The following is a 288,358-nucleotide window of genomic DNA, read 5'->3' on the forward strand; positions in this document are numbered from 1 at the left end:
GTCAACTGACATCTGACCAGTTCAGTGGACTAATAAAGAAATAATGACAGCTTTCTGTAATCGTCAAATGAAAGCTCGATTCATTCTTTATCCCCTGCACTGCCCATAATTGTTTACTGGGTATATTTTTTAATGGAGACTTAATGGGTGCAGTCGTATTTTATGACGCCATTCTGTGACCCTGAAAGGATAAGTAGGTATAAACATGGAAGGATAGATGTTTCTGCATCTGCCAGGTGTGTGTGTGGGTGTGTGGGTGTGTGGTGTGTGGGTGTGTGTCTACACAGGCTGTTATGTCAGTAGACTCAGTGATTTTGTTTCAACTGCTTCGTCTTTGGTTCTTGTCTATCCGTAAATATGATTTCATACTCTTGCTGTATTGTCTTTTAGCCATGTGTGTGTAGTTACCAGGGTGTGCCAGGCTAATATTGCCATGTCGACAGACTACACATTACACAGTATTGTTTGTGTGATTTAGATTAGTTTTTTTTTTTAGGTCAGTACCAATATCTGTATTTAAGATTTCAAAAATTCTAACGACAACTTTGGTGTCTCGGATCCCTTAATGGATCCCTTAATGGATCATCTAATTTTATTATCCAAAGTGGTCTGTATCATTCTGAAAGGTCAGCTTTTTTTTTTTTAAACTAACATGGCTCAGTTCAAAATTTTGTTTCAAAACAAAACATCTTATCTCTTGTCTGACATGATTTTGACATCAGATGATCTGCTGCCACTATACTTCATAGTGATGTTTGTTCAAACAGAGAGAAACTGAAGTCTCATCTGTCACTGGATTTAGATAAATGCCTTTGACTGCACTATGTGCAGAACAATAAAAAAGACTCCACGTCCTAACATAAAGATGTTTGCCAATTTGGACATTTTACAGTTAGGGTAAAAATATTCTTTTCAGTGCTTTCTGGTGGACAAACTGCAAAATGGAGTCAGTGGACACGTTTACATGCACACTAATATTCCACTATTATTTAAAATTCGACACAGGTCATGTCAGCAGAATATTTTGTTCTGTTCGCCTTGTTATGAAGATAGCATATTTCTGATTTTCCGATTATTCAGGTTTCAGGAGCATTCTTTGGACATGTCTACATCACATTTGGAATATACATCTCCATTAGGGTTTTCACCGCAGTTATCAATATGCTCAAATATCGCAGCAACATAAGCCATGGTGGCGTTTCACATTAATTGGAGTATGCACGGCTGCATATAAACCTAGTTATTAGCTGAATATTCATGTTCATAAGCAATGCCAACAGCTTAGTAGGAGGAATACAGTCATTGTTGGAATAAGGGCAAAAACCTGAATATTTTGTCAAGTAAACCAAGTTACTGTTTCTAAATTAAATTAAATATATTTCTGACGTTTCTGTATCGCAATTTGTTGTAATTACTGGCTAATAAGTATCTATCATAGGCTAAAATTGTCTTATTTTGCAATTTAACATAGTTCCAACACAGAGTATGGGACTGATGTGTTGCACAGAGTTCACAGCTACTGCTAATTTTCAATTCTTTTCCCTAGTACAGCTTTTACATGTAGACCCAAAATGTTATTAATAATAATAATGTATTTAAAACATCATAAAACCACTATACACTTTAAACATGATAGGCACAATAAAGTACATAAACCACAACCCACATACTACAATACACATACCACAGTACATAAGCCACAATACAAACATCACAACATTTCCCACAATGGTATCAGCCATGCTGATGCATCAGTCAGATTTTACCAGTAGTTATCTAATTTTGGCTGATAGCATGCAAAAGCTCATATGTGGTCTTTTCATTATTATTCAACATGTTGAGCATTTTTGCAACTACTGTTGTCAGTTGTTTATAAGACTATAAGATAAATAAAGTTGATGATGTCATAGCTAATGTCTTGATTTGTCCGACTTATGGCTAGTTCACATTACACGATTTTCACCCTGATTTTGCGTCACGGAGACTATCATAATCTTTTGAGTGTTCATACCTGGTGATGTGTTTTTCTGTCAGCGTTAGTCTCGCCAACTGCGTTACGTCCTGTGTGGGCACACCACAAGATTTCTCCACCTAGCCCTCGCTGACAGAGCCCCAGATAACGTGGTGACATCACCAAACCACGTTTTTTAACTTGGAGACGACACATCGTAAAGGCATGGATATTCTTCCCAGTGTTGAATCAGATGTGCCTCCAGGGCCTGGGTCCAAACACTACGTGCTTCCCGTGATCCTGTGGATGCTGCCATTGTTGTTGTTGCTTGCCGGCTTGTCAGTGTTGCCAGATCTTGGGAGAGAAACAAGCAACCAGGGCTATGGAAACAAGCCCAAAAGAAGCGACTGCAGACTTCTCCAGTTTCCTAGCATGCCAGATATCCAGTCCCAGTCAGAGACGAGGGGGCGACTTGCTCGTAGGCTTGTTCACACATGAGGACTCATCCTGGAAGACTATCTGCCGACTCACCTCCGACCCAAGGTGGCTCTTAAGATCCTCTGCGAAGTCAAAATCGTGGTGAAAATCATGTATTGTGAACTAGGCTTAACAGCCCAAAACTAACAGATATTCAATTAACAATAATATAAAATTTAAAAAATAGAAAATCCTTACATTCAAGAGGCATTTTGGCATTTTTCCTTAATAAGAAAAGGCTATATAGCTGCAGTGTCCCTGTCTTGATTCCAGACGAACCCCTCACACACAGTTAATCAATTATTAAAACTGTTAATTTCTGTTGATGAATCGGCTACTTATTTAAGCACGTGTTTCGAGCAGACTCATTTCCTGTGAACCCACACGACATATGACTTCTGGTTGCACTGTGGCGACCCTCAGAACAACATGGCGTTTGATAAACTGTTGTAAGAATTCACTTACAAGCCCAAGGCACAAGTCTGCTCTGCGATCGTCCTGATTTGTGTCATTTCATTCTCAATTTATCTGATTCAGCTGTAGCAGAACGTACGCTTAAAGCCGGCAGCATATATCATTATTCAGAACATTACTTTCTGATGGTGGACTAAAAAGTTGCTTTTGCCTCTAACTGCCACCATAAATCAGTGAAAAGCTTTTACGTTTCATTATGGGATGGAGGCATTATCTGTCTTTTCACTGAGTTCAGGTTTGTTGTCTGGTCCCTGCACAGTTAAAAAGGAATATTTGGATTTAGAAGGTCTTTTATTAAGACCAGTTATGTTTAAAGTGCTTTCTCTCTTCAAAAGATGTTAAGTAGGGCTAATGAAAATATTTAACTTTTAATCATTCCTTCAGGTTTGGTCAGTACATTTTCCCCAGTTTGAACATTTATTGCATTTTTGTTCTGGGTTCATTTAAGCTCACCCGGCCTGCCTACAAGCAAACAAGCCTCTACAGTCACAGAAGACCGATAATTTCCCTCTCTGTATACGTTAATAGATCACTGTGCAAATGCTTCAAAACCAGAGAAACTGACATCCCACTGTGGTCACATCTCATCCAAATCAGTTCTTTGGGGTTTAGCTTCACTCACTAATTGCTTCCTTTAGCCCAAATATAAAATCAGGCCTGTGAAACAGTCCAAAATAAATGTTTAGTTCATTATAAGAGCTTGAACTTTGCTGGAGGTTTTAATGGTACCCTCTGACTCTCTGCCAGGGTTTTTTAGTTTACTTTGATCTTTATCTCCCCAGGAACAAAACAGTGGGTTCAGACTCCAGTTCTTCCACGGAGAGTTTCCTGTAAAAGTGCCTCTTTTCTGAGATATCAAAGGCAGCGGAACACGCCATCAATCATTTGCTTAAACCCTTAATCATCCAAGCCCACCAGTCCATTAAGGCTAAAATTACTACTCAAGTTCACTGATATTGTAGATCTAACAAGCCCTTACAGCATGCTTTAGTTCTACTATATACTTTAGTCAAATAAAGCAAACAGTCACTACAGGGCTTTAATTTTACATAAAATTGTATCATATTTGGGGGAGAAAAAGCTATTATAAATCTCATTAATCACTTTTGGGGCTAACACTTTTGTTTTTCTTTTTTTTTCCATTTTGTAATTAGCTCTCTCAGCACAAATTAAACTATTCTGGTGGAAAGCTTCAGTCAATTAACTCTGATTGCAAGAGTGAAAACAATGACCTTTAATCATTACACAATGTGCCGTAACTATCTGAAGGTCCTGCAGTTGTGTTTGTAATACAGATAGAAAGTCTGTTTTGGTGTTTAAGGTTTCTGCCTTTGTTTGCTTGGTTTGGAAAATATTCCTGTAGAGTAGAAACAAAAAGATCTGTACACCAAGTTCAGTTAGAAGGATTTTAATGCTGTGTAACATTTTAGCCAGCAGCTTTTCCTCAGTGTTTTGATAAACAACAGGAAGTTGCCACCTTAAATACCCATGATGCCTTTACGAGTCATGTGACATACCACACATTTATATATAAAGTGCACTTAAAGAAAATATAGGTATTTATAAAAAGGAGAAAACCAGTATATACACAGTGGGGGAAATACAACATATTCTCACTCCAACCTCGTCACATTTTGACGTTTTGGTCATGGACTTTCCAAGTCCACACACGAAGTGCAAGGTACCCTGGATGCATTGGCTGTTGACGTTCTGGGACACTGTGTCAAGTTCTGCCGGTTACATGCATTGTCTTCTTTCAAAATACACTTCCGTTTTCGCAGGAAGTTTACAGGTTACATACAGTCTCCTTCAAAATAAATGCACTACGTCAGTACAGCAACGCAAATTGGCATTTTTTTCCTTGAACAACAAAAGCACATGGTTAGGTTTAGAAAAAAAAGAACAGGGTTTGGCTTTAGAATCTTACAGGATGAACACCGCTCTCTTGGGTGAAAGTTGATGTTTGTTGGACCCATTCACCACCCCTCCTGTCTGACCCACTCAGACTTTTGCCACCTTTCCTTTCGTCCTTGTCCTGCTGCATTTCCCCCTGAAGCTGCTGGGTGCCGTTAAACTATAATGGCAACCAGTAGCATATCATGCCAACGTTAAAGGATGCCTTTTTTAGTTGGTTGCTGGCGCTTTGATTTTGACGACTTTGGAGTGAGACCAAGCTCGGAAATAAGTCTTCAACACACCAACATTTACATTAAACATATCCAATGCAGCTGTTAAAATGAAATTTACATCAGTCGTCATCAGTCATTGATATTAGAAGAAGAAGATATATTTTATTAATCCCTGAGAGGAAATTCATATTTTTAACTCTGTTGTCATATACACACAGGCCTGAAATACACACACATACACAACAGGACCTATACGAGCATTAAATGGGGGATGTCAGGGTGGGGGGGACTGCCCATGGACAGGTGCCCTGAGCAGTTGGGGGTTTGGTCCTTGCTGAAGGGCACCTTGGCAGTGTCCAAGAGGCAGGCTGCCACCTCTCTCAGCTACCAGTCCACACTCCATGTTTGGTCTGGACAGGAACTTAAACCTGCAACCCTCTGGTTACCAACCCAGGTCCGTATGGACTGAGCTACTGCCACCCCAATAACTAGAACATGTACCAATAACATTAACTCAATAAAGCTAGAGAGATAATCCTAATATTTAAATCCATAAAAAGTCTGAAAAAATCATTTTGTGCCAGATATTTCTCTGATCCAGCACCCATTCTGTTGGACACTGGAATGTGCATGTTTTTTCCTAGTGTTTTTTGGTAAGAAAACCTGCCATTTTATCAGTGCAGGGTTTTTTGTAACTTATTATTTGGCATAAAGAGCAAATTTAAAAAGTGCTGGAGCAAATAGACGTACAGTCAAAACATCTTCAGCAGGTGTGCCAGTGGAGGTTGAGCATAACACAAGGCATGAAACCATTCATTTTTCATGCTTTTTACACATGGCTGCACTTCTCTTCGGTTTTCCTGTTGTGCTCTGATAACACACCTTCCCATAAATCAGCCAACAGTGTTTACAAAATGAGCTCTAAGAAGATAGTCTAGTTTTTCAAAAATGTCTTCCAGCTTTTGCACAATTGCTATCTTCAGCCTGAATTCCTCATAAAGTTTTTGCAAAATTTCCTACATCATACATTCAGTTAAAACACCACACAAGCGTGGTAACTATGAGCAACACATGCCGTACTGTTCTCTGTCCAACCCTCATGAATGAGTAATAATGCTCCTTTAAATGGAGGTGAAAGAGTCAGACACCGAGCACCATTATCAGAGACACCAGTTTCTTTCTGTGGCCAACTAAAACGATCACAAAGGAGTGACAGGGTGCCGAGAGAAGATAAGGTGCATTCTCACCATCTCTCTAATTTACAGGCCTTGAGAATCAAAGGGAGGCTGTGGCCCTTATATTAAAGGTTTAAAAATGGAGTGGCATTTTTATTTCTTTTCCCTGGACCTCGTTTTATCTGCTCTGATCCCAACGGTGCAATTGCTTTCAAGTACAAAAGTGTCTCTGCCCTCACTCCACTGCCTTGCTTTTGTCAGCTTTTGTGTGTGTATGCGCATGCCTCTCTTCTGCATCTCTACTCTTTGCTGTGTGAGTGTGTGTGTGTGTGTGTGTGTGTGTGTGGGCATAAAAGGAGCATATGTGTTGCTAAGCTGTTTGTGTGTTGTTGTTTATAGGGTGGAGTAGCCCTTCCTCTGATTTGATAGGACAGTCATTACTGTAAGAATACAGGGTCAACTGGAAGACTTTCCTTGGCGAAGGCACTGGAGTGTAAAGAGTAGAAGGAGGATGAGGACATTGCTTTGAAACCACTAATACCTTCAGGGGAAAGAAAGTCAGAGAGTGTAAGGGAGAGCGGGTGTGATAAATATGCCTGGTGGTTAAGCTAAAGACACGCTGTCTTTAGGGTTAGTATGAGAGACCATGCCTCTGGTGATAGGTGACATTTTATTGATCGGCAGCCAAGTTTGAGCTAAGCAGGACATGAGTGAGGTAGCGTTACGTGATTGGACACTTAAATTATGACAGTGATAGACTTTCCCCCGCTGGGTCTTCATCTCCTCCTCAATGCGTCTGTCTGTCTCTATCTCCCTCACTGTCTTATTCTTTCACAGTGCTTTAAAGAAACATCTCAAAATCTTAATAAAGTTTCAGAGAAGCAGGAGACAAAAGTGAGCTGGGAAACCATTGTGTGCTTTAATGGAGACCTTGGATACGCTACATGCCTCCTTTGCCCAAGGGTCCAACATGTTTGTTTCAGTCAGCACAAGCAGCCTCGTCTCACATGCGCACACAGGTTCACACAAACACAAAGACAGAAAAAAGAGAAAGGTGTCCTCTTCTCCCTTAGAGGCAGGGACCTTGAGACAGCTGCTCTGAATGGCAGAAAAACAATGAAGCACTTTTCATCCTCCAGTGAAGAGGCGTTGCCAGGCAGCAGGAGCGTGACGTTGTTACCCGCCAGTAGTACTGTAGCTGGGAGGGGCAGTATGTGGGGAGAAGGTGTGTGTGTTTGTGGGTCTGTTATAGAATATGCACAGTTGGTCTTTGGGTTTTGTCAGAGGACTGCAGGCACTGTGTGTGTCTGTGTGTGTGACTTTATTTCTAAATGTTAAGGATAAGACGGAGGATCTTTCTGCAGATCTGCCCAGGAGTCTGGCATCATTGCTTTTAATGAGCACTTCAGTCCCCCCCTGCATTCAGTTTCTAGAAATGGATATCGATTTCAGGGTGGAGACCAGCGAGAGAAAGCAAGAGAGTAGTGGAGAGACACAGCACGTAATATACTAATGTTATTTAAGGACATATTGAATATAAGTTGGGTATTATTCTTAAATATAGGGCTGGATATGGAGCTGTTATACTTTCTTCGTATTGAATGAAATATGTCTGTAGCTAGGGATGTAGCTCCTGAAGACACTGAGGTCCTATCATCCTTTTAGAAATACATGGCAGAGGCAGATTCCAGTATTTTTTTATCATATTTACTTTTTTATAGCTAATTTGTAACATATTTAGATATAATATTTTAAGGTTTTGAAATTAGTATTTATCAGTTTTCAGGCCATCATGTAGACAAACAAAATCTGAAGAATATCACAGAATGAAGAATCCAAAAAAGGCGAACTTTCCTCATGAATTGAAGTAAATGGGGACATTTAACAACAACAAAAATATATCAAAGCATCTGTTTAGAAACTCTAACACAACTCATGCAGTATAATCGAAATCTCATTTATCCAGTCATATGCTCAGTACTTCCCAAATACATGAATTTTTGCTAAATGATAACATAAAACACGTCAGTACAGTCTCACGCACGCCAGAGTATAGCGAACACGATACGCCCCTTCAAACCGCGCCCACCGCTTGTACAAGATGAACCCACCAACACTATCTGAAGCCTGCTACAATGCTACACTGTAGTAAATAAGTGAGACCAAATGTAGCAATAATCCACTTTATAATTTATAATACATTGATGTGATTCACTTTATAAGTAACAAGATGTAACCCCTTCCATTACCCTTACCCTACCCTTAACCACCTATCCTTTAATCAAGCATAGCGTTAGTTCAGGCAGGACACGATGTCAAGCTCAGCTCACCTCCCAGCTACATCAGCTAATCTCAAACAGTCCAGTCAACTGGTGGAGCAGCTGATTGATGGAAGTGGATAGATCACATGATTCCTTTCTATGCAAACAATTGGCGAATGTCATTCAGGACGCCATGTTTAAACTGCTCTGGCCTGCCTACTGTTGCTGCTTCCTCTGCAAGCTGCTTTGCAACCCGCCTCCACCCCAGCTCCTCCTTTTCATTCTGTGTCTGACTTCTCAGTGTCATTTCTGTTTGTCATTGATGCTGGCTCTATTCTGTTCCCGGTGGTCTTTGCTGCTGCTCTAGAAGGCGCATGGAAGAGCAGACAGGTGTGCTTTCTCTGCCTTAAGCTTTCCACGTAGGCACGCAGAAGGGCGGAGAGGTGTGCTCTCTATTATCAATTGTTTCACTTCATAAGGAATGCCTATTTGGGATTCTCTGTTCACTGTGTAGACATGCAGGAAAACAGAGTTTTCTGCATTAATTCAGGGTAACACAGGGTGAGTAAGTGATTGACAAAATCATTTTGTGTGTGAAGTATACCCAGTAGATATAAAGAATCCAGTAAATAAAAGAACTGATTCTTTTGAGTGGACTTGGGCTCAATGTTTATCATTTATTCTTTTTTTATATATACTTTTTAATGGTTCGATTTATTATTTGAGATATATATACTTTATTATATGTAGATATATCTATTTATCTAATTATATAAAAAATATTTTACTTACTGTTACTTAGTACTGTTTGCAAATATGCGAGTCCTAGGGTAGTGGAAAAATGGCCCACCCTACTCCCCCTCTGACTGACTAGTACTTGTTGCCTTCTTTGGTTGGTTGATTGCATTTAGGCAAGAGGAGTGGGAGTGGTTAGGGTAGGAAACCAACCAGAAGCAGAGTTTGGCAGAGTAAGGTGGTCCATTCCTTCCCTATCCTGGCATTCACAAATTTGCATACTGTTTAGCTGTAAAGTGGTTTGTGGCCCGGGCCGCCAGCCACCATGTTGTAAATGCTCGTGTCTGGTATTTTGCTGGCACACATCGCCTACCACTTGGGCCAGCTTTCTCATTTTACAGCTAAACAGTACACTAAAATACATTTCTTAAAACATCTGAGGCGAGAGTAGGCAATGCAGAAACAAAATCTTGATTCATATTTGATCATCACTACCTAGTTTGACCGCAGTTCATGAGCAGTAACTGACAGCTGCATTAGACTCTCCTTGTCTCTGTTTGGTTGTTTTTATTTACATGCATTAAGGCCATTAGAAATGCTGCACAGCAATAGAGTAGGCAGAAGAGTATGATTTCTTTCCACAGATTACCGGTCTCATTTAGTGCTGTGTGAATATAGTGACAGTTTCAGCAAATATATTAAAAAGGTTCTTTTTAATAAAAGTTACCAACTACAGCTTTAATCAATAAGTTCTTGATTTATATCCAAATTTTGCCATTTAAAAAAAAAAACCTGTCCAACTGCTTGTGTGCTTGTGTACTGAAACAATACTAAGAGTCTACATCATGACAGCCACTCTGTGAGGCCATTAGCAACGCTCAGTGCTTTGAGCACCATATTGTTTGTCATTTTCACCATCTTAATTTAGTGTGTTGGCATGCTATCATTCGCTAATTAGCACTAAGCTCAGAGTATAGCAGAGGCTGGTAGGAATGTTATTAGTTTTGCAGTTATATATCAAAGTACTGTTAAAAAAAAAAAAAAAACTGACCTGATGATGGCGCTAGAGGAAAAGTTAAGGGATCACCAGAGTAATTAAAATTCATCCTGATGGAGACATTAATGTTTAAAGAAATTTTATTTCAGTTTATCAAATCGTTTTAAACACATTTTTCTCAAAAAACAACTGTCAACTATGGCTGTCATAATATACCGATATTGATGATAACTGTGGTATTTAAAAATGAAATATAAATATCCTATCAATAATATTCTCACTTTATCTCCCCCCAGCGCCAGCGCCATCCTTATTGTATTTTCACTATCCATTGTATAATTGCTCTTTTTTTGCACAATTTTGTACACTTATGGTCACAGACTCTCTCTCCACCACCCTACACTCATATTTTGAGTGTTATTTATATGCCAGAAAAAGACAAAACACATAATAAACAAAGTTAAAGAGGAATTTGGGGCACTCAGTAGCTCAGTGGTTAGAATGGGCGTTCCATGTACAAAGGCAGTGTCAGTGGCCATGGGTTGGATTCGAGCCTGTGGCCCTTTGCTGCATGTTGTCCCCTCTCTCTCCCATCTTCACAGTAAGCTGGATTTATATTTGTGCGGCAGACCCTAAGCCATAGCCTACACACATTGCCTATGCTGTAGTGAGCATTTGATACTGTAGATCACCACATTTTATTAAACAGACTCAGAAACCTGGTCGGCCTCTCTGGTACTGTTTTTAACTGGTTCAGCTCTTATCTCACATGTTTCTTTTTAAGTATGGATACATGTTCCTCCAGAACACATGAAATTAGTTGTGGCGTGCCCCAAGGGTCAATTTTAGGTCCAATTCTTTTTAATCTATACATGCTTCCCCTGGGGGACGTCATCAGGAGGCACAGCATCAGCTTCCACAGTTACACAGATGACACACAGCTGTACATCGCTGTGTCTCCTGATGACACAGGGCCAATTGATGCCCTTTTTAACTGTATTTTAGATATCAAGTCATGGATGGCAGTGAATTTCCTACAGCTCAACCAGGACAAAACAGAGGTTTTAATTATTGGTCCTGAAGGCAAGAGAGAGAAACTTTTACCACAACTACAAGATTTTAAATCTTCAAAATGTGTGAAGAACCTGGGTGTCATTTTTGAGCTTAGTTTTATTCCACACATAAAAATTATGTGTAAAATGCTAATGTTATTAGCACAAGCCTATGGCATTTTACATTGTATAAATTAGCCTAGCGACAAGCAGGGATTTACTCGGCTTATATGAAGCCAAGATAAATGCCGAATTATAAAATAATAAATTGCACACAAGACTTAAAATGCTATTTTGTGGAGGCTTTATTGTCTTCACAATTTATTGTTTCTTGTCAGTGAAAGTAAAGTAAATAAAAGCTTTGTTTCCACCGAGGGAAATGGTTTTAGCATACAAAAAAAAGACAGGCATAGGTTCCACCTAAGTGTCCTATCAGAAAACAATCTGATGCCCCATGTGCAAAGGCTCAACGTGGTGCTATGGTTCACTAATTACAAAATGTGATGGCAATTAATTGATACTTGACTGAAATGAAATAAATGAAGTCAACTTGAAACTTAGTTATGTAGATGTCTTAGTCCATTGAAATTAACATGAACGTCCTTATTGCATGCCACATGGGTGGCTAAAAAGTGTCACTGTCGTATTGGTATTGTATTAGCTCCAGTATTGAAAATGTTTGAATGATTCCCAGCCCTACTTAAAAACATTGACATATTGCAGGATACACATGACCTCACACGGGTCCATCTCTTCATCAGTAATCCAATCTCATTTCAAGTATTCAGTATTTATCAGTGCAGTTTATAACTGTATTGGGACTGTCAGTTACTCAATAAGTGCCTGTAACTCACCTCAGTCCAGAGCAACAGCCTCAGTCACTCGTCTATAATCCTCCTTGGCTTCTTCTATCTTTTCTGTATATATAATACATACAGCTTTTTAAAGTTTTTTTCTCAAACCGCTAAAGCCATACAGCTGTTATGTGCAGCAGAACCAATTGAGCGGATTTTGAGTTGTTGCTTTTCGAGCTCTAGTTCACTGTGGAGGCAAAGACTCACAATGACACTGGATTGGAGTAATAAGGAGACAAAATGAGAGATGAGAGACAGACTCAGACAGACAGACATCATAAATAATTGAAGAAAGGAAAGGATTATGATAATATGTGCTAATTTTGTGTTAATTCTCATTCTGAAGAGTTCTCCAGTGACACAGCATCAACTCAGAGCTGATTTGCAGCTATGTCTCCCTCGGTCATATCTCCCCAACACTCTCCCACCTTGTCTGACTCCTTCCAAAAAATCTTCTCCCTCCCCTCCTTCATCTTCGTCTCTACTCCCCTGTCTATCACTTCATCTTGTACTGTAGAACCTGACATTAAATGCAGGCTCAACAAGGTAGATGGGGTTGAATTATGATGCTAACGCCATTGTGTTGATATAAATTTATATTAGGTTGATCGACCTCACCCGCAGAATCTGTGTGTTTTCCTGAAATGATGTTATGATGCAATTAAGGCAAAAATTGAAGTCAAGCAGAGTAAACACTGCAGTCTGATGATATCAGTGTGATTATACTCGCAATCAAAGTCTACACAGTTGCAGTGACATACGTTGAATACTAATGTTATTTACATTAAAGCAGCACATATTTTCCCACTTTTTTTCCACCAAAGGTCGACTTTTATCAAAAGATGTTTGGTTTGGAAGAGCTCCAAGCACATCTTTAAAGGAACAGCATCACCGCATATCGATAATTATGATCTACAATTAGCCATTACATACAATTTGAATAGTCAGCCCTGTTGTTGGCCCTTCCCCCCTCACTTTACAGAAGCAAGTGCCACTGCAATGGAGACAAAATTATATCTAGCACTATCGGATGCTGCCGGATATCATCATTTGTTCCCAGTGTGTTGTTGCATCAGGGCATCTCTTTTTAACTTCACAAAACACAGGTGTCATTTTTTTACAGCATATTTAAAAGAATATACCAGTGTTTTAAAACGTACATATTTTACATTAAAGTAGTGGCATAAGGTAGTTACGATGGGCCCCAGTGCACGCAATCATCACGGAATTTAATTTGAAAGGACAAACACAGGAAGAGGCCACGCTCAGCAGTCAGGCAGGAGTCCCGTTACAAACCAATCACATCCAACAGATATCATTTCCTTCTTCTGTAAATATTCAGTCAGTGATAAATACGGAGAAGGTGATCATTTTAGTGCGGGGCTACCCCCAGACGATAGGCCTACACATTTATAAATTGTGTCTGGAAGAGGATCAGTTCTGCACTCAAGATTTCAGGTGATTAGACATAAACTTCGCTTAGCAACCTCAGATGCTACCTGCCACCAGGCTCTTGAAAGCTGGCACAGAAAAGGCACAGGAGTAGCACCCAGCACCCGACCTCACATCTCCAGGTGGTTAAAGAAGCGGCACGCCTGCGGCCCCTGATTTCCAGGGCTGGTACCTGCGGTTATTCCACAGGCTAGTTAGGTGATGTGTAAACTCATCTTCATTGGTCGACTACAAACATGACGTATCATCTGAAACATGTAAGTAGCTACGTGTCCATTAGCCACTTAGCACAATCATTACTGCTTTGCCGACAGCGTCATTAACAGGCGGCTCGCTCAGTGTGTGACGTGCCCTTGTAGATGAAATATAGGCCTATATTAATGCAGGTTCATTAGTACGGTTTTGTATTTCTCTGTAATGTAGCACAGTGTTAACAATGTTACTGATACTATTCTTTCTCACATCTTGAACTCAAACCATAGTGTTGCCCCGCCCAAAATATATAATGTAATAATGAAATCTGCATTGTAAACATGTTGGCAACTAGTCGACTAATGGTGCTAAATTTCAACTATTGGTCAACTTGGAAAATTCTTAGTAGGGGGAAGCCCTAGTATCGTCTTGTCACATAATTAAACAGTGACTTGATATTGGAGAAACCAACATACATATTACCCAGAAATCATCAATACATATCTGTATATGACAAAAACTATGAAAGAAAATAGGAAAATATTAGTTTAAAGAGGCAACAAATAGGATTTGTTTTTTTCTTTAGCTTGGCGCCACCTAGCACCTAGTCAGTGGTGTTGCGTCGCACTGTCGCAACGACCAAATTGACCGTGGGGATCAGAGATAATTAATAAAATGTAGGCTGTAAAGCCACCAGCATACCTCTATGTATATGTAGAATGAGAAGGTGTGTGGACACTCTACTAAATAAATGAGTAAAGAGACCGAGCAACAATTATCAGATTTATTTGAAGAAAAAACAAATAGTAATGCAAATAATTATACCAGAATGCGCAGTATCAGTACAACCAACTCACAGTAAATTATACCAATATGTATAGTATCAGTACAAACAACAGTAGACACAGTGGAATTATACCAATATGTATAGTATCAGTACAAACAACAGCAGACACAGTGGAATTATACCAATATGCACATGTTAACAGTCCCGATTCTAGAATAAATGGTACCGTATGGAAACGATGCGGCCGGTTGGAGCTCAAATTGAATGGAAAACAAAGTCCAGTGTTCACTTAGCTGGGCGTAACTTAGCTGGGCGATGTCCGTCGATAGCTGCCTCCGTGAGAAGAGAACAGAAGGAAGGGGGGGGCTATCACTGTCCGAGGGCTGCCGTAGAATGGCATCAAGGATGTCAGCCAACCTACACTCGCTACCCGGTCCCTGGTTGCAGCGATTTGTGATGCTGGCCAGCTAGGAGTTAACTAGCAGCCAGTACAGTACAGTCCTCTCTCGTCTAGCTAACATTTAGCCATGTTACTTACTGATCCATTAGAAAGAAAGCTAGCTGAACATCGGTTTTGAAGCCTCTTTGGTCACTGAGCTCCCTCCATCTCTTGAACGCCTGACTGAGGTTTACTCTCATTTTTCCTCTTCTTTTATCACTCTCCTTTTTGCTCTTCTTTGCCTCCTCAGACAGAGGAGCTCGTTTTCTTTTGCTAGGCCATTTTTCACTTGTTTCCAAACTTCAGTCCCCGATTGGCTGACCGACCAGTTTCACAATACATGACGTGTTTCCTGCCGTAAAGCAGATTTTTCCCGCGAAATTTCAGCACCGGTGGCAGAAGCTTATTGCAAAGCCACTAAGTAACCTATGTAAACGCTGATAGACTGATTTTACTGTGGCCACTACCCTGTGCAACCCACATTATTTTCATAATGATATATTTAAGAAAATATGCTATCTGTTGCCTCTTTAACTAAATTGTTTTTTTTATAGTTAGATCATAGTTTATGTATAATTAGCATATAATTTTGTTACAGATTGGTTTAATTTTACAAAAACAGATAACCATGGTGGAGATGGGTTTGCCTTTTTGAGGGCATATATAGAAAATTGAACCATTTTTTATTTAACGTGAGTTCTTCTTTAAACACAGCTGCATTTCCAGGTGGCAATTGAGCCCCTCCACCCCACAGGCCCCACTGCAACTGCACTGCCTGCACTGTCTATATTTACACCCCTGCATTAAAGTTATATTATGCAGGAATTGTAAGCTATAGCTTGTAAACAGTATCGCCAGCAAAAGTGAAAGCCAACCCCAGATTTGTCCACTTGACATTTCACCTTGCTATATTTGCAGTTTTCTTGGAAGTGTGTCTGTGATTTTCATAACCTTCTCTTGGATGCATGCTACTTAAAGGTCTGGCACCTGGTTGTTACCTTTTTATAACGACCTCACCTGTGTGCTGTGCCCACATCCACAACATAGGAAAATAGGAATAAAATACAGGCAGAGGAGCAGGAGTTTCTGCGGATGATTACACCGCCACACGCATCTAGTCAGTCATAAATGATGATTGAGAGGGATAACATTTGTGGGGTTTTTTTAGAATTTGCTGCATAGTATACCTTTAAATTTTAAATAAATTAAATAACATTTTTGTAGATAATGTTTTGAAATGATATGCAAACACCACGAAAAGTGATGGATGGAATGTCCATTATCCCTGGAGGGATACATCCCTTTCATTTAAGAGTATCGATCACCGGGATGCATTAATCTAAAGTAATCTGCTGTGTCATTAAGCCTCAAAACTGGCTTAATAACATTAAACCAGTCGTAAACACAGCATGTTTATGGCTGGTTTAATGTGAAGAGCAACTGTTTGTCAGGCTTTATGATCAGTGCCTTGCTAATCAATACAAAGTTAAGTGTTTGTTGGGCTGTCTACGTTTGAATGTGCAAATTGGTGATGGCTGTTGGTCGTACATCAGGTTTGATAGAGGTGTCAGACTGATGGTTTGGGATGGGAAAACATAATTTTATTATCAGAAAAAAAAACATCATTTTATTATTTGAACACACCTGCGACGGTCTATTAGTTTCAGAGAAAATCCATTCAGAAGTGTGTTCGGAGTCTGTTTTTGTATTTAAATATTAAATCCTGTTTTGACACAGTTTCATATGAGTCAAGTTTGCCTTTTTCCATTGCAGGCATCTTCTATCAGTTTTTGCATCATGATTTATTGCATTGCATTTATTAAATTTGATGTGACACCGCATATCCACTGTCGTATTTGGTATTTTGCTGGCAAATGGCAGGAAATGATATGTGCTACCTTGCTGCCTAGCCTTTTCAGGGACAATGTGATTCATTGTCACATTACTGTAGCTCAGCCATTAGCTGTCAGCATGTGGCTTTTCTTTAAAACATGTCAGAGAAATATATGGATGAATGTCCTGTACAAATTCGCTCACAAAGTGTTTTAATTATACTCCAGCAGGTATTACCAAAAGTATAAAATGTCCAGGCCTTAATGACATGAAGCCAGTGTGTGTTTTACTCTGTGGTTTTATGTGTCCTTGACTGTTTAAAACTAGAATCTATCAGTAAAAGCCATTGGGATTTAACCATACACATTGGTGATCAATGACAATGAGCTAAAACACCCATTTTCAGTGCTGTCACTCAATTAAGTGGGTGTTATTAGTGGTTTTCAGTGTTGTAGATATGCGTTAGAAGGGTCTGCTTCTCCGACTAGTATGATCTGAATATCATCAAAATCACAATATGGTGAAGTGCAATATCCAAATCACAGGAGCTGCAATTTTTGTGTAGATAAAGTGTCACAGTTTGCGCTCATAAATGAAGCATTGTGGTTATACAGAGATACCCTGGCCTGCAAATTATATTTCAGACGTAAGGGAACATGCTTGTTTTAGTACGGACCCCAGCCCCTTTATGATTTTTAATGGTGAAAATAAAATGCAAAATAACCATTCCTATTAAAATCACTATGCATATCGCAATCACAAAATCTGTCAAAGTAACAACATTATGATTTTTTTCATGTTTTTGCATGCAGTTATCAGCACAATAAATACCTCTTGGCATTGTAAGCGCTGTCATTAGGTTTCACTTTCACTTCTGATCGTTTTAGGTGCAATGGCTACGTGGTAAGGTTTAGAAAAAACATCATAGTTTGGCTTAAAACATGTATGTTACGCAGCCTATGTCATGTGACATAGCCTACATGACATTTTTCATGTACGTACAATATGTCAACATTGTCTTCTGGTTTCACACAGGACATGAACCGCGGTCTCCTGGGTGAAAGACTTTTTAATCGATGCCTGTTATAGGACATGTTCACCTCACCAGGGACATAAACACAAACAGTGCAGGCACTGTGGTTACACTGGGGCCCATAGAGAGAGAGAGTTGGCCTTCCAGTAAAAATGGTGCCATGCCAAAAAGGCAAATCTGTCATCCCTCTTTTTTTTCAGTAGCATCTATAAAAAATTGATATGTGTATTCTACATTAACTACAATAATTTATTATTTTCTTTGGTATTTTTTGTCATGTACAGATATGAAATGATGATCGCTCAAAGATGTGTGTTGATGTCCACTGTTATGCCTCTGTCTGATCATGTGACGAGATGATATGCCCACAATAGCGTGCACTGGGGTCCATCGTAACTACATTACGCCACTGCACCACAGTTGTTATGTTAATGTGACATTTCAGAAAGAACTAAAAGCTGCAAACACTGAAGCTCACAGGGAAACTTCAACCATCTATACCTTTATCATTAAACCTTCCCTGTGAAATTTTATTGATCTTGTAAATGGTTAAACCTTTGATATGAGTACTTTTGATATGCAAATATCCATGTGTCACAGCGGAAGGGCAGTCAGGATATTATGCACAGGACAGAGTGGTATTCAGTCTGTATGTTAATCTATGTATGTATTATCTTTTCTGGGCCGACAGTAAGTTAGAGATATATAAAAATTCTTTAATCTGAAGATTAAACAAAGCTTTCTTAATTTTTAGAACTGATCATGAGAATAACATTTCTGAGTTTCCTCTCAAAGGCAAAAAATGAATCAAAACCAAAGGCAAAATTTACTCTGAAATGAATTTGTTTTTCAAGTAGCTCTAAAGCTTTTGCTCATCCCTTTGGAGACCAGAAGAACAGAATTGGGAGCCAGATCTGATATTGTTTTGAAAAACATTTATTCAGTCACATGAAAGAAATGGATTACAGCTGCACAGACGTCTTCAAGAATACACTCCAAACCATTCACAGCTGAAGCTCAGCCATATGCAAGTAATTGTGCACAAATATTTAATTTCCATTTTAAAGTAGCAAAAAGCACATAATGTGTGCTGCGTAAGTGGTGTACAGTGAGGGAGCTGGTTTTAGTGAATAACATTTCCTGCACTCAAACACATTCGGACTTTTGAAACATTTCCAGAATATGATGTGATTACAGGCAGGGGTCACCGAGCTGTGACAAACTGTGCTGCATTTCGCTGTGGGATTGGATTTCTGGGAGAATTTCAGTTTGAAGAGAAGAACACACACACACATACAAAATATTGCAACGCTACACCTTGTCCCGAAGAATGTTCACACAGCACAGTAATGGCAGCTCATAAAAAAGCGTAACTGGCTCACCAACAGCACAAGGTGTCACTCAAGTGTGATAAGTACAGTTTGTTCACAGTGTAACTGTCAGTTTCTGTTAAAGATGGATCACAAAATACTGTTTTTATTTGTTTAATTTCATGGAGCTGGAGGGCTGGGCTGGTGATTGACGGGAACAAAAACTGTGCTTGCAGAACACCATTATTAAAACAAACTCCTCTGAAGCTTTCATATGTGTAATTATAAGTTTGCACGCTATTTGATAGACTGATATCTTTTGTGTGTATCCCCTCTCAAACCTTTTCCACGATGGAAATGTAACAGAGTATGCTGACTCCTGCCACTATCTGTTTTCAGCTGAATTAATTTCAGTTAAAGTCAGAAGATATTTCAGTTTCTGCTTAAGTCTTGTGGGGAAATAAGTCAGAAGTCAGTGTCCCACATTAGATTTGGAAAATGACTTGTTATAATACTGAGATGGGGAGATTTGCAGGTGTTGAGGGACCATGAGAGTTCCATTTGTCAATCACCTCTTGCCAAGTGATATAAAAGCACTGCTTGAACGTTATTTTCTGAGATCTTGGTCCAGGTGCAGAGGGCTGTCTTATTATGTCCGACTCTGCAGATTCTCCAACACTCTGAAAAAGTGGTACAGAAAATTGCCCTCTCCCTTCTAATGTGTACTACTGACTGCCATGATGTATTAGAAGTATTAGGGGAGGCCTCCACGAGGTTGAAGGAATTTGCTCCCAAGACTTTGCATTTTTCTTTCCCTGGGTGAGATGTATGGCAATGGAGGGCTTAACCTGCGCTCACGATTAGAGGCAAATTCATCTCAGACCTCCTGGGGAAGACTTTAAGAAACGAATGATTTCTTCAATACAGCTGCACTCATTTTTATCTGTAGGATTCTAAATGATCACTAGATCATGGGAGAAAAAAACTCGGTCCTGCTTAGTTTTTTTTTTTTTGTTAAAACCACCTTGCAAAGGAAAGCCCAGGCTGAAGAAGAAAATACTGGCAATGAATCCACTAAATGCCGTGGAGGCAGGTTAAGTTAGTGTTGAGGCCTGCAGAAAATAAATTACCAGGATGACAAGACAAAATACCTTTTTGAGACACTGTAGGTGATAAGTCCTCCCTGGGTTTAGTGTCTTAGGGTTGAGAAACTACAGTACATTGTGGTCACTGCAGGATAAACAAGATCATACATCACAGTAAGCTCAGCGTATGATTAAAAGTTGCCTTGCTCTTCTTCTAAATCTGAAAGGCCCTGTGAAGCTCGACCGAGATCAGTTTTGTTGATCTTAGACTTCAATACTGCCGTTTTCAAAGATTCCAAAATCCAAGAGGGAGCACGTTTTTTTTAAGAAAGCTGCTAAGGCTCTTTTTTTAAACTTACTGCTCCACTAATGAAAAAAAATGAAGGGAAGCAGAAAAATCTGCCGTCACGTATTAACAACATGAAAGAGCAACAGCCTTCCTTTGTGTCACATGGCAAATAGCAACAGACAGGATGGTAATATCAAATAAATTAGTCTCTTTTGTGCCGTAAACTTGACAACCGGTAATCAAAAAGTCTTCCCTGATCAGCCAGTATGAAAGATAAACTTTAATATAAATGTAATGTATCATTTTGTGTTTCGTAGCAACACCAGTCACACAAGTCCCGGCAGAGTAAAAATGTATTTGCTCAACGGAAACGACCAAATTTTAATCCGGAGTCAGTTTCAAGTGCCTTAACATTCAACACTGGATCGTGTGGTCGTACAGAGCGCAACCAAAAAAAATTGTCTGGGACACTTTCTGAATGAGAAAAACCTTTTAGAAAGCCTGGTGTTGTGTTTCTCCCCTTGTGACTCTGAGAAACCTTGACTCAAAGCTGTTCCTCTCTGCTGCACATCACCACCTCCCTCTGGATGCTCCCACCACTCTGCTGTCACCACATGCTCTATTTCCCCTCCAAATGTGAATACTCTCAATCCCTCTGTCTTCTGTACCGCTTAGTGACAAGTGTTTGTGTGCGCCTGTGTGTGCGTGTGTATACTTGTGTATGTGTTCTGCTCCTGGCTGCACAAATGAATGGATATGTGTGTGTGTGTGTGTGTGTGTGTGTGTGTGTGTGTGCATAGTCTGTGTTTTCTCTATTTTCCCCTGCAATTAAGTAGACTCCCACAGAATTCCATTAGTATCCATTTCAGTGGAGGGTTTTACTGTTTCTGACATCTTTCCAAGTACTTGTTGGTGTGTGTGTGTGTGTGTGTGTGTGTACATGATGAGACTGGCGCTCAGCAGAGGGAACAGTGGGACTGAATGTCGGACATTTTGGATAGCTTCCAATCCGATACAGTGCAATACCTTGCTTCTTCCCCCTCAGGCTTGGTTGACATTTAATTTCTCTATCCCGGTGACCAATGCATAAAAGAAAAGGTCCTGCTGCAATTACAGCCAAGGTCAGTGCAGTGGAGTGTAGTGTGCTGTGATGTTAAGATGTTGAATAGAAGCTTTTATGGCATCACTGTTCTGTCGTGCATACACACACACACACAGACACACACAGACACACACACACACCAGTATGCACGCAGTAGGGAAAGGCATCTTAATTTTATTCAAACAAAAACATTATATTTGCCCCACAAAAATATATTGCAGGAGCCAAAAACCTTCTGTGAAATTACAAATGTAATGCAGCATTTCGTCTATGTCACTCGGGATGTTTGCATACTTAATTTAATCCATTTATAGCTATTTCAATTGACTGGCATGGAAGCCATGCATGTCATGAATTCAGCCTCCTGCTAATGGTTTTATCATAATGGTTTGGCTTTTCTCTGCCAGCCTGACAAATATGTAGGATTCCATGTTCATTAATAAGCTGTCAGTCAAGGAGAAGCAGCACCGTGGCAACCATGAGCCATGAACATGACTTAAACGCTCACATACAAAGACGTGCAAGCGGCCACGAAGAGAGTCATTTGATCATCTATCTCTAGCATGGCCATTAGCATGTTGCCTCTCACTGTGCAGATGCCTTTCCACCCTCTAATCCTGCCAACGCTTCACATACCAGGCCAGCTTAACACCTAGCCAACTGAGGCAACAGAGCAACACCTTGTTATAACTTAAGCTTTTTTTTTTCACCCCCACTTACTGCTGCTGTCCATACTGCCAACTTTGTTTCTTTCTCTCCTCTCCAGCTGTTCTTATCCTCTCTCTTCTTCTCATTTTGTTCCCTACTGGATGCTCATTAAGAGCTTACCCTGGACTCATGCCTGGCCAGAGACCCTGCCAGTCAAACTGGAAGCAATCATACCTTTGAGGTGTAGGTGCAGTGACCTGCCACCGGGGGTCGGTAGTGTGCCACAAAGTATTCACTTTTCCAAACCTGAGAAGTGTTATGAAGCTTAAAATGCCAACAGAGTAACTTAAACCTTCATGTTCGAGCAGCAGATGGACTGACTGAATTAATAAGTGAGGATCACCTTCTCTGAAAACCATATTTTCCTGTGCTCTGTTGCAGAACCTGACAGTCCAACTCTTGTACCAAGCAGCCCAAACATGAGTGACAAAGTAAGTTAAGAGGCAGTGGGTGAGCGGTGAAATCAAACTGTACATGAGGCAACATGGGAGCGAGGAAGTTAGAAGGCTGGAGCAGATGGCAGACAGATGGAGGTGGGAGGGCAGAGAGGAGAGACGTAGAGAGAGAGGAGAAAGGGCAGGATCGAGGGTGAATCCATCAGCTTCTTCCTGTGAGGCGTGACAGAGCGCCGGACAGCTAGATGGATGCCTGTAGGTGTGCTCACTGAGGGGCAGAGCAGCTGGCTATTCACTCCTCCGTCTTTTGTTGGATTCACCTGGATGCCTCATTGACACATATGCTGACACAGCGCTGGTACCACACACTCACGCATCCACCCACAGCCAGTCACGCACGCACACAAACATGCTTAAAATTCACAGTAAGTCCTGTAAATAGAAAAAAAAAAGCAAGAGCTCAGAGCAGTGGGGCAGACAGCCGCAGCATTGTTTACAATCGGATTAATATCAATATAATGCCAGGCAATTTCAGGGCTCCACTCGATCAGCTATCTCAAATGGAAGATTACGCATCTGTAGCTTTTTTCAGAACAGCAATCATGCTGGAGCAAAGCTCAATTGTGAAACTTGGGTGAGTAGACAATACTAATAACGCTGTGGTCGCTCAGCAGAGTGGATGTAGAGACAGAAAGAGACAGAGGGAGATAAGTTGGTGAAGAAGTCGAATGCTGAGCAGCTCCTGCCTAAGGGCTGTGAGCCAATATCCGTCACCGTGGCATTAATTATATTCTCTATTCATTAGCGCACACCCTGGGGACCGCAGTTATTAGACACAGCCCAATTAGGCCTGCAGTGAGCTAACGATGCCGGGCCGGGGCGAGGGGCAGTGGGACGAATAAGGAAACCTAGAGGGTTGCAGCATTGCCTCCATCAGCCCCTTTTCGGGGAGTGGGAGGACTCAGAGCAGATGGGAAGATGATGTAAAAAGAAATGCGATCTTACAAGCCATATCCTCAAAGAAATCTATTTTTTGCTGTTATGGTCTTTGAGTATGTGAGAGAAAAAATTAGCAGGGTTTATCTTCTATGGAGAATTCATAAGAAAGAAAGCTCATGTCAGAGGACAACGGGAATAAATTACAGAAAAGCCATTTCCCACACTGGCACTGAAATCTGCACCAAAAATAAACCTCTTCAGAGACAATAGCTCAGTGGCGTATTGTGAAGGCATGATGCTGATATGATGGACATGTGAATGTGTGTGTGGGACAGTTTCTTAGTGTAATTAGATTGTTTCATCTCATCCTGTAAACCCTCGTGTATCCCCCTCACTTCAGAGATTTCAATACTTTTATTGCTTAAAGAAAGCTGCTTGGGAAAAGTTAGTGTCCCATGAAAGACAATGACATCTTCTATTGCTCATTTTAAGGTCCCACAAGGATACAGTGGAAGTGAGACAGAGCTCTAGTATTGAGGAGATAATACCTCATCTTTATGATTTGGTGAACAGCTTCCAAAGCTGGGCATTAGCAGATGAGGGGAGCTTTACTGTCACTGTCGCAGCCTGGCTGTGAAACTTTTAACGTCACATTTTATATTAGTGTGTATTTCATGACTGCTACAGTGTCAGGATGAAATTGGTCTTTGAAATTAGGAGCCAGGAAGTCCGGATCAATTCTACGCTGTTCTGATGTTGGAATACAGCAACGCTTGAACAAAATATCGATCTTCTAGCAGCACACTTTCTCCATTTACTGCTAAATATGTTCTCTTCTCATGACGACTGTACAGTATGTGTACTCGTGGCTGCCCCGGGATCAGGCAACGCAGATAGGCTGTTATGGCTGGAGGTGAGGTGAATCAATGTATCAGCACTTCTTTGATGCAGGGCCTGTTTCCCTATAGCGTGTCTTTGGTTGATTAAACACATCGACTGGCCTGTCAGCAGGCTGGAGGGATGGCCCGCTGCAGCACCGCTTCCCCACCGTCTCTGAGCCTTAGCTGGAGGCTAAAAGGTAAAGGCAACAACGGATGTAACGTGATGTCAGCGCCAGCTCAATAAATTTGACAACACAAGAAAGCGTGTCTTCATCTCCTCTGTTTTCCCTCTTCTCGCCTTTGTACAGTTCTTCTGACAGAAAACTTTTATCCTTCTCCAAGCGCCAAGACTAAACAACCTCACTATCTGTGGCAGTAGCGGTCCAATTTGAATGCTAAATAGACGGTCATATTCTATAATTGCTTCGGCCTGCTCACTGTCCATTACTGAATTAATCATTTCTCTCCTTCTCTCTCTTACTCTCCCTGTTTCTAACTGTCTCTCTCTCCCTGTCTCTCTAACTATCCTTCTCTGAGGGTGAGCTGATGCAATGATATCGATGGCTCCCTGACTACAGTGCATCCATGGGCTGATTATGCATTTTTCCCTCCAATCTAATCCAGCTAATGATCCAGGGATTTCATATTTATTAGGCAGCACACCATCATTTATCATTTCCCAGCGCCCCACATAAATAGTCATATTGGCTCTGAGTAAATGAGAAGCAGGCCAAGGCAGAAACTTACTGTCTGGAACCTGTCTAGATAATGCCCTCATATACCATAACAGGCCCAAAGCAGGTATTTGTCTCACAGAGTCATTGTTTGATTTTCCACAAAACTGTCGATGCAATAAGCCCAACAGTGAATATACACATGACTGGTTGGATGGTGTCGTATCAGCACATCTGCTCCCTTTGGATAGGTTAAGTGCAGGCAGACCTTAAAGTTTTATCTAAAGGGGCACTCCACAGGGACACTTTGCAAAGACAAAGTTAATTTAATCATCACAGGGAGCACCGCTCAGCCTTAAAAAACAGTTGTATAATGTCATCCGCAGCAGCTTCATCATGTCTCAGAAAATAACCCCCAGTGATTTCATCAGGGTCAACGCAGGGTGGTTTTGAAGAGCGCAAAAGGTTACAAACTTTGAAAGATGGGGGCATTTACCAGACAGGAAACCCCTAAGAAGACACCATATCGAGTTGCATCAAAATGAAATTTTGCTGATTTCTAACCAGCTCTGTGTCATTGCTGAATGGGTGGGGAGCACCGAACACTCACAGTATGAGGGGAAGCCAAACACAGTTTCTCTACACACACTGCCCACGCTGCAATGACACAGCTGGTCAAAAATTGGCATAGTTTCCCTTTAGAGGAAGTGAAGGACTTTTTTTCGGGAGCTTAAAAGAATACTTCACCAGCCTCATGAGTCATGCCGTGTCATGAAGGAAACTTCTTTTTTCTGGCATGCCTTCACAAAAAATGTCAAACATATTGATTGATTTGGGAACAAGTTTAAACAACAGCAAAACTCTATTAGAACAACTGTTTATAAACTCTCACACAACTCCTGCAGTATAATGCAAGTCTCATTCATGCAGTCATATGCTCAGTACTTCCCAAACACCTGCATATCCGCTAAAACCTTATCGTTTAAAACTGAACTGAAAGTGACTCTTATCTCTGCTCTGTTCAAAGCCAGACTCCAGTACTAATGTTTTTTCTAGTGAAAATACATATGTTTGGGAAGTACTGAGCATGCGACTGAATGAATGATACTTGGATTATACTGCACGAGTTGTGTGAGAGTTTGTAAACGAATGTTTTGTTATAGTTTTGCTGTTGTTAAATGTGGTCCCCACTCAATCAATAAATCAGTGTGTTCACTGTTTTCCCTGGCAACCCGGTCTCGCTCCAAAGTTGTCGAAATCCAGTGCTTGGGCAGTGACTTGCAGCATGAGACACTAATGAAAAAGGCTTCCTTTAACGTCGGCATTATGCGCAGCTGGTCAGCGTCATAGTTTAATGGCGCTCAGTGGCATCAGGGGGAAACGTGACGGGACATGAATGAAGGTTAAGGCGATGAAAGTCCATATAGGGTGGGTGGGAGTGGTGGTGGATGGGTCCAAAAAACATAGACTTTCACTCGGGAGAGCGGTGTTTGTGTCCCATAAGATTATAAAGCCAAACCCTGTTCTTTTTTTCTAAACCCAACCACATGCATTAGTTGTTGAAGGCAAAAAAACATGAATTCGTTGTGTTTTACCGATGTAGTGCATTTATTTTGAAAGAGACTGTATGTAAACGGTCAGTGATGGACTGAGGATGTTTGAAGGGCAGGGGCGAAAAGGAAAAAAGGGCACCTATGATATGGGGACAAGAGGGCAGCCAAAAGGGCACATCCGCTCGTTTTCATCATTCAAGAGGGCACTTTAGGGTGACGTTTTCAACCAAGGCAGCACCATTCCTATAACCCACACTCTGGACTAAAAGGGGATTTACACTTACTAAGGGTTATGGTTTACAAGCCTACACACATAGCCATTGTAGCTATACCCAAGCTAACATTTCCTCCTCTTTAAAAATGTACGGGGCTACAGCAGTTGGATGGCAGCCGCAAAAACTGTGATTACTTAACTTTGGCTGCTTGTCTCATCCCCCACAAGTTTCACATGATAGTCGATAGTAAAGACAACATTAATTAAGTTGAGGAAAGACTCAGTAACCTTCTCTCCAGTAAGACAAATCTGGCAAATATATTTTTACTGCAAACCTTCCGCTCGCTGTGATCACTGCTCTCTATCACAGTAAATGGAATTTAATCTCCTATTTAGTAACAAGACAAGGCGACCTTTCCAATCTTTGCTCTTTATCACATAGTGAATGAAAAGACATGAGCACAGGTACTGTGGGGAATATAGTGATCATGTACAATACATTTATCTGGTGTTGTGGTGGTACTATAACTGGGCCAGATCCAATACTGACCTGTAACTCAAAACCAAGACAGCCACTAACCTCTAGTGTCAAGTATAAATCCATATTTCTGATTAATGCGGGTTAGATTTTGTTCACTCTTTCAGAATCCGTCAATCATAAGTCCCAACCATATGGAGGTACATTACTAAATAGGTGCAGTACCTCCTTAACACCAACCTAGAGAAACTAGCAGATTCACTCTTTGCCCTCTGGATCATTTATCATGGGTGTCTTACAGGAAGTGTGATTGTTTGTTTTTTCCTCTGCCAACTGGATTTCAATTAAACAAAAAAAAAAGGATGGTGTGACAATGGTGTAAGAGGGGGATTAAATATGATCTGAGCAAACATCTCTCCGATAGTTTTATTTGATCATCTTAAATCTGTGTTTTTAAGAATTTGCCATTCAGTTCGTTCGTTTGTTCTTATTACCATCTTTTTTCACTTTCTCTTTCACCGCATATCGTAGCCTATGCTGATCTCTATTCACATGCGTCTGTACAAACACACACACACACACACACACACACACACACACACTGAGGAAACACATACTGGATTACAGATGGATTTGATATAGTGTTTGCTTTCGCTCGGGCCCTATGTTAATTGATCTCATTGATTCTGTCAGGCTGATCCAGGGCCTGCAGGCTCAGAGCTGCTCCGCCTCCCCTTCAGCTTACATCCCCACAGACCCTAGTTCATATTCTTTTAGCACACACACACACACGCACACACACACACACACACACACACACACACACACACACACACACTCACAGCATTTCCCCAATGCAATGTGCGGCAAACAAATACATATTTCACAGGCCATGGAATTCCTATTTACTTTACTCCTGCTGCATAATGGCCACACACTGTTCTGAAATGATTGTAATGGGAATTTCTGTTGTCTCAGCAAGTATGTGCTGCCCTATGCGTTCATTCATATGGCTGAGCAATTGTAATGCAATAAGAGGCTCGCCAGGAAATATGACATGTCACACACAGTAGCCTCACACCAACTGCTGGACGGATTAGCTCTGCAGAAGCAGCCGAAGAGATTTATGAGGGTGCTTGGAGTCGTGGTCAGTGTGAGTCTGCAGGTGAGGATCGATACTTGGCTTAGCTGTTCATAAGGTCACATCGTGTGATCAGCACATGACTGACACTGATTGACTAGCTCATGGCTTTGATTATCACCTGGTGCCAAGTGCTCTGTGCCCAGGATGAACCTCACAGAGGAAGTCTCCACTAAAGGCTAGCATGTACCTGTGTTTCTGCAGGGGGTGTCAGATTTTGTGAATATGCAATAAATATTGTAATTGATCCATATTTTGCAGCCATTGCAGTGAAATGTGTTTGTAATTGAAGAGTGAAAAGGGTAAAATGTACCCCGTGGTGCTGAAATTCTACGTTGCCAAGCGTCTATTTTTGTTTGATTCTTTGCTCTGACATCGTTCCAGGTACTCTGCTGCTTTGCATGTTCCATACAACCCTTCCCATTCTCCCTCAGTTCGACTCTCCAGCTCTAAGCTGGCGCACAGATTAGGGTGCGGGGAGATGTTGAAAATGAAATCTTTCAGCTGCAGCCTGCTGTGATATTGCAAGCTCCCGCTGTCCTCACACCTACACACACCCTTCTTACCTGTGCAGTATTCATTCTATACACACACATACACACAAACACACACTTGACAGATTTGTGTGTTGATGGATGTTTTTGTGACTTGGGCCCCTCCTTTCCTCTCCCTCTGCAAGTCAGTGTGATAGGCAGAGCAACTCTAGCTCAGCTCCATTTCTAATTAAATGAAAAAGATCCAGGCAGCATTTCACTCGAGCTCTCCTATTGCAATGTGATTGTGATTCACAGTGTAAGTAGCAGGAGAACACAATGCTGCTCCATCTTTTTGTCACCTGTTATAATTTCTACAGCAGATAAATAGGGGTCATAACCATCCAGCGGAGCCAGATATGCAAAGTGTCTGGCTCTCATCCCTTAGTCCTACTGAAGTAGTAGAGGTGAAAGAAAGAAGGGCGGATTAAAGGGGGGAAAGAAAGATAAAACAGAGGGAAAGCAAGAGCAAGGAGAAAGATGTGAAGGATCCTGAGATTACACAAGGAGATAATGATGAACCTGGCTGGGCTACAGATATAAATGGACCAGATTAGATTTATTCCCCAACAATATAATCCAGACAGTGAACTGGGACTTTGATGTATTGTGTCATGGCCGGGCAGAGAAGAGCCATGTACAGAGAGTTTCTCTAATGAGCTCACCCATGTTGAAGTGCAAAGCAGGGTGACATTAATTCTTAATGGGAGCATTAAAAGCTTAGTTAATGGAGAATAGTGAGCATCTGTGATTAACTGGCCAAATTAATAGCAAGTGTCACATTAAAACTTTGCTGAACTCGGTCGGCCTTTCTGCCTGCATTAGAGGGCTTTTCAGATGCAACCAGAGGGGACTCTGAATTTAGAGATAGAAATTCCTCTAAAGAAAACAAAAGCACAACTGAGAGGTCAAAGAAAAGGCATCACATGAAAAGACCAAAAGCAACAATTAATTAATCCATTTCTCAATACTTTCCAATATTCCAACCCTGTCATAAGTCTCTGGCCCCAAGCCCTCTTGTTCCTACTGAGGAGGGTCATATATATCTATATGTATAGAATAATTTTTAAGAATGGACATCATCAACTGAGCACTGTAGGGTTTTAGCAGATGTTGCTCAAACAAACGTAAATCATGTGTTTGTCCGGGACTATTTTTAGGTGAGGAGTGATACATAGCAGGATCTTGTCTGTCAACCCAATGGCCAGAAAAAAAGTAATTTTACATTTCTTCAAACCACAGATATGTTACATTTGTACATTATTTTGTTGCGAATAAGATGAATCTTTTTGTTTCTGAACAGTGCTTTGGTGACGCTGTGGTGAAGTTTAGGCACAAAAACCACTAGGTTATGGTTAGGAAAAGATCATGCTTTGGCTTAAACACCCACGTTTTGTGGCTCAAACAATGATGGAAGCAGGGACGTGACAGTGAAAACCACTTAGGTTCTGTGGCTCAAATGCTGCTTGGAAATGCTGCAAAGTGTCAGTAGAAAACAGCCAAATTCCATGGTTCAAACACCACTGGGAAATGCTGCAAAGTGTCAGTGGAAAACAGCCAGGTTTGGTGCCCTAAATGTCCATGGATATGCTGCAAAGGGTCGTCAAAAAACCCCCACCAGTGTTGTTGTTAATTGTTTCATACTGTGGTCTGCAGCTAGCAGCCATCATGCCCAGGTGTCACACCATCCTGTACACCTCCCAATGACGAAGTCAGCTCATATATTGCATCACTTGAGAAGCATTCATAGCCGATGATATGTATAAAATGCTAAAGGGCCAGTGTGTAATATTTGGCATGGGTTATTGTCAAATCTGAATCTGAATCTGAATATTTTACCCATTAATATGTTTATATAAGTGTATAATCGCTATAAAATAAAATTCGTTTGGTTTTCGTAGCCTTATAATTATGCTTTTATTTATATATATATATATATATAGCAAGGGCCTTGCTTTAGAGAGGTCGCCATCTTGCACCGCCATGTATGTACGGCAGCCCGAGCGGACAATCCAGCCAGCCACAGAACGCGTTTCGCGTGTATAAATAAACCAACGAAGACAGCAGAAGGAAGGAGGAGGAAACAGCAAAGAGTGTTAGTAGTTCGTCGATAGAGAGTAGTGAAAAGTTTTTTTAGTAATAAAGTTTGCGAATGGACCACACTTACCACGCAACAGGAGAGAATGAACCCGAACCGTCATCTGCGAGGAAAAGAAGACGCAACTTCACTCCTTGTGATGCACTCGCTGCGGCGCTTTTCCTCCTGATGATATATCTCCCCAACGATGACAGCAGTAGCACCGAATCCCATTCTGTGCATTCAGCCTCTCTTCTCGCCCGCTCAGCATCAAACACATGGAGTTCCTCATCTGTATGCTCCGGCTCAAACAGGTATGGCTCTGGGTCTGTGTCCGCTACAAGAAACTCTTCAAAATCGCATTCAAAGTCGTCCATTGCAGCTACTATAGTCCGGAGATATTGCTAGGCTAAATAAACAGCTGAGTTTTGTTTACCGGCTACGCTGTCATTCAGTGTGCGGGCTGGAGGTTGGTGGAGCAGAGAGGGGAGGGCTGCCCCGCTGGGTACTGTAAGTGAGCATGTGTGTATGAAGTGTGTGTGTTGAAGAGTCAGAGAGTGTGTGTATGTGTGCATGAAGTGTGTGTGTTGAAGAGTCAGAGTTTGGGACAGAGTCTTTTACCCCCTGGAGTGCTCAAATAAACAGGCCTTTTTCCCAAACGCTCCTCTGGTCTCCTGCTCGTGAGTGATTCATTACAATATCGTAAGAATCGTAGATTTCTAAATAAATATTTACCTCGTCGCTAGATAGACCTACTCCTGAAAAACTCGTGTCTGCGCAAGGCTTTTTGTCCCTACGAGGCCACCGTCATTTACCCGACGGGAGGGGTGAGCGAGTGAGCCCTGCAATCTAGAATTTGACCACTGATGTCACTGCTTTCAATGGTTTTCAACCCATTTTACACACTGGCCCTTTAAAACTGAACATATCCATAGTTTGCATACATGCATAAAGCTAACATTTTCTTCTAGTGACTGGGCTGTGTGTGTGCAAGTGACTATAAATAGACAGTCCCTGAGTTTATGGTATGGAAAGAACATATCAGCCAGTGCAACAATATGGCTCATTAATGGGGTTTTTAACAGTTTTTGACAACAATAGAGCTCTATGGCACAGAGGACTAAGGTGTATCATTTTGGTGTTTTTATGTTATTTGATGATCAGCATCATTCTCAACCAATTTTGCAGTCCTGTAAATTGTCAATCACCAAAAAGTTCAATGCAACAGAACCAGAGATATCATCTTGTTTATAGCTTGTATTCCACTTCCTTGTTAAACACTGGCGCCCCCATTGGAGGACCATGCCCCCTTGCGATACAGTTACTTGGGGAAAAAAATGGAAGCTGATATAAGTGTTTTTAAGAGGCTTTGGTATGCTCATTTTAAGCTAGCGCAAAGGTAGTGGTATCATGTTATGTTGGATAACATAAGGTATCCGTTCGTACCGACCATGTCAGCGTAGCTTGTCGGGAAGGGTGCTAAGTAACGCTTCACAGTAAGGCCAAATTTTGGCGAGGGAACAACTGGCATGGCCATTTTCAAATTGGTCCCTTGAACTCTCATCTCAAAATGTCTGAATGAAAATGAGTTCAATGGTTACCCACGAGTCTTGAGAAGGCTTGTTTCCAGCCAATAAATGTTTTGCTCCTTACAATCAATGTACTCTTTCACATTAAAGCTCTCTATATTTTTTTTAAGGACAGCCAGCCCTTTTGAAGAACAGTGAATCATCTAACATGTACAGATACATAACACATTAAAACAGGATTGTTGTGGAACTGTTTGGTGTGCCACCCTAGGATTTTCCAGTGGCCCCATCTGGCCATCCCTCTGACAGATTTCTGGGGCTGTTTTCAAAACTTGGCATCTGCATTAAGCCACAATGCCTCCACCAAAAATTCTGGTGCACTATTTGCTGTTTGTTGCTGCTGATGTAGCCTCTAACTGCTAGCCTCTGGCAGAGATGAGGAACAGGCTGCAGAGGTCAGAGAGATTTTGCGCAGCTCCCTCTGAAGCCACAGAAGGCTTTATAAAAAAAAAAAAAAAAAAATCACATATGTAATAGCACTCTCTAACACCTGTAAACAGACTGTGATGTGTGAAAGCAGTGGAGTTCCCCTTTAGAGCTCTTATGCTCTGAATGTCTCCGGTCTTTACTGCCATAAAACTGTAGCAGCTTGATCAGTTTTAGAGCTCTGAAGTTATCTGATTTATTTGTTTTGAGTAGTTCCTCTCTGTCAGCCCTTGTACCTGCCTGTCAACACTTCAAGCTTCATCTCTAACAACAATGTTTTTTAGTCTTTTTTGTCTCTGACTTTGCAGTAATCTTTTTTATGTCTCTAAATCTACAAAGATGTGCATATTTTGTTGTTGTGGGGTAATACCTTTGAATGTGTTACACAGCGCATCAAGACATGCGTTGAATTTTAATTTAGAAGCGCTGCTGTCTTCATCTGTACAACAATCCTCTATTTTCCAATGACACTGCCCACATAATAGATTCTGTGTTTGTTTTTCATACGGTTGACACCAGGTGCAACACATTTCTCATGAAACACTGCAAGCAGCAGAGGTACCCTGACCTTACTCAAGCTGGAAACAACACGAGTTTGCTTCATGCTTTAAACACAAGCTTCTTTTACATTCCTAAGCTTTTCTTTTCATGCTAATATTACCAGCAGGGGAAGGCCAAGTGTTCCGTCAGACGCTTAATTAAAGAGCCTTTTATATTATTGACAGCTTCTGCATTTAAAGTGGCCTTCAGTTGCTTCGGTTTGCATGCTAGCACATTCATCTCCTGTGGAGGACAGATGTTTTAGGCCTCATCTCACGCTCTCTCTCTCATTGCTTCCTTCAATCTTATGTGATGCACGCAAATCAACTATTATATCTTAAAAATTCAAAACAAAATTAACGTGGCAGTTGGCCATGCATAAGAAATAACTTTGTTATAAAGCACTGCTTTTTGCAAATCTATGTGGAATTCAGCTCCGGTCTTTTCTTGATTTGCTAGTCAAAGCAGTTAAATAAGCGATTTTGCTCCTCTGGTTCCCGAGAGTTGTAGCAAAGTAATTCAGTGCTTGAAGTGTGTGTTTGTGTGTATTCCAACGGGTGCGAGCGAATGCAAGCTTGCATGTTTGCTGCCCTCATGTTCTTTTGTGGTAAACCACAAGAGGACAGCTTAATGCATTGTAAAGTTTTGACAGAAATTCTCCAGAGCCTACACTTCCACTCTCACACTCACCCACAGTCATGCAACTCACACACACCAGTGCTCATTTATTTTGATAGATCCTAGCTGAGACATACAGGGATGCACTCAGTCACTGAACCTGGAGCAATTGGTCAAATGCAGTCATTGGCCCTGGTTGAGTCGGTCAAACTATTGCAGCTGGAGGCTAAACAGGTGAAGCAACTGTTACGAACAGTTCCGCAGAGAGACTGTGTGCTCAAGAGCCCAGTTTGGTCCAATCCAGTTAAAAAACACCAACTTCCTCCTTTTAACTGCCGATGAGGAATTCAGCTCAGGTACATACAGGAGTGGCAGTAACCCAGGAGAACCTTCCACCTCTCAGTTGTCCTCACTCCATGGGACACTCTATTCCTCTCCACGATCTCCTGTTAGACTAAAAATCAATCCCCCAGTGAAGCAGCAGCCCATTTGTCCTTGGCTTTGACAGAGGCTTGGGTCAATAAAGGCACTGCATCGCTACTCCCTCGTTGGGCCTCCCAGCAAAGCCTCTGCTTGGCACAGCAATACTCTGACTGCCGTCCATGATAGATGGCACAGGCATGTGAAGGGAATCACTGGAGCAAGCCGGAGCTTCTGGGCAGCACTGACACATTTTGTTGCCTCTCCTGCTTTTATCTCATGATGGTGCATCAGATGGTAAAATGACGGCAACTTTGGCTCTGTCCTCTGGATACAGCACCACATAACAACACTACAAACGCATCGCATTTTTTCTACTTTGTCCACTAGTGTGAAGGCTGCTTGCAATAATCTACTGTTGTTATCTGAATTCAGGTGCTAGGGTCAGTAATTTAGTGGAAACTACTTCTTAATGACTATACTATCCTTTCCATTGTGAATCACAGCACTGTGTAGTTAGTTAGTTTGTTTGTTTAGCTAGTGAAATGGCTCCACTACTTTGGTCCAGACTGAAATATCTTTTTTTTTTTTTTTTGCCACATCAAGAACAAATTCATATTAACAATGACAGCCTGGTGAGAGGTAAAGACTATTGAGCAAAGAAGTAGGGGCTAATAGAGGAATGTCAAAGGTAAGAAAAAAATACAACAGCACACATCCAAACATTTCCAACACACCAACTACTTACAACCTCAACAAGCGTAACATGTGACAACAAGCGTTACATAAATGACATGCAGTCTAGCCCACAAGCATCGGCAGGTAGCGAGCAAACAACTATTGGATGGATTGCCGTGAAATTTGGTAGCCTACGCACATTCATGGAGCACATAGGATGAATACTAATGAGCTCCACTAGCAGCACTCTGATGTTCACATTTGTTGTTTTAAATGAAATGTGTCAACAGTTATTAGATGGACTGCTACTGATATTTGGGACACACATTTTGTCACCCTCAAGATGAATTTTAATCACTTTATTGATCCCTGACTTTTCCCCTAGCGTTTTCATTTCGTCTGATACTTTGGTTTATGACAAATACCTGCACAGCTACTGACATTCCCATCAGCCTCAGCTGTACTTTGTGTTAAGTGCTATGTAGCAAATGCTAGCATGCTACTACGCTAAACTAAGATGGTGAACATGATACGAGAGATATGAGACTATTGACATCTTTGATTTTGGATATTGTTGTATCGTGATATGGCATAAATGGTGTTGTGTCTCTCATTTTAAAGGCTGCATTACAGCAAAGTGATATAAATGTATGAACTTACCAGACTTTTCTTTCAGTTTTAACACTTGCCATAACCCACTTTGTCAATATATCCACTATATTGATTATTACTGATCCAAAACAACAGTCATTCCCACAACTTTGTCACATCAGAGAGGATATTTGGTCAGAAATATTGCTATGTTCAATTTTATCTCCCAGACCTAGCATTGATGATTTAAAAAGATATCAAGTCGTATAGGGCCAATCCCAGTTCTCTCCCCTTAAGCTTACCCCCTCGTCGCCAGGTAGATTCCCTCAACGATGAAGGGGTAGTGTTGAGGGGTAGGGAATTTTACCTACGAATTGGGACACCACTTCATGCAAATTAGCGTAACAGACATGTTCACCTACGTCACGTGTATCTTCGCCGTAGGCTTCGTGGAGAACTCTGTAGATATTCATGTTGGCTACATCGTGAATGAGCGATTTTCAAGCATTCATACTTTAACTCAACGCTTACAGATAACAATGCATTTGCAGAAACATAACACATTCCAACATTTTGGGATTTTTGCATGCTTATTTGCGAAAATAGTACAATTGTGTGATGGCTTTTTCATGGAGGCTGCCATCTTTCTGGAAAACTCGCCTGGCTGGATAGTTTCGCAATGCATTCTGGGAAATTCAATCTTCTCCTCAGTTGAGAAGGGTTTGTAAGTGTGCATCGCACGGCCCTTCAAATTAAGTAGGGATTTTAAGGGCTGAAAAGCACTTCCCTAAAGTTTGGGGCACCCTAGCCCTTCGCGAGAACAAGCAAAAACAAGGGCTAGGGCCAATTTTGAGGGGAAGTGTGAGTACTGGGACAAACCCATATCGCGTATTGAGGCATAGTCTTAAAATACCGTGATATAATTTTCAGGACATATTGCCCAGCCCTTGAATGCAGAAGATATTATCACTGTGTTCCTTTTAACTAAAAGGTAATACTACACAAATTGCAAAGTAACAACAGCAGAACTCTGCGGGCTAACCTCCGTCTCTAACGAGCTCTACTAATGGTGTTTTGCTGTATCTCCAAGGTAATGTAAAGTGATGCTGTTAAGATCTGCTGCATTCCAAATCACATAGTTTCTCTTTTTACTTTAAATTTTGTGCTACGGACTGCAAAAGATATATAAGCAAGAGGGTCAAAATTCAGAGTGCTGCTGTCATGACCAAGTGGTAAGTCCCAACTTCCATTGAATCCATTGAAAGAGTGTCCTCATACAAGTACATCATTTTTTTAAGAAAGGAAAAGAAAGAAAGAAAAACATATAATATTACCACCTCAAATTTTTCCTGAGACGGGGCTTTTTCTCATCTTTCAGGCTTTCTCAGAGTAACTTGCTACATATAATGGATTTGTTTTGTACATAAATAGCCAAGTCAGGGTTTTTTTTGTATAAGCCATGTTTAAAAAATTATTTCTGTCTTTGTTTTTCTAAACAGAATACTGCCTGGTTCTCACTGACAAGGACAAACTGTAGTGATGCTGACAAGTTTTACTGACAAACTCTCTTTACCTCTGAGCTCATGTAAACTATGAGAGGTCTTCATTAGCTGAAGAGCTGGATATTTATATCTGAGCCACTGAACTGCATCTCTTCTTACATTCAGAACCTATTTTGAGGAAAATCCTTCACCACAAGTGGACTTGACTGTCTTGGACTCAGTTGTTGGAGGAGAACGTGTAGCAAACGAGGTTGGCAAATTAATTTCCTTAGTGTTAATAAAAGACAGCTTAGCCTGACTTAGAGGAACATAATTACAAAAATCCTTTAATTTACTTGATTGTCCCTTGGATGAACATGTGATTTCCTAATTAACCTGCTGCAGCCCACTTCCCTCAATCCCAGTAATGAGCATACTGGTGAATGCAATCAGCCTGACCCTATCATTATTTGTCATGAATAAATGTATGTGTTACCATTATTATCAATTACATGTTCTGCAATTATGCATATCTATTCAGCTCCCCCGCTATTAGCTCTTTCCTGAATCGCTCATTTAAAAACACAAGACAACAGGCAACACGTTCAGGCACAAGCATAAGCGCACAACACGAACACACACACCAGACACTTCCTACACTGCGTGGAGTTTCCCTGGCTCTCCAAATAATGTCAAAACCAAACAATGTGTCAACTGTGCAAACATTTTAAATACTGTACAGTCACATTGTGTAAAGTACAAAATGTTTGAACAATTTACCACAGTGGGACAGGCCCCTCTTTAACATAGAGCTGAAACAGTTGTCAGTGTCACTTCCTATTCTCATAACTTTGCATCATGTGGCTCTTGTCTCGGCTACTTCCTCTTTTGCTACGTATCAGTACTGACTACACTATTTACGTTCCACCACATCCTCGCCCCGTGTCTTTGGCAGCGTGTTTAATTTTTCTTTCATGAAGATTTGACGATCTGATCAGTCATGGATGGAGATGTGCTGTCCCTGTCGTCCTCCTCATCGTTGTCATCCTCAGCAACGGCAGAAACACAGAAAGATACTTCACCAAAGAGTGACAGCAGCCTCGCTCAGAGCCAACAGGATCGCAAATCAACTCAAGAATTATGGTACGTATGTTTCTGCTTTCAGGGAAGGACACAAAAACAGGAACATGTAACAGTGTATTCTATAACAATTGGATAATTAGATGATACCATAGAGTTAAATCAGCACCTCTCTGAGTGTCAACAGTTGTTAAACATTGTACAGGCAGTATATTGTATTGTATTGTACAAGTATTCCTGTATTTGTGTCAACCCCGTGTTTCTACCAAGCTTCCTTAAATATACAGTTTAAAACTTTATGAGCCAGTGTGATAGACTGGAAGGTTTCATTTTTGTTATTGTCTGATAAAACTGTATTAAACTCTAGAGACTGTTTGACACCCACATTATGGATAAATTATATTTCTTATCACGTTTTCAGAGATGCTCAGAGAGTTAATTAAAGTTCAATGAGAGGAGGAATAAAGAGTGACTGCGGAGTTTCCCATGAGGTCATAAAGATGAATGCTCCAGTTCATTATTTCACAACACTGATACTTCATCATTTTGGGGGGAAAAAATTGCTGATAAAATGATATTAATTGTATAATGTCAAGCCATCAACCTGGAATGGCTTTTTTTTCTATTATGGTCACTTCTTTTTTATCTAAATGACTAATAGCCGTGGTTTTTATTGTGGGCAGACTCGGTAAATGCCGTCACCACACTACCTACACAAGATTAGTCGGCCTTAAAATAATCATGTTAAAATAGTGAAATTCCACACTTCTGTCCTCTGTAAGAGGATCTGACTGTGGCCGTTGTCCAGTTACGCATAACGACGTATCTAGAGCGATATTTGTCAGGGTTGCTACCAGCAAGAAGGAAAGATATTATCTCTCTCTTTATCATATGCCATGACAGTGAATTACCATATTGCTGCTGGAAGCAGTGGCATTTTGGTGTCCTTCCAAGATGACATACGATTGAAAACTTTGTGAAAACTGGGTCAGACAGTGTGTATATGCTGTCAGAGAAGCCGAAAGAGAAAAGGCTGTGCATCAGAGAGACGTGGAACATGGTGTGGTCCCGATAGGATGGCTGAATACACAGTGCTGACTTGCCAAGACAGGGTATTGGGCGTGGGTATGTTAGCATTTTGTGCTCATACTGGCCCCGCAAATTAGGCTCCATTTCATTTGTTTCATTTCAGCTTCTGACTTCATCGTACACGTCCAAAACTGCAGAACTGTCGGTTCTGTGTGGATAATTCACTCGTTAGTGGCCACAAACAGCCTTCTCTAAAGCTCTTTCCGGCCTTGTTGAACTTGATGACAGATGGTACAGAGTGCAGATTTGGACAAATATTCTGACTCTGGCTAAACTTTTTTTGTAATAACTCTTTTTGATTATGTGCTGAGACTATTTCACACAAACTGCACTCTGTCTCTCGAAAATAGCATCTTATTTTGTGGAGAACACAACCCTCCCCTAGGATAATATCTTTTCTGATAGTGTCATCTTCAGGAAACAAGAAAAATCGCCTTAATCTTGGCTTTGTAACGACACATTTTTCAACATTATACAGAGATTTTTATTTGTTTTCTTAAAGAAATTATTCAAAATTTGGAAAAAATACGCAAATTACCTGTCTTGCTAAGAGTTACATAAGAACACGGATACCACTCTGATGCCTCTACATAACAATATACGACGCTAAAGTTGGCAGCCAGATATCTTAGCTAGCATGAAGACTAGAATCGGAGAAACAGGTAGACTGCTCCAAGGTAACAAAACTGGCCTAGCACCTCTAAAGCTCTCTAATTAACACTTTATATCCTTTGTTTGTTTAAACTTGTACAAAAATCAAAGTGTAAAAGCAAGTTGCAGTTTTACAGTTGCCCAATATTAGAGAGAATCGTAAACTCATTACGCTCCATTTCCATCTTCAGTCGGACATTGCGTCCACTTTAACTGATTTCTGTGTGGGAGGGGGATTTGATTTTGACCAACCAATCACTAAAGACCAACGAATTTACCTGAATCTAACGCCATCTTAAGTCTGCACTGATGCATAGCCATGTCAACATACCTGTTTTGCTGGGCTTTTAAGAGTGGAAGTGAACAAAACTACAATGCTGGGCGATATTGAGAAGACTTGTTGATTTAGAACAGCCTTGACAGCAGCATCTATCTTGTCCATAGTGCTCGCCACTGCTAATACTCCTCATTGGTTGCGGCACCACTTGACAACATTTGATAACAGCATTAGTCCCGCCCACGGTGCTGATAGGATAACAAAGTCCCCGTGAACACTCATTGGTCTTCTTTCATTTTAACTAAGGAACCACCGTTTCTTGTCACAATGCCAGACAATCAGTCATCTCAAACTCTGGGGGGATTCAAAGGTCTGCCCCCAGGAAAATTTTACAAGTCATCACTGTAAAGTTGCTAGGCAGCCACCAAAAACTCCAGAAAATCACTGCCCCCAGCCTAGAAATAATCCCACACACACACATCCCCACACACACATACACACATAACCCCCTGTAAAACCGCAACTTGTTGGAGTTTTTTCTTTCTTTGTTTTTTTAATCTCTAGAAAGAGCCCATTCGGGTGTTACTCTGTTTCCTGTGTTATGCTGCGGTATGTGGTATCAGTCTCTCTCAGAAAAAAGAAAGTACTCATATTTCCCCAAAAATTTTGAAATGTTTCTTCAGGCTTGAGAGGGTGACTAATTTCCATTATCACACAGAGGCCTCGGAGATACATCGGTATCTTGTTTGGAGTATATAACCTGTAAAGAATTAACTCCTTATATGTAATTTTGGCATTAAATAACCCTGCATCTTCACTGCACTGCCTTCAATACGACTCTCTGAAATTGTGTAACACTGGTTTTCACATAGCAGGACACTGTACGTAAGTGGATGAAAGCGTGTGTTTGCGAGGGAGTTTAGCCTTAAGGGGGATGAGAGGTGATCACAGATTGTGATTCTTTGTAGTACTTAGCTCACTGAGGTTACAGCAGTCATACAGTATGTTTGTGTGAGGAAGGCCTGGGGGCTACATGCAGAGTAGCGTGTTCTTCCATGAGCAGATTCCCCCCCCGGGTTTTAGATCTCCGCTGCATCCCTGTCAGCTATTCCTTTCAGACAAGACCTCACAACAGGGCTGGTGGGAATGAAACTAGTTTGACTAATTAATCTCTGCACATTTTTTTTTTTCTCTTTTCTCCGAGTGGTTCAATAGAAATCAACATTTTCCAGGGATCATCACCCAAATTGTTTCCAGAGGGTATCGATATGCAAACACGTCTGATAGTAAACAGAGATTAAGATTGGCTGGGACTCTAGATGCAGAGAAATGCGCCACCAACACTGTGTGTGTCTGAGTGTCTTGAGTGCATAATGTGACTGTGCATGCATGTGTGTGCGTGGGCGTGCATAATAGCTCCGATTCGATTCTCTGTAAGTGCACTCTATGCGAGTGGGTGTTTAGAAGTGCTCTGACGTTCTTTTGTGCGCACATGTGTTTGCCTATTAATGGAAATCCTCTGCTAATGTTCTTCATCATGACTTTATTTATGGCACATATACTCTCTGTAACTGTATCTGTGTGTCGGTGTGTGTGTGTGCAGGATAGAGGATGCGAATGCCGTGGGTGGCAGGCTGCTGTCCACAGAGGAGCAGGTCACTCTGATCACGGAGAGTATGACTGTCACCTCCACTGACCAAGAGAAACTGCTGCTGCTCAACAAGAACACTGAGCTGCGCAGAGTCAACAAAGAGGTACAACATCACCTGAAACTGGTGCACATTCTCCACAGGTCCTTATTTGTATTGCTGATGTTGGCAATTACATTTAGTTCTCTCTGAAACCAGAGGAGGACTGTGGGCGTTGTGTGAAAACTGCTGCTAAGCTGTGAAGAATCATCATTAAAGTTATACAACCTTAGCTTCTTGATTTTAATTATACATGGCTCAATAAAAAGAGAAAGAGACGAGGCAAAGTGATTCTCTGAACTGATGTAAACTGCAATTTATTTAGAGAGCACACACAAGTATTGAGTGAGGAGTGGAGTGCCTCACCTCACTGACCTAAATTCACTTCCTGATGCCTACGTTGTTGCAAGGACAGGCTGAGAATGATGATGGTAATGATGGAATGAATGATGCTGTGGATGGCTGCAGTGGAGGCCGTGGCATTGACGATAATGTGATGGTGATGCTGTGTTTCAGCTCATGAAGCTGAATGAGGAGTGGGACCAGGTGTACCGCACGGCCACGCTGGGTCTTCAGCACAGACTGGAGGCGTTGGAGCTCGAGAACACTGCCATCAAACAGCTCAACAGCAGACTGCTGCTCAAAGTCGAGCATCAGCAGGTAAACACACAACAACACTGCAAGTGTAGATACAATATAAGGGGGAACTCCTGAACGGTAGGAGGCAGCACAGTAGGAGGCAGAGATGTGACCAAGTCAGAAGTATATCTCAAGTCTAAACACTCAAGTCCCAAGATCAAGAGTGCTGGGTAGAGTACTGACAAATCTATACTCAAGTTAAAGTCTTATAACTCCCATAATGAATTACTCAAGTACAAGTGAAAGTTACCCCACTCAATTGAAAGTTAAAATGTATCTAGTTAATTAATTACTCAAGGTACAAGTTACTTTCTGTCCAGGCTGGTGCAAAATAACACTTGTTTTGGTGAGCAGGTCGGCTAATCAAACAATTAGGGACAGTCTATACAATTATGATGAGTAATCTCCCACTCTTTTAACAACGCTTTCTCTCTACTCCTCACTTCCTTATCATAACATTCAAGATAAATGTTGCACGTGAAAAGTTAACATAGCTAACATTAGCTAGCTAACTCATTTTCACCTACAGCATGTGCAACTTACTTCAATGCAGGGTCTTCTCCAGAAAAGTTGTTAGGCAGGGTGGCAGGTATCTTTTTTGATGGAGGCAAGCAACACTTTACAATACAATAATAGTTAAATCAAAATAAGTTCTAAAATACACTGTAATGTTACCGTCAAAATCAAAAAGTTTAGCTAACTGGTAACATTTACATTAATGTTAACAAGCTTATCTCACTGACTTGTGTTGAACGCCCTGTTAGCTGTGGCTGTCATGAGGTCAGAGGACTCTGTGCTGTTTGTGTGTGTGTGTGTGTGTATGTGTGTGTGTACTGCCAGTTTCATTTTCATTGCTATTTATAACATTAGCAGGGTGTTTTTCCTGACTTGCCAGGCTACTGTAGTTTAAAAAACAGCTTAAAAATAAATTTTTGAACAATCCACGATGCTTTGGGTCAACTCAGGCCGGGCAGGCCGTCTGGTTTGCAGTAGAGGTGCTCCTCACGTGCTCTCCCCACTTCATTTGATCGCATTTAGAGCAGACTCATTGTAACAAAGGTATTATGGCAAATTATGTGAAGCAAAATGTAGATCACTGGCTCAAAAATATACTCGAGTAGAGTAGAAATTCAGTTTAATAGAAGGAACAATGGTAATATTACATTAAATTAAAAAAAAAATCACATGCTTTTTAAAATTTGTATTTATTCATCGAAACAAGTTCAGTAAAAGTTAGTTAACTGTTAAGCTAACCTTAGCTTAGCATTAGCTCGCTAATTATGTTAATATTAGCCTTGACTCACCTTGACAAGTTGCTTGCATCTCCGTCTGTAATTTCTGACCTGCACGTTTTGCATACTGAAATTAGTTTTTCGTTTACCACCATGAAGTTTTTTTTTGCCTACACGAACAAAGTTATCTTCTGTATAATTTTTTCCAACTGGCACTCAGTAGTGTAACATTAGTTCTTCATGGTTCTCCTGCAGCTTGATCGGATGCTGTCGGATTGGATTCGGGGAATGAAGTGTCGAAATTAATTGGTTCTTGGCACACTTTTAAATAATATACTTTTAAATCTTTGGGCTTGAGGGGAAGGTATCAAGTATTTTCAAATCAAAAGGCTCAAGTCCAACTGAAGTCACGAGTCACTTGTGTTAAAGTCCAGGTCAAGTTACAAGTCTATTTTGTCATGTCGAATCTAAAGTCATAAAATTTGTGACTTGAGTCTGACTCAAGTCCAAGTCATGTGACTCGAGTCCACACCTCTGGTCGGATGTATAGATGGTTGAAGATAATGGATGTGGTATGTGAGGTTTACCGCTGTGTTTGATTACAGAGTGCAAAGGAGTACTATGAGCAGGCCTTGATGCAGGAGCTGAAGAAGAACCAGGAGCTGCAAGAATACATCAGACTGATGGAAAGCAAGATGCACCAGCCAGACAGAGACTGCACACCTGCCAAACAGGTATTATACCTGTCTGTATGTCTGCATACCTGATCAGTTTTTACATGTTTATTTCTGTATATTCTTTCATCTATGACTCGAGCATGGTTCATTAATTTCTCTCATGTCGTTACCACAGGGCAGCTTCAGTGCTTTGACACACGGCTCTGTGTCGGGCCCCACCACTGATCCTCCCAGCCTGTCCTACAGTCGCAACTCTGGATACAACCCCTCATCCTCCTTTTTTCCAGATTCTTCCAGACTGGAGGCAGAGCAGCCAGTAAAAAGCCAGAGGAGTAGTACCTCACTGGGAGCACTGGGAGACTCCCAGCAAGAGGTGCAGGATCTAAAAGAGCAGCTGAAGACTCTGCAGTGTCAGGTGGGATGCTCTTTTCATCACAGCATCAAAAACTGTTGCCATTTCTGATGTGATAAGAGCAGAACTGATGTCAACTCACTGTTGCCAGGGAAAGATTTGGTTGATGCTTTAACTTGAATTAGATGGTAAACTGCACCACCAAGTGGTGGCTGTGCGCTGCTCTGAGATTTGCTTGCAGTGAAATAAGAAAGTATCTGCAGATCACAAGATATGGCTTGGATATTGGCTCACTGCCATATTGATGTCTTGTGTCAGCAGACCCAGATTTATGAGGCAGAATATCAGACAGAGCATAACGACCACAAGCACACACTGCAGGAGAACCGCAGGCTGAGGAAGAAGCGGGAGGAGATGCGCCAACAGGTGGCACTACTGCAAGAGCAGGTAGTGTGTTTGGCTGTCTGTACAAAAATGCACAGAAATGCACCCTCTGCCAAAAGCACACACTTTCACAGACATGCGCACTCACACTCAGACATTATTAAACGTGTCTGTGGTATCTTGACCCAAGGTAGCCGATGATTCATGAAGTGCTGCAATTATTGTGTTAATCACAAAGTTGGACTGGTTGAATTGGAGAGTCTATAATTTAAATATGGTTAAATATGTGTGTTGGTTGTGTAGTGACAGTTTAAATATAGTGTAGTGATCTAAAATAAAGCCTCATTTACATTTTTAGTTTTGACTCCATGTGGGGATGAATCCATGTTTTGTCACTGGAATCTCACGAGCTTTTTTTGTGTGCTTGTTTTGTTTTGTTTTGATTTCACTGTCTGTGGTTGTGACACTGCCACAGCTGAAGGTTTACGAGGATGACTTCCGACGGGAGCGGTCTGACAAACAGATGCTGCAGCGGCTGTTGTTGAAGAAGACGCCTCCAAGCAAGGACCCTGTGCTCGTCCACCGCTGCAACAATGAGCAGCAGCCACCAGGGGGAGACAAGAGGACACAGAGTGGAGAGAAAAGGAAACAGCACCACCCACTCTGCCCCAAGCACCCCAACAGGGACAAAGAGTCAAATTGAGGGTTGGAGAACAACAACAAACACACATTTGTACATGGTTAATTAAGTTTTAATTATATAAGTTTAGCACTCCACTTTTTTTTATCATCCCTCACAATCACTGACAGCACTTTTATCTGATTAATGTAGACAAATTAATGTTAATGTTTCTGGAAATAGACCAAGATGAGCAAATTTGTGGTCACATGTATTGTTTAGTCTTTTTAGGGTTCTGCTTTATAATGAAGAGTCTTACAACTATATTGTAGATTAAAGTCTGCAATGTTTTTGTGTATATTATTCATCATAACAGAAGCAGTTGGTGAGTTTGGTACCTATACTACTTTATAACTATTTATATTTAATATATCTCTTTCCAATAACTTTCCTTATAATTAATGTTTTGTTTACTCTGACTTTTATTACTATCAAAGCTATTGAAAATAGTCCAAATAATAAAATCAATATTAATAACTGATTTAAGTGTGCTGGTGTTTCATTACCTGCTTCAGCATCTCTGCATCATAAGAGGCCGCCCAGCTTATTTCTAATAATAGTTTAATTATTCTTTATGTGGTGCATTTCTGTGAAGTCTGTAAAAATAATTTCCTCTCAAATGTCTTGGCTCATTAAAACACAGCCACAACCACACAATAAAAGTCAATGACATCAGAATGTCAGACAAGGAAGCAGCATCTGGGTGGGTATCCCCCTGAACAGCTGTTGAGGAGCAGACGGTTGCCTCTGGAGTGTGCTGCTGAGGTAATGTTTGCTGTGACACTGAAGGAAGCTGAGCAGTCTACTGCTGCTGTTTTTCTGGTCACTGGTCACGGAAGCTACTGACACGACAACACGGGGATTTTCCTGTCAGTTATTTCCTCAGCATCCTTGTAAGGTTCCTCTAAAACACTGTGAAAGATTTCTTTGACAAGTAATCTATTAAGTTGTGTTCATTTAGTCATTGATTGAGGAAATGCACACACACACACTCGCACAGTGTAAAATGACAATGACATCATGCATCAGCAGCAAGGTGACCAAATGACTGCATTAGGACAGCAGGAGGCAGCATCACATGTTACAATGTGGAAGTCATGATGTGGACGCTGCTGTTTCTTGACCACACAGTCAACCATCGACATCACACACGGCTTGTGTGTATTTTCCTCCTTCCCTATTTCAGCAGCTCTTTACTCAGAACTAGAGAGTGCCAGGACTTTCAGTGGTGCCTCCAGAAAATTTTCATAGGGGTGGCCAGATGGGGTCACTGAAATCTTAGGGTGACACACCAAAACCAAAATGATCTGCACACCAATAGAGCTCCCATTAATCCATGATTTATTTTCCATCAAGTGATGTTTCGAGCAATGCAGGCTTGTAATAATTACAAGTCTGAGGAAGAGCCCGCGTTGCTCGAAACGTCACTTGACGGAAAATAAATCATGGATTAATGGGAGCTCTATCGGTGTGCGGATCATTTTTTCCTTTTTTGATGCATGTTAGAAGTTTATGATCCAGCACCCTTTTCAATATTTCTTTGGGATGTGCGTGTTATTATCTTTTTTCTGAGACACCAAAACCAAAAGCCATAACGGAACATTAGGAATTCTTATGTATCTGTGTATACATGTGTTAGGCTTTTCATTGTTCTTCAAACAGACTGGTTGTATTTTTCCTTAAAAATACAAATTTACAACCTTGATTTGAAGGAGCACATTGATTGTAAGGACCAAAATATTTACTGGAAACAAGTCTACTCAAGTTTAAAGACACCTCACAGAGGCCCTATCATATTATGCATATGTGACTCACTAGCTGGGGCTAGCAATTGTATCAGGGTGGCTGTGACCCCTTTAGCCACCATCCTAACGGTGTGGCCATTTTTTGTGACCAACTATTTCTAAGTTTCTTACAACATATGACTCAAGTGTGTGTCTACTGATATTCTTGTATGCATATCTTACTATATAATGACGAAAACTCTGTCTGTGTGTCTGTTCCACGTTTTTCTCCTCACTGACTTGGTCAATCCATGTGAAATTTGGCACAGTGGTAGAGGATCATGGGAGGATGTGAATGAAGCAATATTACATCAATTGGCCAAAGGGGGGGCGCTATAGCAACCGATTGAAATTGCAAACTTTGAATGGGCATATCTCATGCCCCGTATGTCGTAGAGACATGAAACTTTGCACAGAGATGCCTCTCCTCATGAGGAACAAATTTGCCTCAAGAACCCATAACTTCCGGTTTATAGATTTTCCACCATTTTGAATTTTTTGAAAAACACTTCAAATCGATCTCTTCCTAGGAAGTTTGACCGATCTGTGTGAAACTCGGTGAACATAATCTAGGGACCAATATCTAAAGTTCCCTCTTGGCAAAAGTTGGAAAACTTACTAAAACTGAGCTTCTATAAGGCAATGAATATTGCGGAGGGTGTGGCTCATCACTTAAAGGTGTATAACATCTCAAGGGTTTCATCAATCACCATGCAACTTTGTAGGCATATGAGCACACATAATCTGAGGGGACCACTCCATTGGTGATCCCATCAAACAAAATGGCGGCGTATCGATTTTTACTAAACTTGGTAGATACGTAGAACAGGACGCCTCAAGGTGACTGGAGAAACTTAACTCTAATTGGCAACTGTGTGGCGCTATAACAACAGAAAAAAAAAATGGCTAAAATGCGACTGATCGCTGTGGCTCCCCCTGTGGCCAAATGTTTTGGGGTTTTTTCTAATTTTTGGTATGACGAATGATGATGAAGTCATGGTATGGTATGCTGTACATAATCACGGAAACTGTCAGTGTGTCATTCTGTCAGTCAGTCATTCTGTCTGTCCCACGTTTTTCAAAAACTCTGTCTGAATACATTGCTCTTCTTAATGGGTTCAGTTGAAAATTTAATCTGCAATTTCCAATGACCTGTATCCCAAACACACACCATGTGAAACTGTACGTGGGCAACTGTGCACTCAATGGGTATGGACTAGTAAAGATATAAAGGACATATAAAGGGCGGCTGTGACCCAGAGCAGGTCATTCTTTAATCACAAGGTTGGTGGTTCAATCCCTGGCTCCTTCTGTCCACATGTGAGCAAGGTCCTGACCCCCAAGTTGCTCCCAATGGGCAGGCAGTGTCTTCAGTGGCTGCTCCGCTACCATTAGTGTCTGAATGTGTGTGAAAGGGTCAGTGAGAGGCAATTATAAAGCACTTTGTCTGGTAAGGTAGAAAGACAATTTGAAATAATGGTAACAATGACTTTATAATGTCTAGAACAATGATTAAAATCACATTTAAACAAAGAGGAAGCTGGCTAAAGTTTTATCCATTACTGTGAAAGGAGACCATCAGGATCTCCCATTCTGTTGTTAATTATTTAAACAGTGTTGTACACCCACTAGTGCGATAGCACACCTATTACACACAATATGAGATATATGTTTACTGTGATCAGTTATCATGTCTTAGCTGTCTGAGTTCCTCACAAGGAAGAGAAACGGTGAATATAAGGTGGTGATGATAGGAAAAGTTAGTCAGACTGTGTAATGGCTTCCTGTGAACTAAAGATGAATCCGTCATATCAGTTTTTGACCGATGTCAAAGTGAGACAGCCTCAAAAATAACCTTTATCTAAGCAAATAACAGTGACGTTTGCTGATGGTAAAACATAACGTTCACATTGTAAATGGAGATAACACAAGCCTGGCGTGTAGCTGCTGAAAAGAAAAAGTATCATGTTATTGTAGTGAATAAACGTCCACCACACCTGGACTGCAGCGCAATACAGAGGCAGGGTGCGTCACAGAGTCACGGGTTTTTCCCGTTAAATTAGTTTTCCTTAAGATATGAAAGTGTGATGTCATTTGAGCACACGAGAGAATGGTTGGTTAGACCCGCATGACAGTACATGAGAAACTGTAAAATATTAAGGAAGAGGAATTTCCAGAAGGTGCTCCGTGCAGTATATAATGGTTGCCACAGGGGAGCTTGGCAGCATCCAAAGTCCAGACTCACAGAGAGAGGAGAAGACTGAACAGCAGACAGGTATGGACACAATATGATACTTACTGCAGGTGTAGTTAAATTGCAGATGAAAATATATATAAATAAATGTGCATAAAGTTAAACTAACAGCATATAATCTTTATAAAGTGATAGATAGAACTTACAAATACTGCTTATGTGTTTATACAGTCATTTTTAGTTATTTAAAACATCACTCTCAATGTTTTTTTCCACTGTGGTGTTACCAGTTTTATCTTATAATTAGGCTTTAAGTCAGTTTTGCATCACTGCAGGTCGAGTGCTTATGTTCAGGATCATGGAGGCTAAAGGACAGTTTTCAGTCTTTACCTTTTCCACTGTGTTGAGTGTAATGTTTGGTCAACAGATCTTACATCTTACAAGTAAACTCTTAACATAGAATAGACTGGTGTAGTCAGCAGGGTTAATTTGGTCTTATAGGGCATGAAGAACAAGGTGGTGCTCAGTGCGACCCAAATAAATGTGGTTAGATGTTTTTTTCCCCATCAGGCCAGCTGGGTCAGCATGCTCTTTTTTTAATGTCTGCACTCCGCATAAATTAAAATTGGACTTGTCTCAAAACCTAGATTGAAAATGCAATGTCAGACAGAATATTGACTATATTTAAACCTAACCTTTTCCTCTATTTTCCTGCCTCTACCCTCCACCACAAGTTTGGAAGAAGAGAGCCCGAGGCATCAGCAGTGAAACTGTCCAACAGAGATGACTACATCCACGGCTAAACTGCAGGAGATCTACAACCAGCAGGGCTTCCTCTCCGCGCTGCCTGTGTTGAATGAGACTGAGCTGAGGGAGGCCAAACACGCCTTTTCTGAGCTGGAGAGGGAATTTGGTAAGCAGCACTGACAGATAAGGGAGGATGAAGAGAAAGAATGCAGTATTGAGTGACAGTAATAACTAATAAGATCAAATTTAGTTGTCAGGAATGTGGCTTTGTGTGCAATATAGACTCAAATATGACATTCACTTTTCATGTTTTTGTGTGAAGTGTGTCTGTCTTGTTTAATGAGTGCCAGCGAGTGAGTATATTATGTGCTTGTGTGTTCCCAGGTGAGGAGTACACTTCGTACAGCCTCCACAATGTTCACATGCAGTATCCGTGGGTGAGAGACCTGACCAAACATACTAAAATCATACAAGTGGTCAAAGCCGTCCTTGGCCCTGATGTCATCCTGCTGGACTCCCGCTTCATCTGTAAATACCCAGCACTCAAACCCGAGGTCGAGGAGAACAAAGAAGGAGAAACTAAACCTGGACTTCCATATGTGGCCTGGCACCAGGATATGAGGTAGATTCATGTACTGGAAAAAAACACGGAGAGGTTTAGTTTTGCTTCATTTTGTCTTTGTTAACTGTAATTGTTTCGGTCACAGGTATTGGGGTATTGCTGGTGGCCCTGTTCTCTCTGTGTGGCTCGCTTTAGATGACTCACTGCAAGAGAACGGCGCCCTTCAGGTCATCCCAGGTACCTCAGCTACTCATGTCTGCTGCAAGTTTATACCTGGTTGGACATCAGTTTGGAAAAGCAGCACAAGAGCTTGTCTTTACTTCCACCAAATACTATATGATTGTTCAACAGCCAATAACCTGCTTCACTGAGCTGAACCGTTTGTCTCTGTGCCCTGCAGGTAGCCACTGCTCTGGCATGTTGCCCCATCGCCAAGCCACCCGCCCTGGAAACATGCTGTCGGTCAATCAGGAGATCCCAGAGGAGCTGGTGCAGGCTGATGAGGCTGTGTTGTGCCCTCTGTTAGCTGGGCAGATGTCTGTGAGTTTTGTTTTGTTTTTATTGAACACAGGATTATGAATATGTTTGAGTACAAGGTGAATTAATTTGGATTTATTTTAACAGATTCATGACGGACTCCTCGTCCATGCCAGTGATGCCAATACATCTCAGAAGAGGCGCTGTGGATTTGTGATCCGTTACGTTCCCACCTGTGCATATCCCATACAGGTGAGACAAACATGATTATAGATTTATTGCTGGGTTTGTGCAGGTGCAAGTTTCACAGATTCACAGTGTATTGATCCTGATTCTTTTTGTTGCTGTTAGGATCCTGATCGTCCCAGGAAGTTTGCTGCGACAGAGTTGGCCTGTGGAACGGATGGGTTCAATAATTTCTCCAACAAAACCACATAAATACTTCCTGGATTCGTCCTACATGCAACAACAGTTACTTGTACACTTTACTAGAATATTTTATAGTTACCCCAAATTGTACTAAATTGCAAAGTATTGAAATGTATCAACTGTCAATAGATGATCAATAAATAATATATTGTTTTAATGTACAAAATGTGTGGACATTGTATTATGCCATATCTGCATTTAACTGTTAAAAACTGCTTTAAAATGAATGTCAAAGCATCCTGACACTGGTCAGTCAGCAAATCTCAGTCCTGCAGTTACACTTAAATTGTCTTTACATCTTTACTAAAAGGTATTGGAATAGAGTTATATACTTTATTATTAGGATTTGGTGATACAAATCCTCAAAATCCAACAGCAGTCATTTCGTCACAGCTTGTTTTTGTGTGAATTTGTAAAATATCTACCTGTAAAATCAAAGTTAATTAGGGGATTCAAGACTTTACATTTTAGTGAGGTGTATTAGATTGCTAATGCAGTAGATTTTTATAAAACAGACTGCACTCCATGAATTAATTATTTCTTTCCCAAAGCACTGCTCCACTTCAAGTTTGTCTTTACACATATTTGATGCACGAAAGTTGTCAAAATGTAGCACAGTGACATTCAGAATATTTTCCTTTTAACAACTGAAAAAAGTTCTACTGTTCTGGGTGGCAGTAATTTATTAATTCTTGTGAGGAAATCTTAGTTTATCCAAGTGGATTTCACAAACACAGAAAATGAGTCAGATATGTTAATCACCTAAATATTACAGTAAATCAAGTAAGTCAGGCATGTCTGAAGTCTGGTGGACCAAATTTAAAACGTTTTTTTACCAGGCTATGTGTGGCCCACCACTCAATACTAGTTCATCAAGCAAGTTCACTTTGCATTTTTTCTGTTCACCTCACAATGGCAGCGCTATCAAACAGTTTGAAAACATGCACCAGGTAGGAACTACTAAGGCGGAACTAATCTGTTTTCATAAACGGACGGTAAACAAGCAAATGAATGGTTACCCAGCAGCACGTGCTTCCTGCAAGACATGGCCTCAGCAAAGAAGTTAAAGTCGACAGCAAAGGCTGAAGCTTGCAGGGGTGGTGGGAAGTTGAACACTTTTTAACTGATAGAGGAAATAGTTGTGTTTGTCTCATTATATGTGAGTTTTTAGTTTTTTTAATAATCCATATGATACCTACCTTCTCTACTCTACCTTCAATACAAAACCTTGAAAAATATCAATATTTGATACCGTTTTCAATACAGTGGGGAAAAATTTACATTGAGGACATACAAGTTAAAATTCATATTAAATGATAAATACAAGGCAACAACATGACAACGATGACTTTTCTTTTCTTGGTTAGTCGTAGAGAACAGCAGAATGACTGTAGTAAACATCAGCAATAATTGAGAGTGAGTGCAGCTGACTGCTGTACTAATACTGCCAAAAAAGAGTACTGAAACCGTTTCAAATATATATATATTTTTTAATATACTTTATAGACTAAATATTATAGACTTGATATGTATCAGTAAATTGATTTTTTGTCAACATTTCAGTGAACTTAAAAATCATCTGTTCATTAAACCAAGGTCTCTTTTATGTTCACACAATATGCAGTATATATGTGTGTCTGTGAATACTACGTTGTTATGTTGTGGATTTTTTCATTTCATTGTTAAATTTTCATTAAAAGAACAATTGCAAAATTCTAATTCGTAGAGTGACTTTTATTGAAAGTATGAAAACAACACATTGACAGTATAACATCAGACAAGTGCTGAGGGATAAGTGCTATGACTACAGTGCTACAATCTGCTTGTACAGACAAACATCCAGTATGTCATTAGAGACTTTTTAAGCCAGTTTCAGCGTCTCGTTAACCATGACTCCTATTCCATCAAAGATAGTATGAATGGGAGCATTGCACATGAATGCACAGGTGGACACCAGCTTGTTTTTGACGTCAACATGTGCTTTCTCCACATCAGTGTTGACATGCTTGCAGCCCATCTCCTTCATGGCGCCGGCTGTCTGAGCGTACGGCCACCTAAAGATGAAAAGACAAAGTTAGAACTGCTGGTGGATTTATTTTAACTCTAAGGACATCACATGGTGACAAACGAGGCCACGCACTTTTCACACTCTTTGTCCTGTCCCACAGTGAGTTCACAGCCGGGCAGGATTTTGGCAGCAAGGACAGGGGCGATGCAGCACATGCCCAGCGGCTTTCCGGCTTTGTGGAAAGCCTTGATGAGCTTCTCCACATGTGGCTGGATGGTGCAGCCCTTATTCTTCACTGCCCAGTCACTCAAGTTTTTAGCCACACCAAAGCCCCCTGAATGAGAGCAAATAGGATTCATTTAAGTTTTCACAAAAGAGGAAGTGGAAATTATTTGACTCTGTGGCATGTATTCATAGCTGGGTCAGCCGTACCTGGGATGATGGCGGCGTCAAATGCTGAAACATCTAGCTTGTCCAGATCAGTCACTTCACCCCTGGCGATGCGGGCACTTTCCTGCAGGGTGTTTCTCTTCTCCTCTGTAGGCTTCCCATCACAGTGATTCACAACATGCATCTGATCTGTATTTGGGGCAAACATCTGCACCTGAAATGAAGAATGCCAAGTTAGCCTCTGTAGCTAAGATCTTTTTAGAGTTGAAATAAAGGCCGACTGTATATCAGCGGGTCAGGAACATGACAGTGCTCTTGTTTTGCTAAGTAAATGGACAGAAACGTAGACATGAAAGCTGCACTGTCCCTCTAAATGGGACTGGATCCAGAAGTTTTACATAAATAAAAAAATGATTACACTACAATAAGTTTACTTCTTGTCTTTTCCTGCTCTTACTTTTGCTCCAGCCCGACTCAGATGGACGAGGACAGCCGAGGCCTCATGGATCTCTGTGCCATCATAGACTCCACAGCCTGAAAGAATAACTGCAACCCGCTTTGCCATGGTTCCTATAAAATACACAGATGAGATATACTTTTAATTAGTTTGACATTATAAAGTGTGTATTTCTTTCCCGATCAGACATAAAGAATGCTGCACCTGAGCCACCTGTTGCATATGTTTACATAAAAACTGTACAAAGCCAGGTGACAGCGGAGTCCAAGGAGTGCTGCTGCTGCTAGGTTACACTGTTGACACCAGGTTACAGGAAGAGGCTAGAGTATGCTGCACAAGACCCCACTAGTCTAAATAAATACGCACCACTGTAAAAGGAGTATTTATCAGAAGTATTTCACCATGTCCCTCGTGCACTTTGCGATGCTACTTTGCCTTTAATCCTGACATTATCATCCAAAATCAACATGTTTGTTCGTAAAATATTAGTAGAGAGCTCTGGCTAAGTTAAGATGGCAGAAGTGAAGACAGAGTGGAGATATATCTCACCTTGTGTACGTGGAGTAGGTGGCCTGGCTGTGTGTGATCGAGCAGTTCAGCAGAAGTGTGCAGGCTGAACTCTGAAGCAGATTCTTTATAGTCCTGCCCACCTCTCTGTCTCCTCCCATAACCTGCTGTCCAGAAAAGCTGACATCATGCACCTGAGAGGTAACCGGTAACACTGTGTGGTCAGTGTTGGGAATAAAATGCTGAATCATTCCTGCTGTTTTTAACAAGAAAAGTGATGCAATGAGGAAACATTTGGATTACACGATTAGTTTATTTTACAGGGTTGTTCCTCTTTGTTTGAGAATGTTTAAAAAATAAAAAAAAACTGGATATTTTTTTCTTTAAATAAAACAAATTTGCATGCTCTAACTTTTGACTATTTTTATAGATAAAAAAAGAGGCACGCTTAAAAAAATGTTGCTTTAAGTATGATAAAAATATGAGTTTTGTCTTATTTGCATTTTATGGAGCACAGTAGGGGGGAAAGAAAAATAATACACAAGTTACATAAATCAGCAGATGTGTGCTATATGAATTTAATAGTAAATAATAGCCTTCATGAAATTACGATATTTTATACAAGGACTATTAGTTTTCATATTTAGGTACATGATATCTTTGTATTTTTTAATATATTCAAAGGCATACTAATGACAAAGTTCCTCATCAACTTACATTCTTAGTCACACGATCATTTTCGGAGTATTTTTCCTCTCCTGTGACGTACCTGTCCCCGGTTTTCCCCAGTGAGGCTCAGGTTTCTCCTGCGTGCTGACGTCACACGCAGCGGTATATAAGCCAGCCTCACGTCCACACAGAAATACTCCTGTTATCCTCCTGCTATGGCACAAGTCAACTCACTACATGTGTCCGTCGGCATACTTGGCATCTCCGGCGGTAAGCCTTTATTTACATACACCAGTTACCATATTTTGAAAAGTCTACTCTCTGCTGTTGTTCTATCATTACCTGTCATCATGAATATCAAATAACTGTATGCTAAAAAAAATTAAAGTAACATCATAAATAAGACCTGTGTTTTCTAACCTCTGAAACCTAGACACTAAAATCAGAAACCAGCTGTGTTAGTGGTGGTAGTTAAATGTCATGGTGATATACAGGTCAGGTTAATGGGACACTTTTTGGTAGATTACCAAGAAATCCACTTAAAATTCCGCAGACTACCTTAAGTGATACTTTATAGAGCTTGTTATGAATCTCTACTATATTTCTGTAATGAAAATATGTCAACAAGTAAAATAACTGAGAAACTTTAGACCTTTAAACACATCAAGAGCCCCTGCCTACTGCGATGATATGTTCAGGTACAATGGGACAACTAGAAAGGTAAAATGGGACATTCATGTTTGTTTGTTTTTTTAATGGTTAAATCCATGTATCAGTTCAGACATTAATTCATTAAATCATGAATGTAACCTGTGGCTATTCATTAAAAAAGAATGTGTAAAAATGATGGCTAATTTTGAACTGTTGTGACTGGCGACTGGCGTGGACGCACTAGATCATCTTGAATATATTTTAAGTGACAAAAAATGGTGCCTGGTAGCTTAAAAACAAGCTGGGTCACCTCAGAAAAATATACAAATTTTACCTGAATGCATTAAGTACTGCATCAAAACATTTTTCCATAAAAAGTTCAGTGTATTGTGAAAATATTTTGACTGTAAGTTTAACAGATAATAAAATGAGACACCCCACAATTGTTGCTATACCTTTATTGTTTTAGCTGCAGTGCTCTTATGACCAGAATGAGAAAATAAACATGTCACATTTTTTGTATTATTTTTGCTCTGCCCATCCCAGTTATCTCAGAATATTGTTTCAAAGCAGTATAAGTGAAATAACATGTTTGGTGACTAGCTGCTAATATTTAAATATGTAAACCCTTATTTGTCTCATTTTACCTGATGTCCCAAATTACCTAACGTCACTAGTTTAAAAATTGGCATATTAGTCTTGTATAAATTTTAATTTTATTATAATTTTATTAAATTAATAATTACCTACATCAAATCTGTAACTTAAAACAATCAAAATGTTGTAACATGGTTGCTACATTTTGTGTTTGTTTTGTTTGTTTGTCTGTTTTTGCCAGTAAAAGATAGATAATGTGTTATGTTTTGACTCATAGGCTCTCTCCTGCTGTTGGTGAACAACTATGCCAGCTCACCTGAAAAAGACTTCATCCCCCATACTGCACTGGGGGTTCTGCTGCTCATCATTGCAGCCCTCTTAGCTTATGCAGGTTAATTTTGATAATTGCTTATTATAAGTTTTTTTTAAATTAATTCATTTGTAGTATTCATTGATGCACTCGCGTGTAAACCTCACACTCCTCTGCTCTGTTCACTCTCTGTCTCTCAGGTATCCGTCGCAGTCTGTCCCACGCCCAGCTGTTTTCCACTCTGTGTCTGACTGTCTCCGCTCTGTGGTGTGGTTCAGGTCTGGTGTACATCCTGGTGGGGCAGAGGGTGCTGCAGCCCACAGAGCTGAGATCCTCTCTGGTCCCTGGCCTGGCAGCATTTACCTTAGCCCTGCTCTTCATCAGCGGCGCAGCAGTCGTAGCAAAGAAAGCAGTTCTATTTGTCATCGCTGTCAGCATTAGCTTAGCTTGTGCCCATCAAATCGCTGGTTTGTCAGCTGCAGGTTTTGGTCAGTCTGCCACAGCTGCTAACTACCTGCTTGTCTGTCTGGTGGGTGTTTACTTTGGTTTTGGACGTCTGCTGTCCACCGTCACTCATGGTAAAGTGGAGCCTCCAGGAACGGGCCTGAAGAAGAAAGCTGAGCTGAAAACAGAGCAGAGTCGGGGGTGTGGCGATGCAGTGTCAGTGGGCCTGGTGATGAACTTGCTGTCTGCCTCTGTGTTAGCCTGTCCTCTGTTAGGCGTGGTCCCCCAGCTCTCTTACGGTCACGTCCCCTGGCTGTGGACAGCTGGAGTCTTCCAGCTTGGCATGTGTGTCCTCTTCTACCGAGCCATGGACACACTAGCTGCCACTTTTTATGGCTTCACTGCTCTGCTGAAATTTGCAGAGGGCTACAGCGCGCTCCTATCATTCTACCAAATTCAGCCTTTCTCCCCTGTTCCCTTCCCTGTTGTCTTCTCTGTGCTTTTCTCCATCATGGCTCTCTTCAGCTGTCAGAAGAGCTTGCTGGAGGGGCTCTACCAGTTGTTCTTTGCAGCTTATTGTATTGCAATCGCAGCCCAGCCTCAAGGCTTCTTCCAAGGAGGCACACAGGGTGTACAGGGAGCTATATTTGTATTCACTGCCAGCATGCTTTTAATTACCACATTCAACATGGTCTCCACTACAAAGATTCCCACAGGGTCAGGCTGTTTCAAGGCTTTAGTAAGCAGGATGCAGGGTCTTACTCTCAGAGCCCATGATAAGGAGCTACATGCGCCTCACCTGGGCTACTCTAAGTACGCTGATGCAGAGGTGTTAGGTCACGCCTGCAGTGTGCTGGCTGCTTTTGCCATCACAGCCACAGTTGGTGGAGATCCTCTGTCTGTGCTGGTTCTGCCCTGGGCAGTGGTGGCCGGAGGGGTGCTCCAGCTGCTCTGCGGCTCAGTGGCCTTTGCTCGAGGTAAAACCTTTGAAAGCACAGTTTTTATTCTGTACGGAGTGATGTGGGCAGTGTGGGGGCTGACACGGTACGGCGGCCTGTATGGTGAAACCAGAAGCTTTAATGTGGCTGTCGGGATCATTAGCTTCATGTTGTTTAACTGTTTAGTGACAGCTGCAGCGCTGTTTCTAAATGTGGCCTGGTTTTGTTACACCCTCACCTTCCAGCTCATCCTGATTAGCTTCCTGCTGGATGCAGTAGGTGCACTGCCATATGGTTACGACATAGGAGTCACCATCATCTTCGGTCTCGTCAGTTTTTATTGTTTCCTTGCGCACATTTTCAACAGCACCTTCCAGTCCCCTCAGATCCCCTTAGGAAAACCTTTAGTCAAACTGAGCGGGGTTGGGGGAGGCGCAGATATCTGTCCACATTTACCAGCCCGCAAGGCCACGTCTGTGCAGCAGATTGCAGGTGAGAATCTGTTAAAGAACCCAATGTTGATATAAGAAAACACACACATTTGTTTGTATAGTTGATGTATTTTTCCTCTTCGTCCATCTGCAGAAATCATGAAAAATGGTGGCATATGTGGAATGCCTACTGACACCGTCTACGTGCTGGTGGCAGCTTGCAACAGGCCTGACGCAGTCATCAAAGCTTACAAGTGAGTTTTCATGAGTGTGTCTTTATCTGCATTCATGTATTGATTCAATCTCATTACTCCCTAACTGCTGTGTCTGACCTCAGGGTGAAGAAGCAGGCGCAGGACCGACCCATGTCCCTCTGGATCTCCTCCATCAAGCAGCTGGAGCCGGTGCGACACCTGCTGAGCCCTCTGCTCCTGGACTTCATGGAGGCTGCGTGGCCCTCCTCCATTAGCATGGTTATACCCAGAGGTGTGTGTGTGTGTGTGTGTGTATGTGCGAGATTGTGTGTGTATGCCTGTGTGGGTGCCTCATGTTGCATGATGAGGGTTTTATGATCATCACATTGGTTTCTTGGCTCATGCAGGCCCGTGGATGGACACTTTTGGTTTAGGAGATGCTGCCAAACACATTGGGACTCCACAAAGCATTGCAATCAGAAACCCAGACTGCTCTGTGGCCACACACCTCATTAATCTGGTAAGGACTGTGGAAATGAATCACTACAAAGTCTTAAAGTGAGTGAAACTAACTTTAAAATTTAATAAATACAACAACCTTTCTCTTGCAGGTGGGGCCCATCGCTGTGACCTCAGCCAACCCCACAGGCGAGGCAGACACAACTCACCACAACCAAGTTTACGCCAAGCTGGGCAAAAAGGTGAGGACAGTATTTCAGTGTTATTAAATACAAGAGGCACTGGGGTTTTATTTTTTGCAATAAACTACATTTTGCTTGGTTAGGTGGATGGAGTGTTATGTGACGGACCCTCTCCAGAGAACATTGCATCTACTGTGGTCGACTGCACCAAGATTGAATCAGGACATATTGGTTTCTTCAGAGTGGGTCTCATTCCTAAATCTAAGGTAATATAAACATCCCCTCTTGTTGTTTTCATTCTAAACACTTTAAGGTCAGTGTATGCTTACACTCATACCTGCCGCTTTTGTTTGTGTGCTTTGAAGGTTCTTCAGATCTTTGAGGAGGTTCAGAAGCGGCACAGACAGGGGCAGATAAATCCCGCTTTTGAATATGAACTGCACCTGTCAGATGCACAAAGGGACAAAAGTTCAGGAGACGATGACCCATCAGAGTCGGGAAGAGGAAGTGAAAACTCAACACCATCCACAGTTTCACCTGAACAAAGTCCGGTCTTCAGGAATGGGTCATAGTATCAACAGGCAGCATAAAGATGTCGCCAAATGTAACATAAATACAGATAAACAAACACAGCTATTGTTAAACAAAAAATTCACACACTGATGTAAATTTAATAGTTGCCATATTGTTTGAGTTGATCTTGTGTACCGAGCAAGGTCAACACCACAACCCACTCACGTCAAGGTGTTTTATGGTGGCCATGTTTGTCTGTCTATCTAAATGTTTTTTGCAGGGCAAACTTTTTATTGGTGTGAAATGTCTGATCATATGCACACAGACGCTAATGCACTGTCACTTGTAATATGACTCGCTGAATAATTTTAATTTATGTTTTGTGCTGTATGTAATATATTTTAAGTTGTATTTTTTAAATTAATGTACTGTATACATTTATGAAATATACATTAAATTATTTTCAAAAGCAGCTGCAGTTATTTACACAAAAGTATTTTAATTTATTATTAATATATGATTATATGATTATATGTGTTTTACTCTGTTCTACAAAAGATATTCATAATAAAGGCAAGTATGCCCATTTATAAAATTCATATATGTTATTCCTATGGTTTAGGAGAGTGCAAAAATATTAGTAAACATGAATAACGCTCTCCCAAATCCAAAAACTAGTGTGCTAAAATGCAAATTTATGATGTCATCAAGTCCAAAGTCTGGAGCTGCTCCATATACAATTAATTGGGAAAGAAGTTCTGACTATATGGGTACATTTTCTGTTTCACAACTGAGAACACAACAATATAATAAAGCTCATTTGGGTATAAAAAAAGAAAACAAACATTCTGTTGGTCCCAAAAGTCTGGCTTCCATTCATTGTCTATGGAGCAGCTCCAGACTGTATTCCCTATGACATCACAAGTTTGAGACTTACTCAACATGTTAGAATTTTTAATTTAGTTGGTGCCCTTCAAAGGAGTAGGTGCATAAAGAAACATAGCCACTATTACCTAATTAAAACTGTCAATGACAATGTGCTTGAAGAGTTTTGTTCCACAATGAGATGAAGCCCACTTGAAAAACGTAAGAACACAGACTCTTTTTCATACTGGATACTCACTTTATATTTAAGCACACTATTTGTTAGCACTGTGAGGTCTTTGTACAGCCAGGAGACATTTAAACAAAAAATATATTTAAGCACACTATTTGTTAGCACTGTGAGGTCTTTGTACAGCCAGGAGGCATTTAAACAAAAAATAAATATGATAAAATTAGAAATAAATCTGAGAGTTCAGTGTGAGACAAAATAATAACATATATAATAGCTGATGATGCCTGACTCAGGTGGAAAACAGCTCAATATAGAAAAACAGCATTTTGGAATAATACCCAAAATTTGCAAAGCACCTTTCTCAAGAAAGTAAAAAAAGTTAGCATTGTACATGTTTTAGGGCATGACAAATACATTGTTATTGTCACCGTTATTTCGTAATGTTAGCTGCCCTTGTTTGTTGAGTGGAAATTCAATCGTGTAATTATTCGGATTAAAGAGCAGGATTAGGGCTACATGATCTGCAGATATGCAAAAAACATGTGGGTTTTGTCACATGATAGGTGATAATCAACATTAATCTGATGACAAGAAAGTTTTACTAGAAGAAACACTGACAACAACAGAACCTCAAATTTCTTTCTTGTCTCCTGAGGCTGAAATCTTAAGCAAACAATGCTGTTTTCTGATTCTTTGTCAGTGAATGCTCTTATCTGTTTTTATTTCTGTCAGACAATGAAGGCCTTGTACCGTAATAATGCTCACCTTTCTTGGAACCCAGTGAGGACATTCAGTTGATAATAATTTACCTAAATATTTATTTTTCAACACATGCCACCCACTCAATAATGGGGATTGTCATCTGTAGATATTAAATGTAAATCTATAGGTTTATATTAATTATAGTTAAATCGACATTTTATAACACCCTGTTTCATAATGGCCACAAAGCAGGCCGCATAGTGCCATTGTGGAGATTCCCTAAATTTAGGATAGGATAAATTCACAATTTTTCAGGTCTGTCCTAAAACAACAGTCAGATATCTGAAATTTGAAACAGGTTTTGTTTACTGTAATCACTCCTCCTGTTCACACTGGCTATCAAGAGATCTCTTCCTGATGGATCTACTATATTGTAATAGGGAACAGAGTCCACAGTCCTCCCAATATGTAAACATGTATTCAAAAGTCCTTATATAAGGCTTCTGCAATCTGAGTTAATATCTTCTGAAGTTACAGCCTTTTAAATACAAAATCATTTCCTTGTGTTTCTCTGGACAGTGTTTTCAAGTTGATCTGCAGGGGGGGAAGGTCGCACAGAGACAGAATTCTTTACTAAAAAGGCTGAAGCATCATATGAGTTCAAGATAAACATCTGAACACATTTTTCTCAAAGCAAGGACTGTGGATTTTGCCCCCCGTCACTTACATTTGAAATGCATGATGTGGGGATCTCCTAATGGCCACTGTTTCAATGCTGATATGGTTGCAACACGTTCTCGAACCCAGCTTGTCAAATACTGTCGTCTGGTCAGTGGCCCTACACGTTAAACTATGACGCTCCAGGTGTCCTCCAGTGTCAGTTTTGGACATTCAGGGATGGCACGTCAGTTTATGCTCATTACACGTGTTTTGTCCTTTCAAAATAAACATATGTTTTCACAGGGAATGCACAGATCCTGTTTGTTAAATGCATGCAGTCTCTTGTCAAAATAAACATAAAATGTAGGTAAAAAAAAAAAAAGCTTATAGGTTTACTTCCATAGATTTAGGCAACAAAAGTTTGTGGCTATGTATAGAAAAAAAAACATCATGGCTTGGCCCAAAATAAGTACATTTGTTACTTATGCAATGTAACGTCATGTGACATTCATCATAGGCTTTTACCTCTTTTCCACCATTGACCTGTGTACACGGCTGTGCAGCAGGCAAGTGTGTCTTTCTGTGTGTGTGCGGGTTTTTTTCCACAACATGGATTGGCTGGAAAACAGGTTAGTAAACAGTAGAAAGCAGCATTGAGGCCTGTTAAAATAAAAAAAAAACTTTACTGTGGTTACTTCATTTTACATATCTCTTACTTCTTCAGTCTGTCAACTTGATTATTTACAATGGATGTTTGAGGGCTGCTTGGGCAGAAACAGACAGTATTTTGTGGTGGCATGTCAGGCTAAAATTGATGCGTTCACCTGGGTGTTGTGTTCCCATCAGCGCCGATCAGAGCCGGAGCCACTGGTTGCACCTGTGTCTACTGCAGAGCCATTTGACCTGGGTGTTAAGGCTAACTGTAACCTTTCCCATTATATTGAAAAGCCAGATGTTAGTGGATGTTACTGGGTTTTTTTGTGTGCTGGGAAAGGGGCTCTAGTCTGCTACACATACCAGCACACTATGTTGTCATTACAAATAACTCCACTGACTTTTGGTTTCACACAGGAAACAAACAGTGGTCTCCTGGGTGAAAGTTCGGAGTTTGTTTGACTTGTCCATCTCCCCTCCACTTTCTTGCTCTTTATACTGTAGCAGCTGCTTGGTGCATCAAAATATGCTGGTGCATGTCATACAGCCGGCGGCCTCTGTGCATTGGTATCTGATACTGAGGGCCACTGACCAAGCATTCAGGCTTTGACGAGTTGGGAGTGAGACAGGGTTGACTGTTTCAGTGTTGACATGAGCCCCTGACTATTGTTTAAAGACAGATTTCAAAAATTGTGAACCTGTTCTTTATATTCTGGAATCTAAATTTAGGTAATCCATTGATTTTATGGCTGTTTATTTCATTTTCAAAAACATGTTTAGATGAAATTAAATGGAAATGGTGCTTAAACTGATGTTCAGAAAATGACTTTTAGGTTGTGGGAAAGGTTAGTGGAGATTTGAGATGACTGACATGCTGGCAACACTTAGGTTTTGTCACGTTATAGTTGATAATCAACATAAATCTGACTTAGAGAGTTTTACTGGTAGAAACACTTGCACAACTGAAACCTAAAACTTTTCACCTACCTGTTTCCTGATTCCATTGTCACCTGTCAGTAAACGCTCTCAATGTATCTGTTTTTCTGAAAATACTTCCTGACTCTTACTAGATAATGAATCAATATGTACTCAGTCACCTGATAAATAAACTATTACCAGAAACCTGAGTGAGGAACTAAGAGCCATGCAGGGCAGTGGAGGGTTTGTCTTCCAGAAACTTGTTATTTCCCCTGTTTGGGCGTCACTGGGTAAACAGGCTGAAGTCTGCAGTGACAGCCTTTAGAGTGGAGTAAGAGGACATCCACACCCTGGGCTTCACACTAGAACCAGTCACTCCGTCAGTGTATTTGTGTGCACGTGTCAGCACTCATAATGCATGTCATTACACCTGTGCCTGTACTGTCCCTCCTTAAGCATAAAAGAGATGATGAACGTTTATAATGTTGTTCTTTCGAAGTAATTTATCCATCATTTGAAGCTAATGAGATAATGTGTCCACCACTTTTTAAAGCTGTTATTGTCAAGTGTTTCCTGGTAATGAGTGACTAAGTAGGAACAGCAGTATATTTATTCTTTAAAGAGGGAAAATCTCAGGGATACGTATGTTTTTAGTGCAGGTTTAAGATACTTTCATGATGATATGATATGAAAACAAAACCTTCACACATATCTTTAAGGGGCTTTGAGGATAATGTGTCTGGACAACAATTTACTTCAATAAAAACTAGTGATTAGAAGGAAAACTTTAGGGGTATTCCATCAACATCCTCAAAGTTATTATAAAGTGATGTATGAGGATATTTCTTCTCATTAGAATGTTATTGATTAAATTTAGGAATTACATGACTGAATGAAGTTTCCTGTTATGAAAAAGATCATAGGATGCAGTGTTAAGAACACTTTAAATTATTCGATACTTCATTGATATTTTGTGTTTTCATTAAGTTCAAAATAATACTTTTTGCTGTCTCGTTGGGGGAAAACTAACTCTAAACTGTCCAAAGTCAAATCTTCTTTGGAGCAGATTTTCCCTCAGTTTTTTCCGTGTGACGTCTCGTGATTGTTGCTGTATTTTCAGTAAAACAGTATGTAGGGAAATTCCGGTGGGTAAAGTTGCTGAGCTTTGTTTGCAGACCACCCATTATGAAAATGTACACCTTTAGATGAACAAAAGAGGAAAAGCAACGTATGTAATTTAACCCTAAAAATTGAGCTTCTGATACAAAAGGATTATTATCTATATTATCTTTGGGATTCCCGCTCCTGCATAATCAAACCACTTACAACAATGCATCCGATACACCTCCAGAAATGTACCACACTGACTCTGATCTCTGTTTAAGACCTCGTCTGAACCTTGACGTACAATATAGGATGTAGAACTGCACAATTGCATAATAAGCACAATGACATCACACATGAATGAAAACTGAGCTATATATAAGCTCTATAGGGTGCTATATGACAGGACTTAAACAAGTTTGTGAAAACAGTGCAAGTTCGATGCTTTTATTTTTAATGTTTTTGTCCTTTGAAGAAATAAGAGAGACATGTCTCCTGGTTTCTTTCTCAAAGGAAATTTGCCTGTGAGAGAGTGGGTGCCTTGTAAGGAGGATTTCGTCGGTGAGGCTGTTTTTATGATTTTTGTGCCCAAAAAACTTCTGTGAAGTAGTGTTGAAAATTGCATACAATGACTGTGGACACTTGGATGTAAGGAAAACTTATGACCTTGCCTTGCACTATTTCTTTTGGACCCAGTGTTCCCAGCCTAAAGGAGCCATTTGTCATGACCCAAGAGTCGAGCTGCTGGGGTGGCAATGTGAGTCTGTTGGTCAGTCCACCATTTAAGTATTTGACCAAATGCCTGCAGAATGTATGTGATTAGCACTATTTGGCAAACGTTAGCATGCTAACGTGCAAAACTAAGATGGTTAACATGGTAAACATTGTACGTGCTCAACATAGGCATGTTAGCATTGTCATTGGGAGCATGTTAGAATGCTGATGTTAGCATGTAGCTCAAAGCACTACTCAGTCTTTTTCATCTAAAATGACAGTATGGGTTGGTTCGGTAAGTATAGCACATACGGATTTCTTGATATGTCTAGAGAAGGTTTTGTCCCGTTACTTGGACAGTGATTCCTGTGTAAGCTTTCCATCTCTCTCTGCCTGTTTGCTATGCAGTGTGTGCACTACGCCATTAGGCTTCTCTTGTCTCATCTTATATGTAATTAGTACAGATTTTATTGGTAGGACCCATTAATTATTGTCCTAGTGGGCAAAATGCAGCTGGTTGTGTGAATACTACCAGCAATAGTGGACTGCTATTACAGTGTATTTTCATTATAGACACTGAGCTATTCACACTAGATGTGTTTGAATAATATTTGCAAGTAGATTTTCATCTTATCGCATCAGAGTGTAAAATACTTCTTCACTGTAAATTAATGACGCATACGGAGTCCTGATCACTATGTCTCGGTTTAACTCCAGCTGGAGGCCTTTGTTGTATCTCATTTTCCCGGTTTCTTTCTCCCCAAGTTTCATGTCAACTCTCATTTGTCAACTATTGAATACAGACAGAAATGATGTAAAAATATATATATATAAAAAAAAAAAATCAGCTGAAATTTATTGGAGACATTGTTTTTATTATCATTATTTAGGACACAATTATCACACAACTTCAGTCAAATTCATTGTTTGTGAACATAAATATGCAGTAACAGGAGATTTTTCTATTGCACCCTGAATAGTTTAGTTTATTTGAACACACACACACACATATAAGTGTGAAATTCACGTCAGCATACAGCATAAATTAAATTTATAAATACATATTTACAGAGATCTTAATCATTTGCAACAGTCAGTTCAGAAAGATATACTGACATTCTTCTAACTAACTTAAATATCAAAGTTCCTACAGTTTTGTTTTTACCAGAATGATACAGCTGAGAAAATGCGTCTTCACTAAGTCGTGGCACATCAGCTGAGACTCTTTGCATGACATAAATTCTTTGCTAAGGGCATCCATCAAGGGCATTGTGAGCTACAATTTTTTATTGTAACATTTGCTAAGGTACACACATACACTCAGCAACATGCTTTCACTCTGTCTTTCACATATTATTGAATACTGTTGAATGGAAATAGGGGAGCTGAAGAAGCCGATCTTGTGGGCGACCAGTCATGAAGAGGCACTCTGAGGGAGGGAAACGAGGTGTGAGACGATCACACCATAGAGCTTTTCACTCGTTCGAAAATCTGTCTGACTTTCACTGCGGGGACACAGCCTTCCCTCACAATGGTGATGGTCCCTGTGGAAAGAGTCAGATAGGCTTGAGTTAGAAAAGTGAATGTGCAAACACAAAGGAGAGAATGTAGGGGGAATATGTTTGTGTTTTACCTTCATCAATCTTTAGGCAGTTAACCACGGTGGACGCAACAACTTCATTTGAGTCCCCGTCACACAGAACGCCTTGGATCTTGTGTCCTAGTCGACTGTGGCAAAAAAATATGCAGGACAGTGTGTGTGAATAAATATGCATGTTGTTTGTAGTAAAACACTGTGATAGATAATAAATGACACATTTGGCACTCTGCTACACAAGACACACTGAGATTAATCTGCTGTAAGAGGATATTTAAGTTCTGTGAGGAGACACTTACTTGATGACCATGGAGTGGTGGGTGCTGTCAGACTCTCCACTGGGATTGGCCGACGTAATAGCAAGAGGTCCGGTGATGTCACATAGGTGGCCGGTTACTGTGTGGTCAGGGACGCGGATCATGATGCTGTCCCTGGTGCCAACACGATCATAAGCCGGTCCCACTCCTACACAAGATGAATAAAAGGTGAGGTGAAAACCAATAATTGATATTAATATTATGAATATGTTGTTAATTGAATCCAGCAACATTCAAACTGAAGAGTTTACCTAGTTTGAACAGCCAGTCTCCTTTGCTGACAATACAGCTGATGCCTCCTGGATACACATTCCTCATAAACTCCCAGAGCAGAGGGCTGAAGGGAGGCTTGGCTGCTACCAGCTGCTCCACATTAGAGATGCAAATGCAGATGGGCTTCTCTGCTGGTCTGTCCTGGATGACGTCACAGATAACAGGTTGATGAGTTTCACATCAAAGGCAAAATTGGATTTAATGATCCGTCTCATTTTACACTTCAAAATGATACTGACTACCAGCATGTTTTTCTTCCTTACTTTAATATTGTAGATTTTCTCTATAGCTTGAGGATTCTTGCAGGAGGCAGCCAGGGCATACACTGTGTCTGTGGGGATACCACACACTCCTCCTTCCTCCAGAAGGCCAGCGATCTTCAGGAGACCACTGGTGAGTCGTGACTCAGTCACAGGACAGGGAAGCTCTGGAGCAGACTGGTGCTTCACTTCCTCCTGAGACAGGTCACACAGGGAGGGACATTTTCATAAAATGAACAGGGTCAAATATGACAGACTACTGTAGACTGAGCAGAGGAATGCAAAAGGAGTGTCTTAAATGGTTACCTTTATTAAGGGAGGGCCCATAGGCAGCAGTCTTTGTGAGAAGATGCAGTTCAGCAGTGATGCCAGAGTTCCATATATACAGATTACTGAAAGTAGTGCGAGCATGGCCACTGGAAGGATACAGATATTGTTTTAATTTCTAACGATTTCTAGATTTAAAAACCTACATCAATGTGTTCAGAATGAGGCTTTGTTTATACATACTTTCTAGTTCATATGGCAGTCGCTGCAGAGTGGAAAGCAGGAAACAGACCAGAACAACCTCCATGACTGCTGTTAGAGACAGCAAAACCAGGTTCCTGTAGGCAGCTATTGCACAACAGACGGATGAAAACAAGCTCAAAAACAAAAAAAATTAATTAATTCTTCTGTTGAAAAAGATAATTTTGTTGACCTTACCAATCAGCATAAGGAAAGCATTAATGACCAGGAGAGCAACGGCTCCTGCTGTGAAACCGTAGGCTGCCTCTGTGGACAGCTGAAGCAGGTTGCCTAGAAAAGAAAAATATGGGATAAGAATTTTGTCTTATTCAGTCATAACATGTTTCCATGTAAACACATGCTTATACTGACATACCTGCAAATCTAAACCAGGTCCACGTTGCCCATACTGCTACATAGATGGATGGGATGACTGACCCGAAACGGCCACCTCTTGTGACTTGCAGTCGGCTGACATAAACCTGGATAATTGCTCCTGAGATGAGGACCCAAGGGACAGTCAGATGAAGGAAGGCAAGATTCGTACTGGATGAACTCGCATGTAGAGCAGAGAGAGCTGCAACCCCATTTGAAAGGTAGAACAGGGCATCTGAAGCCTGGTCAGTTCGGGGCAGCGCCTCCTGGTCTCCCTGCTCAGCCCTGCAGCACTTCAAAGCCTTCTTCAGCTGGTCAGAGGAGATGGGCTGTGGTCCCACAGGGATCAGAGACTTCTCTGCTATGGTGTTGATAAGGCGCGAGAAAGTACCGTACAGGGAGGCTGCGGTAAACAGGGAACAAGCTACACCAAAAAAGATGTAGTATCCCTGGAGAGGAATCTGGGGGATTGTTGAGAGTGTGAGCAGGACAAACAGCATGTTGTGGATCAGCTCCAGGACATCTGTGTTCAGGCTTCCCACGCAGAGCACCACACCTGCCATCACAAAGAACCAGTTCCCAACCATTGTTTCCCTTCCTGAGACCACTTTACTGTCCTCCACAACCAGAACAGATAGCACAAACTCATCCCAAGCCTTGATCAGCCAATATGTGGCATGAAGGCCGAACTTAGTGGTGTGGTAGCAGTCTTGGCGCAGATGAGCATAGTAGCTGGAGAACAGCTGGGCAGCTGTGATGATTGAGACCCATGCAGCTCCTACACCAAAGGACTTCATGTACCCAAAGCTGTAGAAAGCAAATATGAAGGGGGCGACAGTGTCACAGAAGAAACCCAAGGCCATGGGCTCTGCATATTTGGTGTTCTTCTTCTTTTCTTGGCCAATGCTCTGAGCGCTTCCTGAGTTGGTGGTCCCTAGCAGGAGAACATTAAAGAGGGGAGTACCAAAGCCTTTGAGGACTAAACGTTGAGTCAGACCTTTGACAAGCAGTGCAGCTGAACCATAGATGGCAAAAAGCAGAATGAGCAACTCTAGAACCCCAGCGACAACAAGAGCCCAGGAGCTTGCTACCAGACCTATTGCCTCAAAAACTAAGGTGGCTGTGATGGCCCCAAACACAAATGGCATGATGTAGTTGACTGTGGCAGAGCAGAAGGCGAGGAGAAAGGACAGAAGGATATACGGGACCAGACCAGCGATAGCTGTCTCTTTTATGGACAGGCATAAATGGCAAACTGAGACCTCTGAGGTGGCATTCAGAGACATGTTCGTCATCATATTAGTGGACAAATTGTTCAACATGTCATCTGGCACAGAGGCTGTTGTTGGACTTTCAGTCGCGGCACCAAAGTAGATTCTGGTGGCACCATAACTGCCCCAAAGAGCCGCATAGCCGATGAAGGCAGTGCCACTCAGATGATCATATTTTCTGAAGGAAAGCAGTCCGGCCACCAGTTGGCATATCCCACCAATCAAGATGAGATGAACACCTATAAAAAACATTGAATTTAAGTTAATATGACAGCTTAATGTAACTTCTTATTTTCTCATTTTTGCAGATTTTCTAAATGTCTTACCTGCAAGTATGTTCTCCACCCCAACCGGTGCATTGCCAGTGTGTGCAGTATTGAAGTTCTGCAGGAGTACGAAGAATGCACTGATCCCATTGGATAACATGCCTAGGACACCTGGTTCACCGTAGAAACTGGCTGGGAATCCATCCGATGTTGCCATGCTGTCTTTGTTGTCAAGCTGTGGTTTAACTGAAACATATGACACAGACAACATATCCATGAATGTATGTACATTTGACGTTGGGTATATATTAAGTATTATGTGCAATACTAAATGCAGTAATCACCTAAAAGACAAACTGAGAATAGTGTCTTGATTTTGGTTGATTTATTAAGTTCATCGTCACAATTTATTTACCAAAGTGTAATAGTATTATAAGTATCACTGTGTTGCTTAAATATGAATGCAATGTATCATCCAAATTATATGCAGAGAGAGACAAAGGTCACTGTTTGTGGTTGAAAAGCCCAACTTGACTTGAGAACAAAACAACCTCAAAGCTGTAGTCCGTAACTTCAGATCTGCTGAAACTATCACTAACTGAGACATATAGTCTGCGAAGAAATTCTTTTGCCTTGTAGCGCTTCTAATGCCCTTACTGTATGTGAATGAAAACAACCAGTCAGAGCCAAGTAGTCTTTAACTCAGCTGTCAATCATGTCAACTGCGGTCGAACTGTCAAACTAGGCAGCACTGATCAAACATAAATCAAGATTCTGTCACTGCATTGTCTATTTTTCACCTCATATGTTTTCAGAAACATACTTTAGTGTACTGTTTAGCTGTAAAATGAGAAAGCTGGTCTGGCTGGTGGAAGAGGAGGAGGGACGCGATATTTTTTCACAGTCTATCTGTCACATGAACTTCTTTCAAAATACAGTGACAGTGTGAGCAAATATGAGAAAAACTTATTTTTAATAAAGTTACCAGCTGCAGCTTTAATGCCTTATATTTGTAGGGCTTTGTACAAATAGAAAAAAACACAAGACTAAAAGCAGATTATAAGGCCTTTAGGGAACAAAAATATACTTCAAAGTAAAGATGACAAACTTAAGTCCTACAAACACAGCTCAGTCTAATTGGAAAGTCACACTCTCTCCAACAGTGACATAAACCTGATAAAGCTTTGGCCCTGCCCGGGCATAACTGGGTGTACCCAAGAGACGCAGAGGAGTAGCTGCATCAACTTTCCTGCCTGAATGACTGCAAAGCAGCAGATGCCAGCATAAGTAAGCATTTCATCCATAACTAATTCACCTGTATTTACTGATATTTACCCAAAAGACAGGTACAGGTTGTGATTATTTTAATTATAGATTTTCAGAGTTGTAATTTCAAAGCATCTTCTAACTAACTGTAGATATCTAGCCCAAGTAAAACGCCTGTTATCACCATCAATTCATTTTGCAGCATTTTAAAATGTTAAATGTAATAAAGTCTGTGAGCTAGAAAGTAATATATCAAATGGAAATAAAGTCTTACCTGGTGGAGATGCTCAGACAATTGAAGCATTGAGTTGTTCTGAAGCAGGGATGAAGGTTTGTCATAAATAAGGCCTCCTTGTGTGTAGGAGGAGTTCATGAAAATTCCCCTACATGATACTATGGTCTGTTACCTGAGAGGTGACATCACTGCTCTCCCCCTTTAGACAATAAAGTACGACTCCTTCCTTCCTCCTCCTCCTTTTCTGAGCATAGTGATGCTGGTTATGACGGTTATGATGATGATGTCCACCACTGTGGAAATTCCTCCGAATCCGATATAGTTTTGTTATGGATATACCTGCCCTTTCCTGTTCCTCCCAGGCCAGTATCAGTAGCCATTGTGAGTCCTGGACTATATAAGGCAGGTACCATTTCAACCTGAAAAGCATCAGCATCCTTCCAACAACCTGTTGACTTCAAACCTACTGCATCAGAGGAGGAGAAACAACTGACTGAAGCCATGATCTCCACATTACAGGTAGAGGTTTATAGATATTTTTTGCAGAGCATTTCCTGTTCAAGTATTAGGGATCTATATAATCATGAATTTTGTTCATGCTTGATTAAGTCAAGTAGGTTGCTCAGTATGCTTAACACTGCTTACTTCAGCAAGTGCTGTTTAGGATTCAATACAAAACTCTAAAATCATCATATAGTTTGCACTGTGTGGTTATTTTGTGAGCACATGGTAGAGGGCAATTTAATAGAGCTCTTGGTAATGCTGAGCAGATTATACATACTGCACCACACCTGTTACACCAGCATAATAGCTATTTCAAAAGAGGCACACAGGGTGCGTAACAGTCATTTTAGTAATGCCCACTAAGAGGCTGATGTAATTAGATCTGAGGTGTGTCTGCGGCCTGAAATTAATGTGAGGTGTTAAAAAAAAAGAAATTACAGTAATAGAGCAAATGTCACACTTAGTGGTTTACAGGTGTCAGTAGAGATATCATGTACGCTTTGTCCTACAGAAAACCATTAGACCAGTGTTAGCTGTCAGAGGACTGCATAAGTCTGCAGTGGAAGGTAAACTTAACTCCACGCTCTTGTCCAAATACAAGAAGACATCTCTCTCTGCTTCAACAAACTAAAAATGTCTCCTTTCCTTACTCCTGACCTCTTTCCTCCCTGCAGTCTTGAAGGGCCCGGCCCCTGAGGACACAGTCACAGCCAGCTTTGGGAAGTTCATCAGCGAAGTAAAGCCCCAGCACTTGTCCTCTGTGGTGCTCCACCGCAGCAAAAGAATGGTGCTGGACAGCATTGGGGTTGGTCTGATCGGCAGCACGACAGAGGTGTTTGAGCTGGCCCTGCAGTACTGCCAGGTGAAGCAGAGGGGGAAGAAATAACTTTAAGATCTTATCTGATATGAGGCAATAAGAGAGATGAAAGCATCTGCTTGACCTTATACAAACAGTGCTTGTAAGTCAGCGTGCCGGCTGTGTGTGGAGAGACGAGATGAGTTCAAAGAAATCTCAGGTTATTATTAAACTGAATTTCATCATGTAACTTAGGAACAGGGAGGGTTATTTTAAGCCTGGTGACCTTTTTCCTCAGAGTTTCTGTGTTTATTGACATATAACTTACAAAGAAACTTATTCTGCTTTCTTGCCGCAGCTGTTTCAATTAAAGTTCCCTTTATATGTGTGATGACACAATCTGTGACTGTAAACTGTTGTATTAAAAATATCCTTGTGGCAACTCCCTGTGTTTACCTGTCTCCGTCTTTTCCCCCTCAGCACATGTATGCACCTGATGACATCAGCTCTGTGTATGGACGCAGGGGCACCACGCTCTCCCCGACACTGGCAGCTTTCGTCAATGGAGTGGCTGTGAGTATAAATAGGTGGAACAGATGGATCACTATTGTCCCAGTGCAACTCAGATGTACTAAACCCATTACCACAAGCAAAGTAGAGCTTTTTTATACTCAGCTATGGCACTGTCTGTGCAGCCAGCCGTAGCAGGGGTTGATGAGAAGTACTGAATTGACCCCATATTATCCTTCTGCAGAAATTTCCAGTATTATATCTGCAAACATTGCTTGGCCTTCACTCATAAAAAGCCATCAGGGTATCATTCCAGCATGCTGCATGTGCCTCCAGTGGTTGAAGCCTGTTATGGCAATTAAAGGGATTTTCCAATTGAAATGCATTGGCTGCAGTGAGCAATAACAGAGAAATGAGATGAGTTTCATCATTTAAACTCAGTGTTTACAGCTGGCTTGTGTATTATTTCATGAAGCTCAGCAACTCTACGTTCTATTACCCCTAATTACTCGGTTGTTTAAAAAAATGCGTTCGTGTTTTTTGCCGCAGACTCACTCCATGGATTTTGATGATACATGGCACCCCGCCACTCATCCCTCAGGAGCAGTCCTTCCTGCTGTGCTAGCACTCAGTGACATGATGCCTGCTAACAGCAAACCTAGTGGCCTGGACTTCCTGCTGGCCTTCAACATCGGCATTGAGATCCAGGGCAGATTGATGAGGTTCTCTAATGAGGCTCACAACATCCCCAAGAGGTGAGCGCCTCAGAGCGTGACTCAAATTGGACATAGCTACTGTAATTTATAGTTTAATGGCAACATTACAGCAGGTTTTGTACTTTACTGGGTCATTACAGTGGTGATTTATTAGATATAAAGCTGTCTCATTGGTAAGGAGTTTTTATTTGTACTCTACATGGAGAACAAGTATCCACATGAGTCTAAACAGATCCATATTGACTCTGCTGATCTCTGCAGTGGGGTTTACAAGGAGGCTGGTGCAGTGTAATGTGCAGCCTCTTAGTGGTGTCAATGAGCTGTGAAAGGCGTGTTATTATGTTCATCTCAAGGACAGCAGAGGCTCTGTGGGTAGTGTTAGCACAATTAGCCATGTGGAGGAGAATATCACACAGGACTCCATTTGGCAAGTGTTTACACCAAGTGAAATGACCCGCCACATTATTTGCTTGTTTCTCAAATACTGAAATGACTAAAAACCTACTTCCTCTAACGCCCCTGAAATAAGCTGTCTCTGTATGTGGGAAGTTTCATGACAGAATGGCTGTTCATACAAAGAGACCCCTTTATAAACTGGAGTGCTAACCATGATGACGGATAGCAACCATTTGAAATGCTCCTTTAGTCACAAGAGTAAATAGTTCCAAAGCGCCTGACCAAAGTGTCTTTCTTTCTTTCTGTCTTTCTCATCACCAGGTTTCACCCTCCCAGTGTGGTGGGGACCATGGGAAGTGCAGCCGCCTGTGCTCGCCTCTTGTCTTTGGATCACTCCCAGTGCAGTCATGCCTTGGCCATAGCTGCTTCACTATCTGGAGCCCCAATGGCTAATGCTGCCACTCAGTCGAAACCCCTCCACATCGGTAATGCCTCACGTTTGGGGCTGGAGGCTGCTCTGCTGGCGTCCCGAGGCCTAGAGGCGAGCTCTCTGGTCCTGGATGCCGTTGCTGGTGTGGCTGGCTTCAGTGCTTTTTATGAAGACTATGTGCCACAGCCTTTAGAATCACCTAATGATGATGGCCATGTGTTCCTGCTAGAGGAGCAGGACATGGGCTTCAAGCGCTTCCCCGCCCATCTGGGGATGCACTGGGTGGCAGATGCTGCGGCCTCAGTCCATAAGCTTCTTGTGGGGTTGGGCCCTGGCACTGTCTCCCCAGCTCAAGTCCAAGACATCCTGCTCAGAGTCCCAAAATCAAAGTACATCAACAGGCCTTTCCCTGACTCTGAGCACGAGGCACGCCACTCCTTCCAGTTCAATGCTTGCAGCGCTCTCCTGGATGGGGAGGTGACTGTGCAGTCCTTCACACCCACTGCCCTGAGGCGCCCTGAACTGCTCGCTCTGCTGAGCCGTGTACATGTAGAGCATCCCCAGGACAACCCAGCTAATTTCAACCGCATGTATGGAGAAGTCCAGGTGACACTTGCTGGGGGAGACATCCTGAAGGGACGCTGTGACACCTTCTACGGTCACTGGCGTAACCCGCTGACTAATGAGAGCCTGAGGAAGAAGTTCAGAAACAACGCAGGGGTGGTGCTTCCCTCAGAGAAAGTTGAGAGGTTGATTGATGTGGTGGAGGAGCTGGACAGACACGGAGACTGCAGGGCCCTTCTCTCACAGCTGCAATGAACACTCACAGATGTGAACAATAACAGCAAAGATATTTACATTAAGATGTATTTCTAAAGATGGATCTGTCAGTTTTAAAGTTGAAGAATATAATTTGTTTACCTGTTGTACATGGCAATGAATAAAACCACACTATAATTATGTTTCCACACTTCTGTTACCAGTACTGATAAATTCTGAAACATCTGTTGAGCCAGTTCAGAGTACATTTATCTAATGTATATTGTGTTAAATTATGTTATTGTATTGTGTCATTCCTTTTTATTTTATTTTATTTTATTTTATTAAGAAATCATTATTATTTGCAAAATGTGATTTACTTAACATTGGGAAAATGAAGGACGAATCATGTATTTATTATGTATTTATTCTTTTCAGATAACAACATTATATTAATTAACACTATTATTCTTTATACTGTGTTTTTTTCTGCCAAATCATGGATTGTTAAATGTTTTTTTATACAGTGCAAATGTATGATACTATAAACAAAGAAAAATAACAATATTTCCTCTTCATGTTCCAATTCATCACACAAATGTAATATTTCTGATGATGTATTAAATTTTAATAAAAGTGCTTAAAACTAAACAGTCTCAGAAATTGAATTGATGATGTTTTCACTTTGGCCTAGAAAAATACTCACATCTCTTCCTGTAAGTACTTACTGTACTTATTTACTGTAATCAGACACTGAAAATCAAAGAGGTGTGAGAAAAAAATACAGCACAGTGTATTTATGGCTTTTTTTTTTCAAATTACATACTATACTATGACATTTTTAATAACATTTTATGACATACTATACTATGACATTTTAAATTACATTTTTACGATATACTTAAAGATGACATTTTTAATGACATTTTAATGGCATTTCATTCTATGACATTTTTATGACACACTGTACAATGACATTATTAATTACATTTTATCAAATACTATACAATGACATTATTAATTACATTTTTATCAAATACTATACAATGACAATTTTAATTACATCTTTATGACATGCTATACTATCACATTTTAATTACATTTTTTATCACATACTTTACTATGACAATTTTTATTACGTTTTTATCACATACTATACTATGACATTTTTAATGATATTTTGAAGAAATACTATACTCTGACATTTATAATGACATTTTTTATCAAATACTATACTATGACATTTTTAATGACATTTTCACGACATACTATACTATGACATCTGAATTACATTTTTGTGACATATTATACTATGATGTTTTTATACAATTTTTAACGAAATACTATAATATGACGTTGTTATGCCATTTTGAATGACATATCATACTATGACTTTTTTTTAAAATTTTGATCGACATACTATACTATGACGTTTTTATGCAATTTTGAACGTCATGCTATACTATGATTTTTTTTGTAATTTTGATCGACATATTATACTATGACATTTTTAGGCAATTTTGAACGACATACAATACTATGATGTTTTTATGCCATTTCAAATGACATACTATACTATGATGTTTTCTTTTACAATTTTGAATGACATACTATACTATGACGTTTTCATGCCTTTTGAACGACATGCTATACTATGACGTTTTTCTGTAATTTTGACCGACATATTATACTTTGATGTTTTAATGCCATTTCGAGCGACATACTATACTATGATGTGTTTTTGTAATTTTTAACTACATACTATACTATGACTTTTTTTTGCAACTTTGATCGACATCCTATACTATGACATTTTTATGCAGTTTTGAACAGCATGCTATACTATGACGTTTTTATGCTATTTTGAACAACATACTATACTATGACTTTTTTTTTTTTGCAATTTTCATCGACTATACTATGATGTTTTTATGCCCTTTTGAACTATGACGTTTTTTTGTAATTTTGATCAACATATTCTTCTATGACTTTTTATGCAATTTTGAACGACATGCGATACTATGAAGTTTAAATGCCATTTCGAACGACATACTGTACTATGATGTTTTTATGTTATTTTGAATGACATACTATACTGTGAATTATTTTTGCAATTTTCATTGACATACTATACTATAACGTTTTTTTGCAATTTTGAACGACATGCGATACTATGACCTTTTTTTGCAACTGTGACATATTGACATATTGACATATTATATGATGACGTTTTTATGCCATTTCGAACGACATACTATATTATGACGTTTCAATGCCATTTTGAACGACATGCTGTACCATGACGTTTGTATGCCATTTTGAATGACATGCTATACTATGAAGTTTTTATGCCATTTCGAATGACATACTATACTATGACCTTTTTATGCAATTTGAATGATATACTATACTATGACCTTTTTATGCAATTTGAACGACATACTATACTATGACCTTTTTTTGCAATTTTTAATGACATACTATACTATGACATTTTTTTATGCAATTTTGAACGTCATACTATACTATGACGTTTTTATGCCATTTTGAACGATATACAATACTATGAAGTTTTTATGCAATTTTGAACGACATGGTATACTATGATGTTTTTTTCTAACTTTGATCAACATATCATACAATGACATTTTTCTGCCATTTCGAACGACATATTATACTATGGCGTTTTTATGCAATTTTGAATGACACACTATACTATGACGTTTTTATGCCATTTTGAATGACATACTATACTGTGAATTATTTTTGCAATTTTCATTGACATACTATAGTATAACGATTTTATGCCATTTTGAACTACATACTATACTTTCACGTTTTTTTGCAATTTTGAACGACATGCGATATTATGACCTTTTTTGTATCTGTGATCGACATATTATATGATGATGTTTTTATGCCATTTCGAACGACATACTATATTATGACGTTTCGATGCCATTTTGAACGACATGCTATACTTTGACATTTTCATGCCATTGTGAATGACATACTGTACCATGACCTTTTTATGCAATTTGAACAACATACTATACTATGACCTTTTTTTGCAATTTTGAATGACATACTATACTATGACATTTTTATACAATTTTGAACGACATGGTATACTATGATGTTTTTTTCTAACTTTGATTAACATATCATACAACGACATTTTTCTGCCATTTTGAACGACATACTATACTATGGCGTTTTTATGCAATTTTGAACGACACACTATACTATGACGTTTTTATGCCATTTTGAATGACATACTATACTATAAAGTTTTTATGCCATTTCGAACGACATTCTATACTATGACCTTTTTATGCAATTTTGAACTACATACTATACTATGAAGTTTTTATGCAATTTTGAACGACATACTATACTATGACGTTTTTATGCAATTTTGAACTACATACAATACTATGAAGTTTTTATGCAATTTTGAACGACATACTATACTATGACATTTTTATGCAATTTTGAACTACATACTATACTATGAAGTTTTTATGTAATTTTGAACGACATACTATACTATGACATTTTTATGCAATTTTGAACGACATGGTATACTATGATGTTTTTTTCTAACTTTGATCAACATATCATACAATGACAGTTTTCTGCCATTTCGAACGACATACTATACTATGGCGTTTTTATGCAATTTTCAACGACACACTATACTATGACGTTTTTATGCAATTTTGAATGACATACTATACTATAAAGTTTTTATGCCATTTCGAACGACATCCTATACTATGAAGTTTTTATGCAATTTTGAACGACATACTATACTATGACCTTTTTATGCCATTTTGAACGACATACTATACTATGACGTTTTTTTTTTTTTGCAATTTTGATCAACATACTATACTATGACCTTTTTATGCAATTTGGAATGACATACTTTACTATGACATTTTCATGCAGTTTTGAACAACATGCTTTACTATGAAGTTTTTATGCAATTTTGAACTACATACTATACTATGAAGTTTTTATGCAATTTTGAACGACATGGTATACTATGACGTTTTTATGCAATTTTGAACGATATACTATACTATGACGTTTTTATGCCATTTTGAACTACATACTATACTATGATGGGGTTTTTTTTGCAATTTTGATCAACATACTATACTATGACCTTTTTATGCAATTTGGAATGACATACTATACTATAAAGTTTTTATGCCATTTCAAACGACATCCTATACTATGAAGTTTTTATGCAATTTTGAACGACATGGTATACTATGACCTTTTTATGCCATTTTGAACTACATACTATACTATGACGTTTTTATGCAATTTTGAACAACATACTATACTATGACCTTTTTATGCAATTTTGAACTACATACTATACTATGACATTTTTATGCAATTTTGAACGACATGGTATACTATGACGTTTTTATGCAATTGTGAATGACATGTTATACTGTGACCTTTTTATGCAATTTTGAACTACATTCTATGCTATGGCGTTTTTATGTCATTTTGAACTACATACTACACTGATTTTTTTTTTGCAATTTTCATCAACATACTATAGTATAATGTTTTTATACAATTTGAACTACATACTATACTATGACGTTTTTATGCAGTTTTGAACAACATGCTAAACTATGACGTTTATATGCAATTTTGATCGACATACTATGACCTATTTATGCCATTTTGAACTACATACTATACTATGCCGTTTTTTTTAATGCAATTTTAAACGACATGCTATACTATGATGTTTTTATGCCATTTTGAACGACATACTATACTTTGACTTTCAATGCAATTTTGAACTAATATGACATTTTTAGTGACATTTTCATGGCATACTATACCATGACAATTTTAATGACATTTTCATCCCATACTATACTATGACATTTTTAATGACATTTTTATCACATACTATACCATGACAATTTTAATGACATTTTTATCACATACTATACTATGTCGTTTTAATTACATTTTTAGCACATAATATACTTTGACTTTTTCAATGATATTTCTATCACATACTATACTATGACATTTTAATTACATTTTTATCACATAATATACCTTGACTTTTTCAATGATATTTTTATAACATACTATACTATGACAGTTTTTATGACATTTTTGTGACATACTATACCATGACATTTTTTGAATGACATTTTTATGACATGCTATACTTTGACATTTCTTATGACATTTTCATGGCATACTATATTATTTCATGAGCTATAACTCACTTTCCCAGGAACACCTTAGAGACACCTGGACCAATAGGTTATTGTGAAATGTAAATCATTTAAAAATCATTTAGACTATCTGAAGTCCTCTTTTTGTGATAAACATTCTTGTGTCCCTCAGTTGAAACAAACGGTAAATTTGCAGAGTAAGAAAAATCAACAAGTACCTACTATGCATACAAAAGTCAGATAAAGGTGCTTTTCTTTTTCAAGTGTGTTCATTTGGAGTGCAAACAAAAACGGGCAGCCATGTTTCTTAATGTGGAGCGGTGCTGGGAAAAGAGTGCTGTTTTCCTCATTCCAGTCTGTGGTCCTTAAGTTAATGTTTGGAAATAAGTCTGCACAGGAGGAAGTGGCCTTGGAGACACGTGGACTCTGGTTCATGCACCTGCCCAGCTCATGTCCAGCTCCGGCATGGGACACAGGGAAACCAACACACCTAAGCCCTGTCTGGGCAACCCCTTGTTTGTTGGCACAGCTAAATCTGCAAAGAAGAGCTTTGTAAAGTCTCGATAAAAGGTAATAAAGTACCAAAGAAGAAGGCCACATTAAGTTTATTATTGAAGAGAGTTGAACAGTCTAAAAGCAGCAGTAGGTTCAGAATACAGTAGAAGAACATGCACTGTGTTGAAGCAATTTACATTTGTAATTTATCAACTTTGCACTCATCTCACAGAAATAACACAACTTTTTTTTAAACAACAATTTTTTATAGACTTTTCTCTGTAATTCAACCTTCATTATCCTCTGGAAATGTGATCCATAAAACTTAAAGTTAAGTTTTATAACATTTTGAAATGATGGACCTACAATTAGGATCTGCAAGGTACAAAGAGGCCAATGTTGGTGGAGCTGCAGAAAATGCAACCCAATTGCCAAAGTAACGTTGACTTGGCATTGTAAATTTTTGCAAACCGCTGATTCATTACATTTGTACGTAACATGTGGTTAGTATTGGGCGCTAAAACCACTTGGTTTTGGTTAGGAAAAGTTCATGTTTTGGCTAAAAATGCCCGATTTCAGTGGCACAATCCTGACTGGAAATGCAGCAATGTTTTGGTAAAAAACAACTTTTCATGGCATCCCCTGGTGGAGAAGCACAGACAAGTGACTAAAAGACACATTGGGTGGCTAAAAAGCTGCTAATAATGCAGCGATAACTCGGTAAAAACAACTGATTTTGATTTTTGGTCTTGAACAATGGTTTGCAGCTTGGCAGGCATCTCGCCTAAAGGTGTCACACCATCCATCATCCTCTTGTACTCCTGATGACAAAATTGGCTCATATACTACATCACTTAAGAAACGCTGATGTGATACATATGAAATGTGCAAATGTAATATAGTTTGCATGAATGTAAAATGCCACCGTTTTCCTCTGGCAACTGCAGAGGACATTCAACTAACTGTGCAAAACTGCACAAGTACTGTGTGTGTGTGTGTGTGTGTGTGTGTGTATGTGTGTGTATGTGTGTTGAATGATGACACCTTTTGTTATTACTAGCAAAGTTTAACTGCACATTACAGACTATTATGCTTTGTTCTATATCCATAGCTTTTCGATAAAGAAAAAAGACACCTTTTAAACAGATGACTACAAGGGTCCACAGGTTAGGTTACAACTATAATATGTCCTTTCGTCTCAATTGCCAGAGAGCTTAAAAAGAAAATGTGTGTAGTTCTTCTTGCTGCTAAACATTTTGGCCCATGTTTTATTCTTATTCATGATGAAAATATAGCACTGAATGAATACAGGTCATCACCAATGGAGAAAGTGACATCAGCTGTATTAATGCTGTATATAAGCATACAGAGACATGGCCGTAGCCAGCTATGAGGTCACCAAGGTCCGGACCTCTGTAACAATTTCGAAGAAAAAAAAAATAGAAGAAGCCCAGAACAGCATGGTAAACATATTAACACACCAGACAGCCCCCCCCCCCCCCCCCCCCCCCCCCCCCCCCCCCCCCTCTTTCAAATTCTGGACCTTACTAATTTCTAAACCCTGGCTACGGCCCTGTATGGAGAGATCATCTGAACATGTTGTCTGTTGTCTGATGTCATTTTCACTAATAGAGAAATATGGAACAGGTGATAAAAACATTTCGAGTTATATACTTTAGGATAAGGAAGTGTGCGGCACAGAGATAACAAAATATTCCCTGTGAATACGGTAAGGAACAATTACAACTGTGATAGAGTGTGATAATATACTTGTCATAGAATAAATAATAAAATCTGTCACAGTAATGTGACTAATTTGGGGTAATAATAAAATAAGGAAACTATGAGAAGAAGGAAACAAGCACTAAATACACTGCAGCAGCCAGGCAATGGGAGGGAGTGCGTTTATATAGGAAGGATTGTAGTATGGTTACACAGGAGTGGTCCATTACTAGGAAAGGTTTTGTGAGGACACTTCCTGCATTCCTGTGTCTTATCATAAGGAAAGATTCCCATGGTAATTATTGACATCCCCAAACCCAATCGCCCATGCAGTAAATAAAACATGAGCTCACAGATTCATCTGAATCCCAAGTGTGGTAAATGAATACAAAAGGCCCTGGGCAGCTAAAAATATCCCCTTAGGTGTAAAAGTGTATCTTGACCTGAAGGCTTTTTATTGGGAGACTTAGCGATAATTCAACCACAACAAGAATGAATGACAGACATACAGTTTTAAAAGTCTATCTCCACCCACAGCAAACAAGACGACACAATAGCGGTGCAACCTCAGACATCTAAAGAGTCCATAGAGTGTCCACGCCTGTAGCTGTGACATAGATGGAGTTTCCATACAACAATGGCTAAACAGGCTGCTTTTGACGGGTGCCAGTAAGCCCCAGTGTTCAGGTTTACATGTAGGAAATGGTGAAATGTCCTTTCCCTCTCCTCATCCAGTAACTATATTCATCCTATACAGCTTCTCACACACAGGTCACAGCGTAGGCAGAGCTATTAACTGGGTCATCGGTGGTGTCATCTTGTCGCTTATAGAAACAGATCATGAAGGCATGACTGTGATGGTGAGTGGGCGCGAATTCAGAGAGGACAGTGAAACGTATCTGTAGCTCTTCTATGCATCTTATGTCAACATTCAGGGAAAATAATGAGGAAGTGCCAAAAGAAGATGGGAATATTCACTACAGAGAAAATGTACTTAATGATCCTATATTTGGACTACATTGCTAGGCTCAGTGGTGTTAGTGTGCGGAGCTTATTATGTCGTTACACTGTTTTTGCATTAGATACGATGTGTCCCAGCAGCGGGAAGTTCAAGTCTGTGGAATTAGAGAACACACAGGTCAGATCTTGCATATTAGCTTATCTTTTTCTGATAACTCTCCATTTGACTTAACACATGCAATCTCCTCTGAGAGCATAAATCCACGCATGTAGCCTATCTATGTGTTAAGACAAAGTCCTGCTGTATATATTCATCTTACCGCTTTGAATTTCACTGTTGCGAAGGATGTTGATAAGTGGCTTCTGGTCATGGGCAGATTATGAGATAATGGGCTCATGGGCACAAACACACAAAAGGCCCTTCATCTCTCCTACATAGACACAGACTTTGTGGTAGTTTTCTCTTATGTTTTGTTGTTTTTTGGGTCTTTGAGTTTGTTTTTTTTTTTTGCTTTTTTTGGTCGTTTTATATCTCTCTGTGGTTGTTTTTCCTATTTTGTAATTATTTTGTACCTCTTTGCAGTTCCTTTGCATCTCTTTATGGTCTTTTTGAGTCTCTTCCTGGTTGGCACATGTTAATTTGAGTGGCATTTTGCAGGTGACACTTTGGGCCTCTGGGCCTATGCCTGGTAGGCACGTTCAGAAATCCATCCATTCCCCTGGTAATACCTGAGCCGGTGTCCCCAGCATATAATAGTGAGGCTCCGTTACGCTCTCTGTCTGTTCGTTTGGCTTCTTACTCCTCCCTCTTCTCCTGCAGGCACACTGTAGGTCTCGTCAGGACAACCTGTGTGACCTCAGTTTCCCCTTTTGTTCTTTAAAATGCACCTTACAACAGCCACACACTATCACATCCTTCAAGCTACTGATTTCTCTGATACTCACTCTCCATGCCTTGTTAATGTTCAGTTATGCATTCAAATTATTTGCTTTTGTTAAATAAGTTACTTTGGTAATTTATTAAAATGGTGTGTCTCCTACATTTATCATGGCCGAGAGCCAAGTTATGACTGTATACATATTTAATGGGGGAGTGTATGTAGGTAAATGAATGGAAAATATAGCCTATTGTATATTGCAATATATTATCTGACCCTCTGGTCTGTGCTGTACAGTATGTAACATAGAACAATACATTTTTTTAACTGTCTTTTTAACATAAATTGGAAAATTATATTTATCTTCATAATTAATTGATGTTTGTGGCTTTCATTTTCTGCTGTTAACCTGATGAGCAATTGTAATTTTCTCCATTCAAATGAGCAAATGACTTGATAAACAAAAGACTGTAATCAAACTGAAATACTGCAACAATAAATGGCTTAAAGGGGCAAAAAGCGAAATTGTTTCACCGCTAGGTTCGCTGTTGTGCACTGCCTGTAGACCAAAACAAAGTGCGTCGTGAGCCACACCTCCCTCTACCTCTGCTCTCCACCCCCAGCCCCCACTCGCCTCATCTAAACTTAGTTTAGCAGTTAGCGATGTCTTTCACTCACTCTTGGTCTCTGTTGTGTTTAGCTATTCCCCTGCCTACTTCAATGACGATGGTACCTGTAATAAATGTAATATATTTGCTGAGATGGAGGCGAGGCTCAGTGACTAGAAGAGCTGGTAGAAGCGCTTCATAGCTGTAAGTTACTCCAGTAGCCGGTGTCAGCCGACACTAATTAAAATAGACATTTGACTTCATGTTGTTACTTAGCCTACCTGTCCAGAAGAAGAGCTAGCTCAGAGTCAGATTGTAGCCCCTTTAGCTCTCGCAGTGCTCTCCACCTTGGAAATGCAAGGCCAATGTTAATCTGAGTTCTGTCCCTTTCTTTATCCGACAACTTCTTTGCCAACGACCATTGATTCTTTAGAGGTAATGTCGGATCCTGGTCGTCTTCAGGTGAACGTTTCGTTCCGCTCTCCGCCATTTCGCTTTGAAAATATGCGCTGCCATTGCTCACTGGCTGTAGCCTTTTATAGGGAGGGAGGGCCAAGGGCTCCGGGGGGGGATATTCACATGAACGTACATCAACGCGCAGCCGGACCGGCTTGTAAACAATGGGCTGGAGATCAACACAGAGAGAGGGTGTGTGAGGTCATGCTATACTCCAGATGAAATTACACCTCTAGTTCTTCACATAGCGATTTTTTAATTCCTTCAAACTAGAAATGATGAATTTCCACTTACTGCCCCTTTAAGCAACCATAGTGACGACAGCATGAAAACATAATGGTAAAGGCTCATGTAACCTTAAGAGGTAGTTACATTGTGTCAAAAAAAAGAAATAACAGCGCTTAAATACACTAAACAAATCTTTTATTTTCAGCTGAAAAAGTAATTATTCTTTAATGCTCACTTTCACTTGACAAAGTACAAAAAATCTCCAGAAGTATGCACTTGATCAAACTGTTAAACATCTACAGGTGTTGAATTTTTCACTTGTTATTCTGAATTATTGTCTTAGCAAACTAATCTCATCTACCTCTGTTTCAAAATAGTACGAGTTGTCTGAATTAGCCTACAGTTTGGTCTCAAACCTAATAATGGGTCCAAGAGACAAAACTGGATGCATTCCAATTCATTCAAAAACAAGGTCTAAGAAGTCTCAGGAAGATCCCTCTTATACTGACTGGTTATAGTTCGACACCTCAATGAGATTGTGATCCGGATCTCTGAAGTAAAGAGAGGTGATGGTCCCCACAGCTCCAGTCCTCTCCACTGGTCCCTCCTCTATCTCAACCCCACAATCCTGCAGAGAAACAACATATGACAAATGACATACAAAGTCAACTAGTGCTCAAATGGTTTTAAAGGAGTAGCCACTTTACAAGATTAAGACTGATTCATAATTTAAGGCAGTCTTTATGAAACTGGTGAGTGACCTTCAAATGTGCAGCTACTGTAGCAAGGGAGGTTTTGGTGATGAGGCACAGGTCTGCAGAGCCTGAGGTTGGGCGCTTAGCTTTGGGCTCAAACTCCTGACCCAGCTGGTGGAGGTTGAACTTCTGCTGGCCAAAACCCAGGGCCTTACGGTTTCCCTTGAAAATAACAAAGATGGTATGTGTGAGTGTGGAGAGCAGTTTGAAAGCTCAAGGTCCTTGCTGACTGACTGAGTGGAGAGGGCTGCTCTCAGCTGACATGCAATCAAAGCCTGCCATCTAGTGGATGTTTTCTCAAAAACAAAAAGCACAAGAGGATTTTACTTGTTCTTTTCCTGATTCCTGTAAATAATGCATGTAAAACCCTACCAACATTGTTTTATTCAATAATTAATTTCCAATAATTAATCATGTCAACTGCTACTCCTACTACTAATAATAGTAATGATAATAATTTAATGTAAACACTACTTTTGCATACCTTGAAAGTGATCACCTCCATGCCAAGGACCGAGGTATAAAAGTTTACAGTGTCTGGCACACTTTTTACTGTAAGAACCAAATGATCCAGATGGCTCACTTCCACTGGACAGGCTCGTTTGAATCTGACACCTCCAAGTGTTTGGATGGAGACAGTCTGAAATAGATGAGACAAATAAATTAAAATACAGTAAGTTTATGACAACAACATTGGAGAGGGTATTGCAGTTGAACAGTGTCTGTGGGTATCAAACACTTAAATTTAATGCTTTTTAGGACCTTTTCAGGTTGGTTTTAATCAAATTTAAGACTGACTTTTGGACAAATCATCATCTTCTTATTCAAGCACTAAGTAAAAAATGAAATGGTAAGTAGGATATACATATAGCCTGGTGAAGAAGTAGGTTTTATGCAGGAATATGGTTATTAGAGTGAGTTAGGTCGACCTCAATATTGCCAACAGGTAACAGCAAATATAACCTCCTGAGACCTTGTGCCCTAGATGAGGACATCACATTTTACTTATTGTAGTGGCAGTAACACAATACACTAATCCATCTAAAAACAAGATGGCAGCCATCTCTGCCAGGTCAATCTGCAGCAGATCCCAACACAAAAGTCAAAAAAGGTCCAAAACCTGATCACATTAAATGGTTCAAACTTGCTTATTTATGATAAATAATGTTTGTAGTTTGATATGATAATTTAGCGACAGTAACAAGCTAAGATGCTGTTAGGAATTAGGAAGAAGTAGGAAGTACTCGTTTGAGGACATTGAGACTTAATTATTGTCAACAATGTTGAGTTTTTTTATTCATATTTATTGGGGCCAACTGATCCCAAATTGCTTAGACAAATTAAAATTGCATACCAAACAAAGTTCAGGTCTCCAGAGGTTATAGCAAAAAGACAGTATTAGGTTTAGTGGTAGGTTTAAAGATAAATAACATCAGAAATAAGGACTTTCATGCAGAAGAGCTTGACTCATTTTGACAAAACGAAATTAAAAGATGGATAAATCAAATTAGATGAAAACGTCTGCGGTGATTAAGACGTAAGAAATTTTAATGTAAGACTATTTAATGACTTTGAAGGTGATATGTGTTAAATTAAAGATATTTTAAGTCTTTTTCAGGATTTTCAGACACCCTGTTTAATTTGGCATCAACAGCGCCACTGTGTGGTGAAAGAGTACGGCATCCTGTGAGGATCTGAAAGGTGGAAGTCACGCGTAACTTGAACCGACTAGCAAAACGTTGATGTTGTTAGCTTAGCAACGAGCTCATATGTTCAGTCCTCCAGTGAAAACTAAATAGTATTATATTAAATGAAGTCGGTAATTTTGCTGACGTGATAACGGTTTCTCTAAAGTCTACAGCCGTTACGTCAGTTCGTACGTGAAACGCAAGTAAAAACAGTGTTCATAAGAATACGTTAATATTAAGTGTACCGTTAGCAGTTAGCTAAATTAGCAGGTAACCACACACTTTACCTTCAAGCTGCTCCTCTGAAAGTGCAACAAACGACTCCCAACCGTCCGGAGCGCCATCACTGCCTCAGACTGGTACTTCCTTGTTTTCCTACCTCTGTGGACTGTGAACTAGTGGTATCTGCTGCAACACTATTAATGGTAAAAGCACCGAGAAATGACAAAAGGGGGCACAAGTGGACACATTTACAAAACATTTTTTTGTCTGCCACACTTCCTCGACGTCTGCCTGTAACAGAGATCATACCTGAGAGCACACAACATAAGCTTTGTATTTTATTTGTCAGCTGGGGAATGAATGGGAATTTTTCCCAGATCCTACCAGCAGGAGGTGCTGATGATAACACTTCTCTGTCCCAGTGTCAGTGGACTAATGCATCATGTATGATTACATATATGTGTAAGTGTAATGTGATAAAGAGCCCAATGGATGGGCTCTTTCATGCTAATAAAAGGGGAAGTGAACACTAACCATCCTCTGCTTGCAATGCAGACAGGGTCAACTTTAAAGGTGCATGTGAGTGACACAACCCTGATTTCAAAATAAGTTGTGATGCTGTGTAAAATCTACATGAAAACAGAATACAGTGATTTAGGAAACAGATTTTCAACACATCAAAATCCTTTACACTAAACATATTTCCAATGCAGCTATTCACATTAAATTTAGATGAGACATTGGTATTAACTGAATAAAGCTACACTGATAAAATAATCATCACATTTCAATCCATAAAAACAATGAGCAATTAAGGGGAATGATACAGGAAAAAATATTGAACACACCAGCTGAAATGTATTTCATACTTAGAGAAGCCTTTGTTTGCAATGCCAGTGTCAAGATGCTTTCTGTCTGAAGAAACGCATCTCTCTCAGTGTTCTGATGGGATTTTTCTTCCACACAGTCAGTCTTAAAACCATGTAGATTGTGCCTGTGAATCTTGAGAAAGAAATTCCACTTTCAAAACTTAGCAATTAGTGTCCTTTGTTCCCAAAAGCATACGGAGTGTTGTTAAAAGAAACTTTTTTTGTGGGTGGCTGGATGTTGGATGTGGCAGGCATCAAATTCAGAATGACTATATTTACCAAAACAAAGTTTATTAGTTTGAACATTAAATATTGTCTCCTTTTCACTGCATTTAATTGAATATAGGTGGAAAAACATTTACAAATCATTACATTGTTTTAACCTTTTACACAGCATCCCATCTTTTTTGGAATCAGGGTTGTAAATTACATTTTAAAAAAGCCTAAATATGCAGTGGTAAGGGAAAAATATGTCAGATCCAAGCAAAATGAAAATAAAAGTATGTTGTAACTGCTGAATATTTAAGATAAAGGTAATAATAACCCAACACCACGATAGTGTACAGAAGGCATACCTGCAATGCATTTTTTTAGCATAACAATTGTTTAATTCAGCGGTTAGTTTCATTTAACACCCAGTTAACATACTGCACTGGGTGGGTCACAGAACAAGGCCAAAACTAAAGAATGGCCTAAGAGGGAACATACATTTCATTTACATGTTTATGGTATTTCACAATGACAATGTCTTGCATTCAAACTGTTATGTCCCACAAAGGGAAGTAATAATTGTGGCAAGGACATCTAACAGTGGAACAAGAAACATGACATGATGGCATTAACTGTGATGCCCTTTTCTTCCTTTAGCCAGTGTTTCTGTTCATCGACAGTGCTATTAAAAGCTACAGAACTAAATAAAATAAAATAACTTCAACACATTTTAAAAAGGTAATAAGTCTTCATTTAAGATTTTAGCCATTAACATTAACAGTTTTAACAATAGCATACATTTATATCTTGGTTTGTATTTCCCTACTTTCATTAGCATGTATTGCACACTGGTATGGAGCATCTGCTCATGGGGCAGAAGGGCACAGTGGGTGAGCATCTTGACTTCTACTGGAGCCTTACTTAGACAGAAGGACAATGATGTGACCTTTGTTCAGACTTGGTTAATGTCTGATACTCAAAGCTTTGGATTAATAACTTAAGTTCTCACTTGTACATTGAGGTGGACCTCTATTCTGGTTTGAGTTGACATTTTATTTTAACACAATTTCTGGTCATTTCGATCTATGCCAAGACCAGCTTAGAGAACTTAATTCATCAGTCAGTAATTTAAGACAACTCAATGTGGGAGTGGAAAAATAAAGAAATCAGACCTGATGGATGACAGGACAAAATGATTGAGAAATCATTGTTGTACATTAAAAAATAAACACCCTTACATTTGGGGGGAAAAGTCAAAAGCAAGTATATTCTTTTTCTGACATGTCATGCCTGTTAGTATTTTTGAGGTGGGGATATTCACATGCCAAGAACTTGATATAAACCCATATCTACTACCAATATTGAGACATCCCCAATTTCTGGTATGAATACGATTCAATATTTTTTAATGATCAAGGAAATAAGATAGTATATGATTCCAAAATAAACATACACATTTTGCCAAAGTAGCCTGGTTTGAATTATCTTTCCTGTCTGTACATTTTATTTTGTGAAACAATTCAGCACACTGAGAGTTTTCATGGTATATGCCACTCTACAACAGTAGTCTGTTTCTTTCAGGTGCACCAAACAGAGAGTAGAAGTTACACTGTAAATGGCAAATCAATTAATGTCCTACATCCTCTGGACATCTCAATCTCTTAATAATTCTGCTGTGTACACTGAAACCACCTATTTCTTTAACAGCAAATTTAGGGATGCTCTGGTAGAGAGTAGCTGTGGCAAAAATGACCCTAATCTTCTTATGAGATAATTTACAATCCAAAACCAATTCACTGATACAAAGTATGATTTAAAATTATTTTTACAAGCTTATTTACAGCTAATACTTTGAACTGGTTTAACTAAGAACTGTACCAATACCCAACTTCTGGTATATAAAGCGCCATTTAGGAGCTAATACAAAAGAGCAGATGTGTCTGAACTACCTGCAGGTGTGCAGCATTTATAACCAGGGGATTCTTTAAGAGATACCGGCCTGCTTGTGTGCATGGCTTGACGCAATGCAACAAACTGCTTGGTCACTACAGGTTGATTCAAACAACATGCATTGCTTGTGCCTAACTTTGGACTGCCATAATAAATGTCTTACTAGAGACTGAGTATGTCCCGATGTCACTGTTATAGAGCACCCCAAATCAAACCTGTGACTGCTTTATGATCAAACTCACAAATGGTATGAAGGAAATACATTTCAACAGTGGAGACACATTTCCTCAAAGCCTCTTATGGGCCTGAGATATTAAGATTACTTAGTTTGAAACAAAATGTCCTCAGTCTTTTATAAGCTACACCACACTCTCTCGGTTGGCTGATACCAAGACAGCCCTGCGGCAGATGGGGCAAGTGGAGTTTTCCGATAGCCAGCGATCAATGCAGTGCACGTGGTACTCATGTGAGCAGGGCAGCTTACGTAGCTTGTTACCTTCTGCATATTCTGTTATGCAGACACTGCAAGTCTTCAAGGCATCACTCTCACCAAAGTTGCGCATTGAGAGGTTGTCAATCTGCTCTTTGGTCAACCCTTGGGGCTGGTCCTCGTCGTCGTCATTTAGGAGGAAGAAATGGGCAAGCCGAAGGAAGGGCAGTGAGCTGGGCTCCTCTAGGCTGATAGGTGGTCTAGGTCGGGCCCTGCCACCAGAGGCAGGTGGAGCAGCGGCAAGGCCCTCATCAATATCAGTCTCAGCTGTCCTTGCTCTGACTCCAGCAGCCACAGGTGGTTCATCAACATCAGCAATAGGAGCAGCAGCAGGAGGAGCATCTGGGTTATTGAGGGCTTCAGCCAGATCCGCAGGTGTGTTGGCTCCGCGGTTTGAATCTGAAGAATCAGAATCTGAATCCATGAGGTAGCCGAGTTCACCAAAACCAGTCATAATCTGCCTAATCATAGACTGGAGAGCCATTGAGGTTGCCTCTCCCAAACCTGCATCGGAGATTCTTCGGATAGGTATGCGAATAGTGCTGACGTAGGTCCTCACACCAGCACGCTCAGAGCGTGAGAAAGTCCTACGAAATCCACCACGCTCACTTTCGTAAAGAAATGTGTTGTTTGAGTTCTGGGAGCGTGAACGGGTGCGACTAGCAATGCTGTCTCTTTGGCGATATTCGCCTGGACGCACACGACGCACCTGGAGATCAAGCATAATAGTAGGGGGACGGCGCCCTGCTGCACCCCCTTCACCCCCAGGAGCTTCTCCTTCCTGAGATCCTACATTTTGGGCCTCAGGGACCATTTCTTCGCCAGCTCTAGATGGCTGAACATCACTGTCAGCAGTGCTTTGCCTAGAAAGAACATGTTGTCGAGTCCGAGAGCTGCCCTCCACCTGAGGCACAGGGGAGACACTGGTGGAAGAGCTGATGCCTTGAGAGGAGTGAGCATGACGTGAATTAGGGAGACCATCCAGCTGATCCAGATTGAGAGGGGAACGGCTCCTGGCTGTACGGGCCCTAGTCCTGCGTGGCTCTGGACTACGGCTGCGGGCTCTCCTTTGTCCTCTACGTGGAGAAGGAGAAAGTGGGGGTTGTACAGGCAGGGCAGCAGGTGAGCTGGGACGTTCTCCTAAAATCTCTTGTGAAACAACTTCTTCTAGTTCAGGCTCCGGCTCAGGCACAGGCTCTGGCTCAGGCTCAGGCTCAGGCTCAAGCACAGGCTCAGGCACTGGCTCAGGCTCTGGCTCCACTATGACAGCCAATTCCTCTACTACTGGTTCCTCCACCACTTCTGTCTCCATAGGCACCTGTGGTTCAGCATTTGCCACCACTTCTTGACCCTCTGGAGATTCCTGGGAAGACTCCTGTGGAGGCTCCTGCTCCCCTTCAGCAGCTGCCTGCTGTTCAGCCAGGTTCCGATTCACACTGATTTCGAGGCTGAAGCGAAAATCCCCACTGTTTGGGTTGGTCTGGCTTACGGCCCGCCATGACTGGTTTCCGCGATGACCAGTTCTGGTAGTGTTGCCTGTGCGCCTCACTGTGTTCAGCCAGTCTAAGAGACTATCCCCATTGGCAGGATCCTCAGGGTTTTCTGGTGGTTCTGAAAATCAGAAGAGTTAACAATTGACAGATTATCTGAATTTGATGGTGAATAAATTTTCTTAAAAAAAATGCCAAACTTACCAACTGGATCTTCTCCATTTTCAGTACTGGGGGCACTAGTACTGTTATTCTGCTGTTCTGGACCATCCTTGATTTGCTGAAGTCTGCTAAACAGCTCATCCTCCGTTACTTCTCCTGAAAGAGACATTACAACACAAAACAACGGTCTGTTATTAAAAAAAGAAAAAATATTTTTTGGCAATCCACGTATTCCTTGAAGGTTATTAAGGTTTCTTACAATTCCTCTTCTCTAGCCTGACCACCAATGTAACCTGAGAGAGAGTCATTTGCAGGTGGCTGAGCGGAAAAGATTAACTCCCTATAATAAGAGCAAACATTTTCTGATTTAATGGACAGATAGAGGGGTATTCAGCAGAGGGACAAACTGTCACAGCAACAAATCTGGAAGTGAACCAGTATAGGGAAAAAAAAGATTGCATTACGCTGAAATGTTGTACATGAAAAGGACTGGTGGTAAATTTTGAACTGTATTGGGCACTTGAGCCATTTCTTTTAAGCAGCAACGGGACAATAATGAAAACTGCTGGTGTAAAGCACCTGACAAAGTGTAAATAAGTCATGATGGATAACTTTCATTCTTTAGTGTGAATGCAACAGCATACAGCACAGCACAGCACAGCAAGCCCATAGGTTAGTGTTTTATCTGTATGGGAGGAAATTACAGAAGAACACACATTAACAATGCAGGAAAAACTCTAGAGATTGCTTGCTGTAAAGAGGAGGCATTCTAATGCCTGGGAAGTAAATGTTTACATGACAACAGCTTTCATCACATCCAGCACATCCAAATCGATCGATAACTAATCACTTTGGCACAGATAATGGTAAGGCCTTGGAATATGTGTCAACTGTCTGTGACCAAGTAGTGAACATGTCCATATCTGGTAAACTCTGTTAACAGTCCGTTTCCAGAAGAACGATGTGCAAAACTTACTGCGTCATCAGAACACACGTAGTGGGGTGTCACATTCCAAGTATGAGAAGGGCAAAGCAGTCCGCACTGGAGTTTTCAGGCAGCAGACACTTTCCTCTGTCCTCACTGTGCCACTGGGTCGTTAATAAGGCAGGAGCGCTCCCGTGATTGGTAGCCTACGTGGCTGCGCATGCCCAGCCTCTGCATCAAGCTAGACCTGATGTGAGCCTTTTTAACAAATAATAATAATGTCTTGGTTTGAGTTTGTCTAAATCTATATTAGCACTTTTTTAATCTTTTTGTAAGCCAACAGTTTGAAACTTTGAAAGGGAGGAATGAAATTCAATACAGCTCAGACAAAGCATAGAATAGGAGAGATGAAATGACAGTGGGGCTTTAGTTATTAGCTGAAAAGAAACAAAGGCAAAAACAAAACAAAAAAAAAACAGGTAAAACTAAACTGAAAATGAATGAATCCTATATTACACATGTGCTTAATGAGATCCGTCAGGCTTCTGTGTGATGTGGCCTGGTATCAATTAAATCCACTCTGAATACCTGGAATGTACCGAGCACTGATACCCAGCCCTATCTTTGAGTTGCTCAATATGATACAAACGTCACCATTTCCACAGTCAGAGATTACAGTCACAAGAGTGAAGACTACTGTAATTAAATGTTAATTACCTGGAGTGCCCAAAAGATTGTTGTCTCTCATGAGACGATAGTCCTCATCACTCAGATTGTTGACAAACTGGTAAAAGGCCTCCTCCCTGTCCAGGCGGTCCAGCTGCCTTCTGCGCTGTGACTCTGGCTGGTCACTGCCACTCTGCTCAGAACTGTCAGACCCCTCCATCGATTCAGAAGGCAGGGAGGTTGAGGGATGCTGTCCGATCTTCAGCAAGATCCAGCTGCTGCAGTAACAACAACAAAACAGATAAATGTATTACTTATTGATTCAACCTCTAATAAGAATACTCAGGATTTAGGAAAGCATTAGGCAACAGAGAGTCAACACCGAAGGTTCGTGACTTGTCTCATTTCACACCTTTGAGTATTTCCACGCTGTCAGCTCTAATGAATGCAATATCAAGAGTATCAACCGGAGAACTTGTCAGCAAGGGAAAAGTCGGGTCAAAACACAGCATCACAATGCGACATGCTCAATAATTGGGAACGACGACCCAGCAACTGTTGGCTAATGTTAGCATGATTTACATCCACCGGTTACAAAGCAAACTGGCATGCAAACTTACTATAAACACAACACTGGCTAACTAAATCATTGAGATTATCGTAACGTAGTTTTCCTGAACAAACTAGAAACTGTGGATGTATCACAGCTATAATTCGTGAGAATAACATGAAGGTCTGAGTTTTTCGTAGTCCTGTGGGAAAGCAGTATGTTGGTCAAAGTCGAGATAAAAACAAAATGGCATCATCTAGCTTAGCCTACGCTAGCTAGCTACCTAGCATCGTACACGGTTACAAATACTGCCAACTTCAACCACAATTAACTGAGCGTTAGCTATGACGGAGAAGCGACTGTGTTTGTTGTAATATGTGGAGCAAACAATGAAGGACTGGCGATAGAGTGACTGCGGTATCATGTGTAACGTTATCGTCGGATCAAAACAAGCTTCTTAGACGACCAAACAACCCTGGTTGTGTTGAGCTCTCACTATGCTAATGCTAGTTAGCTTCCATGTCTAACATTAGCTAACGCTAACCTAGCCAGTAACTTCGTGCTAGGTGTCCTCAGGTACACTATCTTGACGTGGATACTAATTTGGGACAAATAGTTGGTTTCATGAAACGTGACATGGACTCCATTTTAGTCGTTATGTCTTCATACCACAGAAACATGAGAGTTTAATTAAAGAAAGACACCGACGCTACTGTTAGCATCACCGCAAGCTAACCGAGCAAGCGACGTCAACCAGTGACGTTCACAACCAGAGCAAACAAGCTAAAATTAGCTAGTTAATGAAAGTAAATGTTATCAGAAGGAATATACAGTCTGTCATCAAATCGCGGTTACATTACCTGTTCGGTGATGTTAGTAGCAATGTAATCGTACTTTCAAATTGTTCTTCTAACAGTCTCTCAAAAACGCTTGACTGATGAGCTAAGTGCGATTTCAGGATTCCATTTTCTTTCTTTTAGGAAGGCTACAATGATCTTCCGGAAACTGGAACCGCAAGAATATTTTCCCCTGAGTTTAACCTTCCAGGTACGCACAGGCACTGCGATAACACAGGCTAAATGGTTTGAGTTTGCGTCCGCCAATAGCAGCGAGTGAGGCGGGGTTACTATGATACATCCATGGGCGAGCTGTGCGCAGCCTGATAAGTGGGGCTGCCTGAAAGACTGAGCTCTGGGCAACACAACATGTCGTGTCTCTCAGCGGAGCATCAGAAAAAAGGATGTTTGTGTTGGACAGAGTAGCAGTGTTCAGCTGTAGCGTCACGGTGCGGTTGTAATTGCAAATACTCTTACCTTCTGCAGAATTCAGACTAGGAGACAAAGATCTGCAGGCACACCAGTGCGCTTAAATGTCCAATACAACATTATTCAAGGCTTTTAAGAAAACCATCTGTCCTACATGCACAATCATGTGCGACTTATGTTGCATTCAATGGCTTTTTACCACATCTTAAATTGATGATAGTTACTAAAATATTATGCCATTATGTAGTGATAATTAATTCCATTGTGACCATTTGTAGTAAAGCGTTATTTGAAATGAAACAAATACAGTCGTCTACAATTGGTTGGTGTTATGGACAAAATGCATGCAACAGTAGTGTAATTAAAATCCCATGTAACTGCTGTGCGTCATTAATGCCTCATTTAGTTGTATAGTCTCCAGTGTTGTACAAGTAGCACACAATCGGCTTAGGCCAGACTGTGTGTTAAACAGTATGTGCTGCCCAAAAAATGGTTGTATGTAGTCCACATATTTGTGTGTCATATAAACTCACTCACTCACATCTTAATTCAGTGCCACTTCTTTTTCAGCCAGCAGTGATTAATAGGCTATTTCTGCTCTGTCCCTCATGTACTGTCTACAGCTACCACTGCTACATTGTCAGAGGATGAGCAAATTATATTATAGCACAAAAAGACAAAAGAAAAAAAGACTGAAACACATGTAATCATGAGCACCCAAATTTTTAACATAAATCTGGGTGATAATTGGAAAAATGCAAATGTCATGTCTCCCAATCTAGGTGTTGTAAAGTCAAGAAAACAGTAGCATCAATTAACTTTACTTCATTAAAAATAAACGTTTTTGCTCAAATATTTTGCCATTGAGGTTTAATTTCTTCCCTGGTTTCAATACAAAATAAATAGCCAGAAAACTTACTGTGTTACAAAATTGATGTCACACCTTCTGCCTAAATTTTTTGTCAGTAATCTGTATCAGTAATAACTACTAGTTAATGACATATGATACGCAAGACATTCAATATTTTTACCTGTTAAACTGCATTTCAATATATATATATAAATATTACCCCATGGTGTCGAAGTGGATTTTTGCACCAGTTTTTTAATGCATTTATAAAGTGAATGTTTTGTGTTGTAAATGACATACAGCCACTACAGCGACACTCTAAATGTACTTACAATGTGTTCAATACATAAAGAAGGTCCAATAGTGAAGTCGAAGTCAAGGGGAATGGTACGCATTTCTCTTTATCCTTGAAATTACCATTTTAAAAGGTAAAAGAAATATAGATTTTTTTTTTTTTTACAGGAAGAAACACCTCAGGCAATAGAAGGGTTGAGACCTATGTGTCAGTGGAACTGGGATGCATACAGCAGCATGCTGCGACACCCTGTGATGACCCTTCGACAATAGGTGGCATCTAGTTACAGGCCTTTATTAAAAGCATTGTGCAAAAAGCCAGCAAGCACAATTGCAGTTATTTCCGACACATGTTGGGGAAAAAAAGCGTTTTTCCTCATTTATATTGGACACAGTAAAGCTATAGAAGGCTGTTGGGCAGTTGTTGAAAGCCTCTGCAATGCTATGTTTTACAACACATGCACGAAAACACACACACACACACACACACACACACACACAAATCTAATAATAACATTAAATTGCCAGCCAAACCAGAAAAAAAGTGTGAGTAATTGTGCTGTTTGTAGGTTCTTGTGATTTGACTCAATAAGTGCACGCCTACATGAGAAACAGACATGCTGATTCTTTTCAAAATGTTACTCCGTAGTCTTCTGGGTAATGATAAAAACAACAAACACACAAACAATCCTAATGAGAGAGTCTATGGCTGTCCATGCAATGTGAGCACGCACTGACAAAACAACTAGGGTCTCATTTAATAACCACAGGTGTACCTGATCCACTGCATTAGACATTCCATCTTATAATTTGCCTGCTCCCTTATCTGCTATGGGTGACTAAAGAACAAAAACAATGCTAATACCACCTGACAATTTTGGAGGCATACATCACAGGATCTGTTTATGGTCTGAGACAGTATCTCCAGCTCCAATTAAGCATGCCAGAATGAGTTGCAGTGTGGACCACAGCAGCCCAGCTCAGAGTTATGGATGAGCAGTCACTCTAGCAATGCCTGACCCTGAGTGCTAATTAGATATGACATTAAAATAACATGAGCCAAAGCCAGGCTTGTGCAGAAATTAAAATGCCTTACATCTAAGAATGTTCCAATGTAATAAATAAGGACAGACTAATCTGAATTATTGAGGTTGCATTTGTATTTACATATTTTGTGGAAAAAGCAAACACTGAGTATAACAGATTCTTCCCTATTACTATTATTGTAGAAGTACTACAAGGATGAGATGTATAACATATACTTCACTCCTGACATGTCGGTAAGTTGTTCCAAAATGCATCACCTCTGTAATTATTGTTTTGAATGGACCGAGTTTGTTTGCGGAGCAGTAAATAGTGTAGATATTCTATGTTTACTGTTTATACTGTCGTTAATGACTACAGCAACGGGTGGGCGGTAAAAAACACAACCCAACTCTCTTCAGAAAGCAGCATTCAAAATCTTATTTTAATTTGTATATTTACTCCATAAACATTATTACAAAACTCAGCAAGTTACCAATATTACATTATCACCATACAGGCTTGATCACAAATATTTAAAACCTTTGCAACAGTTACAACAAAACAAAAAAAACAAAATAATACTCAAATAATTTACATGAAAATCTATAAAACAGCAAATTGTTCACAAATTATATTTTTTTTTCCAGGTTTTCATGTTTTTTTTTCTTTGCTTATTTGTGTTTTGCACAGTAACACAACACTCTCACAACAAGATCATGGTCTTATTACAAAACTCCCAACAAAATGTAAATATTTCTAGTTTTCTGTTGATACTTTCATATTTTGGTTTTTAAAACCAGAAACTTGTCATTGTATATCCTTTCCACTGCCCATAGAGGCGCATAAAAGGTTACTCACACACACAAATACTTCACAGCACTTTCTAAGAAAAATATACACTTACAAAATATGTTACAAATTGGCACACAAAAAATATACAAGATTTTGTAGTGTCAAGAGTTCATTAAGATTCCTTCTGGTAACAACTCTAGACAGTATATATAAAGCTCGGTAATCTTTTAATGAAAAGAGCAAAAGTAATTCCAATCAATGTCAAAGAATCATGAAGTGAATACATCAAACATAACATTATAATATACATTCATAAAGAGGGTTAGGTACCTAATCTATTTTGCATTTCTTTTTTGTTAACTCTGGGAAAACAAAAACAAAAGAAAGAAAAGGAAAAAAGGAAAATGAAAAAAAAAAGAAAGAGAGAAAACAATTGTCAGCTTTCTTAGCACCATTAACATGAGGCAGCTCAACAGTGGCACATTTTAAAAACAAAAAGAACAAGTAAAGAAAAGAAACTATGAACTGAGAGAAGTACATTCAATTTGACAATAGGCAGAAATGAGAGAAGGCAGACTAAATGGGCTTGCAGCCCATGTGGAGCTTCCCATCAGCAGCTTGTCTTGGTCCTAACCCTGATACACTGGAGAAAAGAAACAAAGGATCATGGCAGAGAGGAGAGAAAAAAGAGACAGAGAAAGATTGATTATGATTCTTGCCATATGCAAGCAATCAATTACTATCACCTGTGCGTCAGAATTACCATATCCAGTGTGACAAGGCCTGTTTTTGAATCAAGCTTCAATTTGTCCGCACATCTCCATGCAGTCTCATGTAATTACTGCTCGTTTAAAAATGATATTCAACATTCAAAAGAAAGAGAAAATATAGGCCTATTGTTTCAGTATATATTTATAAAAGATACTCGTGTAACCAGTTGAAGTATATATTTAGCCTAGTATATAAAATCAAAAGATTTTCATAACTGATTAAACATGATTGTATGGTTCATTTTAAGGTGGATTTACTTCAGTGCAGTGAGGCAGTGAATGAGCCCAAAGTAATTAATATAAATGGCCCAGGAATACACTGGATCAGATAGTGCCAATACATTTTCTTTTCCGTTTTGTGCCTTTATTTGGCCTTGATTTTTCTGGTGACATTATTTTCTGCCAAAATATTGACCCATCCAAACTGAAATGACAGGTAATGATGACATTTCAAAGAAAATACCTTCGAGAGAAAGAAGTTAAATGAAGACATTATGTGATTAATGAACCAAAACGCACCAGTGGTGCAACTTATAAAGTATGGCAGTGTTAAGAAATAAATTACATGAGAATGTCAAGAAAAATTACTGTTTAAATTACCATTTCAGGTAAGATAGAAGTAAGATTCCCACGTGGAGCTAATGCAAAGACATGCTTTCCTTCATTTACAAGATTACTGATTCCATTTGTACTGAAAACTGCTTTCACATTCACATTAAATCTAACTGCAAAAATGTTATGTCCATTCACGACTGATGCGTGCATCAGAATCTCTATGAGTAATAAACTGCCTTGAATTTCCAGTACAAAACAGCTATTCAGTGAGGCACAGCCCCAACCGACAAATCATTTCCTTGCTTACCCTCAAACATCTGCACTACACTCTCCTTGGTCCAGAGAAAGCTCATTTGAACATCTCTTTTTTTTCCTCCGTCGTCGTCTTCCTCTACAGTAGCCTTCAGAGCAGATCTCCCCTTTGCCTCTCTTTTGTTGCTTCTCAGTGCCAGGCGATGTTGAGGTAAATTGAATTTGGCAAACAAAGTGGGGGAAACGAGGAGAATTCAGAGTCTTTCTGATTTGGTTTAGTGAGTGGTGGTGTACCACTGCCAGCTGTTGGTGCCTTTCATCAGAGAAGAGAGAAAAGTCCCAAATAAAGAATTCCTGTAGTGGCAAGTCTCTGTAAGGAGTCTCCAACCCGAGCAGCCAATACTCCAATGGATAGAAAAGAGGAACAGCCAATATTCACACATATATAAGAGGTCATTTACACAGCATTGTTACTTTTGGCACATTGATTTTAAGATTATAATCATCTTTTTTTGCAAATATTGCATGTCCCTGTACAACAACATTGACAAAAATACTCTGAGGGTGGAGCTTTTATGAATTTGCAAGGCGTAAAAATGTAAATTTAGATAACCAGTTCCTCTTAACTCCAGAGGATAAAGAAATGCTTGATAAAAGGAAATGGGGAGTCATTCCAACTTTGAAGGGGGGAGAAAAAAAAAGACAACGTCTGATATGTCATCAATACAAAATGGTCCCATCTTGTGTTTGCAAGATGTCTTGGGCTTAAATAGGGCTCATTAATTGTAGGTTTCCTTCTTGAAATGAGCCAGGCAGTGTATGAAGGACAGCAACAACAGGACATCCATATTCTGCATACAAAAACAGATGAGGAGGAGGGGTGCGTAGATGTCACTCAATGCATTTGTGTATATAGCTACATCTTTAGGGGTAAAGGGGTAATAAATACATAATTCAGGGGGAGCTAGTTCTGCTGAGAAAATACAAAAACAAAGTTCCTCAAAAAGGCGACAGAACTGTTTTCAAGGCTTATTCTTTTTTTTCTTTTTTTCAGACAAAAATAAAACAAAAACGACTATAAGAAGAACAAACAAAGCAGAAACAACAAAAGCAAGAAAAATGCAGCCATGGTCGTTTCAAATCTCAATCAAGCTTGACACAATCACTCAATAGGTAGTTTGCAAAGTACAAGAAGTTTTTCATGCAGATATTAATTTCCTCTTCGGGTGGGGGGTTAAAAGGAAGTGGGAGTAGTCAGGGGGAACGTAGTACTCATGCAGCTCTGGCATAGCGTCAGTGTAGGTATGCTTGGGAGGGAGGGCTGAGCAGGTAGTGGGGGGAAAGTGAGAAGGGGGTGCAACAGCAGCTGATAACAAAATATTACCTCAGTTTCTCAAAAGAGGTCATCAGTGCTATGTCCTTATTTGGGTCTCTCTCAGCTCGCTTCCCCTTCAGTGTCTCAATCCGCGGGAACTTTGCACTGGTCTTGTGGCGGTACAGCTTTTTGTGTGCAGGCCCAGGGTTAATAAAGTTGGGTTTATCAAACATGTTACAGCCCAGAGCTAGTTGAGGGAATAAGGGATGAGAGGGGTTGAATTTGGCCTGGTTCTTTCCTCCCTTTCCCCCTGCCTTTCTGCCTCTCCCCGCCCCTGTTAGCGTGGCTCCTTTTTTCTTCAGGTCGGCCTCTGTGCCTGCCAAGATTTTGAGGGTCTTTAGGTTGAGGCTATTGGCCTCAGAGGGCATGCAGGCCTCAGACATGGGATTCCACAGTGGCTCAATGGAGGCCATCATGAACCTTTGGACCTCTGCCATGCCAGAGACAATGTTGGACAGAATATTGGAGGGCTCCTCGAATTCTCGCTGGTCGTCCCCAACCAGGCTGTTGCTTTCTGACCAGCCGGTGCCAGACCAGTCCCCGGTGCTGCTACTGTCAGTCAGGCCTGTGCCACAACCACCTGCCTGGTTCTTTGCTGCCTTACCCTCCAACATGGCCTTTATCTTTTTGGTGGAACGTGAGTTCTGTTTCGGGGTCTTGACCTTTTCTGACTTGGGAGCTCTGGGAGCCCGCACTTTCTTTGGACTCTGTCCTGCAGCTGCCTGTTTGCAATTGCCTTTCCTCTTTGACTTTATGCTTTTAGCTCCTGCCAACATCTCACCAGTCTGTTTGTCAAATTCGGTAACTCCCAGCTCCTTTTTATCTAAATGTAGCACATCCTGACTGTTGAAGTTGTGCAGCGGAAACTGGCTGTCTTCCACTGTGTATGCATTTGCTGTATGCTCTTGTTGCTGCATAACGTCACAGTTCCACTTTACCTCCCTGTTGCAGTCCATAGTCATATCATTCACATCCTGGTACTCTCCAACATTCCCCGCCATCTTCACCTCGCGCCCCACAACCTGGGGGGACAGGTTGGGGGTCTCAGGAGGGGAGAGCTCTGACAGTGATGAGTGTCTAAACTTGTCAGGGGTGAAGTTGGAGATGTCCAGCAGGTCTGAGGACTCCCTGAGTGGGGTAAGGGCGTCCACACTCTGCTGAATCACCACTTTAGGACTGCAATGAGCTAGGAAGCTGTCTCGGCCCTCCTCCTCACCCTCTCGCTCACAAGACTTGAGGCTGAGGGAGCTGTAATTGCTGGAGGAGGCTGACAGAGAGCCCACTGAGTCATAGCTGATGAGCCTGCCATTGTCTGTGCACAGGGACCCTCTCTGGTATTGCACCTGGCCCTCCACACAGGCAGACTGACACACTTGCAGATCTGCCCCAGGCTGCAGCCCAGCCTCAGTCAGGTAGCTCTTCTCATAAAGTAGCCTGTCAGCCTCAGGGCTCAGCTGGCTGTAGTTAGACACTGGCAGGCTGTCATTCAGGGGCACAGCAGCTGGGAAGTTGTTGGGTAAGATGGGAGTCTCAGGGGTCTCAGGCCCGAAGCTCTGGCTGTGACTTGGGCAGAGCTGTGGGTGCCACATCTGGGGGAAGCTGGGGCAGTTCTGGGGAGACTGCTGGAGCTCTGACTCAGAGGGGGGAGAAAGGACGCAGCTCTGAGCGAGCTGCAGAGAAGAAAACTGTTTCTCCTCTAGGGATAGCCCCAGAGGATACTGCTGCCTAGAGGGCTGCTGGGGGAAATAAGAGATAGCTGCTCCACCGGAGGAGTCCGTGGCATCTAACAGGGTCTGCAGGTAGCCCCCCGGGATAACAGGGACGCCCGCCTCCACCGCCTCTGAGGAGGGAGCTTTGTCAGAAGAGCAGGTGGACGAAACAAAGGGGAATTTCTCCTCAGATGTGTGAGCCGTGGTGGTATTGTCAGAAAAATGGGGTTTGACTGTAGTTGAGCTAACGCCTGCCTCTTCTAACCCAGCAGTAGGGTCCTCAATCTGTGCCGCAGCGACACAGGCATCCGTTTCATTTGTCACGCTCCTCCCCTCCTCTCCCTCTGCCTCTTTCATTTTCTTGCTCCTCAGCCTGGCTTCGCTTTTGAATTTCCTTATCCTGACTGTTTTATTTCCTCCCAATCTCCTCCCCTCCCTCTCCTCCCTCTCCTGGGAGCGGCTCTTGGCTGTGACTGTGTGCGTGATGGAGTTTGTGTCTAATGTGACTGGGAGGCCTGGGGCTGCTATTATTCCCCCTACCATGGGGGTGGCCTCTTCTTTAGTGACACCTCCCTGGCCCCGATCAGAGAGAAGGGAGCACTGTACTGTTGCTGATTGCTCCACAGCGTGAATCCTCTGAACCTTAAGCCTGTTTGCAATCTTGTATTTCCTTTTGGGATGACTAGAATTAAAAGGGCGATGATGGCGTCCGTTTAGATGAAAACCGCGCTGTTGTTTATCTCTGGCAGCCAGCTTAAGCTGTTCCTGTCTCTCTCTTTGCCTCTCCTGCCAGAAATCCTTCAGAGGAGCCAGTGTCTCATATTTGCTTACTGTGTCGGTGTTTAAGCTCACAGTAGCATCCACAGGGTCCAACTTGCCCAGTTTCACCGACATGAGTCTCTCTCCTTTAAACCTGTTGATGATGATGTACTTGATCACCACTGGCGGCTCTTTACGACAGGATTTCCGCCGTTTTTTAGGACACCAGTCTACATCCTCCTCCTCTTTTTGACCAGAGGGGGCTTTCTCTTTTTTCTCTGCATTCTTTTCACTCTCGAGCGAGTCAACATCATATAAGTAATCATCACTGTATCGAACCTTTCTCTTGGAGCGCAAGCCATAGTTGAGAGGGTTAGAGGGGCTGAGCAATCTCTTTGAGTGTCCCTTCTTAAACTTGCCCTCCTGCAGGGTGTCTGAGGAGGAGCCAGTGCAGGAGCTGTCATCACTGAATTCGCCTGACTCCTCTGTGGAATTGAAGTCCATTAGGTAGCTGACTTTGGGAGTGGACATGGGTGAGCCTTGGGAGCCGTCAAGGGGGCTCCTACCACTGCAGTCCCCAGCCTTTCCTTCCTGTTCTGTCTCCAGGATGAGCTCATCAGTTTTGGGCTGAAGCTCCTCAGCACTCCTCCTCAAGACTCCCGCTCCCTCCTCTTTCTTGGCACAGTTGGCCAGGACACTGGGGAAGAAGTTGAACTGTGTCTCCTCCTGGAGCACATTTGTCTTTTCCCTCATGTTGTCCTGGAAAGACTCGTAGCGAATCTTCAGCGAACAGACATCACTGCTTAAAGTCGAATCATCGTCTTCATCATCAAATAGATTGTCAACATCCTCCTCAGAGAAGAGGTTGACTGACAGTTCATTCTTAGAACAAAGGTCCAGCAGTTCCATCTTACTCTCACTGATGAAGGACTCAAAGTAGCCCCAGTCCTGGCCGGCGTTAGCCAGCAGAACCTCCTCTCCGCTCACTTTGTCCAGTAACAGTCCCTCATACAAGTTCTTAGCTGTTGCATCATCCTCTGGGTCATCACAGTCCTCTGTTGTTTTGTTTCCATCAACCCTCTTGCCCTCACCTGGGGCCTTCGGCAGAGGAAAGCTAAGTAGCTGGTCAGAGAGGAGCTGTTCTCCATAGTGACTCACTGCCTCCCCCGCATGGCTCAGGCACTGGATGCTGATGTTGTTGATGTCAGAGAAGTCCTCTCGGCTCACATCCCCTATCCTTACGTTTAGCCCGGACTCTGCGTCAGGGTTGGTGTTAGGGTCATGGGGCGGGTTCTGAATGGAATTAGGGTCAGTAGCATCACGGGTCTCTATGAAGCAGCCGAGGCAGGTGCGGGTAGGCTGAAGAAGACACTCCTCTGTCAGTGCAGACACAGTGCCAGGCTCCATCATTGTAGCTGACAGAGGGAGGGCAACAGGCAGCAGAAGGGAAGTCTTCTGAGCGTCTCCTGTTGGGCTCCAGGAGCTTACAGCTGGGTTGGGAAGTGGTGTAGGAGCGGAGGTGTGCTGAAGGTGGGGGACTACAGTTGGAGCATCACTGGCAGGAGGGCAGGGGGCCACTGTCAGGCTCAGGGAGGAGTCAGTGCCGAGGGGCAGGGAGAGGGCTGGTGATGTAGGTGTGGTCCTCTGGTGTGCTGGGCAGGCCTGCTGTGAAGTCTCTGCGGCAGGAGCTGGTGAGGATGGAGGGAGAGCAGCATCAACGATGCCGCACAGAGTCAGATCACCACTCTGCTCACATACCCCTGCAGGGAGAAAAAAAAGAAAAGAATTCAGATTGTTCAACTCTTTGAACTGTAAGTCTGAAGTTAAATTACATTGTTTTTGTTCTGTAGTTACACTGACATTTGTTCTGGGCTGCTGAAATGCAATTAGTGTCAATTAACCCCCTGGAGCTCCAAATGTCATTTTGTGATGCCAGCCTTAAACATTAATATTTCAGTTGTGGTACTAGATTCAATAAGAGGTATTAGCAATGTCAAGTTGGGACAACTTCTTACCCATTACTGATTGATATTCAAATGTAAAAGTCGAGACTAGGCGAGAAGTAACGCAGTCATAAAAAAATATTCCCATCAAATTCTCAGAACACATAAAACATGAGGCAGGTGACTCATAAATGGAGTCACCTGCCTCATGTTAAGTTAACATGTTGGCATAAGTGAAAGTTTTAAAGGGATAGTTCAGCTTTTTGAAATTAAGTTGCATGGGGTACTTTTCCACAGACAATATATGAAAACAGCAGGAGAGAGAGGCAGACAATGTCCTGCTGTGGAGGGGTCCACAACAAAATGTAATTTAGCTGCCTAACAACATTAATATAGGTTTAAGTGTGTGCTACATTGTGTGTATTTTCACTGCTTCACCTTAAAGTCACACAATGATTTCCAACAGTAAAATGAAACAGTTTTATCTTCAAAGCCAGACTCCATTGATAAAAACTGCGATTTAACATTGCTGAGCACAGGGGCCGCTGGTGTACTGCTGCCTCAAATAGTTATTTTGTTTGTGTTATTGTGTGACTTTGGCGTTTAAAAGGGTTAGTTCAGACTCACCAAAGTCACAAAATAACACTAGTTAACTAACTGATTGAAGCAGTGGTAGGCCAGCAGCTTCTGTGTTCGACGTGCTAAAATGACTGTTTTTGTCAAAGGAGTCTGGTGTCTTTGACGAGAGCATACATGGGGAGCTGAAGTTGTTCTGTCAGAAGGGGCTGTCTGACTGAGAGGTAAAGTTGTGAAAACACTCTCAATGTAGTGTACACTTAAACTCATATTTATTTTTCTAGATGGGACTTTCTTTAAGAGCTAAAATACATTTCGGTGCTGACCCCCATCCACGGCAGTGGAGCTTCTGTGTCAGACTCCAGCTTGCTTCTCCAAACTGGGGCCGTGCCAACTGACCACTGTACCCCATACAACCCCCTTTCAAAAAATCTGAACTATCCCTTTAAAGATGTGATAGATATGCAGTTTAATAGAACAAAATAAGCAATTTTATCACACGCTTGCAGGAAGCACTGCAAAGTTCTCAGAAACAAAAACTCTCTCTGAGTGTCCTTAAAGTAGGTGTTCGTGATCAGTGGAATGACTTCTACAATTATGCGGCATTCATTTCATAAAATAGTTAGTAAATTGTTTTAATTTTGTGTTAAATTAAGTTTATATTAATAGACAGAGGGGTTGGAAAAGTCACTCCAAAGTGGTGCTAATTAAGGTTTCTTGAAAATATTCTTATATTTTTAGCTCAGCAATCATCTTCCTTATGGAAATAATACACAACAATGGTGCGGTGTATTATTTCAAATGAATGCAGTCATCTTGCATTACCTCCCCCTACTTTTAGCATTTTATCCGTATAGATCTCACTTAGCTCTAAGGTAATGAGATACCACAACATTACACAGATTGGCAGCAATGATAGCAAGTAATGACTAAATTAAAAGTAGGTTTTGGTGATTTTCTACAGGTCGATTGTGACAATGTCTTAATCAGTCAAAGACATCCATCTGATGAGTAACAATCAAAACCCACAGAAGCGGGCTTGTAGCAGCAGGCAGATAGCTTTGTTTGCTCTGCATAATTAGATGACAGCAGTGGAGGCAGGTACGTACACATGGGACACGACAGGCCCATATGTTGGAGACTGTATAACCAATATCATCTACACCTGCCTCCCTCTACAATCCCAAGCTGCTGCCTCACAGATATTCTTAAAAACCATGCCGGGGAAAAAAAAATGAAATTGAAAAACATACCACAGCAATTAATGTGCTCACAGAGGTTAACTAGCAACGTCCCCCATTTTAGAATGGATGCGCCTAATCATTATTGAGGTAGTGATAAATGCTTGAGGGGAAGACTGCTTAACAAACAGTATTCAACATGGCTGTACTGGCGGTGAGTAAATCTTTGAATATGGATATGATTTGAGAGTGATTTAACAAGGTAATGAAATTTCTGAGAGCAGGTCTCTCCGGGTCTGCGGCCTGCAGACACATCGGAGCAACCAGAACGCCTACTAAAAGCATACAACTGTGCTACCGTCGTCCTTAATGAAGAAAACCTCCGGAGAAATATGTCTTCTCTCCTCCTCTCAGAGTCAAAAAACTGTTATAGCAGCAACTTGTGAGAGGCTGCAGAAGCATCACAGCGAGGCGTTTGCCATCAGTTCCCTTCAATCTGTGAGCAAAAATGACCTCAGAGCAAAAGCATGTTACTGACACATGTTCTCCGTGGAGGACAGATATCCTTTTATACTTTTAACAGCTATTTTCTTTTCACTGGTACACGTTGAGCCACAGTGCATTGTATGGCACATAGGAGGATATTTTTTTTCTAGGCATGCACACAATTCATTTGGATTCGTGTGGAATTATAAGTAAACAGCGCCAGTGCTTGAAATCTACCAAGTAATTTTCCAGCACACGTAGATAAGACAAATATAAAGAAATTATTACTTATCTCTTTCATTAGCCCCACAAAGAAGCAAAGGCACAGAAAGAGGGAAATTACAAAAAAGGGGAGAAATTAACTTCCTTTATCCCCCCGCGCTCGCATGAAACCTAAGCTGCCACCTAATATTGCCAAAAGATTGTTCAAAATTACTGTGAAACATTAAACTCATATTGAAAAATGTGTTTCCTCAGGGTTTATAATGGATTAACAATCTATCCTATCCAATGTGTGTGTGCATGTGATTTTCTGGTGTGTATGTGTGAGAGAGAGTGCATGTGTGTGTGTATGCATGTGTGTGTGTGTGTGTGTGTGTGTGTGTGTGTGTGTGTGTGTGTGTGAGGGAAGAGTGATAGAGTGTGAGTATTGGCTTGGGGGTATAGTGTTATCGAGAGGCCATCTGTCTCCAGCTGGACCATTAGCTCTTCAGCTGTTCAGAATGTGCCACAGATCAGTCAGTCAGACAGGTACACAAACACACACACACATACACGCACACACATGGGGTCTTACAGCGATGAGTGTAGATGACAAATCAAGTTTGACATTAGAGGTCAAAGGGGGATCGGCAGCCTCATATTCACTGATAGGGTACAACAAAATGTTACTACTGCATCTGAGCTGGCAAATGTAAACAAGATAAACATCGAAAATACTCACTGCTGCCAGAATTCAATATCTACCTTATAGAGAGAGCAGCTCATATACTAACAAAAAACAGGCTTTATACACTCTGAGATCATTCTAACAGCATTTATAATTGTGTTATCAGCAGAAGTGCTCCTTGAATAGAAACTGAGGCTGGATGTGACACAGCTCACGCAAGCTGGCATGGACATTCACCGCTGAGCATATGGACGGACCGCGGCTGCTGGCAGGAGGTGGTGATCCTCTGATCCCCAGCCCTGCCAAGCCCAGCCGTGCTAGACAGCCCGACCACCGCCAAACTAGACCAGACCAGACCGGACCAGTTAGCACTCGGAGCTCTCAGAGTCTCGCCTATCTTTCAAGCCATGACATCCGGGGCCTCATTCACCTGAGGTAAGCCCAGGCTGCTCTGTGCCAGGCGGCTCTGCGGGGAGACGAGCCCATGCCGATGGACATGGTCATGGACATGAGGAGAGAGACAAGTTGGCGTCTGTGGCCTCATCTATTAGTGTGTCAGATGCCACACATGCACATGCATCCATGGTTTTTCTGTCTTCACTTACAGTCCACCCTCGGTCACTATATAAACGGAAAAAAAACTGAAAATACGAATATATGACCACCATCCGTACCTGATACTAACATGGATCTAGAGACCTCTCTCACCCTGTGCCAGCACTAATGAAAGGTCTGGTTGAACCATCATAATTTTGCACTGAGGGGAAAAAATGCTCTGAGTCTTTAAACCAATCAAAATCATCTTGGACTGCATTCAGTGCCCTGGCAAAACAGTGCTGGAAGGGAACTTGTTTTGGTAAAGAGGCCAGTGTTGGCATGAGAGTGGCTAAATCTCTGCAAAAGAAAACGCCACATAAAACATTTTAAGACGTTTTTGTGTGTAGGTTGCTAGCTTGGAAGTTGTTGTTTCACGGACAGCGCTATAACAAAGTGTGGAGATAGGTGTGGCTATGCGAGACTAGTTTTACGTAGCGATGAGGATTTTAAAAACAGCACCACCAAGGAAGTGTGTTAGTGTCTTAGATAGGTGGTCAGGGACAGGCTAACCAGAGTCTACACCCTGTAAGCCAGACTAATGGCTCCTTTATGCTCAAAGTTAGATACCTAATCAGACACTGGTGCAGCCTTCTGTCCATACTCTGCATTCATTTCGTCTGCATTTGCGCACGTTTTCCGAAAGCTTAAGGATACGGATAAAATGGAGCAGTACCATTGGAGATCGTGGGGGCAGTGTAGTATAGTCTAAGCAAGATACGGCTATAGGAGATGACAAAGACATTTTTAAATGGCGTAATGCATTAAAAATCTGTAATATAGTGCAAAGAATTCTCCGTCCACATGTCAGAATGTATTTAATGGCCCCACAGACCACCGCCGTCTACAACGCTGCCTCCATTAAAAGCTACATTATTACGTCCTCCTGCACCATTGTCATGTTTGTTGTTGTTATAAACTTTTGACGCTGCTCTCTAGTAGATGTACCTATGCCAACGTAAAGAACGTATGAAAGTATGTCGGCAATGACCGTCACAACAACTGAAATGAACAAATCTATTTTTGTACATAAAGGGAGCATAAATGAGACTTCACGTGTATCCTACCAAACACCCATCCCATGTGGCCGAAGGAATCAAATAGCTCAACTATCACAATATGAAGTACAATGCATATGAAAACAGCTGACATGGTCTCTTTTTCCTTTTAATGGCTTTTTGAAATCATTCTTTACTCCCATCCCCCCTTCCTCCACCCTTTTTTTGCTCGCTATCTCCTTCCCTTCCAACTTGTCCGCTCCTTATCCCTGTTATATGGAGGCTTTTACATTCGTAAATTGCCGAGCTAGCCGTTCTGCAGCTCAGCCACCCGGGGCGTTCACTCATCCAGCTGGTAGACCAGCCGCAGAAACCGCTTGCTACCTATTGCTCCATCTTCACTATATGACATTTTGTGAATGGTGGGGGGAAATCAATCCAGCCAGTACAGGATGTTCATAATAAGTGGTGAGTAACTGCAGCGTGATTCATGGCCATCCTCCTCAGAGAGCTGCCCTATTCCTGCTCAATGGAGCCGCTTTCACCCTTTCCTCCACAGCTCTTTTTCCTCCTCTCATTCTCCATCCTCTCCTCTCTCTTCCTCTTTCCCTCCCGGTGCCTCTGAAGGAACAGACTAGTGTTGGGGATAATCTGTGTGATTCTCACAGTGGGAACCGGTCGGTCCCCACTGAGCCTGACCAGAGCTGAAACACTAAGATAAACTTCATCTAAGGATCAGTGGTGCTTGGTAGAGGTAAACTTTAGGGGGCAGTAGGTAGTGGCTGACTGAGTCTTGGAAAATGAACATTGCATCAGTGAGGCTTAAAAGGAAGGGACTACACTGCAGATGTACCTGGAATAACTTGACTTTCATATCATAGAAACATTAGTATAATGCATGGTTTATGTTACTGAGAATTCACAGAGAGGCAGCAGGTATGTGACCTAAAATAAAAACTAAATACATCAGAATAAACACACACACACACACACACACACACTCAAACACCCTCTTTTGCCTATGTTAATGACTGTGAATGAGTGTGAAAGAATTAATGGTTTGCACCCTTCTTCACATTTGCACCTTTTTATGAGAAAAGGTAGATGTCACATTTCTGAGTTGTGGAAGCATCGGGAGAGAGGATTAACAATAGCTTAAAAAGCTTCATTTAATGTTTCTCTTCCACTTCTCATTTAAAAACGACAGGATGTGTTTCACCTTCCCCCTATCTTGTCAAAGAGCTTAAAGCCGAGGGTGAAAAGCTAATTCAAGAAAGCTAGTTCAATAGTATGCGACAACACTAATTGTCTTTTCAAAGTTTTTAAGCTGTTGCGAGAGAAACTGTTGTCATTAAGCTTTTTATTCTCACAAATGCTTGATTATACTTGGAAAAAATAGAAATTCCTCTCTCAGGTCAACAACCAAGTACGTGTAAATGTTCAAAGCTAATTTTCAAAGAATCAAAAGGCAAAATTAACATTTTTATGCACATTTCTAATTGAAAAAGAAGTTGAATGTCATGTTAATGAGCTATAAATTGAAGGAAAAAAAGTGAATAGTTTTCACCTGTGTTCTCCACTACATTTGCATTCTCTGGTTCTGAAGTCTTCACGATCAATGTGAGACTGCTGTCTGTTAACACATCCATCAATACGGCTCAGCGCTTCACCTCCTACGCATCATTTTGACTGTCCCACCTGTTGAAAGAGAGAGCCAGAGAGAAACAAGAGAAGAAGGAGAGGAATAGAAAGAGACGTGAGTACGAAAGGGATCGTTAAAGGGTGACTGCCATGCGTCTAATGCAGAATAACATTAACAGCCGTACATTAGATTTCATTACAACAAAGACATGCAAACATGAAGTTGCGGTAATTGAAGAAAAAGCTTCAAACATGATAGAGACATCAAAGAGGCCCTCGGGGCACCAAACAATCAGTCATTTCTTCTCTGTATCGCAGATTCGTGTCTAAGATTAATCTAAACTTTACCAACCAAGAAAGTACACGAGGAGTCACAGCTCAGATCACTATGGCAACTGTATGCCATACTACCCTATTTTAAGCTTCATTTAACATTTATAGCAGAGTCGTTAACCTATGCGAACCTTACATAGGCGGCTCTGAGCATATTTGTTTATTGTAATTAGCTGACTCCCCTCCCTTCTGCGTGTCTCGGCATCAAGAAAATCAACCCGGCTCAGAGAGGACAGATTAAAGAGATTTGACTGGGGCGTTGACGGCAAACTTACTGTAGCAAGTGATGGTGAAAGTGGGGGTGGGGATGAGTGAGTTTATGTGTTATGTGTCTGCAGGATGCAGTGAGCTGTAATAGAAAACAATATGTTAAGGTAGACAGAGAAGAGAGGTTGAAGTTTTCCGGCCTCCCGAAATTGGGTGGGGTGGCGCAGAGAAGAAAGGGCATATTAACCTCATGTGATTCCTGAAAGAATAATGATGATACAAGAGACTCTGGGCCAGTAAATGATGAACATTTGATGTTGTGGCCTCCTGCCTGTTTATATTGTTTTCTTTTTTCAGCTCCTGCAGTCCTTCTCTGGAGGAGTGTTGCTGCTGGATGACAAATGAGCCAGGGGAGGGGATCTAATAACATGATCTCCTTGTGGTGTGAAAACGGTGGCTGGGAGATTAAGACAGACGGCAGACAATAAGACAAAGGTAGTGTGCGGCTGACTACAAACAACTGCCATCTCTTTCATCCTATTGCTTCTAAATGTCATTAGCTGTTCACTGACCCGAGCGGGGAGAGCTACCTGAAGGGAACCCCTGCTTCAGCTTACAGTTGCATCCATACCGGCTCAGTGGGTAATTACCTCATGAGCCATCACATCTGCTCATGTGTGCAGCAGGTACAAGGACCCTGTAGGTAGACCCAGCCGGAGCCTGTTCTTCTCTTCATGGAGAGGCGCGATTACTCCTAAAGCCGAGGCTTAAGTGCACATGGCATTTACAGAGCTAAGAGATGTTTTTGAGGTCATCTTGTATCAACTCGGCACACTGAGAAATTGAAATTCTACATCTGGCAATAGATACACCCCCTTCGACAAAGCATGAATTGGAATTGGATATCCCCTCCTGAACTGGCTGACCCAGATGAGCTAAGCCCGGACTTATCAATGCAGCAATCCTCAGACTCAGAGAAAGGGAAGTCGCAGCAGCACCCTATTAGAAATAGGCTGCAGCCACCGAGCAGTGTGTCTCCAGAGTGACAGTGACACAACACACAGCTGGGATGCTGCTCAGGCTACAGAGGTCCTGCCAGAGCTCAGCGCCTAGAGCTGCTTGCGAATGTGTAGCGGGGTCTCTGCATGTGTGTGCGTGTGTTTATGCCCAATTGCATGTGTGTTAGACAAAGCCCCAAGGCTGAGGATCCACAGCATCAGCATCCACTGGCAGAGGCTGCACATACAATCACAGGGAGAGGGAAAGAGAGAGGGGAGAGGGGGAGAGAAAGCCGGGCATTTCACAACACTCCCAACACCCCTCCTGCCAGCCAGCTCCAATGCCTCAAATGTGTTTATTTTCCACATTATTCATGATTCTCCTGTATGCTCCCTCCCTTTACCATCTCCACCACTCTGTCAAGACCTGACGAGAGGCCATTTCAATAATGAAGATGGACTAACTGCAATAGAGAGTGCACATAAATTGGAGCTACAGCCAACAAGCATGTCCAATTTGCCGAGCGGTTAAGCCTGATGTCTGGGTGCAGCTTTAAGAGAGCGCCGCGGCTGCCGTCAACAGGTTTGTGCCGACCTGATTCATCCATCCACATCATTAATACTTCACAGAGGGCACCATCATTTAACTCTGCAGCAGGAAACCGCTCTTTAAACACCACACATCAGGGCACGTAATCGCTGTGCACTCATTTCTGGAGCATTCAGCAGGTGTAGGAAAATGGCTAGTACTTCTGACCCTGCCATTGTTCTTGTGTGTACACTGGGGTTCTTTGCACGGTGAGAAACTGAAATAGAGACAAAGAGCAGAGAGTGGGAAAAGCCAAACAGAATGATTAGGATTTGATTTATCCTTTCAAGCCCTCCTCCACCTCCTCCACACACCATGTGTTAATGTGCAAGCTGGATAACAAGATAAGAACATGTTTACTTGCTCTATATGGAACTTATCAGCACCACAATCTAATTCCTGCAAGCCTCTTCCCGGATCCCCGTTTCACTGCATTTCTCCTCGATTCGATTGCATTTCTCTCCAGCGAAGCAGCAGCGAGAGGCATGGCTTCAGTGGGATCGTGTATAATTGCCAAAAATACGAAGCATGGTCCCACAGCAGTGGTATATGTAGGTACAAAGGGCCCATTGTGTCAACAGAGGAAAAGAGTCAGGGGCCAAGGAATAGATCCCCAACAGAGGAGCTCTCAAAGAGGGCATAGCGCCACAGGGAACACTGATCCAAACAGACAGCGCTGAAATGGCGACTCCTCTTTTCAGCACAGGTATACAGTTTCAGTGCAGGTTCACCGGCTGGCTGCAGACAGGCTGAGTAACCTGCCTCACACGCAACTCAAGGTAATACTCTTGAGCTTCTGAGCTTGCAGCAATACGTGGTAAGAGTGCAGAGGAACACAAATCCAATACAGACACAGGTGCACAGAAATACATAGACCAAATCAAAGAATTAGCAGGTATGAACTTGCCTTTCAACTTGAAGGCCAGACCTTCTAAATTTGGGAAGGAATTCACTCAGTACTACGCAATGAATGGTTGTGAAGATCTGACTGCCAGAGACTCCTTCATGCCCAGTACATGTTTCACATGCCTAAGTCTGACCTCTTTATTTAACCTGTCCTGCTATTGTGAAGAGTGCAGACACACCCAAACACAAGATGCACCTCAAAAATCACAGGGAAGAGCTCTGATTGAGGGTGAACATGCAACCTCTGCATGTACATTGTTACAGTGCTTTCCACCAAGGCTCTGTCCTCAACAGATGTCGGATTGAAAACAAATATCCTCCTCTAAATTTTGACCTCTTGTCCATGTGCAAACTCAGTTTTAAGTTGCTAAAATGGATTTAAAAAGAAAAAGAAAAAAAACGCCCTCTGAGGTGATTATTTTCCAAAACGGCCATTGTATTCATGTTAATGTGTAAAACGGAGCGTTTGGGAAACAAGGACATCATCTCCTCAATTCGCACATGCCCATTGTTGCTTGTAACAAGCATGAGCCTAAAACAACAACAACAATGGCGGACTACTGGTTTGTTTACATTTTGTCAGCATGTGACTACTTCACACTTAAACTTGCCCAGTGTTTTTGCTCTACCTCAGCGTCCGCAGTTTAAGGTATGCCAGAGACAATGGTTTTGGGTCAGGACCGCTTAAACCAGCAGATTGCAGGTCATTTTGAGACTGGGATTGTTATCGATGACAAATGGAAGAGGGGAAACATTTGCATGTCCAGAGTATCACTCGTATCTTTGCTCCTTCATCCTTACATCAAACAGGAATCTATGGTAATGTGATCTCCAGTAGGTGTTTTGAAAAAGGAAACGTTAGCTAACTAATTGTTGACATTCTCTTGTCAACTGATAGTTGGACTGTAGAGCTCTCCTCCTCATCCTCATCATCCCGTATTGTCTGTGTTATGTACAGCATGTCTTAGTAGGGTGCATTCCTTTCTTTTGTGTAGCAGGAGAAGCAGCAACTCTCCGGTTCTCTACCTCCATCTCTTTCTGTTTCTCCCTTCACAAACATGAGCATTGTTCTGTCAAAGGTCAACAGGCCTCCTCACAACCGATAAGTCAGAGCTCTCCTCCTCTGAGAGCAGTGACACACCGGGCGGACCTCAAAGACACAGTGTTGTCAATGGCCGACAGATCAAACGCTTTGCGCCACCTCAGGTCTGTTAAATGTTTCACTTGAACATATTTCACAGGCCACAGTCGACTGACCGTCAACATGCTAGTGTGTTCTGTGCCTGCAATAACAAGTGAGTTGTCAGTGTTGAAATCAATATCACAATATTAATAAGAGGTTTTTTTTCAGTATCGATATACAGTATATCCAATATGGCACACGGAATTACATGATGTAATCAGACACATGTAAAACAAGATCTAAAACCTGTATTAACTTTTTTTTCTTTTTCTGCAGGACAACAAGCTGTAAGTACAAGACTTACATATTACCTCCTGTAAAACTGATGTGGTGAACGTGCTAGCAAACAGTTGCTTATTTACACATCCAGCAGATGTGAGGAAACAATGATTCCTTTGGCATCCTGTTTTTGTCCAACATTTACTCCTTTTATCTCTATTTTGTTCTCCACCAACTCTTGACAGAGATATTTGGCTCCATAGCTGCTGTTCCACTGTGTTTACCAGCAAGTCGCTAACTTCTTCTGCCTGTTAAGAATAAAAACAATGACTGTCCATGTAACTAGTAATTACTGAATTAATTAATGGATAACCAACACTTTTCAACTTAGAAAGTCTTCATCAGGGGTGCGTTTAATCTCAAAACGTTGTGCACCATTTTGCTATGGTTTCCAGGTTTAATGACATGTTTCCTTTTAATGTTGTGAAATGATGCGCAACAGGCTTTGAGGTATGCTTTTTCTAATTTGGTGGGTGTGTCACAGGTGTTGCACAATCATTAGTAACATTTATAAAATAAATGTCAAGTAGTTTTTTACTTACTGTACGTTCTTTTTTTGTTTATATTTCACACTTCAGTTTCCCAGGCCGATAAAGTCCCTTTGAATTTAATTTAATTATACCCCACCTTACTAAAAGGAAGTGTGCTTAAATAACACAACAGAGTGTTCATGCAACACCGTTTTTGTTTGAATAAACATTTTGCCAGAATTCAATGCAGCCCAGAATATATAAATGCAATAGGACAGGGCTGCGATCACAAAACGCAATTCAATAAAAGTTGTACTGGGAAACATTATTTACATTGCCAAACCAAACAAAAAATGTACGTACAATAAGCACAGATCTATTAAACATTTATTTATATCCATGACGTTGCTGATTGGGTAACACCCCTGACACACCCACTAAGCAAGAAAAAACGTACCTCAAAGTCTATGGACCATTTCATTGCTATTCTGTTGCTAGGGCAACAACTTTGGTCCCTGTTTACTTCCTGTCAGCTTCTGCATTAACATACATTCAAACAGGAAATACAAAGGGACCCATTTAGAATGTTTATGTTGTCCGGTTTGAAACGGTCTATTGCACACTGATTTAAACCCTTTGAAACACGTCTTTTTGTCAAAACCATACCAAAACGGTGTATTAATATTCCAATCCTGGGATAGCGAAGGAATAGCCCACCTTACTCTGCCTTACTCTGCCTCTGATTGGCTTACCCCGACATTCTTACCCTAACCAATCCCACTCCTGTTGCCTAACCTAAAAAAAAAACAACCAATGAAGGCAATGAGTACTAGCCAGTCATAGAGAGCGTAGGGTGGGTCGTTCCCTCGCTATCCTAGGATTTGCAAATGGCACACACACACTTTCAGATTGAATGTGCCCCCCGGTGTTCAGGTTAAAACTCATCAAGAGGTCAGGTGACATTAATCACATGGTATGTTACTACTGCCCACCTAAAGAAACCACTTTGAAGACATGACAATTAAAATGACAGAAAAAACAGAAACATGCAGTGCAGCAAATTCACTCTATAATGTAAGAAAAGAAACTAAATAACTAATTAATGAAATGAGGTCAAACTGACAATAACAGTGAAAATAACAGCAAAAATAAAAGGTACTGGACATATACAGTAACAATTTCACACATGGCAGAGAAGGAATATACAACAATGTATTAATTAATGTAAATTAAGGAGAATCTGACAAAAAATACAATAGAGTTGTTGACATATACTTGAAGAGCACCGCATTTTTTTTTACTTTAACATCAGCAGGCAGTGAACAGTGGGTTTATCAGAGCTTTTCTTGCTGTAAGAGCTATCCAAAACAGTAAAGTTGGAGGTCCTGAAACCAAAACATTGAATTAAAGGGATACTTTGCAGATTTTCAACCAGATCTGTGTCATCATCATTCAGGTACTGTGTGGTTTGTACACATAAACGGTGCGCACACGATGTTAAGAGAGGTAAAATAGGATTTCAAGAAGTCAGTTATCACTAATGGTGAAGTAACAATCATTTAGAATTACATTATTTGTATCCCTATTTGTTATCAAAATAATTTTAATGGCTTTTAAAAAATGGTCTAACATGCCCAACAACACAGTAGCACCTGATCTAGTGGCACGTGTGTCAGGGCCATAACAGATCTGCAGTATGTACTAAAGGTGTTTCCTGAATCATGCTTATGTTTTTGTTTTAACCACCTCTCTACACATGGCTCAGATTGGCCGACTCTGTCATGAAGATTGCTTGTCAGGTAACATTTGTGCTGCAACGAGAGACATAACTTTGTCTCTGACACACGAAGAGAGGGAGAGAGAACATATTTTTTTATCTGTTTATCTTAATTCAATGGTGCCTTCTACATGTGCTTCTGCCACTGTGCGTCTTCCCTGGCAGCTGTTCGGTGCTGTATTTGATCAAACATCCTCACCTAAAATCCCTGACATGGCCACGGTGATGGCAGAGATATGGTATCCGCTTTAGATAATCATCGTCAATTGCAGGCTGCTGAAGAGCCCGGGATGCATCTGATAGGTAGAGATTCACTGTGAATCAGGATTATAGAGCTGGATCTTTATCAGCACAGCACAACCTGCAGCAGCCAGAGCTGGACAATTGTAACCACTGTTACCTCTAAAGCCTCAGTCGGCTTCAAAAAAACAAAAGGTGCAGGCCTCTGATTGTATGTCAGAATCCAGCTTTTTCTCAGGAGACTGTACAGTCAATTAGTATTTTCTTCTTAATGAGATCATGGTTCTGCTGAGATACAGTATGTGACTGACACTTCTGGCAGGATTAAATCCTAGCTCAGTGTGCGGCTTTAGAGATGAGTGGATTTTAACTCTTTCATCTGCATTCATTTATCTTTAAGCTTACATTCGCTGAAAGTTTCTCAATTTAATGGAAACATCTCACCACCTTTTTAAGGGAGTCAAGCCAGTGTTTTTGGCTACTGTCATTAACTGACAATAATATTTGCACTGTGAATCATGCACAATGCAAATACTGCTCCTAAACACAGCATGTGTTGTAATTAAGTCATGTCATAATAGAAAAAAATGTCAGTTTCCTATAATTCTATTGAGTCATTTGCTTCAAAGGCATCTTTCAAATTTCCATACTTAAAGGCACAGTTCACCCCAAAACTAAAACTACATATTTTTCCTCTTACCTGTAGCGCTACTTATCAACCCCATATTGTTTCGGTGTGAGTGGACGAGTGTTGGAGGTATCGGCTGTAGAGATGTCTGCCTTCTCATGGTGCTCAAAGCGCCAAAGGAAACCCTGTTTGAAATGGAAGTGTGCATCTACTGCTAGCACCACTGAGCTAGCTAACATTTCAGTACAGCTGCGGAGGACACTGTTAATGTTTACATCTCACACTGTCATAAGCACAAGCCTCTTGTCCTTGGGTAGATGCACGCTACCTTCTCCACAGTGATAGAGTTTGTGGGTGTAGCTCGGTAGAAAGAAAAAGTTCCTAAATGAAACTGCTCACATCAAGGTCTGTGGATTATCTTGAGTAACCGGGTCATGATTTCTGGAAAGAGACATTGCTGTTGAGTTTTTCAGATGTATTTTTTGATGCGTTGAGCACCACAAGCCGAGAGCCAGCTAGTTTCATTATATTCAAGAGAAGGCAGACATCTCGATGGCCAATATCTCCAACACTCTGCAACTCACACCAAAACAATCTTTACTGATAAACAGCACAATAGGTAAGAGAAAAAAATATGCATTTTTTATTTCGGGTTGAACGGTCTCTTTACATCACATGATAAAAACCAAACCATCTCCACGACAACCGAGCAACTCCATTCACTGAGGAAGGCCACAACATGGGGGAACAAGAAAGTTGGACCTTGTGTTGAGATTTTTTTTTTTTTCCTTGGTCAAGTTGCTTTTTACAGGGTCAACAATCGACCTTCAGCCTTAAGGACTCTCTAGGTCATGCGGCACTAAAAGCTCCAAGTACCAGCGTTCACTGTGTGTGAGGCTCGTTTACACCATGACCAAACTGAACACCAGCTGTGGTTTCTTTGAGGTTCTCACCAAGACGTCAACTGGAATGGCCTTTCTGTGGTTGATACTGTATGTATGTATATACTGGAGTTGTCACAGTACCAGAAGTTTAAACTTTGACTACTAGTACTAATACTACTAAAACAAATACATATAGGCTATTTTTCGTTTTCGTTTTTTTTTATTAACCTGCATACAGTGCTGGTACAGAAAAGTCTCTAAACACATGCCACCAGTCATATGGTGGGTTCTTTGCTGGAGGGAATACCTTAACAGCTACAGGACCAGATGATTTTCCTTTCCCTGTTGTTTCTATGCAGCCTTTGGTTGAAAATCTAATTGTAGAGCTGTTTTTTTTTCATAGCCTGGTACTTCTGATACTATCGAATGTATAACTAATGAAGATTACATCATGTTAAAGACTTGATACTTGTGACAACCTTAGTATGTACAGTTGGGGGTTTTAAGGTCATATTTTATGCACAATTTTAATAATTTATTCCTGGGTCTTGGTGGGTATAAGTAGGACACAGAAGGCAGGAAAGGCAACACAAGATATATGGAAGATAAAATAGCTGTGAGCAGCAGAGTGACTGCCACTGGAGGCCAGATGGACATTAACTTGTTAGCTTGTCTAGTCAAAGGAGTGGACACAAAATCACGAACACCTTCATTGCAATACTCACAGATTTGCAATACATACAAAGTTTAATTTCTTTGAGAGGGTCTGTGGATTGGATTGCATAACAAAGTAACACCCTGTATAGAACAGCAAGATTAACACTTTATTGTTGAACTGTATTGTATTGCATTACATTGCAAGCTGTTCATTACTTTATCTTCACAACTATTGCATTAGATCGCATTATAATTTCCAAGTGTTCGTGTTATTGTGTCAACCGTTGTAATTTAATAGAGGAAAGCCATTACAGGTTCATCCTCCGATTCAGGTCTGTGTATGTTGGCTATTAAATATTTAATGGTTAAAAACTTAATTTCCTTTACATTCTCTTTTTGAAATTGAGACACTGTGTGCTTCAAACATGCAGACATTCATTTAAAATGTTATTCTAAGGCAATACATTTATATATTCAGTCAATGCACAGTGAAATGCTGCTCCTGAAGATGAATATGTTCTAGCTCAGCGATTGCATGGCAATATTTGTTATTAAGTATTTATTACCATGGAAATATAAACGCCACAAATAGATGGCGCATACGTGTGCTGTAAAAGTTGTTGCTTTACATACATGCAGACATTTCATGAATAATAACCTACTTAATTTAGTGTCTGTGCACATTGTGGTTGCTGTACATGATATATAACTTACATTGTTTTGATTATTAGCTGATAACAATGTGTTTCTCTGTTTATCTTTTGCACAAACTGAGCTCTTCAACAGCGAGGAGAAGACGACAGAGCGAGATGAGGAGGGAAGAGAAATAAGCAGAGGGAAGGTCGAGAGTGAGGAGCGAGACGACCGATTACAATACATCACTGCATGCCACCAGAGACTGCTGCTGCATGTGTTTACATTGCTGCTTCATTCATACATGTACAGACCATCAGTCAAAACAAACCAAAAAAAAAAGTAATGGAGTCCAAATGGGGATGGGCGCCGTGCCGGTGAATGGCAGAGAAAAGAATGGCAATAAGGCAGGCAGTAGGCGAGGTGTTAAAAGTTGATTAGGTTGTTAAAGGTCACATAGTCAGGCCTCATCAGCTGTCCCAATGGAGCACAGGAAGCAGCTCAGGGCCTCAGCACGGCTGCTAATGAGACAGAAGCAATGGCATCCTCACTAACATATGGATATATTCTGCTCCCATGTACAGCACTCTTCTGATGGTACATGAGCGTGCATGCCTGCACCCAGCTAATGTGATGACAATAACAAAAAGCATCTTGACTAGCTTGAGGTTGCTGTAAGAAGCCCTGCATAAGAAGAACACACAGTGTAGAGGAAGGCCGGGTGAGGTGTGGAAAGCTAAATTATTTGATCACAGATATTGGGAATGCAGTGTAGGTTTTAACATGCATACTGTATGTATTACACAGTGCACACACACACACACACACACACACACACGGGTTTACACACCATAAACTTTCACATTACAGATTCATTTGCTCATTTGAGCAAATCTATGTTTGGTCCACCCACTGCTCTTGAAGGGTCAGTCTTATGAAACGATTGCGTATTTAATGAGGCTCCGCATGCAGGCTCACACACACGTTCACACACACGCATTCCCATACACACTCATTACGTACACAGTGCTCCCACTCAGTACAGTTAAAAACATGCTGATGTATGAGTAACTGCTGATAAATACAGAAGATGCATCCACCCCCCAGAAACACAGAGCCAAAACTACCAGTCATGACCAACACTTCGAACTCCTGACTGATACACGCAAAGCCACACGTACGCACACACACCCGCACTGCATGCATCAACTAATCTTTACTGCAACAGAGAAAAAAGGTCAGCCATCACAGATGTAATTATCATATTTCCAACAGGTGCATTTATTAACGCTTCGTTTGCTTTGCTGAATCTAAATCAGGCTTGGGGGGGACTGGGGGCCATTACACTGCAGTGATGATCAGTGCTAATACACTGACATAATGTCCTGCAGGTTTACATGCCTGCAAAGGCACTCTGTCAATGCCTGTTTCTGCCACAACAATGCCTGTCGGACGCATTATGGGTTGAAGTGATCAATATTTTTTATTACCACCATTTTGTTCTACCTCTCGCACATAAGCTCCAGAATAATTGACATTTATGCAATTTTCGGGGCCACTGCCTTTCTGTTCTTCACAAGTGAGCATGTGTGTGTCTGTGCATGTGTCTCTGTGTGTGTTCCTCGCTATGAATGAACATGTGGCAGCATGTAGCCCTGGTTATGTTTGTGTACTGACCTGTGCATGCTTGTGTTTGATATTGTGTGTGTACTGTGTGTGTGTGCCGTGCACGGCTGTTCATGTAAGAACTTAAAGTTAGAGTCCCTCATAATGAGAAGCCCATAAAGGTGAGGCTGGATCACAGGGAAAGGGCATCAGAACAAGAAGTGATGATGGTCACTATGGTGCTGGCCTCCGTGGTAAGCAATCGCAGCTGAGAGAAGAAGAAAAAAGCACAGCACATGTAGCGACACAGAGCTATACTGTACCTATTTTAATTCAACCACTGCAAGAACAGACTTGCCTACAGCCGAGATGGTGGAAGAAAGCAAAATCACAATCGGTATCAGTGTTAGCTACAACTGCCATCAATGGCTAATCAATAGAGCAGTACACCTATGGGAGACATGTTCCATTAAGTCTGTGGGTCAATGTGTTTGCCAGCAGATAGCACTGGTTTATTTTCCCCGACGCTTGTCCCCAGTCTGATACCCCACATGCTTTATTATGTGCCCTGCTTGGCTCCATTGATGTGTATCAGTGGTCACCCCCAGAGTCCGATCAGTCAGTGACTTGGAAGACAGAGGGGTGAGCACGTACGACCTGTGACCTCTGCCCTCTGACCCAGGATGACCCTCAGTCAATTAGTTGTGTGTGTTTACCAAACATCTGCTCCACTCGCACCATCACTCCACTATCTGAAAAACAGAATCACATTTATAACACAGACAGAAACACTATTAGTGAGTTATGACGCAGAGGTGGGCTAAATATTGAGCGAGATTACTAACAGACAGAAAACTGCAGCCAAATTTCAACTACCCAATATGTTATTGGCTGGTTTAACTAAACTGTGAAAATGTGGGTTTATTTTTTTGCATCACTGGTCATTTGTCCCTTGGTTGATATTTCAATTTTTGTCAGCAGTGAGTCCTTTTGTCAGCACGTGCATGTCATCACTACACAGGCTGACAAACAGAATGTGTGAACACGCACGTAACACAAGAGCTAGTAATTAATGAAATGACCTCTGAATGCTGCACCTACAGCAGACCCTTCTCATCACAGCTACACACACACACACACACACACACACTCATACTAGAATAGAATGGCAGTCTGTAGCTGCTGGAACCTGCCAATTATTCTGTACTTTACTGGACCCTCGCTGCATTGGAGGTGTGATTGGAATAACAACCATCCTCCGAACCGCGCAATTCTCCATTCCCTGTAGGGCAGCACTGAACCAGCAGGGGAAGACGAGATGGTAGCGACGTCGAGGAAGAGGATGTGTACGAGACAGAGGAAGAGGAGAGGGAGAGAAAGCAAAAAGCGCAGGATTACATGATGAAGGAGAGAAGGGGGGGGAAGGAGTCAAAGCTGGGGCTCCCTGGCAACATGCAGAGGCAGAGGCAGTGTGAGAGTGAGTGCTGCCTGAGTGACACTCACTCTCATATCCCCCCCTCTGGGGAAATAACCCCCTTAATCCAGCATGCTCTTTCAGATAGACAAGATCACCCTTCTTCTCCCAGCAAGGATATGAAACGCTCCCCCTTGTGATTCAAATACCAGGGATGAGGGCTGGAAATCGAATAGACAACAACGTGACGTGGCGCAGCTAGAGAAAGACATCAATGCCCCCATCTCCTCCTCTCCAGCAGCTGACTCGCTGCCGTGGAAGGAGGCACAAAGTCATTGGCTAACACTGGAGGAAGTGGGCTGCCATTGGCTCATTTGTTGGGAGGTGGCATAACATTGATAGTAAGAGGCACAATTTTAGAGAGTGAGGCACCTCTTACTCTAAACACCTGCTTTTTATAGGACAAAGAAGCCATATTTTCTGCTGTATTTATGTCACGATGTCATGTGCAGGTTGTTGTTTTTTTCTGTGTGTAAAATAACTGGCCTAAATATGCTGCTCCTTTGCCTTGGTTTCTAAAAATCTATATCCTTCCTGCTGTTTTTAAAGCTTAGCCCCTCTTAGTAATATCCTTTTTAATAAGCACACACAATGTGACAAACACTCGGAGACAGAGTTAATTAACAGTGCACGGCACTGGACAGACCACGAAATCAATAAAGTAAAGGCGGGCCCGGTCACAGCAGGCCGAGCGGCAGGACCCGCCAACCACGCAGCCTTTCAGTGTAAACCAAGGGAGGTCTTTTTCTCTCCATACTGGTAAATCACTCCACAGCCAGGCTGCTTGGCACACAGAGCGAACTGCAGAGCTAGGCCGACACAGTGTGATATTATATTAGCATTACAAAGGCTTTCCCACCATCTGTGACACACAGTGGAAAAAAATCACTTTTCTGTTTCCAAGCCCCGAGTGCTGATGTTTCCATAGGTTCTGTGAGGAGGCCTGATGGGAGTGTGGCTGGGGACGACAAACGAAACATGCATTTATTACAGCCTCTCTGACACGTGTGATTCACCTCCAGTTCAGTACATACAGTGCACGTAACGCGCTCAAAGCCTCACGGTTACTCAAAGCCTTTTAACTTAAGCTCAGGGTTAACAAATATGGATATTCACAGCCATTATAAACCTATTAGGGTTACAACACTGCACTCTGTGGCATTGCTACTCTGATTCAAAACGATAGGCCAGGTTTATGATCATTTCTAGCATAGCATACGATAAAAAAAAATCCATAAAGTGCTATGTTCTCCTCAGTGAGAGCAGATAGAGTTCTGTGCTTCACTCAGCGGCCTAGGGGAATGAATAGACTTGGCTCGTCCACACAGCTCTCCTTGCTTTCCACTGTAGCCTGTTGTCACTAGCCCCTGGTCGTACGCCAGTCGCCTACTTGGCAGGGAGAGGTGCTGTACAAAGCAACTGGCAGGTCTGGTAAATAATGCTGATGGAGTGTGATAGAGAGAGAAGCATCTCCTTTATTCCACACAGCTACTCTATCTGTTTCAGCGGGGAGAGAGGAGAGACAAATGCCGCCTGCTTTTTTTCCAATCTATTCGACCGCAGAAGCAACAAGAAAAAAAAACCCCGACCTACCTAGCTCCTCTTTGTGTTATCTTTCATGATGTTTGCCAGCTTAAGAAAAACCAATAGCCCTCAGCCAATGGCTTACCAGAATACCCAGCACTGCAGGAGCAGACAACCTGCCAACAGCTGGGATTTACAGTTGAAACTTCATGCATACAATTACACAGATGAAGGAGGGACAAGTGGACAATAGCAATGCAGCATTGAGGGGAAACACTCATCCAGGCAATCATGCAAAGCCCTCTACTTAGTTAGTGAAACAGGATAGAGGGAGAGTGAAAGAGACAGACGTGATTATCAAACACCGTATGACTGGCTTCATAGTTCAAGCTTCAGTATCAACACAGAAACGTGATCACCCTCCCTGTGAGAACACTGTGACTTCTTTAACAGTGATGTCTTTAGGGGAGCGTAGATGTGAGATCTTAAAGGCAAGGGTGTGGGTTTCATTTCAATATTGTGGGGGTGACACATATGAGACGGTGGGTTTCTGGGTCTGCTGCCAGAAGATTTTGAGAGTCAAACGCTGGATTTCCTGCATTCAGGGGATTTTATTCTGCACAAATTTGTGCCTTTTCTGCATCCATGTATGGTGTGAATGTCTTTTATCTTATCTAAGTCCTTTGCTACTTTCATGTTTTTATTGGGGAGGGACAAATGCACACGTAAATACTGAGGGGAACGTGCCTCCTGTGTCCCACCCAAAATCTACGCCTATTTTTAAAGGTACACTATGAAGGAAATATTGGTTACTAATTGTGAATACACTCACCAGCAAATTTGAAAGTGAAAGCCAACCCCAAATTCACTCATTTTGGAACAAGCTTTTGCCTCGCTGTATTTGCATTTTTATCTGTGCTGTGTCCACAATTTTTATAACTTCCTATTAGATACGTGCTGGTTCCAGTCTGACAACTGGTTGCTACCTTTTTATAAAGTCCTGAACTCACATATACGCTGTGCCCACGAACATCCTGAACAAAACAAAATAGGAAGGAAATAAGAAAATACAGACAGAGGGCAGGGTCTCCACAGCTAGGCAGTCATTTTAATATATATTTGAAAGGACATCCCCCACAGTAGTCAAATATGCTCAAAATGCCCCCCAGATATACTGATAAAAAAGAAAAAGAAAACAATATGCAATGCTTTACCTATGCTAGCTGATTGTTTTAGTTTTTGTAAAGCCTCTCTATGACCTAGAAATATCATTAAAAAAAAAAAAAATCAAAAAAGTGTGAGTTTGCATGTTCTCCCTGTGTCAGCGTGGTTTTTCTCCGGCTACTCCGCCTTCCTCCAACAATCCAAAGACATGCAGGTTAATTGGTGACTCTAAGGGCTCATTTATGCTCCCTTTACGTACAAAAATGTATACGTACCGTCACTGCCCACATACTTCCATGCACCCTTTACATTGGCATGAATGTTAACCAATATATCCACCAGGAGGCAGCCCAGAGTCAAAAGTTTAAGACAGCAACAAACTCAAAAACAAACATGGCGACTGTGGAGGAGATATTGATAATGTACCTCTTGCATAAAAGACAAAAACAGAGGCAGCGTTGTAGGAGGCGGTGGTCGGTGAGGCCGTTAAATACATTGCGACTGGAGGATGGAGAATTCTTTTCTCTACTACTGCCGATGAGAGAAATTGAATTGTTATTTCTTCTTCGTGTCTCACTAGAGCTACATATCAGGTAGTAACAGCAACACTGCCCCCATGTTTCCCGGTGGTACTGCTCCGTTTGGCCCGTATCCGTAAGCTTTATGGTAACGTGCAGAAATACGGACGAAATGAACGCGGAGCACGGACAGAAGGCTCCATCTGTATCCGGATCCGTATTTAACGTTGAGCATAAATGGGCCTTAAATTGGTTGTAGGTGTGAATGTGAGTGTGAATGGTTGTCTGTCTCTATGTGTCAGCCCTGCGATAATCTGGCGACCTGTCCAGGGTGTACCCCGCCTCTCACCCAGCGTCAGCTAGGAGGATAGGCTCCAGCGCCCCCGCGACCCTCAACAGGATAAGCTGTTACGGAAATGAATGAAATCAAAAAAAGTCATAGTATAATATGTCAAACAAAAATTTGTGTGTGCACTTTTCCTACTTCTTCTGTGGCCCTCAATCATATGCTGGCTCCCTTAAAATAGTGTTCAGTCATCAAAAGTTTGAGAACCCCTCATCTAAGATTTTTGTTGCAAAATGCTCTCAAATGGTCAGTTTAGCTGTTTAGTTTCTAAAAATTTCCCCTTTGTGAATTTCCCCCAGACTGCTCTCGAGGGTTGGGTTGCAGAATGTGTACACTGAAAATGCCCCCCCCCCCACCACCACCAGTGTTAAATATGTTATTACTGCCCTGTGCTGCAGATATTTATATGGCCACACACTTCTAGTGGGTCATTAGTGATGATTGAGGGTTTTGGTTTTTTTTTTTAGAAAAATCCTGCACAGTGTACCTTTAAGTTCAGCCATTATAGTGAAAAGCTCTGCAGTAGATTTTCACGCACTGTTGTAAGAGTTTGTATATGTGGCTTAATGTGTGAACCAGGACCAGAAATAACTCCATTAATATTGCTCATTATCCCCATTCAGTGAAATTACATCCCACCATCAATGCCTCCTGTGTGGGGACATGAAGGAGCTGTGCAGTTTACCAGAGGCTGTATTAGAAAGCCCTGCATAGTCTATGTGCACGCATTCAATGGCGTGAACGCTTATCAGTGGAAGGAAAAAAATCCTGTAAATGACAGCACATGATCCCGTATAAAGGCTCTGCGCCAACCTGTAATCCATACACTTGAATGAATGCTTCGCCCGTGTGGACCCCTGTCATCTGATGTGGGTATTAACTGGGTGTATTACTGCATATAAAGAGCATATATGGCTCAGTGGCAGTATATAATGTGCAGAGGGTCAATGAGGTCTGCAGCCCGGTGTAATATTCCTGTCACTGAGCCTCATTCTGAAAACACCTGTAGATGCATCCGGCATCTTCCCTTTCACTAAGAGTAATTCGCATTAGCATATGGCCCAGAATATCCAGCCCGTTGAGGCAGTCAGGAAGACAGCCTGGTGAGAGCGAAGGTAGCGGGGTTAGCTCTCTTGTCAAAACCAATATCCACCTCTTGAAGACTAGACTGGGGAGAGGCAGCCAAAATCATCTGCATAAAGGAGAGGCACTAAAATCACCTCTCATAAAGTACGACAGGGGAGCCAGCTCACACTGGTTAAAGCATGATGAAAGGAATGGAATCCAGCACAGCTCCCTGTCTGTGGATAATCAAACAACCCTGGCGCTAAAAGCATGGCATTCAAATTCAATTGTGAAAGCTGCTGCTGTCTGAGAAAAGAAAAAGACGCGAGAGGAAAAATACATCCCTGTTGTTTTGAACTCTGTGGGAGCTTAAAAGATGTGTTTTATAATGCCTCCCATTAGACATAAACACACAAACCCTAAAAGCAGAAAAATAGTTAACAGTACACTTGGTATACGCTGGAATAAAGATATGTAGTGGTAATTGCATCAAATGATGACTGATTGGTAATGCAATGGAAACAATAAAGATGTGCGCAGGCAGCGGAGTGATCTCATGATATCTTCAACCCGAGCATGACAGCCACATGAAATCCCCAAGGAAACTGAAGCGCGCATTAACCAGCAGACGGTGACAATATATCACATGGATTATCACAACATGTCAATGCACAAGATATCCTCGCTGCAACAAGCCGATCACCTTGTACAGCTGAAGTGTCAGAGCAGCAACAAAAGATATGGAAAAAAAATGCTGTAAAAGAATCCGTTTAATCTTTAAAATGTAACTGGTTAATATATATATCTATGGGGCAAAATAACATCCACGCACATCAAAGAGCCGCACACGTTCTCTGACACAACAGCAGGCTTTTAGACTTTTACATGTAGTGGTGCGGCAGAACAGCCGAGGCAACGGAGAGAGGGAGTATGAATGCCTTATTATAGTGTGTGAAGTGGAGCCGGGAGCAGGGAGGGAGAGGGGAATGTCTCAGTGACAGAGGCTGATGAAAGCCCTGCACAGAGCAGTCGAAAGCGCCGACACATGACACAGCTCATAACTGCTCACCATCCAGGACAGGATCGTATTCATGTAGCCCTCGCCTTCATGTATATTTAAACACTCGCAGCTCCAGTTCAATTTCAGCTAAAAACATTTGCTTTTTCAACACACACACACACATATATATATACTGTATATGTAAAATATCAGGGCGAGTCTCTCACAGCAGAGAGCTGAAAAGCCGCGGATGACCCCAAAATGGAAAGATCTTTCCTTTACGTCATTGTTTCATTTTAATTAATAGAAAAATTGAGCAGGCTGTAGTGGCTCTGACACATTAAGACTGTGTGATCTTCACACATGGGTGTATCTTCAAGGCCCTTGGTGTGTTTGTGTACGGGTGTCAATGTGTGAAAGTGTGTGGGTGTATTTGCTTGACTATATCTTTGTGTAAGAGAAAAAGGGAATGACGCGATGATGAGAGCGACTGAGCGAAGAGAGAAAGAGTATAGACACGAGGGCTGAGAGCGAATGAGAGAGAACATGGTGGTGATGGTAGGAAGAGAGAGAGGAGAGAGGAGTGGAGAGGAGGGGAGGGGGGTCTCTGTGAGCCCAGGGGGTAGGTAAGATTACAGATGTACACACAATGTTCTGGAGCACAGGCCAAGGGCTGAATAACAGAGTGTTGCTGTTTCTCCAGAGCTGCTTGCTTCAGCTCACTCTGTGCCTTGTTCTGCTCAATGCCCAGGGCAGCCATTCAGAGACTCTCCCCCAGTAACAGCACAGATAGACTCTCATATCCCAAATAGTTCCTCCAACAGAATGGCACTGTTGTTGATGAGCCCTTACACACACAAAAAAAAGAAGAAAACACACAGGGTGGAGAAATTCAGAGAGAAGGTTCAGATTTTTTACACTGCGGCGTTATTTGTTATTAGCCCTTCCTAGAGTACATTCCCAGCCTGTTTTTGTTGTTTGTAGGTTTCACTTATTCCTATGTTCAAATGTAGGGCAGTAGGTAATTGCTCCGCCTTGCCTCCCTCCATTATCATTATAACCAGATTAAGGTGATACTACAATTATCACAAATGCCAGCTAAACATCCAGGCTCGTGTTAGTCAAATTAAGGTAGGAATAACCCGATTAACCTGGATTACATGTCGATCTTGTGGATTACTGTGGCACGTATAGAGCTTAGTCTAACTTTGGTCAATGTTCCGATTTGGAATGAAGAGAGGTGTCCCTCTTACATGTGACAGCAAAAAGTCATTGACCCTCCTTTTTTCCTGCTCTTTATTCAGTGCTTAAATAAGATATTTTCTGCAGGCTGCAAAAACACTACCAACACTGAACCTGATCATCAAAGAGTAAAAGTCACGAACAATGTATTAGTTAAGATCAGTCTTGGTCATAGGGCTGCTCTCAGGTCCACTTTTTGAAGGTCTCACTCTCAGACAAAGAGGACTGAGGATTTTATTTCAAGATTAGTCAAATCACAACTGCCTAGATATCGTTCAACTGCCTGTGCAAAAAAAGAGTGTTGAATAATGATGGTTAAAAGGCAAAACAGAGCACATGAGTTGTCTCAACATGCCATGTGGCTAAGCTAGCAGCTAACAGCTAACAGTGCTATCTCCATAAACAGCACTTACCAATGGCAACAATGCTGACAGAGCTAACGGTGATAAGCAGGGAGGAACCAGAGAGTGGGTGCTATGCTTCTGCGATAATGCTGTTCCAGTGTCAGCAGTGACCGCCACATGAGTGCAGTGCGGCGATGAGCTAGCCAGTGGGATGCACACATGCACTAATATGCATGCACTTTTGGACCAGCTACCACAACAAACCACAGACAAGCTCAGACTACAACATCCACAGAGGGAGCGTGACTTACTTCTCAGTTCAGGACGCCATTACTAAATGCTCTGAAGGTCACATACAGAACCTTTACGTTGATTTCGGCTCCTTATTTTTGTATTTTTTGCTCATGGAAAAAAAAAATTCTCCTCTGCAGTGCCTTTTGGTTATTTTATCAAGACATTTCTCATGGTGCACTGAAACATACACACAGGCTGTACATACATGCGGTATACGGCAATAAGATCATTTTCAGGAGCGCTTATGGTTTGCATGTTCCACATTTTATCTTAAGTGTGTCATGCAGTGTGGGACTCCCACTGGTCTGGTCTTGTGTCGGTCGCGCCACACTCTGGTCTTGGTCATGTCTCGACTAACACACTGACAGACGGCCTTCCTATTATTTGCATTTGGAAGCTATTCAGTACTGGAGGTGGTACAGTGTCAGAAAACAAGGTACAAAATCTTTTGTCACCGGGGTTGTCATTTTGACAGTAGTGTTTTGTGCCATGACAAAAGATGCAAATTCTGTAGACTGTGTTTTCTCCAGGTCTTGGTAATAGCAGCAGCAGTGATATCAAAATGTGTCTCATACATTGTACTGCACAGCTACAAACACTGCTGTCGGCGAGTTCTTTTGCAAAAGAAATATGTCAAGCGCTTTGACTTTGTTAATCTCCCTTTTTTGTTTACAGTTTATCCGACCAAAAAAACGATGGAAACATTTTCTTGTGAGGTGCTGGCTCACGTCCAAAGAAAAGAGAATGGAACAGCCGCAAACTCATTACCACGATGCAGTTATGCACTTGAACTTACAGAGATCAACACTTCTGCAAATAGTTACCTGACTGGAATTTATACTGACTAAACAGGTATTTCAGATCAGGGCAATAAACCTGAGAGTGCAGTCCAAGGAAAGGCTGAAGCAAAACATAAACAGCCATAGATTGCGGAAACAAGGGGGCCGTGGGGGCCGGGAGCTTTTGTAGTCTGAAATAATATATTTATGAATAAAAGAGCTGGAATATTTGTGTTTTTCTCAAAACTTTGCTTTAAATGAGGCAAAGATATTGGTCACCGTCACCCACTCCCACTGTCTCAAGTGTGTCTCTGTGTAAGATATTTATCTCCTGAGTGCTGACTCAGGATTATAATGACTATGGTGCTGATTCAGACGTGCACCTGGATGCATTTTTGTTGTGGACTGGATGTTTGTTGCTCACTGTGGATTCATCTTGACGTTTTTGTGTAAACAGGCTTCACCTTTTGGATGTGAATCACAGTGTCGGATCAGTGGGGTTCATCTGAGCATGCGTACTTCAATATGTGTGTGTTCATCATGCATGTAGATAAAGCAGAGTGTGGTGTTGGATTAAAAAGTATTTGTGATTGTTTGTTTCAGTGGAGATGTCCCTCTGTTCAGACGCAGAACTAAGCTTGGCTAGATTTCAGTAAGGTACAGAGGTTTAGTTAGAGGGTTTTCTACGAAGCTTTCCTTTGTCACTACACAGTTTCACCTCATTTTTGATTTCTTAAAAAACATCCTATACAACTTCTGTGTGCAATTATGTGTTATTGTAATCCTTGTTTTTTCCTGTTTGTTCCTTTTTTGTCTCTAGTATCTCTTGTGTGAACATTTTTGTCTTTTATTTCTTTTAGATATATTAAAAATATCCCTGTCTGTTTGTAAAATGGTGGCAAAAACATTTTTTTTACCTTTTACAAGCCCTCAGGGTTGTGCATTTTCTTATGTTACTGTAAATTTTTCTGTAGTTTTATTTCATTATATGCACAATAAAGAATTAAAATTTGAAGATGCACTCTGTGGTCCATGAAAACAATAACTATTAAGTAAAAAAATGTCAATAGAAAACATCTAACATTCAAATTAGGGGATGAATCCACCAAAATGTATTTCATTTCTGGATTTATTTGGTCTTACATATAGAATCAAAGCATTACATGCATATATATGTATGTGGATTTTGTGGATTCCTTCCCTAATATGAATGTAATATGTCTTTTATCCCGTGCTTTTCTAGTTTGTGTCTGTAGTCTCTTAATATATGGAAATTGTATTTTATCCTGACGAAGGCAGTTCACAGAAGTGTTAATCTCTATTAGTTGAAATAAATAATTGCATCAGAGTAATGAGCTTGTGGCTCTATTATTTCATCTAAGGCATCTGAATTCTGCAGCTCGTCATTATGATTTAAAAAAAGGCACATTACATTTCAAGAGTACACTGGGCATGAATCTACTACGACGAGGATGAAGTTGTGTTTAGAAGGGGCGTGTCAGTGAGTAGGCTCGTGCTGAATAAGTGCCACAGAAAAGCTGACACACAACAAAGCCGAGTCCAATACAAGCATGATCACTAGCTGCTCAGAAGAAGAAAAAAAAAAGAGTATATCCAGAAGCATCCAAGCAGCCTGAGCTTGCCAGCTCTTCCAATCAGCCTCACTACATCCTGACTGATAACATCACAAGTCAGCGCCAAATGGAAAACAGAAAGTCTGTTCTGAAGAGCTTCAAGGTGGAGAGAGCGTTGACCAGTTAGCCTCAGCTGTAATGTCATTTCAGAGCATATTTCACTGTGCAGCTTGACTAATCTAAAGTTGCTGTGTAGTATCGGTCCCTGTTAAATCACGTTTTTCTCTGTTACTGTGTGCATTACATCGTCTCTCATTTAAGGAACATTTCCTGTGCAACTGTGCACAACAAAAACTGATGTACTTTTCTGCACACCTGAGAAGCAGAAGTTGTTCCACAAGTTCACACTGCGCAGTTCATGAGCTGTACTGGAGGTGTAACAAAGCAAAGTCAGGGCAATTTTTTTCTCAAACCAAAAAACTACCAACATTATTTCTTATGGATAACCTCAATAAAATTCTCCAACATCAGAGACCATTTGTTGTGGAAGTAGCAGACATGCAATCGTGTAAACTGCTATAGTAAAACAAGGTGATTGCCTTTACACTGGATATGAGTGTAGCTGCTGTATTGTCATTATGGCAGTTGTTTTGTCACTGTAATGTTTTTGTATAAATCCCTGCAAAAGTACCTGGTGTGATACAGCATCTAACAAACAAAGAGAGTAATATAATCTGACTTACTGAATTCACACTGCTCACCAATCATTTTGGTAATCAAAACCTACAGACAGAGAACTGTGCAGGCATCCCTCTCTTTGAAAATAACTTAGTGTACATCATTATACAGTGGCCGACAAGAGAAACAATCAGAAACAATGCCACAATCAGAAACAATGCCAATTCAAAAACACAAAAAACAAACAAATACAACAATAGAAATGTGCTGCACATGAAAATCACCTGCAGAAAGCAAAAAGAAACACATTAACAGCAAATACAGAAACAATGCAAAATCAAAAACAGACAATCCAGTCCATGTGACAAAGCTTCTCCAGGCCTGTAGGGGGAGCACTGAGCGGAACAGACCAGTCAGTCTGAACAGAACAGTCTCGTTAGCTATGTAAATTGTGCTATTTTACGATATCATAAAAGACGAAGTCAGAATGTAAAAAAGAAATACGTACATGTTGCTACTTTACTCCATTTTTCTTCCCACACTACCTGCGTATTATTTCAGGGGCTGTAGCCTTTGACGGATTGATATATTTCAGGCTGATGGAGGACTGTTTTAGCTTTGTCACCTTCTACCTATGCCAATCCTCAATGCCTATGTGCAGTTTCACATAGATTGACCACGTCAGTGAGTAGAAAAACGTGGGACAGACAGAATGACTGACTGACAGAATGACACACTGACAGTTTCTGTGATTATGTACAGCATACCATACCATGACTTAGTCATACCAAAAATTAGAAAAAAAACCCAAAACATTCGGCCACAGGGGGAGCCACAGCGATCGGTCGCATTGTAGCCATTTTTAAGCATTTTTCTGTTGTTATAGCGCCACCCAGTTGCCAATTAGAGTTAAATTTCTCCAGTCACCTTGAGGCGTCCTGTTCTACATATCTACCAAGTTTAGTAAAAATCCATATGGTGGTTAGGCCTAGATAAGAAATTAGCTCTCTAGCGCCCCCATCTTGTTTGATCGGGTCAATAATGGAGTGGTCTCCTCAGATTATGTGTGGTCATATGCCTACAAAGTTGCGTGGTGATCGGTGAAACCCTTGAGATGTTATACACCTTTATGTGATGAGCCACGCCCTCCGCAATATTCATTGCCTTATAGAAGCTCAGTTTTAGTAAGTTTTCCAACTTTTGCCAAGAGGGAACTTTAGATATTGGTCCCTAGATTATGTTCACCGAGTTTCATGCAGATCGGTCAAACTTCCTAGGAAGAGATTGATTTGAAGTGTTTTTCAAAAAATTAAAAATGGTGGAAAATCTATGTAACTGGAAGTTACATAGATTTTCCACGCAGTTCTTGAGGCAAATTTGTTCCTCATGAGGAGAGGCATCTCTGTGCAAAGTTTCATGTCTCTACGACATACGGGGCATGAGATATGCCCATTCAAAGTTTGCAATTTCAATTGGTTGCTATAGCGCCCTCCTTTGGCCAATTGATGTAATATTGCTTCATTCGCATCCTCCCATGACCCTCTACCACTGTGCCAAATTTCACATGGATTGACCAAGTCAGTGAGGAGAAAAACGTGGAACAGACACACAGACACACACACACAGACACACACACACAGACACAGACACACACACACACACACACACACACACACACACACACACACAGAGTTTTCGTCATTATATAGTAATTAGTAATTATTATAGTAGTAATATATAGTAAGATTGTTTAAGCTGTGTGCTTTCAGTTAACAGTAATGTTAACAACAGTTAACAGTTAGCTAATTAACAACTGTTAGATAACTTAACTTAATATGTAATTGTCACTGGCGTCCAATGCATCTTGGGATAGGCAGGGCCACGAAGGATTCATCTATTGCATCCTCCATGCTCAGGGAAAGAAGGCAGCATTTCTTGGCTACATTTGAAGGAGCATTCAGAATGGGACAGCCTTGACTGCGCCAATGTGCCGCAATGTCTTTAAATGCACCCTTCAAAGGCTGCAGCCCCTGAATTGAGACACAGCTACTCTCTCTCATGGTCTCTTTCTCTTGGGTTGAAAATTAAGCTGTTCACTCAGTGCTCCCCCTTCAGGTCTGGAGAACTTTGTGTGGACTGCAGCGTTTATCTGTTGCATTTGTTTTCTGAGTTGTGTCTTTCTGACTTTGCATTGTTTTTGCTGTTCTTTCTCCAGCACATTTTTTAATTTGCAGCTTGTTTCCATTGTTGTATTTGTTTTGGATTTTTCTATGTGTTTTTTTAGAATTGGTATAGTTTCTGAAGCTGCAGCACGTTTCTCTCAATGGAACTGGCCTGTTTGCCCTTGTCAGCCACCATATCATTACACATGGAACGAATTATCATCTGTTTTCTGAATATATATTAAGGGTGCTGTATATTCCCCAGGTTTCTCACAGGAGAAGCCAACCCAAACTGTCTTCAGGGCTCATCAGGAAACTATCGCCTGCTTTTGAATGGGATGAGAGGAGCTGATTTGATTGGCCGTTAATGAAGCTGCCCTGCTGATAATTTATTCCTAACTGACGATTATCCCTTTGCACCCTCCTTTTCCAGATTGCGCAGCACTGATCTCTGGTCACAAATATTGAGAATATATTTAGGCCACACCCAAGGGTACAGAAAACAGCTCTCAGATGATTCATTCTTGTAAAGGCTTTAAAATATCTATATCCAAATCATATTTGATTGTTCTAGAGGACAGAACTAAAAGGCACAGAGAGGCAGCCTTTGTCAATTATGTCCTTAAACTGTGGACAGTCTGCCTAAGGGGCCTGTTTGTATCATCTTTTTTCCTCTATCACAAACGTTTTAATTGTCTTATGTTGAGTACTTTGTGTTGCATTTTATGCGTGAATTGTGCAACATAAATAAAGTTATTATCATTATCATTATTATTATTATTATTATTATCATCTACAATTAATCTCTGAATGACGTGAAACAGCTCAAGAAAAATCTGTTTGCTTTTTAGAGGTGTGTGACTGCATGTCACGGTCCCTGGTCTGTAAAACGCTTTTAAAAAAATGAATGAATATTTACAGTTTTCTCGATCTGCTTCATGGGTTTTCATTCCAAGTGATTTGACAGAGGAACCTCACAGCCCACACTGGCCTGTAGGCCCACCCCCTAATCATGAATATTTATGAGGAGGCAGAGAGAGCAAAGGCATCCATAATAATATCCCCCAGACATTAAAGTTGTCTCAATCTGATGTTGCAAAGTCAGAAACCTTGAACCTAATCATCTCAGGTCAAAACATCAATGTTCATCTCAACATGTCGATTTATATTCACCTCTGGCCCAAAAAAACACGAGCTTAATAAAGTGCAGTAAAATTATTCATCACTATTTTTCATATAGTAGGGAGATTTTTTTTTTTGTATGTATTCATCACATGGAAATCAATTTAACATACATGCATTCACACTCTTTCTCTAGGTGTATATCCACAACTTTCTACTGTTGCAGCAGCGCCTCTGTGCTCTGACCTGGTATAAACTCACATCTACTATCAGTCCTATTGTCCAAAATGTTGCTCACAAACTGGCTTTAACGCTGCTTGGCTTTGGTGTGAAAGGTTTTAAACACATAATAATAATGACACAGGATAATTAGATCATTATCACAAAATTAAGAGCAAATTTATGGCGACTTTTGAACACCGACTGAATAAAGAAGTGGATCTAGCCAACATGATGTCACCCATTTGTTTGTGGATTTCTGTTTTGAAACCTCGAGTTCGACAGTTTGGCTGTTGCCATCTTAGATTCTTGGAGCCAGAGGTGACCCTAATTGGACGAGAGGGTGGAGCTTGGGAGGCTAAGCGTTGCTACACCTCCACCTGAATGATGGTCACTGTGGTAGCAAGCTGTCAATCACAAGGTAGACTTGCCCTGAAGCATACCCTGCTTTATCGTCTATGTTACTCTAAATGGGACCATAATTTACAAGATGAACATCATGCTGTATTGAAGAAAAATTAAAACTAGCGACTGAGCGCGCACACACATTAGAATGTTTAGTGAGGTCATAAATCAAGAGAGAAGTAGAGTCATTTTCTCATAGACTTGCAATCAATGGAGTCGCCCCCTGCTGGCCATTAGGAACAATGCAGGTTTAAGGCTCATTGGCTTCGCTTTTCAGACCCAGAGGCTGTGTCCACCTCTGACTTACAGTCTATGCTTTGAATCCCTGAACAATAAATTCTGCAAACCTCAATCTATATCAATCTAATTTTACATTGCTGCATCTTTAGTTTGTTAAATTAACTTTTCATACAAGTAAAGAATTTCTACAAAGTTACTTCACACTGTGTCGAATTGGAGGTGCAAGGTTTGCAGCAACAACTTTTAAAGAAGTACATCGGCGAGGAGGTGTGATTATCGGCCTGGCTTGTAGTTATGAAGCTGCTCACCTGTGAATAGTGATGACTAGAGACATCAACAAGCTGAAGAGGTCAAACGCAGGTGGAGCGTGTGTTCATTATCTTGTGGCAAACACAAGGGTTTCTGTGTGAAACTGCGTGTCTTACACCTCTTTGCCTCTTGGTTTCTAAAGAAGTTCACGGACGAGGATCACAGCCCTGAAAAATCTCTGCAGAAATCTACTGTAAAAGTCAGACTGAGTCTGCTGTTCACTGAAATTGGCTTGTGACCAAAATGATTTGTACACATCTGGGGAAGTCACTTGACATGCGACACCTCCTAACTCCTCTCCGACCTGCAGCAATCTGCAGACGAGCTGCTGCAACACGACACAAAAGCCTGTTTGAGTCCAACTCACTGGTGCTGCTGATGTAAACAGCAAATTCAATATATGATTTTGCAGCTGTAAAGTAGCACACGATCGTTGAATTGAAATTCTCATCCACAAGCTTGTATTAATATTGTAGATAATAACACACAGATATTAATGCTATCAGCCAAAACAAAGACGATGCGCTGAAGCTTAAAATGAAATATCACACTGTTGTTTTCTTCGTTAATTTATGAATTCTCACAAGATAAAGAAACATCCAGTCTGAACCCAAAAGGTTCATTATCAGAGAAAAACGACAAAGTCAGGATGCCCTGACACAAGGGGTGAACGCACTGACCATTATTCACAACAAAGCTGAAACTGGTGATATCTCTGCTTAAATAAATCCATTAACTTATAACCCAAATTGTTGCTGATTGATATTTTGTTGTTCGACTAATCTATTAATTGATTAAAATGTATTTGATGCAAAAATTAAAAGCACAGAGAGAGCACTACATTAAATGTACACAGTAAACCAAAGTACGTACTGAGGAATTCAGTTTTTATTTCTGGTACTTTACACATTGTTAGTTTCATTATTCTAAATCAGTGTTTTACTCAGGATATACAATGTAATATTGTATAATTTAATGCCTCTTCTATTCACAGATATCAAGGTAGATCCTATGTATTAAGCATCACATTATCAACCAACTGATGTGAGAGATGTGAGAATATTATCTGAGTTTTCTTTTAAAGTGCGTTTGCTGATCCAAATCAAGGCCACAGTGCGGTTTTGTCATTGGAACAGTGCATCAACTCCACCACAGCGCCTCTCTGACCTTGTTACATGCCCTTTTTCCCCGACAATTACAGCCCAGTATTAGGCTTTTGTCCTGTGCCACGCTGTGGTGGCCTTGCTGCCTGTATACAGCTTCTCCTGTGTGAATGACAGCTGATAAAAGCTCTGGGCTTTTGCTGGCGTCACCGCCACTGTGTAATTCCACTGCAGGGGAGTGTGCTTTTAGCTATGAAGCCCACTGCCACAAGAGCACTAAAGACACAGGCACAAGCCCTCGCCAAATTGCCCTTAAGCTCCAGAGACATTTCATCTGACATGTTATTGATGGAGACAATAGTCACTATTCTAACCGTGTGTTATTTATTGTATTGCATCAGTAGCCCTGCGCATACCACCACCTCACACTGAGGCACAGCAGCGAGAGATAAGGCTGGTAGCTGCATCAAATACAGCCACCCTAATTATGAGGGTCCGCATTAAAATTTCATAACAAAAAACAGGATGACAATAAAGCCTCTCAAGTCAATAATGCACCAAGGCGGCACAATACAAAAATTATTTTAAACAACCCAGAAACCTCAAGTAAAATACTGAACCCAGCTTATTTATGCTTGCAAAAGTGTGTGCGTGCGTACATGAGTGCGTGTGTGTGTGTGTAAGAGAGAAAGACGGAGAGAGAGACCTTGAGTGCAATGGGAGGAGTAGATGCTGCAGCATTCAGGGAGGGAAAGCAAAGCTAACTGTGAGTCAGACTCTCTTTCTCTCTCTCTTCGGCCCTTACCTCCCTCCTTCCACTTTCACTCTCCCCTTCTCCTCCCTCTCTCAGCACTTAAGCAGCTGCCTCCACTTATGCAGGGCACATTTCAGATGACAGGAGGGAGGGAGGAAAAAAAACGGGGCGGAAGGGAATGATGGGGGGCGGGGGGTAGCAGGAGGAGCAATGGGGGAAGGAAACAAAAGGTTGCACTATGATTGCACAACGATTCAAAAGCTGCTGAAGGGGGACATTCCAGCCTAGGTGAGGATGCTACCCCCCTTCCTCTTATTCCTCCTTCTCCTCCCCCCGCTCTAAAAACCTACGCTGCTATACATCAAAGAGGAGAAGGTTAACTGCTAGACACAGTAACCCCTGTAATAGAACCGTTTTCTAATGACCATCAAAGAGTGTTTACTACCTCTGGGCCTGTGATTAATGGCCGCATGCACGGGCAACCTCCTACTTCACATCCTCTCTCCTCGTGCTCAGAGATGGTGAAAGAGATGTGGCGAAAATGACAGCTGGGATTCTGAATGCTCCAGTAAGATCTTTTAGGACACGACCAGCTTGACCTCCCAACCCCCTCTATGACAAATTAGTGTCTAATATCAAGACACACACACAAAAAAAGAGGACATATTGAACGTCCTGTGATAAGACCGCCATGGTGCTTTTGTGGATTTAATGAATGGGTGATGATGTAGCAGTGAGACTGATCTTGTTGTAAATGAAATAAGATTTAAATAACAATAAAACGGATGATTGATTTTTCACTTTTATAGATGATTCTTGAAGGGTTTTTTCACTTACTGTTCATACTTACACCTATGAAAAGTAATGAACTATTATTCGTATATAACCCATGTAATCATAAGCCAGGAGGCTGTGATCATGTGACCTATGCGCTGCAGGTTGTTGTCCGTCATATGATGGAAACAAAGGAAGTTAGGTCATGTCGTATAAACAGCAATGAAGTCTTCAAAGAGAGGTGGTCGGGGTGGGTCAGACGAATACAGGACTCTGACCCAGGAGACCAGAGTTTGTAACTAAAAAAAAAGGAGTTCATTTAAGTTACATACGTACCTAATGTCATGTCGTCGCTTTACTTTAGGTGTGAGACATGACCACGCCAACCATGATTCTTTTCCTCAACCTAACTTAACCGATAATGCTAATTTGTGAGATATCATACAGTGTATTTATCATATACTCAAAACTAAAAATAAATGCCAAATGTTTCTTTTATCAAAATATCAATACATCATGCTCAGTATCTTTATTGGACACGTCCATATGTTCTAGAAGGTGTGTATCTCCACGTCAAGTTCCCCTGAATCAAGAAAACACAATTGTTTTCAGCGACAGTGTATTTTTTAGGTGAGATATGGTTTGGGCACAAAAATTATGTGGTTAGCTTCAGGGAAAAATCACGGTTCAAGTTAAAGTAAGTTCTTTATTTATAATAAAAATCTAACAGTGGGGAAACCTTGAAGGTTGGGTTGAAGTCTAAAGAGCAATGTAGCAAAGAGAGGCGGTCAGGGTGGTGGGCGGGTCAAACAAGCACAGGACTCTGACCCAGGAGACCAGAGTTTGTGTCCTGTGTGAAACCAATACAAAAAGAGTTAATTTAAGTTCCGTACACACCTAACGTCATGATATCACTTAATATGAAGCATGAAACATGACGATGCTAACCATGATTCTTTTCCTCAGTCCAACTTAAACCAATAAGGACGCTAATTTGTGAGACAATAAAGTGTATGCATCAATAAACAATATACTCAAAACTAAAAATGAATGCCAAATGTTTCACAAAATCATGTTTCTTTTATCAAAATGTCAATACATCATGCCCAGTATCTTTATTGGACACGTCCATATGTTCTAGAAGGTGTGTATCTCCACGTCAACTTCCCCTGAATCAAGAAAACACACTTGTTTTCAGTAACAGTGTATTTTTTAGGTGAGGTATGGTTTGGGCACAAAAATGACGTGGATAGGTTTAGGTAGAAATCGTGGTTTGCATTAAAGTTCTTCATACATAATAAAACTCTTACAATGAGGAATCTTGTAGGTTGGGTTGAAGCACTGCTTTGATTAGGTTAGGGGACCTTCATTGTCATGGGTACAATAACACACACATGGTTAAGGTTAGGGAAAGATCATGGTCATGCTTTAGAAGCAACACAGTTGACACTGACTAACAAAGGTCTCTTGTGTTAAAGTCTGATGTTTTGTTGATACATTCATCCAAAATACAGGCTTGTAGAAATAAACAGCTGAAATTTACATTTCTTTACCACTGCAAGGAAGGACAGCGTCTGCATCGAGTGCAACTCACATTTTACACATTACAATGCAGATTTACACTAAACTGAAGGCGTAAACATGCATAGCATCTGCCTCACTAATTGATTGAATATTGTGTATTAATTGCACTGAAGATATTCTGTGGGCTTAATTTAATTAAAGTAATCTCAGTGCTAAATGCAGTACACATAGCTTGTATTTTAAAGCTGGATAACTTGAGTGGTAAACAATGCAGCAGAACATATCACTGCAGAGTCCAGTGTAATCACTGGTGACAAAAGGACAGTAAAGTTGTCACACTGTAAGGTCTGTTTCCCCTGACAACTGTGTTGATGGATGAGAAATAAAGATGACTAACACTGTGACTCGAGCAGCTACCAGAGAGGAAGCTGTGTCAAGGGGGAAGGAGGCTGCAGGAGTGATGCAGGCTGCTGCTACACTGATTACAGAGTCTCTCGCTTTGCTTTGTGGCCTGAAGTTAGCTGCACAAATCATCCTAAAGTTTGTCTGATGAGCATTTCATTCAGAGGTTGAATAGGTGGGATTTTCACTTTGATAACATAAATTGTTTTGCTTTGATTTCATTTTCTGCTATTTAACATCAAGGGTCAGTGTTGAGTGCTATTTGTTCTCTAGCTAAGATAATGTCACAGATGCATCATCATTATGACTTTTCAGGTATTTTGCAACTTTAAACAAACTCATCTTTGTAGCTAAAACACATCATTCACTTTAAAAACATTTTATTAAATGATCATAATGCGTAAAATGTTTTTAGTTCATAATATCATTTCCGAAATATCAAAATCTTTGTATGGAGTCCAAACATGCTTTAAAATAATAGTTTGACATTTGAGGGAATTTGCTTTATCGCCAGGAGGCAGCTGACCTAGCTTAGCATTAGCACTGGAGGGAGCAACAGCTAGCCTGGATAACATCATTCAAGCTAAAATATCTCTGATAGAACCCTGTTTGCTTCAGCACCTGCCAGGTACCAGACAGCAGAGTCAACAAAGCTTCTGCTGTAACGGTTCAAGTACTCAGACTGAACTGTCACAATACGGGGCTCACGGTGTGGTGCATGCAGTCGCAGAAAGAATACACTGTGTGTAGATGGATGCACATGAAGTTCCATCCCAAAACTTTAGCTGCACACTGTTAGCAACATGTGCTAAGGTTAGCCAAACAAGCTGGTTAGTGAGTGAGTCAGTCACATTATGGCGAGCGCAAATTGAGTGTTCCAGGAATGACCCCTAAAACCCTGAAATTAGTTAGCATTTGGTTTTGTTCCATGACATTTCAGTCAGACAACTCACGTTTTATTTCAATAGAACATGGTGAGTGTTTGGCATCTAGACTCCAGCCTCATCGCTCCCCGCAGATATATTTACATGAGATATTGGGGAGTGATGATTAAATATTTCCCCCCTTAGCCAGAGCCTGCAGGTGGATGCTGGGGTTGAGGTGGGGCTGAAAGAGTGAACACCATTACTGAAGCAGGGCAGCAGCGGCATTGACAAGGCAAGGGGACAGCTAGAAAGATTTTGCAACTTAAATAGAGCGCCAAATTCGGAGGGCGTGTTTTGTAGATGACATATGAAAAGCTCACAGACATGCAGGCGTCGCTCCATAAAATACATCAGTAAATACCCAACAAGTGAACTTTGAAGCTTTTATGTGTCTTAAGAAAGGCAGTTGCTAGGAAGAAGATAAATGAGACGACAGAAATCCATCAGGTCAAACACAGCTTAAGAGCCTTGTTGTGGTGACATCATGAAGTCATGCGACCGCAGTGTAGTTTGTATATAGCCTACTTTTAGCTTTTTACTTCTGATGATTACATTTAGGCTTCTTAAATCATAAAAGAGGTGTTTATTTGTGAAGATTATGTTGCTGAACAAAACGTGTAAGTATCTCAAACATTTGTTTGCCACAAGCTTTTTTTGGCAATATTCCAAAATTCAAGATAAAAATCCTGTAGGCTTTTTAACGAGGGAACCAAGGCGATGCTAAGTTCCATATGACCCTACAGAAAAACCCTGGAGCACTACATGAAACACCAGAGCTGAAAGACCTGCCTGTGGGTTCCTGATCAGCATCAACAGCAACAGAAAGTTCCTTCGTAGTACTGTCACTGAATGAAAACACAACAAAATTAACAACATTACCCAGATGTGCTGATCACCAGGATTGCAAATGTCTGGGTGCTTTGAGCCAGCATGAAAGTAACTGAAACACTCCTCCTGATGCACAAGTTTGTTTTTTTTTTATTTATTTTTTTTAATTATAATTCTACATATATTGGTAGCTTCAATTTCATAACATGAGAGATGTTTTTCAGTTTTATAGCCGGTTGTGATCTGTTACCTTTTTGGAAAGTGTTCAGTGTTCGTATAGTGTTATACAGAAGTGTTTGAAATGTTCCTGATTTTTTTTTTTTTTTAAGATATTTTTTAGGGCTTTTTAGCCTTTAATGTATACGACAGACAAGCGTGAAGGGGGGAGAGAGAGAGGGAGTGACATGTAGCAAAGGGCCACAGGCTGGAGTCAAGCCCGGGCCGCTGCGGCAACAGCCTTGTACATGGGACGCCTGCTCTACCACTAAGCCACCAGCGCCCCATGTTCCTGATTTTTAAAATTAAAATAGTCTTTCAGTCCCCAGCAAGAAGATTTTGTCTCTTTGACACTTGCACTACTGTCTGTTCAAAATGAATGAAAAGAAACGTATCTTGATGCATTAGAGTTTTTCCCCACTGTACCAAACTCACAATGGGTTGTGACTCCTAAACCAGAGTCTGACTCTTACGTGACTTTCGTGTACCCTTACACTCCCACATCTAGCAGGTGAACTATTTTTCTCAGGAGTGGATGGAGAGAGTAGGAACTAAAAGAAGACTGAGTGAGACTCACATGACTCCAAATGAATGCTAATGCTCCTCATGTGTCTGCTGAATGTTAAAATAGGTATTTGTTTGCTAATATTTCAACAATAAAAACAATCCTTTCAGCTATTCGTGTATGTACAAGGTTGTGAGGCAAAGACTAGACTGACTGGTGGTTAAATCACTTTCACCAGTCTGTTCATCAGTCAGTGTGTCCAGTTGTTCCTCAACACTTCTTTTCTGTCTCTTTAGTGAAAAACAAGCCGGCCATTATGACGAGAAAGATCAGTAGATTTGCAGCATCATACAGAAGGCCAACAAGCGATCAACTGAAAGGGGTCATTAAATGCATCATGTGCTCACCGCTTCACTTTCTTTGAAAACTGCAAATGTTATTTTTCGAATATTTGTGATGATGATAATCACGCACTTTCAAGTTACTTCAAGAAAGCTTTTTAAAAAGCGGAGACATTTCTATTGGAACATTTCTTTCTTTTCATCAAGACATGGAGCTCAGTCTGTTGAGTTTGTTCATTTTACCTCTAAGGACAAACCCTCTGTAGTGCAGAAAGAGACAGCAGCACATTGGCTATACTCTAAAGCTCTCTTAGGATCCATCAGGATAGCCAATGGTGAAAAAGTAAAATAAGTTCACGAGATAAGGAGCATCTAGCAATAAAAAACATTTGTTGCGGAGACTAAAACGAGTAAGTGTTCAGAGGAAAGATCCACAGCATCTTTGGCTTCCCAATTCCCTCTTTCCTAGCACAATAAATGTCCTGCTAATAGGTCCACAGTCTCTTGAGTCAAGACAAAAGCAGCTCATTGATAACGGCTCAATAAGTGAGCATGGAGGTCTGTCGAGGGCTTTGAGGAATTTCCAGTCAATATGTGGCCATAATGGATTGTACATGGCCTTTTTAAAACAGTATTTTAGTCCTGAAATTGCAGTAGCTGCAATTTGCCAACTTCTGCTAACCCCACCACAATACAATAACCATGACGAAGACACAATAGAGTTATAAATAATAAGCAGCTGATAAATAGTTAATGCACGCTGGGGATTTTTTTTTCTTGTAAAATATAGTTCTTTTTAAGTTATTTCTTTAAATCTAATAACCATGATCCTGAGAGAGGGATACATTTTATCCATCACATATTACACCCTTATTATTTTCCTCTTTAAACCGCGATCTTTTATCAGCGTTTTGTTTTTCAAAATGAGAGACTCTAAAATGAAGACAGTTTCATCCACATCACAAAATCCATTCCATTACTCTGACAGTGAAGATTTCCCTTTGTTCTCGCAGCCACAAATTATTTCCCTGTTGCTTCAGAAGGCGACTCCTTTACTTGGCTTCAAAACCAAAGGACGGGGGCAGGTGGGGTGGAGGGAGGGAGGGGGGGTGGTGGTAGAGGACAGAAGGAGAAGAAAGGAGATACATGGAAGAAAAAAAAGAGGGAGAAACAGGGGGATGAGAAAGGGAGGGCAGAGGGAGAAAGGCCAGGGAGAGACAAGGCAGAGAAGGGGGCGTCAGTCTGGGAGAGAGTGTGTGCACAATGTGTTTGTACGTGTTGAGGGTTAAGACTGAGAAGGGCATGGGACGCGCAACAGTCGCACTCTGCCCTTCGGACCGTCTACAAACTCAAACCTCAATATTCACCCGCCATGTCTGCTCGCTAATACGCCGCCTTCCTTTGATATTTGTTTTCCCTTTTTTTAAAGTCATTGATGTTATTAGTTTTTGAAACCCGGCTTAGAGGCTTATTGATAGGCTGCGCAGATGGAAATATAAATGGCCTCAGAATCTCTGATGAGAGAGAACAATAATTCTTGTCTCTTAGTTGTGTGAAGCTGCCGCACATCTACACACTTAAACAACACTGGGAGGGAGTTTCTGTGTTTTCCTGCGTCAAGATGCTCCTGTATGTTGCAGTTTAGGCCGCCGTGTTTCCAGGGGACTTTACCAATAACAAATAAAAAGCCAGCAGCTTTCCTGTGAAACACCTAATCAGGCGGTATGTGGAATCAGTGAGAGTGGTAAAAGGAGCACACTGTCACGGTTTTAATGTGTGTGTCTCTGTGTTCAGGAGGTGGAGGGGGGGGGGGGTAGCCTCTGTGATGTGCCACAGCTGAAATTGGCAGGCTATCAGTCACAACCCTGTAACACAATGTACAGCATTTCTAAACGGTATAAAGAGATATGACAGCCAAGAAGGCAGAGAGACAGATTGAGGGAGGGAGAGAGAGAGAAGACACGGAGACAGAGTGCAAAGCACAGAGTGAGAGTGAGAGAAATGCCATTTTTAGAAGCCTGATGTGTTAGTCTAAATGTTTTCTTTACAACTGGGTCAGAACAGCACATTATTCTAGACTCGGAGAACAAGCGTTTAAGTCTTTTGACACCGACAGATCTCGGTGCAGCAGGTCACATTTCTCATCACGGCAACAGACACATCACAGCCGAGGTCTTTAAACGACACCATATTGTGTCCAAACGAAGGGGAAGTTGGCAAGATGTTTGGAGCCGGGGGGGGGGAGGGGGGGCAACTTTTCTGCGGACAAATGAGAACAAAGCCTGCTCAGCCTCCCTGTTGGTAATCAGGCCTATTGATTAGTGGCTGTGTGGGTCTGTGAGGGGCCGCAGAAGCCTGGGAGCCAGTGGCTGTGTGCATATGCACAGGGGTATTAGCAGCGCTTATTCTCCGGGCCTGTGGGACAATGCAGCCTCTGAGCGAGGTGATTAAAAGGCCCGAGCTATTGAGCTCCTCCAATCAATGCCCTCCTGTGCTGCAGGACAGAGCCGGAGGCCACTTCCTAAACAACACTCACACACATGCTAACATATTATCACTTTCCCTACCCTCCTTTTCTCTCCTCTCCCTTCCCCCCAAAATCTTAAACCAACTTCGTTAAGTGTCAGGGCCAAAGGGAGCCAAATCCCCATTGCCCTGCTGTATGGCACGCCTTGACCACACCACACTGCAAAGGGACTTGCCATTTTCATCATGTGCAATGGCCAATTAAACAAATCTAATACCACACAGAAGAAGGGGTGTGAGATAAAAGTAGGAGCTTTTCATTTAAATGGATAAGGTTAATGAGTTATTTGTATGGTTGACGTATTCCGATGGTTTAAAAGGTTAGGCGCATCTACACAGCTGCCCTTTGGAGTGATCTCCTCCGTTTCACGCTCCCTCAAGCAGTGGTAATGAGAGGTCACTGTGCACCATGAGGGCCCTGGGAAGCCAGCAAGCCCCAGCCAGACAACCACACAGCCACCATCATATTACTAGTTCCTCCAAAATAAACAGGCCTTGAAGAAAGGAGCAGGTCATTCCAGCCCTTTCTCTTAAACTGCCTCTCTCCCTCCTCTCTCTCTCTTTCAATATCCTGACAAGTGGTCTGCTCTCAGCTCGCCGTGACCGGAGAACCCTCCTCCCTCTTGTTTTTTGGAACATCCACTTTTATATTTTCAATAACTGCAGAATCCTATTTTTGTTTCCTAATGGAGCCGCTCTGTTTTTTTTTCTCGTCTCTAAATCCCATTTCAGAGAACTGGCCCGTCTTCTTTACATCCGCCACCATAATCAGACCTGCTATTTTTTGCTGCCGCATGTCTCATCAACACCTCAGTTAATCCAGTCAAAAATATCACATATTGCTGACATATAATCAGTCATGGAAAATATAACTCAATCACAGCATGATTATGGAATAACAGAGCAAATATACATCATGGCAATTTCCATACTGGCCCCGTTCTAGGCATGAACTTGGACTTGTGGTTAGTGAGAATCATGAAAGAAGGCCTCGCTTCGCCTAATTCAGAGCTATTGATTTGGTAATTATTTCATAAGCCGGTATGTCCAAATACTCACAGGCACAGAAAAGCCCATATCACAGGCGGCCAGGCAGCCTGGGGTGTGTTGCTGTCAGGTTTGCCAGTGTGAGCGGACAGAGGCGGTGGGCTCTGCTTAAGACAGAATATTGGACAAACACAAACAAACGAGGCAGCGGCCACTGTGACTCAGTGCTCTAATGAACCAGCGTATTGACTTGCTGGCTTTCTCTTTCTCTCTGCCTCCATGTCTCTCTCTTTCTCTCTCTCTCTCCCTCTTACACACACACACACACACACACACACACTCTGCCTCACTCGCTCTCTCCCTCTGTCTGCTGTGTTTGTATGGATCCCAGCTGCCACTCGGAATACCAATTACTGTAGGCCCAGGAGTGGGGGAAGGAGAGGGAGAGAGATAGTAGTAAAGGGAGAATGGGAGAGAAGGAGGGATGGTGGGGAGGCAGTGGGGACGAGGAAGGAGGGAAGGAGGAAGGGGGAAGAAAGAGGAGGAGCGGTGGAGAGGAAGGGAAGGAAATGGCGAGCGATCCAGGAGGCTCGTCTGCACTTGGTGACCAGGAGAAGAAGCTCAGAGTCATGGGTGATGACGAGGAGGCGAGGCGAGGGGGGGGGGGGGGGGGGTCGTCTTCATCCCTGATGCTGTGGCACCTCACAAGGAGGGAAAATCAAAAAGTGTCTCCATGTGAGACACTTACATCCCCGATGCTGTGACACTCTTGCAGCTGACGCACAGGGTGGGAAAATCAAAGGAGACCTTTTTGTGGTCTGCCACAAATAGGTGCACCCCCCCCCCCCCCCCCCCCCCCCCCCCGCACAGGAAGGAAGGGAGGGGGTGGGGTGTTGAGTGTTTCACAGGCAAAAGTAACATTTTCCCTGCAAATTCCTGGGACGAAGCTGGGCACTACATCTCCCATTACAAGATATTTGTATTTGATAAAGGGATTTGGACCGTGGAGAGCTTTTGGTTCCAATGACACTCCTTCTCTCCCTCTCCCTTTCTCTTCTCTTCTCCAACCACCGCAACAATTCTCATGACAACCATAATGAGCATGCTCACATTCTGCACGATACCACTAATTTGAGAAATTTCCAGCACAAAGACATAATTAGACAAACTAATTAGACGAAGACTTCGCTGCACAGAGATCCTCCGCAGTTCAACTCATCCGCCTACCTGCCGATGACTAAAATAGGAAGCGAGCCGTCAAGCCCATCCATGCTTATTCCCCTCAGTTAGTGCGGTGAGATGTTTGTGAGATGGCGCCCAAGGGAGAATAACATGATCTCTCCCAAGGGCTGCAGCCGCTCCTCAGCAGCAGAACAGCAGTGTCTTTGTTGTGGCTTTAGTGTCACATAGGGCTAACAGGTCTTACCCAGCCACAGATTGTCTTCCTATTTTTATCTGAGCCAGCGACATTGTCTAGATACTGTGAGAAAAAAAAAAAGCCGGCTGAGAACAATCTGCGCAGGCCAACAGCTATATGTAAGACATATTAATAAATCAGAGAGAGGCACTCATATGTGCCTGAACACTTAAAAATACACAGAGTTCCAGTTGAGGTGTTCATAGCGAGCTATAGGTGAAGTGGTGGGTTTTCTAATGAAGAATATGAGGAGAGTACTTAGAGAGAGTTGGAGAGGCGAGGGAGGCAGAAAGGTAATTGATTTTAAAAGTGATGGGAAAACCCACAGGTCTCAGGAGGGAGCAGCAAACCGTCTCGACGGATACAGAAACCCCAACTGCCTCCAAGAATAATGGAATTAATTCTTAGTCTGATTTAAATACATTTTATAATGGGAACTTAAATTAACATTTCCTAAAGCCCCCAGAGATGGAGTCAAAGTGTAAATTGTTACAATTTTTTTTTTTACTTTTCTCTCGACAATGGAGCCTTTGTCCTCTGAATATGTGTTCCACTCTGCGCACTCTGTGTTATCCAAATATCAGTGTTTGCTCGTTATCGTTTTTTGTACAGTGTAAGATTAAAAAAAAAAAAAAAAAGTCTTATTATTATATGAACGCGGACTGACTCGTGCATACACAAAAACAAACTTCCACGCCCACATGAAAGCTCAGAGGGCCAAATAAACATGTGCACATGCGTACGTACACATTCATATTTTCAACTACTTGGCAGGCTGTCACTGCATTCACCGTGGATTCTCAGTGGTTGTGGGCAGATTTGTAAGAGTATAAGAGGGAGAGACACACGGGTGTTTGTTAGTGCTAATTTTCTGTCAGCTCACTAAGTCCAGGTAGACTCCATGCACCTCGGGATTAACAGTCAGCACGGAGGGCTTCTGTAAGCACTGGCTGCCCCTTAAACAGATAATACACACACACACACACACACACACACTGTAATGCATACACAGTGCACATAGATACCTTACCCCGCCTCTCCAGAGGCCTCATCACTGGAGCCAAAACACTGCAGCAGCATACATCTTTGATAGCGAGTTTTAAACCTATTAGATCATATGGCTATAAAGTATGCATGCAGACTGTACACTGGCTCTCCCCTGACAAAGACTTTCTCTCACTGGAATTACCTGCATAAATAAACCATAAGCAAATCCCAGATAGTGCACACAAAAGGCAAAAAGGCGTTCTCATACGCGAGCATATATACACACCTCAGAGACAGGTATCAAAGGAGCAGGTTATACACAGCGTCATTTGAATATAAAAGGAAAAATACCTGCTGCTGTGATGCTCCCAAAGTATTTAGCCCACAGTGACAGATACAGCACTGTACCATAGCTAAAAAAAAAGCTCAACCTGGAAGTGAGGCTACTGGACACTATGGATGAGGGATGTACTTTCTGCTGCATATTCATACTGTAGGCATCACACACTGAGCAGTGTTTTCACCTGAGGTACCAAAGTTCTTTTAGATTTTTTTTCACCACCTAACTCCAAGGAATATAAAAAGTTTTTTCTGCAAAACAGTTTAAAAAGGCCAAACTTCTCAGATTCAGCAGTGTTTAGGTTTGTCTGTCTAGGACTACAATAGCAATGTAACCAAACATCTATCTGGATCGATACATAGATTCAATCATCGATGCAAAGTGAAAATATCCATACATATCATCATCAAGATATGCGTTTATTTTGAAATTCCCATGGTACATCTGTGCACCATTTCCTTCCGAGCATCTCCTTCCTAAACAGTCAAACAGTGCTCGCACCTTGCAGCCAATGGCAAACAGCAAAGAAAAAAACAATGACTATATTTACTGATATCGTCTCGTATCGATCTCAGGCCTCTGAACAGAATCAAAAACGTATCGTGACAGACTTTGTGATATCAGCAAATATCACTGTCCAAAATATATCATATCACAATGAAAGTTATGATTTACATCCCTTGACTTAAATAATTATTTCATAAATGATTCATCTGCTGATTATTTTCTCAATGAATTAATTAATAATTTGGTGTAGAAGTTGTGAGAAAATTTACTTTGACCCATTAAACTTATTATTATTATAATCATTATTATTATTAAAATTACCCAGGTAGCGTTACAGATTGCTTGTGTTGTCTGTAAGTCCAAAACTTCAACATATTCTGTTTACTATAAAATAAGTAAAGCAGCAGATCATCAAAATGTAAGTGTTCAAAATTGAGATATTTGTTAATTTCACTTGAATTTTTTTTTTTCTCAATGAAATACAAGTTCAAGTTCAAGATAAGCTCGAGTGTGATTCTCGTCGGGGAATACATGATTACAAATGAAGTAAACTACACAGAGGATGTGACAAAGCATGGAGTGCCAGCCTTCAACACTTGACAGCTGAGTGAGTAGTCAAAAAGTTGAAAGTTGATGTTCTGCCATGGTAGCACAACATGCAACTATCTGAAATAAAAATATCTAACAAAATGAAATATTACGTACATAAATTGAAAAATAAACGCTGCCACATTATTAAATAACAAAGCTAAATACTCTAAACTGTGTGGTTCCTGATATGCAGCAAAATGTGGGCCTCATAACTCCTGAAAAAAAATTATTTTTTGAACATATAAAAATAGTGACCAGTTTAATGAAAAAACCCTACTGGCCAATCTCAGGCACTCACATCACAATTCTTATGTGTGGACTGGTTTATATTAGTTGAATTAAGACAACTTTTGCTCTGTGAGTGATCCAGACTTAGCGAGCTATCCCTCAGCACTTTAAGTTTTATGACTGTATCAAATAAGGTTTTCTTACTTGTTTTGATTGGACCAACTTCCTTCACAGTGTTGCCTAACAAGGTGGAACTTTAACAGTGTGACAAACACACCGACATTATAAAACACGGAGTAAAAAAAGGCATGGGTGAGGGTTTATGCTCACCGTATGTTGCTCCTTTAAATTCCCTCCAAAAAACAAAAAGTCACCTCCTGGAAATGGTCTCAGTGGAATTGTAGTCTTTTTTTTTTTTTTTTTTTTTTTTTTTTTTGGAGAGGCGACAAACTACACACAAAAAGGTGGAAAATTACTTCAGAGACACCATAAATTATTAAAAATGGGAAAAGTAACTATAGTTCTTCCTAATATATATATATATTCAGTGAGCATTTGACATGGCTTATAAAATAATTACATCAAATTTAGAGTTACCATTTTATAGTTTGTTGAAGTCAATTACTTTGCCCTGGAGACATGGTTAAATCCAGTACATGCACCAAAAAAGGTTAGTAAAAAGGAAATAAAAGTAATTTCAATCTGCATTATTCTGTGTTTATCTGATAAAGAATGCCTTAATCTATTATTTAGGACATGTGGTATAAATATTTGAGACTTTTTAAAGAAAATATGAGGAAATAACTCACGGGGACAGGAAATGTTGCTGCATAACAAGAATGACCCCACTATTAAAATTGGTGTTACACAGAAAGCCTGGAAATTATTCAGCAAATCCAAATCTCCTGAATTCCAACAGTATACAAGATATTACAAAGAATCTCTGAGGCTTTGTGTGACTAAATGATGAATTAGCTCTTTTATCAGCGGAGGCTACGCTGAGATGCATATTTGACTCCTTCTGAAGAGCATTTTAGTGGCTCAACTGTGATATATGTGGGCTGTATTCTGACAGTGTCGCTGAGTGATGACTTGGGGAAATGGGTTAGAAGAGCACTGAGAGATGGTGAGTTGGGAAAAAAAAAAAAAAGTCTATTTGCACGAGACAGCGCTCCAGTATGTCACTGAGAATAAATGTGAGGCAGGCGTCCTGGCCCTTTGTGTATCTTTGCGCTTCAATTGGCTATTTGTGTGTGACAGCAAAGACTGGGCCGCTGTCATAATGTAAAACATGTGCATGTGAGAAACAACAGGAGTCACCAAGCTGAAGAAAACCCAGAGCCAGCAGAAATTCTTACTTGTGCCGGCGCTAACACACACACACACACACACACACACAGGGAAACCAGTGAGCAAGTACACAAAAAAATGCAAACACATCCAGATGATAAATACAAGGTGCTGAACAGAGGAGCAGGTAAAAGACAGAAAAATAGAGGTGTGCTGTCAAACATATCAATTTATCAATACAAATCAATTCTTTATATTTGAAATGACTTCAATACTTATTTTCCTCAGTATCAATACTATCAACAATCCTCTTTGCTCTCTCTTCTCTCCAACAGCGTTGAACCACACACACCGCTGCAGTGCCCCCTCACTCACAGTGCTGTCTTGTCGTCACTTGGCTCATTCGCTGCGGCTGCTTTAAGGCTTTTGCAGCACGGTTTTGTTTTGATTTTTACTTGCACTTTATTGCATTTTGAAAGTGTGACTATCTCAGATGCTTTTGAACAAGAGCGCTACCGCAATTAGAAGATTGTTTTCATTAATGTAAAGTTAATTATTGTGAATGTTTACTACAGTTATTCCTCGGTTCTATGTAACATACCTTTTACACCAAATTACGGCATGTACGCAGGTTTCTGAAACACGGGAATACTCGCTAAAACAGGCTATAGACTCCTTTCCCATTGCCAGCACACCAGAGCAGTGTACACAGCTCTGCATTAGACGAGCAGGCCTTTCTGTTTATTTACTAGTGTGTCACATTTGATGCACAGACAGGCAGAAAACAGATTAGCAAACAGTAGAAAGCAGCATGGAGGCCGGTGAAAATATTACAGTGGTTACTTCTTTTTTTAGATGTGTTACTTATACAGTCTCTATTTCAAACTCGCATTGCATCTCGCTGGTGAACGGGCTACAATTAGCGCGTTCAGCCAAGTGTTGTGTTTCCATCGCTGCCGAATGGAGCTGCAGCCAATAAATACTGGCGGCTACTGCAGAGTTTGACCAGGTGTTAATGCCGATTATAACCTTTCCCATTTCATACAAAGGCCAGATAGTGAGCAGGTGTTAGTGGGTTTTTTGCTCAGTGGGAAAGGGGCTTTAGTAACTAAGAAAATTAAAAAACATTTTAATTTTATGCCCTCAATGTCAGTCTTTTGCTGCGGTATCAAAAATGGTATCAAATAACAATATTTTTCAGGGTACGTAGATATACTGACACTAGATAAGGCTCCCATGACCATATATTTACCACCAAGCACTTGGGGGCATTATCTAGTGTGCGGACTCCATTCTTCCGTCTTAAACAAGCAAGTATACACACAGCTGTACATCCTAGAAGTCAAAGAGCCACAGTACACACTTCATACACCCTTCTGTGATGCATCTGAAATGAGAAGTCCTAATTATTATTTCCATTGTACCCCACTCCTGTGACAAGGACCACTAGCTGTGAATGATTATAATTATTACCCGTAGTAGAATAGCAGTCATGCTGTTGTATCATCAGCAACATCATCCAACAGATCAGGGTCAAATCCAACTTGAAATTCATGTATGCAATTCAATTCACATTCTCTGTGTTAAGATATTCAAAAACATTCCTCATTTGACTTCTGCTTAGATGTGTCGCGCATGGATTGTGTTTTGCCTCTGGCGTGCTATGGTAAATGGAAAGTAAAGCGCTGTTCGTCAGCTGACTGTATCTGACAGGAAGACTATTGCAGCTGCTCAACAGGCTTTTGTCATCCTGCTCTCTACGTCAACCGTTGCGGTATGATAAAACAGCTCTTCGATTCAATTATCCCTAATGTTTGATTAGGGCACAAATGGTGCAGTCTCCACAAACAGCAGCACAATTAAAGTGAAATGAATTACAGGGAATCTTAGACTGAATGCCATAAATTTCAAACACTCAACTTGTACGCAGTGAAAAGATTTACAGCAAAATATAGCCTGTCTCTTATTTGTACATAAATTCACAACATCGTTTAGAGTAGCAAACAAGCCTGTCTTGAATAGCTGGTAATTATGTACAGCAGCAAATAAAGCGTGGTTCCTTTCTGAGGCACTGGTGGCTTGTTAAGTGGTGAACAGACAAAACAGCATTTAGAAAATGAAAGGTGCAGGGAAACATCCAGGGCACAGCGAGCTTCTCTCCCATTAGAGACAACACTGTCTGTCTCACGACCGTTTTGTTTGTTCCAACTGGCTGTGCTGGGAGGACGCACCCTGAACCCCCACCACCAACAGTAACTATGTCTCTCCCTTTTTATCTGTCCCCCTCTCCCTCTGTATGTCCAGCCCTTCCTCTAATCTTCCCACCATGTCCTTCCCCCTTCTCCTCTGCAGCTCCTCTGTTGTCTCCTCTCTCACAGTACACCCTACCCTATGTTTTGCTCTCTTTCTCATCATCAACCCCTTTTTTTCATCCCCCCCTCCCACTTTTCCATCCACCAAATCAAAGATAAGGCTAATGAAGGTGGCTTATTATTCCAGCATTCGGGACCCTGACAGAACACACGTCCAGCGTAACATGGATATGCGGCTCCTCCGGCTCCAACATGAGGAATTAAAAAAAAAAACATGTTCAAATTAGACAAGGGGCGATGAATCTATTAGTGTTATTATATAACAAAAACCAGAGCTGTTATTGCCACTGTGTGTGCCATTACAAAGGGAACAATACATGGGAGCACACTGTGTGAAACCAATTAAAATCCAGCCCCGTCATATAGCTTCCACCCTCCCGAGTCATGTTGTGAATATGCCGCTTTCACACCATTCATGTCAGTGCACCTGTGTCCACTGCATTAAATCCCCACTTCTTTCGGCTCCTTCTCAAATTTCCCAGCATCACATCTCGCTATCTGTTTCAAGAATCCCATGAGCTGAAATGCAAGGGGGCCCGGGAGAGTGTGAGCAGAACAGGGGAAATTTCACATTATCTATCCATCTGCAATATAAGGGTCTGATGTGGAAGCAGGAAATGAGCTGTGAACGTCAAGCCTGCATGCTCATGGTCCCAGTGGCGGCCAGCCTACACATTGAGATCAAGTAGGCAACGCGGGAAGTGGTTTAATAGACCCCAGTTTAATTGGACTTTTATTTGTTAATGGCAGAAATCCTGATGCATTACTTTAATTATCCTGGCAGAACTAATTCATGAACACGGTGCACAAACGTGGCTGGACTTGGCATTCAGATCTCATCCGACTGCTTTACTCATCTCTTCTTTTAAACCTCCTATCTAGGGCTGGGTATCATTTAAAAAAGCACAATACCAGTAACCTTAAAGTGATACTGATACCAGTAGAGTACGTCATTGGACACACACCATGTGAATGGAGGCATTCAGTTGCGTAAAATGCCACTACCGCTAATTTGGTGGCATCTTGGCACGCTGAACTGCCAGCTCTGTCAAATACAACGTGTTTGACGTCACCACACCACACACACCACTTTTCCGCAGACATGGAATAGGCTCCGTTCTGGTTCCCGCACCTTATTTTTAACCGCATTTTGACCAAAAACAAAATGGTTCAGAACCCGAGTTAGTTCTCAGCTGGAACGTGTGTCAACATAAGCGGGTGTGTCCTATTGTACAGATTGGAAACAGAGGATGGAGAAGACAACAATGGAGAAGGCAAGGGAGAAATCTCATTAACAGTTGGTCCGTGCTTTTTTTTTTTTTTTTTAAATAAAAACAAATAATATCTGAACAAACATTAGAACAAAAGCTCGCAGGTTATCAATGCGATCTGCCATTTTGCTACTACTGTTTACTTCCGTTGTACATCGTGCAACACCCTCCGTTGATGACACATCCTTGATTACAATAGTTTCGCTAAAAACTGGTGGAAACGTGCTAGATAGCTCCAATGTTCCAAGAATCCTGAACAGAACTGATACTGCTTGGTACTGGGTTATTTCAGTTCATACCCTAAAGGTATCGAGCACAGTGTATTTACAGGTATCACAAGCCTAAATGTTTTACTTTTAAAGACCTTTTCAAGACCATTTCAAACCAAATCTCTGAATAATTTTTTTGACAAATCTTCTTGTTTCTTATCCAAGCATTGCAGGTAAGTATAAAGAAAATAAGTAATATGGAAATATGGTTATGAGCGTGAGTTAGGTAAATCTACATTTTGTCAACAGGTATGCGCAAGTATAAATAAAAGACAGTATTAGGTTTAAAGGTTTGTAACATCATAAATGTGGACTCTCACAGAGAAGAGCTCGACTCACTCTGACAAAAGGAAGATGGATATATTTAATAGCTAAGAAGATCAGAATTCAATTTTAACACTATTTAATGACTTTTAAGGGCTGATATTTTTTAAAATTGAATCTAAGACATTGTAAGACTTGCTAAGGACCTGCAGACAGCCTGGAGTCGATACCAAGCCCCACCTCTATCCTCAAAGTACTCTTGCTTCTGGCTTCCATGGGAATCTCTCTGATAGGACTTGTGACGGTTTAAACCCTCGGTGTGCTTTACCCAGCGAGCTGTCATGAATGAATCCAGGGAAAAAGGAGAGGAGAGCGCTGAGGCCATTTTTCCTCTAAAAAGGCTGGGGCCCACCCAGATCCTATATGCGAGTATGTCCATGTTTGCCAGGCCCTCAGAGTGCAGAGCAGCCCTCGTTGGTTTGGCTGCTGCTATGGAGGAGAGGGAGGGGGTGAGGCACAGCTCCCCCTGCAGAGCGCTGGTCCAAGACAACCACAGGCAGCCTCTGCTCACATCTACATTCAGCCCAATCACACACCAACTGCTCTGTCAATGCCGACCAGCAGCCAATCGACAGAGAGATCCTTAATGTCTTTCTGATTGCGCTGTTTTTAATTCATTACATGACTGCGCTGTAACAGTTTTGCCTCAGTGCCTCACGCCTCGTACTGACACATATTTTCTAAAACGGGGCATTCTTTAAAGTAGATTAGCGCAGTTTGCCTGTCAGCTACAGATGTAATTTTTGCCTCTCTCAGCCACTGTGTATATGTGTGTGTGTGTATTTGTGTGTGTGCAGCAGGATGTGTTTGAGTATGTTTACGTGTGTGTGCATGAGTATGCCAGTAGCGTGTGAGTACAAATGTGTGTGTCTTCCTGGAACAGCTCCCGTCTGGGGGGCAGAGCAGGCAGCAAAGAGCTCAGCAGCGCCTCAGTCCCTCAGGACACGCTGCAGCTCTCTCCTCGCGGCCATGAAAAGCAATCAGAGCCCAGCCGTCTCCCCTGGACTTACCTCTGCCTTTAATTACAGAACTCAGCAGCGGCAGCAGCACAGAGAAAGACTGCCTCCGCTGGGCCGCAGCCAGCATGTCACAGCCCAAACGCAGGGCTGGGGGTCGACGCAGCAGGCCTCTGCATACAGTGGCCTGACATAAACACAGTGTGCTTTAACATACAGCGGGTCCTGATGAGCTCAGCGTGCTTCTGCACAGACTGGGACAGAGGTGCTTCCATACTGTAGCAATACAATGTGCAGAGAAAACTGCAGAGCTCCAGACATAAAACACAGCAGGGCTCCATATAGGCAGGGAAAGCCCCTTTCTGTAACGAGATGTTCTCGCCTGTCTTCTTCCATTTGCAAAAGTCAGAACTTGTAGCACCAGCTATCAGACACCACCTTATTAGTAAAAAAAAATCAATCATGCAAATAAACACTTGCGATACCGCAGCGTTGTATCCTTTTCTTTATCGTGCCTTGTAGTGATTAGAACACGCAAGGTGTAAAATATTAATCAGAAACATGATCCTCATATGAATAACGTGTCCACCAGTAAGAAAAGGGATGATTGATGAGGATCAGCTCATTCGGTGTAATTGAGACTCTCTCCCGTTCGACAGACGTGGTAGTAGAGGCCTAACACATGTGCCTAAGGCTGAAGCAGAGGAGAAGCCACAGAGCACACATGGGCAGGGGAAGATAAGACACTATGTACACAAGCGGCTGGTTTTTATTGCTGCAACATAACGCTTGGATAGCATTTTAAACACATCTTCAGAAAAACCTTCCAGCACCGTCCTTGCTACTATGGAACAGAGCCATGGTGTTGAAATGTGTCACTGGGCTCAATTTCTCACCCAATTTGAAACTGAGCGGAGAATGGCACTTGAGTAAAAACAACGAGAGCTAACCAGGAGGAGATGTGAATGGCGAATGCTGTTAAGGTGAACCTCCATGGCGAGGAGCTCGGTGGCACATCACAGAATGAAGACACAGTTTGATATGATAGTTCTTGTTAGTTTCCACATCTGTGATCTTCAAACGAGGCCAGGCAGCCAGAGCGAGGAGGCCCTCTCCCCCTTCACACGTCATGGGTCCTCAGGCCCAATGACGGCACACATTATCATGTATGTTAATGACACCCACATCAACATGTCAACTCAATTTGGCCATCTTATAGGCTCTCTTTGACTCAATCAATGCATGGCTTTCCATCTGGTTTCCACTGCTGTCTTCACATTAGGTAGGACGAGGGCCGTGACAGGCTGCCCTATCAGTGTAGCATTACATTTCATTTTTTCAAGTGCTCAATGCATGCAGAAAAGTCCAAAAACACCCTGTCAAGTAAGCTACGAAAAAAGCTCCAAAGCATAAATCAAAAGCAAGTCATGTCGGGTCAATAACTGTGCGCCGCGCAGATCATTAATTGTGGCGATAAATTCACCAAGTTCTTATTTGAAAATCCCATCTTACAAGGCATTCCAATAAACATCAGCCAGGGAAATTTCTAGCTCGTTAAAATTTAATCCAATTAAAAACCCCGTTTAAAACAAAGTTAACAACTGATTCTAACACCTCCACAAAACCACAGCACAGAGGCTGTTATTATGGGCTGCAGCTCATTATTCTCTAGCATGGCTTGTCTGGCTCGCAGTGTGGCTGCCTGGGACATCCAGTAAACATCTGTCATGAGGCATCCTTAAAGGGGAGCACAGACACAGTAAGCTACTGATCCAGTGACCCGACAGTGCAGGCATTCACACATGCCTTGGTGCACCTGTGTGTGCTCTGCCATCCTGGTGTTTAGGCCAATTTTAAGAATTTGTGCATATAAACCGTTTATGAATCATTTATTCGCCTTATCACAGTGGAGGGGCCTAGCTGTACGATGATGTGTTATCCCATTGGGTTTCAATAGCCCATTCATGAATCATTCATCAGTTTGGACTATAGATTATCCCCCTTTATTCATTTCTTATTCATTCTGGGGCAGCACTGCTCGGGATGCATAGCGTTGATTCAAAATGACGTCCACAGGCCACTGTTTGCCTTCAAAACACACAAACAGTGCAAGGTAACTGGCTCCAATATGCACAATCACACGTGGCATCTGTATTTGTGTTGAATTTCTGAGCCTAAAGCGAATAGGTCAGTGCCTGTGCTTTAAATAAGTGGGGGTATTTTTCGCAGGGAATGGGTAATCGATGGAGCAGAGACGAATGAATGTAGGCTACGACAGCTGTCCCAAGGAGGTAGGGCAGCTACTACACCGCATGCTTGGTGTGTTCTCCCTTTGAATAAAATGTCCGATCAGATCAAATCAGGCAAAGCAGGGCTATAAATCACTGTGTGTATAAATCAAGCTGTCATGTGCATACCGAATAGAGACTCGCTCCCTGCTCACACACACACACACACGGCACGCTGAATAGCAGCATAATAACGTTTTCACTGCCTACCTCCGGAGCGTATGCGCCCAAACTGCGTTTTTCCCCCGTCGCAATGGGATCCTTCTCAGCTGCTTTGGACTGTATCAGAGATGCGTCTTTCCCCCGAAATGCAAACACTTCCCCTGCATGTTCCCCCCCACCCTCCCCGCCACCACCAGCAGCAGCAGCCCGGGCCTCCAGTAATAGCAGGTGGACGCGCCTCTCAATGATGGAGACAGCGCGACTCTCCTCTCCCCCGCCGCTCCATTTTCAATTACGGAAGAATTCGTATTCCAGGAAACGCGCTATAGGGCAGCCAGCATGTCCTAATATCGCCGCTTCTGTCAGGACAAACAGGGGCCGTCGCCTCTCAAACTCCCGATCCACGGCGCCCCCTCGCCGGTTATCTACCTTTCACGAGATGCTTGATGTTGCCATTGTCACGGCGTGTTTTTTCCTTCTTTTTTTTTTTTCCTCTTTTTTTTTTTTTTTTTTTTTTTTTTTTTGCAGCTGGACCTCTCCCCCTCCTTGCGGCGCGCAGTCTCGTAGGCGCGCACTTTGCCTTGCTCCCCCTCCGATTCTTCTCGGTCCGACCTATGAGCGCGCACAGCCAGCCGACGCAGGGCCACGCACTGCTTTGACGGACGCGCTGAGCAAATCAGGTAGCCCACTCCAAATAGGACTGTATCATAACAGGGCAACTGCAATGACATGAATAATGAATAGGCTACTCATGTATGCCTATGCTGGATGATAGGCCCACTCATAACACTTACCGGACTGGAAGCAATATTTGGATAGACTTGAGTCTCTCTCTCTCTCTGTCTCGCTCCCTCTTTCTCTCACCATGAATCGGATCTGCAAACTGTAAAAAAAGAAAAAAAAAGACAGAAAGAAATTAATGAATAATGGATTAAATAGATTCAAATCATTTTAATAAAAAATATAATGGGACATCTCTAGCCATATATCAGCTGATCTTGTCACATTTCCTGCAGTCACACAGCACAGTTATGTCATCTGAAAGCTCACAGTGCAGCTGCAGGATGTAAACATGTAAACACCATCACTTTCATTCCTTAACATGTATTTGGAAAGCTGTACAAGGTGCACCTTTCACTCAGGACGTTTTCCTCTAGTGCCCTTAAAGATAAATGAATGAAAGCTAAAGATTTAAATAAATAATTCATTGATTAATCACTGGGAAAACTTGATCATAACTATTTTTGCTAATTGATGAATTGTTTATTAAAAATATGCCAATTTTTTGCTGGCTCCACCCTCTAGATCCTCTTTTATAGGTATATATATTGAATAGGGTGAGTTAAATGTGACCAGGACAGTTTTAAAATTTCTGCTATGTGTAAGCTTTCTCACCATAAATTAAAAACGCATGTCTGATGATGTTTTTCTGTAACACTGAAGATGTTACCTTTCCATTAGAGAAGGAAAGAATGTTAAGGAAGCATGGTATTCCCTTTTGTGTAGCACTTTGGTGAATGGGACAGCACGTTCTCACTGATTTACTGCACATTTTTATTCATACTTTGATGTAATTTCATTTTCACTTTCCTCTTCAACATTTAAAGGAAGACTCCATCTTCATTTCAGTTAAACTTTATTAATAAAGGTTTAAAAATCCGTCTACAATTCATTCGGTATAAGGCAGTAGGAGGGAGAAAGTCCCTCCTACTGCCTTCAGGGGCGGAGCAAGGGGGTGGCTTCTGGGGCTCATGCCCTGATTGCTTTAATCTTAGATCTATTCCCTACAGAAATCTAAGATATGTGAGTAAATGTTCTTCTGTTGGCCAAATATTCAGTTCAGACTATTGAAGACCATGTTGATTTTGCTGGGGATCCTTGATTTACAATAACAGCAGATATGATTATTATGGTATGGATTGAAATGTAGCAGATTTTTGAGCTAATCATTCTGCTCTCCTCAATCATATAGAAAGGTTTCAAGATTAGTAATGCTGTTTACATCAAATTCCTACCCTACCTGTGTTGTTCAACTTACACCTATAGTAATAGTAATTAATAATAATAGTAAAGAAATTTTGCAGGTGTGTTTTTCCCTTATTGGGATATTTTTTTCCTTATTTGAATTTGACCTAACTAAATTTTAGAGAGTGTTTTAGACTGACTTTCTGTACATGTATTAAAGAGATCTGTTTTGCCTCTAGCATAACCGCCCCCATCTCACTCCCAACTCTTCAAATACCTGTGCTTTGTCAGTGATGGCGGCATCAGACACCGACTCACAAGGGTACCTTTCATGGCAGTATGATGCACACCGGCGAGCCCGGTCTCACTCCGAAGTCGTCGAAATCTGGCACTTGGGCACGGACTTGCGGCATCAGAAACCGTCGAAAGAAAGTATCCTTTAACGTTGGTATGATATGCAGCTGGTTGCCGTTATAGTTTAACGGTGCCCAGTGGCATCAGGGGGAAACTCGACGGGACAAGGATGAAAGTTAAGGCGGCGAAAGTCAGAGTAGGGTGGGCGAGAGGGGTGGTGAATGGGTCCAACAACAAATACTGACTTTCACCTGAGAGAGTGGTCACGTTCGGTAAGATTCCAAAGCCAAACCCTGTTCTTTTTTCCTAAACCTAACCACATGCTTGTTGTTGAAGGAAGAAGAATGTTAATTTGCAGCGTTGTACTGATGTAGTGCGTCTGTTTTGAAAGAGACTGTATGTAAAAGTAAAATTTCCTATTTTGAAAGAAGACAATGCATGTAACAGGCAGAACTTGACACAGCATCCCAGAACGTCACCAACCAATGAACCCAGGGTACCTTGCACATCGTATGTGGACGTGGAAAGTCCATGACCAAAATGTCAAAGGGCAACGAGTGAGAATGTATTGCACCAGCTGTATCAGTTTTAGAGGCAGCAGGCAACAACCTCAATCGTCAAATACTGCCACATTGTCAGTGAGTCAGCATCAGACATGGACACACAGAGGCACCCTTCCTGCAATATGATTCACAAAGAGTGACAGTTTGTAACGCCACCAGCGACTAACGTAATATGAAGAGCAAAACAGTACGTATAGGGCAGGCAGGAGGGGAGGTGGATGGGTCAAACAAACTCCGGACTTTCACCAGGGAACCCACTGTTCATTTCTTGTGTGAATTATAAGCTAAACCATGATGTTTTCTTTCTAGACCTAACCAGGGACTTTTGTTGCCTGAAAGGAAATACCCTAAACATGACCTACATTGTAAGTTTGTTTTGAAAAAGACTGTAGGCTTCTAACTACCTATTCTATTTCAAAAACGAAGTGTATTTTTAAAAGACAGAATGCATATAACATCATAAATTGACACGCTGTACCTGAGCGTCCAAAGTAACACAGGAGGCTACATGTCATATTTAGACGTGTTTAGATGTGTGAGTTGTGTAGGTCCACTGACAGGGTGGTACTTGAAGAGTTGGGATGAGACTGTATTAAGCTCAGTACAATATATTTTTGTACATAGGTGATGTGGACTGATATATAGGATGATGAATATTATATTATGATTATAATGTGTTATGAGTTAAGATATATGTTTAATATTTTGTAGTATGGCCTTTGTATTCACAGTTTTTTCTCCCAGTGTATGTTTATCTATATTTGTCTATTGAATTGTTTTTCTACTTGTCTTGCCTGTTGGAGTGCATCATGTGTAAATAAAGGTATGGTTTCAACTGTTCAGACATTTTTGAATGTTGTCATTATTAAATGTTTGTGGCATGGAGTAAGTGCACAGGCATTACTTTCATGTACGCTGGTTTCTGATAGCCTCACACCTTCATGTTGTGCGTATAATAACTCTTCCTCTACTTAAAAATAGTAAACTCAGACAATTTTTCCTCTATTCAGATGGCAGGAAAATTAGTCATCCTCAACATTTGTTGTGTTTTGGTTTCAGAAAAATGAGGACGGTTTAAGAGCAATTACATACAAAACAGGATGTAGGCTTTACAGGAGGATTTTTTTTCTTAGCAACTATCTGCCCAAATAATGTGCACATTTGTAGTTATCCTATTATCTAAAATGGCTTGAAAATAGTGCATATGGTTGTTAAAAACATCTGGCTTTGCCCCTTAGGCCCTCCCTTAATTTTTCCCCCTTAAAATTTTATTGCACATTTAATAAAGATTTTTTTTTAAATGCTTGAAGTCCAAAATGAAGAGGTCAAGAGGTCAAGCCTAAATTAAGTGTTAGGTTTGGCTTGGTTTGGATATTAGTGTAAACTTAACTAGCAAAAAACACCTAAAATCCAGCTGGTCCATGAACATGTTTGTGGTTGATTAGAGGTCTGCAGACACGCAAAGGTTGGTAACCACTAATCTAGAACATACAGAGGATACACAACGGTTCTCTAATGCAAGCTATGCTATTATCATTATTAAAGCCTTTTATCACTGCCACAATCCCCCAGAGTCATCACAAATCACAACATATGAACAACCTAAAACAGAAACATGATGTTTACAGGTTTACTGATTTTGTTGCATTAGTACATTATATTCATGTTTCCATCAAAGGTTTGTGCAGCTTTGACACTTTTTAAGGCTTTATGATGAAAACTTCTTGAAGCAAATGTCATTTCCCTCACCTCATGTGTTGTAGGGTCAGCTTCCTGTTTGATGTTTGCCCCGCCCACCTACGTGATGTCGCACCAATCGGGGCATGCAGGTTTAATTATGTGGTTGCACAGCCAGGGGACAGCTATACACGTTTTAATTTTAAGGCATTACACAAGAAAATAAACCGTGTATAACTACTGTCCTTGCAGTCAGCCTTCATTCAGCTGGTTTTGGAAGGTGGTTTGACGAAACAAGACATCTGAAGGTGTTTTCTTCAGAATCAATATCAGAAATACTTAATTGATCCCTGAGGGGAAATAGTGATTTGTCACAGCCGCTCCAATGTAAAGAATAGAGAATTATAAGAAGAATAAGAATATGAAAAATAGAAGAATGTAAATATAAAGCAATGAAATAAAAATATAAATTAAAATAAAGAAAATGGAATGTGCATTGTGCTACAGTGTTCAACACTAGTACTTAAGATAATAAAATATATAAAATAATATATATATATATATATATATATATATATATTATTGCTGAGGCTGTAAGTGTGTAGAAGAAACAAGAATAGAATAAAGCAAACAGAGGAAATATGTGAAAAATATTGCACACTTGAATAACTGCTCAGAATACAGCGGTAGTTGGATTATTGCACCCAATATCATATTTATCAAATGCAGAAGGTGAATAAAATCCAGATGCCAGTCTACTGATGCTCTGAGGAAGGAGTTGTACAGGTGTATGACCACAGGCAGGAGCGACTTCCTGTGGCGCTCTGTGCAACTTAGGGTTTGAGTTTACTCAAAGTCATGTTTACTGACTATAACGTATTAGTCAAGGCTGCCGCTAACTATTATATTCATTATTAAATAATCTGATGATTATTTGCTTTGTTATTGATTTTTTTTTTTTAAACGTCAGAAAACAATAAAACAGTCCCATCCTATTTTCCAAAAGCGGAAGTTTAAATATTTGAAGGTCCAGTTTGTAGGATTTTGGGACATATATTGACATAAATGGTATAGGAATTGTGTGTGTTTTTGTTTTTTTTTAAACCTTAGAATAAGCCACTCATATCCACATACAGAGCTGGTCCTCTTGCACAGAGTCCACCTTGTGGTTGTTTCTACAGTAGCCCAGGACAGACAAACCAAACACTGGCTCTAGATAGCGCCATTTGCTTTTTCACTTCGGCCGGCTCAGTTCCCCTGCATGCTTTGCACATGTGAGAAGTTCCAGCTGTGCAACCTCACAGCTCGATGCCACTAAATCCTACACATTGGATCTTTATACTGTTTTTTTTTTACTTTCAGTCTATAACCCAAAGATTTACTGAGAGCCCTGACAAAGACCTGCAGTTGTCGAAACATGTAGTTCTCTACAAGCACCAGACACAAGGTTTTGATCTACGTTTGTATAAACAGAGCGCCCAGTCATGTCTTTCTCATCACAGAAGCCAAAACATATTCACATTTGAGAAACTAGTAGCAGTGAATTTTTTTGAATTTTTACATAAAACGTGGTTGATTAGTTATAGAAATTGTTACTGATTATTTCCTCGTTAATCAACTTATGAATTAATCAGCCCATTGTTTCAGCTCAATAGCAGGTCCAGCCCCCAAAGTCTATCTTTCCTTTTCATCTACATATAAATATTCAGACATTTTGAGGCTCCTCAGTTTCACGTTTCACTAATGTGAAAGTCTGTGTAATCTAAATGTGCAGTAATGCCCAATGAAACAGAACCGCTAAGCTAAACAATTTATTCAGACTAAATAGTTGATTTCCTGTTGTGCGAATACACAATTGAGCTGTAATGGCCTCCAATAAAGACAGACAAAAACAGAGACAAAATCTGTCCTTCCACTGCAGCTCGACGGTCACACACACACATTTCTACTGAGACTGCATGTAAAGACAGATTGGTATTCCTGTTATTGAACTTGTTCTGTGTGTTCAGGCACTGGCATGCATTTATGGCCTTGATCTGCAGTATCCATATATAACTCTTGGAAATGTGTGCACACATACACCAGCACACACACACACACACACACACACACACACACACACACACACAGCAAATCACCTTGGAAATAGATGAGTAGCATTAATTTTATGAGCCATGTTTTCACTCTACATGTAAAGTACAAGACTTATGCTAATGAACTCAGTAGTGACTCCATAGTAACGGAAATTATATCCACGTTTTTTTTTTTTTTACCAGTCGTCATTACAGATGTTTTTATGGAGAAGACAAGTTGGCTTGCAGCTTCTCTTGAGCAGCAAGTTGATAACAAAACTCAAAGCTGACAAGGGCAGAACATTTTCATGCTGGTATAATTAGAGTTTCTTTACTATAAACACAGGTAATCACTACTGCAGTGTGATGATTGTAATAGGAAATAATAGACTCAAGTGTACAAATTAACTCTGAAACTTAGATGTTGCATATATATATATATATATATATATATATATATATATATATATGTGTGTGTGTGTGTGTGTGTGTGTGTGTGTGTGCTGAAAGATTTGAATTGAATATCCATCTATCATCTGCATAATGTAAAACTCTGATCCCAAAAGACAATGTAATTAGGCTGTCTTATGGAAAAGATCGAGGCTGACGTCTGTTGAGTAATGTGACTCATGTAAGGTGTCAGCAGTAAGGTTTAGGCAGCAAAACTTGGTTGTAGTTTGAAAAAGACAGCTTTAAATGGCACATATGCCGCAATGTTGCCGGATCAACATCAGGTTCAACAAACCCTGGATCAAAGTCCAGGGTTTGTTGTACAATCCACCTTCCCTCCCGCCTACCTTGAGTAGAGTATGATGCTCTCTAGACTTCAATCATTGCTGTGAGCGTCTAATAATGATGCAGATGGGTTTACATCGGAGTTGGTGAAACGCCCAGTGTGTCTCACACAGATGCTAAATGGTGCACCCGAAGTTAATGTAGTGACGCATGGACACTGCCCAAGCGGTGTACTTTAATGAGGCTGGAAATAGATGTACATGTTATCATCACCATATATGTATAAAAACCACAATCAACATAAAATAATAACAAAATAAGAATAAAACATCATTATACAAGTCTGTCATAACATTTTGTGCAGCAAGTTTCATATCAAGCAAACTTAATACATCAAATGTAAACATAAGGAAATTAACATCTCATTTATTTGCTTTCCGTCATCATAAACGTGGCATAACACAGTCTTAAAAAGTAATTATCATTATCCTCATATACCCATAAAGCAAACAATTTCTTAAAATAAAACTAAATTAAAGATATTTGAATGTAAGAAACACTGCAAAAAAATAATAATAGCTTTTAAACTTTTAAAGGGCCAACACATTTAAGTCTTTTTTCCAGTTAAAGCAAAAAAAAGGTGCAACACATCTTAACTGATTTAAACAACAAGAACTTTATTTAAATAACATAGAAAGTGTTTATGCTAAATCAATCTACAACTTCTCAGAACCTGTCTACCATTTATCAACTTTGATAAACGTAACGTACAACTTCATAGCTGACAGCAGTTTGATATTTATAGAATAAAAACAACATACAGTGATGTTAATTAGAAAAATAAATTTGGAGTGACACACGGTTGCATGCGTGTATTTCAGAGAAACAGCATCACTAACAAGTTCTCGTAATGCAATGCTCAAACAGCTGTTCGTCACAGGTGCTTTGCAGGTCCAAATCCTTTTTACACAGATGTGGAGTGAATTCAGCGTACTGTCCACATTTCTGTGTTTTAATAATGAGGATTTAGGTGTCGCTCCTACTCTGTTTCATTTACATATTGTTCGTTCTTTGTTGCTAGATTGTAAAACAAGAGCTCACATGTTATATTACAGACAGAGAAAACAGATATATTGGCTGTACTTGTTTTATAATAAAGGAAATATACAGCATGTACATATTTTGTTAATGGGGAGACACTACAGGTGAATAAGGTAAAACTTTCAGCTGTTAGATATCACAGTGAAACCTCCCCAGTTGATTTCATACATTACTGTAAGACAGTTATTTTTTCTACAACAAGTTTTCTGAAATTTTATATTCAAATATGCAAAGAAGCATGAACAAATGTACATACATCTAGAGCAGAAATCTGAACATTGGTTCAAAATTCTTCTTTCATTTTGTTAACATATTTGAGTCAAAAGTTTTCACCATGTTTATTGGAATAATATGTTATATAAATCAGGCTATAGATGTTAAACCCCTCTGTAAAACTCTTCAGAATGTAAATGGAAATAAAACTTGGAAAATTTGGTGTATGCAAGTGAGAGGAGATTTTTGGCTCAGAGTATGAGAAAGAACTGATTTTGAAAAAATGGCCCTTAAAGATATGTAATCTCTGATTTCATACATTTTTAGACAAAAAAATAAGATACTATTGGTGATTAGGGTTAACATTTTAACTGATAGATATCACCATAAGACTTCCTCAGTTGATTTCTTAATGTATGATAATTATCTTTTGTGTTGCAAGTTTTCTGAAATTTTATGTTTGAATTTGCAAATGAAGTAGTAGTAGTAGCAGTAGCAGTAGTAGTAGTAAGCGCTGCAAACCATGTCTGTGGATGTAAAATGTGGATGCTTCACACACATCTTCAACTCGGCAGCACAGAAGATCTGTACGATCAGCACAGTTTTAAGGTGGACAACCAAGATTAGTGTCAGTCATGTCGTTTCCCCTTCTGTTCCTGAGTTATGGCATTTCATTATGGCCAGAAAAATGTTTTTGAGAACATACTGATGTCACAGTGAAGTTGATCTTTTGGATATAAAACGTCATCACTTCATTATTTTATCCTATGAGACATTTGTTTGAAATTTGGTCATAATTAGTCTATGAAATCTTGTTTATAGCCAAAAACATGTTTGTGAGGTCACAGTGATAGCAACCTTTGACCTTTGACCACCAAAATCTCACCAGTTCATCCTTCAGTCCATGTGGACGTTTGTGCCAAATTTGAAGAAATTCCCTCAAGGTGTTCTTGAGATATTGTGAGATATTACGAGAATGCGATGATAGATAGATAGATAGATAGATAGATAGATAGAATGGCAGGAGCATACTCTGACAGAAATGTTTAACACTGTAAAATAAAGTGAGGTTTTCCAGGCCGAGCAGCTGAAAAGGTAATCTGAATTGAATGTGAAAAATGGGCAGATTCTCTGTAACACAGTTGAAAGTTTAAATGAATCTACAGGAGGTGAGTCTGGCATTCAAGCTCATGTAAAATTAAAGGCTGCAAGGAGCTGAGAGTGGAATGTAAATGCTCAGGCTTTGACGCTCACCAGGTCTGACAGTCGGTGTGAAATCTCCAATAAGATTATGACAGTTGTAACCTGCGTGTATCCGTCTTTGTATTAGCATCACCGTGCCTGACCAAACAGTGTAAGAAGGGACCGTTTGGTCTGATTTGTCAGCTCTGTTTGTCAGATGTGGTGAGCTTGAACCAAAAGGCGGTCTTGAAATGTACACGCAGGTTCACAGTGATTCATGTGAATCCGTCTAAAAGTCTTAAATGACAGGGCACGACCAGAACAAACATGTGTAGGCTATGTATCCTCCTCACCGGGGCCCCTCAGGCATTTGATACAGATTTACTGTTTCCTCCTCAACAAATTCAGAAGAACAGGTCTTGGAATTTTGACTTGAAAATGTATGTCCTCGAACACACCTTACCTTTTAAGTATATTCGAGGACATATACATTTTCAAGTCAAAAACAGTTCTACACATGACCTTTCTTTTAGAGATTTTAAATGAAACCCTTGAATAGAAAATCTCTCCTAAAGCAAAAGTTATTTCCGTAATACTCAATATAAATTTGATTGATTCTTTAGACAGACAGTAATGATGATGATGTCACCCAGGCACAGTCCCCAGAGCTGCTCCGTAGACAGTGAATAATGGAACAACTCCTGTGGGACTCTTTGACAGCAGCCACAGTCATTTTTACTGGGACATGGGGACAGTTTCTGACTCACAGCTAGCAGAGTCACATTTAAAAATGTCCACAGATTCAGTCACTAACACACTGTCAGTTCACCTGTGACATCTACCACCAGCTGAGGTCTTGTCCTGATTTCCACCTCAGTCAAGGAGATTATGATTTTACTGTCCAATGTCAGTGGATGATTGAACTCCAGGATTTTCCTAGGGTGGATTTCCTCTTTTTTCTGACTTAGAGTCCAACAGGTTTCAGTATCCATCTCTTCAAATCCTGCCAGTAGAGTAATATACAAAATACCAAATGTTTTATAAAAAATAAATTATCCAAGGGACAGAGTTCATAACATCTCTGAAAGTACTTGAGTCACAATTTCTGAAAAGTGATTGTATGGTTACCTTCAGAAAGAGTACGCATTTAACCTTGCATGATCAGAAGTTGAAAAGATTCAGCAGTTTTTATTGCTCTAAAAAGCAAGAAGACCTCTTTCACTATGAGTGTAAAACACATTTAAATTCATAAGAGATTCATAAGTTTTCTTTGTTTTTTTTATCTGCAGCAAGCATACATATTACAAATGTGTGGCCTGGCTCATCCAGACTCTGCTCAGAGGTTGCATCAGCAGCAGCATGCTGCATACGTGCAGAGATGGTAATACCACTATATCTGTGTTTATTGACTTTAAAAGGATCAGCCGTGTGTGCGCCAGTACACACATGTGTGAATATTCATTCTCATTTTGACCAGGAGCATTGATATAGTTACACAGGGATTACGCACATAAATTTACACTCCCACACAAAACGGTGGAAATAACTACATCTTCTCTGAGGCATCGATGCATATTTATCAAGGCGTAGACGCCCTTGGCCACATACTAGTTCCATTGTAGTGGGATGGGAGTGAACTGACTGTCTGCTGCAGAGGGACAGCCCTGAGTCTCAGCCTGCTCTGCCTGTTATCATGATGAAAAAAAAAAGCACGGCGGACTTCAGCAACAGGCCATGGAAGGGTCAGCGAGGATTTGACGTGTGTGGCTGAACCTCCCTTATCACCTGTACACTCTGAACAGCTTTCATAGGCACGGGCATGCAGCTCTTTTTTAAGAGAAACTACATATTAAACCCATCACTGAAGCATCATGCAGGATAATGTGATACAGCCATGCATGGACAGAAATAGTACGTTTGAAAAGGAGATATCATCCCATCTGCACATCAGCAGCATGTGCTTTGAAAATCTCTCCTTCAGTAGAAGGTCGTGGTTTGCATTAGAGGCTGAATCTCCTGCTGCGGTCCATATTAAGGATGTTATTAAAGGCCTTTGTGTGGCTGTCTTCTTTTGCGCCTACAGAATGCTGCATGGTAAACAGGGAGATGGCTTCTTCATTACCTCCTGAGGACATGCAGACAAACAGCTCACAACAGCACTAATCACATGCACGCCATACAGAACAATTAAGGGTCATTGAACAACAGATTTTGTGGCTCAGTTTTTAAACATGAATAGCCAGAAAGCAAACACCCTCCATGTGTACGTCCATCTCGAATTGCTCAGTAACTTCAGTACTTTTGAGTGTTCTGTCCTTGACCGTGTGAAACACACACAAAGCTTTGCCTCAGCAAAGAAGAGAGAAAGTGGGGGAAAAAAAATGCTCCGTGTAATATTCAAGGTTTTTTTCACAGAACCTGAGCAGATCATAGTGAATTATGTTCATCGAATAATTAGAGAATAACCTGTTAGGGGCAGCTGAACATTGTTGGGAATCGCTAATGAATAGTCTCATAATCTCTTCCTAGGTTAGATTAGAAGGACACCATTAACATCAACTCATCTGCCTGGACATCTGACGCATGAAAGGAGACCCATCCAACCAGTAATCATCCAGTTGCTTTCCTTTTAAGCGTGGCTCTATCAAAGTCTACTTTCATGTATAATGTGTGACTTCTTCCTGGAGGTGGCGGAGGCCTCACTATGCGACGCAGCAGGGCTTGGTCTGTCACGTTATGTGAATGTTTTTGTTATTGTCGGTTTCAATTATAATCTTGCCGAAAGGCCTCACAGATAGTGTTGTCTAATGTATCTGGTCCCAGAGGAGGATCCAGGGAGCTGCAGCAGTTCTTGGGAGGGATCCACTGTTATTCTGCCCACTAGACAAGAACACAAGGACAGTGTCGGGATTGTGTTCATATACACTTCAGCTTCTAATCACCTTGTATTCAGGATCAATAATTTGTTAAATATGAAATCTACATTTCTTTGACTGCTGTCAGAGGTTACACTCAATTTACACCAAATTTTAGTCTGATTATGAATCAAGGGATACAAATTTTGATGTACTGAAAACGCGTTATCATTTATTATCTGCATTTGAAAACAAGGTCATTTCTAAACGTAAAATATAACATCAACGTCAACTGTCTTACATCAAAATAAATAAAATTAAATGAATAGAATTTCTCGTGATTCAACTGAGCTTTTGCTAAATCTAGTAGATTAAATACAAGAAAATGAAGATAGCTAATGGGTATGTCCACGACAAATCCACTAAATTCAAAATTGCCCACAAAATCCCACAATGGTGTAACACGGTGTTCCCCAACCTTTGGCTTGTCACCCTTAAAAAAAGAAACAACAACTTTGCAGCCCAAAGTTAAAATGTAATTCTAGGAGCTGTAAGCACTTCAAGTGATTTTTACCATCTCAAAAAGTTTCATTTGAATATTTTTAGAAACCTGAAGAGGTAATATTACCTGGTAGGCCTATTACAATCAGGAGAGACTTGTTCTGAGAGAAAGGAATATTTTTTTGACATGTGCACATAAGTATGAGAAATGTGAAAGGTCTTTGGCGATTAGACCCCATGTGATGTCATATATTCCAGGAGGGTGGTAATGACTTAATAGATTAGGGATCCCCCTCTATGGAGTCTAGACGCTGGTGGTGGTGATGAGATGAGATGAAGAGGGGGCTGAGGATCTGAATGTGAAGAGGAGTGGGTTTTTGATGAGCTTATCCTGGGCTCTGGATAAGGTGACTGGAGGTGAATGGGGTGGAAGAGGGTGTGACAAATCCACCTTAAACGACAGCTGACAGGAGCAAAGAGGAGAGCAGATTTAAAGTTTGGCAGCAGCAACATGAATGGCTAAAGAAGATAGTGGCAAAGTTTGATTGGCTAAACGGACAGGGAACACCCATAGTGGTGGTGAATGTGGTGGGAGGGAGACAGAGAGAGAATTGTGAATGGATATCATAAAGGAAGTCTTCCTGATTGAACTTATTTGCTTTCTGGCATATGGTCAGATAACAGTATTGATTCCACTCTCCTGTCCTTATAGTAATTATAAAGCAAAAGCCAGCAGCTAGTTAGCTTAGCCTAGCATAAAGACTGGAGACAGGAAAACAGCTATGGCTCTGTCCAAAGGTAACAAAATACGTCTACCACCACCTCTAAAGTTCACTAATTAACACTTGTTCGTCTGGTCCATAATCAAAGTGTTGCTGTTTTACAGGGGTTATGTGCCAGACTATTTCTTGGCTAGGCCCAGTAACTTCCTGGAGTCTCTGCTGGTTGCCTGGTAACTGCTCAGTGCCATGAAACAGTCCATTATATATGTATGTCATGTTATATGGTCTCTGTAAAGATTAAACAAATGAGATATAGCATGCTCATTAGTGAGCTTTAGAGGTGCTGGTAGTTGGATTTTGTTACCTTTGGACAAAGCTAAACTAGCTGTTTCACCAGCTTTATGCTAAGCTAAGCTAACCAGCTGCTGGATGTAGCTTCATATTGATTAGACAGATATGACAGTGGTGTCAGTCTTCTCATTAGGGTTTTTCTACTATTCTACTATTGCATGCATTTGGAGATTTTTAAGGTAGTTGAAACAAAGAATCAGTAGAAATCTCTACATTACAATGTGATTTTTTTTGTGTACAGTTCAATGTTCAATTTAATCATTAAAAGAATCATTAGAAATCATTATCGCGATATTCAACATTATCCTAACATATTTTCCTATTATTGTGCAGCCCTACTTCTCTTAGCTAGACAGTGAATAAGTGCATTTCCCAAAACATTAAACTATTCGTTTATAGGCCCCATATTTTAAAAAGTCAGATTCCCATGCCTTTTTTTAAAAATATAAAGCAGGTGTATATGAATAGGCTACTGTGTAAGTATGAAAATGTTCAATCCACAAAGAAATGCACACAGCTTGCATTCAGAAACTGCGCCTTTTAATGAGCTGCCAGGACTTCTGTGAGCTATGTCACAACCATACTACATAGATCATTTCAAACATGAAACATTAACATTTAAAATGGGCCCCTCTGTGTTTCCTGTTGCGATATTTTGCAGTGTATTTGAATGACGTCAGTTGACAGGAAGTAAACATGGACCCAAGCTTTTGCCTGGGCAGCAATTCCAGTGAAACAGTCAATAAAAAGAAAGCGCCACTACAGTGCTGTTAGTCATAGAGTGCGCCTGGGATGACGTTTTTCTGTAGGCCAAGTTAGCATCGCCCTGGTTCCTTCGTCAAAAAGCCTATGGTATTCTTACATTGGATTTTGTCTATTTTTTGTCTATGATACTTACATGTCTTGTCCAACAAGATAATCTTCACAAGTGAACACCACTGTCACGATATTTGAAGCCTAAATGCAGTCACCAGAGGTAAAAAGCCAACATTCAGCTATAAAAGCACCACATCAACAGTCACATGTCTAAACATCGCCCCCACAGTGAAGCTGTAAAGTCGTGTCGGCCTGATGACCTTCTGTAGTCTCACTGAGTGACCTATTAGTAACTGCCTTTTTTAAGACACATAAAAGCCTTAAAGTGAATGAATGAGGTATTTACTGACATATTTTATGTCGTAGAACATTGTGAGCTTGTGTTAACCACAGACCTTGTTTTGCAGATCTAATAAAAAACCTGTTCAAAAAACCTACTGATTTTAAGACAAGGGAACCGGGAGTGCCCTTGTCCCGGTCCTGAGATTTTGGGGTTTTAGAGCTCATTCCTGGGTAACTATTCCCTAGCTGCAATGATGGTACAGAGGCACTGATAGTGTAGGTGTGAAAGACCTGAAAACACTGACCAATCAGAGCAGATTGGGCTTTTTCGGGCAGGGCTTAAAGAGACAGGCACTAAAACGAAGCATTTTGGACAGAGGGTGAATACAGATATATTCAGGCAGACAGTAAGTTTCTGTATGCTTCTGTGTACATTCAACGCAACATACATGCAGCTGCTTTGCAGTTGTTGTGTGCCTATCATAGTTCTGCGTCCTGTTGGTCTATGTCACTATGCAATTCCCCGCCAAAGCGCTTCTTTTATATGGTCGTTACTCATTCACTGTTTGTTTATCTTCCGGCTTTGCTCTAGTCACAGTGAAGATGGCGACCACGAGAGAAAGCTCGAAATGAACATTGAACAACAAATGCTCTTATTACAAATGTTACGACGACGACGAAGAGAGAGGCGACTGCGCCGATGGTCTGTACGCTCATTTAATGGCTCAACCAACCGATCACAATGGAGACTTTTGAAAATGGCGGTGTTGTGGTACTGCAGCAGGAAGTGAAACCTTGCGAAATGCCGGAAATGATGTAGTTTGAAGGACCAATTATAGTTCTTGCGGTCTGTGTTGGGTCTGCGTTGCCTCGATGCGTGGTTACAATTTTCTGGAGGCGCAGATCGCGTCTCTGCATCGGTTGCAGAGGGACGCAACGCCTCCACAAAGCCCTCTGCTTCGTAGGTAATCAGAAGCATAAACCTTGCTTTAGAGTTAAACCATGTAAGCACGTTGTAGTAGAAACCCAAAATACTAGTTGTAACCTGAAAACTAGCATAATATGACACCTTACAATGACATTTCTTCTTTAATTTTAACCTTGTGACCCGTCAGTTTTTTCTGATAACCAGTTAAAGGAGTCACAACTCCAGATACCTATACATGTTGTTTTTATTCTCTTACAGTATGTGTGAACCATATAACAAACCCTTTTCAGAACAAAAGCATAGAGACCTCGTTATTTAGATAAAGCCATTTATTAATCTGTCTGCAGCGTACTTACACAGTCAACATATAGTCCAGAATACTGTGACAAAGGCTTTACATTGTGTGTATCATACAAGATTAATAATCTGTTGATTTATAGATACAATAACATACCAAAGTTCTTAACAAAATGTGCATATCACAGCCAAAACAGCCCTCAGAAAATGAGGACATACATGTACTGTCAGTTTTTAAATATTAACATTTACATGTAACCTTCAGGAAGAAGTCTCTGTAGTGGGATCATACAAACCAAAAAGCTGTCTAGGCACTGTTAAAACTCCATAACTTTTTAACAGAAGAGGCCCGTCAACCAAGGCTAAATGATATGACTGTGAAATGTTCCCAGAGGAGACTTTCAAGTTGTTGTCTCTTAATGTGGCTCCAAATGTGGTGAAAAGCGTTCATGATTTATTAGAGTTACTTCTTGTCATTCTCAGAGCGTTATATTTACATGAATGTGACTGTGACATACTGCTAATTCACTGGGGAGCTATTTTGCATGTTCATGAGTCCAAACATCCATATTACGCAGTGAATCGAATCGAGAAGACTTGATTATCTGCCAAATTTGATATTTTTAGAACATGCATTAAAAATGTCATGGGCAATGTGCATTATGACTGAATCCAATTTAAGCATCTGCTAAATGAATCAGTGTTATTCAAACCACATACTGCAAACCATTCTTTGTAACTCACTATATTGTAATAGATGTGCGCATCCTTAATATAAAAAGCAAACTGTAAGTTAAGTTTATTATGAAAATAATTAAAAAAATTTAAATCAAATTTTGTGTCAACATCAAGGCATATGTAAGTCATTATGTGTACTCTCATCTGTTTCCAGTGCAATGGAGGATGTCAATAAACCTGATGTCAAAAATGAGGAGGAGGGGGGGGGGGCAACCATGTTGACTAACAGATGTCTTACACACACGTATGTGATATACAAGGTCTCTTATGCTTGGCTTCAGCTGAGACAACTGGCATAGAAGCTCCATCTCTGGACAACAGCCAGTGCTAAACACACTTGCTCCCTGTTCTGCTCCTCCTCCTTCACTTTGGCGAGCAGTGGCCTTTATTCACATGAGGAGGAGGAGGAGGAGGAGGAGGAGGAGGGATAGTCACATGGGTGGGGAGCTTGGCTTGAGTGGGTAGTGGGGATGTACCCCTTCTCCGCTCCCTCCCAAATACTACACAGACCAGGGATTCCAGTGTAGGCCATCTGTGAGGGATGAAGAGACATGGAGGTGGCAGCTTCGATCAACAGGAGCAGTTCCCACAGCCCTTGACACTGTTGAGGATCTCCTCCTGCAATTTTTTCCTCTCCTCCTCCTTTTGGGAGAGGCGCTCTGCTGGCGGCTCGGCCGTCCTCTTGTCACCGTTGAGGATTTTGCTGTTCTGGGTGTTCCACAGGTCTGCGTACAAGCTGCCAGGGGTGCTGAGGAGGGTGTGGTGGTTGCCTTGCTCTGCCACTTTACCCTAGCCGAGAAAAAAAAGAGCAGGGAATCAAGGAAAAAAGAAAACCTAAGCATGGTGGCAGAACACACGAAGTGAAGGAGTCCTATAGTTAGCATCTCGTCATGACCGCACAACACTGACCACACTCTCTGCGGAGAGTCAGCTCCCCCCTAGAATCCCTGCCGCCTCCCCAACAACTGTTGCAATTCCTGTCGCAAAAACATGGCCTCGCACACACACACGCATCCACACGCAACAAACGACACATCCCTCCCACACAGTCAAACACAAATGAAGGCACCCCCTTCCCCCACCTCCCATGAGCATGCAGAGGTGTTGGCATCATCTTTAGTGCACCCAAGATGAGCACGTGACTGCTTCGGCTCGTTATTTTAATGAGCACCCCAGGCAGTCCTCTGCTGGTGACACCAGCGAATGGCATGGCGACATCACACACAAACATGCCTCCTCGCCACGACCCTCTGATCCCCGCCATCTGACTCTGGAAACATGGAACGACACATGCTCACTCGCAGCAGTTCAAAGAAACCTCTTCTCATTTTATCCTATCCGACACTGGTGGAAAATGTCACTTGATCTGTGTTACATTTCATATTAACTCTTACTTTCCACATAATAACTGACTTCAGTCTGTGTCTTTTCGTGCTTTGCAGTGTCTCAAGCCCAACTCGTTAACGTACTGCAGCATTTCTCTCTCAGCTCGGATGTCTCTCTCTGATGCACAATACAGTGATGATGCACCAAAAAGATTTTTAAAACATACTCTATGTCTCGGTGGCACCTTCAGCCTGACTTAAATGCATCTGACCACAAACTGTATAGATAAACCGTGTCAATGGCATCCTCCATTAAAAGGCATGTTTAGTCCTGGATGAGGCCTCATCAGTGTCTGGGAAGCTGGCCCATACATTATTAGTCACCGAGACAAACAAGACACGCCATCTGACCAAAACAGCCAGTCGAGTCTGACTGCTTTAATGAGCCCTTATGGAAAAAATAATGCATCCACTTCTACCAGCAGTGTCCTGTTGTTGTTGAAGTTAATGAGAAAAGCTAAACAAAGCGTGTTTTCATCACGTAAGTTGTAGAAAGGTAACTCAAAATAAATGAGTGGCAAAAGCAGAGGCTGCTGCTAAATTCTTGTTGCCGGTAGATACAGTGCGCTGAAGGTCACACAGAGTGCAGGTCATCATCCTTCCCTTCAATGCAAAATCGTCTAATTGGACTGGCAATTAACACAGCGCATGTTTATACTGGTAAACTCTGAACTGTCGCATTATTTGCTTTTTATGAACCTGACATTACAACTAGAAATGTTAATCAGAGAAGGTACGAGATCAAGTAAAAAATAAGTGGATGAGTTCTTACCTCGCTGAGCACTATAATCTCATCTGCGTCTACGATTGTGGAAAGCCTGTGGGCGATGAACATAGACGTTCTGTCCTTCACCATCTCCTTCATTGAAGTCAGAATGTTCTGGACACACACGCACAAAGACAAATAGTTTAATCACTCTGTTAAGATTAAGAGTATCCCCTGATCCAAAAGAAAATAGTTCCCCCGGTTTGCAATAATAGTGGTTTTCAAACAAAAAAGGGAAAATAGGTGCATGAATGACAGGATATATATGAAAGTACTCCAATACTCTGATTTGAAGAAGCTAAGTCAACAGAATGTTGCTCAGCAACATCCACCTTCATATGCTTTTCTTTTCAGTGTTTACACATGATAATTTAAAAACAACTTTGTGATGAGAAGAAACTGAAAATCTCAATTAACAACCACGTCTACTGCCCCACTCTTTTTTCCTGAAGTTCAGAGAGGGCATGCTGAACTTTCTCATTAAATGTAACATTTACAAAGACTGTGGGGTTTAAGCTGAGCTGGAGATTAAGTAGGAGAAAACAGTGGCAGGTGGCAGGGGAGAACATGGGGGTGGTGTTTGTGTGTGTGTGTGTGTGTGTGTGTGTGTGCAGGGGGGGGGGGGGGGGGGGGGGGGGAGTGTATGTCGCAGCAGGTATGTGACGCAGGAGTGAGCTGAATTATTGTGTACCTCCAGCAGGTGACTGAGTGGGTGTTTGTTCTGCAGGCACGGTGAGGTGTCAGCCCGTACATGCAGCAGACAACGGGCATTTGTGGGTATGTTATGTATGCATGCCCGTGTCTGCCTGTGTGTGTGTTCATGCACTATGAGGCCCACCTCTTCTGTGATAGAGTCGAGGGAGGATGTTGCTTCGTCATAAAGGAGGATGGGTGGATTCTTTAGTATTGCACGGGCAATGGCGACACGTTGCTTCTCCCCTCCTAAAACAAAACACCAAATGTCAAAAACAAAAGCAAAGCAGGCCAAAGCCAAAAGGGTTGAAATATGTGAGGATACAGCAGGTCTCTCTCTGGCCCTTCTCATCACATAATTACCTCAAACGGAGGGCTGGTAAAACAGACTTTCGTTTAATTGTGAAGAAAAATCAGCAGGACCCAAAGATTTCTCCCACTGTGTCTGACTCGGCCTTTATTACATATGAGCTGTGTGTGGCCTCTTGAAAGCAAGCGGCAGATACAAATATTGCTGGCAGTGGAGAACAGCAATGAAGGAAGTTAGCCCAGACTGGCCCCCCTGAACCCCCCCCCCCCCCCCCCGACAAACTCACTGGCAGCTGTCACGTACAGCAGCAGTGAAATTAATGAGAAGTTAGTCATGTCTTTATTTTGTCCGTTCTCTCACTCACTCAGTCACTCCACATAAAGAAATCTGTGCTGCCAGTAATTGCATCTTGAATGTTGAGTGAAAGTGCTCACACACTGTGTGTGTTAAACACTGTGTGTTAACGTGGGCTAAATGAGTTGCAGAGTGATGATAGGAGCCAAATACTACACAGTCATGTGCTATCACTGCAGATCAAATAAGGCAACATGCCATTAAACAAGTTCACACACTGCGCAGACAACAAAATAACAATGGTGCAGCTACAGATTAAGTCTCGTAATGAATCTCATAAAATAAGGTCAAATTTAATAATTAAATTAAGTTTAATGATCGCCTTCTTTTACAAGACAACAGCTCATAATCAAAGTCTTAAAAGTAATGTTCGGCTGCAATAGTTGGGCAAACATTTTAATAAAATCTGCAGCTGTGCAAATTTAAATATTCCTCACAGTATTTTGCAGCTTACATTTATTCCTCAAAACCTACAACATGGCAGCTGCTATCATAATAAACTGTATATTCATGCCAGCAGATGAAAGATAATAAGGATGGTGAGTTGTTTAGGCTGCTATACTTTGCTTCATTTCTTGTACTAACTGTATAGAGATGACCATGTTTACAAAGGTTCATTTTCAAATATCAAAACAATATAGGGTTAATACTTTAAGATCAATAATAAGACAATATTTTGGTATTTTAATAGGACTATTTCTGCTTTCATAAAATATCTGGTGGTCACATAAAGTGTAATGCAGTTAGGAGTTCAGCTACAGCTGTAACAGTTAGATAAGGTCAGAAAAACTAAATACTATATCCAAAATCAGACCTCGTATAACAATATCAGTATTATCTTTGAGCTGAGATTATTGAGTTGATTCATCTGCAACAACTTTGATAAAAAAATAATTGCTCAAGTCAATCATAAAACAAACTGCAGAACTCTCTGTGCTCCAAGATTTGCAGCTTTTCTCTTTGTGCATCACTGTAAATCAAACATGTTTTTTATGTTTTAAAGACTAAAAGATTCATTTTTTAAAAAGAGAAACCACAGTTTAATTCATAATGAAAATTAACTCTAGTCGCAGCCTTATACTAGAACAATAAACTGGACTTATTTCTGGGTTATACATGTCTTAACTTTGTATACCATCCAGGGAAATACACAAAACACACAGCTCTGTAACTTGCTTCTGCAGAGGAGACCATATTTAAACAGTAGTCATCATAGCACAGCTAACCTGACAGCTTGAGGCCCCGCTCCCCAACTTGGGTGTCATAGCCATGGGGCATCCTGAGGATAGCATCATGGAGGCCTGCTAGACGCGCCACTTGGTGCACCTCCTCTGGTGTAGCGTTGATGTTCCCGTACTGCAGGTTGTAGAAGATGGTGTTGTGGAACAGAACGGCATCCTGACAACAACACAGTTAGAGGGAAAAAAAAGAGGCTTCAGAGAATATTTTTATTGCAGCAGAGGACTGCAGATACAAAGACGAGGGTAGGAGGGAGAAAGAGAACGAAAGCAAATGACAAAAATACTGTTCATGTACCATCTGTTCAAAGCTTACTGCAGTGAAAAACTAACTGAATTCAGCTTATTTCTAATGCTGTTGTAAACTACTAATGTTACTTTGTTCTATGCTGCCCCCTTGTTGTATATAATTATCAGTAATAACTCAAATATATTTTATGTTCTACTGGAAAAGTTATACGTAGACAGAAGCACAGTTCATTTGTGGTAAAGAAACTTTAAATAGTGAAAAACAAATCACAGTTTTATTTTCTTAATGTGTAAGTGTGTCTCAGACCTGAGGTACAACCCCCAAAGACTTCCTCAGGCTGTCAAGGCTGACGTCTCGAATATTCTGCCCCGCTATGTAGATGTTCCCCCGCTGGGGCTCGTAGAAGCGGAACAACAGCCGCACAATGGTGCTCTTCCTGCAACCAGACATGGAACCAATCATCAGCATCATTCTGTCTGTGAGCTGCACCCCCACAGTCTACTGATGATATCTGATGATATGACTGGACATACAAACAAGGTGACACACAACTGGCTAAAGGTTTGACAGTCAGGTGGAAAATTCACAAAGAATGGATTGCTGCCGCTGATGGCACCATGAGTTGCGCATCACTCGCAACCGCCCTGTCTCCAGATCAAATTCCCAGAAGATATTATACAGCTCAAGCATGCCCATGAAGTTTTGAAGCTGAGTGCATTTTGCCCTTTTGTAGCAATTATACTTGTCACAAAGTATAAATGTTACCTTTGCGCTAAGAACACAGTAGGCAGAAACAGAAAACTGACATTTTCTGCTCACGTGCTACAGGTCCTGACTGAAGAGGTGCAGAGGCATTCATCAAAATTTCAGGGAGACTGTAAAGTCTGGGTGTGACACTCCTACAAGTACTTCAGTTACCATCAACTCAGTGAAAACACAATAACTTCACTGTAACTGTGCGTGGCTATTAGCACTGATCTTTGTGAATTGGATTGGGTTTTTTCAATGAGGCTCATTTGCATAGAAAGGGGCCAATTTTGCGCCAAATGTATGCATATTACCTCATTTAAATCTGTGCAAATAGCACAGGAGCAATGAGATGCTATTTGCTTGGCAGTGCAGTTAGGGTTGCATTTCAACATTTGCAGGTGCTTTGAGAATTTCAGTGTCTTTCTGTCTTATTTATGTAGGTAAAGCAAATGCTTTAGCTGTGCAATCCTTTTGTGAATTTGCCCACCAGTGCACTTCTGTGAAAGATGACCTACCCTGACCCACTGCCACCAACGATGGCCACCTTCTTCCCAGCAGGCACTTCGAAGGACACTCCGTTTAAGACCTTCTGGCCCTCAAGGTATTCAAAGTAGACGTCCTCGAAGCGGATGGTGGCCTCCTGTGGTGTGATGGTTAATGCCGGGGCCAGATCCCTCTCCTAGAGAAAACCATCAGAGGGTTGAGACAGACGAAACGCATGATGCAACGTTACTCCAACACCTTGTAAAGGCGTATAATGCTGGAGCACAGAGCAAACATGGACTGCATAAAGCAGAGACATTCTCAGTGAATTCCAGAGGTCGTTTCAACCGAATCCTCAGACGCTGCCCTTCATGGTGACTGAAGGATCAATAGGCGTGAAAACTTTCGGTACATACTGAGCTGAGCCATAGTGCTGAGATGCAGCCAAGGTCAGCAGTGAATAAAGCGCTGTCCTTGCCCTGTGAGTAAAAGCCTGTTCTGCTTCGTTTCTATACTATCTAATAACAACATAATCACCCACAATCCACCTCAGCCAATTAAACAAATAACTCATAGTCCATTAGTATAAACAGATGATAATTTCACACACCCCCAGCATGGGAAAAAAGCCAAAATCATTTATTTTTTATTTTGTGGAGCAGTTTCAAGTAAGGGGGTGTTTAAAATTATTTTACATCTACATAATAGGCCAATGTGTTCCACAAAAAAAAAAAAAGCAAAAAAAAAAAAAAAAAAAAAAGCATTCAGACAGTAATGGCCTGCTGGGCAGTGCCATTCCACAGGGAATCACAATGGAGAGGAGTATTACTGATGAGTGAAAAATAACTGGACAGATTCATTTCTCTTACTATAATTACAGGCTGGAGACGGGAAAGGCATTCATATTGTTAGACAGCAGCAGGCGCACATTTGCACTTAAATGTGCTCTTCTGACGCAAGATGGGCTGTCGTGTTGTGAGAAAAAAAGAAATAAATGCAGTGAAACGTCTAAAATGTCTCACAAATACAACTGACAGCTATGACTTTGAAGAAACGGAGGACAAACGTCTAAAATCTGAACTGTTTTTGGCAATTTTTAAGGTTAAAGAGCAGAATCTGATTTTGACTTTGTATTTCTGTGTGTTTTTAAGGTGAGTTCACAAATAGAGAATTTAATATTAATGACATAAAGTAGTGTCGCAACACCATATAAACGGCTGAAATTGTCAGCAACTATTTTGATTATCATTTGTCATTGAAGACAAAAAAGCCAAACATTTGTTGGTTTCAGGATTCAGGATTTAAGGATCTGATGTTTTTCTTTGTCATATATAATAGTATATGGAATGGGGTTTTGGACTGTTGGCCATATAACACAAGCAATCTGAAAATGTCACCCTGGGCTCTGGAAAATTAAAAATTGTGTTTTCTCCCAATTTTCCAACCTTTTATGGACAAAATCATTTTTTTGATGAATCCAGAAAATAACTGATAGGTTGATCAATACTGAAATTAATCATTAGTTGCAGAACAGGGCAATGGAAAACTTCAAGGGGATGTTGAAGAGCACAGGACTTGAAGGCAAGAGTGTGCACAAAAAAGGTTAGCCTGCCATCGCTAGCCCAATTCGCAAATATGAATCAGTCTGAAGCCTCAGGGTTTTTTTCACCATCCAAGGGCCGTTATTACTGTTTGTAGACAGACAGACCCACAGCCAAACACAGCAACAAAACATAACGTAGCAATGAGCGACGGACAAATGTAAACAGACTACATTATGCAGAGATGAGCTGCAGTGGTGTAGCATCAATATGTCTGTGAATAAATGCGGCCATTTTTGACATCAGAATTTGAAACCAATACTGCAACAGGAATTTCCACATAAGCTGCAGCCATCTTGGTTGTTTTTGAAAATGCCTCAGTGATGCTCCACTTTAATAAGCTAGGTTTAGGCTTGCCGTCGTGTCCCTGCATGAGGGTGCACAAGCCAAAAATGCTGTCATCACATATTTTGCGTTACGTGTGGAAGCTCCACAAGTTGTCAGTAGGGCTGCAACTAACGATTATTTTCATTGTCGACTAATCTGTCGACTATGTCTTTTATTAGTCGACTAATCATTTTATTGAAAAATGTGTTAAAATGTTGAAAAATGTCGGTCTGTCTCTCCCAAACCCAAAAACTTTGTCATCTAATGTCTTGTTTTGTACTCACGCCAAAGGGTTTTAGTCCACCGTCATGGGAGAGTGTGTAAAGTATTTTGGAGTACTTTTATAGTACTTTTGTATGAAAAATTAATCAAACCGATTAGTCGGCTACTAAAATAGTCACCGATTATTTTAATAGTTGATTAGTCAACGATTAGTCGACTAATCGTTGCAGCCCTAGTTGTCAGTAGACTAAACGCATCTGCTAGAGCGAAAACATAAACTTGCAGATACGTCTTGTTCCCAGACTACAAAGAGGTGCCTTTTGTTATGAAAGATAATAAACTTAGGCAAAAATGAACCTAATGAATTTCAACCAAAGGAGCTGAAAACAAAACATTTACAAGTTTCCCTGCCTTCCACAACTTGACAACGAAAACAGGTGAATGAGCCCTAACGCTGTCTGACCAGATGATCGGCACAAACAGTAAAACAACTAAACTCTCTAATTTCATCATAGTTATCTTTAGTCAGTGATCATTTTAATCAAATCACATCCCCATGGAAAACAAAACTACACACATAAAACAAGCTTGTGTTGCTGTTATTTCACTGAAATCAATGATTGAGAAAGATTGCAACTAGTCAATAATCTGAGTAAATCACCAAAAAACAGCCAATCTGCTGCAATCTGTCATAACACCCTGACATGTGAGTAATGTCATGCTCTACAAGTGGCAATAGACGAGGAAGCACCTGAATCCCATCAGGCATGTAATTACTGTGTTTGACTGCAACCTATCATTTTTTACAGCACATGTGGATAGGTTAGCCATGTCATACGGCCAAGAATAACTCACGCCTGTGTAAAAATCTTTTACCACTTGTGCAATTAAACATTATGTGTCGTCTCGGTAAAAGGCTTTGTTTAGTTTTTCAGATTTTCCAATGACCTCTGTATTCACTTTCTATTGTCTACAGGTCAACTGTTTTCTATTGTTGGGGGAAAAATGTAACCAAAAAAAAAAAAAAAGATTTTGCAATTTACCGCTACAATGCAGAGAAGTGTATGTCAGGCCGACAAGTTACCTTGATCTTGGTGTCGACGCTGAGCAAGGTGAAAAGAGTGTTCATGTCTATGAGGGCCTGCCGGGTCTCTCTGTACACTGTGCCCAGGAAGTTGAGGGGCAGGGAGAGCTGGAAGAGCAGGCCGTTCACCAACACCAGGTCTCCCACGGTCATCGTACCTACACGACAGCGATGGCACAATTCACAGACATGCACATAATCTAGTTCTATTGTATCATGCATGTATCTTTGAATACAAGATCTATTAAAAAAATAACGCTCAAGCCACTTCTTCTTTCAAGTTGTGAAAGCAGACAAAGCATGTTACAGTCTGAATCTATCTCCACCCGCTGTGATTTCATTTTCTGCATCAAGGCTGTTTTATTTCCTATTCATGCCACTTTTTCATGCTTGCTGTGCTTTGTTCTCATTTAGTTTCTATTATCCAGTTCAGTCAGGGTTTTACTTGCCATTTTCATCTGTCCATGTGATTTTGTTTTGAGGTGTTTTTTTTAAAGCTTTCTTATTTCCAAATGCACCATTTTTTTATTGTGCTGTGGACACAGATTATAAGCATGAAGAGGTAAATTCAAGTTAGGCGATGAATTTTGTGCTTTTACACCTCGATGCTATCAGTTTTTTTCATGATTCGTAGATCTTGAGAGAACGATTTTCCAAAAATTGAAAAATCCTTCAAACACAGACACACAAACACACTAGAGCTGCAACTAACTAATTTTCGATTCTTGATTTGTTGTTTGATCTATAAAATGTCAGAAAATGGTGTAAAAAAGGTCGATCAGTGTTCTCAAAGCCCAAGATGACATCATCAATTATCTTGTTTTGTCCACACCCCAAACATATTCAGTGTACTGTCATGGAGGAGTGAAGAAAATATTCACATTTTAGGAGCTGCAATTTTGACTTTTTCTTTTTTTTTTTTAAATAACTCAAACCAATTCATCGAATATCAATTTAGTTGCCAAATAATCTGATTACTTGACAACTAATCAATTAATTGTTGCAGCTCTAACACACACAGACAAACACACACTCACTCACCTGCCGAAATGCCCTTGCTGGCCAACACCATGATGGCAGTGAGGCCGATACTGAAGATGGCACTCTGGCCAAAGTTGAGCATGGCGAGCGTGGACGTGGTTTTTAAAGAGGATGACTCATAGATCTTCAGGTATCCATCATACCTCTCAGCTTCATAGTTCTCATTGTTGAAGTACTGCAGCCGAGATGCGAGACATGCAGAGGGAGGAGAGTAGGGAGCACAGGGCACGGAGACAGCAAAAAAGATTCACATAAGGAAAGAAAGTGCAAGTCAAGAGAGAAAGATGGAGAGACACAAAATACGGTTAAGGTTAAAGTTTAAGGAAGCATGGAGAGAAGTGTCAGGCAGACAGACACTTTAGCGCAGCCTGCCTCAAGGCTGCATTTGTTCTCTGTGACCGCTCTGGGCGTAGTCTGGGTCTGAGTTGGCCTCTAAAGCACTTTTTCATGTCTTTGTATCTTCATCTCCTCCCCACTGATCTTAAAGGATGTGGAGGGCGGTAGAACAAAATCCAGAGCCTGCTCAGCAAAGCAGCTTTGGCAGAGGAAAGTACTGACTGTGACAAAAGAACAGTTTATAGAATCTAATTGTCAGGAAAGCCTTAATATCACTCGCAAGTTAAACAAGAACCGCTGCAGAGGATTCATCACTGACACTGTCGTCAGTCTCTGTGTTTACATCTGTAGCAGCTTACACAGACACCTACAAACAGAGCACAGATTGCTCTTAAGTGTTACACCACACAAGCAGCACTAATTCTGATTAAGACATACAGCGATCATTTAGAGGGAAAAAAGCCTTGTGAATCAGCCACAAGCACATCTCTTAAAATCAGCACATAAAACTACGCCATGATCATAACAACGACCCTCAACTCTACTGCCAATTACCTAATATTGCTGTTTGTTTAGTTTGCACTATTGTTCCTCTGCTCTGGTTAAGTGGGCGATTTGCTTCTCTAGCTAACGGCAGTGGTGCTGTGCTGCTACCGACTTGCCACTGATTTGCATATAGGGAAATGCACGAAATCAGAGAGGGAGAGGGAGTGAGAGAAAGAGAGAGGGAGAGAGGGAAGAAAGTAGCACATGGAGGACAAACAGAAGCAGTGCAAGGCACCGTGTTCAGGTTCTCATCCAGCCCTTTGTGAAAGTGGAACGGATTTCTGAGTGGGCGGAGATCTAATTACATATGCACACTCACAGCTCAGAGTGATGCTAAATCCGGCCGCATTGGCACAGATGACACAAAATAACACAGAACAAAACGTTAAGAAAAACAGGACGCAAAATAATACAGCAAAGAAAATAACATGGGTACAAAAATATATCCAGAACAGCCTAACAAAGCACCCAAATCTGGATGGTGATTATGTTTGTATGTGTGCTCTGTACATTGAGGTTACCTAGAAAGAGGCTTAAAACTGCTAAAGATGAAGATTCAGGATAACCATGCCGCTTGTTGGTTGTTGGCTTGCAATGTTTACATCCGCACCACATCACATCAGTCAGGTGTCTGTGAGAGCACACTCACCCATAATCCACCCTGGCTCTCAGCAGACATTTCTATTCAAAATAAAGCCTCCAGTGGCAGAGCCTTCCAATCCAAAACTATAACCGAGACACTATTTGGGTCATTGGCTAAACCAGGAAAATAGCCCTGAATGTCCAGTGATAAATGTCTCATTGTTTGTAGCAACTGGAGTGACACTGACTGTGCTGCATGGACACAAAATATTCAGTTCTTTGCCCTTAGTCCAATGACAACATTCCTGTTAGGCTGTTTACATACCTAACAAAAATGGATATTCTACTAATAGTCCTGTGTACAGGCAACCGTATTTGGCTGTGTTATGGCTGTGTTTGACAGAGGTTGATGCCCTAACATGTCCTTTATTGTGTTAAAATATGAAACAGTGGACAGCTGGAGCCACTTGTGCCATTTTGCTTCTGTGAGTCAACTTTTGCAAACTGCATTAAAAACCCAAGTTGACATACATGTATATAATCTGAATGTGCTGTATACATGTCCAAAGAATGTATCTGAAAGTACCAAACTCTTTACTTTTACCTGTACCAACCAAATTATGTCCACTACCAATTAACTTTAAATTAATCTGTGCCAAATGATACCTTTGATACCTCAAAGGGAACCTGGATGAGAAGGCTGCAGTGGAGCTCTGCTGTGCTCCATGACCGGCTCCTAATCTGCAGTGATAGTTTTGGCGTCTGGTCTATTTTCTTTTCTATTTTATATTAGAAAAAGCCTAGCATCACTGCTGTTTGTGTTTTTTAGTTTTTTAAATACCTTTTCAATTATTTGTCAGTTGTGTGTAAACAGAGAGCAAGAGAGACGAGCAGACACACATACATGCACACAGACACACGAGCAGAGAGGGACAGATTAGCTCTACGTGTGATTAGAAAAGAGCAGAATTGCTTGTTGACCAGAGCAGAGATAAGGAGAGAGTGAGTGAGACTATGTCACCTCTGCAGCTTGTTCAAAAATTCCATTTTTGTTATTTCAGAAAGTGTCCAGAAAAGGTACCATTGAGTATAAGTTCACATGTGAATGGTACCAAACCCCACTCAAAATAAGACCTAATTCTGATTATCCAAACTGAAGATCCTCTTTACATCATCCGTATCAAATTTGGTAGTATAAGTATATTAGTGTACATGTAAACATAGCCATTTACAAAAAAACCTCACACTAAAAGAAGGAGCAAAACAGAGTCTGAGAGTACAAACACAAACAAAGTAAAAACTCTTTTTGTGTTTGTCACATGTGTGTGTAAATGGGTCAATATAAACCCTGAAAAGATTACTTGATTAGTTGATCGACAGAAAATAAATTGACTTTGATAATCAAAAAGCCATTTTTCAAGCAAATATGCCAACCATTGTCTCGTTCCATCTTTTGAATTGTGAGGATTTGCTGCTTTTCTCTAGGTTTTTTTTTATTGTTGTGACAGTTAAATGAATATCGTAAGGTTTTGGACTGTTGGTCGGACAAACAAGCAATTTTAGGACGTCATGATGCGCTTTAAGAAATAATCAAGAAAATAATTGGTAGATATTTTGATAATATATTCGTTAGTTGCAGCCCTAGATAACAATGAGCAAAATTTGTACAGCAATATGAGCAGAATTACAATCATGATAATTATAAATGCATTACTCGATGTTAATAAGTGTTTGTTTCAATAGTCAATAAGGGCCAATATTTACAGTAGTATCACATGATAAAAGTTAAACTGCTCATCCCTTTGAATAAACTTGGTGTCATTTGTTTAGTTGTAAGAACTGCTAACCACAAACAGAATTTCGTCACAGTACAGTTATATAGAGAGGCAATAATCAATCATATTGAACTGTTGGCTAGCCCTCATTGATTCTGATCAATACCACTGTTTTTAAAGCTGAATATCTGAGTGTGGAGTTAAGTTTGCAATAATTTTACCAGCTATTAAATTAATCTTTGATCAGACAGGCACCAGGTTCCACGACCGCACTCCCTACCTTCATCTGTGGGCTCACACTGGTGTGACACTGCTCTATAATAATAACTGGAGGGAATGCAATAACCTTTAAGTAAACCTATAGTAGAGATTGGCGGTGACTTTCCACCCTTTCAGTCCTTTCAGCCATAAATTCCACTCCTCTCGCTCAGAAAGGTAAACTTGACTTTTAGCTTGTACTTGTTATGATAAGGAGTTTGTGTGTGAAAGTGGTGAGAGTCAGAGGGAGAGAGGCAGAGAGAGAGCTAGGCAGAGCTTTTCTTTGATTAAAAGGCAAATTCTGACAGTGGCAATCATGCCAGTGAAACACCATTATCACAGACGAGTAAATATTTGTTCCCGTCAATATGCCTGGCTTAAGTGAATAGAACAAAAAGACTAGAGAGGAGGAGATAAAAGGAAAGGGTTGATGAGGGGAAGGGGGTGGGGATGAGGAGGAGCTGAGAGAGGAGTGTATGGTGGCAGGTGTGTGTATGCCTATATATGTGTGGATGAGTGGGGGGGGTTAGATCTCACCTTAACGGTCTCATAGTTAAGGAGTGAGTCAATAGCTGCGTTTCCAGCTTCATTGTCTGCTTTATTCATCTCTATCCGGAAACGTGTCCTGTGTGCAGAGACATGACGTTACAGCTTTCTTACGTTTTTTTCTTATTTATCATTTCAGCCAACGAGGGAACATGTTACTGACAGCACAGACAGCCACAGAACTATTTACTGAATCCCTTTCAGTGATAACAAACATTAGCAATAAAAGCACCAGTTGAACAAGAGTCAGACACAGGACTCAAACATCTTCATTGTTACCTCCACTGAGTGACGAGAATGGTGAAGAGGGTGTATGCTGATAAGGTACCCAAGGACACTGCTGCAAACTGTCCACCACACCTGTAATACTGCAGAGGAGAGAAAGCAAAGACAAAACAAAGCACGCTGTGATAAAAACTCGAGTGACCACATCAGACCAGCGGACTCCGACGTTGGCGTCACACCGCATTCTGAGACAGTACTGTTTTTGACCATTCCACTATGAAATTGAGTGTTACAAATGGAGGGGAAACTACAAGAACTAATCGTGCTAATGCTTTAGCTATTTGGGCAATGAAGTCTGCCGTCATTACAGGCAAGCTGACATTATGGTCCAGAGTGGAATAATAGCACAGAGCTATAGACGAGCTGCTCTTTCAGTGGTGGCCAAGGAGGGGGGCATCTGTTCAGGGCATACTCCGCATGAGGACATTAAGCTGCAACAAAGCTTTGGGATTCATCATTGACGCTAATGGGCTCTGTGTTGCCACCAAAAGTTCATGGGGATTCATATTCCATTTAGAATGTAAATGAGACAATATCCCCGAAATTAATTTCCGGACAATCTGCTGTGAAGAGTGTCAAGGTGATGGAAAGACCTGTGCTAACATTAAGGGCTGTAACAGTGACAGCAACAAGAAATAAAAGACAGAAAATTGTATGCCATGTTTCTGGTAGCATCCTACAATGGCACTGAAACTTAAAATCAGCATTGTTAATATCTGTGTGCATGGATGTCACCATTAGACTCACCAAAATGGCACTGACGAGGGCCATCTCGAAGACTGTGGGTCCTAGATTGAAGACGAGTGCACTGAGGACAAAAGAGATGCCCCGTGTGCCACGGTCGATGGCCTTGGACAGCGCCCCTGTTTGGCGGCTGAGATGGAAACCCAGGTCCAGATTGTGCAGGTGGAGAAAGACATTCTTGGCGATGCGGCGGATGGAACTCTGGGCCACCTTGCCGAACACGGTGTTCCTCAGCTCGTTGAAGAGTGCTGCACAAGCCCGTGATGCGCCATCTGGGATAGCGGAGGAGATGGAGAGTTTAGCACACCTGCTGTGAAAAGCACGGAGGTTCACACAGCAGGGCCGGGCGCTATCAAGTGAGAACATATCCTCATTCTAAACACTAAGGACTGTTATGTAGCTCTAAAGTGATATGAGGCAGCAAAACAAGACTGTGACCCCAACCTCTCCTGTCTTGTAGGATGTAATGCAGTTGAGAGTAGAGAGGCTAGAGGCTTGTCAACTGCTCCAAAGTGAATGTCTGTATTAGGTGGCGGAGCAGGTTTTTTCCACATCATCTCTGGTCTGCAAAGCACTGCAGAGCTACAGCAGCAGCCTCCCCAAGCCTCTGTAATTACAGAGCAGGATGCTGTCTGAAGCCTCACTACCATGGCAGGCCAGCACACTGCAGACTGAGGGGAGGGGGGGTATGTGAGTGTACACAAGTGTGTTCAGTGTGTGTGTGTGTGTGTGCGGCAGGGAGTGGGCTACATGTGAGAGCAGAATACAAGAAGAGGTTTTAATAAGAGTGTCACAAAAAGATGTGACTATGTGTTGAGTCGATGAGCAGGCTTAATTTCACCACTGTCTGAGTCTAGACTTTTGTCTGGCTGATGAGTATGACGAGGGTGGATGCAAGCAACACAGCCTTTCTTTAAAGAAACAGTTCACTCCAACAGCAAAAATAGGCATTTTTCCTTATATTTGTGGTGCTGTTTATCAATCTAGATTGTTTTGGTGTGATATGTCTGCGTTCTCTTGAATGTAATTGAACGAGATGGTACTACTGGTAGCTCACCTAGCACCACTAACCTAGCTAACATTAGAGCTCACCCAAGGGGGACAATATCAATGTTTGTATTTTTGATTCTGGGGCGAACTGTCCCTTTAAGGTATTTTCATTTTTGCTGTTTGTAGCCCATATGAATGTGCACAAATTTTGCTAAGCCATGCTGACTTTATCATGTTCATCTTTAACCGACTACAGCTACAATAATTATTCAATTAGTCGATCAAGAGAATATGAATTACCTAATTTTTTAATAATCCATTAATCATTTCAGTCATTTTTCAAGTACAAATGTCAAATATTTAACATAAGAATTTGCTGCTTTTCTCTGTAATCTATGACGTTAAATGAAGAGTCTTTGGGTTCTGTACTGTTAGTTGGACAAAAGAAGCAATCTGAAGATGTACTTTGGGCACTGGGGAATTGTGATAAGATTTTTTTTATTTTAATTTTTGACATTTTATAGACTAAACAATTAATTGCCTAATTGTAAAACAATCTGCAGATTTATCATTAATGAAAATAACTGTTAGCTGCAGCTAGCAAATAGCGGTCATCATGGGAGCAGAGAGAAGACAAAATAGAGGAGCTGATAATGCTTGTGGCTGAATATTCGGAGTTATGGAGCCAGAGGACAACCAGACGAAAAACTGGACCTGGGATAACATTTCCACTATTTCCACCACTTCCAGTTGTTTTGCTACATCATGCTGCTACAAGCTAGCTTGCACTTCTGCCAGGGTTCACCGAAGCCCCTGCTTGGCACCGCAGCTAGAACCATAGAAGCAGCATCCGCTTTAAAAAATGCTTTGCTTTTTGGGGTCGATGCTCTTGCAGGTAAGCAGTTGTCAGGGTGGTTATTGCAGAGCAGTGTGAAAGCAGCTTGAGTTTCAACTTAGTAATACCCCCAATCTAATTCCAAGGAAGTCAATCATTTGATCCCTTTCGTTTCTCATAAACTGTTATACAAGGAGATGGCTAGCATCTCAAAAATTAATAGTCTGTGTTAGAATGACACCTGGCCTTCCTGTGGCGATTTCACCAACTTGTGTGAGTACACGACTTGTCTGCTAAGACCAAAGTCGGGGTAATAATCGCTCTGTCTGCTGTCTTCACGGGGCTGTAATGTGGCGTTAAATAGGAATGCTCATCTAATGAACATGTCCACGTCTGACAAGGTAGGATGAGCACTGTGCAACCTTTTCAGCCAAATTACACCCGTCACTGCGGGCTCCAAGTACCGGGCCTCAAGTGTCACAAAGAGGGAACAAAAAAATACCTTTCTTTAAGAGCATTCCCCTTCATTCTTCCTCGTCATCTTAATTTGTCCTGTCTGGAGTCCTGTTCATGTGCTCCAATTATTCGACAGGCAGCATTAGTGTGTAAGACCTAAGTGGGCTCATTAAAATAAGTGGCTACAGGGCTAAGTGTACATTGCATCCAATCTGATCTCACTCAAGGCCAGAGTGACTTGCAGTGAGTGTCAGGTTCACAATATTTATTTATTTATTTTTTTGCTCTTCATCAGCAGCTCAGAAAGATAAAATGCTCTCATTCTCAACTTCATATTCACGCTACACATCACCCCTGACTCCTCATGTATTACAGGAGCCATTTGGACAAAAAGAGAAAAAAGAGAGGTCTTCTCAAGGGATGGAGTGAAAGAAACATCCTTGGCCTTTGCATAACACTAAAAAATATCAAACTACTTTCAAAAAGGACATTAGCAATTTCTTCCCCACTGCTTTAGAAATGTATCCAGCTCTGTTTGCCTTGGGAGCACACAGGTATCATACTGCAAAGTCGTTGGCGCTCACGAGAGGGCCACGATGGTTGACAGAAGTGAACTCAGATGCCGAACAGAACACAAAATGTAAATAACGTGAGGGAGAGGCGGGGGTTGCGGAGCGGCATTGATATGAATGTGTTGGGAAAGGTCAGCCTGTAGATAATAGGCAGTCCCACGGTCCCCTCTGATGAGCGCGGCACCTGCCAGTGCAATACAAGTCTGGGACTCACAGCCAATCAACACGGCCGTTGCCATGGTAGCCACGGTGCTTGGCGCGTCATTCAGGTTCAGCATGTGTCCCGACATCTGGTTAAGCTCGTCCACTGCATACTTAAACATGAAGGGCACCATCACATTGGTGATCTGGGAAGGCAGAGAGGGAGGGGAGGAAGCATTCAGAGAAGAGGATGAAAAAAAAGAGACGGGAAATAGTTTCAAATAGCCTATTAGACAGTTATATGCTCAATACAGTCCTGTGACATTTTTCTAGTCCTCTGGAGCATCTCTCTGTTTATGCATGTGCTTAGAAAGATGGATTTCCACTACTGTTAGGCATTAAATCCAACATTACCAATTCAGGTGCAATTATGGATATGCATGTATGTACATGCGCATGCAGTATGCTGTGTAAGTGTGTGTTCCTCTCGAATGGTTGTTCTGGTTCTGGTGAGGTAGCTGGTGCTTCCTGCTAATGGAATTGAAATGGTTATTAGGGCTAATTAAAAGCACAGGGACAGCTGTGTGACTCAGGCAAAGGCGGTCTGCTGCGCATTAGGACAGCCAGAGAACACAGGAGCACACAGCAGAGTATTTTCATTTGAAACCCATTTCATTTGAACCTCTCGACCTCTAACACAGGGGAGGGCCTTTTTTTTTTTTTTACTTTCCTTTTTGTGCCTTTACTCCTATCAAATTCTGCATGATATAATTCTGATATAATAAAAGTAATAGCAATTATATTAAAAAGTATGAAAAATAAATCCATGATGACCTCGCTAATGTAAAAGGACACCTAATAATGCACCATTTAAGATGCAAAAGCTACATCCCCAAGGGTTCTCGCTTTATACACTTGAGTATTATACTCAGACAAGAGAAGTCCTCTGAGCCCCTCAAGGAAAAACAATATCTTTGCTACCAAGACAACAGAACATGACACAAAAATAGCCTGGGCATATTATCACAGAGGCCAAAACATGTCCTCAGTTTTACCACTAATACATGATAAGGTAGGATGTGCTCTTTTAATCCATTAACGGCCAACTGGAGATTAAATCAGCACCATGTCAATCTGTACCTGCCGACATCTCATCTCGTAATGGAGATACTGTGTCAAGTAGTGGAGGAAAGGCTTCGGGCTATCAAGAATTAGCCTAAGCTTATGGTATAACACACACGCACACACACCGGCACACAGGCAGAGAGGGCTTCATTTGAGGCCAAAGAAAACAAGAGCTTCTATATAATCAGTTATTTGAAATGAAAATGTCACTGATATTGTGGAGTGCAGAGGTGTGATGCACTGTAACCACATAATTATTCAGTTGATTTAAAAATTGTCTCCACACTGCTGGTGGTTTCAGTTCAAATAGACAAACTGCAGAAATCGAGGCTAACTCCAGCCAAGCAGGAAAATAGGAGGAGAAGATTGGATCGCATGTGTGTGCTCTCTCCTCCTTAGCGCACACACTAAGACATGCTGAGCAGCAGCAGTACATGCTTATTTAGGAGCTGTGAATCTGTGATTGTTTTCCAGGGTGTAAATTAGAGACCATCAACAAAAGAAGAGGAAATACATCATGCACTGATTGATGCTCGCAATTAGTTATTTAAAAATGAGTTCTAAAAGTATGCTGTTTTTAGTTTTATGCAGGTTCTTTACACAGTGTAACGAACTACAGGGAGCGCTCATGTTGCTTGAGTAACTGGTGGTCAAAGGAGAGATGCTATTTAATTTAGCCAGGGTTTGATTACCAATATTTCAACAAATTGTGTTTTGGCATAGTCCTGCACTAAAATTCTATGACACAGTGCTGTGACTCTCTGTACTGAGAGTATGACACTTAGACAACAACATCACTGTATGCCATTTTCAAAAATATGGCTATGGTTCTCTAAAAGAAGCTGGCATGAGCAGCTTGTAAAGCCATGATTAGGGTTGATGGTTGATCCTGAAAGTGCAGCAGGTCAGAAACCATCTTGTGCCAGCCCAAACTAATGAAATGTTCAACTAAACTGGTTTCTCTTAAGGTAGAAACACTGGCTGTTCTTTTCTAATGCCCCTGAACAACAGAACATTAACGCCTTCAATGAGCACAAATGACAAAATTCCAACCTACCTGAATAAACTGGCAGTTTATTAATATGTGATTTATTTCCTAGAGTCATTTGGGAATGAGGCTGTTCAAAATTGACCTGCTGCTTCAAATGTCCCAATACCATTTTGTCCTTTCCGATACAGATTCCATTACCCAAACTTGTGTATTGGCTGTTACCAAGAACCGATCCAATGACACTGTGTGGGACAACCGTAGTGCTGCCCCTAAAACTAAAGCCTTGCGTACTGTACATGTTGCCTTCTTGCTGGTGGGACTTTTACTGGAAATTAGTTCTTCTACACCGTTCTTAAACAGTAAGTGCCAGTGGCTGCACAGCGCTACTTGCTTTACAAGCTAACATTACGGAGTGGGGAAGAATTGATTGCAGGGAAGACTGCCATTTTATCCTGGCATGAAGCTTCTTTAAAGTCTATTAATAAATGACGTTGTTTCTAATAGGTGCATAGACTCAAGTGCTTGCCGATACGCGATTCAGCATTTGAGGCAGTATTGGAGGCATTTCAGATACTGGTATCCGTATCAGAACGACTCTAAAAAAGAAAACTAATTTATACCCTGGTGTGACTAGTGGATACGTAAAATGTATCATTTACCAATTTTTATGTTGATAAAACACAGAAAATAAAATATTCAAAATCACGTTTTATGTAGTCTAAACTGTGTAACTCCAAAACAGTGAGGCATTGACTTCTTTTATTTACGTACAGTACAGGCCAAAAGTTTGGACACACCTTCTCATTCAATGCATTTTCTTTATTTTCATGACTATTTACATTGTAGATTCTCACTGAAGGCATCAAAACTATGAATGAACACGTGGAGTTATGTACTTAACAAAAAAAGGTGAAATAACTGAAAACATGATTTATATTCTAGTTTCTTCAAAATAGCCACCCTTTGCTCTGATTACTGCTTTGCACACTCTTGGCATTCTCTCGATGAGCTTCAAGAGGTAGTCACCTGAAATGGTTTTCCAACAGTCTTGAAGGAGTTCCCAGAGGTGTTTAGCACTTGTTGGCCCCTTTGCCTTCACTCTGCGGTCCAGCTCACCCCAAACCATCTCGATTGGGTTCAGGTCCGGTGACTGTGGAGGCCAGGTCATCTGCCGCAGCACTCCATCACTCTCCTTCTTGGTCAAATAGCCCTTACACAGCCTGGAGGTGTGTTTGGGGTCATTGTCCTGTTGAAAAATAAATGATCGTCCAACTAAACGCAAACCGGATGGGATGGCATGTCGCTGCAGGATGCTGTGGTAGCCATGCTGGTTCAGTGTGCCTTCAGTTTTGAATAAATCCCCAACAGTGTAACCAGCAAAACACCCCCACACCATCACACCTCCTCCTCCATGCTTCACAGTGGGAACCAGGCATGTGGAATCCATCCGTTCACCTTTTCTGCGTCTCACAAAGACACGGCGGTTGGAACCAAAGATCTCAAATTTGGACTCATCAGACCAAAGCACAGATTTCCACTGGTCTAATGTCCATTCCTTGTGTTTCTTGGCCCAAACAAATCTCTTCTGCTTGTTGCCTCTCCTTAGCAGTGGTTTCCTAGCAGCTATTTGACCATGAAGGCCTGATTCGCGCAGTGTCCTCTTAACAGTTGTTCTAGAGATGGGTCTGCTGCTAGAACTCTGTGTGGCATTCATCTGGTCTCTGATCTGAGCTGCTGTTAACTTGCGATTTCTGAGGCTGGTGACTCGGATGAACTTATCCTCAGAAGCAGAGGTGACTCTTGGTCTTCCTTTCCTGGGTCGGTCCTCATGTGTGCCAGTTTCGTTGTAGCGCTTGATGGTTTTTGCGACTCCACTTGGGGACACATTTAAAGTTTTTGCAATTTTCCGGACTGACTGACCTTCATTTCTTAAAGTAATGATGGCCACTCGTTTTTCTTTAGTTAGCTGATTGGTTCTTGCCATAATATGAATTTTAACAGTTGTCCAATAGGGCTGTCGGCTGTGTATTAACCTGACTTCTGCACAACACAACTGATGGTCCCAACCCCATTGATAAAGCAAGAAATTCCACTAATTAACCCTGATAAGGCACACCTGTGAAGTGGAAACCATTTCAGGTGACTACCTCTTGAAGCTCATGGAGAGAATGCCAAGAGTGTGCAAAGCAGTAATCAGAGCAAAGGGTGGCTATTTTGAAGAAACTAGAATATAAAACATGTTTTCAGTTATTTCACCTTGTTTTGTTAAGTACATAACTCCACATGTGTTCATTCATAGTTTTGATGCCTTCAGTGAGAATCTACAATGTAAATAGTCATGAAAATAAAGAAAACGCATTGAATGAGAAGGTGTGTCCAAACTTTTGGCCTGTACTGTATGTCATTGTTTGCACCCCCCTCCCCCCCCCCCACCCCACCCCACCCCACCCAAATAATTTTCCATCAACATAATACTGTAGGTCATAAATGCAATGCTGTGTGAGCAGCCAACTGGCAGCTGTTGGACTTCAGAGCATCTTACCGACCATCACCATGAGCCAACCACATGACCAGGCCTTTCATGTCAATCATGTGTCCCAGCAGCAGTGGCAAACTACACTGACGAGCCACTGACAACTAGTAAATTTTGCCTAAGCCTGTACGGCACCATTTTGTAGTGAAACAGGTTTTATCTATACAAGAGTGACTCTGCAGCCTTCTCTTAAAACTCGTGTTAAGGCCTTTGCACATCAGGTCCCTGTTTTTCATGTGCTTTGTTAAAAATTTGTCATAAGACAACATGGAGTCACCAATCAGTGAGGGGATTTGTGGTCCTCTCACTTCATTAAAGAAGAAAAAAAACAAAAAAAACATTGAGTCTATCCAATTCTGAGAGGGCATCCAGAGCAGGAAGACTTTTACTGGCTGATGAAAAAGCTGCAGAATCATCCTGATCATTTCCAGGTCAATTTCAAAATACCAGTGGTCTGGTTTCATACACGATCATACACGATCCAACTGATCCTGAGCAGTGGCTGGCAGTTTGTCTATGTAGGTAGAAACACATACACTCACATGATTGTATGTGTTCATTTAATGGCTCTCAGTGGTCACACAACTCTCTAATGCTTTCGACTGATGCAAAATAAAAAGAAAAATCTGTTCCAAAAACTGGCGGACAAAAGCTTAGGAGTTTGTGTGCAAACGTGATTGATACAACGTGAGGTTGTATTTATTTTTAAAAGCGTCAATTTCTGACAAAAAATAGAGACTTGGTGTGCAAAGGCCTTAAGTGTTTGGGACATTTGCTGCTACGCAACAGCTGCAATTCATTCGAAATTCAGCAGCTAGACTTTTGACCAAAACAAAACGCTCACACACCACACCAATTTTGGCTTTGCAGCATTGGCTCCCAGTCTCTCTAAAGTGCTTTTAATCACATACAAGGCTCTGAGTGATCTGGCACCAGAGTATATAACTGAGCTTCTCACACCATACTGTCCAAACAGGTCTTCTAATCTGGGTCTTCTGACTGTTCCAAAGTCCAGGTTAAAAACAAAGGGTGATTGAGCCTTTGTAGTACTGGCTCCTCGGCTCTGGAGCAGCCTCCCACTGACCAACAGATCAGCTGACTACGTTGGCGTCTTTAAATCTCGTCCGGTATTTACCAGTATATCATCAGCAAGTTTCCCTTCTATGAGAGAAATAAAAAAGATTGGCAGAAGAGTATTAGACACAACCTGAGTCTCAACGAATGCTTCATTAAGGCTCTGCGGGAGGGTGGCGAGGAGAGAAAGGGGAATTACTGGACACTCAACCCAGCCTGCGAGGACATGTTTGAGAAGGGAAACTACAGGAGGCGCCGCAGGATGAAGCGGCCTTTAAGACCTCCACTGACGCACTTGCAGCCAGGGAAGGCCTTATGCATGCCTACATATATGTATGTGTATTTGAGTACAACTAGGTGTATGTATATGCGCTTTTATTATTTATCAGTATTGCTCTTGATTTGTATTTTCTTCACCTTAGAAAGCATCCTATGTTTTTAGCTTGAAAAGTGCTCAACAAATAAAGTTATTATTATCATTATTATTATTACTATTATTATGCATACTCAAACTTCTTGGTTGAACACATTCTTTGTTGAATCCTCTCACTTGTTTCAAAGACAGTAAGGGATTGATCTCTGAGCATTAGCAGCCTGATCTGCTCATAGCGTCTCTGCAGCAACAAGCTTCTCATCTTTTGCCAATGAATATGAAAAAAAAAAACATCTGTTTTGTTTAAAATGGTGATTGCAAAAAAGTTAATCTTGCGAGTATTTAAAATGGACTGTGTACCCACATTTGTGGTAAAGAGAAATGGTAAAATTTACATCTGGAGAGACTGAGATTTTATAATAAAGACAGACGCTGTGTTTTTAATAAGGTCTCACACTGAATTTTTTCGTATGTGCTGTGTCCAATGTAAAGCACCTTGCTGTGTAAATTCCTTTTACACGTTCCTACTTCGTCTTTAAACTGCTTCATATTTAATTTAATCATGACTGCTTATTGTTATTACTCAGGATGTGCTGTGTCCATGTGTATTTTCCTTTCTTTTTGTTTGTATCCCTGCTGTACTCTCAAAAAATAAACATATTTTTTTTTAAAAGAAAAAAAATGGATTGATGAGTGATACTTAATAATTGACACTGAATTGACGTCAGCAGCAACCTTGAATTGTCACTCCTCTCTTTCACTGCATTTCACAGTTTCACTAAAGCATGGCTGCTTCGGCTGCTTAAGCGTCCAGGTCTGGATCTCAGCAGCCACTTACATGATTTACTATTGTTGTCGGGATTGTGGTTATTGTTTATTTACCACCCGGATGATGTCTGATCATTAAACATCTCTATGCTTTTAAATTTGCAGCAGCATGCAAGAAGGACTCTATAACTGTGGGAATGGGTGATAATTGAAGGCTGCCTCAAGAAGTATGTTACTTAAGTTACCACAAAGCTAGTGATGGTTGAGCTAATGGCAGCACTGTCCACAAACATTTCACACAGGGGGAGTCCATTTTTCCATTAGCATAGACACAGTCAGGCGTGAGCAATATTTGTTCCTCCTTCAAAAGGCAAGTTATATTTAATGCTGGAATTAAATTTAATACATTTTAGAAAAAACAAGGAAAAAAACATGAACTGATTTTAATTACTTAGTGTTAGGGAAATTTTTACCCCATTTTTTTTTTTGTTACATAAAACATTACTTTTTTTATCCAGCCAGGCATAGCGGAAATGACTTTGGAGCAGAACTGGGAAATACCTGGCGCTTGTTGACGGATTTCTTGGTGATTTTGTGTTTCATGTGGGATTTCACTACCTTGATTGCCATTTTGCTGAGTTTGAAAAACTTTTTTTTCCCATAAATTTACCGAGCCTCATAGGCATTGCCTTGTATTGGTTTCAGCTATGCTGTGGAATCTTGGTTAAATAGCCATTTTTTGTTGGAAAAAGCACTGTCCCAGCTGGCTAGCAGATACTGGATCCTCTACTCTGAGCATCCCAGCTGGAAACTAACTATGTGTTGTTGGTTCTGCTATCCTGATCTGAAATTACGTTAATGCAAGAGGCATCTGGTAAATAATTTAAAAAAAAAAAAAAAAAGATATGACCAATTATTTTGAGATTTTACAAGAAAAAGCAAGCAACTTATCAATCGTACTTCCCATGTCTTATCATTTTTAAGATTTTCTGAAAGATTGTTTATAAGATATCTTTATATAAATAAAGGCCTTATTTTTAGATTAATGGATTCAATGCCCTTTAAGACTTTCTAAGAATCTGCAGGAACCCTGGACAAGCTTTACACTGAGTATATCTTGTAAAGACATCTTTCAGCTTGGCCAGTGTAATCAGGGAGAGCATTAGCTACTGTTCGAAAGTTTAACTTAAGAGTGGAAGAAATCAACAAAGCAGAAAGCAGAAGTAAGACTCAGTGTCACCTGGGTAAATGTGAAACAGGAAATGGAGCCTCTTCCTCAAAGTTTAATGACTGGACTTGGAATAAAACTATCACCAGTTGTAGCATCATTCAAACAGATCAAAATAGCTTAATATGATAAGAAAAAACAATGACTTAAAATAGGAATTAACCCTTATTTCATACTCATGACACGGTTTGTAAACATACCTTGGCTCCAGCGAGTAGGCCCAGAGAGATAGCAACACGGGCCCGCAGGTCTGGTCTATTCTTTGGCCACACATAAGACAACATTGCAGACAGGATCTGGGTTGAATTTACTTCTTTCAGCTGTGGAAGGGAAACAACTCTTTTTAGATCATAATACTGCCATTGCTAATTTATACTTGTGTGAAAAAGCCTGCACAAAGCTTCCACAGAGCCGTAGAGATGGTGTGCAGGGCTCGCAGTGAGCCGCCGTGAACCCCCTTGAAATGTGACAACACGTCAGGCACTGCAGACGCCACATAAGTTTGAGTGGACATCGGAGCTGGGGGGAGGGATTTCCAATTAATTCTGGTCCCAACATGCATGTGTAAAATAACATGCTACACACAATACGCTACAGTACTATGTATGCTGGGCATCTCGAGAGGTGCCTGAACCAGCCCACAAAGAACGAGCAGGCGCACAGCTGCAGACGTATAAGTTAAGCATTGGTTACCCCGAGACACTGTCCTGTAAGATACAGGTCAAATGAGTGAATTAGTATTTACTATACTATAACTTCCTAACCTACCTTGTGTTTGCCAATATTGGCAACTAACTTGCATTTTGATTTGTGTGACAATCATAATAACCTCAAGATGGCTCTCTGGGCAGACACATGGAACATCAAATGTCATTGGGAATCTCTCGGGAGATCTGGGAGCAGCAGCAACAGCAGAGTCTCCAGGTGGACCTGGGGGTCCAGTCTGACACTACAAGTCCCAGGAGACACCTGGGCTGTCATCCCAGCTGAGTTTGAGAGCCCACTGGTGCCAACGTTGCTGTTTACACACGCTCCACCACACACCTGCCACAGGGACTCTCCGCAGGCCAAAGAATATGCAGTAATTCCTCTAATCCACTCAATATGGTGGCACCATGTTACAGCGCTGCTGTATGGGAGAGCCTCCAAGCAAATTACAGTGAAATTGTGCCCAACACCTGCCTTTAATCAAATACAATGAAGCAGTATGTGACACCACAAAGAGAGGATTAACATTAACAGTTGAATGCACTACTGAAGTCCCTGTGCGATATGTGGAGGGGGCCTGTTAATGTATAATAAAAGCTTATTAGCCTCACGTCATTCAACTTCTTTTTGCTATACATACAAATACTTTCAGTCTGACTCAGCTTTCAGGGTTTAACTCTTTCGCAATGCAAAAGACAGGGCACAAGTAAGGACTGTTCTTTTATACACTAAACATACTGTAGACCTTGTAGTTAAAAAATAAAGGATAAGATTTTTGGGTACAACAATGTCTATTTTGGTATTTGATTTTTTTTCTATACCATGATTATGTAAAGACAAGAGATTCCCACTTAAGTGCTTAAATGCTGAGTCAATTTATCAATTAGTAACAAGTTTTTCCAAACGTTTCTGGCCCATAACCAAATTTTTAGATTCCAAACTTCAACCCAGCAATCAAACGTCATCAGGTAATCATTTGAAAGGAATGCTTAAGTAAAAAATTTTAAAGAATGTAACGGGCCGTTCACACCCAGGACGATAATGATAACAGTCAGTACGTTAAAATGCAGCTTGAGAAAATCGAATTATTGGCTTAGTCCGACGGAAACCAGACTTTTAAATGCCTGTAAACAGCTTAGTCCGACTGAAATTGGACTATCCGTAGCTCGACTAACACACCTAGATAATTCGATTGAAAATCGAACTATTGCTGCATGTATCCACTTAGTCGGACTGGAGTCGGATTTGGCGTTCTGTGCATGCACCACTTTTTCTTTCGCGAGCTTTCACCCGGAAGAAGGAGGAGATGACGTAGCAGCAGTGCAGTAACTCCCGGAAAAACAAACAAACAAACACCATGGCAACCAAGAAGCAGAAGACGCACTTCTGGACGGATGAGGAAACTACATCCATCTCCGCCATCTTCATACGTCGTTAGCTTCCTCTTCGGGTCAAGCAGAACTAGTTCAATTATGCACTATATTAAAAAGGACACAGCGCCGCCTGTCGAGGCGGAGTCAGACGTACTTGGTCAGAAATTCAATTTTCTCTTCTGCATGTATACTCAGAAGAGAAGTCAGACTTGACTGATTAGCCGAGCTATGAGCTTAGCTCGACCGCTGCGTGCATGTAAACGTACTGAGTGTGAGCATGATGATCAATATCGTTCTCTCAGCAGTGGTGCCAAGCACGCGCTGCACGCACCAGCTGTGATGGCAGCTTAGGAAAATTAATATTGATGACCTGTTCGTTATAATCATCTCCTTATCTCTGTAAATAATAACAAAGCATGTACCACTTATTAGAGGGTTAGCCTTTTATCGTTTATAAAATCACTCTGAAAGTGATCCCAATGATATTGTTCGCCACTATCATTGTTGTTATAGTCGCTATGTGGACTCCACCATCCACGAGTTAGAACAATTTTTAAAATGTTATATTCAGAGGTTATTGTTCTAGTTATCAGTCAGTGGACGGCCCTTAAAGGGAGAAATACTAATGTATTTCAAATCTAAGTACGTTTTATGAAAATACCTCAAAACATATATCAACATGTCAGCCTTAGATATCTCATACAGATTCCACTGGCACAAAAAGCTACCTCACATGGCTGAAAGACAGAACTAATAGGCGTATATATCAGCAAAGCCTCCACTTTTAGCTTTGGCAACTAGGGAAAGATGTTTGTTAGTATTACTGAAATTCAAAGACCAAAGAAACAGTTCATGCAAATAAGTGTTGGAGGAATCAGTACAGAAAATAATCATTAGCTGCAGCCTGAGGCCACTGTATTATTTTCAATTGTCATGTGCTCTGTTGAGCGTACTCAAAATTGGTCCTAAAAAAAGTTTCAATGATCAAAGACTAAAAGAAGGTACTGTACTCACAACATTTTGTGGATCTGCATTGAGCCTTCCTCCTGCATTTCCATGCCAACATGTTCTTTTGTCTGTAATCTGCAAATGCTGTGGAAACATTATGTGTTGTTATTCCACTTTTGATTTTGATAACACACATGATTCATGACTGTTTCTCAAACATGCTCACTTTTACTGCCTCCAAAATCCGCCGACTGTTTTCGTTTCTGTTTGTACTCCATGTTGCTGTTCGTAGGTGTGGAGGGGAGCTCAGCTGAAACATATGAGAAACAAAAGTCTTATTTGACTAGTATTTCTAAATTCAGCTTAATTATTTTTCATGTTTAAATGCTCAGAAACATTGAAACAAGAACCAAAAAGGTCAAATAAACTGTAAATCTATTTAATTCCAATACAAAGAAAACACGCAACATTTTCTGTCTGCTCACAGCTTAAACTCACCAAAGTCAGGGTTTAGGACACACTGAGTGTAAGATCAGAGAAGTTGTTTAAGCTGCAGGACTGCTTTGAGAAGCTTCCACACATTTGTTACAGCTGTTTTTCAACACTAATATTTGTCATAGAAGTCATTTTTAACCTACAAAAATCAAATAAATCAATAAACGTCCAGAACCTTTCTTACCCTGTGAAATGATGTTCAGAAATAGTTTCATTTACATCACCTTTTGTGAGCCTGTGACTGTGAGATTCAATTCAAACACAAGTCACTGTTTAAGAGAGATGTAAACTACAACACGCCCACAGAAGCTGAGCACTTGATAATGCAAGATATGGTGGGTGGTTTAAGACAGGCATGCTGAGCGAACAGTCACCCTGTGTTGGACCTACACTTATACATAGACATAACATTACTGGTGATAGGAGAGGGCCAATATTAGATACTTGTATCTCCTTGAGGACACTGTATCAATGCAGTTCATCCTCTTATGTATTATGACCAAGCAAATTATGTATACAAGTATACAAGTTACTTCATGTATTAATTGTAAATGTGTATCTAGACAATGTGTATTGTCTAGATAAAATGCACTGCGTTGCAAGTTTGCTAGAATCAGCATCCAGTTTAATGTCAAGTATGTTTTCACATACAAGGATATTTCTTTGGTGTACGGGTGGATTACATCAGCACACTAAGAGAAAATGAAACTAAAAATGAAAGCAAATACAGCAAAAATCAAAAACATACATATGTAAGAAAACAGAAATAAGAATATGATAAAATACTATGAAATATGTACAATATGTCTGGGTTAAAACGAAAGGTCTGTGGAGTTTTTAGAAGTGATAGTTTGTGCAGATGTAAGGTAGGTTATATACACCAAGCTAAAACTAATGCAGGGACCTCATTATTCTTGTGGTATATCGCAAAAATAATCAACAGCCCTTAAAACTACAGCCTTCAAAATGACCACACAGATAAAGCAGCAGTCTGCTTACTAAAGGAAGGCAGGACCTATGACAGGGCTGTTGCATCAGTTTTAGTTAAGTGTACGTGACGAACTGGCAGCTGACTTGTTGCTGGAAAAAGTAAAGCTGTCAAACAATCAATAACAGACTGTTAGCACGTGATGACAGTTATATCAGTGAGGTCCCCAGGGTGGCACAAACAGACAGTCTTATCTAACATTTACTGGTTGTTGTCAGTCTACACTTATTATAACACGTGACTGGGACCACTGACAGGCTACATCATTAGCTTGGTAAATAGTGACAAGTTTCAAGCAGACAGTGGGACTTGTAGTGGAATCTGTTTCATTAGCATGAGGTCGAATATCAGGACAAAGTGCAAACCCCACTGTGACGTTAACCATTCATCGTGGTGTTCAATAATGCGTATGTCAACACAGATAACACAACTAATATTAAGTTAGCTTGTTAGCTAGCTGTCGTTCAACGCTAAGTTAGCAGCTGGTTAGCTAACATTATATTTACATGGCACTAACTCCTGTAAGGAAACTGACTTATTTATCCAATTTAACTTCCCTGAAAGTTAGTTACAAACACTTTCCATCTCTGCCCTTGCCTGTCACACCAAAAACACTGTGTCCTCTCCAGCCGGCCGACTCCTCACTCACCAGATATGAACTTTGGCGTTTATGGTCCGTCTCACTTTCACTGCGACTTTTATTCCAAATGTGATACGAGCTGGTCTGTCGGAGGAGAAGCGCTATTTTTCGTTTTTGTAAGTGAAAGCCGCATTTCAGCGGTACTAACATCGGCGCCATGTTGCCGAAGGAGGAAGGCGGTTAGTTAAGACGCCGGATATACGTCACATCCGGTCTTCACCAGTGCTGTCAAAGCTAGCATACAAGCTGCTTTACTTGACACTGCGTTACAGTTTTGACGAAATAACAGCTGCTGGTTTGATTTTTAACACGACTCGGTTGAGTATTGAAAGGTTTGTGAGTGTGGACCTGTGTATCGGTGTGTATGCGGCAGCTGCGTCACTCGGAGAGTTTGATTTCCAAACAGCAGTCGAAGCTAAAGGAAGAGCACGTTGTCTTCTTTGTCAGGTTAATCTAGGTCGCTTGGTCAAGAAACGCTATCTGGCTTTAGCACATAATTAACAGAAAACCCCACAATCTCGCACTCAGGATGCCATGCCACAATCAGCAACTGAACAATGTGAGCAGCGGTCAGGAGCACCCAATGAAGCAAGTGCGATTTGCAAACAACAACAGCAGCAATGTGCCTGCAGTGCTGCCCAACTCTGAGACAAGTGATGCCTCCATACTGAGTGACAGTCAAGATAACCTGGGACCTCAGCTTAAACTGCTCCCTCTGAATGACCAGATCCGTGAATTACAAACCATAATCAGAGACAAGTGAGTCCATACTACTTTCCTATCTCCCCATACAGACTACAATAAAGCTGGTGGTTGTGGTACAGATTAAAGTATTGTAATGTGTATGAGTCAGTACCTGTAACTGTTTTTAACTGGATTATTGCACTTAATTTTAAGCAGCCTTTTATTACATGAAAAGGCAACATTCAAGCTGTGTCACAACAAGACACCTATACAGTCTGGTCTTATATAACCATATCAAAAATACAGTCTATTGCCAAGTCTTCTCACCCTCATTTTGAATAGTATATGTCTGTTGGCTGGTGTATCTTAAGCTCAGGCAGTATCAAGGTATTATCGGTGTATTTAGAAATCCTGAAGGTATGATTTGCAATGTATGAGATGTATGGGATGCTGTTTTGAGGCAGTGTAGTGTACAGCACACGCCACCAGAGGTCAGTCTCCACAGGTGGAACAGGCAGCTGAGCTGGCGACTGCGAGTGCCGGGGATAACGTTACAGGACTAGTAAAAAAGAGAAATGCTTCTTCACCTGTTTGAGAGTAGTGCCACATAACTTTAACTTGAGATAATTTCTTCCAACCACAAAACAGTTCATGAGCTACATGATTTTATTCAAAATATCATCTATGTTCAGCCCACTATTTGTATTTACCGCAACAACAAAGGTCATCATGTCCCCCTGCAGAAATGGAGCTTGTTTCCTATCTATTTGTTATTCTATGGATCATAAGTATTTACATCCAGCAAGACTCGTCTAAGTAGGCTAATTGCATATAGAAACCTAGAATTGTAGGCATGACAACGACATACATGCTACAGCGACTTCTGTCGTTTTGTAATACAAAAACATCGTCATGTACCACATACCCCAGTGAAATGTCAGGAAGGCATGGGAAAACAGACACCGCCTTAGTCTAGTGTATCTGTCTGATATGTATCAGCACTGATGCTGACCTGATAAAACACTGGTATTGATCAGAGTATGTGACTCATCCAATTTAACCTCCTCAATCCAATTGTCTTCCCAGAAAGGTGCTCAATGCACAGTCAGGCTGTACAGCCCAACAGCCATCGAACCCACAAAACTTTATTTCAGTTTCCAGTGGACATTTTAAAGATTATGACGATACCACTTATATCAGGGTGAATTTTGAGGGAAATTTCATGATGATTTCAATTTGATGGAATGATGCAGTTGGAATATTTCACTCAGTTTAAACATGATATAGCTTCAGTGAAGATCTGGAACAACATGATAAAGGATATAGGCCTACAAAACAGTCTGGAGTGAAATTACTTTCCAGCCTGTATTGTTGTGTTTATCTGCAGAAACTGCCCTCTGCCCACATTTTCTCTTGTCTTCGTAGTTTATGTTTTCAGAACGTTTATGGGCGTGTATCCCCACAGCGCTCAGGTGAGGTGGGGAATAGGGATTTTATAAAAAGGAAGCAGCTAGGTGCCAACCCATAAGCATCAAGCACCCAAGAGACACAGCCCCCCAAAAAACACAAATATAACGAGGCAAAACGCCAAGCAAGAGTGAATCTGGGGTTGGCTTTTACTTTCACTTTCACTGCCAAGTGTACCTTTTTAATATGTTTTGTGTTATTACAGCCTCATTTTACCTTACCTTTAGGGTAAGAGATTTCTGAAATAGGACCAGTGCTGATGTACAAATACCATAAATGTATATATCATAACAGGAGACATTTAGTGGGTTTGGTGTATCCATAGTGAGAAGTACATTCTGAACCTTCTAACCAAATGTCTATATTCATATTTTCAGGACAACCAGCAGAGGAGACTTTGTGTTTTGTGCTGATCGGCTGGTAAGGTCATGACTTAACACTACATACTATATGTGTATGTATAAAAGCTAGAAGCTGTAAGCTTTTTCTTTCTCCAACCACAGATCAGACTAGTTGTTGAAGAGGGTTTGAATCAGCTCCCCTACTCAGAGTGCACTGTGACCACGCCAACAGGTGAGGATCTCTGACTCTTGTAACAAAATTAACATTTTAAGAATCTTAGCTCAATCATGTCAGATCTCTATGTGCCCAGTTGAATAGGGCTGACCAGTTATAATAACGTAATTGCAAATAAGTGCAGTGCTCCCTCGCAGTGTTGTATGCCAGCATGTATGACTGAGCCGCTACATTTGTGAATATTCCTACATCATATTTCCCCTCAGGGTACAAGTACGAAGGTGTCAAGTTTGAAAGAGGCAACTGTGGAGTCAGCATAATGAGGAGTGGTAAGTTAAACCTGCCATAGCGTACTCACCAAATTAGAGTTTCTCCTTTGTAAGGGCATGTATCATGTCTTCCATGCATATGTGATTTGTGCCAACTGTGCAATCGTGCTGTACATTCTGTTCAGCACATATTCATCAGGTCCGGCTATTGTGTGCTCTGGTTCATTCGCTCTTCATCAGCAGTCAGTTCTTTTCTCTCTGTGAAATTGATCGATCATTTTAATACTAAATAATACAATAGAATGGTGATACTAGGGCAATTCTGTACTTTGCAGAACATGTTCTTTGAAGGCATCACAGTCAGCGACTCTCACTCCCTTTCACCGTCAGATTTAATGAGGCTCTTATCGCTGTCAAATGCAAAACCTAATGCAGTTATTGGAAAACCTATATTATCCTTTTATGACAGTAGTGCTTAAGCAGAAAAAGTAAAATGTAAGCCCGCTGGAAACATAGTGTAGCTCAAATACGACATCTTAAAGGCAACATACATCTACAGTGTATGACACAAGTCAAAGCACCTGCACATCTTGGCACATGTCCTTGTTGGTTGATGCTTCTCAGTGTGACAGCCTACAATGCTGTACTATTTTTCAGTGGCACAGTAGCATCCCAGAAAAGCAGCAATTTTCTTCGGATCTGCACATCCAGACTACTGTACCTTTTAATGCTTCTCTCTGCATGGTGCGCTTTTTTCACCTTACCTTACCTTACCACAGATGATTCACTTTGTGTTCAGACACAGAGAATTTAAGGACTTTATGAGTTTCACAATGTTGTTCATTCTGCCTTCCTGTCAATCACATTTACTGAGAAGGGAGTGAACTCTACAGTGCCTTATCATGTAAAAAACAGATTTTAACACAATAGTTTAAACATTATACAGCCTGTCACACAAATAAACCCCGCTCCTAAATATGCATAATTTAAACCTTAATAAAATGGGTGAAATATATAAATAATATAAATAATAGACCAAATCCATTTTTTGTAGGCAGTTAACATGTTTATTTATGCTGTTAAAGGAGCTATATGTAAGAAAAATAAAGCAAATAGTCGTAAAATCCTCCTAATATGTCACAGAGACTAAGGATTAATGTTCATATAACATACTGATCTCACGGACAACAATAGTACAGCCAGAATATTCGCATTTAAAAAACATTTTTACATTTACATTTTTCATGTTTATGTTTTGAATTTGTGTTTTGGCCTGTTGCGCCACCCACCGCCGTCTACCAGTCACGCAGTCAGTAGAGTCTCAGCATCAGTTACAGTTACGACTGAGCTACAGCAGCACGGCAAGTAGCATTAGCAGTGTCCCGGTACATAGCATTAGCAGCCGGCTCCTCCTCCGCTGTATCCAGGCAGCAGGGTTAGCAGCACGGCAAGCAGCATTAGCGAGGACATGACTCGCGGCAGTATTTTGAATTTGAGTGCAGTAACCGTTTTGGCCACATTCTTACATACCGCGCCTTTAAGTTTTGCATTTTAGCACGGGGGTCAATGGGGCTCGCTTCTGAAGCCAGCCTCAAGTGGCCATTTGAGGAACTGCAGTTTTTGGCACTGCCACGTTGGCTTCATTTTTCAGCCTTGGAGGTTGCTGCTTGATTTTATCACAATGTTCAGCGTGTCATAAAGCAGTAGGGAACTAAATTAACACTACGGTGCATTTATATATGGTGCATACAAAGAAGGCCTCTCAGTTTATTCTCATTGTCATTCCAATGATCATAGTCACATACAGTCACATGCTGGCACAAGACTATTAATGTATGCTCCATATTTAAATAGACAATATTTCAATCCCAGTTGTGTTCTGTGTGTCTCCCAACAGGTGAGGCTATGGAGCAGGGTCTCCGGGACTGCTGCCGCTCCATCCGCATTGGCAAGATCCTCATCCAGAGTGATGAGGAGACACAGAAAGCCAAGGTCTACTATGCCAAGTTCCCTCCAGATGTGTACAGAAGAAAAGTGCTGCTCATGTATCCCATCCTTAGTGAGTAACACAGGGCTGACCACAGTTTATCTTTCTGATGACTCCAGTTTACCACCCTCTTTAGCACGTAAATGTCAAGAGATGTCCCATTTCTGTGCAAATGTAAAAACGGTTTCGTGTATTTATTCATTTTGAGAAATCTCCCTTGAGTTGACCTTCAACGCCAAGTCTGCATTTCCACATCATACCGGCCCATTCACACTGTTCTGATAATTATAGCTCTCATGGGGGAAATTATACACTGCCTGGGAGATAGCCACCAAGCTGCTGAATAGCATAATGAGGGCCAACAAAAATAGTATCTTAATAGCCCCGGTTTCCCAGTGTCACAAAGCAGCATTTGTCAGTTCTCCGTTTTTCAAAAAAATATGATGGGGACAAAGCCAGGTTGAAGGTATGTTTTATTATGTCAGAGTGACGGAACATATGGTTACACTGGTGCATGCTAAGAGGGTCAGAAATAAAAGCCTGCCAAAAGCCCAGACTCATGAGCACATATCAGCACACAGCTCAGTACGTGTTTCAGATGCTAACATAAGACATCAGCATGTGCAAACAGTCAGATCAAGCGAGGGGTGTCACGATTTTGATTCTAAATCGAAAATCTATCAAAATGCACTTTCAATTTCGATCTTCGAAAATCAAACTTGAGATCTGCAACTATCCCGGTAGTTTTTTTTTTTCTCTCAACCATGGCCTACTACTTCAGATACGACACAGCATAGCTCACTGGTATCCTGCAGCTGCACTTGCCCAGACACCATAGCCACTGTTGGAGTTGGAGATGATGGAGAAACAACAGAATTGGATAATCCTCCTCCTTCATTGAAGTTAGTGATGTGGCAACATTGTGCCTTCACCGTACCATATATAAACAATGAACTTGTCGTTGACAGAACTACAGTTTGTAGGCTATGCCAGTCAAGTGAAAGTGAAGCAAAGTCCCGATCTTCCCAATTTACTGGGGAAATAATTTATTAATATTACATTTTAATTAAATTGTTTTAACCTGACAATGTGATTTTAGCATTGTACATTCCAAAACATGTATATGGCACTTAATACCATGTAGTCTATGTTTTAAAGAAGAATTTGAAAATGTAAATGACAGCTGTTAGGGCATAAAACCACTGATCTGTTGATCTCTATGAATCAAAACTTGATAGTGTAACAGTGGCAGAGCCGTAACTGCTGAAAAGAAAAATGTTTAAAATTTTATTGAATCGTGACCTTCAAATCAAAGTCAAATTGAATCGTAGATTTGCAGAATCGTGACACCCCTCATCATTAGGGATGGACGCGATTAGTCGTCTAAACAATTGAACGTCCACCCCCTCGCTAGTCGACACCAGAAATATTAGTTGGTTAAAGCGACACTTACCTTTCTGTAAATTTTATGCTTTTCTTTGTTTAGGTTAACATGCTATTAATAAGCTGATGGCACACTAAAATGTAAGTGAATTCCACCAAAGATAAAAACTCCTAATTGTACCATTCTCACATGGTTCTAAGAAAACTCTGACCAATCATTGCATTCGCACCGAATGCAATGATTGGTCGAGCGTCCTGTCTGTCTTCCCTACTGACGTAACCGCTCGCGTAACATCTCCCCAGGACAGGTAACGTTATGTTTAGTTTGCTTCTAATATAACATATAAGGTTATATATGACAGCATCCAGTTAATGGCTAATGTTAGCTTACTGTAGCGTAACCTCTGAAACATTAACTTCATCTTCCTTGTGTGTTTCCACTTACTAGTAACGTTAACGCCACTATCTAATGTTAGCACTGCCACTAGTGGGGGCTACAGAGCCGTCAGACAGCAGTCCCCCTCCCTGCAGTAATGCTCGAGTAGAATGGAGTTTTGAAACAGCACGGTGAGAAATAAGAGAGATGTCCTCTCGCCAAACCAGTGCGGTTTGGCAGTACTTTGATCTAGAAAACTAAAACAATTCAACAGAAATTTATTTATTTTAGATATTGTTTTATTTGTTTTATTTTACATGTAAATTGTATGGCGCATAGCGTTCGCAATTCAGCAGCATTTTATCCTTTTTTTTTTAGATGTTATTTTATTTGTTAACTCTTACATTCATACTGCACGGCGCTAAATGCCTCTCATTTCAGCTGAAATTTAATTATAATTTCAATGTTGTTTTATTAACTTTAAAGTGAATTGCTATCATTTCTGTCAGATAATCTGCAAGGTTCAATGTGCCCCACATTTCAGAGGCAGTGTATTTATTTTAGATGTTATTTTAGTGGTTAACTTTTGACTGAGTTGCCGTCATGTTACGGTGCAAAGAGTCTCGTACTTCAGCAGCATTTGAAATCCGACATGGCTGTTGAAGATTGTGATTAAAGGCTTCAAAGGGCTCTTAATGCACACAGTACTTTTTGAGGACGATGTTTCAAATACTTAACAATACATTGTACTAATTTTTGTGTTTTTTGTTTTCTGAGTGTTTTCCATTTTTAGACTGGTCGACTAGTCTTAATTATAATTTTCATTTAGTCAACAGGGAAATTAGTCGCCAGGAACATCCCTACTAACTATAACCATTTTATGTATTTTTTTTAAATCATGTATCCTGCATTATTAACCTGGTACATTGTAAAAGTAAGTGAGCAGGTTTTAAATCACACATTGTTTCTGTAAATAAAGTGACATTGTAAACACTCGAACGTGAGACACATTTCAAACCACCTCAAAATGTTGTGTGTCTGCAGGTACCGGGAACACTGTGATTGAGGCAGTGAGGGTGCTGATAGAGCACGGAGTCCAGCCCAGACATATTATCCTCCTCAGCCTCTTCTCCACGCCTCACGGTATACCACCACAGCCAGTTCACTGCAACCGCAGCTCATCACCAATTTACAATTGTTTACCCACCAGATCACACACTTGGTCTCCAATCTCCTCTCCACTCTAGTTCCTGCTGTATCGTTGTCTTCATACAATATACTGACCACACTGCTGCTCAGAGGCACTGCTGATCCTCCTCGGCAGTTCAGCCCATTATGGTTTTAAATGAGTGAAGAAAGCAGCAGATTATTTTTAAACGGTTCCAGGAATAAGGTTGTCCTGGAAAAATTAAAAGATTTAAACAAAATATTGGAAATTATGGGGTAGTTTGAGGTCTTGTAATAGTAGCTTTCTCTCCATCAACTACTACCCGCCAGATTGCCATGACATTTAAAGTGGATATTCATGGATTACCAGAGACGGATTTCTAATGGGTCTTTTTTTAAACCCCTTGACCTTTCTTCTAGTGCCATCATTGAGCCAAAATTTCCACTTTAACACAAGAAATATTGAAACCTGAAGGGCATGTTAACACATTTTCACCACTCCAACAAGTGGCAACATGTTGAGAGGATAATGTTAGGGTGTTAACATGCCAGTAATTAGCGCACCGTCCATGATGATTAATTTCAGTTTTACCTAAATAAATATGAATAGATGTTTAGTCCATTATGTTTACACACACTGCTTATCTGTCTTTGAAACAGTCTTGGCTTTCTGTAATTTTAAATCTGCTGAAAGACTTAAAATAAGTAACCCTTGTATTCAGTTTATATTTAGGAGAGACATGTTAATTATCTGTGTGTGTGTGTGTGTGTGTGTGTGTGTGTTTGTTTGTGCTGAGAGAACACTGACTCAAATTACCTTTTGCTAAGCCCCACCCCTTTGTGATAGTCTGATAAGCTGTCGCAGTAAGCATGGAGCCCACACTGTAACTAACTGCAGGTTACACAGGTTAAAAAGACAAAGATAGTTAGAAGCTAAAGCCGAACTATAGGCTACAGATCACAGTGTAAAAGTGAACCACCACATCACTGCTGATCGCCACAGAACACAATGAATATAAAGGGAAACTTTGCTGATATTGAACCAGCTGTGTGGCATCACAGTGTGTACAGATGAACAGTGTTTGGCTTCACCCCCGTGCCACTGCCAGCACCTGAACCTCTGCCGCCAGACAGGCAGGGATCTCCAGGAGACGTCAAACATTGCCATCAGCGCACAGTGAGATGACACAGAGCTGGTTGAATATCAGCAAAGTTCCCTGCTTCCCTTCACTGGTTCCTGTACAGTTCAGTGTTATAATCATTAAAAAGCAAAAGCAGCATGTGCATACATTCAGTAGGCTATATCTTCAGTAGCTAGCTAGCTAGCTAACCCTACACTTTTCAGGGTTTGATTCTGGTTTTGGAACAGGGAAGAAACATATATCTTTTTCCAACCTCTCCAGGTAACGAGTGTCATTAATACACGACCTGCCCCAGGCACAACATTTAGCTCCAAATCCACAAAACCAGCCTGAAGATGACGGAAATCTGAAACGATTGCATTAGAGTCAATGGAGCACAGCTGTGTTGCTGTTACATTATGATTGGCCAGTCTGCGTCTGGCGGCGGGACTTACCAAAGGGTCAGTTGGTTAGTTTTTAGCCACTTGAAAATTCAATATCAGTTTAAGTGTATACTATATTTAGAATATTTCCACCACTTTGCCTTGCAGTCAGACAGCCCTTTCCAAAGAGGAACTGAAGCCTTATCTCAAAGTCACCAGACTACCTCGCAGAACACGAGAGTTGCTGGTCTACCGCTGCCTCGATCAGTTAGTGTGTAAGGGGAATTCATTAGTATGGTTGTTCATAAAGTCTGCACACTATTAAGCCATCATTCATTCCAGTTAACCGCTCCAAGTGACTGGAACAAGTTTCTTTAGTTGCAAAAACTCAACACCTTCATTCCATTACCCTCTTTTAAAACCTCATTACAAGCGATAGTTTCTGATCACTGCACCAGGTTTTGAATTTGCTTCTCAGGAGCACAGTACAGAGATCTCTGTTTTTGTATATACTGTATATATTTTGATGTCTTTGTCTAATGTTGTTTTATTGCACTGTTTTAATGTCTTATATTGACTTGCCTGTTGCTGCCTCTTTTCCAGATCGTCATTGTAAATGAGAATTGGTTCTCAATTGACTTATCTGGTTAAATAAAGTTAAATAAATAAAATAAGAAAAACAGCCTCTATGTTTGGCAAGTTGAAAACATTTGGCAGTGCAATGCAGCCTTAAATTAAAATTCAATGGATTAGCAAAGTCAGGATTCATCCTTTGTGGACAAATGGCATGACAGCCTATTCATAGAAAGTAAATGTGATTTTGGCTGTTAGTTTCTCAGGTTGCTTTTGTATCACTTTCAACCATTATTTTCATTCCTGACAGCAGCAGTGTTGCTGCAGATCTTAGGATATCTTCAAACCCTTCATCTAAAGTGTTTTTACTTTCCTCCTAGGAGCCAAATCTATAATCCAGGAGTTCCCTGATATCACCATCTTGACCACGGAGGTTCACCCAGTGGCTCCGACACATTTTGGACAGAGGTACTTTGGCACTGACTAAACCAAGGACAACCTGAGGAACATGACCTGCAATTTATTCTGAGTATATTTTGTCTTGTTTATTTAAATGTATCTCATGTTCTCCTTGTTGTGCCAAATACTCCAAAGTTCCTAAACTGATACAAAACTATTAATCTAATCAACTGACTGTATTTATTATTGGGTTTTTTTGCTGTGCATACTCATGTTTATGAAAGAAAGCAACACTGAAACATTTGCAGAGTTCAACTTGGGTCATTTTATTTTGCATGTTACAACAACTGATGGAAAATAAAGAATTTATATTTGCTAAAAGACAGAACAGCAAATGAAACGGCATCAGTATTTTTGGTGGTTTCGAGGTGTTTAGAAAGGGAAGCGCCACAATCACATACTCCAAAGACAGTTCAAACGGGACCATACTGTATGTGCTCTAGCAATATTGAACTCCTGTCTGCAAACTGGATATTATTTGTCATCTTCTCATGTTATAAATATCCTACTATTTGATAAAAGCACGTTGCTTCAATAGTTTATTTTAAGTGTCACTTGATGGAGCAAAATATACAGACACTGCCTGCAGCAGTTATGAATCAGCAAACTCAATACACAGGGAGAAAAAAAAGCTGAAGATGATAACAATAAATAGACACTAGACAACATGAGACACTCAACATCCACATCTTTCCTAATGTTTTATACATGCTTCCAAACACTGAATCATACCTCGGATAAAAAGGACAGTTTGAATTAATTAATGACTTGTGTATGTTGTGTATTTCTCAGACACAAGCAGCATTTCATTTGGCTTTCCCAACGTAGTAGAAAAACAGATCTGATGGAGCAAGTCAAAGTGTCGAGATCAAACAACGTAAAGGTTTGATGAAGGCTTAACTTTTCACTCGGACTACATAAACGAGCGCACAGAAATGGTTTTCAACTAAATACTCCGGCTAAATACACAAGTCCATAAACCAAACAGTCTCAATGAGGAGGATCTGTTTCATTGGTATTAAAAAATTTCAAAATACATAAACGCAGGTAGAAAAAAATTCAGAACATCATATTGCAGAAGATCGCTGACCTCTACCAACCAGTGGATGAGGATCAGTGATCATATATATATATATATATATATATATATATATATGTACAGTTATCTGCATGTTTAAAAAGATCAAAAAAGAAAACAGACGAAGAAGAACCTATGTCTTCTCCTATGAATGATTTGTGCCTATGATGACATTTCACTTCACCTTCCTTTTGCTGTGCATCCACTTAGAAGTGTTATCATGCTAGGGATGGGTGATATGGTAGAAAACAAGGTTGTGATAATAATTTAAAAAACATATTCATCACAGTATGTCTTGTATTTTCATTCAAAACCGTAAAACCAAACTGATAACTGCATTTTCTTCAATCACCAACATCATTAATGATATACAGTATATATTTAGGATATGACGCCACTGAAAAATGATAAACATTATATTAAGTTTGCCATTAATACTCTAGTTGAGATTTCAGCATTAATTTCAAACGTAATGAGCTGCAGCTGCGAACCAAAGCTGCCAATGTATGCTAGTTTTGTTGTCATTACTGTCACTGGTAATGATGGCGTTTTAACTCAATCTCAATATAACGTTGAAGTACTCTGTTAACGGAATCCACCCACAAAATGACCATTTGTGAATCAAATACTCGCTCTGTGTAATGTTGAATTAGGGAAGACATTTTTTTTTCTTCCTGCATGCCTCGGTGAACAAAGAATTTAAAAACTGAGAAAATTCTTGATGAAGTAAAGTCATAGGGGTCCATGCGTAACAACAGCAAAAGTATATAAAAGCATATGTTTACAAACTCTCACACAACTCGTGCAGTTTAATTCAAGTCTCATTTATCCAGTTGTATGCTCAGCTTTCTAACGGGGAACTGAACTTAAAGTTAAACTTATCTATGCTCTATTCAAGACTCCATTGACAAAAATAGAAATTATACCTTGCTGAGAACAGGAGCTGATCAGTTTGTTTGTGTCATTGTGTGACTTTTTTTTAATGAATTCAACATTTCTTACGAATCCAACATAACACGTTCCAATAATTGATATACAAATGGTCATTTGGGGGGTGAAGTTTTCATTAAAAGCATATATGAGAGGTTCTTTTGTAAATAGGTGCCCAAAATGTTGGCACAGTGTATTCACAAGCAGGGTTGCTGGATACATTCTCAGGAGAAACAGACTCCCCAAACACAAGAATAATCATATTAATAAGGCGGAGGTTAGGTCAGGTATTAGAATATGTTTATGTGCATTGAAAAAGTAAAAGTAAAATCTTCTGTTAATATGCTGCATGTCCCAAACTGGTAGAGGCCAGACAACTGAATCACTACAGGAGACCTCTGGAGCATTATGGGTGTCAATTTAGATACCGCTCTGCACAGACCGAGCTCTAAGGTGCAACACTGTAAACTCACGGCCTGACAATGAAAAAGAGGCGTATAAAGTAGTACAGTGCCAGACAGAAGCTTCCCAATTAGCGGTAAATTATAATCCCACAGAGGCCAGTGTCTTGAGATGAACAACCAGAGGGATACAAATACGACCCATGGTAAATAGCACTTGTCTTTTTGTACGCAAGATAATATTTAAGTAGATAAGTTTTTTTTTTTCCAGAATCAAACTGATACTGTGTTGTCCTTCAGAGGAGAGGTGATGCTACTGGTTGTCCATTGAGTTGCTCTATTCATCATTATGTAATACACACGCGTAAAAGTGGCAATGACAGTCCAAATGCAGGTTTTAATCCACACGTTTGGCCCCCTTCAGAATTTTTGTCAGTGTCTGAACATCCAGGTGGTTTGGAATGCATTTGCCTGGTGGTACACAGTGTGTGCGATGTTAATGTACATCCTCTGTACCAGCATCAATTGTCCTTACATTAAATTACTCCTCCTCCATCTCTATGGTAACAGATGGGTCTCTGTCCTCAACTGCAATGAAAGGGGAAAGAGACATTTTAGCGTGCATTACTTGTCTGTTGGAACTGATTCAGCTCATACAGTGGTTAACATTGTGTTGCATGTGACCACCAGGTGGTAGCAGAACAGTGTGGTTAGAATGCAAACAGCAAGCTGGTAATGCAGGGGGAGCTTGGTGCCACCTGATTACTGGATTTTAGCACAGACATGATTTTTATTTTCATAGTGACAATCACATCTCTGAGCTTTTTTCCCCTCAAGGGTGACACAGTTTGTCCTCCTCATCACTTATGGTGGGTGCTGGAGGGTGACTTTCTACAGGAGTTACTTTTTACATGTGTACCCAGTGCTGTGACTATGGAAAACTGAATTATGGAAGACACCGTTCAAGGGACAGTTCACCTTACATCAAAAATACATATTTTTCCTCTTACCTGCAGTGCTATTTATAAATCTAGATTGTTTTGGTGGGAGTTGCCGAGTGCTGGAGATATTAGCTATAGGGATGTCCGCCTTCTCTTTAATATTATAGAACTAGATGGCACTGGGTTTGTGGTGCCCAAGGCAACAAAAAATACATTTAAGCAATGTCTCTTCCCCAAAATCATGACCTGGTTACTCAAGATAATCCACAGATCTTGTTGACAGCACTTTCATGTAGGAACTGCTTTCTTTCTACCTAATTACACCCACCAACCACATCACTGCACAGAAGCCAGCATGCATCTGCTTATGGATGAGAGGATAGTGCTTGCACAAGATGTTAACACTAATGTCGTCCTCCTCAGCTGAGCTGTAACGTTAGCTAGCTCAGTATTGCTAGGTGAGCTAGCAGCAGATGCACGCTTCCTTCTGAATAGTGATTCGACTGGCAGGTTTAGGTCAGTAGGAAGAAAATAGTTCCAACAGAAAACTGCCCACAACAAGGTCTGTGAGTAACCAGGTCATGATTTCTGGAAAGAGACATTGCATGCAGAGTTTAAAATGTTTTTTTTGATGCTCGGGCCGAGTACAATTTAGTTCCATAACACTGGAGAGAAGGCAGACATCTCCAACACTCAACTCACACTAAAACAATCTAGATTGATAAATAACACTACAGGGGAAAGGAAATATATGTAATTTTGATTTGGGGATGGAACCAGATCAACTGCATTGTTGCTTCATTTTCGGGGAGCAACCATTTTGGAACTGAGAAGAAATGAGACATGGTAAACTGACTATTTTTTAATATGCCACTGAAGCTTTGAGGCATCAATGTTGCATTACGATCCGTCAGCAGCACTTTGTACATGTGGCAGATGCATTAGTGGGTTTAGACAGCAGGGGAAACTAAAATAATAATAATAATAATAATAATAATAATGCTTCTCACCTTTTATGTGAAGACAAGTGCAACTGTTTGGTTTGGTAATGCATTATTAAGTGTAGCTTAATAGCCTCATTAGCAGGACTGGTTAAGCTATTAAGATTGTGGTGCTTATAGTGGGACATTAGGCAGCTCAAGAGACTCGTTAAGATTTGCACCTTTACGCCTTCACATTCAACTTTAAAAAAAAAAAAGCTTTCACACCACGTTCACATTGTGGTAATTGGGGAAGGCTTGTGCTTGCAAATACAACTGCAGTGTCTACAGGAGCGCTAAGAGGCAAGACCAAACCCATTAAATAATAATATTAATAATAATGATTCAGACCACACATTCAAATTCAGTTTTTTTTGGTTTGTACTGATAGTAGTTTAACAAAAGTTTGATATATATATTTTCCATGGATTAGCTGTTATATTTAGTGTAGTGACACTAAAAAATAGCTCATAAAATAATGTTAGACACATTGAGAGATATTTATCCAGTTCATCCAGTGACATTTAAATTACCATCTCATTTCTAAACTCAAATAAAAATACATATTAACACACAAAGTAGCACATTAACAATATTATTTAAGAATTTGAAAAGCAATTTGTATTCTAGGGACTACAAAGACCATGTGGAAGTAAAAAAAAATTTAAAAAAAAATGCACATGACAAAATTAAAGTGACTCACCCAGGCTTCCCTCCTCAGAGCCATCATCCGACTCCTCCCACATGTCCTCATTAGCTAATAAGGGGTTGTGGGACTCAGAACTCCGATTCTTCAAGGGGAAGTAGTGGCCGTTCCCTTGGCTGATGTGTACAGTGCACAAAAGAAGATGGAGGCTAGTTAAGCGACCGTGACCATTAACTCTTCCCATCCACTGATCCAGTCCCTCATGCTACATTTTGTTCATTAACTCCAGACGCTGCTACATGTGAAACAACTCTGTATTCTGCAGTCAACTTTATGTTGTCTATCCTATAAACTATGCACATCCCCTGTATTTCTATTATATATTATTGACCATTTCAGGGCCTAATATATTTATGTTGCATGGTATTATTGTTCTCTGGTTCAGCATTTTAATTCTGTCTACTGCAAACCAAATGTCAATTATAGAGAAAATTCAAGAATACCCATGTGTTACAAATGCAAAAGGAGCAGCACCACTGAAAGATGAGCTCATTTTGCATTTTTAGGTAATAATCTCAGATAAATGTCTTCTAGGTCACTATCAGTGAATAAGATAACACAGTGGTGATTGAGCCCAGTGATGAAATCACTGACAGGGTTACAAACTTGGTGTCTGTGGCTGCATTCACTGGAAAAATCACATGCCACACAGATAAAGTGACACATTTTTCATCACCCAGCATTGGTTGGTCTGCCAGAGAGGGTAGGCGGAGCTAACGCAACAGACTAGCGCCTCAACTTGCTGATTTGTGAAGCAGCATACCGTGTTATTTCCCAGTCTCTGCTAGGGACGACAGACGATGCTAGACAATGAAACTTAAATAACCTGTGCAAATTCACAGGTGACACTGTTTGGATCTCTGGAAGGTGAGATCCAAAAAAACACCTACAATTACTGTTTATATGTAAACACCAAGCAGCAGCAAAGTGCAGCTTGTAGCAATAAATGATTTTTTCTGCAGCCAGGAGGTGTGTAATGTGTTTCAGGCAGGAAGAAATTCTTTGTTACAGATCAACATGTCGCAGGAGTCACAGGAATCTGTTAACTAATTGGCTATGAGTAGTATTTGGCGGTAAATTAAACTATCTACAACTTTTAGTTTGGCCGCACTTTGCCACAGAATCAAACAGCAGCAACTCGGAGCAGCCACCACAGCTTTCCATAGATATTACATGGCAGCTCACTGCAGGCCACACTTCGCCACTGCTTGATGTGTTTTTCGGCACCAGGTGCTGCCAAAAAGAAAAAAAGAAGATCTTCAAGATTGTAACTTGCTGTCACAAACTCACCTTGAGAAGACAGGGATGAACCACAGCCTCCGATTCTCTCCAAACACCTGCTGCAGGTTTTTGCGTATGCCAACATTGAAGCCATTTCTGTCTGGTCCAGTGACAAATACTGGAGCTGAGAAGGCCTCTGGAAAAGGTAAACAATCAGAGTATATTTTCAATTTTCTACATCAACTTGAACAGAAGGCCTACATTCACAGCTCAAGACTTCCTCCCAGCAAATAATTTCTCTGCCTAACTGACAGGTAGTGACAGAGCAGCTTAATGAGCAGAATCTTCTCTGAAAAATATGTAAATCCTCACCTAAAGTGGATCGGTTCTTGGCCACCAACCAACAGTGGTAGCCAAAGAGGAACATGAGACTGACGAAGAACATGAGCGCCACAAACATGAGGAAGAGGACATGGAACTTTGCGGGCCCATTTGGCAAGTCCCCCTGGGAGAGAGAAACAGGAGAACAAGAAACTTGAGAAAAAGGTGGGCTTTAAAAAGGTATAACTCACGACACAGGGTTTAGTTCTCTGCTCTTGTGAAATGGTAATACTGCTGAATATGTGCAACTCAAACTGAGTTTGTCATATGACTCCAGAATCAGAGTGACAAGTGATAACTGATGACACTCACCACCCAGAATTTGAGGAAATACTGAAAGACTGTTGCTGCAATGAATACACAGTACAGCATGGAGTAGGAGAGAAAAAGCAGGAAAAACTTGTAGTTGGAAAAGCCCACACAGTTGTTCACCCTGAAAGAAAAAAAGAAAGTCTTGTGTCAGAGCAAAATTCATGCATAAATTTCTCCAAACGGGAAAAACAGGTTAAGTTTCTACTCACCAGGGACAGTGATGGTCCATCTTCAAGACACATCTTTAAAAGAAAAACACATTTTGTTTCAGTATATCATTTGACAGTATGGCAGATATGTTAAAAGGAAACTTTGGTATTTTTCAGCCTATTTTTCAATGTTTTTGTCTCCAAGTGACGACAAATTTTGAAATTTGTCTGCTGTTAAGTGAGAGTGCAGCAGCTGGCAGCCGGCTTAAATGTCATTACTCAGGGCATATGTGTACTTTAAATTTATGTCCATTCAAAGTGCTTGTTTTTTTGCCACTGACAGGCTCAGATTATTATTCTAAATGTCTAACAACATAAATAAAGGGATCCCTACAGAAATAGGCCTTTAAAGAGAAAGATACTTTTTGTTTAACCAGAAACAGCTGAGAAATCACAATTACCAAACCCAACAGACTCCATTAAAATAAATGGTAATTTTAGCATGTATAGAGTCATGTTTTTACATCTGGATAATTTGAGGGTTTATTAATAACAAACCAGGAGAAAGATGGATCAAGATTGTTTTTGTGAGTTTTATTTTGTTTCTGTCAACACTGAATGAAGAATGTTTTACAATGATAAAATTAGTGTTTGTTCAAATGGAGTCTGGTTGGTTTGGTGTTGGTGATTTCAGGGCTGTTTCTGGTTAAACAAAAAGGATATTTCTCTTTAACAAAAAGGTCTCTCTCTTTAGGAATGCTTCCCATGATATTATCAGACACTTTGAAGAACAATCTGATCCTGTCATTTGCAAAAACAAGCACTTTTAGTGGACATAACTGACGGTGCACAAATACCCTGAGTAGGTAGATTGCAGCCTGTTTTGCCGCTGTCAGCGCTCTCACTCAATACTGGACTTATTTCAAAAATTGTTGTTCCCATTAGTCACTAAGACACAAACACATGGGAAAGGTTGAAAATAACCAAAGTTACCCTTCAAAGCAGGAAGAATCTCAATAACATTTCTCACATCATTAAAAACCTAACTTTTAATACAACCTTCTTACATGTCTTCTGACAGCCGTCTGATTCCTGTTGGTAAACCCCTGCTCTGATTGATCATTAGGATATTCTTTCTGAGAGATGGTGTGCCAGCAAAGCAACACCTTCTAATTATCACAACAGTCCCAGGCCAACAAATATCCCCTTGCCTGGGGCAATCTCTCTAGATGAATGGTTTGAGGAGGAAAGAGTGACTTACGTTTCACAGACCGAGCAGTGGTGACAGCGGTCAGGCTTCAGTACCTGGCAGCGGTCGCAGAACCTGATAGCTAGAGACAACAGGATGGCCAGTTGAATGAACGACATTTGAGCTGATCTTACCCTTCACATACTTCCTGTAGCCTAGAACTTAGCAATCAGCACTAATGAAAGAGACGCATTGGCTGATTACTCTGGATGGGGATCCTCAGGAGCACACACAAAGCTAATTGCTCTAGCCTATGTCTTTTCATCGCACACAGATTATGTGTGGGATGACGGACCGTGGCTAATGTACCTGCCCTGGTATTATCATAGTTTTGAGATATGGCAAATAAGTGAATATGAAATCATATCCTTGTGGAGGAAAGATATAAATTGCTCGACAGGACAATTTACCTCCAGACTGAGCTCGAGAGAAGATGGGCAGTTTCTTCGCAATCTCAACCAGGATTTGTTTCTGAACATCTGGCCTCTCCTCCATCTCGTATCTCTGCTTGTCTGAGTATGACAGCTGAAACTACAGTAACAAAAATACATCATGCTTAACAATAGATTTATTCTATTATTACATATGGTACAGTAAATTTAAAAAAAAAAAAAAAAGCAGCCTGTCATCTTCAACAGTTTGGATACCTTTTTGCATGGTGATGCAGGAGGGGTAAATATGGACTTCCAGTAGGTCCAGGAGAACATCACAAAGCAAATATGAAATACAACCAGATAGGCCACTGAAAGGAAACAAATGGGCACAAACATTAACTGATATCATGGGTTGTTTACACACTGCTTGTAGCGCAAACAAAAGGTACTTAACTCACCTTTTTCCAGTGTGTTGGTGATTGTAACTGTAAAAAACAGGAATATGGCATTATGAAAGCACAAGCTGGGTGTCAGAGACTAGCAACAGTGTAGCTAACTGTGACCACTGACACTAGTTTGATTATACAAACATTTACCGGCTAACACGACTAACGTTAGCCCGGTTGACAGGTTGTAAGTTAGCTAGGAGGCACAACATAAGCCAGTCTTTGTATGAACACACAGTTAACACGAACCTCTTTTTAGCAACGCAAAATTAAACGACGTACCACTTATTTAAAAGCCAAATTTTGCGTTAAGCAAATAAAAGCACACACCCTAAACCACTTCCGCCTAGTTTGCTAGCTCCTGCTCTGACTATAACGTTATTTTTGTCAACACTGCTGTGCGGCAATCTGCGATGTCTACAGTTAAACGGTAAAAAATCACAACAAACAGACTCAGTTGTTCGTACTTACAAAGACATAGCTCAAAGACGTAGGCGTAGTACGACCACAACACCACGGAGGTTATTATAAGGACAGGTATCCAAGAGAAAACCCTTTGACAGCATCTCAAACCTCTGGAGAGAGCCATGTTCCATCTAACCTCTGTTCTTATCTGCGCTCGACTACCATGCCTGGGATTTATCCATCAGTGAGATCAGGGAACGATTCACCGCACTCCAGGAGCCAGACCAGCATCCTGATAGCCACAGTGCTCACTTGTTAAAGAAAAGTAATACATCAATATGTTTATTTAAATACACTTACTAAACTAAAAAGTACGTAACTGTAGGGAAACCAGAAGCTTTTTGAGCCACAAGCAGACCACACCATAGCAAACTCCCACCAGTCCCCCAAATTCAGTTTAGTCCGTTGACAAAACCATGACAGGGGAGACTGGGGACGGTTGCAACAGTTCTTATTCACCTTATTCCTAGCCCCCATACCTTGCGTGAATTATGGGTGCAACTTCCAGCAGTCGAAACCAACAATTTCCAGTGGTAACAGTTTGTTTACTCTATTCTTCATCGAGAGCAAAATAAAACGTGGAACACACCACCTGTTATAGCTCAAAAGGGATTATGTGATCACACCTCTGCCATCTCTGACAGCCATCTCAGAGCATTGGTTTTTATTTTCCTTTTCAACCGAGCACACTAGCAATTAGCTTGCCTCGCTCCGTTAAAATATTGTTAAAGGGGAACTAATGTTTTTTTCAACCTGGGCCCTTTCCGATCTACTTTTGTTGAGTGATAGGATGTTCGGATATTTGACATTTCACCAGTACGAAGCTAGGGCTGACCTGCCTGCAGCCTGTGAGCGCGCACTTTCAATGAGCTCTGCGTCCGTGTACGTCCGTGTACATCCGTGTACTCCGTGTTAAAATAAATATGGTCCATCCAGATCCAGTTTCCAAATTCGGACATGTTTGCTGGGGCAAGTCAAAACACTCACTCAGAGAGTGAAAGTCTGGCTCTGAAATCTCACGTCTCGCGAGATTTGAGTTGTTGCAGGAAGTTAACGCTGGAGTGACCTTACAAACGCGAGTTACTCTGTTTGGAGTAGTCATGGCTGAATTTTTACCTGACTTTGACCAACTGGATCTGGATGAGCCATTTGAATTTAATGACCGGCCGCATTTATTTGAACACGGAGCACACGGACGTACACGGACGCAGAGCTCATTGAAACTGAAGAGTGGACGAGGAGAGAGAGAGGGAGCAGCAACAGGCAGAGGAACATGTCCGAATCCAGCTAAAGGTAAACACAGACGTTCATTTCTCCTTTCCGTTATGTTGTCGGATAATTATACTAACAATCCGAGCCTATCTGTGAGAAAAAATGCACTTTTGGTGGATGTATTTTGACGTTGTTTGATGCTGTCCCAGTGCCCTATTATTTAATATAGCACACGCTCACGGGCTGCAGGCAGGTCAGCCCTAGCTTCGTACTGGTGAAATGTCAAATATTGAACATCCTATCACTCATTTAGACAAAAGTAGATCGGAAAATAGGGCCCAGGTTGAAAAAACCATTAGTTCCCCTTTAACTTTAACATGTCCCGAGCTAAGGTAAACATCTGCGCCTTCTAAAGATGATTTCTGATGACTTACTAAGAAATACTAACACATTCAGCAAAAATTTAACATAAGTCAGTATTAACTGTAGCTCCATGTAAGGTGAATAAATGTGATGTATCCCAGCTAATACTTCGCTCGTCTGCGTTAACGGTGCAGTTTACACGTTTTTTTAACTTCTGATTTATGAAAAACTGTTCTGAGCGAAACATGATCTTGAATTTATCAGCAGACTTCAGGAATGGTAATATAAAGTAGAAGTTAAGGAAATAACTTTTGGCTTTCATCTTTTTTTCATATGATATAAAGGAAGTACGGTAACTCAGTAACACATTCTCAGCCCTAATGACTAAATACATATCTCAAGGTATGCAGCTGAGTTTATTTTGTAACTAGCAATTTTCTAATGTAGGTTGAGAATGAAGTCAGACAGGGAAAGACAGGGATATACTGTATCATGTACTGACATTGAGTGACAGACCTGTCAGTCTATGTGTCATTCTCTTCTGCAAATTCTGATTTAATACTTTTTCGCTATAAATATGTCATCCCTGAGTCATTCTGTTCCTCCAGTCAGATACACACTAAAGTGATGGCACTGATACTGCACTTGCTAAGTTAGACCCTCTCAGCCACCAGGGAAGACAGAATTAAGGTATTTTAATTTAGAGGTATTAAAGTATTTTTCAGGAGCTGCATGTTTGTCACACTATCCTGACCTTTGGTATTAACCATTCAAAACTTACTTAGGTTGAATCATTGTTTTGCTGATGTCTAAGTCACATGGTTATAGCATGTGTCTAGGTCCGTGTGTCTAGCAAGCACATGATGTTCTGGCATGGCTAATAGGGTGGGGACGGTTGCAACAAGGTTTTGCAACTGTCCCCAAGCTAAACAGCCATGTCACTGTGATTACATAAAGAGTATAGTTCACCAAAATATATAAAATTGTCACTGTTGTTTCCTACAGTTGATGTCATTGCCAATAAAGAATAAGATTACTATTACTTACTATTATTAAAATGTTGTAAGCGTTCTGTGTCATGTTGCAACTGACCCAAACCCTGGGGACGGTTTACAAATAACTGCTGTGAACAATATGTAATATGTGATCCTGTTTAAATGATATGGGTAATTAGCAGGCAGATGTAGGTTTGATATATACATTTTAATGTAGTCCAAATAGTCTCTGAGTAACTGAGAGAAATGCAAAAAGTGTTGCAACTGTTCCGAGTCTACCCTACATTTATTATGAAAATTCAGACAAAAGAATTGACTCCATTATCATCCCAGATATTTCCACAGTTGTGTTTACTTATCTGAAATAAGAAATACAATACATCTTTTAAGAAGACAGTCAAGAATCCACATTACGCCTTTAATGATGGCTGAATTCCATTTAGCTGCTTCAGGTTTAGGGTCCTGAGGAAGTTTTGAAAGTAAAGAGTTTTTTAAAAAAAAAGGTAAATTCAATACACTAAATTATCTGCATTCTGTTTAGGAGTCAGTCAGTGTTTAACTTTTGTCTTATGAGATACAGTTTATTTTACGCCATGGCCCCAGCAAACGAAAGAATCTTTACCGATCTTTACCCAAAATCTATAAACATATATGTTTGCTGTATGAGCTCTGGCATTAATCTCTATGACCAGAAAACAAGACCTTCCATATGAAATGCTATGGATGGTTACATTACATTAATTTATCGGACTCGTTGTTCCACAAGGTGACTTAATTTTTATACATGTTGTACATTTGGAGCAATTTGGGGTTCAGTGTCTTGCTCGGGAGTACTTTGCCATGTGGCATCAACACTACAGTTATTAGACAACTTATACCACCAAGCTCCAGCCAGCTAAGTGCAGCCTTTCATGAGTCCTATATGGTCCAGCGCCTGGCACCATGAACAAACCAAGACTCTCACCTCTTTGTTTTCTGCTGTTTGAGGATTTTATTTCAAGGTCTTAACAGGGCAGCGCACCATAAGCAGGCATGACTGTTAATGTCAGAGCTACAGCCCAACCAATGCTTAATTTTTGATGCTGATATCAGTGTGTGACAGTGATTTATTAGGCAGTGGACAGCAGAGAGCTGACAAGAAACAAGGGGAGAGTGATGGAGGATGACAATCAGCACAGGTCTCCAGCTGGTCCTGAACCAGGATTGATTTAACTTTAACAGCACTTTTTCAATTAAGTGCTCTTGTTTACTCCTGTGTGCTTAATTTGTAGGTTACACAACCAGCTGGATTCTTGTCAAAATCTCTGCAGGCCACACACAAACAAGACATCATCTAATTGTTTTGCCCTCCCAAGAGCGAAATTGGATCAACATTCTTTGAGTATAAGCCACAGATACTGCAGCAGTTTATTTAGCCTACATTTAACATTAAGACTGATGTTCACCTTCTCAATTAAAACGCTCTGTGAATTACATCATCTTGGGTTGTTTGGTATTTGATTTTAATGTGACAGTTCTGCACTGAGTTACTTTTATCACTGCCGTCCCCAATTTACACACTTTAACAGCTCAATTTTTAGATTTAACTGGATTAAATTAAGCTTTAATGATACTGGGTGGTTATTTTGTGAATTGCAGCAACAAACAGCAACAACAACAATATGTTTATGTATTCACACTAAGAGAAAAAAGCAAATGAGTGCTTATAAGCCCAGTAATTTGACATGTTGTATATATTATGGCAATTATCTGGATTCCAGTAAAGACGTATAAAATGTCTGGGAAAATTACCCCCAAGATAGATTTTTTTAAAACCTAAGAGCTAAACTGACAATTTTAAAGTATTTTGAGGGGGCCAGTTTATGATTTAGGGCCACACAGAAAAAGTGCACACACTGATAGTTTTCTGACACATTATTCAATGACATTTTAATGACTTTTTTAATACTATGACTCTGTTATGACTTGACATACAACAAATCTATAACAATCAATAGTGATATGACCAAGGTGACACTAATATTGTAGTTTTCCACTTTTTAATACATTTAAAAGTAATAAAGTAGAGAGACAGTGCATGTGTTTTACATTTATTGGACCTACCCAAAGCAGTTGAGCAAAGGCTTCTCCTGGGGTACGACAGCACCACTAGGAAAAAACACACGCAGAACTGAAGTACACCACAAAATTAGAACCAGACGTAATAATAATAATGGCTTTTTTTCCATCAATAACAATAACATCAATATATTGTGGGAGGTATTGGGGGGATGGGTCCCCTCCAATATATGTTTTGATTATGGCCTAGTATGCTGCAGTGTAGTGCAAGTACGTCATGAAAATGATTAAATATGAAAGTATATGGATGTAATCATGAATAATAGTGATAATTGTTTGAATGTATGATTCATTCAGGGATATGATTTGGTATTTTAAAAGGCCTCAGAGTCCTTCACTTTCTGCGTGCAGGCATGTGAGGAGGCTTCAGGGTCTCTGAAGGTTATGATACTGTAAGATGAAGACCTTGTAGATGATCAGACTCCAGTATTAAACAAGTTGTATGATGTATGTGACGTCAACAAAAGCACACGGTTAGGTTTAGGAAAACAAAATCCCGGTGTGGTATTCGGGAAGTGAACACTGAACTCCTGGGTGAAAGTCCAGGGTTTGTTGGACCCATCCAACACCCCTCGCACCCACCCTACAGGGAATTTCCAGCTCCCTATATAACGTTGTTACCAGCAGCATTTCAACCTGACACCGTCTAGCGGCACATCATACCGCCATGAAAGATGGCTTTTGGCGTCATGTATCTAATGTCAAAATCATTGACAAAACAGAAGTATTTGACGACTCTGGAATGAGAACGGGCTGTGATACACTTTATAAGGCTGAATCATTGTTCTGTTGCTTTAAAGGAGCAGTGTGTAGGGTTTAGTGGCATCTAGCGAGGAGGATTGCAGATTGCAACCAGCAGAAACTTCCTTTAGGTGCCAAGTGTGAGCTCCCAGTTAGGATTCCCTCAGTGTTCATGGTCAGGAGGTTTTTACTGGAGGCCGAATTATCTGCAAATGTCTCTTCCTTTTCAAAACAAACTGTCCAAGTGATTCAAACCAGTAAAAACGAAAACCTTCTTATCTAGAGCCGACGTTTGGTTTGTCACTTCTGGGCTACTGTAGAAACATGGCAGTGCAACATGGTAGACTCCGTGGACAAAGACCCACTCCCATGTGGATATAAACAACTCATTCTAAGGTAATAAAAACTAGACACTTCTTGTTTCTTGGTGATTATACACTTAAATATACATATTATGATATATTTCACTTCTGCCAATATATCCCTCTAAATCCTACACACTGGACCTTTAAGTTTTTGGTATGACTGTCCATGCACAAATGCTGTACCAAGTTCTTCCCTGACATCAGATTTGTGTTGTATTAAACATATATTAAAGTAAAATTACCTGAGTTTCACTAAGTTTCATCTGTTATTCATCAAAATAAACACTGACCAAAAGTACTTGTAAAAGTTGTGTACTGGAGGTATCCTCGTCTTAGTGTGAGCCTCTTTGGTCAGAGAGTTCTGGACGTTGTGATTGACATTTGCACAATGACTTACAATAACACCTTTGAGGTATGAGCTGTAGGTGCTCCGTACAGTAGCCCCACACAGAGGAGGTAAAAAGGATTGTGTGTTACTGTCTCCAGGGTGTCAGGTTCAACTGTATGACAGCCAGCCTTTTCACCACTTTGTTGATCCTGCCTGTCTCCCCTATCTGGATGCTGCCGGGTTCCTGCAATTACCCAAAAATAGAGGGGCAATCAGAAATCCCCAAAAGGTAACATGACTCACAACTGAATCTGAGACAGTGAGTAGATGAGTCTACAGTATCTACACTGCTCTGGAGACAGAGAGACAGCAGCCAGTGTTGGGTCGACTTGTCTCACTGTGGATTCAGGGGAACTGGTTTGTGATGTCATTCAACTCTGTGACTCTCTGCTTTTATAGACATATAAAATAAATGTTTAAGATGGTGAAATAAAACTTTTAGTTTTGCTCCACTGCTGTTTTTTCACTTTATCATCATCTCTGCTGTTATGACTTCACCTACATCTCAAATCTCTTTACCCCATTTAGGCACATAGGGAGTCCACCAGAACTCACCATCTCACTCTTTACCGGGCTTTTGCCTCCTGCCAGCTTACCACCATTTCTTCAAGTCCAAGTGTTTTTCAGCCTACTCTCTTTCCTCTTTCCCTGTGGGTTGTCATCATGGGCTTATCTTGTGGTGTCATCTGTGTCCTTCCTCAGGGTGTGACCTGTCCATTTCCTCTTACTTCTTTTGATTGTTGACGTCATGTCTTCCTGGTTTGTAATCCTCCACAGTTCCTCATCTGTGGTTTTGATGGGCCACAGCAGCTTTATGATTTAGCATTGGCATTTGTTGACAAAGACCTGTATCATGCTTGTGAGTGCCTTGGTGGTTTTCTATGTCTCAGAACCACAGAGCAAGACGGTCTCCATGTTGGTATTAGGCATGTGCATGATTAGACAACTAGTTGATCAAATGTTGCTACTGTTGCTAGTCAGCACCTGAAATATTAGTTGGTCAAACTTATTAAATTTACTATTGTTTTATTTATGTACACATTTAAATTGTAAATCAATACATATTTTGATGACTTGAAGAACAAGGCAGTAATGTGCTCGAGGACTGTCTTTATCATATGATGCTCAAGAAAAAATGCAGGTGCTCTTGAAGCAAAGGGTCAGCACTGAAGAAAAATGAAGTGAAGAAAATATGAACTTGAGGCACTCTTGTGGGAGCAGGAACAGATGCATTTGATTTAAGTTCAAAAAGCCTTTATTTCAAAAACATGGCTGCTTACATAAAAACACCGACCGGTTTCTACTCTATGGTCTTCTTCAGGGTACAAAAAGCTGGACAAGAGTCAAGCAAACATTTTATAAGCTTGGTAGGGGGTGTCACCCAATCTTGATTAAAAAGTGAGCACAGGTGGGTGATAGCAATGAGAGGCCATTTTGAAAGTGACACGTCTCCATAAGTGTTTAAAAAAAATTCCTGTACTTAAATGAAAAATACTACTAACCAAATATCAAAAACATGAAAAATATGCTTGTATAAAGGACATTTACTATGACATATATCAAAAAAAGAAGGAAGGGGTTAGGGTAAGTATTTTTTTACTTTTACTTGGCGAGTTATTGTCATATCATATAGAATAATGTGCAGTTTTTAAAATGCACTGTGTGCACACATTTCAGCAGCATTTAAAAAACAAGTCAACTATTGAAAAATGTGATTAATGAGTTGGTTTTCTACATGTTTTTTTTTTTTGACAAAAATTATGCTTGATCTTGACTAAGTTTAAACTTCTATTCAAACCTCATGGAAATAAGTTGTTAGGAACATACTTAGTTGATACTGAGGTTGCATAGCTTGATGTTAGAGCTGGCTAGTGTGTTAGAGGAATCAATAAGAATCAGAATCAGTTGACACTCTATGCTACTGAAAAGAGGAATTACAAGCACCTAAGTGCACCATTTAACACCTCAGTTTATGTGTGCGTCCAGTCTAAATGGACTTTAACACATCTTGGAGTGAAACATCAGCATGACATGCACTTTGCAGCAGTCACCAATGGGAGGCACTGTGAGACCAATAACCTTCATCCATGCCGCCACAGACATCATCTGAGAAGTTTCCAGCACACCTTTTACCACTGCCCTTTAGAGCATCTCAGATTTGAACACCAATAAGGTAACAGCCAAATGTTATTGAAACATGAACTCATAAGCAGGGTTCATCCCACTGTGCAAGTCCTGAAATCCACATCAAAGCAGACTGAGGCTAAATGAGAGTTTGTGTGAACATCAAGGTGTCCGACTAGTCTGGTAATACTTGTTCAAACATAGACTTGTGTTTTCATTGCTCACAGTTGTCTTTGTTAAACCAAAAAGAAAAAAAAACACAGCAGAGAAACAAACAGATCCTTGACTGGGAGGACCAACATGGCTGATGTCACTATCAGCAGTGATCTCTGTTTACAAGTGTGTGGCTCTCATCTTTAATGTAGCCCATTAATTCCTCCTCTGTCCCTTCAGAGAGACGCTGCTTCCTTTTGTTCTGAAGATTTACGACATGCCGTCATCCTCTGACGTGGCTGTCTAACACAATGCGTAACAACCTGTGTAATAGTCTCCCCATTACTGAATGCTGCGAAACTTTTCATCATGTCATGGGACCCCAGAGTCACTGGAGCATTTAACCGTGGACTCAGACAGCCCAGCAGGACTGTTGATCACAGGCGTCGTAGAGAGGCTTTGTGTGCTTCACAGCACCACCTGCTCTCCCCCTTTTACGTAATGCAGACTCCCTCTCTGCAGTGCCTTCTGGGATAGGGGTGTGAGGTGAGCTGCACCCTGTACTGACCTTCTCTGTTCCATCACACATGTTCTCTCCTCTCATTCTCAAGGCCTGCTCCTTTCCCTGACATCTTCTCCCACTTCAACACATCGTCTGTCGCTGGCTCTCCATCCAATTCCTGCTCCCTCTGACCCCCCCCCCCCCCCCCCCCCCCCCCCCCCCCGCCTTCCTCTCTCTCTTTAGGCAACAGTGTCAGCAGCTGGGCGATGACAGCTTCTCTCTCATTCAACCGCTCACTGGAGGCAGGGAGCGGCCGTCCATCCATCAGCACGACAGCAAACCCCTCCACTACAAAGCCATTGTGACTAGCAAAATAGTAACGGCCTTTTAATCAAAACATTTACCCCCGTGTAAAAGTAAAACACAAACAGCTCGTATCAGCAGGTTGAGGCAGACTCCTCGCCTCAGAGGTGTGAGTGAGCGGAGCGTGGTGGAGGTGCATTCCATGCCGCCCTGATGGTAGTCTACATAAACAGACAGTAGGGGCTGGAGGAGAGCCCATTTGGGGTGAAGTCATGCGTGGCTGCAGAAAAGTGCGATAGGACCCTTGTTCACAATGTACCACCATTAGCTGGCGAGAGGAGCACAATGGCGGACACAATCCGGTGTTATTTGAGTTTGCTCTTGAGCTGCTGCTCACTGTTATGCCTTGAAGATGAAGTGGCACTTAGAGTGTGCATTTCATTTGACCCCTGAGACTCTCATGTCATGCAGTTGTGCTCTGCAGTCACGGCTGGTTCAGGGAATGCTGATGATGCTAAGCACTTGGGGGGGATTCATTTGGGAGGTGTGTGGGGGAGCATCAGGGGTCATGTAGAAGAGAAATGGAACTACTATTTGTTTTGCAGATTGTATGTTTGTCTCCTGTTTTTCCTTGCAACACTGCAGGATGATGCAGTGTGGGGTTTGATAGGATTTCCATTTCATTCCCTGCGTGCTTCAGCGTCTGGACGGGGAATTCATCACATGTGCATCCGTTTGAAGTCAATATGGAGCACATATTGGAAAGTCGGCATTCATCTTAACATATTGTCATTGGTGTGCGTCCAGGTGATCAAAGAGTCGCTGTTTTGAGTTGCCCACATTTAGACAAAAGGTATGTGTGCTAAAAATCAGACATGAGCACAGGAGTAATTAGAGAGACAGACCAGTTCAAGAAAACACAGCTATGACTTCACAGAACATGGTCACACACGTCATTTACAATTTAGCTGAACACAACACAGAAAAAGACTTAATGCATTCTACTATTAACCTATTAACACCAATACATTGCACTGAGAACTGTCTGGAACCTTGTTTTGGTGCATTATGCATGTATGAATAAGTCATGTTGGAATGAGGGAGAATAATGCATGCCTTTACTGCATTTTTTTTTTTTTACGTCATACAGCCAAATGTTCTGACTCTGAGGACGACTGCAGAGCCTCAAGGTCTGTTTCTCACCCCACTGATGAACACGGCGGACCACAGACGTCTGGAAAGCTGTTGGGTTAGTGTGACATCAGCAAACGGCACTCAGCGGAGCAAGAGAAGCCCTTAAACAAGGCTATATTTCTGCCTGGACTCTGCTCATATTCACACTTAACAGCAGAACAAACAATGACAGGGCGGGGAGGAATTGCAGACACCTCACCCAGCATGTGTGAAAATAAATCTGCTCAAGGGTGGAGACCTGTGTGTCTTCAATAATCATGGAAATTTCAATGGCCACGCCACGGAGGAGGGCTATATGCGTTTTAATAAAGGCATTTCATTACACCGCGTGCATGTCAAACACTCATGGGTGATTTCTGTATCTGTTTGCCGCCATAACAAACCTGCATGGAGCTCTTTTCATTGCCTTGACGCTGACAGGATCTAAACAGAAAATGTGATCTTTGTTCTTGATCTCTGCGCTTGTCATCAAACAGATTAATTGCATTTTGCCAAGTGATAAAATAATACATTGTGTCTAACCACATGATAATATTTGGAGTGGAACATCAAAGGGCAATTGTAGCCACTTTGTGGCTTTCAAGGGCCCTTTTGAAAGCTAAAACACTGCCTGTGCTCTGTCTAAACTTAACCTCCTCTTCGCCACTGAAAATACCTCATGGAAAATCTGATCTGGAGATAACCCCTTTCTCCTCAGAGATAATGAGAACAAAGGGCAATCCTTTCACTCAGATTCATTTTCATCACCTCAGGCTGACTTTTTCCAAAAATACGATTGGTTGTATCAATATGTCTTATTTGGCTGAGTGAAAAGGAAGTGGTTGTTAAGTGCCGTTGGTGAGATACAAACAGAGGCTGAGGGAAAGAAAAGAGTGCAGCAACTGGACACAGAGGGCAGATGGAAAGTCTATCATCTCACAGGTTTAGATGCTGTTTGCCTTGTATTGTACGCCAGCCTCCAGTGTCTCCCCAAGGACGCTAATCTTTCCATGAAACACAGAGACAGTCACAACATACACAATACCACACACAGGAAGAATCCACTGATGGATACACGCCGCCCCCTTTTGAAGTTCTGCTGCAGGATATGAATTTCTTGTATCAAACTCTGAGAACAGCAATAACCAGAACACAAGTGTGTGGACATCCCTTTTTCCCATACTGCCTCAGAAAACAGATTACTCACTGATGGCACAGCAGGGAATAGACTGAGTTACACAGTGGAAGGCCTCATTGGGTTCTGATGATCCAGTCCTACTGACGCAACCACCACCTTCACATGGGACTAAATCAGTCTTCTTCCGCCATGGGTGTCTGTCACTCATTCTCATGAATGCACACCTCTGTGCCTACACACACAGAGTGACCGCCATATATCAGTCAGTCGCTCTCAGGATTAATGATATGGAACTATTTAAGCAAACATAAACTTTTAAGACTTATTGCCTTCTGTATGGAAGGCAAGAAGGAAAAATCCAGGTGGCAATAATCAACAAATCTTTTTTTCTACCTGTCCTTCCTTTCATGGCCATCCTTTACTTGCCATGTTGTAGAGCTCACACTCCCCTGAGGACATGACCCTTGTTGGTGGGAGGACAGAGGTTAACTCAAGTGTCAGCACCACTTCACTTCGCCATCAGCGGCAAGGGGTGGAGCACCAGTTTTTTATGTGGGGTAGCCTATATAGGAATATTTCACCTGCATATTGACCATTTTTATAACATTTACTCTGTGTGTTACCTTTAATTCATAAAGAAAACCTTGTTTTTCCCAAATGCCTCTACGGTAAACAGAGAAACCAAAAAAGGCAAACATTCTTCCTGAATTGAAGTAAAGCGAGCCGCACTAAACAACAGCAAAACTATATCAAAACACCTGTTCACATGCATTTCCTATAAAACATTTTTAAAACACGTCAGTACATACAGTCTTATGGCTTTGAACTCAGCTCAAGCGGCGCATGCTCAGGGCTCACTGCTCGTGGGCAAAAGTATTTTATATTGTAACATGTTAATGAAAATGCATGTCTGGAAAGTATTGATCCTATGACTGAATAAATAAGACTTGGATTGTAGGGCAGCAGTTCTGTGTGAGTTTGTAAATAGACGTTTTGATGTAGTTTTGCTATTGATAAACGTGGACCCCAATGACTTTAATTCATAAGAAATGTTTGCCTTTTTGGATTTTTCATTTACCGTTGAGGCATGCAAGAAAACCAAAGTTTTCCTCATGACTTTAAGGTATCATGTGGTAAGTAACTGATATACAAATGGTAATTTTGCAGGTGAAGTATTCCTTTAACCTGACGCAGAATATGGTTTGTTACATATAACTATCTAAGAAGCCGTCATTGGAAACTGTTTGAAAAAGGGCAGGTGTAAAAAATACTTGGCAGGTGTCTATCACAGCCTAACTTCAACCACTCAGATAAACCAGCTCCAGTTGGACAAGGAGTGAAAACATCTATTTCATCAAGAAAAACATTCAGTACTGTTCTGTTCTCTTTTTTCAATGAAGAAATATTTTTCCAGTTCTGATATAACTGGGGGCGGCACGGTGGTGTGGTGGTTAGCAACCCTCTTGCTGTCGCCTCACAGCAAGAGGGTTGCCGGTTCGATCCCGGGTGTGGGAGCCCTTCTGTGCGGAGTTTGCATGTTCTCCCCGTGTCAGCGTGGGTTCTCTCCGGGCACTCTGGCTTCCTCCCACAGTCCAAAAACATGCAGATTGGGGACAAGGTTAATTGATAACTCTAAATTGTCCGTAGGTGTGAATGGTTGTTTGTCTCTATGTGTCAGCCCTGTGATAGTCTGGCGGCCTGTCCAGGGTGTACCCTGCCTCTCGCCCGATGTCAGCTGGGATAGGCTCCAGCCCCCCCCGCGACCCTCAAGAGGATGAAGCGGTTAGAAGATGAATGAATGAATGAATGAATGATATAACTGATGCTGTTGCAGCCGTGCTAACCTCTTTAGGAGACACTGTTGATTTGACAGTCACTTTTCTGTGTTGGCTTTAAACACACCTAAACCACGCCCATTACTGCCACTAGCTCCACACATGACACTGATTGGTCTGGATCACAAACATAAACAAAGAAGCCTGACAAGATTGATTTTCATGTGATATCGTAATTCTCGCATGATCTCGTGATATCACGAGAATCTTGCTGCTGTGCAAAGGTAAAGCCTATGTGGTGCTGCATCATGTTTTCTGAATTTAAGGTCATCCTAGAGAGCACTGCATCACACTTTCTCCATTTAGGGGAAATAATAAGTGCACTCCATCTTGTTTTCTTCACTAGAAGGGCATCCTAGAGGGCACTTTGTTATGTTTTATCTACCATGGAGGCATCTAAGAGGGCACTTCTGCTACGTGTTTTTTGAACATGCACTAGGGGGGCAGTCAACCCCCCACCCCCCACCCTTGAGCCCAGCATTGCTCTGTTACCAGATGTGTGCAACTCTATCAGAGCCAGATCACACAAAGACCCGAGCTCTGACAGAGCAGTAATGTGGCATAAAGAAAATCTGGGTGACAACAGCTCATCCGTCTCCTGCTATGGTAGCTTACAGTAATTTATGAGCACCTCATTTGAACCATACACAAATGTATGCTTTCCAGAATTACATGCTCATAAATATTCTGACGAATGCCTTGAGTGAAGAGGTGACCCCATCAGTGACAATAATTTACATTTCAAAGGTTGCAAAAACACTTTAATGGCTTGTTTTTTCTCTCCCCGTCTGAAAATGTGAGTTTGGGTTGACTGTTTTCCCAGTTCTGCATGGAAAGGGTCTGGAGTTATCATCGCGGAGGAGATTCCAGAGCAGGTACTTAAGGGAATCTGTTTCCATGCTCCGATCTAACACACAGGGGCAAAGAGGCAGACAGAGAGAGTGGAATAAATAGAACAGAGAGAGATGAATGTGGGAGGAGATGGAGAAAAAGACTGGATGGCTGAGGAGTAATGAGAGCGTGGAGCAGACAGGAGGGTAAACAAAGCATAGGTGAAAGAGATTAAGAAGAATCATGAATGTTGGGGGTGCTGACAAAGAAAGATCCAGGTATAAGGTGCAAATAGAAAGTGTACGGGGGTGGAGAGGGGCTTGTTGAGTTAGTAATGTTGTCAGAGCTCCCAGCACTGTGAGAGAAGGCAGCCAAAGGTGGCACAGAGTTGTAAACCACATTAAAGAAACTCAACCTTTGCATTTGAAGCCCCCAGTTGTAGGCTCTAATGTGTTTTCATGCTTTGGGTTACCAAAACAAACGAGGTGACCATGTTTTGTTCTGTTTTGCGAGGAATGTAACAGATGCAGTCTGGAGCCGCAGGGGGCTGGTTGGTAGTCATAGCACATGTTGTTGACCTTGTCTGCACCCCCAAGAAACCTGGACCGGTCGCTGTATCTGATACATACATGCCTTTGAAGTGCAGACAGACAGACACACAGACAGACAGGCAGTCAAACAAATCCCTTCAATTCACTGCCTGTGCCAGCAGGAACACTTCATTAGCTGACATTACTTTTAAAAATAGAAATATAATGCATAAACCATGTGTCTTGCAAGTTGTTACTCATACTGAAAAGAAATTTCCTCCCAATTTGTACAACTCTGCATCACGCCCGAGGGTTCACACTGTGTCATCAGTTGTGATGATAGAAATGAATACCAGCAAAAAAAAACTGTCTGTTGCCCTATAAACAGCAGCTTATTGTTCCATTTTGTCTAGTGTCTGAATGTTGGGACTTTTTTCCCTGGAAACAAAGTGTGCATTAAGTTAGCAGAGTATAAAATTAGCACCATTCACTAGCCAAATGCTGGCAAAATATGTGAGCGGTAGATTTACTCCACTCAACAGCCAAAAAACAATACTAATCTATTGAGTGGCTGGGACGCCTCCCTCAACATTTAGAACATGTGCGTTTGTCCCCCCCAATAAAAACATGAAAAGGCAAAAAATGATGCAGGAAAGTTCACCAGTATGCAGGTTATTAATTGTTTGATCCTCAATATTTCCAGGGGGAGGATCATAGACTGTATGATCTAATGGATGTAGCTACCGTGACGTCACCCACTGGTGTTTGGACTGCCGTTTGGAAGTCTCGAGTTTGGCATTTCAACCTTTGCCATCTTGGTTTTTTGGAGCCAGCAGTGACCACATTTAGACGAGAGGGTGGAGCAGTGGAGAGGTGAGGGGTGAATCTGACTCATAGACTGTAGCAACGTCTCACAGACAGCCTGTCACTCAAGTGGCCCAACCCATAAATATGTGGAACTTTAAGCCTCAATAAAATGTTAATACGTGAGTTATACAAAAAACTCACCCCTTGTAGAGTTGTCATGAAATTTGAAATCAGTTACAGAGACCAAAACTGTTTTTGCACCAGGCTGTAAACATCTGACTCACTCTTGGAGCCAGCCTCAAGTGGCCATTTGAAGAACTGCAGTTTTTGACACTTGTGTGTTGGCTTCATTTTTCAGCCCTGGAGGTTGTGGCTTGGGGAGGATCCCATATCCCCCATTTCATATGTGTCTCCCCTTCAGTGTTGAAACAAATCCTTCGCCCTTGTCAAAGTTAATGCTGTACATTTATTATGAGGAGGACATGAATGTCTTTACCAGATATAGCAATCTATGCTGTTGCCGAGACATTTCACCAAAGTCATTAGGATTCATCCTCTGAGGAACAAAATGTCTGCACAAAATATGATGGCAATCCATTTAATAGCCATTGAGTTGTTTCAGTCTAGATCAAAGTGGTGAACTGAACAGCTGACATTTTGTATAAAAATGTGTAAAGGTCTGAGTAAAGTAAAATCAGAGATTTCTTTCTTAAGACTTTATAGGTCTTAGAAAATACTTATATACACTATATATACTATATAGTGCTGAACTGTGGAGTTAGATTGTTAAATTGTTTTGCACAGTTTTTGTGTCCAGGATTTTTTGGGCAGGCCTGACATCGTGGCTCGATGATGCACTGGAGCCGTCTTTTAACATAACATTTCCCTGACTATATAAACTAACGTTAGAGCGCATAGCCACAGTGTCTCTTTCATCCCGTGTGTGTGAGTGGCAAGTTCACTACGATCAGTGAGCTTGCTTCAATCTTTCAGTCCAATAAATACACAAATAAACAACTCTGTTAAATGCCAAAATCATAAAAACACAAGCAAAGTCACAAATGTAGCCTGAATCTGCTACCTGACCTGGTAGGTACTGCTCACTGCTGTGGGTGTGAGCTTTGTGCTAACGTTAGCTGCTGTAAGCTGCCGAACGAAAGTCTGTCACTTCGCAGTGGCTCATTCTACATCAACACCCTCAACGGATATGCCTCCAGTGTCTCAGAGCAGAGAATACTGCTCATTTTTTCACAATTTTGAAGTCTCATTTTATATATCTAGCGATTTTTTTAATCATTCAACTTTGGCTGGGTGGTTAGCAACACATTGTTCTGTGGCACATTTACTTTTGCTTTACCTGGACTTTTTATTACGTAAGACTGTTATGTTATCATAAATTTAATAATATTCTGAATTAAAGCCTTTAACCACTTTGATTAACGTTACCACCGCAAAGCTATAAATTAATGACTAAGTCAGCTCATCCAATATTTGTCGGAACATGCAAAGAGCTTTTTGTTGTCAACAGCTTCTTTTATCAGTAGGGGAAAGCTGGTTTCATTGAAGGTCTTTCCACTGATGTATTTTAAACGCTCCATCTTTCCATTGGCAGTGTCATGTAAACCCTGGCAGCTGACTTTGTCTCCCCTGCGTTGGATCCAGTGTTACAGTCCCACTGCTGTCAGGAGCCACCGGCCAGACCGACAGCTGCCTGGAAAGAGATTCTCGTGGGTCCAAACAGAACCTCAGTCGGGGTCCTTCGGTTCTCAGTGTGACCGTAAATCCAACTCCAGTCTGTGGTGTTCCCGGTGCACGTGGACACATTCACTCCCACAGACTACACCCACAGTGACCCCTACACCTACTATGGCATGCCATTCCAGAGACTATTATAAATTTGACAACATAAGTAATCACTGTCGAAAGAGTGCAAACACAAATACTTGTTAATGTGTGTGTGATTCATTGATGGGAAACAGTAACCCAACGAGCAGAAACATGTTTCTCTTGGATAGTCATGTAAGGTTAATATTATGAGCAACTGTTGTACGTCTGGCTTGGATTGGATTCAGGCTAATAAGAATGGCACTACTGTTGTTTTGCTTCAGCTAATCTTCAGCAGATTTTTGTCATGGGGTGGAGAAATATTACTGGATGTAGAATATACATGCAATTTGTGCAAAATCCACGCAGCAAGAATCAGACCAATGTGAAATGACAGTAGCAGTGTTGTTGCCCTACAGACAGAGATATGCATTGTATATACAGCAGTGTTTCCGTCTCCATGACACCGAATTCAACTTGCCCACATGTCATCAGGTGGTTGATAATGGACACGTCTTGTAGTGATGATGTCACTGCCTCCATACAAAGGGGAGCTCCAGCATTAAATAGAGTGTGGAAGAGACTTCTCATTCGCAAAAGAGCTCTGTGTTGAGTTAGGGATTAGGGGGGAATTAGAGTGCCAGTGTCACCTCCAAATAGTTCCTCCATCTTTTAAAGTCACATAAAAAGTTAAATCTATGCACTTGGGCAGCAACGAGGACTTTGTTACATTGTATTTTCCATTCGGATTCAATGGCCAAGAAAAATATGGCATAACCAGCAGCGCTACATCAAAGTCAGGGGTTACGAAGGGAGGAGAGGGAAAGAGAAAGTGACTGGGAGGGAGGAGGGGTACGGTTCATACTGCTCCTGTGTACCCCACTCCCTGTTCCCGCCCTCTGGCAAGTAACAGGCACGCACTGCCTCAGTGCACCAGCGCTGAAGCTATGAACTGGGACGGCAGCCTAACTATTTAGCTTCTGCAGCCATACACCCTTCACGCTTGACACTTCTCCCTGCAGTCCCTCAACACATTAGCATAACAAACTTTCCACTTGAGGTAGTTTTCTCATAGTTCTCTTTACTTAAGCAGGGTCTTTGAGGAATGTCTGTTTTCTGGTGGGTGGATGGCCACTGATGGGACAGCCGCTACGGTCCATATGTGGCGCTGGAGACCAGGCTGCCTTTCTGGTACGAAGGGCTCCCATAAAGTCCCAACCGGCTTGTGAAGGCCCTTTCATGTTACCTGGCTCAGAGCAGTGCTCAGCCGACCTTTCATGTTCATGAGTCTTGCTTTTTTCACACCCTTGTCATTCTATTATACAAGACCTGATACTTTTTAATTTAGAGTTACTCCCAGTGTGAGTGTAGTACAATTATTCTAAAGCTGCTATAATCAATATGATTTCATAGGTCACATGACACCTTGTATGTGAAATAGATTTCTCATAGTGACAAAACCACAGGGAATTATCACTTTTTAGCAACTTTTAGCTCTTTGTATTGGTTTCCTGCTCTGCAGCTTTACTGTTTTGGTTCTCTTTCACTGCTGTAATTAGCATTCTCAATCTCAACCCGAACCCAACAGGTCCCGAAAATCCAAACAGGTCAGACCAGGTTCAGGCCAAAAGATTGGTAATCCCCTTAGCTGGTCCATTTTCCACTGAGGACACTGGTAAATACACTGGGGACATCACCAGCTGTGTGGTGGCACTGGTGCATCCCCGGCATTAGAAGCCCACTACCACTTTCTAGGGTTGTCTGGCTTGGTCAGGCTCAGGCTCAGTATTTTATGTGATGATCTCGGACGGGTCAGGTTCGGACTTCAACTCACACGGGTCAGTTTGGTTCAGGTTGTCATTTTTTCGGCCCATCTAGAATTCTAGTTGTAATAGCACAATTTCTGGCTGCAGCAGGAAGTTGATTTTGATGAAAACAAAAAGCTCAGATAAACACCTTGTTCAGCACCTTCCCAGAACCGACACAGACAGACAAAGTTAACAATTAGCTGGTGAATCAACTTGATCTCACAGAAATATGTGAAATGACCAAGACCTGACCATGTAGAATGTTGCATGACGTAGGTATATAAAGTCAAAATAAGCCAATGCTTTTGGTCACACATGGGACAAAACAGTGATCTCCTGGGTTAAAGTCCTGTAATGTTTGATCCATCCAGCCCGGCCTCCTTCTAAGAACTTTCTCACTTTTTATACTATCTGTCGGGTCGTAACATTAACCACCACCCACTGCATTAAGGCATTGTTGAACCAAATAATTTGTTCATCAACCTTGACAAAGTATCTTTATTGACTTTCCATTGGCACTGGTCATGGTCATTTCACAAATTTCTGTGCAATGTATCCTCATACAACAGTTCGTATGATATCTAACAAATGAGTGATGTTGCTAATGATGTTACATATTCAATGCAAGGTTTTGTGGGTTACGTTTAGGGGAGTAAAATTACATAGGCTAGGTTTAGCAAATGAAACATGGTGACAACATACCTTAAAATGACTTACAGTCCTCTCAAACTCACATGTTTGCGAACCCCAGTCTCCTGGGGGAATTTCTTGTGTTTTCTGATGCATCCCCCACCCTAACCTGCCTCCCTAGAAGGGGACTGTATCCTCCTTTACTCTCATCACCGCATTGGTCACGTGACCTCAGTCTGCCCGATTATGTGGGTTATATACAACTTATTGGCTCATGATTACGTGGGATATATACAAATTGTGGCACATTATTTTTCCTTAGTATACGTACAAACAGTGCATAAGAACAGCTTGCTCTGTGAGATCAGGCTTAGGTGAACATTGTGGAACATTCAGCAGCTAAAGAGCGAGATACTTCCCTCAGGAGTTGGTGGAGACCAAAAACAGAGCTAGAAACACATCTTCAGATGAACACTAATGTTTCTTTGATTTGCTGGATGTTTAAATAGATATCAGTTTGCGATAATGTTGCCATATCAACTTAAAAAGTGACAAGTGATCAGTGAGTGTTAGTGTTTGCAGCTTGTTTCTGCTGCCCCAGAGTGGCCAAGAAATCAGTTATTGCAGGCTTATGCAAAGTTCAACTTAGAGTCATGACTAAATGTCACACATTATAACGACATGGTTACTGAAGAAAGACAGAAAAACAACACTCACAGATGTCTAGACAGCCTTGCTCAATGGAAGGTTGATTACGCCTGTTTTGAATCTGACAGACACTCATATCGTCTGCCCTTCAGTGATGGCATTTCTGCTGTGTCTAAAGCATACAGACACACACATACACACACGTCTTCCTCCTGATACATATAATATCTTATACCCCTTTGTTTTGCAAGTTCTTGGACTGAAGCCCCCAGTTTTGCGGTTGCACCTGCAGGTGTGTGTTGTACCATCCACTTCAACCTTGACAGATAGAGATGAGGCTGTGCTGTTTTGTTTTTTGGGAGGATGACAACTGTGAACTCTGCTGCACACTCTGCTGTGAACTTTTGTGTCTGGTCGTGCCGAGGACAGCCGGGGTCACAGCACCGGCCAGATAATCCCCATCCCTGCACACAGCTAACGTCTGTGTTCAGCCCCTAATAGAAAACAGACACCATTAATAGCAGATTCCTGCCTTTGATTAATGATATTGATTCAGTTTTCCAAGCCCGTGTTTTTCTCCTTCTCTCCTTCTGAAATGTTTCATCAGTGTTGCCATGGCCAATTAGTCTGATTGCTCTGCGCTGGCATCAAAGACCGGCTGGGAGACCGGGCCTGATGGGTCCTGGGCCGAGTGTTCGACATGCACAAGAAGGACTGGAAAACAAGCCTGATGTCTCTCATTAGAACCTTTCTCACGTAATCAAACAGAACTTAAGGAAAATGTCAGCTATTTCAGCTATGCTTTTACGTCTGCTTGCATAAATGGTTAGAAGGACTAAAATCTGCCATAAATAGCCACCAGGGGGATGAGATAAGAGACATCTCCCTGATGCTGAGGCACAGAGGGATGAGGCGTCCTCACAAAACACCTTTTATTGTGTATATTCAAATGTAGTACGGTTGATTGGGAGACATTATCACATGGCTGACGAGATTCAAATGGAAATCTTTTCATAATTAAATCCTTCATGAGGAAATGTCATTCAAAAAGCAAATGTCATTCAACAGGGGATTTACAGATGCAGCACCAAAAGGACAAGAGGAAACAATCAGTGTCTCAACCAGGAAAGGACTGACCAACAAACTACAAACGCCTACACACACCACACAGCCACTGGACCAGCGTTACGACACCTGATACAGGTACACACTCTCTTCCATGTATCATTTTACTGTTCCATTAAGTTCAAAATGCGTCACAGACATAAGGTTATAAAAACAATATGCAGTAAGCTGGGAAGACAAAACATGATTTGACGTCTGATTATAACCCTGATGTGGCCATGATAACAGAGTTTATAATCATAAAGATTTTGCACTTGTTTGCTTTTTCTCTCTCAATACCAAATCCAATACCTCAACTCACCTTTGAAGATTTTTTGGGGCATTTTTGCCTTTATTGATAAGACAGTCCTGGATGAACAGGAAAGGTGGAAGAGAGAAGAGAGATGTCATGCAGCAAAGGGCCATGGGTTGGAATCAAACCCAGGCTGCTGGAAAGGACCCAGTCTATGTGGGGCACACACTCTTACAGGTGAACTAGAGGCCGTCCCTGTGCTCTCTTTTTCAACCATCAGAATAATTGTTGGCACTATATGTTTCTGCAAACAACAGATATGTAACATTTGTATGTTATTATTTAGTGGATATGTTAAAACTTTACATATTTTTACATTTCAACAATGCTGTGGTTAACATGTGTTTATGTTTAAGTACAAAAACCACTTGGTTAGAGTGAGGAAAAGATCCTGTTTTGACTTACAATACCCATTTCTGGTGCCACAATCATGCCCGAATTGCTGCAATGCCTTGCTAAACAACAACCGCCCCTGTTGTTTATTGGTCTCAAACAATGGTCTGCAGCCAGGCAGCTGTCTTTCCCTCCTACAATTCTGTTCACCTCCTGATGACAAAGCAATCTTAAATCATTATTACTGAACTTATTATGTAATCATAACTATGTCACTTTAGAAATGTTGTTATAATACATACACTGCATGGAAGAAGGCAGCCTGCCATGACAGAATGAATGTAAGTGCTTCTCTATGAAAATAAAACTATAGATGAATATTTGAGGGTGGGGTAAAATACTGCTGTTGTTGTTGTTGTATAAAATAATACAACAATTAATCCCTTTAAGGGTTTTTGGGGGAGTTTTTCCTTATTCGCTGTGAGGGTCCAAGGACAGAGGAATGTCGTATGCTGTAAAGCCCTCTGAGGCAAATTGTGATTTGTGATATTGGGCTTAATAAATAAAATTGAATTGAATTGAATTGTGAGTCATTGTCTTTCCTTCCCTTTATAGCATCCAGTCAAATATTCAGCGGTTAATGGCTGCGTGTGTTTTCCAAATACAATCTGGAGTTTTTTTATCTAGTTGAGTTAAATGAGCTGTATGCTCCACTGGTTAGCTAATCATAGCTGCTCTACACGGCAGTCATACAGCGGTAACAACTGACAGTGGCCTCCTGACCCACGGTGGCAGAACAGCATCATCACGGAAGCGTAGCACCCACCCTCAAGTCTGCCCCCTTCTGATTACATTTGTTGTTTTGTGGAAAAAAGTGTACATTAATCTCACTGTTGCCTGATATGCTGTGAACACACGTTTTTCTTCTTTTGATCACTTCTCCTCATTAATATTTTATTTACTGATCTCTGTTGCTTTTCATTACTTGACATGATTTCACAGAGACACTAATCAGAGATTTTGCTTCTGTAATATGCAACCAATTACTCTGAATTACCTTAGCACACAAGCTGCAGCACATGGCTCTGAGAGTTGTTTCTATTGGCTTTGTTGAATGAAACTGAAGAGCAGGTTTGGTGTGTGCACAGAGACAGACAGGGGAGGTGGGGACTGTGAGAAGGGAAGTTACTGTGGATTTTCATGGACAACTTTAATGTGAGAGATGTAAGTAAGTAAAGATATTAAATTGGTTTTGAAGGAAAGTGAAACCAAATATATAGAAGTAATTTTGTATCTCTCTCATCCTGCATCTAGCTAATAACTCCCAAATCCTGGATACAACCAGATCTGCTGGTTCCTGCCAGAATGATCTGTGCTTTACAGCCCAAACGGCAACAGAGAGCACTTTAATGGTGCTGAAATTTGTGCAACATGTGGTTCACAAGTAACATACCAGAAACAGGAGCGGGGGTGGGGTGGGGTGTGGCGGAGGGGGGGGAGAGAGGCACTTCCTAAAAGTAAAATGGTGCACCGTCATGGTACAGAGGCTCCCTCTGAACACGAGGACTGCATCCTAAGAGTCGGTTGTTTGTTGCACACCGTGAGCCCAAGCTGTTAACTAGGCTTTATCGATTCAGTAATGACATTCCCGTCCACTCTATCTCCACAGGGTGCCCCACCCTAACTCAATCCAGATGAGCTCCATCATGTCATACTTGGAGGGGAACCAATCTTACATGACAGAAGTGGGTGGGTATTTCTATACTTCTGATAAAAATGGGGAGAGTAGGAAAAACATTTCTAAGGGGACACTCTATTAAAGAAAAGGCATGAGGCCTTTTCCACAGCTGTTTTGCACATTGGCCTGAATCAAGCGGCGCGGCTGGTAATGGAGTGATAGGCAGTGTGGAGGCTCGCTCCACTGAGGGCCATTTTACGCTTTTCAGGGTGTTGAAGAAGTACACTAGCAGGACCGCACACACTCTCAGCTTTTTCTGTTTGTTGCCCACAAACGCAGACACTGTCCAAACACGAAAAGAATCGAAGACAGGGAAGAATTGATTCATAAACGTATGCTGGAGACTCCAAATTCAGCTGTGGAGAGTAAACTAACAACCCCTGAATAAATCTTGTTTTCGCTGACCTCCAGTGGTTTAAAGGGGGCCTGTTATGCTTGTCCTTATTTTCTGTCATACATTACAATGCTGGATGTTCATGTTAAATAAGGCCAAATTTTCAAATAATGACTCAAACATATGTAGAGTAGTCCCTGTAAGCAAAAACCTCGGACTTCAGTCTGCGCTGAGCACTCTATTTCCAACTTTTTTTTCTACTATGGCTACAAGTTGACGTCAGCTCTTGACCAATTTCCTTATATGGTCATTTGCTCCAGGCACACTACTGCAAGTTTATATTACCAAGCCTACACTGCTACATGTAGCTACATGCTTATGTCAGGGACACATGTAATTTTGTATCTTTGATCTTTTTAATCTTTGTTAATCTCTCACTGATTTTGGCTCATATTCCTGGAGCGTGTCTGGTTGCGTTTAGAAGCTTTCATTGGTGATTTTTCAGGGTATTTGCTGTCACAGTCATTCCGGCTGCAGTGAAGGTGCAAAGATGTCGAAATGAGGATGACCCGGAAACAGAGACCAACCAGACCAGACTGGGCTTTTTCAGATGGGGGACTTAAAGAGACAGGCGTTGCTGCTTTCATCAGTATTGGACCATTGCTCATCAGATGCTGAAATGCTCTGTAAAACCAAGTGGCAACCTCCAGGGTTAAAAAATAAAGTCAACACAGTAGTGCCTAAAACTGCAGTTCCTCTAATGGCCATTTGAGGCTTGCTCCAAAAGCGTGTCAATTCTCCTAGACCCCATGTTAAAATGCCCAACATAACGGGCTGGTACAAAAATTGTTTTGATCTCTATAGCTAATTTCCCCTTTGATGACAACTTGCGAATTTTTATATACCTCGCTTGATTACACTTTTTAAAGGCTTAAAGTTAAGCTTAAGGGCGTGGCGGCTTTGAGTGACAGGATGTCTCCAGATAGTGCCATTGGGTTCCCAGTCAGATCCATGCCCCACCCCTCCACAGCTCCACACTCCAAATCCAAATACGGCCTTAACTGGCTTCAAAAAGTTGGTGACGATGGCTATGTACATCATTTTTATGCAGTCTATGTGCAGAACTGAATGAAACTGTACAGTCAGGTGATAATTCTTTCCTCCATACAAGCAATTCCTTTCACATTACACACAGTCATGCTACTGTATCCATTGCTAATAAAAAATAGCCTTAAAAAAGTCAGAGAGGTGAATGCATCGACTTAAGCACTGAGACTAAAATGACATTACAATGAGCACTGCATTATTTAACAATTTCCAGCTGACAGTGAGGAACAACATTGTTGAGGGAGCCAACTGTTCAGACTATCACCACTGCTCAGAGGTCAGTGACATGCTTTTCTTTTCCATGACCGCTGTAGCTCCAGTTGATACAGTCCACACAGCAGCAGTCGGGTCAGAACAGGCCTCTAACAGCTCAGCCTGCAAACACCTCCGACAGCTTGATGGGCTGCGTGGACTCGCTCTGTCCACCAGTTCCCACAATTTAACTGCCTGGCGTGCAAGAAAACTCATTACACGAACATGCACTTCAAAGTTCATTTGGATTCCTGAGCTTCACGCACACTGATTGCCTCACTCCTACATTAGAGTCATGAGCAATACTAAAACAGGCTGTAAAATTACAATGTGACTGAAATGTTTAATGCAGTTTCTGGTGTTTGCTGTGCAGCGAAAGACTTAATGTTTCCTTTCTCCACAGCCAAGCCTATTTCAATGCATGCTCCAGTGATCGCTTTGCATTTACACTCAGCAGGGCTTTGTTCCAAACACAGACACACATCTAGAATCACCTGTGTCACATGTGATTATGTGAGCAGATGGAGACACACTATGCAAATCTGCAGCAAAGGTAGGAAAGTAGTGAAATGAGAAAATCAACCAGCAACATCGTCAAATAGAAAGGACCAGGTTAAAGCAGCAAAGAGCTGCTTAGTGGCCCCCAGGGGCCCGGTACACCTCTGCTCGCTTCACTGCGCTCTGAATAAATTAAAAGCTTTGCGTCTCTCTCTCTCTGGCAGGGAAATAGTCTTAAAGGGCTAAAACTCCATCAGTACTGCGTAGTAAAATAAATGGAAATGCTTTAGATTACAGCCCACAGCGTATCGTTTACTTCCTCCAGAGTTACAGTGTAATCTTTTGTATGTTAGTGTGCGGTATGGTCATACTGTAGGTTACCCTGCAAATAAGCGTCCAGCAATGGCAGTAATGCTCACATTCACACCTGTGGGGAACCACTCATGCTCACATTTACACCTTCGGCAAATTTAGGGTCACCAATTAACCTGCATGTCTTTGGACTGTGGGAGGAAGCTGGAAAAACCCCACGCTGACACGGGAAGAGCATACAAACTCCACACAGAAGGGCTCTTCCACACCAGGGTTCCACTGCACCACAGTGCGTACATTGTAGGTTGTGAAGCATCACTAAATGAAAAATACTATCATGCAACCAACAGTGTATGACCCTGATGAAGGCTACAAGCCAAAAGGTCTCGACTCATAATGAAGTTGTTCTTCATAACAACATTTTAATGAGGTACCCTTTATAAAAGTTTGTGAGCTGTAATGACTTAAATGATGCTTAATAAAATAACTTCTTAACAAATAAAAGTGACAAAGAAAAGTGAAGCCGATGTGCAAGTGCCAAAAACTGCAATTCCTCCAATGGCCACTTGAGGCTGGCTCCATAAGTGAGTCAACCCTGTAGACCTCCATGTTAAAATGCCCAACTTTACAGAAAAAATAAACATTTTTACAGCCTGGTGCGAATGTGGTTTTGGTCTCTCTAGCTAATATCCTCTTTCATGACAACTGTAAGGAAGATGAATCTTTATATAGCTCACCTATTCGCATTTTATTGAGGTTTAAACTTACGCATAATTAAGGGTGTTGCCATTTTGAGTGACAGGCTGCCTGCCGATAGTGTCCTCAGATTCTCGGCTCACACACAGCTCCACTGTCTTCTCCAAGTATATGGTATTTCTGGCTCCACAAATGGATTTTGGGGGTCAAACGGATCATTTGAGGGAACCTTCTGATGAACTTATGAGTAAGAGAGCAAGTGTTATCCTGGAGTAGGGTTTTCCACAACCTGGCAACCCAAAAGTTATCCTTGAATACAGCTTAATAATGATACATAAAGTATTAGTGAAAGATCCAGTTACCATTTAATAAAATAATTAGTTAGTAAACCCTAAACAGTCTTGTTTAAAAATGGAAATCTCTCAGCATGAATCTGCTGTTTCTTGTTGTTTTTGTATGATGGAGGATTTCTACAACTGTGGCTATTTGACTTCATTGTGCCTGTGGGAGCGCTTAAAGTCAATTAATATATTAAACAATAAACAGCTTCACACAGGCATTAAAAAAAAAAACAAGACAACGACGCCAATGGTCTTCATTAGTCCGGCACATAAAACACCTAAACAGTAGGTTTCATGGAGCACTTTGACTTCTCCTGAGTAAAAGCTAAATAACAGACAATTATCTGCTGAGGTTAGTCAAGGTCCAAGAGTTCACTTCCAGTTTGCTCTGCTGCCAAACACTAAGACTCTATTAGTTCACACCTTGTAGTGCAATGAAACATGCTTGCACTAGTTTTACGGGTTTTGGCCAATGGTGCTCCGTGTCCACGCTGACCAGTAAAAACCTCAGAGTGCACAGTGGAAAGTCAAGGTAGTTGGCCCATGTGTGCAATCAGACAAAGACTGTCAGGATGGGAGAGATATAGGCTCCCACAGCTCACCGAGCACACAATAATGTCACACAGCGGAGAAATGAATCCATGGAAAAGACACATAATCCTCATTACAAAGGGGTTTGGCGTCTCTTTTTATGACACATGTGACTGGCGAACAATTATGTATTCTCTAATCCCATCAACCAGTCAGCAGCCAGCCTTCTGGAGGCTTAACCTTTGCAGTAATGATGGAATCTCCCGATCAAAACAGGAACATGTCAGGTTCCTCTCCCTCTCTCTGTTTCTCTCTCCTCCCCGCTCACACTTGCTGGCCTTATTACATTACATCAAGCACCAGTCTGACAAATTAGCACATGCATAGACCAGTAGTGTATGTGGAGAACAATCACGTGTCTGATTGCACTTGAACAGGATAATAGTTTCTCATTTGATGTTGTCTTGCAGGATTGAATTTGTTTTATTATTATTTTTTTGGTTTCTATGGCCACAGATTATTTGAGACATTTCTTGTCAGAGTAATGGGGCTATCACTGAGTGCCTTGCTTTGTTTTAAGGTGGAGTGAAGAGGACAGAGAGAAGTGGAGAGGCTGGCTGCAATGGTGGAAAGAAGACTCAGTAAACAGTAACGCACTGACGAGCCTCTGCATGACATGAGGATATGTACTGTAAGTGTGCGCCGTCCCACACGTGCATCTCAAAATCTGTACCAAAATGCATGCATGAGTGTATAAGATGCGTGTGAGTATTGTCTGAAAAAAGGATGGGGTTCGCTCAGTGACCCCGCGCAGGGCTCCTCCAGCAGCTTGTCAGGGTTGGCGGCTCCTTCCCTGGGACCTTCTGGCTCTCTTATCCAAATTGCAGTCAAGCTTCAAAAATAAAGAGCCCCTGAGACCCATTCGCCTGAGCAGGCAAACCTCGCACCGACAATGCGTCACAAACTCCACGTTGACACTTTCATGGCCGATTCTTTATTCTCTTTCTTCATTTCTTTCTCTTTTTATATATATATATTATTATTTTTACCAGTGCTTTGACCTTTGGAGGATTTTCACAATTGTTTCCTGCCTCATTCTCTGTTTTCTTCTTCTCCATTTTCCCCCCATTATAGTTGTTTTGTTTTTCTGTTTCTCACTCTCGATTTCTATGGTGACAGTGCGCTTCCCAGGAATAATGGAGGCTGGGGGATTAGGAGGCGTGAAGGCGGACGGATGGCTTTCTCATAAATAGGTAGGAAACTCCTGGAGCTGGGTGGATGGGATCAGCAGATGTGTGACATGAGATCAGGCTCTAATTGGAGACTTTTCTATCACTCAGAGGGAACCGGGAAGCATTCACACAGGAGAAACACAGGCACCCCCTTGTACAGACCTTCATATCATCTCATCTAAACTGAGGGGCCACTCTCAAACACCACTTATGAGGAATACACACACTGCATGCACATATAAAAACACACGCATCTCCTAAGCTCCTACAGGTAATGACATCATCAGCTGCCACTTGCAGGCTTCATCACAGCAAGGCTCCACGCTGACAGGATCCCATCCAGTGCGGCTCCAAATGGCAAGGGAACCCCACACACACCGCAAAAGCCTCAAGTCAAAACACATCAAAACACTCAGCACACACACAGGGGCAGCAGAACGGGAGGTCGGACAGAAACAAGCTCGGTGTGTTTACAGTCTGATTTGACTTGTTTGGAAGATAAGATTTGGGCTATTGGTGGGTTCACAGCGATGTTTCGTTGCAGTGTTCAGCAATTCTAACACGGTGTAATGAGGGAGTTGGATTTCGACAAGTGGTTTCATCAAAGAAAATGCCAACCTCTGTGGTACAGCACTCTTGGCCTTTAGAGAGTGAGAGACAGGGAGTGTAGTTGCTCAGTGTGTGTGTGTGTTTCTTAGAGCACATTCGTGTGTTTGGGAGCCTGAAACATCCAGTGGCTGCTGCGCTCCATACTTGCCTGACCGCGGTAACCACAGGCGAGCCACAGCTAAGCCTCCAAAGCCAATTAAAATGTTATGAAGTGGAGTTCCCTTTATTTATTTATTTATTCCTCCTGGCGGGGAATAGCCAGACACTTACTGTAACTGCATAAAACTGGCTGCGAGCGTCAGGCCTCCTCCTCCTGCTGCTGCTGCCGCTGCTGCCTGTGGGAAACGTGTGAGTGGAGGTCCCCCTGAGGCCTGGCGGGGCAGCCCAAACCTCCAGATTCTGAACGAGCTTTCTGACAGACTGACAGCAGAGAGGAGAAGGCGTACGAGGCCTGGCTTGCCATGAAGCAGACATCAGACAGAGGCTACAGGAAAGGCCCCACCGCTGCACTGAGACCAACCTATGCGCTGCATACCGAACATATTGCGCAGTGACGCATGGTGCGCTGACCACGTAACCCTGCGTAGTCAGAGCTAAAGCCTGTAAGCACCTGTGTGTGGATGTGTGCATTGTGCAGGAGGGGATCGCCTCCCTTATAAAAACATCCTGCAGGTCCAGCTGAACACACACCGGCGTCCCCAGCAGCCCTAGCTGCGTGTACTGGGCTGCATGGCAAACACCCCAGGAACACACACTTCTTCAGGCCTCACACACATCCCCACCCTCGTCCCCCCAACTTCCCCAAGGGAACCACAACCATGCTTTTCCCAGGCTTTGCTCATATCGTGTGTCACAGGTGTTTAAGTAGAGAAACAGCGGCGAGGCTTCGGAAATACTCCCGCTGCCAGTCGCAGGCGTGAGGGAACATGCTTGATATTGCCTTGACAACATGTTTATTTCTTTGCTGTTTTGCCTTCGCCTCGACAAAATGCCTCTCCCTGGAGTTCGCTGCATAAGTCCATGTACAACACCAACACCCTGCAGATGACAAGGCATCACCTGAAGTAATACCCAAGTCCTGATGTAATCCTCCTGGCCTCGCTCTGCAGCACGAGTGTGTCTCTGTTGCCTGTGTGTGTGTGTGTGTGTGTGTGTGTGTGTCTGAACAAGAGGAAGAGCTCTTTCTTATTTCTTACCCTGTGGTTAACAGTGTGCCTGTGTGTGTGTGTGTGTGTGTGTGTGTGTGTGTGTGTGTGTGTGTGTGTGTGTGTATCTCCTGCACTGCAACAGGAGGGATTACAGGTGATTGTGTCCACTGTCTTGTCGGAGGAAAAAACTGCAGAGAAATGTCTCCTTTGTCTTTCTCTCTTCTCCCTCTCACACACACACACAATCCTTCAGGGCACCTCCACCTCCTGACAGAGGAATGTTTTTCTCGCTCACCCATCAACACGGGGGGAAATTGTCCATGCACGCGCGTGTGTGTATGTGTGCAGGCTCAGGAGAGACAGCTTGGAGAATACCTGTGAGTAGGAAGACAATATCTCATGTCTTAGCAGGTTGAGGAGACAAAGTAAACAGCGAGCAACATGACAACCTGTTCCTAGATCAGATGGAAAGTTCCACTGCACACACATCGTTTTCCATCAGTTAATCTAGATCGCTATCAAAAAAGATCAGATTTTCAGTCATTACCGCTCCCCTTGATATGAAAGATGCATAGCATGGAAAAAGCAGCTGCAGCCCAAATTACAATGGAGAACCTTATTTTTTTCCACATGCAATTGCTGAAAAGACACGCAGCTTTGTTTCATCTTTTCAATCACACATCACCTTGTGTTTTCTGGTAACCACTAGAGGCCGTAGTTTGCTCTAAAGTACAATTTGTCAAAACAAAACACACACGCCCAAGGACGAGGTTATGAGAGGGATGCTCTGAAAGGAATGAAGGAATTCAGACTGCATATTTGGAAAGAGAAATCCAGCCTGAGCAGGATGCTCTGTCCTCCGCTGGGTGAAGAATGACGATATTAATGGTGCTCTTGTGGGATGATGGATGTGTGAAGAGTTGTGCTTCTCCAGGGTCCAGGAGGTGTGCTTCCTCACTCTCCAAATCCTCCCCAGCCCTTTGATATCATGTCTTCCCTGCAAGCGTGTTCAACCCTGGCAAGAACAGCAACACTTATCCTCCCCTCTGGAAGGAGTGGGAATACTTGTATTTGTCAAAATGGTGAAAACATGGAAGCCAGAGAGAGAATGATTCCCACAGATTTGAGGTGCAACCTTGAAGAAACACTCCTGCAGAAACCAGAGTGGATGAGTGAACTGCATGAGCATGTGTATATTCGTGTGTCAATAAAGATACCGCTGATGAGAAACAGTCGGTGTCTGAGGAAAAGTGATGGATTGTAAAAGTGTCTGAAGGAGGAGGGAGTTCTTTGGGCTTTGGGAGGAATTAAAAGAGACTCATGTCCTCCAAAAACAGCTAACAGGAAATACCGCAAAGACATAAAGTTGTGTGAGGAGCTGAGAGGCTTCATGTATAATTTTCTCTGCCTTGTCCACTTTTGATTTAAAGTTTCTTGGATATGCAGAGAATCCCCAACAAGCAAGAAGCTTTTTTTATCTGAATATAGAGCTAAACCTTGAACTTTGACTTATTTCCCATAAATAAAGATAGATACCCATGGCAAAGCAGATATAACAGCTCATATTTTCTTCATAATTATCAAAGGGGGCTGCAGAGTGCACCAGGGTAACAGGAGGGGGGAGTAATTCACTTCGAAGCGGTGCATGCAGACCATCTCATATCACCAAACCTCTTTGATCTCCTGTGGTAAAAGACGAGAGGTTTTTCCTCTTCTTGAAAAAACAAACAGTGGCATTCTTTCCAATCGAGTCTACTGTATGTGCAGACGCATATTTGTTTTCCCTTTTCCTGCTTCCCCCCCCCCCAATCCCAATCAATTCCTGATGGAATTACTGCATTATTCCATGGAAACTGCCTAACATGAGCAGGTGTTTCAGACTCTCGAGCTGATTGCCAGACAGAGCAGGCCGGGGTGCAGCTGACTGTTAGTGCTAATGTGAAGTGACAGGGCCTCTGAAGCCGGGGAAAGAATAGAGGATCATTCTACTTTCCAGAACTGCTCTAAGAGTTATCAGGTTAACCGCAGGTTAAACACAAATCAGAGAAAACACTTAGATTCAACATTAATTGTTTTTCTACTTGACAAGTTCAACTGCCGTTGATTAAATGGTACCGCATTTCATTGCTAAATACTAGAAGAAATACTATCATAAAAACTACACGTCCACAAATACACAAAATATAAATGTATAGCCTCAACTGTGTATCATATTATTCATTTTGAACAGATGAAACACTTTATGCAGGGCTAAATCATAAGGAGGTGAACATTCTTGGAGGCTGCAATAATAAAGTAAGATATATTAGTGATATTTCATCCCTGGGTATACTGTACTGACGAAAGTATAATTTGTCAAGATAATGCTTTTTATAGGGCATAAATTAATGATGGATGCTGCTTCTCCTTCATGTGTAATGCAGCCTCTGTGGCGCACATTTATCTGTTTTATGAGCATTGCAAAATATTCACAAATCATATGTCTGTTTTTCACTTTGTATTCTTTCCTGTTACTTATTTTTCAGTTTGACTCGTCTTTTATACGACAATGTCAGAGACGTGAGAGTGCCCACTTTGATTTAACATCCGCCCCAGTGCAGCAGGTGTTTTGAAAACGGAGAGACACTCCATAAATCCAATGAAGAACATGTTCACAGGCAAACAAAATGTCATCAATCCGACCATCTACCAGGTTTTCGATCGAAAACAGAAACCAGCAGGAATCTTGCCCACATCTGTTTCTTGTGACGCCAACGGACAAAAGTCATGAAATCACTCACTAGAGAGGCAGGGAGGGACGGAGGGGAGAGAAAGAAACAAGAGTCAAGGTGGTTTCAATTAAAGAGCTATAGATAACCCTTCATTTATTTGAGGCTTGGCCTCTAAGAACAAACGTTAAATTCACACCACTGGCTAATAGAGTCTTCCTTAATGAAAGCAGATACCTCTATCAGTCCTGGACATCATCAGCTGCTGGCTGTTTTTAGCCAAGTATCCAGCCATGCTGACAGGATGAAGGGTAAACACTGGGGAGGGCGCACGCAAGGCCCGAACCTGTACTCCCTGGGTTGAACCTCTGACAGAGAATAACTGAACGACTGCCACGGCAGCCTGGACGAGGAACAGAGAGAGGACCACATCTGTTAGGATCATGACTGGGCCGATCCACACCGAGTCTGTGCCCCTACGCACGAGCTGAGACTAAAAGCAAAAAGTGAGAGCCACCTTCAGACTTCTTCCACACCTCGCCCCCTCATCCCAGCCCATCCAGTTCAAATAATCCTGCATTCATCCCCCCAAAACATGATACCCCCCAATAAAAGCCATGCTGTTTTTAAATCTTACTGACTGGTCACCCTGTCTGAACAATAGCACCTAATATTGCACCACGGAGCAGTCTGCTAAAAGACGACAGCACCACTCTGTTTAACTTTTTGTCAGCGTTTAATATTCCGAGGCGGAGAACGTATGAGTGAAACCTTATGGGCCAGGTGCATCCGCAGAGCAGCGTCAGACTCTCTGATTGAGACACAGAGAGAGGAGGTAGACAATAGACAGGCTTTGTGAGGACAATGAAAAATCCATGTGTCCACGTGGGCATTTCCAGACCCTGGGGTCAGAGATGTAAAATTTCATAATGCAGTGATCACTCGGCAAAACCTAAACAAACCTGTGATTTTAACATCGCTGCTCTCCACCTTCTCTGGAAAATGGCTTATGTCTGGGCCTCTGGAATGTGTTTATAGACGGCAGTCCACCTGACAAAACCATCGCCAGATATATGAACTACTATCACCAGTCACTTCAAAGGTTATGCTCATATCTTCCGAAGAAGCTGCCGCTGTGTGTGTTCCATCTCCATCAACCTAATACTGAATTCAAGAAAAGGAAATGTACTCATTACCCCCGGCCTATTTCCTCTGTTTCCCACAACTTATCAAAGTCACACACTGTCAATAATTCTCTTTGTTGTTACCTGACTGTTCATTAATCCCCTCCCCAGAACAGCGATTGTCTACTCACATCTCACCAACCATAACCGGGCGGCGACTACCCATTGTTTCAATGGCCCATTAGTCCGAAACCACAGTTGTCAGAAAGTGCCCATTGGACCCAAAGCCCATTTGTCCAACAGCCCGTTATCCCGAAAACAAATGCCCACTGCGCCGAAGGCCCATTGCTCTGAAAATACAAACTCTCCTAAACTCTCCCTCTGATTGGCTTTGCCTGTTGCCTTTGTTGGTTGGGTTGGTTGGGTTTGGGCGTGAGGAATGAGAGTGGTTAGGGTCAGGGTAAGCCAATCAGAGGGTAGACGATGCCTTCGTCATACTAGGTAAAAAATGTCGCCCAGGTGCAACGGAAAGAGGCTCAGCTGCCAGACCTCACTGTTTAATCACTATTTAATCAACAATCCGTCTTCCCTGGTCCGCATTGTGCAGCATTCCAGGCAGCAGTGATATCAGTGTGGTGGTGAAGGCTTAATGCACGAACACCTCTTTCCAACCGGATTCGATGGCAACAAGCAAACATCTGATTGTTTCAGTTTTCGCATTGAAGATGTCCTAACCTGCTCCATGCATCAGCAAACAGGCAAAGCAACGTGTCGCATGTTTGAAAAACTGCTCGCCCTGGCTGTATTTTTGCAAAGTTTTGTGCACTTGCTCCACCTCCAAGCTATTTTCGTTGGTCAAAATTAACCCTGACGACCTGAGTCAGCAGTCAAAATGGATGAAGAGAGACTCATTTACGAGGTTGAGAAGTGGCACATCTTACAGGCTATGATCCACTGCACTCAAATCACAAAATTAATCATTCTAGTTGAGTAAAATATTAAACCTTAAGAAAATTAGGCTATGTTAATACATATCTGCATAGGGGGAAATCACAACAGCACCAAAAAAACCCCATTTCATCCCCTTTTACTCACTTGCTGTTTGTTAGGAAGGGGTGCCAGAAGAAGAAACTACTCCTGTTTGATCATAAACGCACATGGGTAATTGTTTGACAGATAGGAGGTCTGGATGTGAGCTCAGCCATAGATGCTCCCAGTCAACCGAGGTAAAGAAGGTGTGAAACATTAGGCATGGCCAACTGATTATAGCCGATGAATCTTTCTAACTGCAAGGAGAAAGTGTATTTTTGGAGTACTGGGCGTTTATTTTCAGTATAATGGACTGTCAGACAAATGGGCTTTCAGTCCAATGGGACATTAATCGGAGTATTGTGGTTTCAGAATAATGGCCTGCTCGGAACAATAGCACAGCACCAACCGCACATGGCAAGCCTATCGAGCTTTGGATTTTTAAGCATTGTGCGTTGTGCATAAGACTGTTAAAAGAGCAATTAAAAGTTTAGAGGGCAGTGTCGTTTTGTTAGCCTTTCCAAAACCAAACACGCCAGAACAAAAGGACATAAGTGTAACTAATTAATTAAACAGTGTATTTATCTGCTCATGAGCTACAATCCTTAGTATATCCAACGAACTAGCTTACCAACTACAGTATCATTACTAAGTGTTACCAAGGCCAAGAGGCACATCATTGAATAACAAGGTCACTATCAGGTCATTTTCTGGGTTATGTTATGACATAAAAAGCCCCGCTCACAACTAACACAACAAGAGAATTTTGCTGTTCATGGATGCTATCAGAATTTAGGCTAATGTTAGCAGCTAACCAAGTAAAAGACTGATCTTAGCTGTTACATGTTATCATACTTAGAAGATACTTTACTTCAACATGATATCATGTATGTAGTTGTCAAGTGTATATGGAAGACTTCTTTAACAAAATTCTTGTTTTAAAACAATCTAGCTGGAAATATTAAAAGTCAGCCAGTTTTTAACAAGTTCGTGGAGCTAACTTTAGCTTAATTAAGTGGCTAGCTACAGCTGATAAAAGTAAAATTTATCATTTCAGTCAAGGGCTGTATAAAAGAAGCTGACCTGGCCAGGGTGAGGTCACTTGTTGATTTGTGGTCGACCATTTTGAGGCCTCAATTTCGGCATTTTGGTCGTCGCCATCTTGTTTTTTTTGCTTTTTTTGGAGACAGAATGACCATACTTGGATGAGAGGCTGGAGCTGAGTGAGGGGTGGATCTGACATACGCATTGTCAATGATGTATTGCTACACCTTTATCCTGACTGATGTGTCTTCTTGGTAGCGACTTGTCAATCATAAGGTAGCCACGCCCTAAAGCATGCCCTGCTTTATCATGTATTTTACTCTAAATGGGACCTTAATTTACAAAATTAACATCCTGCTGTGATGGAGAAGACTCGAAAGTAGCAATTGAGACCATAAACTAATTAGGAAAATGTTTACTGAGGCAATAAATCAAGTGAGAAGTAGGGTCATTTTCTCTGTGACCTTTGTACAATCCGACTTCTTTTTGCAGCAGATGGAGTCGCCCCTGATGGCCATTAGAAAGAATGCAGGTGAAAGGCATTTCAACACTGACTTCACATTTCAGACCTTGACGTTACGTCCACTTCTTTTACGTCTATGATTTCAGCCAGTAAAATCAGTGGTCGACGGCTAGAAATGAGAAACCTGCACGTCCTGCTTTTGTCCTTGACCTATGTTGGAATTGAAGGGCCAAATCTTTAAAAGCTTGACAGTCAGGGGGTGAAGTTTAAGTATTAGTGAATTACACACTGATTCTGGGAAACAAGTTATGCAAATTGAATTTGCAAGTAGTAAATACAAGTAAACGTTAACCAAACAGTTGTTTCATCAACACTCATTGTCCCATTTTCTCTCAGTCTCTTTAGCTCTCTGATGGCAGTTTGTAAGAAACACTCTGAGGCGCAAAGGTCTATTTCTGTCCCTCTCTTTATATACAAAGCCGCCTGCAAGTCCTCTATGAAATGCAGCTGTTGCCTTTACTAGAGCTGAGAGACTGTGATAATTAATAACCTCACTAGTGCCTCACACGCAAAAGCCAATAAGAGCATGTTTAAAGTCAAAATACACACAATGCCATGACAAATAGTTCCATATTTCATCCATGAAGTTGTTGTTTTGGTCCGCTCATGGTCCTCATATCCAATCTGGTGTGGCTGGCAGTGGGCTGATGTTGTGTGCTCTTTGATATTGATTTGTTCTAACTTTTTGGAAACATCAAATCAAGTCGATGATATCAGAGGATGATTTAAGCAGGATGCTGTCAGACTTTCATAACGTGAAAAGGGCGGAGAGACCAATTAGCCACTTGTGGACATGAGTGTCCTTTTTAAGTTTGGAAAAGCAAATGTGCGCGCACACACGCAAGCAGGCAACAAGCAGAAAACATACACATGTACCTCATCTCTCTGTGACTTAAATTAGAGTGTGACTCGCTGTTCAAAGGCAACTGCTGCTGTCTTTTCCCACTGACAGATTTGAACCTGCGCCCCCTGGAACCACAAAGGGCGTTCAGAGTGAAGGTTTGATTCCAACTCTGGATTGTAAAATAGACTAAAGATGTGAGCAAAAGTCTTTTAACCGCAGAGAGGAGGCCAAGTGGGCAGCGCTGTTTAAAACAGGCATTCACTACTTAACAGTCTTAAATATTTGCCCAGTAGAATCACACATCAGGTCACACTTTAATAGTTCAATATAGGCCTATTGGGAAATACACTTACCTCATGTTTGTATGGTTAGCTTAGCTTAGCATAAAGACTTGAAACGGAGAAACAGCTGGCCTGGCTCTCTCTAATGGTGGCAAGTTCTGTTGGTTGCTAAATTTATCTATTTGATCTGATCCCAGGAAGAATTCTGATGCCAAATCTTATCGTCAGCCAAAAGTTACACACAAGGAACATAACTCTTTTTCTCACAAATATATGCAATAAAGTTCACTCTCATGATCTCTTGATTTATTTGCACAGTGACATTTTGTTTTGGCTCAAAGTGTATATAGTTTAATATCAGTTTATTTTTGGTGAGATATTTTTAAGAATCATTTTTTATCTCACCAACTCAATTCCTTTTAACCATTTAAAAGAATAATTTACCTATAAAATGACCATTTGTACAATCACAATCAACAGCTAAACATCAGAACATCTGTTCACAACTCTAAAACTATTCATGCAGTGTAATCCAAGTTCAGTACCTCCCAAACCGATGTATTCTCATAGAACAGTTTGCATGACATCCTACACCTAACACCCCACAAATGGCGTTATGTACTTAACATACAGTTATGACTTAGGCTAGTAAAGTTACTGTAGTTAGGTTTAGGAAAAGACACGGTTCCAAACACACGACTCTGGGTTTTTGTGATCCATCCACCACCCTAATTACCTCCTTACAAGACTGCATCGGAGCACTTCCTGGTTTACTCTCATCAGCGCATTGGTCACATGATTGCAGCCTTTCAGTACGTGGAATATGTAAAAATTGGGCGCATTATTTTTTGTAGGGAATCGCATGAACAGTTTGCGAGAACAGCCTCCCCAGACACATTTATATTTGCTAAATTTCACAACATAAAACACCTCAGCCTATGAGCATGCCCTCAGTGTGCCTGAGTATGAGCGTGCATATGAGCTCAAAGGCATGCGCCTGCCCAGGAACACTACTCTGCCAGGCATAAAACTGTTTGTACTAACGTGATGTGGTGGTGAAAATACATGAATTGGTACATACTGACATACAACTGGATAGATGAGACTTAAATTATACCACACGAGTTGTGTCAGAGTTTGTAAAGGGATGTTTTAATATAATTTTGCGAGCCCTGTCTCACTCCAAAGTTGTCGAAATCCGGTGCTTGGCAGTGACTTGCAGCTTCACAAACCCCCCAAAAAAAGGTGTCCTTTAACATCAGGAATGATATTTGCCATTATAGTATAACAGTGCCCGGCAGCTTCAGGGGGAAGCACGGTGGGACAAGGATGAAAGTCATCCAAAATAAATCCAAAAAACACCAAATTTCGACCAAGAGAGCGGCAAACATGCTTTTGTTGCCTAAACCCAACCATGTGTGTTAGTTGTTGAAGGAAAAAAAAATATCAATTTGCAGTGTTGTACTGACATAGTGCGTTTATTTTGAAAGAGACTGTATGTAAACATTAAAATTCCTGTGAAAACCAAAGTGTATCTTGAAAGAAGACGATGCATGTAACAGGCAGAACTTGACCTGGTGTCCCAGAACGTCACCAACCAACGCACCCAGGGTACCTTACACGTCGTATGTGGACGTGGAAAGTCCACGACCAAAACGTCAATATGTGACGAGGTTGGAGTGAGAGTGTGTTGGGTTTGTTGTTGTTAAACGTGGCCCCCATTTACTTAAATTCATAAAGATCCATTCAATGTAGGGGCATTCGAGAAAAACAACTTCTTCCCAAACTCAACATAACACTGGTTGAGTAATTTATATACAAATGGTTATTTGTGGGCGAAGTGTTCCTTTAATGCAGTTTTTTTGTTTGTTATGTTACCTGTGCAAATAAAGAACTTAACAAAACTTTTTTTCTGTTAAGCATGGCTTGATCCTAAATTCCATGAACAATCTAATCCTCTTGAACTCTCCACCAAAGCAACAGTGCACCATTTAGACACTGTTCAAAGCAAAATGGAAAATCGGAACAACCGCCAGGTAAACCAAAGAGCCTTTGTTTCACCACCGTGTGTCTGATAACTACTTTTATCTTTGCCCACATTTTTCCTCTCCTAATCCCCTGCACGTCGACTCAAACAAGGAAATGAAAACTCCTATTTGATTCCATAAATCCATTTGGCACGTAAACAAGGCCTTCTCTCAGTGTGTGATCCCAGAGAGAGGCAGTGCCTCATCAAATTACCCCAGCTATTCATATCTGCTGACCCTCTACTGGAAAGATTTAGGCAGAAACCAATCCCATCTTTCCTCAGCAATCTTCAGTCTCCCTTAATTGTCCACTGGTTAACTACTGGATTAAATAGCATCAGACGTACAGCCAGCAGGAGTGAGGCTTTCTGAATGTAGACTAACTCTAATAAAAATCACCTCTTCTCTTTGACAGTGTTTGAACATTAGTCTTGAATATTTTGTGTCTTTGTCCTCATCTCTCTGTACATTACTGTCTAATCCCTATCACTGCTGTTTCCCAGTTGTGCTGTATAAAACCTAATATCATCATCCAGAGGGAGGCACAAAATTTAATCAGGGATACAGCCCCAGTTTATTGAGATTAGTGTCTCTAATCGAAGGAGAAGAAAGATGCTCTTAATGCAAACTAAACAGCAATTTCCATCTGTCTGGTTAGGACAAATTATAGATCTGCAAAGCTCAACCGAACTTTACAAGATACCCCAGACTGATGTTTCTTTCAATGTAGTTAAGGCCTTTTGATTTTTAAACCAAACAATTTGTTCATCTTGAAGAAAATTTCCATTGTTGGCCTTCCCGAGCCGGCGACGCCTAGTTGCTGCTCCCCAGAGTAGAAACACAATCAACCAATGTTGTCCAAAGGTAATCAATGAAATTACTGCGCATGTCATTTCTCATAACAAGTAAGAAGTAAGAGGGACAAGTAGCCACGAAACAAGCACCCCAGTGTCTCTGCAATAGCAACGAGTAAACATCATCTCAGCTTGGCTCTGCTTGCTGACTCAGAAATTGATTACCCTGTGTTTTAGAAGAAAAATAAATTTCCAATGAGTACAGAGTCAGACAGACATGAATCAGTATGTCTGCAATGGGCGCATTTTTTTAAGTGCTTATCATTTCTCAATAATGGACCACAGGGACGGAGCAGCCAGAAGGCTTTGGAAGACTTTCTTTTTTGGGGGAGTTGCATGGTGCTGCTGAGTTTGAGGACAGCGGGTGCATCCTGGTGTCCTGCAGAGCTGAAGTTTCCTCTTGCTCAGAAAATTTATTACCTTACTTCAAGCGACCAGCAGCTTAGCACTGCGTTACTGCCTCATTCATGTTGCAGACTGACAGCAAACGGAAAATCATATCTGGTTCAAATAGCGTCACGATATTGTGAGGCCTGATGTTAAAAATTGTGTGTAATCAGTGCTTTGGCATCGCTGCAACTGGCCAAAAGCAAAGCACGAACATGTCGTTGTTGTTAATCACATGAAACTTAACAAACTGAATACAAGATGGCATTTGTGTTTGTTTGGCTGCAAACACCTAGATTGATTAAGCCTTTGTATGAGAGTCGAACAACAGGTGTCTTTGTGCATATAAGGCTGCAGCGGGCAGAGAGCGGCCGGCGCTTAGGGTTTCACTCTTTGAAACTGATATGGGTGAGCTGCTTTTCTCAGGCCTAACCCCAAATCTGCCGTTGATGGACAGACCACCCAACTCTCAGCTCTTATAGGCGCACAGTGGGGCCGCTTGCAGCAAAGGCAGCCCCCTGTCATTCTCCTTTGGGAAGGAAATGGATCAGCCGACTGTTTGTCAAGTACACTGTCAGGGTCTCCTTCGCAATCAAACAGCCAGATTTCCTAAACAACGGCATTACACTAATGGATACCTCTGGAATACATGCAGTGCTTTACAAACCCAAACCTTTACATCAGTCTTAAGATGGCTTAAAATGTGACAGCAGCAGCACCAACAGAAAAAAGTCCCTTTCCTCACTCTTTGTTGAAGCACAGAAAGGTATGTTGTAGGAAAAATAGGACAGTGTGATCAGTAAAAGTAGAATCCCGGAAGATAAATGACATTTTTATGTTGATCTGTCCCCTTCGCCTCTCCAGTGAAGTCTCTGTCTCACTGTTTTGTGGGACTTTATATGAGGTTTCTGCCCTGTATTCTGATCAGAATAAAGATTCCCCTAGGACGTTGCAGTGCCAGAGCCGAGGATGCCAGAGCCATTGGTCAGAGGCGGAGGGCCGGGGGTTAGCCTCGCTGGGCTGCTCAACTGACAGCACTTCGCCGCCAAAAGTGGACTCAGACTGAGACAAAAGATTCACACCCATCCTCTTCTCTCCAGAAGGATCCCTTCCCTAAAGTCTTCCTGAACAGTCACAAGGCGAACAAACCCACCAAGTACCCTTGGGTTTGGTTTGTATTCTGCTTGTTCCTAAATCATTTTTTGTACATACACAGCAAATGATCACATATACTGGAGGAAAACATATTAAGAGGAAGGTGGGAACTTAGTTGTGGGGTGCCCCCCCCCCCCTCTTCTTTCCCTCAATAACATGAGGAAAGACTCGAGAACAGCCAAATGTTGAGTCAAATCCTGAGCCAAAAATGAGCCGCTCTACCTCTTGTCCTGGCACATCACACCCACTATCTTCTTGGACACAAAGTCTCCATCTATCTCTCTCCAAGATCTTTTTTTTTCTGTCAGGAGACATGTTGCTACATACGTACTCGCACTGCGCGCCCAGTTTGCGAAAGGATACAAGTCGTGTTTGGCTGGTGAAGGGGGCAACCCTGTTTAAGTCCAAATCCTAAACATATGTTCCCCCCGTCGCTGGATGAGATCTGAGATACTGATAATTACTTTCATGGCTTTCCTGGGGTGAGCTCTTATAAGGGAACCCCTCCCCAATTAAACTGAGGCCCCATGTGTCTCTCCAATCAATAAAATGGGAACCGGATCGAATGGCTCGGCCAACAAACAACACTATGTAAGCTACACAAATTAAAACCTATCCTCGAGAGGGAAAAACACAATAGCTGGCCTCTAGTTTTTATCAAAATAAGTATATAATCCATATGCTTATAAAAGTGTGAAATGTTACAAATATTTCAAGAGGTCAGCTTTAACTTTCCTACAGTAATCTCTGCTGTGACATAAATCAGTCTATTGCCACATAAATCATACAGCATATTAAACAATGTGGGTTAAGAAAAAATTAAGCCAATGATTAATTTTTCTGCGGACATTTTTGTCAAAACGCTTACTTCATCCTACACTTTGTTCATTACTGAAACACATCTGGCTGACAGGTGCCCCGTCTGTTAAACGTTGAGTAATTTCATTCCAGCAAAGAGGAGCAAATGGAGAGGAGTGGAGGATAAGGTACTCTATCTTCTATCTGTGATGACATCAGGGCTCAGAGAGCTTGTTAGAGATGGAGAGTTAGTGCGGCGTTGCTCGGTTTCTACAGACAGTAATCCAGCCCGCCGCTGTCAGTGCCCTTTCAAAGCACTGATTACTCCATTTCCAAGGGCCTAATCTCTGTAAACAATCTCTGTTTTCATTATCTTTTAAACTGATTAGCCCTATGAATATAACTTTCCAGCGCTGGACTCAGACAGAAAAAAGCCCTGCCATATTGATGCCAGCTGTAGCTGCATGACCTTACAAGAGAAATAAAGCTGCGATACAAACACAGATAGAGGAGTGGACTGGGGAGGAACATATGTGACTAAGACGTGCTTGAGAAGTATGACAGGCATCGGATAAAAAAAGATTTCCTGGGGGAAAATCCTTAACCTGCTTGTGGTTTTGCACAATTTGCAGCTGGATATTATAGTCAAAACCTGGGAATAAACAAAGTCTCGACCATTTTCTATCAGACTAGATTGACAGTTACGACTGAAGAGGTTTTACTGGTTGCTTTTACAACTATACATTACATTCAGTCGCAGTGTTTGGACATGCGAATATTAAAACAAAATCTTGATTGATTCCTCTCTTATCTCGGTCTGTCTTTCTATCTCGATGTCCTTCGTGCCATTGGAAATTAAACACTGCTTTCCACCCCATCCTTTTTCTCTCCCCTCTTTCTGGACAAAGTGAGGTAACGCTTGCCAGCACATGTCTCCATCTGTTAACAAACACTTCCAATATGTTGAGAACAACATCTTGGCCCTCAGTCTCCTCCATCAGGATGTGATGAACGCAGTGCACCTGTCTCAGCCTCCAGCCTTGTTTCTGGCAGCGGAGAGACTGTCTCAACCTAACAACTATTCGCCCCCATGACATCAAAGACGGGGAAGTTGAAGACCTCAGATGAAAACAGTGGGTTTCTGTGCTTTCTTTTCCATTTTAGCCTCCCAATACAAATCATCAACAGTGAACCCGCTGCCCCCATTAGTTCATTTGGCGTTTCCTCATTTGCCAAAAATCACTTTAAGTCAATTAAAACGTCTCTGGTGGAGGAACTGTTTAATGTCAATGAGCACGCGAAAGACATGCCTTCTGTTAATCCTATTTGGTAAACAAACTTTAAGCATTCACATGCACAGTTCCACACAATCACCCCAAACTGTAAATCACTCTCGACAGTAAATTACCTCCTCTAATATACCAGATCTGAGTATTCACTTAAGTCAACAACCGAGGGGAGAAAAACAGCAAAACTACGTCAGAAGCTGAAGAGGCCTTGATTACAGAAACTGAGAAAGAACTCATCCAATCACGCCAGGAGAGTCAGCGAGTTGGACTCTGCCTTTGTGTCGTGACACGGAGGAATGTTTAAGAATGGAGACAAAAAAAAAGGACGACCTGCGTCACCCGGCTCTGAACTCCCCACTTTAATTAACTAATGTATCTCCATTTGTCATAGCGTGACATTGCATGATTCTGAGGCAATCTGAGATGTTGGCTGGGCTATGAAAGGGGAAAACATCAGCACCCTCTACTGACGAGCAGGCCAGCTTCAGGGCCCCAGCGGACTTTGATTTCATTTCCTTTCGTTTACATGAGGGTTGCTTGTCTAATTATCATCTTATGATAATGCTGCCACTGAGCTGCCTGCTAATGAGGACCAGATCTGTCCTCTGAGCTCGAAAACTCTCTGCTGTTTGCATCATTTAAGTCATTGTGGCTGTTATTAAACCCTGAGGATTATGAAAGTGACAATGAAGGCAACAAAAAGTGTCAGAACCACACAGGGGCTACACATTTAGGAGTTTGTCTCAAATAAGTGGATAAACACAAGCTACCCATAGACCAGCTTCTTTCACTGTTTCTGACAACCACAATTTGGCTCCTGTTCTTAGGGAGTGTGCACAAATTCTTAGAGGGAGGGATGGGTCAGAAACAAGGTTACTACAGGTCAGTTGAATAAGACCAGAAAAATAAAACTAGAAAAAAACAGACTTTAGAAAAAATTAAAACTAGCTGAAACTGTATTCTGTATTACAAAACAAATTAAAATGAAATAAAAAATATACAGAAAATGTCTTAAGTTTTATTCATTCACTCATTCATTTTCTGTAACTGCTTATCCCATTAGGGATTGCAGGGGAATGGAGCCTATCCCAGCTGACACTAGGTGAGAGGCAGGGTCCACCCTGGACAGGTCGCAAGACTATGACAGCGCTGCCACACAGAGACAGACAATTCACGCTCACGTTCACACCTACAGGCAATTTAAGCCCCGTTTCCACTGAGCAGTACAGAACAGTTCAGTGCGCTTGAAAAGTTGTGGATGGTGCCAATGGGACCCTTCTATTCCATCCCAATTTTTGGTCCCCCCTCTGTTGGGGTACCTAGCACACAGATCTGGTACTAAAAGGTGGAGCTGTGAACACTACAGTCCGTTGATTGGTCAGTAGCGGACGGTCACTCTGCTCAGAGTTGTGGCTGGTTTTGAGGCTCATGTAACCACTGCTCAGACCGTGGAGAGTTTTATTACTGTAACTATAAAATGAAAGGATGTTTTGCCGCCTCTGCTGGAGTCGGAGAAAAAAATAACTTAATTCCCAGTGACTTTTAAGGTGGAATGTTAACTTGTAATGGTACTGAATGCATGAGGTGAAAACATGAATCAGTCAACACACCTTAAATATTCCATATGACAACTTTGACTATTACTTGATATACAGTTATACCCCCGCCCACATTTAAGGGTACTGTTTGCGGTGGAAACGCTAAGCGGACCTAGGGTCTAGGTACCATGTCTGAAGGGTTACTTTTGGTTCCAAAGTGTTGGGGATTTAGAGTCACCAGGTAATCTAACCTGCATGTCTTCGGACTGTGGGAGGAAGCCAGAGAACCCGGAGAAAAACCCACGCTGACACGGGGAGTACACGCAAACTCCATATGGAGGGGCTCCTCCACCCTGGGGTTCAAACCCCCTAACCTGAGTTCAAGCCAGGTGAGGTGACACTGCTAACCACTGTATCACCGTGCCACCTTTTAAACTATAAAACTATAATAACTCTGGTCAGAAAATGGGAAGGGTTAAATCTTTTTGGGTTTTGCCGAGGGGAGGATGGTCTACACCTTTCCATGGAGGTGGTGACATTCTTTTAACTTTTTCTAATTCCAGATTTATTTAATTCTTCTCTTGTGAGATTTATTGCAAAATGTTAAAAAGTGACATGCCCACCATTAGCATATAAGGGTTTAATTGGGTTATCCTAAATTCCTGATCCACCTTTAGTGATCAGTGGTGAAAATAACTGTACCCTTTTTGTACCCATAGTATATCTTTAAGGGGAACATGTTGCATTTCTTTCTCTTACTGAAGGGGAGGGTCCAAAGAAAAATTTATTAACACTGGGGCGGGCCTTCCTTTTTTTAAAAGCCCTTCTCCCAACTCCCTACTCCTATAATTTTTGTACGGTCCCTTAAGTACTCTGAACTTGATAGATGAGTTAAATAAAATTAAATAAATGACTTTAATAAATGACTCTCCTCCAGCTATGCACATATCAAAGGCCACGCTGGCTAAAATAGAAGTGCAAAGCATTTTACATCACCTCACAAGATTAGTGAGAAAGCAAATATAAACTCTGATTCCAGGAATGGTTATCATTATAAATCCTTCCCTCCCACATCTGCTTGGACTAGAGGGGACAATAAGTCAGCGGAGCAGCAGGTAGAAATTTTTGGGATATATTTGGCTTTTCTGTGAAAGCGAATGACTAAATATAAAGTGTGGGGTAAAGGTTTGCGTCAGCACAGAGATATTCTGAGATACGGGACGCCTGGCCTTTTTCATCTGTGTGTAACTGAACCTGCATCAGTATGTCACTGTCTCCCCGGCTAAACAAATTAGTACGTTTGATTGATCAAAGTTTATATGAGAGGGGGTATTTGATTTCAAACAGTGAGGGGAGAGAAGGAGTGAGAGGGAGGGAATGTAAATGTAAAGACACAGGCAGAGTGAGAGGCAGAGGGAGCGGGGGAAAGAAAGAAGACGAAGAAAAAGACTGAGCAGCTGGATTGCCATGTAAATAGCTGTGCAGATAGGTAGGGTTGGGCTCCGTGCCAAAGGCTCTACAAAGGGCTCCTAACATCTGTTTGAGGGTAGATTCCTGCTCTGTGTTGTTGTAAGAATAATAGTCTCGCTCTGAGGGCCTGTTCCCTCATCAGACAGGATCATGATCACGCATATACACTCTCTAACATCAGACCGCAGCGCTGCAGAGCTGAGAAACACCAGTCGAGCTGTTATTGATGTTATTACACCGCACCTCAGTCATCAGTGGGGATGGACAGGTGGAACATCGCTCAGATAGTGGGGGCTCCTTTCAGCTAGTCATTCACAGAGCAGGGGCAGACTAATGTGAGACTGCAGTTGATTAGACTCATGAGGAAGTGCAGTCCTAAAGATGTAAATCCACTGGCTGTGACGATGACCAGAAGAATCAGTAGAATCAGGTCAAATATCTACTTATATCGTGGATAAGTAGGAAGTTTACACCATGGAGTACAGCATTTAGGGTTCCAGTTTATATTCAAGTCAGCCGACTAATGAAAACAGCAAAACCACAAGTTTGGAGTACAGATAATTAACTGCTAAACCAAAATGTTGGAGACAAACTTAAAATATTCCTACCAAGGTTTTTCCCATCAAGTTAAAGAAAAAAATAGTGGGACATCTCTGTTGGTGTGTCATGACAAGGATCTTTTTCCCTCTCCCAAGAACATATGCAAGCAATTTGTACAACAAATGTTGGTTTTAGACCGTGTTCCTTGCATACTGGTGGCTCCTCGAAACCTGGAGGGCTCCATTCGTTAGTGCTTGAAAGCAAAGCAAACAAATTAATTAACACTATCTTTACATGGGGTGGCCAAGGAAAGCAGGCGCTGAAATGTTACACCATTACCTAAATTCGCATGCATCTGTCTGTGTCCCCCCCGCCACCCAACCCCCCACCCCTGCCCCAGCGCACACAGCGCCCTTGAACAAGGCCGAAGGACCACCTGCGTGAAAGAGGAGACCCTCTCTGTTATGTCTCTGCTAGGGAATGAAATAACACGGAATCCAGCTCTGCAAATAACTCACAGTGAAGATCATTTTCCACATGCTGCTTGACAAAAGGTAAAATAAGAACAGATGATGTCCTCCCTCTCCTCACTCTCGCTGTGAGTTTGTAGCTCTGCTCTGCAGCTACACTCAACAGCCTTTACACGTTGTCGTGCTGCTTCGCCAGCCAGGAGACACAGGGGTCTGACCCCTTTAGTAGCCTTGTTAACCGGGTGGTATGAGATACACGGTCTCGTTCCTAATAGCCGCTGACATTGAGTCAGCCATTTTTTCATGCCCTCACTTGGCTGAGGTTAAGAGGGGTTCGAGGAACCTGATCCCAGATCTGATGATTATGTGTGAGGCATCAGGAGCAGCAGGAGGCCGTCTCCTAAACTGGGCATCCATCACAGGACAGGGAGGTTGTATCTGGCCCCACTAAGACCAGTATGAGCGGAGGGAGGGGGCTCTGTTTCAAGACTTTCACATTCCACACATGCAGAAGATATGTTTTTTTGAGCATCTTGTTGAGAATTTGTACAAATAATAAGCAACAACACCGCAGAGGGAAATGCTTGACATTCTTGGAAAAGCATTTTTCCACTGTCTTGCCAAGAGTCAGACGAGAAGATTGATACCACTCTCACGTCTTTCTGTCAAATATGAAGGTACAGCCAGAAACTGGTTATCTCAGCTTGGCATACAGACAGGAAACAGCAGGGAGCAGCCAGCACAGAACACAAAAATTACACCTACCAGCACCTCTAAGGCTCACAGAGTATCCCATTATAGCACAATTAATAAAACAATGACATAACCATATAACCGAAAACATTAAGAAGGTACTATACAAAAGTACAACATAAAACACAATGTAGACCAAAGCACATAGCCACAAACAAACAAAGGCACAAAGCAAGGACAGCAGCACACAAGCGCAACAAGCAAGACAGATAGATAACCATTAAACCAAAGCACATTAAAGAAAACGTACCATACAAAAGTCCATAAGCCCTAACGTACAGTAAGAAAACAAGGACATAACCACTAATTCAGATCATGACAACATGTTTGATTGTCCAGTAACCACCATGTTAGCTAAGCATTCACTCACTAACTGTGTTAACCTCAACTTATTGTCCTCTGTGCAACTTCAAGTGTGTAATGCAGTTGGAAGTTGTTGTGTCTCTGTCTGTAATTTTCAACCTGTATGTTTTGCATACTATAATTAGTTTTTCTTGACCACAGTATAGATTTTGTACACAAAATAAATCATCAAGCTTTAGAAATGCTGGTAGGAGGATTTTGTTACCTCTGGACTGAACCAGGCTAGCTGCTTCCCCCTGTCTCCAGTCTTTATGCTAAGCTAGGCTAACCAGCTGCTGGCTGTAACTACATATTCACCATACAGACAGGAGAGTGGTATCAAACTCCTCAGCTAACTCTCTGCAAGAAACCCTCTTTCCCAACATGTTGAACTATTTCTTTAACTTCAGTAATGACTTTGCGAAATACAGACAAGCACCTCCACCGCGCTCCATAATCAAATCAAACACACCTTAGTCTGTCCAACACACTGACTTAAGCTCACCCCTGTGAAGAGGACACATATGAAGTTTGTCTAATCCAAATAAACAGGTGAGGCACTTATTAGCCCCCAATTCCTGCTGCAAGTGTAACTTCATTTTCAATTTCGACTCTCTGGCTGCGACTCGTGGGAGAGCAACTTCAAAGCTGCAGCCATGCACTTGAGGTCATTATCTTCATTTCTATATCCTCTGCAGGTTCTCAGCATATGGGAACATTTTAACTCTGGATTGTGCGTGTGTGTGTGTGTGTGTGTGTGTGTGTGTGTGTGTGTGTGTATGTGTGTGTGTTTCTACAGCCATAAATCTGCCATGTCAACTATAAAATATAGCTGACCAGCAACAGATGTAGCTCTAATAGCTACCAAAAAAAGGAGAAATGAAATCAAAATTTACCACCTCTAGATTTTTATTCTAACACTTAATAGCCTATAAGATTGATTTCAGTTTACGCGCAGGAGATGGACAGTGAGCAAAAGTCAGAACATGCTCATGAGGAGGGAAGAAAAGGGGGTTGGGTGTTTCCTTTTAATTTTCTATTACTCTGTTTCACTTGCTCAGTCCCTTTCTTTCTTTCTCCACTTCTCCCTTTTCTTTAATCCCTCTCCTTCCACCCTTTAGCTGAGACGAATCCTCTTTTCATCCTCTTCTGCAGCGAGGGCCCTGGTGTCTGTTCGC

At 41.2% G+C, this 288,358-nt stretch overlaps 12 protein-coding genes across 14 annotated transcripts; 5 read left to right on the forward strand and 7 right to left on the reverse strand.

Moving 5' to 3' along the window:
• Window positions 1-38,447: 38,447 nt before the first annotated feature.
• Window positions 38,448-46,792, forward strand: LOC117260732 (uncharacterized). Its single transcript, XM_033632800.2, has 7 exons — window positions 38,448-38,706; window positions 42,264-42,414; window positions 42,865-43,008; window positions 44,825-44,953; window positions 45,072-45,311; window positions 45,570-45,695; window positions 46,108-46,792. Exons 1-7 carry the CDS (start codon window positions 38,564-38,566, stop codon window positions 46,333-46,335), a joined length of 1,161 nt encoding a protein of 386 aa, XP_033488691.1. The 5' UTR covers window positions 38,448-38,563; the 3' UTR covers window positions 46,336-46,792.
• Window positions 46,793-50,212: 3,420 nt separating this feature from the next.
• Window positions 50,213-52,657, forward strand: LOC117261322 (putative alpha-ketoglutarate-dependent hypophosphite dioxygenase). Its single transcript, XM_033633697.2, has 7 exons — window positions 50,213-50,370; window positions 51,024-51,202; window positions 51,421-51,658; window positions 51,744-51,835; window positions 51,999-52,138; window positions 52,223-52,327; window positions 52,427-52,657. The coding sequence occupies exons 2-7, from the start codon at window positions 51,073-51,075 to the stop codon at window positions 52,511-52,513; spliced, it is 792 nt and encodes a 263-aa protein (XP_033489588.2). The 5' UTR covers window positions 50,213-50,370; window positions 51,024-51,072; the 3' UTR covers window positions 52,514-52,657.
• Window positions 52,658-54,217: 1,560 nt separating this feature from the next.
• Window positions 54,218-56,058, reverse strand: LOC117260517 (glutamine amidotransferase-like class 1 domain-containing protein 3, mitochondrial). The gene is made up of 5 exons (XM_033632469.2): window positions 55,909-56,058; window positions 55,360-55,472; window positions 54,945-55,116; window positions 54,645-54,846; window positions 54,218-54,558 (listed from the first exon to the last, which is right to left on the reverse strand). The coding sequence occupies exons 2-5, from the start codon at window positions 55,465-55,467 to the stop codon at window positions 54,366-54,368; spliced, it is 675 nt and encodes a 224-aa protein (XP_033488360.1). The 5' UTR covers window positions 55,468-55,472; window positions 55,909-56,058; the 3' UTR covers window positions 54,218-54,365.
• Window positions 56,059-56,737: 679 nt separating this feature from the next.
• Window positions 56,738-61,852, forward strand: LOC117260516 (uncharacterized). The gene is made up of 9 exons (XM_033632468.2): window positions 56,738-56,805; window positions 58,061-58,174; window positions 58,294-59,967; window positions 60,061-60,160; window positions 60,244-60,392; window positions 60,508-60,620; window positions 60,712-60,801; window positions 60,885-61,007; window positions 61,107-61,852. Exons 1-9 carry the CDS (start codon window positions 56,751-56,753, stop codon window positions 61,311-61,313), a joined length of 2,625 nt encoding a protein of 874 aa, XP_033488359.2. The 5' UTR covers window positions 56,738-56,750; the 3' UTR covers window positions 61,314-61,852.
• A 6,065-nt stretch (window positions 61,853-67,917) lies between these two features.
• LOC117261330 (uncharacterized) lies at window positions 67,918-73,504 on the reverse strand. Its single transcript, XM_033633707.2, has 11 exons — window positions 73,470-73,504; window positions 71,990-72,175; window positions 70,394-71,902; window positions 70,216-70,308; window positions 70,021-70,125; window positions 69,817-69,926; window positions 69,514-69,705; window positions 69,229-69,391; window positions 68,960-69,125; window positions 68,697-68,791; window positions 67,918-68,607 (listed from the first exon to the last, which is right to left on the reverse strand). Exons 2-11 carry the CDS (start codon window positions 72,144-72,146, stop codon window positions 68,522-68,524), a joined length of 2,676 nt encoding a protein of 891 aa, XP_033489598.2. The 5' UTR covers window positions 72,147-72,175; window positions 73,470-73,504; the 3' UTR covers window positions 67,918-68,521.
• A 194-nt stretch (window positions 73,505-73,698) lies between these two features.
• On the forward strand, window positions 73,699-78,119 carry irg1l (immunoresponsive gene 1, like). The gene is made up of 6 exons (XM_033633676.2): window positions 73,699-73,949; window positions 74,446-74,500; window positions 74,609-74,796; window positions 75,211-75,303; window positions 75,790-75,995; window positions 76,674-78,119. Exons 1-6 carry the CDS (start codon window positions 73,932-73,934, stop codon window positions 77,599-77,601), a joined length of 1,488 nt encoding a protein of 495 aa, XP_033489567.1. The 5' UTR covers window positions 73,699-73,931; the 3' UTR covers window positions 77,602-78,119.
• A 10,175-nt stretch (window positions 78,120-88,294) lies between these two features.
• On the reverse strand, window positions 88,295-91,090 carry glod5 (glyoxalase domain containing 5). The gene is made up of 4 exons (XM_033633628.2): window positions 90,847-91,090; window positions 89,356-89,511; window positions 88,878-89,033; window positions 88,295-88,744 (listed from the first exon to the last, which is right to left on the reverse strand). The coding sequence occupies exons 1-4, from the start codon at window positions 90,901-90,903 to the stop codon at window positions 88,616-88,618; spliced, it is 498 nt and encodes a 165-aa protein (XP_033489519.1). The 5' UTR covers window positions 90,904-91,090; the 3' UTR covers window positions 88,295-88,615.
• Window positions 91,091-92,235: 1,145 nt separating this feature from the next.
• On the reverse strand, window positions 92,236-99,163 carry rlim (ring finger protein, LIM domain interacting). Of its 2 annotated transcripts, none has more exons than XM_033633462.2 (4): window positions 98,954-99,163; window positions 97,595-97,818; window positions 95,995-96,108; window positions 92,236-95,911 (listed from the first exon to the last, which is right to left on the reverse strand). In XM_033633462.2, the coding sequence occupies exons 2-4, from the start codon at window positions 97,761-97,763 to the stop codon at window positions 94,170-94,172; spliced, it is 2,025 nt and encodes a 674-aa protein (XP_033489353.1). In that variant the 5' UTR covers window positions 97,764-97,818; window positions 98,954-99,163; the 3' UTR covers window positions 92,236-94,169. The 2 variants fall into 2 exon arrangements, with proteins under 2 accessions (XP_033489353.1, XP_033489352.1); XM_033633461.2 differs by having other exon boundaries at window positions 97,595-97,821; window positions 98,954-99,162.
• Window positions 99,164-101,938: 2,775 nt separating this feature from the next.
• Window positions 101,939-167,962, reverse strand: nexmifb (neurite extension and migration factor b). Of its 2 annotated transcripts, XR_004502003.2 has the most exons (4): window positions 167,833-167,962; window positions 115,975-116,105; window positions 103,953-109,500; window positions 101,939-102,963 (listed from the first exon to the last, which is right to left on the reverse strand). XR_004502003.2 is itself a non-coding variant. In XM_033633235.2 (3 exons), exons 2-3 carry the CDS (start codon window positions 116,054-116,056, stop codon window positions 105,278-105,280), a joined length of 4,305 nt encoding a protein of 1,434 aa, XP_033489126.1. In that variant the 5' UTR covers window positions 116,057-116,105; window positions 167,833-167,962; the 3' UTR covers window positions 103,433-105,277. The 2 variants fall into 2 exon arrangements, 1 of the variants encoding a protein (XP_033489126.1); XM_033633235.2 differs by lacking the exon at window positions 101,939-102,963 and having other exon boundaries at window positions 103,433-109,500.
• Window positions 167,963-184,415: 16,453 nt separating this feature from the next.
• On the reverse strand, window positions 184,416-217,145 carry abcb7 (ATP-binding cassette, sub-family B (MDR/TAP), member 7). Its single transcript, XM_033632885.2, has 16 exons — window positions 216,960-217,145; window positions 215,054-215,137; window positions 214,894-214,971; window positions 211,999-212,118; window positions 203,780-203,912; window positions 200,716-200,984; window positions 199,963-200,051; window positions 199,675-199,762; window positions 195,641-195,815; window positions 194,600-194,757; window positions 191,398-191,561; window positions 190,439-190,568; window positions 189,871-190,042; window positions 188,126-188,229; window positions 187,294-187,401; window positions 184,416-185,925 (listed from the first exon to the last, which is right to left on the reverse strand). The coding sequence occupies exons 1-16, from the start codon at window positions 217,107-217,109 to the stop codon at window positions 185,707-185,709; spliced, it is 2,241 nt and encodes a 746-aa protein (XP_033488776.1). The 5' UTR covers window positions 217,110-217,145; the 3' UTR covers window positions 184,416-185,706.
• A 2-nt stretch (window positions 217,146-217,147) lies between these two features.
• Window positions 217,148-227,675, forward strand: uprt (uracil phosphoribosyltransferase (FUR1) homolog (S. cerevisiae)). The gene is made up of 7 exons (XM_033632886.2): window positions 217,148-217,709; window positions 219,479-219,521; window positions 219,605-219,674; window positions 219,884-219,946; window positions 221,784-221,945; window positions 224,677-224,775; window positions 227,257-227,675. The coding sequence occupies exons 1-7, from the start codon at window positions 217,480-217,482 to the stop codon at window positions 227,361-227,363; spliced, it is 774 nt and encodes a 257-aa protein (XP_033488777.1). The 5' UTR covers window positions 217,148-217,479; the 3' UTR covers window positions 227,364-227,675.
• On the reverse strand, window positions 227,577-237,138 carry zdhhc15b (zDHHC palmitoyltransferase 15b). Its single transcript, XM_033633904.2, has 11 exons — window positions 236,975-237,138; window positions 236,516-236,542; window positions 236,331-236,425; window positions 236,094-236,214; window positions 235,696-235,765; window positions 234,495-234,527; window positions 234,286-234,406; window positions 233,965-234,097; window positions 233,662-233,788; window positions 232,369-232,487; window positions 227,577-230,332 (listed from the first exon to the last, which is right to left on the reverse strand). Exons 1-11 carry the CDS (start codon window positions 237,090-237,092, stop codon window positions 230,286-230,288), a joined length of 1,011 nt encoding a protein of 336 aa, XP_033489795.1. The 5' UTR covers window positions 237,093-237,138; the 3' UTR covers window positions 227,577-230,285.
• Window positions 237,139-288,358: the final 51,220 nt, after the last annotated feature.

Source organism: Epinephelus lanceolatus, chromosome 7 (assembly GCF_041903045.1).
Source record: "Epinephelus lanceolatus isolate andai-2023 chromosome 7, ASM4190304v1, whole genome shotgun sequence".
NCBI classification, from domain to species: Eukaryota; Metazoa; Chordata; class Actinopteri; order Perciformes; family Serranidae; genus Epinephelus; species Epinephelus lanceolatus.

Coding starts and splice junctions, on each gene's coding strand:
- LOC117260732 (XM_033632800.2), top strand. CDS start 38,564: ATGGATGGAGATGTGCTGTCCCTGTCGTCCTCCTCATCGTTGTCATCC. Junction 45,312..45,569: donor TGAAGACTCTGCAGTGTCAG/GTGGGATGCTCT, acceptor TTGTGTCAGCAG/ACCCAGATTTATGAGGCAGA. Junction 45,696..46,107: donor TGGCACTACTGCAAGAGCAG/GTAGTGTGTTTG, acceptor ACACTGCCACAG/CTGAAGGTTTACGAGGATGA.
- LOC117261322 (XM_033633697.2), top strand. CDS start 51,073: ATGACTACATCCACGGCTAAACTGCAGGAGATCTACAACCAGCAGGGC. Junction 51,659..51,743: donor GCCTGGCACCAGGATATGAG/GTAGATTCATGT, acceptor TTTCGGTCACAG/GTATTGGGGTATTGCTGGTG. Junction 52,139..52,222: donor TGTTAGCTGGGCAGATGTCT/GTGAGTTTTGTT, acceptor TTATTTTAACAG/ATTCATGACGGACTCCTCGT.
- LOC117260517 (XM_033632469.2), bottom strand. CDS start 55,467: ATGGCAAAGCGGGTTGCAGTTATTCTTTCAGGCTGTGGAGTCTATGAT. Junction 55,117..55,359: donor TGAGTCGGGCTGGAGCAAAA/GTAAGAGCAGGA, acceptor TCTTCATTTCAG/GTGCAGATGTTTGCCCCAAA. Junction 54,559..54,644: donor CAGGACAAAGAGTGTGAAAA/GTGCGTGGCCTC, acceptor TTTCATCTTTAG/GTGGCCGTACGCTCAGACAG.
- LOC117260516 (XM_033632468.2), top strand. CDS start 56,751: ATGGCACAAGTCAACTCACTACATGTGTCCGTCGGCATACTTGGCATC. Junction 60,161..60,243: donor GCAGTCATCAAAGCTTACAA/GTGAGTTTTCAT, acceptor GTCTGACCTCAG/GGTGAAGAAGCAGGCGCAGG. Junction 60,393..60,507: donor TAGCATGGTTATACCCAGAG/GTGTGTGTGTGT, acceptor TGGCTCATGCAG/GCCCGTGGATGGACACTTTT.
- LOC117261330 (XM_033633707.2), bottom strand. CDS start 72,146: ATGGCAACATCGGATGGATTCCCAGCCAGTTTCTACGGTGAACCAGGT. Junction 69,706..69,816: donor TGGGCCCTCCCTTAATAAAG/GTAACCATTTAA, acceptor GACCTGTCTCAG/GAGGAAGTGAAGCACCAGTC. Junction 69,392..69,513: donor AGAAAATCTACAATATTAAA/GTAAGGAAGAAA, acceptor GACGTCATCCAG/GACAGACCAGCAGAGAAGCC.
- irg1l (XM_033633676.2), top strand. Junction 74,797..75,210: donor TGGCCCTGCAGTACTGCCAG/GTGAAGCAGAGG, acceptor TTTCCCCCTCAG/CACATGTATGCACCTGATGA. Junction 75,996..76,673: donor GCTCACAACATCCCCAAGAG/GTGAGCGCCTCA, acceptor TCTCATCACCAG/GTTTCACCCTCCCAGTGTGG.
- glod5 (XM_033633628.2), bottom strand. CDS start 90,903: ATGGCGCTCCGGACGGTTGGGAGTCGTTTGTTGCACTTTCAGAGGAGC. Junction 89,512..90,846: donor TTCAGAGGAGCAGCTTGAAG/GTAAAGTGTGTG, acceptor CATCTATTTCAG/ACTGTCTCCATCCAAACACT. Junction 88,745..88,877: donor CAGTAGCTGCACATTTGAAG/GTCACTCACCAG, acceptor GTTTCTCTGCAG/GATTGTGGGGTTGAGATAGA.
- rlim (XM_033633462.2), bottom strand. CDS start 97,763: ATGGAGGGGTCTGACAGTTCTGAGCAGAGTGGCAGTGACCAGCCAGAG. Junction 96,109..97,594: donor CAATCTTTTGGGCACTCCAG/GTAATTAACATT, acceptor TGTCTCTTTCAG/GAGAAGTAACGGAGGATGAG. Junction 95,912..95,994: donor AAATGGAGAAGATCCAGTTG/GTAAGTTTGGCA, acceptor TCTGATTTTCAG/AACCACCAGAAAACCCTGAG.
- nexmifb (XM_033633235.2), bottom strand. CDS start 116,056: ATGGATGTGTTAACAGACAGCAGTCTCACATTGATCGTGAAGACTTCA. Junction 109,501..115,974: donor AAATGTAGTGGAGAACACAG/GTGAAAACTATT, acceptor TTCTCCCTGCAG/GGGTATGTGAGCAGAGTGGT.
- abcb7 (XM_033632885.2), bottom strand. CDS start 217,109: ATGGCGCCGATGTTAGTACCGCTGAAATGCGGCTTTCACTTACAAAAA. Junction 199,763..199,962: donor ATTCTCGTCACTCAGTGGAG/GTAACAATGAAG, acceptor CTCTGCACACAG/GACACGTTTCCGGATAGAGA. Junction 187,402..188,125: donor TCGACTCTATCACAGAAGAG/GTGGGCCTCATA, acceptor GTGTGTGTCCAG/AACATTCTGACTTCAATGAA.
- uprt (XM_033632886.2), top strand. CDS start 217,480: ATGCCATGCCACAATCAGCAACTGAACAATGTGAGCAGCGGTCAGGAG. Junction 217,710..219,478: donor CAAACCATAATCAGAGACAA/GTGAGTCCATAC, acceptor TCATATTTTCAG/GACAACCAGCAGAGGAGACT. Junction 224,776..227,256: donor CCTCTTCTCCACGCCTCACG/GTATACCACCAC, acceptor CTTTCCTCCTAG/GAGCCAAATCTATAATCCAG.
- zdhhc15b (XM_033633904.2), bottom strand. CDS start 237,092: ATGGCTCTCTCCAGAGGTTTGAGATGCTGTCAAAGGGTTTTCTCTTGG. Junction 236,215..236,330: donor CTGCATCACCATGCAAAAAG/GTATCCAAACTG, acceptor TTGTTACTGTAG/TTTCAGCTGTCATACTCAGA. Junction 230,333..232,368: donor CTCTGAGGAGGGAAGCCTGG/GTGAGTCACTTT, acceptor CTTTCATTGCAG/TTGAGGACAGAGACCCATCT.